Genomic DNA, 242306 nt, shown 5'->3' on the forward strand with positions numbered 1-242306 from the left:
TTTGAGAAAGAAAATGTGAAATAAACATCGTACAATACAGAATCTTTGCAATACAAAAAGCTTTTTGGGGGGCCATCACTGTTGATTCCTCTCATCATCAGAAGTGGACATTTTGTGTGCTGAGCAGCTATTGAATCTCATCACATGTATTTCAGTGAGTGCTGGTGAGGGTCCGCTTGTGATTTCCTCTTTTAGCATGGCACTGTTTTATCAAATACCATCAAGATTTCTGAGAGATAAAATGCAGGTGCAGCTGTTGCAAACATGGCAAAATAATGTGACAAGCGGCAGTGTCAAAAATTTAGGGTGCCAATCGCACGTTGAAACTGCATTAGAGAGCATCAGAGGTAGTAAGTAGACACTCACCAACACCCACTGAAAGACACTTAACTGGGGACAACTCTATTAAATTTGGCCTTAAAAATGACCATCAACTGAAATCAAATTTAGAATGTGAACAACATGAGCTTCCCCAAACTGGTATCTACGGAACAGTTAAAGAATTTCTTTTATATTGTCCACAGCCTTTGCTTTTTGTATGAGACACTTTTTGTTGATCAGGAAGGAAGATACCATGAAGCTGGTGGTATAACCAGGGTCAAACAGTTGAAGTATATTTTGAGCAACAGTAATAATAATTTTCAAAAAAGCTATCACGTGGTGTTGGTGGCAATGATAGGCAGGTCACATATGAACGCAATCCAAGAAAAAAATATAACAAATTATCTCATTGCTTTCTATTCAGCTTCATGCATAATATTAACAAGTGGTGAGTCAGTTTCCTGGAAGTTTTGTCGGTTTACTTGGTTAAAATTTTGTAACATTCATCATTTTCGCAAGTAGCAAACTTCCTTGGAAGCAGTTGTCAGTCCTCTTTTTACATAATTGTTATTGAAAGATACGACAGAAAATGTGGAGCTCAGCCCGAGAAGCTGAGTCTAAGATGCACTATAATGGTAATCCTTTAAATGTTAGACGACAACATTGCCTTTCCTCTGTGGCCTTCATTAGTCCAAACTTTACATTTACATTCAGTGGTGCCTCTACAGAACACAAGTGTCTATTATGAGCTGTAGACACTCATCTTCCTTATCCCTGAATTTTCAACTTCCTGGTATGACAGTGACTAATTTCATCAGCATTTCTACACACCCTAGACACTATAATTGATGGTTCTCACAACTCTATCTCCACTTTTCTATCTCCAAGCTCTGTGGACATTCTGTCTCCCTCTATGTCAATCACCACCCCCACCACAAAGGCTGTGCTGCTCCTTCAGATAACGAGGAAAGATTAGACTTAATGCTGTCAGATGTGCAGCAATACAATACGATTCTGAATGGCAGCGAGTGTTGCAATTGAACAGGGTTTGTCTGCCTATACTCTTGCTTTGAAGGAGCAGACACATATCTTAGAGAGATAAAATGCCAGAGTTTAATCTATGGGATTCGCACACTCCGAGTACATATCTTCTGAATAACACATCTAAAAATAAGCACTGACTTAGAAGTGATAGCAAGATAAAGAAAGGGTAATTATATTCAATTAGTCTGTTTATATATATTACAACTAATGCAAAAAGATACATTCACATGTCTATGTTGCCTCGGTCTAATAATGTGTAGTCATATTTGCAAACAGCAGGTGGCACACACTGTCTGTTGCAGCCTACATTTCTGTTTTCTCCTGTGTCACACCACCAACACGGACTTGCACCTTGCTGAGTATGCAGTGACTTCCATTTAATCATAGCTTAATCACATTATATTATTATCCAAATCTGTCTCACAGTACAATTCACACACGCAAATGCTTCACAGCACAGCCTTGATGTACTAGACTTGACAGTCACAGGTTTCTCTGCATGACCGTATCTGTTTACATTTAAAGCAGTTGAGGATGTGACAACAGTATCACTCAGCAAACCTGCTGAACAGGCTTTTCAGTTTCTGTTCCTGTTTTATGACTTGTCCTGCTATATCTGTCTCTCTGTGTTGCGTGTTTCCCTGTTGTTTCTGCTACTTCTCAGAAACAGGGTGAGCAGGAGGGTGTTATCCTTCCCAAACCAAGTGAAGTTTGAATAAGGGAGTGGCATTGTTTTGAAACATTTCCTTCCCGTCAGTTACTGGACTATCTACGTGGTCATGTTTAGAGTAGTTTTAGTCTTAATTAGGACACATTTCAAGTGCCAAGTGCTTTATATGGCAGCATTATGAAGTCTGGCTTACAGTCTCACAGAACTCAGATGTAAGACGTGCTCACTGACTGCACCAGAAGTCAAAAGAATTGATAGTTGATCCAAACAGCCACACAAGAAGGTAGAGTGAAAAAACTACTGTCACAGGGAGTTGACATGGGACGTAAATGTCAGACAGTGTCTTACAGAAAGTCTCACATAACCTGACATTCTATCAAAAATCGTCAGACACAGATTGTCCCTTATCAAATGATGAAAATGTGTGGCGGAAGGGAGTTTCGAAAGCTGTCTGACTATCTGACACAGTTAAGGAGCATGAATCCTACTTTAGTGTCTATAAATAAGGGCCCTTTTATAATAAACCATTGACCTACACTGGAATTTAATAATAAAAAATAGTACAAGACACACTGGCCACAGCACATTGCCATTGCTTAACTAATTACATCCAATGTGTCATACAGACAAAGACTGGTAGCCAGGCTGGGCCAATCTAGGAGGAAAATGCGCTAAAAGTTGTGTTGACATGTTATTGTTGGGAAATGGAATCATGACTTATCCTAAACAGCTGACACACACAGAGATGCTATCCGTATGCAAGCTTGTATAGTAAATGTTTTTGCAAGACATTTCCATATGACAAAAAAGAAAAAGAGACAAAACATTTGTCTTTGTACTTTGTTGTTGTCAGTTTTTAGTAGTGAATACCGTTTTCTTCGCAATACACTTTATCCATAATGGTCCATAACGTATGGATGCAGGAAGGACATGCAGATGATCACAAATGTTTGAGTCATCCAATCTCACTTGGTAGCACTGTCACACTCTTGACCACGCAGGACAATTGCAAGTCATGCGTGACCAACAATGGCACATGTAATACTGTCAAGTATTGATTTTGTTGAAAGAAAAACAAAATCAATGTTCTTTGGAGTTGAACCAAAAGCCTCGGTAGGAATAAAGGTCAAGTCAACTCAAACCAGTAGGATGACATTACAGGGATGCCGATACTATCATAGATTTGGAGCTCTGTTTAACAGATCGCGTGAGTAGGCTTTTCAGTAGACGAAAGACAAGAGACAAGGCTGCACTTCAACCTCTAAAACCATGCGAGCAAAGCTGGAGGTCTTCGCACTGGTCCTGGGCTTCATCGGCCTCGTCGGGACAATAGCTGTCACCGCCCTGCCCACCTGGAAGGTCACTGCCTTCATCGGTGCCAATCTCATCGTCATGGAGGAACTCTGGGAGGGCTTGTGGATGACCTGCTACAGACAGGCTGACATCAAGATGCAGTGCAAGGTGTATGACTCGCTGCTGATTCTCCCGCCAGAGCTGCAGGCTGCCAGAGGGCTCATGTGCTTCTCCATAGTTCTGGTCGTCATCTCCTTGTTCGTCACAGGATGTGGGACCAAGAAGAGCGAATGTTGCGGTGACAATATGAAGAGCAAGAACATCACCCTGGCCCTTGGGGGGAGTCTATATCTGCTTTCTTGTTTGACCACACTCATCCCTGTCAGCTGGGTGGGGAACACTATCATCAGAAACTTCTATAACCCAGCAGTGCCAGATTCTCGGAAACATGAGCTGGGGGAAGCTCTCTTCATTGGCTGGGCCACATCTGGCATTTTGCTCATCACTGGGATCATCCTCCTGTTCAGGTACAGTCAACGTAGATCGAAGGAAGAAGAGCCCTACAATGAAGCATATCTCATGGCGCAAAGGGATCTAAAGAAACAGGACAGTGTCTACACGGCGAGGACAGCATCCAGCACTCATAAGCACTTTGAATATGTTTAAACAGTTGTACTCGACTGCAGTGTGCAAATTTACCTTCAAATGTCCCTAAAATTTTAAAGATGCTAAAAGGTTAAAAGATGATATCAAGTGTGTGTGTGTGTGTGTGTGTGTGTGTGTGTGTGTGTGTCTTCCACAGTGGGATCAATAAAGTTGATCTTATCTTATTTACAGTGACTGTTTAAATGACTCATGCACTTAGTGTTTGTGTTGAACTATAAGCAGTTCTCATTTATATCGTTTGACTCGTAACCAAATCACAGTTGCAATATAATATCTTAGTGGTATGTAGTACATGAATGACTGTTATAATATACTTTCTGAAGTTTTGAAATAATTCAATAAAATACAACTGGTCTTTGTAATTCTATGCCATCATGTCATTTTATTTGGTTTTTATAACTGTTTTCATTACTGTTAGCTGCTAAATTGTTCTTGATTACAGTGATTTAGTCATTTTAATGGGAAAATAATAGACTCTTCAATAAGTTATTCTCTTTTGCTAAAGCGTCTTGAGACAATCTGAATTGTTATTGGTGCTATATAAATAAAATTGAACTGAATTATGTGATTCTATTTTTTTCTAGCGTGTTATTTGTGTATTTCTACCATGCTTGCCAAAAAATAAAATAAATAAGGACCTTTAAACAACTATACCTAATACTGCAGACTGTTCTCTTTTTTGTACTTAAAAGATGCTGCAGAATAACAAAAGCTCAGTGTATGCACAGATTACATGCAAACACACAGTTTTCATGTTTGAGAGGGCAGAAACACCTCAATGTGGGAGCAACAAGCTGAGAACTGCTGACAAGTGGACACTTCTGTGCGCTAATGAAACTCATCCTGCTCAAGTTTCTGTACTCAACACCTTTTTAAATCAGCTCATTTTACATTCAGGGGTGCAGACAGTTTGACATCTGTGATCATCCTATCAGCTTTCAGGTTGTGAGACACTAGATTTGGTAGCAACACCCATGAGTGTAGCCACCCCTTCATTATATTTGGACAAAAAAAACACACCGTGAGTGAATTCAAAGCTAATTGTTTACATTTAATACAAATTCTTCTCAGAGACAAGAGCGATCACAATTTTAATTAGCTAGTTTTAGCTTAAAGTTATTAATCAGTAATAGCAATGAGATTTAATGTACAATATTTTCAAGTTTATAAGCATATTTTTCTTTGCATGTTTGCTGGCTAAAATATGTGAAGTTTTTTTTTTTTATCCTGGTAATGTGTTGAAAATGTATAATTTATATTTTAAAAGAGAATAATGAAACTTTGATCAGCTATGACTACACAGTGAATTAATAAGTTTCTGATCAAGTGTGATGAAGTTCTTAATCACATAAACAAATGGCTGATTGTTAGTAGTGGCAGTTTCATTTCTATTCAAAACAACCAGCTCTCTTTGGTGTGTCTCCATTTTTCTGATGGCTATAAAGCAGCTTAACCAGTAAGGCTGCATTGCATCGCTAGCATTTTTTTGTGGGTGTATAAGTTCTTTGACTTCCTCCCCTCCTCATATTTGTCTCCTGAGCTGTGTGAGAGCAGCCGAAAGTCCATCTCTGGCTCTCTGCGTTAGCCGCAATGGCCTCTTATACTGCTTACAGTGGCTACAGCAAACCACCTCAATCTTACGTGGGCTCCTACTATGACGAGAAGCAGCCTCAGACCTATGGCGATTACCAAGACTCTGTATACGAGGAAAAACAGAGAATTGAGAAGAAGAAGCGCCGGGATGCCATCTGTTGTGAGGTAGTGGCCCTTATTATCGGCTTCATTGGACTAATTGGAGTGGCAGCCGTGACGGGCCTGCCTATGTGGAAGGTAACAGCCTTCATTGAGGAGAATATCATTGTCATGGAGACCCGCTGGGAGGGTTTGTGGATGAACTGCTACAGACAAGCCAACATCAGAATGCAGTGTAAGGTGTACGACTCTCTGCTGTTTCTGCCTCCGGACCTCCAGGCTGCCAGGGGTCTGATGTGTGCATCTGTGGCTCTGACCACCTTCGCCCTCATCGTAGCAGCAGTGGGGATGAAGTGTACCAGAGTGGTGGACCATCGGGCTCGCACCAAGCATATTGTTCTTGTGGCTGGGGGCTGTCTGTTCCTCATGGGCTGTATCACTACTCTAATCCCCGTGTCCTGGACAGGCCACGTTATCATCAGGGATTTCTACAACCCTCTGCTCATCGACGCCCAGCGCAGGGAGCTCGGGGAGGCTCTTTACATCGGATGGGTGACCTCAGCTTTGCTTTTCACTGCCGGAGTGATCCTGCTGTGCCGTCACGCTCCCCGCACACAGGACCCAGATGAGAGGATTACATACAACCCCGGGGCAAATATCTACCCACCTGCATACACATACCAGCCATACACGTACCAGCCATACACCTACCAGCCTCCCTACTCTGCACCCCCACCAGGATCAGTGGCATACACACCAACTCAGTACTAGTCCGTTCTGGACTTGCTTTATAAACTTGCCAATATTTTGAACATTTGAATGAGAAGAATCAATTGACTAATAAGAGCAACAGCAGTCATGGGAAATGGCCACGTTTCCGTACTTCCTCAAAGGGGATGAAGTGTACTGCAGAGATTGAAATTCATTATGGACCTGATTGCGTTTTGACCATTATGAACTGTGCTGAACAACTGTATGCTTTGTTTGTTTCCATATGCTTAATTTACACTAAATTATACTCAGGTAGAGTATACTTAATTTGTAATAATGCAACAGTTATTTGTTAGGAATACTGTCTTTACAGCCACTGCCGGCATGCTCTTTGAGAGTGATTTATGCACTAGGCCTTTATAAGATGTTCATGCGTGTTTTGAGTTATTTTTGTAAGTGTACATATTTTTTCAAAATGTTGGCTTAAACATGAGGCCAATTCCAGTTTTCAATAAAGGAATAAGGCTGAGAAAAGGGAAAAGTTTCATGTTTTTTATTGTCTAATTAAGGGAGACAAAAAGTAAAGGCTGTACTGTTGTTTACATGATGACCAGTTTCTCTCTCCTGCCAAAAGCTCTTTAGTTTGTCTGAGATTCAAAGGTTTCTGTTGAAACTGTGCCTGTTTCACTCACTGTCATGCAAATGGCAAGTTATGTCGTCTCCATTGTTGTCAGTGGAAATGTGCCTAAACTGGTAAAACCCGACTGTTCACACAGGTCCACCCACAACACTAACCTAGCAGGAGATTTCATTTCATCAAAGCCAAAGCTGCAACTGCCAGCTTTTTCCTGAGCACAGACCGAGACAAGAGACCAAGATAAGAAATCCAACACTGACAGTAGCACCGAGGCACACAAGTATTAACTCCATCTTTTAAAACACACACGCCTACAGCAAACAGTGATGAACAAGTACTTTTAAAAGCTCTTTTTGCTACTATTTCATGTCCCCAGTCGGTGGCCTGACATAAAGGCAACATATGTTCAAAAATTTACAACAGTGGATGATTTGAATGTAAAATAAACAAAAAAACAAAAACAAAGATAAAGCACCAGAGCTGATCGATGTTGATGATATCTGTACTTATAACAGGTAATGCACAACAGAATATTCAGTTACATGCATGCAGCTTGTGTTGAATTGGTTAACTTTAAATATGTTCTTCTTGTTTAAGTTTTAACACCTTAAGTTTCCTTGTAAAGTGAGATCTGAGAATGTAAATGGAGACTTCTCAATAAACAAAGTGGCAGCTTACAGCAGCTCCTGGGTTGGTGTACAAAGAAAAAAAAAAGCCTGGGGGAATCTATTTCCTAGCAACGGGTCACATTTCCCACCCCCTCCCACTGCAGTGTAATGTCCATAGGGAGGAGGATCCCATAAAGGGAACCTACTGCTTCCTACTATAGTCGCACTGTGTCCAGACATTATTGTGCTAATGAGCTCGGACAAGTAAGAAGACAGGATGGCAAACTCAGCACTGGAGATAGTGGGTCTGCTATTGACCCTGATTGGGTTGATCGGGGCAGCAGCGAGCACCGGAATGCCGATGTGGCGAGTCACAGCCTTCATTGGGGAGAACATCATCGTGTTTGAGACCCGTTATGAGGGTTTGTGGATGAATTGTTTTCGACAGGCCGACATCAGGATGCAGTGTAAGGTGTATGACTCTCTCCTGGCCCTGTCTCCTGACCTGCAGGCGGCAAGGGGGCTCATGTGCTGCTCTCTGGCGCTGGGTGGCCTCGGGCTGCTGATCAGTCTGGTGGGGCTGCAGTGCACGTCGTGCATCGAAAACAACGATCGAGCTAAACGACTGGTCCTCATCATTGCAGGAAGCATGATCATAATGGCCTGCATCTGCGTCATTATCCCCGTGTCCTGGACGGGTCATGTCATCATCAGGGACTTCTACAACCCTCTGCTGATTGACGCCCAGCGCAGGGAGCTTGGAGAAGCTCTCTACATTGGCTGGGTGGCCTCAGCTTTCCTGTTTGCTGGAGGATGCATGTTCATTTGTTGTAATCTACAGTCCGAAGGCAAAGGTTCAGAGAGGTACGTGTACTCCAGGCAGTCAGACTACATGGCCTATCCTCCACAACCATTACAACCGTTACAGCCTCAACAGCTGGTGCTACTTCCACAACCACAGCCTCAGCCAGTGCTGTCAAGGCACCCATCCACCATCTACAGCTACCAATCCAGACACCCCTCCGTACGCAGTGGGATAGCTTATCTCTGAACACTTGAAGTAGTTATGGTCGCTACTTTCAATATTTTTCTTTTTAATATGTGTTGGCATGGCAGAGCAATCTATGCATTTCCATAAAAAAAAAAAAAACATTTAAATGAATACAGGTAATGTGTATGCAAATGGTTCTGATGTAAATAGTTTAGATGGTTTTAAAATCACTCTTTTTATGTACAATTTTCCAAAAAGCACTTCAACCAATAATTTCAGGATTGCCTTTGTGAGCCCATATATTTACTTTTTGTGTTTTAATCAAATTTTATACTCACAACCTTATTTTTGTATACATTTGTTTTTGTATGTGTTTACTGTATATAACAATTTACACAACCCTTTACCAAGGATTAATGTGACACCTACAAGTATATTTGTGTTTACTATTATATACAGGTTGTTGCTGGCACATATGACAGATCTGTGTGGTTGTAAAGACAGTTAATGTTTCAGTTGTTTCAGCACATTTTTTTCAGCCTTCAGCATTAGCTATATCTGAGTTATGTGATCAAACATGTCACAAGCACTGAGTCCTCATACACAGTTTCTTTTTCAGGTGGCGTTTTACCACCTGTAATCAGTCTTAATGAGTGTTTCATGATACACAAAGACAAAAGTGTAGACAAACAGGATGACAATGCTCTACTGGTGAATGATATTTGTGTCTAAAACTTAAAACATTTTATGTATCATTTATTCAGAAAACAACTGCAGGTCTTTGTTTAAATTTGGTATGATGTTCTGGAGCACTTGGAAACTGATGTAACAACAAATGTCTGTGTAAACATAGGACACAGGTTTAAGACTGCTTGTGAAAGGTGTGGACACAGAAGCAACTTAGCCAGAGCACTTGGTGTTTTAGCAACCTGACAGCATGATCACGTGATCCAAATTTGCAAGTCACGCTGAAAGAAAACACAAAGAGCTTTAGACCGAATTGTTCTCCAGGTCATTTTTGTGTTGATCCCAGCTCTAAATGTTGGAGTAATGGAAGAACATTTCTGTACTTCTTTATTCATTCAAGTAAAACAACTTCATTTCAAAGCAAACTGTAGTTAAATGTGAAATTAAAACCTTGATTTCCGACACACTAAATGCAATATTCTAAATACAGAAAGAGAAAGTAAATTCTGTTTGTAAAAGCACAGTAGTTGCATTGCTGTTTCATACTGGAAATATTTGGTTCCAAAATGGCAATGTTATGTTTATTGCTGCTTCAGGTCACAAGTTATCTATGTTTATTGTCCACATTTCCACTCAACATCGTTAAAGTCACACAAATACAGAATGTGTGTTGACTTATAGAATTTGGTTACAGTATAAAAACATGCTATAAAAAAAGTAACTATATGTGGACTGTGTTATGTGAGGTCCCTCTCATTTCATTTCTCATTTCATGAAGATCATCTCTGCTCCCCTCTGGACAATACAAGAACTGCAGGAGCTGTACTGTGCAGCACTATGATCATGTTTGCTTCAGAATTTGTACCACATATAGTGAATAAAAACATGCCAAGTGATAAAACTTCCTTAAGTTGTGAGCTGTTGGTCTTAAAATTCCCTGTTTCATGTGTTTACTGCTGGAGAAACTGATGACTTTGATATACCACTATTGCTTGGGAAACCATAAACACAAAATAAGCAGACGTCCTCTTTACCTGCATCTCTCTGAGCCAACCAGGTGACAGCAAAGCTTCTTTCCCATAACAAACTACCCCTTACAGTAAACACCAGTGTCAGATGAGATCCTCACTGCCTTGGATGAGTTTCCCTTCTCAGAAATGTTTTACTAAAGGATCAGAATTTGTTGTGGATGTGAGGTCATCTAATTTTGGATTTTGACACAGCTGGACTCAACAATGGTTCAAGGCGTTTCTGAGATCGCTGCGGTGTGCGTTGGCTTTATCGGGCTCATTGGTGCGGCCGCGACTACAGGACTGCCCATGTGGAAGGTGACAGCTTTCATTGGGGAGAATATCATTGTCATGGAGACCCGCTGGGAGGGTTTGTGGATGAACTGCTACCGACAAGCCAACTTCAGGATGCAGTGTAAGGTATACGACTCCCTGCTGTTTCTACCCCCAGAGCTCCAAGCTGCCAGAGGTCTGATGTGCTGCTCTCTGGCCTTGTCTGGACTGGGGCTGCTTGTTGCTCTGGCAGGGATGCGATGCACCTCCTGTTTTCAGGGGAATGATTGGGCAAAGACCATTATCCTGTTGGTTGCAGGGGCTATGCAGTTCATGGCCTGCATCTGTGTCTTTATCCCCGTGTCATGGACAGGTCATGTCATCATTAGGGATTTTTACAATCCTTTGCTGATTGATGCCCAGAGGAGGGAGCTAGGAGAGGCTCTGTACATCGGCTGGGTGACCGGCGCCTTCCTTTTTGCTTCGGCCGTGTTGTTTCTCTGCCGCCGCATGCCCTCAGACAAAGGTTCATTTGACGTGTACCACCCAGCACATTTACTCAGCTACAAGCCAACGCCCAGCAAACCAACTCTGATGAGGTATCATCCCATCTCGAGTGTTCCCAGCCTCCAGTCGAGTGCATACCACAACTCCCTGCAGAACAATGGCTCTGTTGGACAACAACTTGCAGTGCCGCTGCAAAACGTCCCTCACGTGATGGCAAACGATGGAGCACTAATCAACACTCCTGCTGTTTATAACCCAGGTCCTCCTGAAAACACATCATTATTATATCAAGGCAGCATGGCTCACCGTTCCTCTGTGCATAGTTCTAACCATGTTGGAAGCCTGTATACTCCAGGGAACTCTTTGTACATTAGCCAAAACTCAACACCGTATACAATGACTTACACTGGACACCCCACTGCGTCCTACCAGTCCAGTTTTCATCCGGTTCCACACACTCCTGTTTTTGTAAGCTATAAAGCATCAAGAATTGAACCAAGGTCTCACGGTGGAAGCAGAGCTGGTGTGTATATATAAAAGTAAAATCATGAATGCATTTTTGTGGCTGATCAGACTTTACAAACACAAAGCATCTATCACACCACAAGCTAATAGAGAAGATGAAATTGTCATTTCTGCTCATATGGAAAAAATGTGGTCAACTTTTTCTTTTCTACTAATAACGTATTTTTTATCATTTGTATTGTGTAAAAATATACAGATAATATGATCAGGCTGAAAATAACTGCTGTTGTTCGTGTAAATTAAGGTGACACTGCAGTTTTCCCTTCCAAAATGAAGATTTATGGGAGAGCATTTGTATGGAACGTTATAGCCATATGTTTTGCATCCTTATAACCATCTGTTCAATAATTTCTAAATTTGTTATGGTTATCATTGTATGTGCTTCAGCATCATTTGTCTTTTAATTAAAAAAAATATTATTGTTATACTGTCTGGCCACCACTCGAATATAGTCAAATAGCTTATTTCTCATTCTGCTAGTTATTTGTTATAGTTTGCGTTCACAATTATCATGAAAAATAAAGTTTGAGTTACAGATGCTAAGTATCTGGCAGTGGAATTTTGTAGGATAAAGTAGGTCATTCAGCAAGTCTGGGTCTGAACAGAATTTTTATGTTTTCCTCAGGGGTGGCATTTTTCTAAAAATAAGATATTAAGGTAAATTGAGAGTCAGTATAAACAAAATCTCTAAAAATTAAGTTATCAATTATTAAATGAATCACCTATTTTGATAAACAATAAATAACTTTGTGTAATTTTTAAGAGAGTAAGTCTCCATTCTCTGATTTCAGCTTCATAAATTTGAATATTTTCTGGCGTCTTTATTCCTCTATGACAGTATAATGAATACCTTTGGGTTGTGGACAAAATGAAACACTTAAGGATGTCCTCTTGGGCTTTTTTGTAAAAAAGACATTTTCTATACCTCCAAAAAACTAATCAATTGATTGAGAAAATAATGCATTAATCAACAACAAAATCAATTTTTAGTTGTAGGCATAGTAACTGGCAACCAAGTAGAAATGTTTCCCTACATTTTTTCCATGCTTGCAACAGGAACAGGCACTTAGTGATGCAGCGAATAAACAAACAAGTAAAATAAGTTAATTATTGCCTGGGATAAAAATATGTTAAAAATGCTTAGATGTTTGATTAATTATGCTCAAGACCTTGAGGTAGCTGTAAAAGTGTTGTTCCAAGTTTATTCTTTCTGTGATAATGGTGCGGAACTGAAAATATATTTCCGTCAAACTATATTTTAATGTGAAACAGTAAAAAAATTAGAGCTACCAAAGCAGATTTAAAATTTAAAAGCACTTTGGAAAAGCAATTATTTAATGTGTTGTGATTATTGATTGACAAAAGTAGCTGTATGCTGCCAGTTAAAATTTCCTGACAATGTGAACACCATGAACCAGTGGCCTGAACCAGTTCTTGACGTTGTCATTTTTCACCACTAGATGACACCAGAGAGCTACAGGAATGTCCTCAAACCTGCAGAGACATTGAAATCTTCCCTACTTACTGCAGGTGTCAGAGGAAAAATGCCCCCTTTCCACTGAGTTTCTTCAGCTGACAGTTTCTTCGAATACAAGTTAAAAGCTTAACATGAAACAAAACTAAATAATGAGAAAATAAACTGAAAACATGAAAACTCGGACTCAGGCTATTCAGGCAAATGATAAAAAGATGGGGTGAATGCATTCTTACACTCTGCTTCCTGATTCCCATCAGCATCACGTTAGATTTTTGCTTTAAACAATAGTTCTGGGATTGTAATGTAAAAACGATAAGATCTTATTCTGTAGGTGGCTTCATGTATAGTTTATCCACTTTTATTCTGCAGGGTGCTACTGCGGCTCATCTATATGCCAAACTTTTCCATCTACTGTAGAAACTTCAAATTGCATAACTGTTTCCTAAATTATTTTCTCCTCAAAAATGTCAGTTCAGGATATATTTGATACCATCTGTCTGTAGAAAAATCATTCCTATCAGTCTCTAATTTAGCTAATTTCTGAGGAACCACATAGTAAGATTACAGTAATCTCAAGAAACCCATCAAAGACTCCAAATGCTTCTCCTCTGCTTGGAGAGATGAGATTTGCTGACTGGTGCAACTGAGCGGAGAACTTTAAACTTCCATTCCAAACCATCTGCTTCAAGGAATAAAGCAAAGTGGGTTAAGGTAACATGAACACACTTTATTTAACTACAAGACTGTGTCAGATAAACGGTTTGAGGTAGTTAATCTTCAAGGGAGCGTCACCGACCAGTTTGAAGATTAGATTTGCATTTCCATCAGGACTGGAGCAAAGATTTAATCATTCCTCGGTGTACCAAAGCAAAGACGTTGTCGAGGTCGAATGCTGCCAGATTTGAAGTTAATCTTCAGGACGTATCCATGTTTGCGGATCAGCGGCTTGGCTGTGCCCTCAATTGAGCGCCTGTATGGCAGAGATGCTCAGCTGTGTGAAGTCAGCCAAGAGAACAGCGAGTGAAATGAGAAGCGAGGCAAGCCGGATTTCACAATAAAACCACTCAAATAGTGGGTAATTTCAACAGCAATGGACGCAGGACTCACGTAAATATTTAAAGATGTTCATGACTAAAACCTCAGAAAAATAGAATCATAAGCGACGAACACATGTTTGATATATATATACATGCAACCACTGTGGCAAGGTTGTGTTGGATCTTTGGTACTCTATGTAATTTAATTAAAATACAGTGATGAGGTCTAAAGTAAACACAATTCTAATGAAAAATATTGGTAATTTCACTTTTTTGTCACTAGAAAACTATGTAATATCACAGCCAAGTGCAATAATATTATCTTGATGGAACTGTCACACTGACAACGTGGGAATATCTGTTTATTCATGCTGCTACCAGTTCATTTTATCAATGTGAGTTGTGGAGTCTATTTATCATTTTATCTTACACTTCTATTCTTTTTGTACCACTGAGAAAAGTTGTTCTAAAATTCTGTTGTATAGCTGCGCAATGACAATAAAGACACTAATTTCTCACTGCAAATTTGAACTGGCACTAGCTTTATTCCTTTACTTTGAAAGTTGTAACCAGAAACAGCTTTCTATTCTTGCAAACTTCACAGCAGGAGCACTGTGCACGGTCCTCCTCCTCAGTTGCAGCCTGCAATTCAAGTGTGCACCGGGAAAAACATGATAAGAAGGATGTCTGTACAGTGAATATGGGAAGAAAAACCTTATTGGCACATAAAGGACCATAGAATGGGAAAACCGGAGGTCTTTTGATCACTGACAACTGCGAGTGGAGTGTGTGTTTTTGTTGTTTTTCTTTTTCTCATCACAATGTGTGAGGGATGGATGTGGGTCGGATACCAGTTTATTTTTGTTACGGATACAAGAACTGGCAAAGTATCAGCATGAATTACTGAGGGAAAGAAAATTGATATCAATGTTAAATTTGCCTCTGGAGGAATGACCATGGTGAAAAGGAAGGGACTGTTGTTTTCCCTGCTTTACTTTATGGCAGAGTTTTGGCTCACTTCACAGCAAGTCCTGAGAATTGGTAAGTGCTAAAAGTGTTCAGTTTATTTATGTCACAACTGTTATTGTACACTCATCGGCTGTATTATTATTTGATCCCATAATTATGCATAGTGGGTTCCAGCTCATTTCCCACTGGGATTAATATCATTGTACATGTACAATTTAAAAGATTTTTTTGTGGCTTTTATCATGATGCATGGCATTTTAAAACTCTCACAGTGCCTATGGAGCATCTTGTTTTGTTTCTTCCTAAAGATTAATTAATATCCTTTGCATAGACAGCGAGGAGATTGTGCACGTAGATGTCATGCAGCACTCATAGTAATTGTGCAGCTCAGTTAGTATAAATGGCTAAAGAAAACCCTTTAACTTGTGGCATCCCCAACCAAAATTCACTTTTAAATCCCTTTAATGTTACTACAGACAGTCAATGCAGTGTGCTACTTGGTACTCAAAGCGCACTGTGTACGTGTTTTAGGTGTGAAATGTTTGATCTGTCATTGTGTCACTCATGTTGCTGAATCTTGCGATCGTACAATTAGTGTAAGTAGAAAACTGCATTTCCATTTGTTGTGATGTTTGCACAGTATCCTTATATGTTTTCCCCCACTGGATTATTTTTTTCTTTTTTTTTTTTCCATAAGGGAGGAACTGAGGACAGAGTAGTGGATTGTTCAGATGAAACAACTGTATTGGTTTTTTATCAAAATCATGTTAATCCACTTTGGTTGGCCAGCGCCTCAGTCTCTCTCTCTGCTCCTTCCACATTGACAGCACAAACCAGAAGGAGATGGGTGATTAAGTTGGCCTACTGCTGCATCTGAAAGCATGTACTGTTGGCATAATGGTGTCTCTGGCACACAGCAACGTGAAATGGATACGGTGCTAAAGAATAAAGTGTGGGCAGTGAAACTTTGTTATAGCTGGCTTCTTTCCTTTCTTACATACTCAAGTTGTTTAAGGCCTTGGTGCAATGGCAAATGACATCTGTGATTGTGGATCTGAGTCCAACACTATCTGCTAAGCTTTTAAGAGCCAACAAGAATTCAACTTTCAACTTCACTCTGCACTTGCAATTAAGCAAAGAGGACTCTTGCACCAACTATCCCCCTTTGATCTCTGATGTAACTCTGCAACAATGAGCCGGTGTTGCTTGCAAATTAATTCTTTCTGGCTGTTTGCTCCTCAGCCATTGGTTAACCACTGTTCCTCTCATGGGTTAGAAGATTGCATCACAAAAATCCCATTTTTAAATGTAGGCCTCAGGACTCTGTTCTCCCTAACGCCCACGGCAACTCTATATTTTTCAGAATTTCTTAAGACTTTACCAGTTTAATAAATGTGGCGTTGCATAACTTTAAAGGCTAATAGGCCGGTGCCACCTCCTGGTTTCTTCTGTCCTGATCTGTGCTCTATATTGTTAATCTCTCTCAATCATCTATCACTCTCCAAGGCCACCTAATCTTTGTCATTCTCTTCATGACCCGCACACATCATAATCTCTCCCATATGGTGTGTGGCTTGGCTCAATTAACATTTCTCTGTCTTGGCAAGTGTTGGCATCAGATTGTGACTGGCTTTCACTGTCACACTGGGGTTGGTAATAATGGTAAATCTTCTCCCCCAAGCCCTTAAACAACTAACACTAATCTTCTTTATGCAGAAAGTCTCTTCCCCAAATATGGTACTTAAGCAGCGACCAAATCTCATCATTGGGGAGAGCACAGAATCAACAGCTTGTGACTTGGCTTCCACTATATTTTCCTGTTTATTGCATTCCTCTTCTCTCTATAGCTTGTACACTTCATGTTCGGGTGATATCTGATGTATTTATGGTTCATATATAATTTCCATTTCCCTGTTTAACAGTCTTGAATATTAGTTTGGTTTTCTAGATGTATTAATACAAAATAGAATTCTGATTTTAATTCAGATTAAATGTTTTGGTGGTGGCTCGCTAGCAGCTACCCTTTAAACAGAGAAACCTCAGTGCTCCACATCAAACGAACATAGTAGACTGGTTAGGACCTCCTCATTCATTCACAGTCTGGCATCGGCCCAGGTTGGAGTGGTGGTGCTGGTGGTGTTGTTGGGGTGGGGGGTGGGAGGTCTCATTGGGTACTGGCCCAGGATGGGGAGAGGGGAGAAAGCACAACACTACGTCATTGTGTTCCGCTGCCTTAAAAGACTCTCCTTCATCTGATAATTGCACAGAATCACAAAAACAGATTAAAATCATGGGCTAAAGATCAGTTTCTTAAAGTTATCCGTTGGGTCTCCGGATTAAAAAAGGTCAGTCAAGCTGCCTAAACCTGAACCATGTTATTTTTCTTGATCTCAGCAGCGAAGGGGAGGAACAGAAGTCTATAAAAAGCACAGCCTAAGGGTTTATCAGTATTTGCCCGCAGCACAAGCAGAATCTTTTGTGTTTGCGACCTCCTAGTATGCATCACCCCACAGCATTGTCTGGCCTATTAAAGATTAGACGGAAGTTCAGTGATCCTGTAAATTAGACTGGAACTAAATTAATGCCATCTATAACAAAAAAAATTTCATTCATACTCTTTGAATTACATTAATCATGAGGCTATGATGGAAAACAGTAAACTCTGCAGTTTAAATAACACAGAGGGAATGAAGGAAACTTTATACCTGCAAAAGGAGCTTGCCATTAATTTGCAGGCATTGATTGTTTATCTCATTTTATTTCACATGAATGCTGACATTCTTAAATGTTAACAAAGTGTGAAAGTTATTTAGAAGAAATCCTGTCTCATGATTTCTGCTCTAATTTTTGGGATTTAACCTGCATGTCATTGTTCAAACTTGTAATTACTCAATTTTAAATTATCCTTGGCAGTTTATACCTTTTTGTCTCTTTGTTTACTTGCTTGTTAATAGCCTATTTTGGGAGTGCATTGATTCATGTGTCATCCGCAAGCAGACAGAGTTGGATTCTTATTTGCTATTTTATCTGTATCATAGTGAAAACGAATCCCATTGACAGTGTTGGTTAGTCCTAATCCATGAAATGTAAAAACGCTGAATATGAAGATGCGCTGAGCCATGATCCTCTGACCCAATTTGGAGTCAGACTCCAAAAGTGGCCACTGAGCACTGAGGTTTAAAAGCTTGTGTTTGGGCAGGTTTGTTTACAGGCCACAGCGTTGTGCAGCAAAAGCCAAACAGGATCAATTTCTTTAAAGATATTAATTTATTCACTATATATCCCCATCTTATTTTACTACTAATATCATTTTACAAATCACTAATAGCATCACCATGTTATATAGCTACTTTTGCATGCCCTAAATGTGAATTATTGTACAAAAATCTCAGTATAGAATGCCAAATATGTTCCATTCAGCACATATTGTTGTAAGAATTCTTTAAATAACAAATTTAAGAGATATCAACTAAAATTGTTTATGTAATACATGATAAAAATTATGAATACTGACAGATAAACAGATTTTTTTAGACTGAAGTGTCAATAACAATATCATCTGGGCTGCGATGTGAAGCATAGATGACCTGAACATTTGTAACCGTTTGGATCTGTTGATGTGATGAAAAGGTTTCCAACCAGACAAACAGATGGAGATTAAATACTGTACTGAGCTGCAGGCACAGCTTGTTGATTTTCAGATATTTTACACAATTCCTAGACTGTCTGTGCAACTTAATAAAAGTCTGACGGCGTCTTTACATTTCTTTGTGGACATCAGTGTTGACTCAGTCTTATTGGACCACAGTCGTTGGAGCCTGGGGCAGAGAGAAACTTAATTATTTTTCTGGTGATATGAGCATCGTGTTTTGTGAAGTCTTTTAATTGAAATTGCTTTGACTTAATTCTCAACCACATGAAAGTATAAGTTAATTTGAAATCAATTTTCCACAAGTGAAGTGGAGTGCTGCTGCTGATGTCTGTGTGGCTGATGGTGGTCAGGAGTCTATTAATTACAGTGACTTTATCAGCTTCAGTGCTCCGCTGCACAATAGCCAGCGAACAGATTCATCATCCACCTTTGCTGTGGTAATAATGTGTATTATCCTAAGAGCTCAGCTACTTGAAACAGTCTAAATATTTTCCTAGTGGTGTTTTGCTGATGTGGACCAGCATTGATTGCTTGAACCAGCTGAATGAGAACAAACATCCTGATCCCCCGGGTCGCTCTCTGGAAATCAAAAAATTCATTATACTAAACTAAAAATTTAAGATTTTATCTCAGGTGGAAATGAAGGCAGAGATGATGTGATTTCTTTCACTGTGCTTTTCCACAAAGCTTCAAAAAGAGGAAATTAATATGTAACAGTACAATAAAATAGATATTATATTTCTCTTTTCGCAGCTATAAAACTTACGTGGATGCAGCTCATTTTAAAATATAAAAGCTTTACCAAATTCATGTCTGGTTTTGCACAGTTGTCACGCTGACATGCAGGTGGGCGTCACTACTGTTGGACAGCTGCTAAAATGTCCACTTTTATTTATTCATGGCTGGAGCTACTGGAGGATTACCAATGAGGTTATATTAATTTCTTGCTGGAGGAAAGATTTTTTTTTTTTTAAACTGAGCCTTATTGTACTCATATATATTTAAATATTGAATTTATAGGCTATCCACTTTATTTCAGCCTTAGGTTTTTATTATTCACATTTAGCTCATTTGTATTTTTATTAATGCACAGATACATACAGTACATTTGGCGATGTTTTAACATTTAATAATGGGTTTTAATTGGAGGTCAACTACCAAAAAATGTAAATGATGCAGCTAATTTTGCTCCTCATAAATGGGACCATCTATTTTCACAACCTTATGATGCCACTTGGGTTGTTGTTGCTGAATCCCTAACACAGTTGATGACATTTGCTGCAGCCTCTGCACTTAAAGCAAACCAGCTGGTCAAATTTCCCTTTTTTTTTTCTTTCCCTGTTTCAGATTAAAAGCACCTTGAGAGAAAAAGTCATATCAAAGACAGACAGATGGAATACATTTCCTTGACAATTTAAGGACAGGTTATTGTATTTTTGCCTCAGAATTTTATATTCCACTGGATAGAATTAAGCACTTTAACAGGTCCCAGCAGCTGCTCACTGCGGCTTGGTGACCATAATTAGGATTGGCACTTTCAAGCATGCTTTTAGTGACCAGGGAGTCCAGACAAGGCTCTCTCAGTTTGGGGTTTTAGGCTATGCAACACCAAAGAAAAAGGTCATTCACAATCAAGGTCTCAAGGGGAGCTTCTTAAAGGCCTTTTCTCCTTCCAAATCAATCACAATTTCACAGGCAATTCTTCAAAGACTGTTAGAGAGTGCAATGACCTATTGCCATCTGTAGCCTCAGTGTTGAAGTGAGGTCATGTGCAAACTCTTGCAGCATCTAAATGGCATCTTTATTATTTGGGCTCTCAGTTAATATAATCATTGATTAACAATTTTGCAAATGCCACAGCTTTTAAAAGTTTTTTTTTCCAGTCTTTGTTTTGCTGTAAAGAAAAATCACATGAATATGGTAAATTTGGAAGCAGTTTATTTTATGTTTCTTTTAGGATAAAGAAACTTCCTCCCTCTAACTGTTCAGCACCGGCCTCGTGTGTGTGTGTCAGTGCAGTGAGAACAAACATTTAGCCCTGAATGTATTATTTCAGAAATCCTATCGCAGAAGGCCCAGATGTTTTAAATGATTTACATTTGAAAGGCTTGAGCAAAAACCCACAAGCAGGGGCATTTTCAGGGATAAGGACGCTGACTCTCACGCGCCTGCCCTACATGCAGGTAGCAACAATCCAGTGACAATCCAGCACTTTTCTGGCCTTAATCCTGATGTTTTTCATGCTTCGCTTTATGTAACTGAAATGTAAAACGCTGTCTGCTGCGCTCATGCCTAGCTGGAGTAATATATATATCCATACTACCAGCTGTGGCATGCTAGAGCCGCCGTCTTTCTGGAGCAGCAGGGGACGGATTAAGAGTTGGATGGTTTTCAGTAGGATCTTCTCAACTCGGAAACAACGCCCTCCTCTCTGAGGCCCCAGGCACACAGCTACTGTAGGCGAACAGTGAAAATGTAAATGAGAAATGTAACTTGAAATTAACTTTTAAAAGCACTGGCTAGCGTTTATGACTTGAAGAAGGAAAGTGAAATCATGTAGTTAGAACATTCAAAGAAGTGGAAATGGAAGTACATAATCTCAGCATTGCATGTTGGTTTATATTATTTGCGTCTGGTGTTCCTTCCCAATAAAGGTTGTTACTGTAGAACACTATTAAGTGCCTTTTCAATTACTTCAACTTTTTAAATCATTGTTATTTTCTGAAATTCTGAAATAATTTTAATTAAATATGATGATAATATGATTTTAATACTCTTTTAATACTTTTAATAATGTAAATACCAACATTTTGCATCTTTATTGCAAATACAAGCAAGTTTTGCACCTAATTTCTTCAAACAGCCTGATTTGCACGTTAATTGCACGTTCTTTTGCATATTGGTTTCCTTAATTTTTCTTAAATGTAACATGGGTGAGCTACTGGATACCTTGAATTTCCCAGAGGAGATGAATAAAGTAGTATCTATCTATCTATCTATCTATCTATCTATCTATCTGAAGATAAATGTTTAGGTCTCTGCTGTCCTACATGAAGAAATATGTTTTGGTAAACCATGAACGGCAGAATATTGCAAAGAAGTGGACATGCAAACTGCCTAAATCTCAACAAGGCCTCATACAAACCTCCAACACAATCCATTAAAGTAGAAAAAAATCTACGTAAATGTAGCAAAGTAACCCTGTCACTTGCTTGTGTCTATAGGTGTAGCTCTAATGGTGAGCAGAGTAACTGACTTGTCAATTGTTAGAAAAATAACTGATAATCGTTTAAGTTTTCAAACCTTTTCATGCAGAAATGCAAAATATTTCCCGTTCCTTGCTTCTGAAATATGAGGATTTGCTCTTTTATGTAATTGCAAATGGGTTATTTTCTGAATTTTCAACTAAAAAAGGATAAAACTAATATGGTGACGGCCAATATACAAAATCTATCAAGCAACTGATCATGAAAATTGTTATTTTTAGCCCTACATGTACAGAAACGTGAGTGATGACTTCTACAAAACACTATGCTGAAGTGGTTTTTGCTGTTTTTAGGCCCAAGTTGCTACATGTTGCATTGCATGGCTGGGGATTAAGCACATTTTAGTAAATGAAAAATGTTTAATCTTACAATATACATTTTTTAACATGACAGCCGTGTTCTGTTTAAATCCACTGATTAAAGCATCATTTAGCTTAGACTCTTCCTTCTGTCTCCGTGCAATGTAAAGGGACAGTGAAGCAGCTGACACCTCAGAGGTCAGCTTTGCGTGGTTATTGTGTATTTCTATGGGTTTCTGTGACTTTCACATACTGTGCCGTACACTTAAAGCAATACATTTCACAGAAACTCATTATCACAGATGTTGGTATGAGATTTACAGAATCTTTAGCAAAAAAGAAAAAGGTCTAGAAAGTTTTGATACTCAAATGCTTCTACCTGAGGAAACTGAAGACGACCTCTAATCAGCTAAAAAGAAATGTAGACAAGAAAAGTAAGTAAGTAGGTATGTAAAGAATCAAGTATCAGAGAATCTGTTTTAATCCCAGACAGCGTTTCATGCTGGGAGTGTTTTGGCAGCCGGAGCAGAAACACTTCGCCTTTGACCTCTTTACAGCATATTACATTACGTTTTGGGACTTGATTATGTGATGCTATAAATCCGAAGCCTGTGGGTACATATTTAAGTATGATTTCACTGAAGGTGACTATGGTCGAGAGCAGTAAATTGAAAAAAGTCTGCAAATATGAGTGCAGCTGTTTGTGTGTTGAATTGGAAGTGAATTATTATTATTTCTAATTCAGGGGGCAAAGAGAGGGTCGGGGATGCTTTTAAATGCCAGCCACTGTAATGTATTGCTGCACACGTTAACCTCCTGGGTGTTTTGTCTGTGCAACTGCTCTGTAATGAAGTGAATGTGTGGCATGTCTTCCTAACCTAATCGTCCCACGCTCCTGTAAAAGCCACTGTGTCAGCTTGTGGAATTCTGGCAATGTAAATAGGCTGAAGTCAGTAAAGGTTGAGCTTTTATCTGAATTACATTAAATTCTGTCATCTAAACCAGGTCCCTTAGTAGCATTACATGATAGAAGTACGCAGGAAATTGGGCCACATTATACAACTGTGAGAATTCCGTTGTGGTAACCTTCAAAGTTGAACAAACGCTACACTGAATGTGAATATCAGCAGCATACAGAGCAACCCGACAGACAGCTCCTCTGCTATTGCCTGGCTAACGCTCTCCCCATCCCTGTTTGTGCTCTTCTTGCAGGGGGCATCTTTGAGACGCTTGAAAATGAGCCCATTAGTGTTGAAGAACTGGCCTTTAAATTCGCTGTAACCAACATAAACAGGAACCGGACCTTAATGCCAAACACCACATTGACCTATGACATCCAGAGAATAAACCTATTTGACAGTTTTGAGGCCTCCAGAAGAGGTAAATGCCGTCTCATTTCACTCTGAAAGCCTTCTGAGAATCACTAACAGAGATTGCTGTTGGCTCCAGTTGGTCATTTGTTTTTTCTCCCCCACTTTCTGTTTCATTACTTCAGCCTGCGACCAGCTGGCGCTGGGAGTCGGGGCTGTGTTTGGCCCCTCGCACAGCTCATCTGTCAGTGCGGTCCAGTCTATTTGTAACGCCCTGGAAGTCCCTCACATCCAGACACGCTGGAAACATCCCTCAGTGGACAACAAGGACAGCTTCTACATTAACCTCTATCCCGAATATGCCTCTATAAGCAGAGCTGTGCTGGACATAGTGCAGTTCTACAAGTGGAAGACGGTCACTGTGGTCTATGAGGACGCAACTGGTGAGTCGAGATGAGATTTATTGACGCAATATATGTTCTGAGGATACCAAGGGGGGAATTCAGGTTACCATAGCAGAGAAACATTCTCATTTCACCGCATATATCTGTACAATTTCACATTTCTGTGTAATTTCAAGCGAGACATGAACAAGTGCAGGTTTCCCCCCCGAGACAATAAAGACTATCCATCTATGTAATAGTGCAATCCAAGCCCTGACATGACAGCTGAAATAGCTGTAACGAAACAATCACCGTTTTATATAAGTTCAAACGACGAGGTGCTCAGATCCTACTGGCCAGTTCAGTGTTATTTGATCGATAATATAGCAAGAAAATCCAAGTGTAACACATTCAAAGGGAGCAGTAATGAGAAAACATCCTGATTACAGAGTGAAGCTGAAGTTCTTCAAAAAGGGAGGTTAGCCTCGATGAAAGGCGAGGCTCTTGAGAAATAAAAATTCAAAAATCAATCTCCATCCAACCTCCTCATTTAAACACTCAGTCACATAAATACACAGTTTAAGAATAAAGTAATGTCGCTTCAGCTGCAGCTAACTTGCTTTCTAGTATCCTCATTTACTGTTTCTGTTGTTAAAGAACAGAGGTGATGTATGTTTGCTTTTTGTTAGTACTTTTCCAAACAAGTGAGGTTGTTTTACAGCTTTATTCCAACTAAAATAGATAAAATAATACAGATTATACCCTAAACTGATTGATATATTGCTAAAATGCTGCAGCAATTAGATGATTAATCAATGTCAACACACAAAAATTTGCCTTCAACAATTGTGATAATTGATTATTTATCATATATGAAGCTTTTTTTAGTTTCAGCTCCTAAAAAAGTGAGGATTTTCTGCATCGCTTGCAGTTTGACTGGACTCTAGAAACCTGGACTAGACTAGACAATAGACAAAAATACACACTTCAGCCATCCTTTAAAACTATACATTATAAAGTCCACAGTATATAGTGGTTCTGTACATTTCATAACAGTAGAGTACAAACCAAACTCTAGAATTTCACCCACAGACTTCATGGGTTTCCCACTGAGCGTCCAAATTCAACTGCAAGCGTACACAGACACAAAACATCACACTGAGCTAAATAATACAGCAGCAACATGTTCGACCTGAAGGCCAGTGGGCAACAACAACAACCTGAACATCTGATTTGTTGTGCAGGTGGAGAACCTCAGCAGGGGGCTACAGTCCACCAGAATCACGACAGCAACACTTTTACATTGAACAAACCAATAAAAAAAACCAAAACACAATCAGCAGTATAATCAGGCAGCTGGGTGCCAAAACGTGCTGTAAATTATAAAAATTTCATATAATACTGCTATTTTCCATAATTAAAAAGCATTAGATAGATGGGAAGGAGGCAATCTCTGCCAAAACAAACATCCAAACACTGCATCACACTGCAGAGACAGAGGAAAAGGAGGTTTCTTACCTTTATACGAGCTTCTTCTTTGGTTTTTGGTTTAAATACTCACCCAACATTTCCGGTAACTGGTCAGATGTTCAATCAGGCTCCCGGTTGACATAAAGAATCAGGAAGAATGGTGATAATTCCTGCCAAGGAACATAATCAACTGTATCACTCCTTGATACTAATGATGTTTGACTGGGGAAACTCCAAGCAGCAATCACGGAACATCACGGCTTCAACACACCTGAATCGCATGTCAAAATTTTAAAAAATAGGCCCTCCTACATCCCCTTTCAGCGCAATATCGCAATTAAAGTGCAGTAGTAAGTGCCCGATTTAAACGTTTTATTTTGAAAAACGGCGCCGGATATATCATTTTATATTATTGACGCTGACTTAGTGTTGCAGGAACTCGCCGTCACCGTTAGAGGACAGTAAAGGCGATTTTCTAATTGTGACGACAACACGGATTTACAATCACAAAAAACAAAACTAGGAGAAAATGCAGAAAATAGCGTTAATCAGCACGGTTGTACGGACACAGATGGGTAGGAACATAAATATAGGAACAGATATACATAATTTTCTAATTATAGTATTTGCTTTTGCTCCCTGAGGTTAGCTAAGCTTAGTTAGCTTATTTGGTTAGCTGGTTAATTCTGTTTATCCCTAGTATGAATAGGTATTAAACACTGTGCTGAATGTAGGCATTATTTTTTTAAACAATTTAAAATAACAACAACAGCTGTCCTGTTAAGAGAGGTGATGGTGGATTTAATTTAATCTGTCTGATACATTCAATTAGCTTAAAGAGTACACGGCAAAACTACGGCTGTATTGCCGTTATTACAACATGTTCACACTATTGTCAAATTCAAAATATGTAGCTATAGTACAAAACCAGGCCTTAGTGGGAAAATATAAAAATAAATAAGTTTCTGTATTATAAAATTTGAATATATTAAACAGCGACCCAAAAACGTACCTGCTTTAAACTAGGTGATCGTCGTTAGCGCTATAGTTAACATGAGTGCTGCCGTCTTGTGGACATATTGTAGAACTGCAACCACTAAGTAGTAAAAACACCGGCAGTGCAGACAAAAATCATTTCCGGCAAGTAATTTCGAAATATAGTGATAAAACGAAGCATTCAGGAACTTTTTTTTTCAAAAAATAACTGACGTTACTTGTTTGTTGTTTACTGTTCGCAACAACAGTGTTTATCTCCTGCAATAAATGTTGCTTAATTATTCACTTGTTAAAAACAGCGTTTAAACTAGGAACCTAGGTAGCTGGCTAGAGTCTGTTCCCTTAGCTATGCTAGTTAGCTAAGCTAGTTAGCTATCTTTGCAGTTAGCTTGTTTTATTAGTAGGTAAAAAGCTGAAACAGTTATTTTGGATGTTTTGTCCATCCATCACATAAATAGTTATCAAATATTGTATTGAATTTTAAAGAACTGACCCCTTCATTATTTAAATTGAGATAAAAACAATCATTTTGTTTGTAAATAGTCATGACAGCTGCCATGAAACTGCTTGTGCCAGTAGCAAAGTGTTATGTTGGTAACAAAATATTAAAATAAAATGACCAAAACTGTGTATAAGTTGTCAGAATTGACATTTATTCAAGTGGCTCTCTTGCTTTGCGTATTATGATGTGACAACAGAGAAATGTCGACACAGTGGGGCTTAAATAAGATGACAGGTTTGTTGTTCAATGCTGTTTTCTGCTCTCATACTCAGTTTTTAAATTGCCCTTTCTGATTAAATTAATTAGAGGTTGAGACTCACATGCAATTACTGATGCAAACTGATTTTTTAAAAAATGCAGTACAATGAAAGCACAATCAGAAACTTCCTGTGTCCTAATTACTGTTTTTGCTGCACGACATCATAAATAAACAGTTTATTTGGCATAATGGATAGTTAAATGCCTCATCAGCGTCGGTTTACTGGAAGCATGTGATTACTGTGTTTAATAACAGTCTCCTTGTCTTTAAATTTAAGGACTGATTCGTTTGCAAGAGCTGATCAAAGCTCCATCTAGATACAGCATCAAAATCAAGATCCGCCAGCTGCCGACTGGAAGCAAGGACGCCCGTCCTCTGCTGAAGGAGATGAAGAAAGGGAAGGAGTTCTATGTTATCTTCGATTGCTCCTACCAAACATCAGCTGATGTCCTCAAGCAGGTGAAAACACAAACATCTACCAGTTTGTAGCAACACTATTTACAGGTCACTGTCCTGGAGAATTCATTCATAACTCAACACGTAAAATGCAAGACTGTGAGAAATCTAGTATGGATTTTTCAATGGAGAATAATCTGTCTTATTTAGGCTTCCCTACATTGCTCTTTGATTTAATATTCACTACGTGCAAGATTAGTCAAATTCTATCCCCTTCAGAAATCCTATGTTCATTTCCAAATCCAAGCAGGGCCTGTTTCAGAGGCAGACAGACGTACACGTTTAGAAACCACAAGCTGCACAGAAGATTAATTGGCGACAGCGTGCTAACACAAGCAAATTGTGCACTAACTTTGGGTACTTGTTAATGCAAACAATACAAAGTGAGGCAATTCAGAAAAATGGATCGAATGCCTAATTTGCAGGAGTCCCGGGGCGGGGTTGTAGATATGGTTGGTTGGTCTTGGGGGACGAGGCGATTATTCATTCTGACTGGAGCAAAAATTCCAGTGGGAGGGTAAACATTGAAATAACATCTCTCACCCTGTTTAGATTCTGTCCATGGGCATGATGACTGAATATTACCACTTCTTCTTCACCACGCTGGTAAGAAAATCACCTTTTCAACCTGATTTATTCTCACACATGAGAGATGTTCGTACAGTATGAGGACAGGAACTTGAGAAACCTGATAGAAATGCATGTTGGGAACGTACCACTGCCTCAATTAAGTGTGCTTTTTAAGTCTAGATGTGTGTGTTCACCTAGAGATTCTGTTAGGCAAATATTATGCAGATGAACTCAAACATCTGTGGTTTGTTTTATAATTAGATTGTTGGATGTTTTCACTGCCCTTGGCATAATTTCATGGTATTCCGTTGTATATCTCTCCACTGTTTTAATCAAGTGTCCTTTTTCTCCTTGCTCTCTGAGGCACATCTACATTTAATTCTTTTAAAAGCAGAATCACATTAGTTTGTTGTTTCCCTACAGGACCTGTTCGCCCTCGACCTGGAGCCGTACCGCTACAGCGGCGTCAACATGACGGGCTTCCGACTGCTCAACATAGACAATCCTCAGGTGGCCTCGGTGGTGGAGAGGTGGGCCATGGAGCGACTGCAGGCTCCCGCCAAAGCCGAGACCGGAATGATGGAGGGGATGATGACGGTGAGTTTGCTTTTTGACCTCTTCCCTTCATTTTCTCGTGTTAAAGGTTTACCAATTTCAAGGATGGTGTGTGGCTATGTTATCAAGCCTGGTCAGTTTTATTTATATAGTCCAACATCACAAATCTACCTCAAGGGGCTTCAAGGTGTGGACAGCATAAGACACCCTCAGGCTGCAGACCATCAGTTCAAAGCAAAAACACCATAAAGTACCTTTAAATGGGAAGAAAAATGGAAGAAACCTCAACTGAGAAGGGAGCCCTCTTCTTGCATGGACAGACATGTGACAGATGAAGATTTACAGCACGGACAGCCAAGTATTGATTTTAAACATAAAGAAGAACAGCGTCTTCTCTGATGGTAATCTGATTGTTACATACTATAAGGAGCATCATGTTAAACAGGCCACTAAAAGCCCATTAATTCAATATAAAGATAAATGATAAATTGAACGTGCGCAGTCCACAAGCTCATCAGCCAAAGGAAGTAAACTAAATTGAATTAAAATGTGATCTTTTTTGTATTTTGTTAACTTTGCTGCTTAACTTTTACTAGAAACTACACCTCAAGATCACATAATTTAATCCTAAAAAGCCAAACATATGTAAATGTTTAGACACAAGGCTATTTTGGGAAGGTGCATGGCGCCTTTACACGCGTTTAATTGGATCTCAGAGTCAGAAAACAGAATCCACCATGGTGCTTTCTGATTGTGTGCGAATCAGAGAGCCACTTTGAATAAAATTGCATGCCAAATTGTGCTCACACTGACTGATTGTGGTTGCTCGTTTGATTGATCTCCGAGGGGTTGGTAGAACCAGCGTTGTATTTTTGGCTCTGCTTTGAGAAACCACACAGCACCGTACGTGTGCAGCAATAAACCCCCATGTGATAAGTACATGACATATGATCGGTGAGCCCCGGTGATGGATGATGATGGCCATGTTTCCCTTTCAGACTGAAGCGGCTCTGATGTACGACGCCGTCTACATGGTGGCTGCTGCCTCGCAACGCGCCTCCCAGATCACTGTCAGCTCCCTTCAGTGCCACCGTCACAAACCCTGGCGCTTTGGATCACGCTTCATGAACATGCTCAAAGACGTGAGTTTGGTTTATTAATGTGCGACACCCAGCTCTTCCTCCATCTATCCAGCCACTCATTTGTTTCGCAGTTTCATATCATTTCCTACAGTGCAAGAGCAGAAACAATAGAGTGAGGCAATCAGATCTGCTGAATGAGGAATGAATGTGCGGCGATTATATTCAAAATATTTTTTCTCAGGAGATAAAGGATTGACGTCACGTAGACTGAGAAGGCTACTGTCCATTAAGAGACGCTGCTGTTTGTGTGACTCTTTAATGCAAAAAGGTTGAAATAATAAACACAGCTTTGAGACAATACCTTAAAGCTGAAATTAAAATTCTCTTTGAATCCTTTATGCTTTAAGTTTGAAGGATGCCAGTATCCTGTAGTTCACTTCTTACTGCATTCAAAATGAAGAAATAAAAAAATCTGCATGAATTATTGATCAAACAGCCGATGAGACAAAAGCCGAATGAGGCAAACACTGTCAGCAAACACAGACAGTTTGAAAAACATGCTGTCTGTCTGATGACAATTATCAACGTTTAATTGTGGAAGCAGACTTTCTCATCTCTGCTAAGATATATTAGTTTGGATTTAATAGACTCTCTTGTTATATTGCTCCCTTTAATTAGACGTTTCTTTGACCAATGAGCTTTTTAGCTGCAAGGGGGTGCAGAATATTGACAGACGCAAACACAGCCAAAGATCCCAGAGAGCAGAGTGGGAATAAATGAGTTCTTTTGCTGCACAGGCAAAGCAGATATTGTTTGCAATTAGACTTTTGTTCAGTTTTTGTTTTTTTGTTTTTTTTTAAATGGAAACACACTGGGGTTTAAAATGTAATTTTCTTGTCCTTCATTGATTAACAGTATATTGCTTCACATTCTGTCTTCTACTCAATAAACATGACACCCTATACCTTCGCCAGCACTGTTTTCATTACAGTGCTTTAATTTAAAAAGACCACACTGGTGTTTTCTTTCCATGTGTGTATAGCCCGTTTAAGGCAAAAAACAAATACATCACATGACCAGCCAGTGTTATCATTACCAAACCATCTAGTTTTTCACTTAGTGGTGAGTACCGACGCTAAACAAAAGCACAATAAACGGTTCTGCAGGAAACTAAAGGCAGATGTCCGGTACTGTATATACATACATACATCAGCTAGAGCATTAAAACCAACTGCCAATTATTGTTTAAGTCCCTCTGACCAATCGAGTCATGAACTCAACAAGACCTTTGAAGATGTCCAGTGATATCAGTAGCAGTGAATTGTGAGATGGGACCGCCATGGATTGGACTTTTTCCAGCATATCCCACAAAAATTCGAGATTCTGAGGAATTTGGAGGCCGAGTCAACACCTTCAACTCTTAGTCGTGTTCCTCAAACCGTTCTTGAACGATGTTTGCAGTGTGACAGGAAGCTTTATCCTTCTGAAAAATTCCACTGACTTCAGGGGATGTTGTTGCCATGAGGAAAGTCAGTGGAACCAGGAACCAAGGTGTCCCAGCAGAATATTGCTCAGAGCATCACACTGCCTCCATCAACTCACCTTTTTTCCATAACGCATCCTGCTGCCCTCTACTTCCAGGTAAACTCACACCTGGCTATCTACATGATGTCAAAGAAAACACGATTCATCAGAAAAGGCCACTTTTTTTTTTTTTTTTTTTTTTTTTTTAACAGTTTTTGGCCGGTTTAAGCGTGGGCACACCATTCTGTATAACAGTGTATTAAACTTGTGGTGCAGTAGCTTGTTAGTTTTTTAATTAGTTACTTTATTATAATTTTTTGCTAATTTGTTCCTGTTGTTCCTGGACAGGTACAGAAAATGACATACATGAACAAATACAAAACTTTAAAGTTCATCAGTGTGAGATAATAAAAGTTGTAAAAGCAACAAATGAAAAGTAATCATTGGTGATGACAATTTTGTGCTGACTTCAGCCAAACCTTGAAGCTGGTTTTAAACACTGCAAAGCTTCCTGAATCTCTAATGTTTGCCCAGATTGATTTAAAAAAAAAAAAAAAAAAAAAAGGCTGTCTTCCTGAGCTGAGGTACCCTACCTGCACCGCCACTATCCTCTAGCAGGAGGGAGTGCAAGATTATGAATCATTTTCTAGGTGGGATCAAACCACGCAGGCCAGCATCTGCTATCAAAACACATCAATGGGTCTTGACCTCCTCTGCCTTGTCTCCAGTTCAAGGATTGTTCTTCTTTGGGCTACTTCAGTTAGATACACACCACAGCGCACCAGAAACACCCACTACACCTGCTGTTTGCCCAGTCATCCAGCCATCCAGTTCTTGTGAAAGTCGCTCAGATACTGCTCATTAATCCTGCTTTTAATACGTGAAGTTGAAGAACTGGCTGTTCCCTTGCTGCCTAATAAAGGCCACTGCTTGACAGTTGCCACAGAAACGGAATAAGCAGTCAGGATGGATTTTATTTCACCTTTTGTGGTTTTGATGGCAGATGGGGGGGTACATGCTGAAGAAGCTGATTAGGAGGAGGTGCAGGTTTGTCAGCAGGTGATTGAGGAATGGCTGCAGTGGTCTACTGGACCACCGGAGCAACAGCAGGGTCTGAAATTATGGGAGGAAATATTAAAAACTGATATTAGGGACAGATAGACATTCTGACAACTGGTGTCAAGTCATTTTGTTGTGGTACCAAAATCAAGTAGAGAGGTTTGAAACCTTCTTACATCCATTACAGTGAACATCTTGTGTGCCCTTATTTTTATCAGTTATCATTCCCTGCTTGAGATTCTTCAAAGCCTCATATTTTAATCATCATGTTGTCATGTATCACACTATCAAAGATAAGTTGTGTGTTGCAGTGTAGTTCAGTGATAGTGTGTATGTGCGTGTGTGTTTGCGCTGGAGCTGCCTGTGGTGTACTTAATCTGACAAAGCTTGATTGGACAATTTTTGAACTTTTTCAATTTGATATTTGACAGGAACTCTGGTTGGAAACGTCCACAGTGCTCACATACAACAATTATATAACTTTTACAACAATCAAACCACACATGATGTATGCTGTGGTGGATCAATTATAGAAGGTAATTTGTAAGATTCTCCAAGTTGAGTTTGATCCCTTATAGAAACCAATGTCTCACATGAAAACGCCAACACACTAGAACATTTAGCAGTAGTATAGCACTAGTATGTTCCTTTAGGAGCGTATTCTAAATTAACAGCTACATGTAAACAGTGTTGTCTGATGTGCCTTTGAGCAAGAGACTGAATCCAGGGTGCTGCTCTGTAGCTCAGCCTGCACTCGGCTCTCGTGGGGGTGGGAAAGTAAAATCAATGCTGTGTCACGTATTTCACACAGAAAGTTAAATTCTATAGAGAAAGTTTCCTACAATGTACAGATGAACATAACAGTAGAGCATGATTGTTTTTTAATCTCATGTACAGAGGATGGGAAAGAAAATACTTTTATTCTCGCTATTTCTCAAAATTTCTCTCTCTTATCTTCATGGATGTTCAGCTGTGGTGAGATTTCCGTGGTGTTTTTAAATCAATGTAAAGGTTCTTATCCTTTATGTCAACTGGATCCTGCCGTCCCACCAGATCCGTGTCATCACTGCATGTACAGTAATGACACCAACACATGGTCGAGACTGAGACACTTTTGATTGGTGAGGATTTAAAAAGAGACTTAATCACAGAATAAATCTGGACTTATGGGTTGAGTCGCTCTCACAGATGTGAGCAATAAGGCTGTGTGAAGCGGTCTAATCAAAGAGCAACTTCACCTAATGACACCCAGCAACATATAGATGTTAAAGATCTGAAACGGATGTTCCTCATGATGTGTTCAAGTTTAAGCTTGAATCTTATAATTGCGCGTGCATTTCCATGTGAAATACTAGAATTAGTAAAGTGCATTTCTCTTCTCTTTTATTTTGAATTGAAATGAGAATATAAAGCTAGTGAAGCAGTGCAGTGCTTATGAATGATACTAGACTGGATTCTTTCTTAATCTTGTTTTGTTTTGTTACCTTTCTCACGTACTTATGGCTCCGGATACATTTGTTTTGGTTTTTGTAGCTTGAATGGGCTCTTTTTCACTTGCAAACTGACTGATGTAACTTTCTGTGTCAAGGCTGAAAGAACAAACTGATGAAACACCAAGGCTCAGTGTTGTTCGGCATCTCTGAATACACCTGTAATTTATTTCAGACAAAAGAGATTTTAGACTGTGTTTAACTGGAGTATTTTCTAGTATCTAATACATGGTGTAGCGTGACACTAAATTGCTTAAATTACAGTGTTTCTGTGTGGTTTGTACGAGATTTAGAGCGAAATCCTCCGTAGAATTTGGTTTGTGCCCCAATGACGCATAGCTAGGTGCACTAGTGTGAGCATCTTCTCCTGCACACCATACTGTATTTTACATATTTGATGTATTTGGCTGTTATTAATAATTTTCTTTTCTCTAGAAAAACCGCAGTGCTTATTTTCCAACATAACAACGGTTTATTGCTGTTATGCTTACTCACAATAATTCACAAACCTTGTTGTGATCAGTTTTTACTGAGAACTACATTTATTATAAAACATCAGCCAAACTGTGTTATGTTTGTGCAGAGGGAATAAACTGTTCACAGGAAGTTATATGGATTATCACAAGTAACCCAGTTTTCTCTGTGATATTATGTAAATGAGGAGCAGCGTGCTTTTGTCTCCTCACTTGAATCCTTTTCATCAATGTGTGATTAGATTATTTCTCATTAAGATGTAATGCAAAAATTGTCTGTGTTTTAAGAATAAGATCTACCTTGTGCACTTGTTTCTAAGAAGGTTTGATATATGAGTTGTTTGTTTTGAGGCCAATTACCTCTAATGATCCTTTCAGTATACTTTAATTTACAGCCTGAAAAAGATGAAATCATGAAATATCACAGTCTACAGATTTGCAGTAGGTGTATTGATCTGTAGATATGCCATCTTCCCATAAAGAAGCTGGCGTCTCAGCTTTCTCCGTCAGTGGAGAATTGAGATGCAGCTCATTTCCCAGAGCCCTCTGTAATAGAGATTTAACCTGACTGTTATTCGACTGAGCTCATTTCATTATCAAGTGATTTCAAATATCTCTGAGCACTGCTGCCCACCCGCTGCTCTCCTCTCAGACAGAGGCCATGCCTGCCTGCTCCATTTACATCACTGTCCACTATGGTACAGGCTCAGAGACACTTAATATTTCCATTGAGGATCCAGCCAATGCAAAAATGTCCATTAAGATGCAGTTAGCCTTTGTCCATGTTCGGTGGTTAATGGAGAACTCATCAATTATTCATTTTTTAGTAACTGTTTTCATCTTTTTTTCCAGGCCTCTGCTGAATTTTGCATTAATTTATACTGAGAGATTCATTGGTTGTGTTTTCTGCCCTCTTTTTGCCACAGGCACAATGGAACGGCTTGACGGGACAAATAATTATAAACAAGACAGACGGCCAGCGGAAAGAATTTGATTTAGATGTCATCAGCCTGAAGGAGGATGGCTTGGAGAAGGTGAACTGTCTGACCCCTGTCCATCCTGTCAGTACAGCCTGTTATGGTAGACACTGAAGCGGAGCTGAACAGAGTAGGATGAGTGTAGACAAACAAAGGCACTGCTATTCACTGTAACCCAAATTTTTCCCCCGTAAAGTCGCAGAAAGATGACTTGTCTGTAAAACAATATACAGAATAATTTACTGAAAACTGCAGAAGTCTTGATATCTGGTGTCCTAATTATGACTCAAAAAAGAAACTTTTGAACTGTTTTGACACATTGCTCTTTCAAATAAGTTGTAGCTGTCTTTCTAAGCGCCTAAGTTTGTGGATGTTGCTTTAATCACATTGACAATGCTGCACTCAATTTTGGCAGGTCATTAAGAAGCCTGTTGTTTGTTAATGCTATCATCACTATAAAGAAATTAAACTCAAGTTAACACTGTTGGAAGTAAAAATTTTAAATAAAAGTAAATACGAGCTGTTACTAGTGGAATTATTCCCCATATTTGCCTTAAAGCCAGATTCACCATCATAGTTGGACTTAACATTTAATTTCAAGGCTCTGTGATTAAAATGCTTTCTCTTTATTACTTTTGCAAGACAACCGTGGGCAACAGCCGCCTGAATAAAGTGTGGAAAAAGGTCTGTACTTTAGCTGCCCTGGCAGACTAAAAGAATACTGACACCTACTAATTTACTCTACCTGATGCTCTCCATGAAGTCTCCCCTTGTCATACAAAAGATTCAGGGACTAGTGGGAAGAAATGTTCCACATTTCTGTACTGGATGTGACATTTTGACTTTATATGATATTGTGTTCTGTGCTCCTCTCCTTTTTCCTTCCACGGCTCTCCCATCTCTCTTCTTTCATTGTAGTTTTATAGTTTCCTGGTATTTGTTTCGTTTCCCTTCTTTGCATTATGATTACTTTTCTGACCATGTGAAGATCACCAAGGCAGCAGATCCTTGATGTTTCAAGTCCGTGTGCTTAAATGGATATTTTATTCTCCACAGATTGGTGTGTGGAACTCGCAGACGGGCCTTAATTTATCAGAAATCAACAAAGACTCATCCACAAATGTTACAGACTCAATGGCTAATAGGACTCTCATTGTCACTACTATTCTGGTATGAAGTTAAAATCATTATCAGTGAGCATTTGATCATAAGGTCTTAGTACTATTTAACAACACTAATGAGCCTTTTGTGTCGTTTTCCAGGAAAACCCTTATGTTATGTATAAGAAATCTGACAAGCCGCTGTATGGAAACGACCGCTTTGAAGGTTACTGCCTCGACTTGCTCAAAGAGCTCTCCAACATTTTGGGCTTCTCCTACGAGGTAAAGCTGGTGTCAGACGGCAAATATGGAGCGCAGAATGACAAGGGAGAATGGAACGGCATGGTGCGAGAACTCATTGATCACGTAAGTAGTGAGCAATCAATCTTATTGTGAGAGAAAAGACATTTAGGTGATTTGCGATATCAGCAGACTGTGGTTTTGTTCTGTACCAGGTGGCTGACCTTGCTGTGGCTCCGCTCACTATTACATATGTGAGGGAAAAGGTGATCGATTTCTCCAAGCCGTTTATGACACTGGGAATCAGCATCCTTTATCATAAACCCAACGGCACCAATCCAGGAGTGTTTTCCTTCCTCAACCCGCTCTCTCCTGACATCTGGATGTATGTGTTGCTGGCGTGCCTCGGTGTCAGCTGTGTGCTGTTTGTCATTGCCAGGTAAACTTACAAATCCTATTAAATTAGCCACTTAGCTGCTAAAAAGTTACCATATAGGCACCAGTTACTACACATTAGACGAGTTCCATGGTTTAAAATGCATAGATATTGCCTGTTTTTATAAAAAACATAAAGAAAGCGCTAAAAAAATGACATAAGAATTAGCTTTTTATAACTAGTTGCACTTGAATCAATGTTGTTTAGTTAAAGACAACTTTCATTAATGAACTTTTTCTTCCTGTATACAAAAGAAAATTTGGATTTATGAATAGTCAGCCCCTTAGTTCTTGGACAGAATGGCTTTCGTTAAGATTTTTTTCTTTGGTATTTGACCTAAATGTGGGGTTATAGTCATTGCATTTTCTTTTACATTATTATGACGTGATGTTCAATTGATTACTTTCAGGTTTACTCCCTATGAGTGGTACAACCCTCACCCCTGCAACCCAGACTCAGATGTGGTTGAAAACAACTTCACTCTAATAAACAGTGTCTGGTTTGGAGTTGGAGCACTTATGCAGCAAGGTTTGTGTACTACTGCATGCTACTGTCTATATGATGCTCCTTTTACCATCCATATATAAAATAACATTTGTGGTATTAAGTTTGATAACTGAAGATGTCATTGTGTCATGATATACTGGATTATAGAACTGATAATGTACCCTTAATTGTTGTCTTACAGGATCTGAACTGATGCCTAAGGCCCTCTCTACAAGGATAGTTGGTGGAATATGGTGGTTCTTTACACTAATTATAATCTCCTCATACACTGCCAACTTGGCTGCCTTCCTCACTGTAGAGAGAATGGACTCACCAATTGACTCTGCGGATGACTTGGCCAAACAAACCAAAATAGAGTACGGTGCTGTAAGAGATGGCTCCACCATGACCTTTTTTAAGGTAACCATCTTCCTACTTATCAATAAACAGGAAAGTAAAAGTTTATCAGTGAGGAAGGGATGCAAACATAACTTCTGATTTCAGTTTGCTGGACAGGTTTTAACCTTGAGCATCAGTCCTCAGTCATATGCAGCCTGATGGCTCGGCAGTAAATTGAGTTTGGTTAAAAAAGAACAGGGTTAAAGGTTTTTGTCTTAGAAACTTCCTCATTTGTCAATTTAGCAAGAACATGCGGGCAATAGTTCCATAAAAATTTCAAGGATTTATCGTTTTACCTTCAGCACAGCCAGCAGTTTATCTGAATGCATGGTAAAAATGAAATAGACCTGAGCAGATTCATGCTCACTAGTCAAATCTCATGTCCTGCCATGCATGTGAGTGATAGTGTCAGCCAACAGATAGTCTACACATACCGTTTCATTTTAAATTTTACAACCGAGCTCCGAACATGTATCAAACATCACCTGTTCTGTTTATAGCTCTGTGTTATTTGTTGTTTTGTTGACATCTGACATACATCCGGATTCTGATTCAACAGAAATCTAAGATCTCAACTTATGAGAAAATGTGGGCATTCATGAGCAGCAGGAAAAACACGGCGTTGGTGAAAAACAACCGCGAGGGGATTCAGAGGGTCCTCACCACAGATTACGCTCTTCTGATGGAGTCAACCAGCATCGAGTACATCAGCCAGCGCAACTGCAACCTCACACAGATTGGAGGCTTAATAGATTCAAAGGGCTATGGTGTGGGGACTCCAATTGGTAAGAGAGATGAGTAACAAGCTATGCATTAATAATGACAAGCAATAAATGCAAACTATCTACCAAACAACAAATCCAAATATTACATCAATGTAATCTTTGTGTTTCCTGCTGTAGGATCCCCGTACAGAGACAAAGTCACCATCGCCATCTTGCAGCTTCAGGAAGAAGGGAAGCTGCACATGATGAAGGAGAAATGGTGGAGAGGAAATGGCTGTCCAGAAGAGGACAGCAAAGAGGCCAGCGCCCTGGGTGTGGAGAATATAGGGGGAATCTTTATAGTGTTGGCAGCCGGACTAGTCCTCTCAGTCTTTGTAGCAATTGGAGAGTTTATTTACAAATCCAGAAAAAACTTGGACATTGAGGAGGTGAGTGTCGGCCAGTGCGAATGGCACAACAAGTATTAACACGTTAGGGGACTCAATCTAAGACTGTTATGAACCTACTGCACATTTGTGTTGTCATTGTCATCACAGGATTACAGTAATCACTGGGCCAGTAAAAAAAAAAAAAAGTCTGAATGTGTTGAACTGCATTGTTACAATCAAAACAAATAAGTTTTTAATGCAGAGTTTTGTGTTTTCAGTAGTTTTTATATAGAGCACACAAACATTTTAGTCATGACTGGAGGAATCCGTTAGAAACCCTTTTTATGACAGATGGTGGTTGAATTCTGACATTATGACACCTGACCGTCTTGGCCTTGCTGTTTTTTTTGCAAAAACATAACATTGTGTGTGAAAGAAATGTCATTGTCACGCCATGATATTGTGGGCAAGTGGTGGTATCTTTTCAGGAATGATTGTCATGTTAATTTCAATAACTGCAACAGGTTTGAGAGGATTCTGTTATGAATTGTTTGCCATTTTCATAATTACAGCGCACAGAAACACAACTGCACTGCTCACCACTTTTTGTATGTAGTCATGTATGTCAAAAATCTTTGGATTTATTCAATAACAGTTGTTTCCAATTTGTTAATGAATGAGTGCTCCCTCGAGATTTTATTCATCAAGTTGCTTAATGTCTGTACTTTTTTTTTTTTTGCTTTTTGTATCATATGAAGTTTATGAACATGCATGTTTAAGTTTATTCATGTTGAAATTGTTTCAGAATGACTAAAGTTATGTGAGAACATTACATCTGTTAACCTTTACTTTTTGATTGTTTTGGTTTTGATCACTCCTGGCTCTGCATGCACAACCTTTTCCTTTATTGGATGGAGACATTTCAGACATTTGATTTGATCCACAACATTTGAAGGTCTCACCAAGAAGATCAGAGGTGGTGTAAAACTAGCATTTCTTTCATACTATAGTGATCCCTTTTTTCACATTTGATTGTACTTCCTTCACATTCTCAGTCAAACATTTGTTTGGCTGTTTCTGGGGAACTATTTTCTTATGATGATATGAGTCTTATGTTATTATAAGTGGGGTTATGGGTTCAGTAACTTCAGGTTTTCTTGTTATTGTTGTTGGCCTGCACTGAAGAAAACCAACTTTATTACAGATATTATTTTTATATGCGTGCATACTAAACTGTGTACCTCCAAGGTTGTATTTTTGGCATATATACATGTTGCTTGCATTGTTACCTTCAGAATAACAAACTATTCTCATTTGCAAATCACTTGCACCACATTAATTCACCATTGGCGTAATGCAGTGTGTCCAACTATGAATTTAAAACCACCAGTTAAAATAGTTTACCAATGCACAGAATGCAAAGTGTAGAAAGATGGCGTTTGGATTCAGTGTTAAAGTGGCTGAACACATTCCACAGACTTCAGCAGTAGCTTCTTGTCTCTCTCAATCACCTCTCTCTTCTCTTGCTTTCAACTCTGATCAGACCTTTCACACTTGACTCAGGTTTAGCCTTTTAAATAACATCCTTATGAGGTAGTGGATTGTAAACACACAGAACATACTCCTGGTTTGAAATCACAGGGGGCACTATCACATAGAGTAGAGAATTTTGCAGATGCAATGAAATCCTTCTTGCTCCAAATCTGACACTGAGCCCTGCTTGTTTTGTCACTGCATCACAGGATTTGTGTCACATTCAAGATGATGCAACAGAATTTCAGGTTTGAAGTAATTATGGCTATGACTAAGGGCTGCTGAGTCAATCATTACCTCAGTGTAGAACCTCTACAGTGCATTTATTTGGTGCCACACAATGATTAACTACAATGAAACAATTAGCCTGTGGATTATTAGCATTTCCTCAAGTGATGCTGATATGAAAGTCTCAACATTTAATGAGAATCCCACGTTAGTGTTCTATTGGTTGTCAGCGAATAATCACCAGTCTGCACATAATTACACTGCAGGTTCGATGGTCTTATTTTAATTTGTATGTACTTTGTTAAAGGTTAACCGTTCCTGGTTCTAGCATGAATGACAGATCTAAATTGAAACAGTCTAACAGAGTGTGATTGTGCACCAACAAAACAAGATGACACATAAAAGACATTTGGTCATGAAATTAAGACTTAATCTGGTGCTTAGCTTTTCATTTACCATCAGTGTGTATTTACAGCTGAAATAATACAAGAGATTACAGTTTACAATTCTCAGCTCTGAAGCTGGATAGAGTTGTCTGAGTCATCACATTTTCAACTGAAACTGAAAGATGAAGATGTTTTTAAAACCACTGAACTGCTCGATTTTGACCTGACAACTGTTCACTGTTGTGTCTTATTTTTTTGTGTGTTTTTACAGTTTTATCCAATATCTGTTCGTTTTCAGCAGCTGATTGTTGTCAGTGTTGTAGTGGAGGACCTCGGTATTCCTGCTAAATGTCACACAACAACGGAGACAAAAATCCAAGTTACACAATTTTGCAGTATGTTTCTTGGCAATAGAAAACACAACCTAAGAAAACAGTCTACACGTCTGAAAGGTACTGAGTTTTTACAAGATTTTAATTCAGTGTAAATATATTAGTAACGATAAATCCTATTTCCTTTTTTGAAATGTATTGCTCATCACACAGCAGTTTCAACCACCAGCATAACTGTTTCCGCTGATTTCTTAGAGTGAAGTGGTCATTTCTTAACGAGATATGACAACACTGATATGTAACGGATGTTGACTGGAACACTCACTGCTCAGATTTTATAAATGAATGGCTAGAAAAAGAGAAAATGTTCCAAATAACATCAGCGCAATTGAATTAGCAACTAAAGACATAATAGGATCTTACGGTTAATTCTGGACATGGGATATTCTTGCTGCCCGTCTGTCAGTTATAATAAAAGCAAACACTGAACTTTTTTACATCGTGCTCAACTCACACAAGTCAAAAGAAGGAATAAAATACTATGTGACTTTATTTGAAGAATGATGACTTCCTTTAAGCTTCGTGGATTTTTTTCTGCACTGCTAAGCTTAAAAAATGACTCACTGCTGAATCTCACTCTCACAATAGTGAAGTTAATTAAAAACCAATGTACTTGGCAGAATTGCGGGCATCGTTTTTGCTTTACCAGTTGGCTCTTGACACTGATAAATTCTGACAATTTCCCAATGACTGAGTAAATAATCACACTCCAATACAGTATGGCTTATTTGAGAGATTTCTTTTTTCTGATGGGAACATTTCCTTGTGCTTCTAGTGTTCCAAATGCAACACAGTGAGGATTGTTAAGATAAGAATACAAGTGTGAGTGTAATCTGTCACTGTTCAACCAGCTGTTAATCTGACGGTTGCAGATCAGGGTGCTAGCTAGCTGGGGTCGGCATGTCCCCTGGTTTCTCTCAATTCTCTAGGAGATTACAGTATTATGGTCCTCATTTATATAATCCTGTCAATGAGATACAACCCCCTTCTTTGCACTACCCCCAAAATGAAGTTCATAGTCACTTCAGCGTGTAATCAGTTAGGATACAGTAGCTCAGCAGCTTATAAGACTTAGGGTGTGTGGCGAGAAGGTCACGGACCTTATGCTGGGATTGATTATAAGTATTGTGTCGCCCTCTAGGATTTTTGATCCATGCTAGAGATACACCAACACGATATGGATGCCCACTCTTTAGTTCTGCATTCACAATGTAATGGCATAAGTTAACGGGTGCCAATATTTGCATTTTTATAAGATTAGACAAATTATTGCTTTAAATAGGAATACATCTGAAAGCACATTGATGCATCAGGCTGTAATCCAGAAGCTATTTACTGGAGTGAAGACCAGCATCAAGGATTTTGTTTTATACTGTTCTGCTCTTCCAGCAACTGGATTCTGTACTTATTTCAGACATTTCAAAATCATCTCATTTATAGTAAAGTGGATATGATTGTATTTGTCTAAGCATAATCCTGCAATGGATCTTAAAATGCTGCTGCTTGTTAAAGAAGATAAGATGATATTTGTATCTGTGTCACTAAAAGAGCATGCCTGCCTGCCAGGAAAGTCCAGTTCATGAATTCCACATTAAATAGTGTTAATTTATTGTCATATATATTCTCTGCTATAGCAATTTTGAAAGTAAGCTGACTTCCAGATGTTTTCATTTCTAATCCTTGTTTTTCGTCCTTGCCTCCTGTTTTCTAATCCCTGCTACCTAGTGGATTTTTTCTGTCAGGGGATAAGAACCGGATTCAATTCATAAAAGAGAGATATATAAATGCTTTATAAAAAGAGAATAATGTATTGTGCATGACTGTATTGACAATAATCTGAGCTAATTCATGCAAACAATATTTTAATTGTCTCATAAATGAAAGAAAAAAACAAGAAGATAGAGGTGAAAGAAAACAACACAAAACAAAGTCAGAGATCTTCATCTACATTTTGGGGAAAAAAGAAAATATATGCTGTGACACAGACGATATATCAAGACAGATACGGAGTTCAAGGGGGCTTTGCATTAATCTCACGTTATGACAGTTTAAGGTTTTGGTATTCTGATGAATTCCAGGATTGGGCTTTAACTGCTTTCATTTTGTTTGCTGGTCTTTAATCTTCTAACCCTGCGTTCTTAATCAGAACTCAGAGCAGGTTTTTAATCTCGCATGAATGAGGCCGCGGATTATGGGCCTCTGACCTTGCCATGCCGCACAGCTGCTTCCTCCTCAAATCAAGTCTCTCGTCCTGTGTAGCTTGCAAAAGAGGATAATCTTACTTTTGCACTACAATACTCTAAAAATCTAAACAGTTTGTAAAGGACACAAACACGGTGGAAGAATCCTAAATTTTGTGTGGGAAATTCATAAATAGATCCATCTCCTAATGCTTACGTGTTTGAGAGTGATACCAGTTTTGACAAGCAACGACTTGAGGATTTTGTAAAGATGCGTGTCACGGCAGCACTGGGAGATCACATCTAAAGTCTATTATCATCATATGATCCTTTTGACTTTCAGATGCAACACTGCTTGTTAAGTGTAGAATTACAGCTTTGAGAGTCTGTAAGTGTGTAAGTATACTTCTCAAAGACAGGTATGAGCTGTATTTGTTGCTTCGGGGTTGCTGGTGTAATTACCACTTTAACCTTGAGGATTCTGTTCTGAGAAAAGCACAGTGAGATTGCTTTTTTTTCCCCCTCTAGTGCCACAGTAGCTATTTTAAAGGGCACAAAATAACAATTCACATCAGAAGACTAAAACATCTTGACGAAATTGCTTCTTCAACTCTACAAGGCCTTCTTAAAATGTTTTTTTTCTATTTAATACTAGTTTGTTTGACAAGTCTGACACAAGGTCCTCTGCCCTCTGAAATAAGAGCGGCATTCAGACCAGTGTCAGTTCTCTAACAAATGTTTATCACAGTTTTCTTTCAGCAATTCAAAGATGGATATTCACAGCTTGAGTAAAAGATGGCCTACAGACACAATAGACTATCAACTATAAAATAAATTGCTAAACACTATTTCAATGTTTTCATATGGTGAGAAATGTGGCTCATAACATATGAGTAAGCATCACACTCGATCTTGTTTTTTTTTTCTTGTTTGAATTACTGCAGCTGTATCTTTGTCCTAATCTATGCTTTGACCTGAGATGACTCCACTTGACTCCTCCCATGAGCTAAAAACAACGTGTCCTCTGCATAAGAAGTGGGTTGCTGTGATGCAAGAGCGAGATTCAGAACGATGTGAGAAAACACCCCAAACAGAAATTACTATTATTAGGTATTACGAACAGATGAGGATAATACTGATTGTTTGACAACAGTCATCACTCAGAGATTTTTGGAGAGCATCCTAGCATGTGCCACGCTAATAGTGTATAGGGTCACACTGGGAGAATCAAAATCAGTGATGTACAGCTGCAAAAAACGTGATATATTTGATTTCACGAGTGTGGGAAGGCCTCTCTCTTTTGTATCTACAGTGTAATGAGTCTCACAACTCAAATTGAACTGCTGGGTTACTGGGATGGCTTTCATATACACCTTACTTTTTCCAATTTCCTGTCTGCAGGGTCTCTGGATACCTTTGCTCCGTGAATAGCATAGGTTGTTTATCAGCCTCATCTGAGTCTCCTCTTATTTAGTCCTCTCTACAGCCGACCTACTGATTCTTTACACAAACATGGCAGAACTGAAAAATTTACTGAACCGTCTGAATAAGATGACCTTAGGTCAAAGAATTTCTGAGTTAAACAAATAATTCTGGCTTAGTTTTGTATATGTTGTAATTTCCACAAATGCTGACTGAACATTTCACCATTGGCAATATTACATTTTGTTGTTGACAGTTTTTTAAAATGTTTTTTTAGATACTTAACTTTATGGTTAAAGTTAATTAAACTGCATAGAAATCTCCATAAGAAAGCTCAGTAGAAATAAGAAAGAAACGCTGTAAACTGTGACAGTGTTCTGGTCAGTCAGCAAATGGCCAGCATAGCTGGTGAGGTAGAGTTGTACTTCCACCTACTGGCCAAACTCTGTTGCTGTACATAAATACAAATGGTGAAAAATTCCTACTTCTTGAGAGCTGAAATAAAACTCTGAATGGTAACAAAATGTTGTTTATTTAAATTTGTAGTCCATGAAAGCATTTAATAAAAAATACTAAACATGCAGACAGACCTAAATGTATGAGTATGCAATCATTACTAGCTCTGGGTTAATGTGCAAAAGTGCTTGGAACAAGGTTATATAAAGATTGCCTTTTTCTTTCTGAATTTACACTATACAGTTGCATAAGGCACATTTTGCATCAAATAACATAAATCCTTATGTTCTCCTGTAACATTTTCAGACATACTAGAACCATTCCTCAAACAGTAGGTGGCAGTTATTTCTTCAAACTATGGATTAGCAATTAATGCTGTTGAGAAGGGTTAGCTTGGGCTGTAACAATTTCTTTTAATCTATTACATCCTCTGTTAGTGCTGTGGATATTTAATCAAAGAAATGACATAGTGATGAAAAATACAGTACAGATAATAACAATAGACTAATTAGCCTAAAATGAAAGGAAAGTCTCCTATTCATACCTGTGTGTATGTGTGGGTGTAAGGAGGTAAGTAGCAAGGGTGTGGAGCAAGATTCAAAACGCAGTCAGGTTACAAGTATCCCTGAGAAAACAAAATTTTAAGAAACATCTTCCTAATTTATAAATGTGAACTTTAGGGAATTACCTGAAAATTGCCTGCACCTTCAGAATGATTAATACTTGATTCAGTTTTTTACTACAGTGAAATAGAGTAGAAATACAGCAAAGGAAATGATCGACATTTCTCTGTCAATTTAAGATATCTCTATCAAGCAGAAAATTATTCGGTGAAATACACAGGACAGCACGTCTATCCCAAAAGAGGATTACAGTATGCAGTCAAGGTCCACGCTTTGCCCTGCAGAGCTGCATAATTTCAAATGACAATGGAATTGGGAGTCTAGTTATAAAGTGTTGTTCATGTCCAGACAGGCGTTGAGCAAAGATGCAGGAACAGGGCAGCCTGCATCCTCGGTGCTGGCTGGTGGTACAGCGACATGAACTGAGTCTGCAGGTGGCCCGCTCTGGTCGCACTCTGAAGAACAACTTACCATTTCAATGGTGATCTGTGACTCCTCGTTTTTTCCCACAATGCTGGGGGAAGAGATGGGAAAGTCTGGAGAGGAGAGCTTGGCAAGAAGCTGCAAGTGGTCCTGATCAGAGTCAGACTCGATGCTGACACTCTTACATAAACCACACAGGCTCTGCTGCATCTCTTGAAGGCTTTTCTCGAGCTCTGTTTGCTCCTGCAGCAGTCGCTCTTTCTCACTTTTCTGTGGAAAGGAAACAGTGAAGATCAATCACTTCTTTGACATTTCATCACTGCCTTGTTTCCTGTACAGCTGAAGATTAATCTTAAGGGTCACTCAATGATGGCAAACATTTAGTCAGAAAGGCTCTCTGTCTTTTCTTTGTTCCTTCCTCAGTCAACAGCATTTTATATTCTGGTTTAGTCCATTCAATCTGTAAGTCTATCAATCACCCTTCTATTTCTACAGGTGCCACAGAATTCACACTCAAGCAGTTTCAGTGCTGAAAGAAGTGACACGTATTCATTTGCTTGCATGCAAATCATACTGGTCACCACTAGAGGTCAACAGAGGTAACAAAGTACAAATAGCTTAGAAAATGCAGAGGATACTGGACATAATTCAGTCAACTTACTAATTTTTTGATTTCACATTCTAGCTGGTGTATGCTGTCTAGTTTCCTTTTTCGGCAGCGCTGTGCAGCCACACGGTTTTTACTTCGCCGACGAACATCATGGACAAAATCCAGCTGATCTTGAGTCAGATGATGGTGTCTCAGAAGCTGCTGGAATGCACTCCGGGTCAGTGCTGAGATCTGTTCCACTGGGAAGGGGAGCTGAATCTGTCGAGGAGAGGTACAGAAGTTAGATTTATTTTACTCAATATCTTCAACTGCCAATATTCAGGTTGTTTATCACAATGACCTCTGCTGCTCTTTTGTTGTTGGCCTCAGTATCCCCATCTGTGTCCAGGTCTGAGTCGTCCCCAGAGTTGAGTGAGGAGGACATGTAGGGGCTCTTCTCAGCCTGGGACAAGCTGTCAGCGTGGGTGGTGGCGTCATCGCCTGTTCCAAGGTCTCTGAGAAAGGGACAGTCGCCTACACTGGAGGTCAGGTCGAGCTGCTTAAGCCAGTGAAAGTCTGAGGCTTTTGCCAGATTGTTTTGGTCCACTGGATCCAGGGGGAGCGGTGGAGCCTGAGATGGGCAGAGGTCAGGCCAAAACCCCTTTGCCAGATGTTCAGCCACCTCCCTCTCCACGCGGCTCCTCTTCCCAAACCCTTCTTCGTGACTTAGAGCAGTCAGTGTCGGGTCTGAGATATCACTTACCCTTCCTTGTTCAAGACTACCCTCACTCTGCTCTAATAATGTGCTGCAATCTTCTGCCCCTGATGTTTCGAGTGGGCATGAGCCAGTGATATGGCTGGCTTCAGCACCAAGCGTCTCAACAGTCTGTTTAATATCGCTGCTGGGTGGCTCAATGAGCTCTGGTGGATTCGCATCCCCTGGGTTTGACAGCTCACAGGGTAAGCTGCAGTCTGCTAAACTCAACTCATTTTGATTACAAACATCTCCCATACCTAAAATATCTCGTTCACAAAACTGAGAGGGTTGATCTGCTTTGTCAGACCCTGGGCCTGGCACAGATAACATGGGGCACACATCGTTTGCTAACTCCAGAGATAAAGGGGCCATTTGTGGCCCACAGCTCTCCAAACAGAAGTGTTCCCCCCTGCTGTCCGTCTGACCCAGTGTGTTCAGAGGACACTGAGATGGAAAGTCTGTTTGTTCATTCCCTCCTAATGGCACTGAGCTGTGTGACTGAAATGCTTCTGGATGGCTACTCTTCACACTGGAGTCAAATCTGGCACTGGGATCTCGGTTCTGACAACAGGCTCTATGCCTGACCTCCTGTGAGGTACTTTTGCCCTCAGAAAATTTTGGGACGAGGAAATCAAAGCATGCTGACTCCAAGTTGTGAAATCCTAAAAACTCAGCACTGCTGTGAATAGCATGAATGTTTTCTTTGGTGAAAAGCAGCTTTGATGTGTAGGCAAATTGAAGCAAAGGTTCAAACCCCTTCACGGTCACCTGTGAGGAAAAGACATGCAGCAAACTGTTGAACCATAACATAACTATACAACGACACTTGAACAGATCACAAAGCAACAGAGGCTATCCATTTCAACAGGACTGTTACGTATCTGTCTTGACATTTCTTACTTCAAATTCCAATGAACTGGACATAAAATGTTTTTCAGTTCAAGTATTTACACAGTGTAAGCACGGTCTGGACCAACAGGCACTTTAAACAAAGCCAACAAGTGAACAGAAAACAAATTTAGCTTTGTATGCATTTATCATGATCTTGAAGAAAAAAAAGTTGCCTGTATGATAATCATAATTTAGTCTAGTTAATAAACTTTGTGTTAGTTGGTTTTGCTTGTATACTAATCTGCATGTACAGAGAGAGTAGCTCGCTAAGTGTAATGTAACATTTTAGCGATTGACAAAATTAACATGGCTGACATTTCTAGATCAGGTCCCTTCTTTCCGGATACCCATTAGCAACAAACCAAAAAAAAAAGATCATTCAGAAATTTAAAGTAGAGCAAATAAACTTAACAGTGAAACCTACAGTATAAGTTACACTTCAACTTATAATACATGCACAGACCAAACAATTTCCAGTGTTACATTTTGTTCCTCCAAAACACTTCAGGTGAACACGAGGGCACCAACCTCATCAGGCAAGGTGATGATGGGATTCTGTCTGGTGACGCTGGTGACCCTGCTGTGAAAGTATTCGCTGCACGAAGCCAAAACAGAGCAATGGGCCCGGAAACTCTGGCTTTCCACCACCACCGTCACATCACACAAGACATCCTGCTGCCTCTGCTCGTTGAGACACTGAAGAACATGGGCGCTGTGTACCGCAGACTGAAAGGTGAACACGGACATGCGAGGAGCTTGGAGCGTCATGGTTCTTTACAAGCTCAGCCTGTATGACAAAAGGAGCAGGATGGAGTCAAAAAGCAGAGTCGCACCATGTGGTTTGTCAAAATTTACCGGCAAACGATTATAATGGGAGACAATTCTGATAACTGGTTGAAAACTTATTGAGCAGTTTTTAAATGAAAAATGCCAGAAATTCATGGATTTGTACTTCTAAAACATGACTGCTCTTTGATATTCTAACTCCTCCATCATATAATAAATGACTCCAGGTTTTGGACTGTTCATCTGTTGTAATAAGACATTTATAAAATATATTTGGAATGCGTGATGGGCATCTTTCACAGTTTACTGACATTATGTTGACAGTGAGAATAAACAGTTGATTTGATAGAGCTGTAGATGAATTTTAATTTTAAACTTAAGGAAACTCTTCGAATATATATTTCAAAAGAGAGGGAAGAGTATATCCAGTAGGTAAAAGAAATCTGACTCCCACACACTGTCTAACTTGCAAATATAAATGTATTAAAGCAACATTTCAGTACTAGTCAGGCAAATTATTTGCCTGATGAAGTTTTAGTCCCAAAACGCTGCTTTAACTTTTTTTTTTTAACTTCAAGCAATTTTAGCAAAGGGTGCAGTGTAAAGGACAGACACCAAGCACTTTTATTACAGCACAGATTATCCTTGGAGGAACATTTCAAAGAAGACATGAGAGATGGTTCTTCTTTTTACCTCAAATTACCTCCAACTGTGCTAATGTGTGGGGAATTCTATGACTATGTAAACCAGGAAACTGAATATTTTACTGTCTTATAACATTTTGCCTCAGCAATTTAGGTGATATTGTTGTTTTTGCAGCAGAAAATGTTCCAGTCAAACAGCCCATTGTCAAGTAGGACACTTGAATGTGACTTTGGACTCATTCAAGTGCATAAAACAGACATTCAAGTACGTAATACTGTATGGTGAATAACATAATATGCTATAACTATTGTGACTAAGTCTGTAATCTGAGGACAGAATCCTCCAGTGTTCTGAATGACTTCAATATGAAAGAGTTTTAGTGTAGTTGACTAAATAAGGCACTCCTGCTAACACTGTACTGATTGGGACACAGACATGGCTACACAACTGCTTGATTAGATGCAATTAGCTAACGTAATAAACAAGTAACCTGGACGATTAGTACATTACTGCAGGCAGGATGGTTTAAATGTTAACTCTTTAACTTGGGCACCACGTTTGACGCTAAAATGCTGACTCATGTTTAGTCAAGTTACCCAACTGGGCCTGGAGGAGAAGCGCAGCGAAACATATTCAAAGTTAGAACTGAGACGTTACGTTACTAACGACTAACAACGTATTTATTAGGACATTAATGCAGTGGTTATAAATGTTTTCCAAACGGAACAGCTTCAAGCTAGGCCGGATCGTTAGCGGCAACTGCTGCAGCGAGTCAGCGTATTTTACTGTTGTTGGCTAAAAGACGAAATCTTCTGAAACGGCAATTTCACTTTAAAAGTGTGTATTTAATAATCTCAAATGTTCACTGACCTGCCATGTTAGCTGGATAACACTGCCATCAGTAAATTTAGGGTAGAGATGGCCATCCAGAGTCACACTTCCCTTTTGTCATGTGACAGCTTCGACCAGGAAAACCTATGAGCAACCACTGCGCATGCTCAGTAAAAGTGTCAGAAAGCCACCACACAGAACAGGTTCTCTCATTATGAAGCATTTAATTGCATGATATTGATTAAAAAATAGACATTAGTTTTGTTCCCAGACTTTCATTTGTCTCCTGAAATGATTAAATTCCGCATCACAATCGGTCCAATGTCCATCTTGAGTTTGATTGCACACCTTGCCATATTCCCACGAGTGTGAGAAACAGATTCCTGTTTAGGACTGTGTGACTCCACAGTGACAAATATGTCACCGATGTCAAATCCCCCCTCTGTATGATCACTGACATTTCATCACATCCTTACGTGGTGGAGCTGAAGTAGCAAGTTGATTTATATGGATTTCCTGAGTAGTGAGGCACGTTCAGTTAAAGGATCCTTTCATAGAAAAGGAGGTAGGCTTGGCAGCTCTGGACTTTGCTCTCGCTCACAGGCTGAACACTTGTATCGCTGATATGGAACCAGGACCCTCTGGGTGGTTCTGCATCCCCTGAAAATCAGTGATAAGTTAGTGGAGATAAAGATTTGGGTCCACGTAAGCATTCTATTGATTGTCACTCCTAGGTACACCTACCTGCTGCAACTCCATTGGATGAGGGTTTAGGGCACTCGGGGCGTACTTTCACATAGGCTGTGTAATGACCCGACCTCATTGTTCCACTGTGCTCTACAATACCGTACAAACTGTACAAAATCTGAGTATCTCCATCTGTTATACCCTGTTTGGGAAAAAATAGATTTGTTTGTGCTCAGAAATTCACAAATAGGCGTGTAAGAGTATCGATATGTAATAAAATCTGTTACTTACCTTGCATTTAACTGCACAAAAAGGAGCGAGATCCAGTATCAGGGGGAAGTTCACATGTCTGTTCACTTTACAAATACTGTATCCATTCTGGAGGAAAACAACAAAAGTAGTCTCATGAAGATTCCAGAAAGTGTTTCAATGGATTGCAAAAGAGAGAAAAATGTCAAAACAGTCAATTTGATCAAAGATGTTTAAAAAAAAAAAAAAAAAAGTGCTGACATTTTCTGTTTTACCTGTTGAAATCTTTTCAAATGAAGGGTAAGGACTGGTGGTGGAGAGGAAATCAGCATTTGTTTCAAGGCATCAGTGTAGATATTCTTCTTAGATCCTAAACATAGACATTGAACTTTATTGATCCCAAAATGATAAAGGAAGTTGCTTCAATAAAAATGCAGCAAAACATTAGGAAAATGTTTCAGATACATATTCATTGGCATCATGCCTTGTTGGAATTACTAGATTTGTGATCAACAGCCTTTTTTTTTTAAACAATATCATAAATACAAGCAGATTTACAATAAATCCTTATTATGGAGAGAAATGCTACATGCCTCCAGCCTCGTCTTTCTTCAGCTGCTGCTTAGTGCAGGTGACACAGAGCAGGCTGTTGTTCTGTGTGAGGGTTTCTACCTCTGTGAACTGAAAAAGGCAGGACTGTACTGAACAGTCCTGTTTCTCTGGAGGTGTCCTCATAGCTAGTGTGCTGAACGCCAACTCTGGGTCTTGGTCCAATACTGTATATTCTTTAGCCTCTTGTCCTTCTTCTTCAGACACCACACTTTGTTCCATACCATCAGAGTCTTCTATGAAGGCATCATCCAGGGTTACTTTCTCCATTTCATCTACCAGCTGTGTGTCCTCATCTCCTTCCAGATCCATGTTGGATATTTCATCGCATAAGGTGTTGTCCTTTGACTGCTGCTCCTCTGACAAGACAGTAAAACGGTTGCTGACTGACGACATATCTGATGAGTTGTTGTCAGTCACGGAATCCTCATCATCTTCTTTTTCCTCCTCAACCTGGATTGTGTCAAGGGCCTTCTGATCCTGTTCAGACTCACTGACTCGGGCAGGATTTTGTTCTTCCTGTGTTCCATTGTCTGCATTTTCATTTTCCTTTGGATCTACGGCAGCTTCTGTCTCTTCACTCTCAGTGTGACTTGGAGATGTGAGACTGTCCAAAGTGACTCTGCCCTCAAGCTTTTGCTGCCTTTTTTGATGCTGTAGGTCAAGACAAGGAAAAAACATAGACTATTTAGTTTACACTCATCCCTTAAGACAATGACTTAAGGAGGGAGACAAAAGCTTCCTTTGGATTCATTCACTCAGATACCTTTGCTTGCTTTTTTGCCTGCTTCTTAGCTTTCTTCTGCTGGTACTTGCTGCCAGTCCCAGTGGGAATGTCATCATTTCCACTGGTCAAAGCAGGGCTGTTTCTGCCATCTTGGCTCAACTCACTTGTCTTCTGAACTGCTTTTTTTGGATTCTTCTTTCTGTATGCCTGTAACATACGGTCACAAAAGCGTCCAAAAGCAGTTAACAGAAGCAAACAAACAAATAATTACACAACAAATTGTCAAAAACACTCATAACTGCTTTACCTCATCAGAAACAGGAAGGGAAAGATCCAGAAACCTCTCTGTGACTACAGACACCTGTTAGAATAATGGACGTTATTAGTATGACTTCAACTGGATAGGTTCTCTTTTAGTTTTTGGTTATTATACATACCATTTTGCACTGCTGGCACATTATAGTGCTGGTCGTCTCCCCACCGAAAACTTGGTCAACAAAGTTTTTGACAATTCCATTTTTCTCATACTCTGAAATCATAATGTACTTGTCAGTGGGCCACTTTTCTCAAAAAAAAAATAAAATAAAAAAATTTGATAGTATAGATTAATGCATTTTATTTTTTTACTGAAATGGCACTAAAAGATGTGTAATTTGCTCAGTTACTTACCCTTTACTAGTGCTTTCAGCTGATCTCCCTCTGTACCTTTTCTAGATTGTTTCAATGCCTCCATTATCCCCGAGCTTAGTCTCTGTAAACAAACAAATCTTTGGTGAAGAATAAGGAGACCTTGCAGATATGAGATTTAAAGCATGCACACAGAATCTCAATTTCAGCCTCTTTACACTTTGATTTTAGCTCTTATGAAACCTTTGCTCTGTGAAAATTAACCAACCCTTTGAGCAGCAGAATCTCTAAAGTAATGAAATAAGAGGGAAATAAAAGGCAATTTGGCCCTAAATGTGGAGTCTGACTGATTTTCTACTAGTGAGCTTGAGTAAAAAATGTACACACAATGCAATTCACATCAGCTGACTTACATGCAATGTACCTACTGCAGCACTTTTCTGATGTCATAACTTTCTATTACCAATGTTATTAATAGGTAGTGGGACAGCTGTCCAGTTTTAAGTACACTTTATAGTACAAATCTTTTACTAGTATGATATATGGAGAAATTTGTTTTAAATTGAATGCACACTTTAAGTTCCTCCGTTCGCATCCCATCCAGCAGGTATCGCAGCAGCTCCTGGCTATCTTGCTGCTGAAATCCTTTGAACCTGGCAGCCCTGCAATGATAAGATAAATCCATGAATAACACTTAATGCAGTAATGCAAGGCGGCATATTTGAAGAGCAGCTTAAGTTCTACCTCAAACTGTAGCAACACTCACTTTTTACAAACTTGTGTGAACAAGTCCCGTGGTGTTACAACACTCTTCTTGGATTCCCGGATCTCACTGAGAAGTTGACACATAGCCAAAGTCAAGGATCCAGGCTGCTCTAACTGCACTGCAATGGGCTGCTGCAATCAGGATAAAAGCAAGTCTCTTAAGCAATAAATAGTGTGTATTAGATAGGCTACATCTATTATTTATAAAGTTAAAATCAATTATTTAAAGTATGATGGCAACACACCAGCTCTAAGGAGTCATCTGGTTTAATGTTAAGACTCATTTTTTCTTCTGTCACTTTGTTGAGAGTCTGTCTTAGGAGCTGTGTTTGGGAGAGATTCTGGAGAAGACAATGATGCCAATTATTAACTTTCATTTATCTCAAGACTAGCATTCTATAAGGCACGATCTTACCTGAATAACTGCATTAAAAAAACAAGTGTTTCCCAGGTTGCTCAGTCCTTTTACTGAAACACCACGCTTTTCTTCAGCTGTGTTGTTCTGTGTTTGTGATTTCCCAGCACTCTCTTTCCTGGTGTTTTTCTTTTGGTGATCCTTGTTTTCTTTGTTTTCCTTGTCCACATTTTCCTCTGCTTTTATAGTGTCTGTCTTCTGTTCAGCTTTCAAGAAGTCAGTGTTCTCTTTCTCTCCTAAATATGAAAACATGTGTGCAAGGTTAGAAGCCATTAAATCCAGTGATATATTTAGATTCAAAAAATAGCAATTAAACTTCAGAATGTACCTACCTTTTGGTGCTGTTTTTATCAGATCTGTAGATGTTTGCTTTTTCAGGTTGGTTACCAGCTGAGCCAAATGCCCCGTCCTTGAGTACTGGACTTCATCATCGCATATGTAACACCTGCAAGTTTGACAGTACATTAAAAAAGAATATTTTTTTCTCATTTCAAGCACCAGGTCTGAATCTGTGATTGTCACACCACAACAACATACTCACCACACACTCCAGTTGTCCAAACTGATCACCAGGCAATGTGGATCTGACCGAGGAGTTTCATAATGTTTAATGGCATGCTTGTTCTCAGAATTTCGTCCACATCCCTGGTAGAAAAGACAAGATGGGTCATTTAGAGAAGAAGCTACTTCACACTGTCAAACTGAATGATCAGTGAGAAGAATAAACTCACTCTGTGGCCACATTTCAAGCACATCCACATCCCTCCTGTTTCTTTATCCTCTTCAGCTTCCTCTGGCAGAGTGGTGCTGATATTTTCCTTATTTTCTTCATTCTTACAATCCTGACAACTTGTCCAATCAACATTGCCAGAAAGTTTCTTAAGAAGAGTTTGGTCTGTTCCCTTCTTAATATGTCTGCACGATGGACCTATAGAGATAAACAATTAAAATTAAAAAGAGGGAAAGTGAAACTAGGCCTTCCACAGGTTGTTTTATGCCATGAAGATTATCATGATATATTCTTTACCTGTCAGGTCAATGTCATCCTCCTCTCTGGAGCTCTTGTCTTTCCCCCTTTTCTTTCCCATTTTCACCTAAGCACATTTAGAGATGAATGGAAATCAGACACAGGAGTCGAATGAATTAACGCTAGCTTTGGCTAATAACATCATCATATTATACTGCTATAAACAGAGTTTAGTGCCCATAAATTCAGTGCCAGAAGAGCACACCAAGTCGTGTTACATTACACTTCATGACTATGCCCATGGTCCTGTCAGAAACGAAGCCTATAACATTCAGGTTTTCAGTTTCGTTTACTTTGAATGAAATCTGTAATCCGGCTATACTCACTTTACATTACTGGTTATAATGAGAAAATGGAAGCGTTCAGGTTAGCAAACAAGTTTACAAAGTTTAAAATTCGCAAAAATCACTCCGCTGATTTGGCAGAAAAAAAATCCCACTTGACACATGCAAACAGAGGAACAAAATGTGATGCTGCCACTGTTTCTGCTGCTCAGTCCGTGCGTTTCCTGTGTGCGTCGCTTAAAAGAGTCCGAGTTGAAACAAACCTCGCGTATTAGCTCGTGTCGGGAATCGGTGGCTTTCAAGTGCTGAACTAGATTATGTCTTCTGCTTTCGATATCTAGTTTACATAAATATATTTAATTGTTTTAGGCTTAAAGATATTCATGTAAAGAGTAAAACATTTTGATGTTGACGACACGAAAATGTCTTTAGTTAGCCGAAATGACAGCGTGAAGCGACAATATCTGTTTTTGAGCAGAAAGCTGTTCAGAGGTTAACAGTTCATATATTCACGGTTATAAAAGTCGACGCTTTTGTCCGGGCTTTGTCAACATGTCTTACTTGGAGTGGGCTGAGTCTCAGCTTGCAGAGATTGAGCTGCTAACCAGCATGTTCCCCACGCTAGATGAGCTGGAGCTCACCGACCAGCTGGCACTAGCGGAGCTCCGGGACTACGTGGAGAGTTCAGCCTCAGCAGACAGCCCTCCTCCCTCCAGACCGCAGTTTCTCATCAAACAGAAGCTGGACTGTGCAAACACGGAGGTGGTAACCGACCAAGACTGTCACAATATGTCACAGTGATTCAAAATAATGAATTTTGTTTTCAATAATTTTGTTGTTTTTTTTGTGTTGTCTTATTTTATTGTTCCATTCAGACGGAGGTCATTCTGTCCTGTGCTTATCCATCTGAATATCCCAGTGTGTTACCAGAAATAACGGTTCGGTAAGCCCCTTTCCACATCATGTCAGTTTATAGTAATTAATCTCATATAAAAACAAACAAATTAAAAAATGGATACACTTAACTAATTACTTTAGTTTGTCATTTAAATTTGTAAAACACTTGCAGACGCTCTTGGTATTTTTAAAAGTTATGGTAAATCTGTTGTTTTTAATTTCCACTGATCTATTGATGAGCAACAAACCGAAGACACAGGAGGAATGATCTAAGTGACAGGCTGAAAATGCAAATTGTAGCCTTGTTGAAAGTCAAGAAATCTGCAAAGCTGAGCACAGACAGCAGTCACATGGCTGCATGTAAGGACGTTTACTTGCCACTAGATGATATGTTTATAATTATACAAAATGCCGCTGCAGCAGGAAGTGAAGAACAAAACCTGTAATTTGCTAACAGCATGTATAGTGAATCATCCTAATTAACTAATTAAGAAGCCTGTCATCTTCTTGAGATTCTGTTATTGTTATGTTCTGCTATGATACGGTGCAGATATTTTTGTCATATGATAGGTAGTATTTTCAAGCTCTCTGTGAAAAACCTTTGCTCCCAAAGATAGAAAGTTCCAGTTGGCCTAAATGTTTCTGAAATTTTCTGACAATATGTTACATTTTCTAGGTGTTCCAGTCTCAGCAGGGCCCAGCAGACAGAACTCCAGACACATCTCAATGTATACCTCACAGAAAACTGCCAGGGGGAAGTATGTGTTCTCTCTGCTGTGGACTGGGTGAAAGACAACTTGCAGGTCTTCATTAATAAGAGCTTATTCACGGCACCGGTTTCCAAGAAAGAGCCTGCCTCTTCCCAGCCACAGGAAGTTTTCAGCCGACTGTGGATCTACAGTCACCACATCTATAACAAGTCGAAGCGGAAGAACATCTTGGAGTGGTCCAAGGAGCTGTGCCTGTCAGGATTCAGCATGCCGGGGAAACCTGGTATTGTGTGTGTGGAAGGTCCTCAGTCAGCCTGTGAGGAGTTCTGGTCCAGGTACCTTGAGTGTTGTTATTTTTAGCAGCTGCTGTCACATCCAGAAGTTGGGCGAAGTGCCAAGTTGATTATTTTTCCAAACTTTTTCCCATTTCGCAGAGTCAAGGTTCTGACATGGAAGAAGATCATGATTCGACATAGAGAAGATATTCCCCTTGATCGTCAGGGCGAGGACAGCAGGACTGTTGAAAGTATAGACTCCCTGCGCAAGTTCACCGGCTTTGAAGAGGCAATGTTTGACCCCCATGGGAACAGAGGTAATCACATGGACCTTGGGCAGCTCTATCAGTTCTTAAATGAGAAAGGCTGTTGTGATGTCTTTCAGATATATTTCGGGATTGAAGGGAGGTAGTGGTCAGACTTAGATAATAAATATATAGTTATTTGACAGGTGCCTTGCCAGTGAAGTAACTTCTTCTGAAAGTACACATTTTTGGTCAGGTGCTTATTAAAGTGAGATAAAAGTCAGAAAGACTGCTTCTACAATCTGGGTAACAGTGTTCCTACTCTTTGTAGTTAATTGGCATATTTTTCAAAAAAGTAGCATTAAAAAGATGTTTGAGAGTTTTCTCAAGGACTTCAGTTTTATTTGCAATTTTAATACTCCTGCATGTGCAGCAGATCACACCTTGCCCTAGGTGTTTCTTTTCTCAAATGGCACCAGAGTGTATTACAAACAGGCTATAATAGGATTTTCAGGTCTGATACCACTTTAATAATTGGACAACATAGTCAACAATATGCTGGATATCTGTTTTTGAAATCTGTTGATTTTTCTTCTCATGAATTATAGATAACATAACCATGGAAATCCTTTCTCCAATTTTCTTTGAACGATTAGTTGTTAGATAAATTGTACGTTATTGAGGATTACAATCTGGCAGTTAAAATGTGTGGATATTGAACATGAATCTTAATTTTACCCCCTCAAGTCAGATATGGAAAATAAAAAACATATTCATATAGATTTGTATGTTGATTTTATTACTCAGGGATCATATCAAATATACAGTATTGATTGATATTTTCATGAGCAAAATGCTAATGCATGAACTGCTACATACAGTAAGCACTCATACTGTACTTTTGAAAGGCTATATCATTTCATTCCATGGTTGTCGCAGACACACATAATTTGTACAAATAATCTCCTCGAAGGAGTTTGAACCCTGAGTGAGCACATTTCAGACTCTGTTGAAAATTAACTGATGAAACTAATGAAAGCACTGCTGTATCATCAGTGCTTTGATGCTAGTACTGTACTTGAAGACTTGATGAAGTCTACTTCCATTTTAAGTTGTTTGATGAAAGGAAATAATAAGGACACACAACTTGAAACCAATGCTAATTTTCAGTAGTTACATGTATTACATTGAATACAAACTAGCTTAATCTGTGATGCCCAGCAGATGGCAGCATTATACAATGAAATTTGGCAAACATGGCAACCTTAGATGTTATCTGTTAAACTGTTTAAAATGGATACAATGCACAACTTAAATCTAAAAGACATAAAAGAAACATGTAGGAGTAGTAAATTAATAATTTAGTTCAATGCAATTTCAGCTGTCATTTGGATCAAATATAAAAATTGTGCTTAAAAAACTGTAATGAATCAACCATGTTGATCTGTGGCCTTGTGCATTTCAACAGCAGTGTTTCAAGCTCTTAAACAACCCACACTCTTCTATCTATTAAGTCATTTATACATCAATTTTAATCGAAATTTATCCTAGAAATGCTAATTAATGAGCAGCTACTAGATCCAGAGATGGCTTTGAGGAGGGGGTTGCTTATCGTGCTTTTAGTCCCAGGCCTGAGAGATGCTGGTTGTCTGAAGGTTCTGGTGCTCGTGCTGATGTTACGGGTTCTCGTTTTGCTCTCAGAGAGTGGATGTTCATTCTGGTCAGAGGTCTAATTGCCCAAGTGGAAGGACTTTTAACTTAGGTCTTTAGAAGTCTCATCAGAGGACCCTTGTGTTTGTTTATTAAGGAGAGCTCAATTCCTAGGTGCCTTCCTTAGGACTTAATATACTAAATTAGGATGAGCAACCTCTTCTAACCCCTCATTTTGCATCTCTTGGTCTAATAACCTTTCCCTAGTTAGCATTTCTACCAGAACGTCTGTAAGCAGAATCAGTCAGCAGATTACTGTATTGCACATATGGCTATGATTAAACAGCAACACAGCAACTTAAACTGGTTTTATTTTGGCCTGTTTAGTTGTAACTAGTCTGTTTGAGGACAGATTAGTTGCTGTCATAATGATGTGCATCATGATGAAAGAAGACCAATGGAATATTGAAAGCCAGCTTTTGTAAGAAATCAGTTGAAAAGATTTTGCAATAAAGACAGCTGCTTTTCTTCAACACCATTAATTTGTTTTATTTCATGCACAGATCCATCCATCCATCCATTATCTATACACCGCTTAATCCTCACTAGGGTCATGGGGGGCTGGAGTCTATCCCAGCTGACTCAGGTGAAGGCAGGGGACACCCTAGACAGGTCGCCAGTCTGTCGCAGGGCTACATATATAGACAAACAAGCACTCACACATTCACACCTACGGGCAATTTAGAGTAATCAATTAACCTCAGCATATTTTTGGACTGTGGGAGGAAGCCGGAGTACCCTGAGAAAACCCACGCATGCACAGGGAGAATATGCAAACTCCATGCAGAAAGATCCCGGGAAAGCCGGGACGCGAACCAGGGATCTTCTCGCTGCAAGGCGAAAGTGCTAACCACTACGCCACTGTGCAGCCCTCATGCACAGATGAGTTTTAAAATACTTGATCAATCTCTTGATTTGTTTTTCTTGCTGGTTAGTCTGGTCTGTCCTTGGTTGATTTAACTACACAGCAGTGTATCATTGTAGAGGCACAGGATAGCAGACATGTCCTAAAGATTGACTTCCAAATGCCAAAGTGTTAATTCCAAGGAAACTTGCCAAGGATTGTTTGACTTATGGCTAACTAGAAAGCTTTTTAGTGCTCTTTTGCTTACTCGTGCACACTGTAAATGTCCTCAACCTTCATTCCTTGAGTAGCTGAACAGATGGATAGCGCTTGTGATATTCCGGTATATGATCCTGATAAAATGACTGCTGTTCCAAATAAAGTCAGGTATGACTTTGGATAGTCAAGTGGAAAATGTCAGCCTAGTCCCTGCCACCTACTCCTTTTCATCAGAAGTTTATTGCTGATCTCTACCTGCCTAATATAACTGTAGTAAATATGTTGTTTTTAATAGTTTTGGCTTCATTGTCTTTAATAATGATCTTAGGCAGTGTAGCAGCATTACTGACCAGTACTGCACTTGTAACTGACCTTCAGATTCTTTATTCTCCATACTTACTTATTTATGGTTTTTTTTGTTGTTGTTGTTTCCAAACTCGAGCACTTATTATATATTTTTAATATGATAGTGTTTACATTAACAGTAACAGTTACATTATCAGATGAATGGATGCATTGTAGGTAGACCAAAAGATGTAAGGCAGTTAGAATAAATCATAAAATATCTGTCTGGGTGCATATTCTCTGCAGTTAAAAACTGACTTCTGTGATACATACGTAACACCTTCCCAGGTGAAGATCTCCCAGGCTTGTGCTGCAAATTCACTTCATTGCCCTCCAATATTGTCCTAAATTTTAGGGGTTGTATATTTAAAGACAGGATCTCAACCAACATCTCGTAGTGAAGTTGAGCTACCTCCTCTGGAATGAAGGCCTTCTCCACTAGCAACAAGCAAAATCAACCAAAAAAAACATGTACATTTAAGAAAAAAACATTACATTTTAGGGTATGAGAACCAACTGTTGTCATGTGATGTGACTCATCCAGTTCTACCACTCTTCTCTATGCAGTTTCCTCCTGGAAACCCTGGAGGGACAAAATTTCTACACTGTGTACTCAATACAAATGTCTCAGAGATGGAAGTCAGCACTGTCGCCAGTGTCATTATTTCAGTTCATTTTTGGAGTGCAGAACCAAAGCAATGAAAAAATATCACTGGCACTACCCTTCAACTTCCAGGGAAGGAACATGACCACTGCGCTATATATAGCTACTCTGTGCATTTTATAGAAGTGGGATGATTATCCTGCCTGTCTGGACACAGTGAATTTGAGCTCCATGTCAATGAGATGGTTCAGCAGATCAAGGTTCTGCAGATCTGGAAATTTATGGGGTGCTTTCCATTCTCAGGGGCCTCCGTGACTCTAACATCATTATCACAAAACTGCAGACACAGGATTGGTGCAGGGGTGAAGGTTGGGGCAATGGTGGCATTCATTTCCCTCCACTTACTTGCCTCACAGCGTCTCATTGTTCTGTGACATATTAATATCTTCACATTAAATGAAAGCGGGGAACTGAGCTGTACCTAAAGAGCTAAGACTGTTGGTGAGGCTGTTGTATACCTTTTTATCCCTACTGTTGACTTACCGGGTCAACACTAAAGCTGAATCATAAAAAGGACTTTCAGCTTCTCAATCAGTCAACTTTTCTTTTGGAGACTGTGACCCACTGACATTTCAGGAATATTCCAGGTCTCATTATGGAGCTCATCACCTGTATTGACTTTCCACACAAGTATTCACAGCCCATGTTTGATGCAATGAGCTATCGATCAAAACCCAAACATGTAGCCCTGGTTTAATGAGCCAGCCCATATGGTATAAGAAGCAGAAGTACTGCACATATGTGAAATATCTCTTCCTTCAGAGCAGCACATGATGCATAGTTCTTTTGACTAAAGGCAGCTTTAAAGCAGATGGAGTCTGCATCTGCAAAAAAAGTTTATGCTGTTTCCACTGTTTTCTGTTGTTTGCCCTACTTGGAACGACACCATTTTATCTCTCCAGTATAGTCACTATAGCAATGATGAAATGCTTTTGAAAATTCATTGTGAATAGCATCTCTTGTTGATGAAGAGTAAATAGCTTGGAAGATGACTGAAGAAATCATTTGTTATCCCTTGTTCTTGAAACCCATTTTGGCAACTCTTTGTGAAAATCATTTTTACATTACACTTCATTCACACATGATTTAGTAGTATTTTTCTTTTTTCATCATTTCAGACAATAACCCAATTCTGTAGGTCTATTGAACTGGTCATGCATATAATTGAATTAGTTTTGAGCGTCATGGTGAGGTATTTTAACATAGGGATTTCATCATGTCTCTATAGCTGGCACTCCTTCACAGAGCCAAGCGAATACAAATAGTATTGTTTTGAATAACTTGAAGCTGCAAACACTGAACAGAAGGTTTTGAGAATAACACAATGAACAGTTTCCAAACTTTTGCTTGTATCTTCACAGTCATGAAAAAGACATACACCACGGTGGATTCATACCAGATTGCTCTGTACCTAAGGTGAACAATATTCATTGTTCTTTGCAGGCAGTTGTTGCACATAATGAATAGTTCACATTTCAATCTTTACAGACTCCTTTTTGGAAAAGCATGACTCATCCTGTGTCTCTCTTGTAGCACAGCTGTACTTTTTTCTTTACAAGTTATTTTTGAGCATTGCGATAATACAATGTCATATGCAGATAATTAAGGCGATAATAAAATGTTATTTATGCACACAGTCATCTGTGCAATCTTTCACTGCATTTTGTAAGATACTCCATGATGCCATAAACATGCACACAAGCAAATTAAAGTTAATTGCAATGATACAGTAGATTAAATGTGTCAGGAATGTATTAATTTATATCCATGACTTGAGGTTCAGCATTGATTATTGTGACAAATCTATCACAATGTCACAAGAGCTGCAAAACAGAACTCATTTTCAAAGCATGTGAGTTTGTCAATTTAGTACGTGCTGCATTACCATTTTCAATTCAACTAAAGTAAACTTGATAATCAAAGCAATTAAAAACACAATCGACTGTGTTTCCAAGTGTTCTGTGGAAACTTGGGCTAGCCGCTCTTTGGGATTCCGGACCTTCTCTCCGGATGACCCCTCAAGGTGAACTCTTGTATGGCTTTCCATCCCATGAATACTAAATATGGCTGAATTAAACATTTTCTCTCTTCTCACTACTATTTAATCAGTTGTCTTACTGAGCTGTCTGTCTGGAGTAATCCCCGAGGCCCACCGTCACACTGACTGGCATCATAAAGACGACAGGCACGCTGCTCTGGAAGTACTTAAGCCTTAGCTGTCCCATTGGTCCTTGCCCTCTTTTTGTATGCGCTCTTTAGCACCTACAATCCTACAAATCATAAGGAGCTCAGTTACATGCTTGCAATGTGCCATGTCACCCCTTGACCTCGTCTCAAGTGCGATTTATCTTTCTGAAGCACTTTAAAAAAAAAAAAAAAAAAAAAAAATATATATATATATATATAGATAGATAGATAGATAGATAGATAGATAGATAGATATTATTATGGAAGTCCTTGTCTGTGTGTAATCACATTACAGCAGATATTTATTTCTATTCTATGTGTGTATTTGCCTTATTTTAAACATTTTCAAGAAAGAAGGTCCCTGAATATTCTTTTGGTGGATTTTACAGCATTGGGTTCACTAGTGGTCATCAAGCACAGTTTCATATTACGAATCCTAAACCACAGATTGAAATGAATCATGTAAATGACAAATGTAACACTGACTGCTGGGGTCAATAGTCACAGGAAATCATTACATAGGGAAGAGAAACTCAACTTCAAACTGTACAGCTGCAGTACTAAGTAAACCAATGCAGTTTTCAACAAATGTGGTCTCTACTTAAAACCACCACATTTCCAAATAGAACATTTCTGACCTAAGCCCCCAATTTCACACTCTCTAAAATTCATTCACAACTTTCAGAGCTCCCAGTTGTCACTGTACCTTGAACAATGCTATAAATGAAATTCCTAGTTAATAATGAAATGAAAACTGAATATGAAACTATAAAAAAAAAAAACTGATGTCATCCTATGGCTTTACTATACATGCTGAAAAAACAAAACATCTAGATGAAGGGGAGGAGGACGTTGAGTGCCGTTGCCTAATGTCCATCCACTCTGAAACAGCTGGCATCCTGCAGGCACAGCAGTTTGTCTGAACCTTTTTAATACGCTGTACACACATTCATATTCAGTTTGCACCGGAGAGTGCCTGTTACTTGTAAAGGAAATGCCTATAATGAAATAAGCAAGAGAATGAATACTATAATGGTTATTTAAATATGTGGTTGTGATTGTTTTGTCATTTTTACTTCCTTAAATCCTCACTGCTGTCCTGCTTATATAATGAGTGAGTAATTTTTCTTACTACTGATGGCTTTGCAACATCAGGTTGTTGGCTTTTAATGCGCTTACACTTTCATGTAAACCTCACAATCATCTTCTTGACATGTCAGCGATGCAATCAATGACAAACATGCTTCTAACTACAGCAGTGCAGCGATGGTTTCAGGTACACAACATTATGAAAGTGGTTACGAATGACTGAACTCTGCTTTTCAGAAACATGACAACTTTGACAACTACACAGCAGCATCTGCAACAGAAGTAAGGCACTGTTGCTTTTGAGAAAATGTTTATTTAAATTATCATCTAATCCCCAGGAGTGCATCAAGTATTTATTTAAGTATTTTTTTCCCTTCTACCCTGTTTTTTCAGAGACAATGAGCTAGTGGCACATCCTCCTTTCCAAAAAAAAAAGGTGTCTTCATTATCCCCTGATTAACTGGCTAATAATTCATTTAGCCACCGTCTTTTCCACATTCAGTCTAATTGCTGCGTGAACATACATCATTTCCTGTGGTTTCATTAGCTGTACACATTAGCTGGAAAGGGCAGACTGATGATAAATGGAAAGTGGTATCATAAAAAGCATTAAAATCAGATCTTGGAATAATCTGTAAGGATACTCACTTTAATAAAGTTCAATGCAGCCTTTTTACTTTAACAAATAAATGTTTCCCTATGAACAAACTAATGCTAAGGTTTCCTCTAGCTGTCATTTTTTGGAGGAACTTCAGTCTCCCACTCACTAATATTCCAACTTTAATTAAGTCTCTGGTGAGTTCCTTGGAAGAATCTCAAGTGCTGAAATTCAAACAGATGGCAAGCTATTTATTGCATACCTTATGCCACAGGTACAGTACTAGCTATTTTTCTTCCCGGAAGACTTACCAAGACAAGGCTTCCCTTTATGTTCTCTCCAGGGCCTGCGTGATTCAAAATTCACCCAAACAATTCCGAAAAGTTTGTTTTAATTAGATCTAAAAATATGTTATAGAATAAATCAAATGGAAGACAGACAATCCCATGGCAGGCTATTTAAAGATGCACCGCGGTGAATGTGAGTCAGTGTGGATGAATGAGCTTAAAATACAGTGGGTAGCCGGGTTTCAGTCATCAATCCACGGGCCTGCATGTGGCCTGATTCGAACAGCAGAGCCGCTGCCTCACAAAGTGGAAGCCCTCATGCAGCAAACAAGGGAATTGTGTCTGACTGTACACATTCATCTAGACTAATGGCATGGTGATGCATCTAGGGGGATACACAAGCTCATGTTCTTTGTTCCAGATCATTTGACTCCTTCTAACTTCCACTCGGCCCTGTCACAAGAGGAAGTGTGAGCGATCTGTTTAATCTCATCAAATATGATTAGGCAAAACACATCTCAAGATAATATCCTACAGCTCCCTGATCCAGTAGAGATACAGATGAGGTGCAAATGCAGCAGCTGTAAGTCAGACGTGGCCGCAGAAGGTCTCAGGTGTGTTTCACCTCTATTAGCTTCATATGAAAATGTATTTTCTAAAAATGTATAAAAGTGAGAATTCTGTAAGCTGATCTGTCTGTGGGTATTTTCACAAAGCCATGATGTTCCAAAAGATTACCTGCCACCGGCATCATCATCATGAGATTTTTTTTCTTCCTTCAATGAGTCTTTTCCAAGGCAGCAGCAGTGTTGTAAACATGCTGTTATTATTCTACCTGATTCTCTATTAGAGTGAGCTGTCAGTCAAAGACAAAACCATTTGCACAAACAATGCAATTCTGGGCTTCTAAGGCCAACGATAACAGACTCCTGACACTAAGTTCTGAAAAGGAAAAGAACGATATTGAAAAATTGTGAATTTCATCTTCTGCTGTCTACTCTATATACATCACCTCTGGGTGCAGGGCAATAATTATAAGTTAATTCCTTCAAAATATTTGTTCTGCCTGGCAGGCAATAGGAAAGATGACAGAGTATTAGTATAGTCAGAGAAAAACAGGTGGATTGATTGTTTCTACTTGGGAATATTGTGATTATTGTTATCTGCAAATACAGTACTGACTAAAGGTTGTGAAGAATCACTGGGTTACTTTGCAGAGTCACTAATACCTATTAAATCTGTAATTAAAAACATGATCCAGAGGACAAACATTTCTTCATCACTTCTGGTGAGCATACTGCATCCCACTCCATCTCTCAAATCCTTTTATCCTTCTGCTTGCTACACAAATCGCCCAGTGAATTACACAAGGCAATTTACATGCTTGGATAGTGAAAACAAGTGGAATTACTGTTATTTTTGCATAAAGTGTTGTACTGTTAATCCAAAAAGAAGGATTCTACTATTTGTGTCAGGGTTGGAGGGCTTTTTTTGCACAGTCTTGCTATGGCTCCTCCAGTTGTCACTAATCTACAGCAAAACTGTGTGATGAAAAAGAAAAAAAGAAAAATACAGACTGTGTTGACAACGGTCGAGTCCACGTTATTGGAAAAAAAAATGTTACTTTTCTACCAGAGTCTTGAGGATGAGACTAAATAAAAAAAGCTGCTGAAGAAGTCCACAGTCTGACTGTTTAATTGCGCTGGGATGGAAATGCAAGAAAACTCACATGGACTATTAACTCAGGAATGAATGTTTTAAATTTTAAAATCAGAATTGTGCTGTAGACCTAATGTGTTTAAGTGTTATAATTTTTTTTTTAAGATATCAATTTGTCTCTGAGGAGTTTTGTCAGAGACTTCTGTTCTGCCATGATAAGAGCTTATTGTGAGCTGGAGGACTGATATGAACCCTGCCTACAGGGTACAGTGGGGATCAGTTTCCTCCGTTTAGTAAGACTTACAAGACCTCCTCAGAGGTCATGCCGTGATTGTTACATTGCCCAGGGTATGGTTCTCACATTTCAAGGGTAAAGAAAAAATCCATTTCCCAACTCACTATTTACGATTGCACATAAATGTTCCTCCTCTCAATATCCAATTACTAAATTATGATGGATTTTTAGCATTATTTTCTGCCAGGCATTATTCAAGACAGTCTATCTCAATTTACATAGCTTAACGAAGCACTGAGCTTTTAATAATGTGAAGGAGTGCGATAGTGGGAGCTGATGTTTATTTCAACTGGCTGGGCTTTTGGTGGTAATGATTATGAAGTGAGCATTGGGAACAGTCTCTGTGAGAGGAGAGGGGGAGTCAGGCGTTGTGTGAAGCAGGCAGATGGTTGGCCGGACAGTGCGTTGATAATGGCAACATCAGTCTGCTGGGAAGCAACATTATGCTCAAGGTCAATGAGAGCTGAAGAATGGAGGATCGTAATGACTTGGGTCCTGTGTCCTGGAACGAGATCTCCCTTAAAGGATGCTCAGATACTTAATATGATCTCAGTAATCCGAGCAAGGCTATCACATCCATCCTCAAATTTCAAAGAGTTCATTTGAGCCATTGAAGCAGTGATCATGGACTATAAAAGGTACTTTCTTTTATTTTTCTGAATTGGCATGATTTGCTGTACATGTACTATCCAGATTACTACTCAATTCAAGATAATATAATCAACATTTGCTTTAGTCAAATGTAAGTTTGATATGGTGTCATTTTTGTAATGCTCACACACAGACCATTATAGTTTATGCCCATATATAGGGCATTACTTAAATATATTTCTTGGAATTTTGAATCGTCCCATATGTCCTTAATATATTCATGATGCTTTCCAAAGCAAACTTGATTTTATGCAGACTGCATGTTATGCATACTAATCATGTATATAACACCTATAGTATATATTTATACCACAGGAATAAATATTTATAGTAATTCACAAGACATAAATGCTAGTAATGCTTGTACCCATTTATATATCTACCCTTATATATTTCACATAAATAAAAAGACAGCATCTGCACCTATTAACTCTACAATTGCTTCCACTCCATTTTACTACTTTATTCTTTTTTTGCTCTATTTTTATTGTTTATTTTACTATCTACTTGCTAAATGCATCCCATCTGTCTTTTTTGTTAGTTGCCATTAATGTTTTCATTTTCAGTGAATATCTCCACAGGGATTAATAAAGTTGGATCCTAAGTGTCATAATTTCACTTCCTTTTTAAAGCGACCACCGGCATCCCAACAAGTAGTTTGCCTCCAGTTTTCCACACCCAGCCTACTTCCTCTGTCTACTTTGTTGAAAGAAGGGCAACAGCAGCCTGCTGTGTTGACATCTGCGAGTAGTTTCACGAAGCCACTTCAAGCATATCGAACTGAGCTCCAGCGAGACACGATGGAATTCAGAGGGACTTGAGCCTTCCTTTTGTCACCCTGTATTAATGCACAAATCATGAGGCAGCACTGAGAGCCTTTGGCAATCTTCCCGAGGAGCTTCATGGTTTTTTAATCTTTCTACAAGTTGGACACTTTGCATATATTATTAATACTAAAGGCTGAGTAATACTTAATGATTGCACAGAATAACAATTACAGTGCAGCTTTGGTCCATCAACGTATAGTCCTTTTTACTAACTGTAGCTATGTGGACAGATATTGTGACTGCAGGTAATAGTGCTGTAATTCACCAGCACAAAGCATTTCTGTTCAGTTCATTTCAACGTACAAACCTAGTCACAACAAAATGGCAGTTTTCAAGTTGTTCATATTTTAATCCGCACTTTGTCTCTCTTTTTCTTTTTTTTTTTTTTTTTTTTTTACAGTGGCATAGTTGAAAAATGAATATTCAATACTGAGAAAAAAAGCAAACCTCACACATCCCCCATAAAAAGCAAATTAATTACAGCGATTCAATCTTTGTACAAAATGAGTTATTTATAGCATCATACTGAACTAACAAAATAACATGTATGAGCATTGGCAACGTGGTTCAATGTCTTTGATACAGTGATTATATACAGTGAAGGGATGTCTGATTCACCAATGCCTCAACATGTCATTAGTAATGTTTGCAGCAAACTCAAAGGCCATAACGGTGATCTTGTACTGTTTTTTTTCTGATGATAAGTTACAAAATTAAAAAATGGAAAAGTTAATGTCAGACAACTACTTTAGTAATAACAGCAATAATATCAATCAATATAGTATCATATAATAAATGTCAATCAGTCATAATAATAAATACATATATTTTGACCAGATTTTTTTTTTAACATTTTAAGCAATTCATTAGAATCCCGTGAAAACACTCTCATTAAAATGACGGGAACTGATGTGACCTGAAATTAAAAGCTAGAACCAGCGTTTTTCTTCATTTTTACTAAAATTGAATACTTACATATTATTTACATGCCTTTAGGCAAAACAAACTCTTGTAAGATTAATGGAGAAAAAAAAGACTTGTGGAATACTTTAAATACTGTATATGCTAATATACAAATTGTAATGTGTCAGGGATCCCAAGATTCAACAATATTGTTCACCAATATTCACGTTAGCAAAGTATTTTACAGCAATACCCACACATTGAGCATAGTTGTTCAATAAAATTCAACATAAATAATGAACCGCCGCAAGGTTCCACTCATTCAGTTTGGATCTTACATCAAATAGCCAAACAAAATTAAAGTTCCTCATCCATGACGATAACTGCGAGTGAACTGAAATCTTCCTCTCGTGTCTGACACCATCTCTCCATCTAGCCTCATATTGAATCCTGAGACAAGAAACAGTTGATGTGTTTTCCCTCTGTGTTAGTCCTCAGACTTTGTGCTTTAATTTTCTAACTTGTTCTCTGTTGGTACAAATCAACAGCACGAGCAAAAAAAACGGAAAATAAACCAGTGCAGGAATATACAGACAGTGCTGCGAGGGAGATGATTTCATCTAGAGACAATCACATAGATTGTGCTTCCATATTTTGTTTTGTCAAAGTGTCTGGTCTGTTGAAAGATGCGTTAACATGTGTAGTATGGCTGCAGTGGGGTAAACTCTAGGAAACATCCAAGACAATCGTTTAATCCCTAAAAAGACTAAACAAGAAAAGATTCCTCTCATGTTAATTACTGATAAATTGATGTATTTAAAATATTCTGCTCCTAAAGCAAAACTGTTTGATTCTAATTTAGGTTGGAGCACAATTGTTGTTGCTTCTGAATTAAAAAAGGAAAAAGTCTGCAAAAAGTTGGCTAGCAAATAAAGAAAAAAAGAGTAGAGAAAAAAAGGCAATGGAGGAAATGCAGAAAATGTACAGCATTTAGGCACTGTAAAACTGAAACGGAAGTAATCCAATTGTACATGGTTTATATCGATTAGAAGAAGAACGCTATTTTGTCAGCAAATGCTTTGAAAACAAGTGTATCCAGGCTTTCTGGAAAAGACAAAAAAAAAATATAAGTAAAATCAAACAGATCATGTAGCGACACTGAGGCAGCTTAAAAATTGCATGTCTGCTGTTGAAAGTTGTCGAGGCGAAGGAGAAGAACAAAAGAAGTCTAAATGAAGTACTCTTTCTTTTCCTCTGCATGCACATGGTTTCCCTCAGCGTTGATGATAGCTGTGTCGGCGTCGGGGGCGTCTTCTGCTCCTTTGGCCTCATGTGTCAGATATGTCCCTGTAGAAATACAGAGGCCAAAGCAAGTTATCCACCTGCTGAGAAGTGCAAGACATATTCATTTACTCCAAGCAAGCAAATTGTAATTCAGAGGAATTAAAATGACCTCTTTTACCTTTATGTCTGGCCAGATATCGTCCAAGAACTATTATCAAACACAAGGTGATGAAGACCACGACTGCAACAACGCCACCAATTAAAGCGTGGTCAGGTCCGTGCTGTCCTAAAGCATTAGGATCTGAAACAAGACAGACATAGGGAGAGTAGGAGGGAAAAGTGGAGGAATACCATTAACAATTGCAAGATATTTTGCCGCTGTCTCACACAGCTGTAGGCATGTATTAAACAGCACTAAAAATATTTTGGCTCCTGCAATTATCCCCCACAAAAAATCCAGATGTAGCTTTTACTCTTGCGAACAAAGCTCAACAGTCCCAAATGAGCTTTTGTCATATTTAGAGCAACCTGACATTGCTGCTTTGAAGTGCCTAAAGTGTGGTATGAAAAGAAGTAATCACAGGAAATAGCACAAATCTCTGCACAACTCCAAAAACATGGCATTAGTAACAGCAATGTGCTTAAAGAAAACTGAAATCTAGCTCTGAGTGATGTTTTAGGGTTTTTTTTTTTGCCAGAGCCTCTACACACACTATCATTTATTTGTTTCTCCTTGCTCGCTGCCACATTCTGCTGCTCAGGATCAGTGTTTTTAAATAAGCGTTATTTAACATGAGGCATCCTCTGGGCAGAGAGCAAACAGAGGGTTTCCCAGGCAGGAGCATGCTTTTGTGTCTGTCCTGTAATAAACTGTGAGTGGCTGTGTCTTTACTGTGCACCTTGTGTGCTCTCATTATCTCAAGCAGATGAATGGCTATGGCTTGTGCTCGGTTTTGCAAAAGTGACCCTGGGAAATGACGGCGGGAATGTTTCTACAAACCTCGTTATACTCCTCTGTTAACAGAATGCAACCCTCATTTTCAGCATCCCGAGAGTGGGAAGTTAAAAATAAAAAAAGATGAAGTTGTGTAACATGCAGTTTATTTAACTCCATGCAGAATAGAACCACCACAATTGTTTTATCGGGGACTCACAAGCAGACACTTTGGACTTTGAAGCAACAACTGTTTTGGTATAACAGTTGAATTAATTCCATTTTGGTTGCATGTCGATGAATATAATGATCTGTACAGGTGATTCCAATGTCAGCAAGGAGCATAAGCAATTTTCATATCACACTTGGTCGGTGCGCACTGCCACCGGAATGAGACGCACTAAATTGCTGCACAGCAGCTGAGCTTGTCATCTAAACACAACTCGATACTTATGTTTTCACCCTTGTAAAAACAAGTGAAAATAGCTACTGAAATGAGGCCATTAAATTTTTTACACGTGTCCAACCAGATTTTGAAGCTTTGATTCCTTTGTAAATGCAGCTATTCTTATGTCAATCCTGGAGCAAACAACAAAACTACTAAATCTAGATGGTTGCAAAAATTAGAACACTTTTTTAGAAATAACAAAATGACATAAAAGATACTAAACACACAGCCATAAAAGAAAACTAGAGAAACTACAGCAGAACACAGCGACGTCGGCGATTCATTGTAGTTTTTCAGGCATATTTTGTCTGATCTGGTGTTTAATTACATCATGACAACACGAACTGGGAAGCTTGTCTCTGCCTTGTTTCCATCATAACCGCTAAAAACATACATGTTAATAAATGCCTTATCAAATTGATCTGCTGCAAACCACATACTATGCATACAGGCTAAATCATGGGAGAACCCAGAAAATATGTTAAACAAAAATATTTATAAAGACTTATGTGAGCAGACTTTTGAAACATAAAAAGTTCCACAAAAAATTGCTGTAATCACATGGTCATAAACATACACAATGGCACAAATACAGTCTTTAGCCCATCTCCACCCAGAGAGAACCATCTATTTCATTGTGCAAAGACAAACTGAAAGAGAAACATATTGTGTGATAACTTATGCAGCCTGCGACATGGCTGGAGAGAAAGCGGCTGGCGTCAGCAGAGTGAGCATCCATGCATGGTGATGATTTGGCTCATGCTGGGTGAGGCCGTGATGTGTCCTGACCCAGAGCCAGATCCAGCATCACACGCACGAAATCTGGCTTGCAATAATCATCTATTGGGATATTTACCTGTTGTAGGCCCTGGAAAGTCTTTGGCTGTTGCCATGGTTGGAGACAGTGACAGCAGAAAGGGAAGACGAGGGGAACAACACCGTGATAAAGAAGGTGACCACAGAATTCAAAGGAAAACACAAGAAATTTGCATGACCTTTGTCTTCAGTTTGACAGTGTGCAGAAAGCGACGGATAGCGAAGCTTGCTGTCAGAGCCAAATGCATGCTTAACTGGAAACATACTAGAAACGTTCACTGTGAGAGCAGCGCAAGATGCTCCGACAAGGTCAAGATGAAGAACAAAGGCGCATATAAAGTATTGCGATTTCTGATGTGCAGTTTGCAATGTATGTCCTTAATAGGTCAGTTCACTGAAAACTGCAAATGCAAATATTTTCCCTCTTACCTCAAACAGTATAGATGCATGCAGATAGTTTTTGTATTTTTCCCTGATGAGCAATATGTGTTTAGTACATATATTGCTGTTATTTTTTTTGAAATAGTAATTCAATTCAAACTTTAGTCAATTTGGCAAATACCTCAGATTCTGTGCGAACAAAACAAAAATCTATCTGCATACCTATGACACTAGAGATAAATGAGAAAACTCTTTATATTTTGTGTTGATTTATCCTTGAATGCTCAGAATAAAACATGTCTCGAATCTACTTTCAAATATTCACACATCAGATAATGTGTTTTTCACCTGCACCTGAGTATTGAATATCATATATCAGATAATCTATGATGAATCATTGGTATAAGAATACAGATACGCCCAAAAGAAAACGCTGCTTGGGAAATTTTTACATTTACAATATTTTTTTCCTGTGTTATTATTTGAGGCCAGGTCCTAATAGTTTAAAGGTGCCCGGTTGATGTTTTTATCCACTAGCAGTGTTGTGGAGCACTTCTCTGCATGTGCACAACTCTTCACGGTACACATTCCTGCTGCCAGTTTCAAACTGATCAACACTAGTGGTGGCAAAGACAGTTCATAAGACAATAAGCTAAGATACATGGATGGTAAAAATGCATCACTCAAAATGTTCAACTAAACCAGCTTTGCAAACATTTGATGAGGAAGGAAATTCATTTCATATGTTGACTTAACCCTAAGGATATACGTTGGGGTGAGATATAAACAAAATCTTTCTTTACCAAGAAATTTCATGAGGCACCTTTAAGGCTTGTGGCTTGATTATTGAAGGGAAGCACATCCCAGATCTAAGTAATCTTTGTGTTTTCTCCATCACAACACTGAAGCTGCTTTGACTATGAAGGCAACCATTTAGCTGGTTTTACCTGCAGAGTGCTCTTGCGACTCAATATGACTGTCACACACAAACACTACAACACTAATTCCTTCTGGAGAGGCCAACTGAAGCATGCACGTGGAGCATGCGTCTTTTAGTAAACATTATTCAAACAGTGCATGTGCTCTTTTTGGTTTGGTTGTAGTGTCAGAACAAACACTTTTATGGTTTCTATTTTCCGCTTCTGCAAAGATGTACATTTGTGCAGTGGCTTACTACAATGATGTGGTAAGTTAATCCTCCACTGTCTGCATATTATCAGCTACCAGTAACACAGCTAATCAGAAACAGTAAAAAAAAAAAAAAAGGTGTTGAGGTAACAGTGCAGTGTATAGAAAAAAAGAAAGGAAAATGAAAAGGATAAAGAATTGAATTCATCAAGTAAAACAAGCTATTTTCTAGCTCAAAGCCTGGTTGTTAACTCATCAATCATAAACTGTGTTTTCAGTGTCATGTTTGTGGGGGAATGGAGCACTGAGGCGAGGCCATGGAGGAGGGGGGGGGCAGGCCTACCTGTGTATGCAGCTGTGACTGCCTATGCCTGATGTGGGAATGTCGGCGTTAGTCTGGTATTATGAAGGCTAGAGAGAGAGAGGCAGGGGAGCTGGAGATGGAGGCACGAAGGTGATGACGTCTGCTAAATGAAAATAGGAACGATGGGGAGCTAAAACAAACCTCTCTGTGGGAAACAGGCTCAACGTGGGAAAACTTACAGGGAAATCAAACAGCACAAATCAATGGATGGATGGTGCAAGTTAATCCTTGAATTTTACCTCAGTGAATACAGTCAAAATAATAAAGGAATGATAAAATATAAGAGAAGCACACATGACTCTGAATGATCAAATCATCTCAGCAATACTGTCAGGCAAAGGATGAGTAGTGCCTGAGGAATTCATTTCTTACATCTGTTAAATTCTCAAACAACAGTGATAGGCTGCTAAAAAGGAAACACACAGACAATGTAAAACTTACCATGTTTCATGCTTACTGAGGTGATGAAATGTAAAATTAATGGCAGTAAATCTGAGGGGAAAGAGGGAAAAAATGGGGCTGCAGCTTCAGATGGATGCAGACCCTTCTTACTACTTCTCTAACATCTTATATGGTGTTTCCTTTCTAAATACAGTGTATTAAGGAGCATAATTGCAGACAGTGATAAATTGCAGCAGACCAATGACATTTATGGCTTCTCAGCTCTCCTGTCATTAGCAAATTAGGCTTAGAGGCGGAGATGATCCAAAGAGACCTGGTAAGTATTCAGCCAGTCACAATGCAGCTCTGAAGAATGACTGCCATCATCAGTGGAAATTAGCCCGTCTCACACATCTTTTACCTGCTCGACTCAATTTTTCAATCTTTCCTAGCAACTGAGACCTTTGTATTTCATTTGAGAGGGTTGCAGAGGGTTATCAGTTTTGTTATTTCCTCACATAGACTGAGTAACAGCTTCTCGGCACATGTAAATCTAACAAACCAAGATAACTCAACAAGTCTTTTTCTTAAACTGAAATAATGATAAAAAAAAAAAAAAAAATCTTGGCTCTGGCTCAGCTGTGAAATGTCAGCAAGAAAACCTTGGTCCAGCACATGTTGTCTAGATATGACAGGGTGATACAGACTAGCCTGACATTGCTGCCTACCTCTGTTCAATGAGCATGCTGAAAGCAGAGTGAGATAACAAAAGCTGAAAGGACAAATGTATCATCTTCCTTTTCCTTTATTTTTCCCCAATGAAGGGCATCCTCTCTCCCAAAGCCTCTGCCTTACAAATCATACAAAGAAGCTGCTGTGCATCCACTAACTGCTTGTGAGTTAAATAGGTCCAGCTTCTGAGCTGTGATAAGTCGCTCTCAAACAAACTGCACTCTCGTGTGGCACTGTTTAATTGGCAAAAATGGAAACAAATATATCCATGTTGAATTTTAATATTCCGCCCTTCTTTCTGTATTTGTGTTTTTTAGTCTTGGCTGTATTTGATAAATGTTATAAACATGGACTGCAGAGGCCTTAATGATCCATTTCCTGCACCATGTCGTCTTTATTCTCTCAGCCCCTCCACTGTCTCGGGATTAACTTATCTCTCCTCCAGGTGGTGCTCAGAAGCTAAATTCTGCATCCTTAACACTTTCTTATTTCTGTTTCCTCACAGGAAGAGTTCAGAAGCTAAACCCATGTAGTTAGGTAAACTGGGTTATCCTGCATAGTGCCCAGGCAAGATTTGAAAGTGGATTCTTGAGTACAAGGTCTGCAAACCTGCAGGACTACAGATCTCTGTGATGTATATCTAAGTGCTGAAATGAAGGCAACTGGACCTGCTTGAATTAGTTGAAAGAGTTCCACCAAAAGATTTTGGATGAGAGGTGAAACATCTTCGACAAATTCCAGCTACCTTTATTTCAGCAGCTACATGTACTGTACCATGACCTGGATGACTGAGAAAATTCAGTGATCTCTGTGATGCACTGTAAGTATTGGTCTTGAGATGAAATTATATATTTGAAACATTTGAACTACAAGCTAATATCCCTGTTGTCACTTTTGTGTCAGATAAATACTGTAGTTAGTTTTTGGAAGGCACCTTCAACTCCCCACTTAGCATTACTACCTCACAGGAATACAACACAATAGTATATCAAGCTGATATTATTCCATAAGGATCATATGAGTGCTTTTACATATTAGATTTAATTTACTACAAATCACATATGCTTTATACCTTATCTAACCATTTCACCAAGCAACACACATATATGGTTACTGAGATCATGCAGGTTGTTATTTAATCACAAAGTTTGCGGTTTGATTTTAATGCTAATGTTGCTAAATTTGCTAGATTTGTAATTGCTTCCCTGTTGTAAGCCTCCAGTTGTTTCCATTCATTTATATTCAGTATATAAAGACTCAATTGGCTGACTCTTTTAACTTTGCCAGAGTCGTGTCATTTATTTTAACTTCTTATTCATTTAGGCAGAATTAATGGTCACAGTTGAACAAGCAGAATCATTGAAAGATTTTTGAATAGGAACCAACAGTTGCCTTGAATTGTAAAGAAAATACATCCAGAACATCTACAACTGTCCTGTGTGCTTTTAAACAACTGCCAGGCAGAAAATTGGGCATGTGCTGTAGTAAAACATTGCAAAAACATTGGAAAGGCGATTGAAATAATTAAATCAATCTTAAAATCAATCTTAAAACCTGCAAATATCTTTATAGCCAAATTAATTATAAATATTATTGAAACCATTATTCCAAGATGGAATAAAAACAGTACACCTGAAGTATTCAAAGAGAACCAGTTTGTGATCACTATCTAAATGATCAACATTTTTCAGGGAAATTAGTGGCTATGTGATAAATAAAACATGCCTTTGTAAATATTCATTTACTGTCTGTACCGGCTTCTGTTTTACAGGGTTGTGTGAGTACATGACAGATGAACCTCATAAATTAACCACTAATGACTAATAAATGGTTGAAGTCAACAGTCACCTGTTCACAAACCACTTGCCACACAAACCTGGCATGAAAAATGATTCTTAAACTCCAACAGTCATTATGATCAGCAGATTATCCGGCTGAAGTTCCAGGAGATGCAAAAATTTTGTGATCTTATCCTATTGAAAGCCATTCCATATTTAGACTGGGTTGTCTATTATGGTTTTGTTATGATGCTTTTTGATTTAGAGACATTTGGTCATTAGAACACGTACCAGGTAAATATGTGGCTTCTTTTGATTGGACTGCTTTTGTGTCAACCACTTTTGAATGAGCACACAATGGACTGTAAAGCTTGAAATGTGAAGCAACAGCGAAACCGATCATCCACAACGAGACTAACCCTCACTGAAGTACCCACCATAAACAAAGAGTGTATATTCAGCGCTGCTCGTCCCCAGATGGTTGCTGGCCTCGCAGCGGTATGTGCCATTGTCCGTTTTGTTTAGCGTGGTGATGGTAAGTTCCCTGCCCTCCACAATCATACGCTCGATGTCTGGAAGTTCTCCTCCATCTTTAAACCACAGCACTGGTTCTGGTCTGGGAAAGAAAAGACACACAATGCAAAAGACAATATTATCCTGCGACTTATGATTTCCTAAATAGTCAGAAAGAAACTGCAGAAATTATATGAAATGTAGTAACTATTAAGTAATGAGTAAGTAATGTAGAGTAATGAAGACGAATCGCATTTGAAGTCCAAAGTCTGCCTGTTTTTTATGCTGGTAACTACCACCAAATTGTAAATAGATTCCAACTTACATCGGGTTGCCGTTGGAAACACACTCCAATTTGAAGTACTGCCCTTCCTGTGGAATTATCATCGAGTGCCTGATCTCCAGCTGGGGAGCATCTGCGAAGTAGAGACACAAAAATCCAACGCTATGGCAGCACTGTGTGTTAGAGGCTTTGACTCTAACGCTGTCAAAGCACAACAGTAGTTAGCTCTTTACCCATTGGGCAGCTCTTAGCTTTAGCCCATATCCCTGTTCTGCTTTGGTACTAATCCCTTACCTGCAAACTAATCCTACACTAATCCAGAACAAATGCAAAGCTAAACCTGCAGACATAAATGTAATCTCAATCCTTGTATTTCTTCTCAATGCTAATCTTACACCTAATCCAGCTTTGCGGGGTATGACTGAGACTCACAGTGGACCTCCAGGACCTCGGTCGTCAGGTAGGGGTTAGACAGAGACACATGTTCCACGCTGCAGGTGTAGGCGACGCCGTCGTCCTGTTTGTCCACCTCAAACTTGAGGCTGCTCCTTACTGTGAATGACTTTCCTGTAGCGTTCACCTCCCTCGTGCCTGCACAGAGACAGAAAATGAAGCAGGATGCAATGTGCTTGTGAATTATTAATATTTTTAGGCAGCAATTCTGGCTTTTGAGCAAGAATTTTATACAGAAATTATTTTGAAAAAGAAGCAGGGAAAACCAAAAATCAGCCTGTCAGTGTGGAAAAAAGTGAGAGAGATGAAATTTTATTTCAAGATGTTGCCTTTCTGACATAGACAACTGCAGTGTTGTTGTTGTTGTTGTTGTTGTTGTTTTTCTCTGCATCTCCTTTGAGGGAGAGGATCCTTGGCCTTTGAAAGTCAAGTCAAAGTAGAGTGAATAGTGAAGGGAGAGCAATATGAGCATTGACTCGGTTGGTTGGGTGTGTTTGCTCCTCCAGGACCATCTCTCAAACATCCCAGTCAACATAAACAGGCACCCTCCCCCAGCAGTGTGGGGTGCATTTCCATAGCTGTAGTCACACTTTTCCTTTCCCTCCTCTCCTTTGTCTTAGTTTCATGCCCAAACATTCACCCTTTACACAGCGTTAGATCTTGATTTTTGTTTGTTTATGCCTCTTCACTTATAATTGGAAGCATTTCTTTGTAGTTTCCTGCTGCTCTCCTGTCAGCACTTAGTGTGGTACTGCCACATTTCTCTGGAAACAGCTGTACAAGGCTATCGGATCTGAACAAGACATTACCTGACAATGGCCTCAGAAGGACTTTTCTTTGGAGATGCTACTCCTCTCACCTCACCTCCCTCACATCCTCACATTACATCCTCCCACTCCCCCTCCCCTTGGACTAGCTGTCATCCAGTACAAACCCGAGTAAATCAATACATACGTATGTACTCACTCCACTCCTTCAGAAACACACACAGCGGCACACAAAGTCCCTCGGTCTATTAAATACTAAAAGCCCCTTGCAATGAAACCCAGATCACCCATATCATCATCATTTTGGGCTGATCTGTTCCATTTGTTCCACTCCACTCAATTTTTCATAAAATGGCTTGACAAAATCCTAATATACTACAGAGAACAGATGATCAAAAACTGCAATGGCTGTTTAATTTTGGTCTTTTAAAGTAACCCAATTTTGTCTCAACAGCTTAAGAAAAAAAGGAAGATTAACTGTTTAGGCATTTAATTAATTTATTTTGTAATATAAGTTACAATTAAATATGATTAATTATTCATTTATTAATTGGTTTTACACATTATTTTTTTTATACTACAAACTTGGAAAACGTACAGAGATAAATTTGATTATGCCCTTCAGTGAGGAACTGATTTATATTAATTACTAGTGTCGTGGTGCATGACACAAGCACACAAAGTCAAACTTCAAAATTAAAAGAATTGTTGAGTTATGAGTAATTCATCACAAATGGCAAGAGTTTGAAAAGAAAACTTCAAACATCACATCATTTGAGCAAACAGGAGAGTCAGAGGCCTTGCATTTGAGAGTCAAAGGCCTTGGATTTTGCCCTGAAGTACAGGAGGGGAATAGGAAGTGCCTCTGTGGCATTAAACACAAATCTCTCCAGCTTTTTCTCTCATTCGTCAAGTCGCCTGCAGCATCAGGGCTGCAACAGAGAAGCTGTCAGTCTGATTCAAGGTGGCTGCAAGCGTTGCCAGAGAACACGCAGAGGCAGCCTTGGTGAGGATGGGAATGTGCCCAGGTGCACCTGCTTTTAACCAGAACCCCAAGAGGCCGGCAGATCTATACTCAGACAACTGGGGGCGCTGCTGTAATCACCACCTGAGTGTCTGTTTTAACAGGGAGTGACAGGATTTGATTTTTTTCGGAGGCCTAATAAAGTTAGTAAGACTGGTAAGATATATCTTGTAACATTTAAGTGCTGCATTCTACTCAGATTAGGGCAAGACGTCAATTTAAGGAACCAGAGGCATTATCTAAGTGCACATAAATGGTTTTCTGTTATAGCAAACTGAGCCTCTTTTAACACCAGAACATCCAGTTCAGCACAGTTTGCAACCGACTGCCTGCTGACCAATAATTACAGCCTAAAATGTTTTGAAAGATTGAACATTTTCTTTTTTCTATCATTCTGTGACCTCATTTCTCAATTTATTTGCTACTTAAATCCCTTTAAGTGTAAAGCCACATTCACTCGAAAAAATATTTTTGCCTCATTTGGCATTTGTTAGAGTCTTTAATTTAACATCGGAACTCTTAGTCCTTGACGAACAATTTAGTGCATTTTGTATTTTGGTGAGAACACAAGGAGCATGCTCTGCTGGGAAATTTGTGGTTGGGTTATAGCACAAGATGCTAAATGAAATAGAGTTTCTACTAGTTTGAAGTTTTAAAGTATCACTATGCTTTAGTAAGTTTACACATTAGACCTTCTTTGGGCTAACAGTGCATTTCAGTTAATTAATTGGCATTAATTTTCTTACCATACACTCTGATGCCCACTATTATTTAATTACAACTTTGCAGCATATATATTTTTTAAAGTTTATAATACAGTGTAACAGCTGTTAAGAAATGAAGTATTGTAGCAAAGGCCATTTTTTCATAACACTTGATATAGTATACTTTCAGCTACAATAGAAGATGAGACCAGCACAGATGTATGCATGTTCAAAAGTGAAAATATGTTATTTTAAATGAGAATTTTGTTTTGTTTGTATGTACGGCTATATAAAGACTAATAAAACTAAACAATTAAAATGAAACATGTAGGGTGAAATCAACATTTATATTGTGTAAATGTAAACTACTTCCAAAGTCCCATATTTATTATTTATTACATGGGCAAATACTCAAACAGTTCTGAAAAATGTCTTTCTGATTTGTAAGTTTGTGTTTGTTTCCAGAACATTTGCAATAATTTGTGGGTATTCTGTGGTGCAAATTGAACTGCACAACTGTGTGTAAATAAGATCTCATTAAAAGTACAGCACAAGAGTCTCTTATTTTCAGAGATTATCTTTGTCATACTGTGCACAAATCATGTGTCTGGTGTGGGTCATCAAACACTAGTGTATGTGGAAATGTGTTTTTGTGAAGTACACATTATTTCATGGCGGTATTTTGTTATTGAGTGAATAGTACTTGTTTGAGTTTGGTTACTGTGGAATCTCAACAGGCAGACCTGAGCCGGTGGTTGAAAACTATCTGGGAGCTGGACTTCAGCCGGAGACCAACAGTGATCCTTCAGCTGAGAGTTAGAATTCTGAGTGACCGTGTTGCTGCTTTACTGTACTTTGCTCACAGCACACAACTGGGCTGAGAAGTGCAGCTGGGAAACCCTGTTTGAAACAAACGGTCTCTAACTGCTGTTGTTATTTTAGACTTCATTTAACATTGTTACAGGTGGCTGAAAATGTGAAATCAACAACTAAAAAAGTTCAAACTGTGATGTGCACACTGCTCAGGTACCTCTTAACATAAAATAGACCCTTGTGTTATGTGGTCGCACAAGCTCACTTACTAGTGTATTGCAAATGTCACATTTGTAGTTAGAAAATGCACTGAATGGGATAAACGAAATGCCTACCTACACTCCCACGCATGGTTTAACAAATAAATACAGCTATTAATTGTATTTTTTAATGATTCTGCTATAAAGATGAAAAGTGTCTTTTTCATGTTAGAATTTGTACAATGTGCCCAAAATGTAAAAATCCATAACTTTTCCATAATCCTCTCCTCCATGGCTCCTATGACATTAAATCTGGTGGGTTTATGAATATGTTATGTTTTAATTCTAGAGGGCAAAGATTTGTTTTCATTGAAGTTCACTTGCTATAGAAAGTGATAATTATCAGTCAATTAGCATGAAAAAAAAAGGGCTCTGTAGTGCATGATGGTATATTCCTGTAAGGTTGGATTCATAAAATTCTCTGATGATCCCTCGCTTTCCCAAAATATTTCCATTAATAGAAAGGCGGAGTAGCAATGGGTATTATGACCCAAGCAGTGTTTAGAGTTGACTCTAAATCACTGAAAAGACTATAATATACGCAGCAACATACACTGCGGTTCAAAGGTTTGGGGTCACCCAGACAATTTCATGTTTTCCATGAAAACTCACGCTTTTTTTCATGTGCTAACATAATTGTACAAGGGTTTTCTAATCATTAATCAGCCTTTCAACACGATTAGATCACAATCTAGCATTAGAACACAGGAGTGATGGTTGCTGGAAATGTTCCTCTGCACCCTTATGTAGATATTCCATTAGAAATTTCCAGCTAGAATATACATTTACCACATTAACAATGTCTACACTGTATTTCTGATCAATTTAATGTCATCTGAATTTAAAGAAACTGCTTTTCTTTCAAAAATAAGGACATTTCTAAGTGAGCCCAAACTTTTGAATGGTAGTGTATATCACTACTACGCTTAACAGCTGCAGGTATTTAATAAACCAACATCTTGATCCTGCTCGTGTGTCATTCTGCAGCAGAGTCACAACAATTAGGAAACTAAACTAACTGCATGAATGAGGCACTTGGCCTAATTTTGGATCATGGCCTTGACGAAGGTAAAAATATCAAAACTGAAGAAGTGGCAGACGAGAAGGCCACTTTCAGAGGAAAAGAGGTCAGTTATTATGTAAAGGAATTAATAAATTCATAAAATAAAATGATCCAGAACAGGAAATGAACAGACGAAATGCAGAGGAACCTTCTCAGTCAGATCTGGTCAACATCCCTGACTCTGAAAACACATACAGAGATGTATAGCTTTAAAATAAAAAAAGGCAGCAGCTGATTATTTTAAAATTACATTGATTTATCAAATTGTTCATGTTGTGCTTACCCTTTTAGAGAATCATTAAAATGCCTTCACAAAATGAGTGTTTATGGAAAAAGGAATGTATATCTACCAATGAGCATAATTGTCAGTAAGGAAACTGTGTAATTGAAAAACTTGGGAGAAGCCCATTTGTTGTAATTTTGTCTAAACTATGACATATACCAGTTACCTTGGAATTAACTGAGTCAAAAGAGAGTGGTTCCACTTGAGTTAAAAAACATCTTTTGAGCTGAGGCATATATTCCATACACATACACAGAGCTTGCTATACTTTGTGGAAATTAAGTTGATTTAATGATTTAAAGCAAGGTTAGATCTTAATTCGCATTTTAGAAATATCAGGATGTCAGTTCTTGAAAGGTAAAGCTAAGGTTCAAACATATTTCAAATACAAGAAGAAGGCTTGAAGTTACCTGACATGGTGCATTGACTTGCATATTAAAGTATTTATCACAGTAGATGCTGCGTAAGGAAACACTGTGATCAGCAGACCCCTTTAGATTAAAGAAGCATGTAGTGCAAACATGAATCAGACCAGTTTGTTTTCATATTCTTTGGCAGCAAACACGTCTTCATGTTTTTTCACTGATTATTGGCACTGTTGCTGCCTTTCACATTTCACAAAATCAACAACAAAGTCAAGAAGTTGAGAGGAAGAAATGCACACAGCACCATAGTATCAGTGGAAAACATTGGTTGAAAAATAGACTTTTTGTGATGTTTAAACTTTGCTCTGTTTGCTCTTAAAAACAGGAAGCAGTCACAATTAAAAATGGGGTACACAGCTTTGATAATACCATATTTCTTAATTGTCTAGTTCCAAATGTCTTGATTTCTTTCCTAGCACTGAACAGAAATTTTGAATGTGCCTTTGTGCCGCCGTGAAAGGAAAATATAAGGCACTTTATGTATGCAAGGAGAGTGGCAGTGGGTGGATTTTTCCTCAATAGATTACAATTTGAAGCCTAGCTGTCATTCAGCGACACAAGTAATTTGTATGGCGCTATACTCTGTAAACAAATTATTTGACACTAGATGACAGTTGCATTTTGAGGTTTGTAAAGCTGTGTGCTTCTAATATAAATTGTTGAAAAACAAATCATCAGAGCATGAAATAAATATGACATGTTTTTGCTATTACACCTGCTGTCGTCTTAGAGCTTTGTAGACTGGTCTCCCAGTGGGGATAGATTTGACTGACAGCAGACACTGGCGGGAATGATCATCCACAGAAGAACCAATGGCAAAACATGCTGCTCCCAGCACATACTCACTAAAGAAAGCTTTGAAGCAGCACCTACAAAAAGGTTTGGATCCGGAGCACTGATTGACATACCCCCTCTTTGACACTTTGACATGGAAATGAAGTTTTTAAGTCAAGCCCTGCAGTCTCTGCCATGTTCTTTAGCTGTCTTTGACTTGGAGATACACCACACTAGGTCTGTTTGCCCAAGTGGCTTAATAAAACCAACTGTACGAAGGTAAAGCTAATAAAAGCACATTTGTATACAAGACACGAGTTTGGGGCAGACTTGAGGCACCTGATCTTTTTTAGAATAATGCAGTTTGCACATCACACATAAATGCCTTTTCCTAGGTAAAATATAAATGCACTGAGTCATTTTTTTTGTTTTAACTCCCTTATGCATTCTTGTGATGCCTACTGACCTGGGAATGGAATAATGATATTACATTTTTATTGATATCAAAAAAGACGGAGGCTGAAGCCATGTATAAAATTTTGTCACCTTTTTTAACTTTGTCAGATGACATTTTGTTTTTTAGCTTCTGTGCGTATGTCCATACATGCTAGGAATATACATTTTGAGCTTTAAGGATTTATCTTAAAGCACATTTCAAAACATAAAGCACAAAGGAGATCATCTCAGCGCCTCTTGAGATGGACAGCAAGCCTGGCTGTGATGCTGTGTGCCAGCTCTCCACTGGCCTTTCAGGAAGCTACGTGCATGTCATTTCAACAAGAAAACTTCATATCTGGGCCTCTCTCCCATCAATCATCATGCCATGTTGGGCAGACACAGACAGAACCACCAAGAAAAAGCTCTCTGGTGCAAATCTTCAATAAAGAGCAACTGTCACACTGAGCTCCACAGCAGGCTCCATTACATTAAAGAGCTCCATGCAGCATACCTCTGCCATCAAATTGAGGAAAAACATTCCAAGCCTGCTTTTTAATGTTTTTGTCTTTTCTGTGCTTTTTACAAAGAAGAAATAAGATTGTGATAAAAGCTATAAAAATACAACAGTGCGAGCTTCAGACAGTTTGGAGGGAGGTACACAAGAAAGTGAAAGCTTGTAGGACACACTGTGTAGCCACAGAAAACTTGTACCGGTTTATTGTGATCAGCACACATTACAGTGCACCGTCTGCTGCCTAATACATTGTCTCTGTCCATGCCTTGTTCAGTCTGAGTGAAACTAGTGATCTAGCCACTCGGAGTTTGCCGTCTTGTGTCCTCCTTCACTCGTTTGACTAATATAATTGCTGCAGTTCGAAAAAAGGAGGCCTCAGTTAGAGCCAGTAGGGCATTCGATGGCTGACAAATAGGAAGCAAGAACAACTCAACACATACAAACAGTGAACAGAATTTCTATAACAGGGATAAAATAACATCCATTCATTCATTATCTATACACCACTTAATCCTCATTAGGGTGACTGGGAGCTGGAGTCTATCCCAGCTGACTTAGGGCGAAGACAGGGGACACCCTGGACAAGTCACCAGACTATCGCAGGGCTACATATAGAGACAAACATACTCACACTCACACCTACGGACAATTTAGAATCATCAGTTTACCTGAGCATGTTTTTGAACTGTGGGAGGAAGCCGGAGTACGTGGAGAAAACCCACACATGCACAGGGAGAACATGCAAACTCCATGCAGAAAGATCCCAGGCCCAGGCTGGGACGCTGCGAGGTGATGGTGCTAACCACTGAGCTACTGTGCAGCCCCATAAAATAACACATACTCCTGGCTCTAATATCTAAAATGTAGGAATTTGATGCTGTTTATTTTTATTCTGATGTAAACTGAATTTGGAGGAATTTTAATTGAACAAGTCCGAGAACAACCCCTAGACTTGACCTTCTCATTTCTGATAATCAGCTTTAGCATTGCATGATTGATTTGTTTTCTTCTTAATCAACCAGCTGAGTACATCCTTACTTTGGTGGCATTGACAGTGAATACTGAATGCTGTGCAGAACTTCATGTTTACGTACACTTAACTTTATAATTAGAATCAGTGAGAGGCTCTCCTCTATGTCTTTGCCTTGGTTAGGTAGTGAACAGTCCAACAACATTTGACAGCTTCCAAGGACAGCAGCAATGCTGGCTTTGAGCCATGCAAATCATGGCACGACTAAACCCTGGCCGGAGGAACAATGCATGAATATGAGTACAAAGGAATACAGCAGCTGAATGACTTGACAGTAAGGATGTCTCCCAGAGGGCACACGTGGTAACAGAGGATACAATTCTCTGTAAAATTCACACCACATGCTTACCATGGACCTCCTTGTCATTTCGGAACCATCGAATGTGGGCAGCTGGTTTGCTGCCTGATGTGGTGCACGTCAGGGTGATTACGTCCCTCTCCTTGGCAGGTTTGGTAAATCCTGTAATCTCTGGCCGTGCTGGGACTCCTGTGGTGCATGTAAATGTAAATAACATACTAAATGCATGCTGAGCGACAACCTAATGAGCGCTAAAGGTTGTTTTCCTCTGATAATAACAATTAAAAAAAATACTGTTTGACAATATACACTTTCAGATATCCATACTGTCATCTTCTCCCAGAGACAAGATCAAATTTAACATTATGTTTGGTTTAAAGGCAGGAGGGAAAATGGAGCACTAAACAACATGTAGTAGTACCACAACAACAAAAACAAACAACAAAAAACAAACAACAACAAAAAAAATCCCATAGGAATTACATGAAGCAGATAATAGCTCACAGTAAATGCAAAAAAAAGAATATAAGTTGTATATTATACGTTTTTGAAAGAAAGGAGAAAAAGAGCATTTCCAAAAATCTTTCCTGCCAAGTTGCTGTGGTTACTTTCCTCATATTTTACTGAAAGATGCCTCATCGTCTTACAGTCTAGAGAAATAAGCTCTAAAAGTGTTGGCAGTTTGACTTTAATTTTTTAGTTTATTTTGCATTTTTTTTTTATGATTATCCTCCAGCACTCCTGTCTTGTAGAGGTGTGAAAAAATATTCATTTCTTCGTTTTTTTGTTACTGTTCTTCCTGGAAAATAACATTTCCAGCTTGCAAGTCTTTTATTCTCGCATGCAATGTGATAATATGATGCAGAAATGCTTTATTTTCATACACAAGACTATAACTCAAAACGCGCAGGCATTCATGCTGTCAGAATGTGGGTAATTAGCAACAGATAAGCGGCCTGGAGATTACACAAAATGGACATGCTCACCCAGAACGGTGAGAAAGGCCTTGGTGGTCTTGACTGGCATGGTGAAGAGTGAGCAGGTGTACTGGCCCTCGTCTGACAGGCTGACGTCACTGATTCTAATGGTGAGCTCCTGTGACGTGGCTCGCACCAGCTCGATTCTGTGATCCCTCAGCGCTAAATAAAAAATAAAAAGGAATACACAAACAATCACAGAGAGCACAGAGAAAAAAAGACAGAGTTCACTAATGGGCAAATTTACACTGAATTCACAGATGGCAGACAACGTGTAGAGGTAGCATATGCGACTCATATGACCATTGCCGGGACAAGGGTGAATATACTGCACCTTCAGTTATTTCAAATAGTTGTCAAATGCTGTAAACGCATACTGTGGCCAATGGCTTGAAACATTTTCTTTATATTTGCATTCTAGGCTGACAGGCTTATTCACAGTCAGGGGGAATACAGAGGGCATCAGTGGGAAGCACTGAAGCGTAGCAACAGAAAAAAAAACCTATATACGTAGATTACAATATTTATTTTGGTAATCACTTACATCCCTAGGTATAGATTTTCACTTAAACATTTTTAGCAACTGGCTCCGACTGTGACATTTCCCACTCACATTCATATCACATAGCTCACACTTTGAACAGACTAAATAATTTCACAAGTGCTGACAGGCTATAGTGCACACAAGGTCAGAGCAATTATTCAATGTAATGGACACCTTGATGTATTATGTATACAGTGGTATCAAATCAGGATAATTATACCATGTGTTACAAATTTCTGCTGTCCATATAAATTCAAAAATCCAAAGCAAATGGTTCTGTGCTTACAAAGAAAGTGAAACACATTTAACTCTACTTAAAAACCAGGTCGTCACTGTAAATGAGAAAATTGACCTACCTGGATAAATAAAGGTTAAATAAATAAATTAATAAAATCAACTTCATTATTTACTAGTTTTTCATGCATTATTTTTTATATACATCATTGTTAAAACATTCTGTACATTAATTGCAACAAAATGCAGATTTAAGGTAAAAATAACAAAAACAATACTCATAGTAAAATAAAAATTGCTGCCACAGTTGCATGCAAATCACTGCTAATAACATCGATAATCCAGTAATCATCATAATGAAAATTCAAACAACATATTTTGAAGTGAAAGCTTTTTGCATTTCCTTAACTCACCAGACACCTTCACTGCTGGCCATATGCAACTACACCTTAATAAATGTATAAAACCACATATCTAAGCTGAAAAAGGTCATCTCCTACCTGTCATCTCTTATACAATTTCAAATTCAGAATCACCTGCTCCTACAAGCGACCAACCACAGAGGGCAAGAAGGAAAGTGCTCTTCATCGAATAAATTACACATTCTTAATCCTCAATCCCTTCAGGCCTGGCCAGCTCTCTCCCTGGACCCTCTTTCATCTGAAGTAATTTGAACTCTATTGAATTGCACTACACGGGGAAAATCTGGCAAAATGCAGCAGGAGTAGGTACTGATTAGGATTTAATCATTGTGGTAAATGTAAAGTGGTGTCCTATCAGATAAAGAAGAAATCTCTATGAAAATCATTAATCAACTGGGTTGTTTCCATTTGATTTTAGCGATAACCGTACACAGCAGACATGTGATACACGATCAAATTAGATTGGCTGAAATGGTTATTTGGTTTACACAGACATAGGTCATTATCAACGACACTGTTCTTCGGCTGCAATTACACCATATCATTTGATGATCATTATCATATAATCGCCCACACTAAAATGAAAAAAAAAAGAGATTGAAACCCCTAAGAAGTTTCATATTAGAGACTCTTTGTTATCCAAGAATAAAGAGCAGTGTAAATAAAAAAACAATCTTCAAGCCAGAATTAAAATTTAATAACAAGCTGTACCATCAGACAGTCAGCTTATTATGGGGCTTAATACAAACATTTGATAGTCTTACTGTAGCAAACAGCATCCTGAAACAAAGCTGCCTGATGTTCTTTGTAGTTAAGCATTCTCACTACAGAGCTTGAAAATGCCCAGAGGCTCTAGCAGAAAACAGCAAACGCTTTGGTAGATGGATGCATTGGAGAGGTGATGGGGTCTAAGCAAACAGGAACTAAAAAGATATGGAAGTACAGGCTGGGAGGATCAAAGCTTTGGACAAGATGACATACTATGCTTCCCCTGGCCCATATCCTTCTATCTCTGCAACGCATAGAGGAAAGACAGGAAGAAACGGGCCAACTTTTCTTCGTCTTAAACCCCTGCTCCTGGAAGCACAAACAGAGATGCTGATAAATGCTTTGTTTTCTGTCTTGCAAAAGGGATTTGTTAAGAGAAAGCTCATGTCTTTTGGTTAAAGTGATATTCGTCCAAAATCTGTAGGCGTAAAAAGTGAGAAAAAAAATTGTAGTTTAGTCCAGTAGCTGTGATCAGCTTGAACTGATGTCTGTTACAACAGATTTAATGTTGACAAGCAGGATTAGACAGACACTTCCCAAGCTACTGCACCATAATCCACTTCTTAGGGGTTAGTGAGTATTATTAAAAACTGGTATCATTTTGGCGAAGTATGGCTACAACTTCCATGATGCCAAGACTCTGAGGGTCTCGGTCTTAAAAAATAACCAAGTTTAAAAAATCCTTTTAAGAATGTCTGCTTCTCAGTACATGTGGGGTATTACCATAAATACCAGTGACCAAAGACCAGAGGTGGGTAGAGTAGCCAAAAATTGTACTCAAGTAAGAGTAACGTTACTTCAAAATAATATCACTCAAGTAGAAGTAAAAAGTAGTCATCCAAAAGAACACTCAAGTAAGAGTAGAAAAGTATTTGGTGAAAAGACTACTCAAGTACTGAGTTTGATTGTAATGTCCGATTAATTTTTTTTAGAAATGATGTGATCAGACAGACAAAAATGTAAAATAATGGGCAAATTGTGGTATTTCCAGAAAATAAAATTTAAAAAAATAGCAAAAATAAATAACATCTATACAAAATGACAAGTTAAGGACCTTAACGCCTCCACTTTTTTCATTCCCCGTCTGCTAAGTGTGTAAAGTTTGTGCCGCTATGCCGCCACGGTTCATATGTGCTCATTTGACCGCAGGGTGACGTGTGGTGAAACGGAGTCACGTGATTATTGTTGCTTCGTCTGACTGGTGAAACACAGTCATGTGGTAGATCCACTGGGGCATTCTCTGGGGCAAAATACAGCATATCTAATGTGGTAAATAAAAAAGTAAGGAGTCAAGTGTAGCCCAGTGTAATGGAGTAAGAGTAGCGTTTCTTCTTCACAAATCTACTCAAGTAAAAGTAAAAAGTATGGCAAAGTAAAACTACTCTCAGAAGTACATTTTTTTTGAAAAGTTACTCACGTAAATGTAACGAAGTAAATGTAACTCGTTACTACCCACCTCTGCCGAAGACAGCACAGTCCACTGATAACTTCATTGAGCACCAAGTAGAATACAGCTCATTTTCTGTATCTCCAAAACAACATCAAATTACTATTCAAAATTGAGATACATGTAAATGCAGATGCTAAAATATGGTCTCTGATAGGCTGAATCCAAGTAAAAGCTAAGAAACAACCTAAATTTAAACAAAAGATGGTCCTGACTGGAGCATTTTTGTCAGACAGCCATTGGCACTGCACAGCACGTGGGTCAATGACATTATGATCGAATGAAATGTACAAAGGTTTGAATAACCCAAAGACAAGGGTTATCTATTACTCAAACAGCATATGGCCAGGAAACCATTCTCCTAGAATCCAATCCAGGCTAGAGGCCCAGATTGTGGGCAGATCCGTCACAATCAGACCCAAATGCCAACGGCTGACAAAGCTTTTTTCCAGGTGCTTTAGGAAATCAATGTGATGAAAAGGTTCATTTCTCCCAAACCCTAGATAGCTCTTGTGCTGTTCATTCTGCTTAGGCAGAAACATAAATCTGCACCCTGACCTTGTGTATGCTGCAGCCTTGCAGCATGCCAGCTTAATAGCATGGCAGCAGTACATCTCCTGTGATGGAGGCCTTACCAAGGCTGTCTCAAATCAGTAAAACTGACACCCTAGTTCTCCCTCAGGGCAAGGGACACTGTTGCTATGGCCCTTTGATGCAAAGTAATGTTGCCTTGTTTCCCTGACAGTCCTTTGCACCACCAACCATGTCAGTAGAAAACCAAACTGTGGTCTCCTGAGACAACTGGAGTTTGTCAGATTAGGTTTTAACAATTCAGGCCAATTTTGCTGCAAGCTATCTGAATGTACTATGTCCAAGCACCGGACTTAACACATTAAACTGCTGCTAAAATGACATACTAAAATATGGTGTGCAGTTTTGACATATATAAGACCCGCTGACAGTCTGGTTAGTAGCTACATTAGCTCTGCCTTGAAATAAAGCTGGAAGCAGGGGAACTGGAAGAGCAATTATCACACGGCATTCGCATTTGCACTCCAGTGAGTAGCAGACAGATGTTAACCAATGTCTCTAATCCAAAATGATCAAGCATCTTCTGACAGTCCAGATAGAAAAGGACATTTTACATCTATCCATTAGTCTTGGAAACAAGCTGATGGCTTTCGGGTTCAGCCAAAATATGTTACATCTGTAGTGTGTCCCCATTTGGCCATTTTTGCACGGCCTGTAACCACTTTGAGCTAGTCCTGAAATGTGAAAGCACTAGCTGTCCTTCAGTGAGAACACAGCATCCTGGCACACCCCCCCACCCGCTCTCCAGCCAGGGGCTTCACTCTTTGCAATTAGACTGTGTTTGCTGCTGGCTGTGCTCGCACAGTGACTGTGTGGGCGATTCTGGACGTGTTCCAGGTCTATAGTGGTGCAGGCAGGGGGCTCTTTCCCACCACACATGTGGCTGCAATTAAGAGAAGGAAAGAGCCTTGTTCCAGAGGTCCATTGTCACTGCCCGCACTCTCAGAGATCCCACAGAGCAGACGCTACTCAAATTGGGCTAATTTTCAGTGCTTGAAGGATGGAAGGAAAGAGGGAGGAATTCTTCCAGCAACTGTGTTACGTACCTTCTTCTTCAAGCAGTGAATAATGAGATGGAATATATTTTTGTCCAACCGTTTCTCAGCCCACTGACAGAAGCCTGGTTGTACACTGTGGGATTTTTTTTCTGGCTTTGAGAGCAGTTTTTCATATGAATTCTCTAAATGAAATTTATATTAAACAAGTGCTGTGTGGGGTTACATAATTCTGTTGGTTTACAAGCAGACATATGCATAACAATGACTTAGCTGTTGTAAAAAGGAACCTGACATTTTTCAAATGGGTCTGAAACTTCTGAAGGATTTTAAATGCAACATATTTTTCAATCTTCTATAGATATATTTAATAAGCGACTGCAGTAAGAGCTTAGTATAGCATACACAAGAGCAGCTCTTCACATTAGTTATAAAAGCTGAGTGTATAGCACCATAATGGTTGATGCACACTTCAGTGAAGATGGAGGTAAACCAGTACACTTAAAAGCCCATTAGTCCCTGAAGAAAGACATGGCCATGAGAACCTTTCTTCATTTTGACGCCAGTAAAAACAGTCACTGAAAAGTAAACAACACTTGTAAGAACAAACTTATGGCTTGTCACTTGTGAAAATTTTTTTCCCCCAGACATTTGAGGAAAATGAGGGAAAGCATCTAATAAATCCATTTATTCCATCAGCTCCATGGTATGCCTCAGTCTCTCGCACTTTCTGTTTATTTTTTTCTATATGCTATCTCTTGACACCTTTTCACATTTTTGTATTGTTTTATTGTTATTTAAAGTAAATTAAAGCAAACACATTGCATAAAACAAGAGTGAAAACAACAACATTGTGGTTGAGTCAGTTTCAAACTGAGAATAGATTTAGTACAGATATTTGAGATCCAGCTGAGGTAAATGTCACTCACTTGCTTACAACAGACCCACCAACAAATATTGTATGTTTACTAGAATGGAGGTTTAAATGTGCTTTCATTGGTGTTCACTCCACTAATTGCATCCTTGGTAATTATGCTCCATTCTCTCAAGCTAATGAATGTTTTAATGCTCACATTAGAGCATTCATTTAGCACATAACAGCATTTTGATTACTACAAGCCAATTAAGATCAATTTTGCTATGTGACCTTTATGATCCAGACTGAATGCCCCAATTAAATGTCATGAATGATGAACCATGAACTTCTGAGAGATGGAACTGAAATGAGAAAAAGTGATGTACAACCTGCTACAGCGTGTATGTATATGCTGTGTACGTCTCTATATCGCTGCACACAGGGTAGATCAAATGTACAATTTGTTATCTGCCTTTGACATGCAACCTGCAGTAGCTTTCCATTAATTGCATTATTCATATTCACCATATCTGACAAAAGGTTCTTCTTCCATTCTGTATGCCTCCACGAATGTCATTACCATTCTCTGCAGCCTCACTACTTATGTTTTATCCTTTTCCCAGAGAAGCCAAAAGTGAAGTAAATCATAATGAAGACAGCAAAGGACAGCTCTGTTCTCATTTGTCCAGCTCAGTAATAATAATTCATAACACCAGTAACAAATAAAAGGGATAATTCTACAAAAGACATATGGTCTAAATCAATTTTTTCCTTGTGGCATTCCAACTGAGTTGCTCCCTTGCAGTAACCACTAATTGGCCTAATGTATGAAGGATGCATTGGCCTAGCTATTAAGGCATGCTATTTCTGTTGTCTCAGGTCTGTGGCAATAATGCGTACGATTGTGCATGCTGGTCTTTGCCATAGTATAGTCTGAAGCCTCTGAGGTGGCAACAATCAACCAAGACTCAGATATACATAATGGATGAGGAGGAGCGTGCCAAAGAGCCAGCTGGCATGATATAAGAAGAAGGCTGTGTTCAGCGTCAGACAAATACACAGAGACAGTCCAACCCATATGGATCGAATGTGGGAATCCAGCAAGGTTAATAATCTCTTGGAGATCGACAAGGTTTGACTGAGCCTCTTATGGGATGGAATGAGATATCGTGTACACTCTCACCAGCAATACATTTCGCTTTAGTGGTCAGCAAGCCACTATTTCCTTTCTACCTTCAACCGTATCTTTTATCCTCCTTGCAGGTCTGTTTCTAAGACATAACATTGCTGTGTAGACAAATTCTAGGTCACAACTTACAGGATGCACTGCTGGAATTAAGGTCTCCCACTGGGTTTATAAACTAATAATGCACCCTTAAGATCCTTCCTCTGTTGCATGTTGCAATCAAATCAACAGAAGGTCAGCTGAAGTAGTCTAGTCATTAATAGATACAGTCATTACCATAAAATAATGGCATGGCTTGTTTGCTAAAATGCCTTGAATTACCTGTGTTTATGAGGTCAAACAAAGCATGCACAGAGGTATTGTGTAACTGTTAGGCAAGGCAAAAGGCAGGATGTAGGGATCAATTGTTGGTGTACAAAGTATCAGTGGAACTTGGACATCAGAGATCACCGATCATATTCGGTTGCAACCGCCAATGTTCATCACTTTCAACCATTTCAACCTAAGGCTATATATATATATATATATATATATATATATATATATATATATATATATATATACATATATATATATATATATACTATCTTAACCAAAAAAAAACCAAAACCATTCCCAATTTCAGTCAGTAACAGCTCCACAACTGTAAGGCTCGAATTAACAACCTTGATCTGAATGAGTAGAGACACATGTAAGAACTTTAAAATACAATGAGCCTCCTTATCCTCATTACTAAAATTTACATTGCTACTTCTGCCTAATCAAAAATGTAAATTAGAGAGTTAAACAATGAGCCATTAAACACCAAAATTTTTGAACCTGATCTAAATATCCCCAGCTGTGACTACACCAGATCTGATGAAACGTAAATGAAGCACAACAATTTGACATCAGTGTTTATCACAGTAGTATTATCATTAAATGTGTGTCACTCAGCAACCTTCAGAAAATGGTGGCTGGTTATGTCTTAATAACAGATACAGCCTATTTTCAGTGCCTCTAGAGTCATAAGGTTAACCATAACCATAACTATATAACTATAACAATATTCATCTAGGTAGCTAAAGTGATCCAAACTTAACCAAATCTTTATCACAGATGTGGCAAATTGAAAACACAGTTTTGGAAAACTGTGATTTATTTATTTATTTTTGCCCTTACTTAAATTACTGACATGATTAATCTTTGATGCAAAAATAACCTTTACATATGCTACCTAGCTTACTGTCAACCAAGAGTAGGTTTATGGTACTTAGTGTCTTTGAGAGACACAAAAATCCCTTTCTCCTTGGCTGAAAGAGCTACTCTTTTTTTCATATTCTCATTTGTCAGTCCTGAATTAAAATGGAGCAAATTATAGTCAGGGCAAAGATCAGATGTTGTCTTACTTTACTCAGCAGCTGTAAAACTCAGCTGATATAATATGGAACGTCAGGTTACTTTTTTTTAGATGTTTCTCTTTAGTTCACTATAGTTTCTCAAAGGAATTTAAAAGGTCATTTTAATAGTCCTTTTCCTGCCGCACTATTTTATATCAAACTCCAAATGCATCCAGACAAATGCCCTTATCTTTAATACCAAGCTTAAGGGAATGAGTAGATTTCAGAAAAATGCCTCACAGCATCATTATTTGTATGAGCTGAGCATCCAGAATCACACATAAAACCTGTAAAAGATGACTCTCCATTGGATTACACATGCACAATGACAGATTACTCCCATTCTCTCTGTGAAGTGAGAATGAGAGAAACTTGCATGTGCATCAAATGCTAACATATGGCTATGCTGTCATGAACTCCCCCGAGGATTGTAGTACACAGAGAGGTGGACAAAACAGACAACAGACAGAGACAACAAGTACAGAGAAGAGGTCGTATTTATCTAAACAGCAGGTTAAAAAAAATACCTAAAAACATGTAACATAGCTGCAATAATCTAAACTACTCAGAGACAGCAGTGTATGAGCGGCTGTTCATCAGAAGGAGAGAACATCCTGCCTCAAGCTCAGTCAGTCAGCAGCTAGTTGTTGGACTGAAAGGTAGCATAAGGTTGAATCTAACATTTTCCATTGGCTCTATAAGAAGGCACAACAAACTGGAGAAGGAGGACAGTTGCAGCCTTCTGCCAAGCAATTAACTGGTGATTTGGCACAGCAGAGATTTCTTCCCAGGTGTCCCACCCTGTTCTTCGTATGGAGCTTGTGTTGTTCCACGCCTCCCGTTCCTCCTGATGGCCTCACAGGCATCGTATTAGTTGTGCCAATAAAGCTTTTCATTTGGCTGTAGGAGATGGAGAGGAAGTGTTCCCACACTTAGCCCTGGCAACCTCTGCTGAGTGGACTACATTCGTTTTGTCATCCTTATTGCTTAGGAAAAGGATTCTGTCATGCAGTATAAATGGTTGCCCAAGAAAGGCAAAGTGGCTCGTATGCATTGTGCTCTCTAAGCTCTCTTTACATGCTTATAGCAGCAGCATTCCATATTTACAAGTGAATACAGATTGTTGCTTTGTATTCATAAGAAATATGAACAAAACACAGTTAACTGGTACCATTTATGCCGAATGAAAAACCAAACGATTAAGTTTAATTCTTCACACGTTACATCTCTACAAACAACAAAGAAATTAAGACTTTGAAGTTTTTTTCTGATAAGAATTTGTTATTTTGAAAACTGGTACTGCAAAATCAAATAATTAAATATTCAATACTGCAGATAAATAACTCTAAAAATAATGGGCTTGGTTTGATGACTTGTGCTTGAGTTTAAATCCTTTGGGTACATTCACACCATTCACAAAAGAGTATCTGTTTAAGATTCAGTTAACTTTCATTTAATTGTATTTGGAAGTAATTTCATCTCATAAAACACCTTAGACCTCATTACTAAATCCAATCAGTTGTGAGGGAGGAAAGTATTTCTTGAAACCAGGCTGTGACTCTCATTCTGCTGGCATCTCTCTCCCAACAATTGTTATTCAGAGGGAAAGTTCATCTTCAATCACTGAACCAATGATATTGTATTAGCAGCTACAGCATAAATGAAATGGGTAATATGCTGTGAGAAACACTGAAAGATGAACACCACAACCCTTACAAGACCAGTCCACTGTTATACTCCCTTTCACCCCATTTCCAATTTATCAACTCAAGACTTTTGTCACCTTTAAATTGGATTTGGCTGGCGAGAGCAAATCATAATTCATTCTGGTTCAAGACTTGTTTCACAGGGTTGCAACAGTGTACTTTCTTCTCAGAGTGACATCCAAACAGCTATACAAATGTAGGGCAGCTAAAATACTAATTAAGCCCAATCATCTCACAATCCACAGGCGTTACAGTGTTGTAAACAGCACTGTCAGTGTTGCATGATTACAAAAGTACATTTCAAAAACAGCCTATTTCTGATTAGTTTGTGCCCTGGGACATCAATGGAAACATAAATTCATTAAAAGACTGTTTTAACATGAAGGACAAGGCATTTATTTCCCTCTCATAAAGTCATTTTCCTGTATTCAGTCAAACTGTGTGCTTGCAGGCAGGCAGGGGCGATTTTAAACATTCCAAATTTGAAAAATTAATGATTAAGGCTCCTGTTGTAATATAATCTGCCTCAGACATCTTTATCATATCTCATCATTTTATCATTACAGCCATTATCCCTGGGAATATTACTTACCTTTCTTGTCCCCAAAGAACAGAGTCTGTTGTGCAGGGTTTGACCACTGGAGGGAAGTGTTATCATTGTAATCCACACGACAGGTCATGTTGGCTGTGCCCCCCTCCACCACCGTCACATTCTGAGTTATGGGGAACTGACCCTGGCTACCTGTGGGATAATAAGACAGAGTTTAAGGTCATGGCTGTGACATGACTAGATAGATGTTTCAGACTGGCTGTTACTGCCTTTTACACTCATCACATTAATGTACCATTCAGACACCTTACAGAGTTAATGTTCTGTCATCCTATTGTCCAGTTTCATTAATGTCTTCATCACATCACAGTAAACCAAAGATCCTTTAATGGGATCCTGGCTGACACGGTCTCCAACCTTGGACAGCTGTTGGAGGTAGAAGACTGTTTTTTTTTATGGTGGTAACAATGGTAGGTTTTACTTTCCCAGAGTGCCTTCCTTGCTGCCTTATTGCAGGGCCCTAATTGGTAGCATGGCCTAATTAGAGGTAGTCATGTTCTGCTGTAGAGTGTAGAGCTGCAGCTGGGTGGTAAATTGACACATAATCCTAGACACTGTGGGCCTTCGATCCGAGCGACTGCCGTGCCCTGAAACAGCCGCTTGTCACAGTGTGCAGAAGACATCCAAATGAGGCCTAATCACCCAGCCTTGCTGGATTTTACCTTCTTATTCCACATTTGTACTTGTCATCTCAGCAAAGTCCCCTAATTACATTGCAGAAGCATTTCTATCCTGCCTGTGTTTTATTGAACTCTAGCAAGCCTCAGAAACAGATGTCTCAAACCAATGCTCCTTTGAAGGGAATTGAGATAAGACAAAGTGTAGGGTTAATATGAGGCTGACAAGACTGGCCCTTTTAAGGATGACAGTAAACAACAACTGTGTTAAAGCTCTTGAGAGCATGTTGAAGTTGAATGTGCTGCAGTTGCCTGGAAGCCTTTCACTGTCCACAAGGTAATCACTGTACATGCTTTCTCTTGATTTTACAGATCTGCTTTGGTTTCCATTTGTACAATAATGTGTCAGAATTTGAAGGTGACATTGTCTGTGCCTCTCCCAGGTACAGTTCACCACAGAGACATTTCAACTAAGGGAGCAGCTGTCTGCCTCATTAGTCCAGCTCACACAGGGGAGCAGAGGAGGCTGGGACAGCCAAAGGTCTGTGGACCTTCCTTGACCTCAATTGTCCTGATGGAGACCATTGTCAGCTAAAGGTGAAGGTGAGGCTGACTATAAATAGTAATGGGGAAATTGTTCCAACAGTACACATGGCGTATATGCTCATTACTTCTCTGATCATTGTTCCATCAGTCACATCTTTTAAATCACTCAAAATGGATTTTAAAAAGTTTATTTTTTTTTACTAATTTTAGCACACTCTATTTTTATTATTGTTAATGTTATTATTATTATGATTATGATTATTATTATTATTATTATTAGTAGTAGTAGTAGTAGTAGTAGTAGCAGCAGTATCACTATAATCATTACTGTTAGTATTATTATCATTATTATTATTATTATTATGATTTTCACAGACAATCACAATATCACATTAGTAAACACATCAATATTCCATCATATCATTATTAATATATTTCATCTGCAGTCAATGTCAGCTTGGTAGTTCAATAAAACCAGTTGCATGTCATTATATTAGAAGAGAAAATGATGGATGCAGGTGCATTGTGTGTGGACCACCCTGTGGAGGTGATATTGTCAGTTCAAAAGTCTAAATTTTTTTTCATATCATCCATCCCGTCATCTTTCCAGTATCTTTGCCGTCTGTCTCCAGTGTATGCTGCTCACTCTTGACAGAAAACCTATGAAAATAGATGAATTCCACACGGTAATGAGTATAATGCTCAATCCCTCAGATTTTACACTGGTTGGAGGATGTAGAATTGCCTCAGCAATAAAAAATATTACCTAAGTTTCTTTTAATTATGCCTTTGTGGCCAATAAAGGGTTATCACATAATCAGAAGCACAGCAGTGTCAGGAGTAGTGTTTTAAAAAGAAGTATCAGTGCAGGTTTGGGTGCACTGCAGCTAACTGGTCCTCACCTAATACATTCATGAAATTCCACTGTCTTGGCATTCTGTAGCAGTCTAGAGTGTGAAAATGCTGTCCCTTCTGAGGAAACATAATCCCTAGCGCTAGCTACAGAGTGTATTTCTTTTTTTCTATTTTCAGATGGTGATTGGAGGGTGGCTGGCTTTACTTCTACACTACAGTGCCAAACAATATTCTGGAAAGTCACTGAATCACAACCGGCTTCAAGAATGCTAGACTGTGCTGTGTGACCCTGTATGGTAACCTTTAGAGAGGCATATGTTCCGTGCATGACTAAGAGAGATACTCCACAATATAATCTCTTTAAGTGGTACACAAAATGATACATTTTTGTACAAAAATATGTGTTAACACTTTATATTACAACCTGGTGAAAGTTATAATACAGGGTAGAAGAAGGTTATGCCATTATAACAACAGAGGTTACAATCAGATAATATAACAAAAAGGATGATGGTATATTGGGGTTTAACTTCTGTACTAGGGTAATATGGATCAAATGAGGCATAAATCACAGGGAACTCACACAGACAATTTCACTTATTTTGCCTGATTAGATTTCTTCTAAAAATGTTGCCGGCATTTACAGACTATCGATCAATATCTATCTCAAACCCCTTTATAACAACATTTGACATACCACAAACAAGCAAAATAAAATAACATAAATAATAAAATGAATGATGGCTCAAATCACTTTAGCTGCTTCAGATTCAGGTCCTGGTGTTGTGCATGCAGGGTCAGCCACACTGTTATAGCTAAATGTAACACATACAGCAAAGCCACTGTTAAAGTAATAAGCAATACTTGTGCTTTTCCTTCTATTATACACCAAATTTAAGTCTAAAAAATGCCCTGTAGTTTAGTTGCACCAGCTAAAGAGTCACAATTGTTAAATGAGTGAAACAACACTGAAAACAGGTAAAACAAAACAAAACATGACATTTATTTGGTCCTTTCAGGTTATTAACCTTTGGTGCCCTCATAATCTCACCAGCTCCACCCAGCTTCAGCCTGAGAGAAGATAACAAAGTAGTTTGATGGGACTAAGTGAGTCTGAAAGGTCTTCAACAACTAGCGCATCTATTATCGAATAGGCTAATGCAAACATAGCCAGATATGCCCACACTGAAAATCAAAATGAAACACAGGCTACTTGGATGTGCAACTGTATATTATGAATATGCTTGACTGGATTACATAAAGAAGCTGAAAAGATGGTTTGAGATCTTTAAGACAATTCAGATGATGCTTTTTGGATAAATATGCAAGCACAGTGGGCTCATGAACCGTTTTTGTTTGTTTGCCTGTCTGACAATTTAAAGGAAGCAAGGAACATGATGTGATATTATAAGACATAATGATGCGCTGACTATACTAAAAGCTATCAAAAACTGCAACTTTAAAGCATTCAGTTATTCGGATAATCAGCTTTATAAAGCGAAAATAACCCAGAGAGCAGAGAGTATTCTTTTCTGCACCATCCATAGCAACTGCAAGTATCATTACTCTGCAAGAACTTAATGTAAATGTTGGGATGATTGAAATGCTATTTTTCATTGCTTTAAATTTTTTTTTCATGAGTGAATATTTGAGTCAGTTTCTGAAACGTAATTAAATGATGAAAATGTTACTGTTTTTGGTATACAAGGATATGTTTTTCATAAGTTGGAATAATATAAAAGGCAAGGGATTTGATGTGGCCTTTAAATGTAAATTAACACAAAATATTGCAAAAGGTGTGAAAGATATTATGGAATGTGTTACAGTAAAAGCACACAGAGCACCAAGATGATGTATTATGTATGACAGAATATACAGAAGGATCAGCTGGTTCAAATGACTTATTGAATTCACATGGCAAAAAAGGACTACAGACTTTATTAACACATTATAGAGTATAACCCATTCTACAACTTCAGGGTTTTTACTGCATTACAAAATGTGAACGCTAAATGAGGAAGTATACTCTTAAATTGTAAATTATGAGCCTTGAAAATCCTTGAACTTTGATAATTTGCATTATATATTAATGTGACAGATGTCATACTAATTGGAGGGCACTTATTAAAGACTTAAGTTATCATTTGCCAATTTTTGTAACATTTCACTGACACTTAAAGGGCATTTCAGCTATTCTAACAAGTAAGACTATTAGGCTAAAGACACGTGGCTCTATTGGGGCATTTTACGTGAGTTTTCACTAAAACAAACTTGGAATAATATTTAGGTTAAGGTTCTGTATGCAACAATCACTAGCATCTAAAACCAAATTGAAATTAAATGAATGCACATAATAATTAAGATATGGAAATACCTTGTTTTGAAAGTATTTGTGTTTTAGGGGCTCTGGCTGAACTGAATTTCCACTTGTACGATATAGTATAGAAGGTCACTTTCAGTCTGTTTAGAAATACAGGGCCACCAGTTTCAAAGGGAGGGACTCACATGCACTAACATGTATGCATGGCTGAACAATGCCACAATTTTGAGAGAGAAGCTCGGATTACAGCACATATGCACACTATGTTTAGTAAATATATCATATCTTAAATGTAAAGTTAAGAGGTCTACACATTGAAATTTACTTAAAGAAATTATTCTCAGTATATGTTTATTCTTACCAAGCCTCCATTTAAACCAGTGGGATTTCCTGATCAAAACTGATGAAAACTGCCAAAGTGATACCTTTGTACAAAAGTGGATAACCATTAGCTTTCTGTTTTCATCATTAAAATAGATTTTCCTCGTTCAAATGAAGTAGAGTGGATGAAACATATTTTTCGTGTCATATTTGGTCATTATTTATCCTGGAAAGTTCATTATTTATCATGTGAAATATAAATATTGAATCCTCAATTTCACTACTAGACTAGGCTAATAATCTCTTCAGTCAACATGCTTTGGATATTCTGCCTTTTTCACTTATTGTTTCACACATCAAGTACTGCTTAGAAATATAGAGACAATGTATTAAAACCTTTACGGATTCAGTTTTCATATTGCCCAAAGAATTATCACCAAATTGCCTTATAAAGAAAAACATAAAAGCATAACAAACTGCCATCATTTCTTAACATTTTTTTGAACAAACACAACATCTATATATGTTTGTAGTAAATGTATGTTATTATGTTCTAGATGTATATATTGAGCAGTTAACTGTGTAGCATAAATGATATTTTTCCATTAGTGGTGACCTTGTTTTATAAATTAAACAGCGATATCCCCATATGACCTTGTTACAAACATCCTTTAATATAAATTACTATAATTTGCCAACATGCAATGTGCTTCACAAATGATAGAAAAGCAGAAACATTTAAAACAAAGAGGACAAATGACCAATAAGAGACACAAAAGCAGGCATTTAAAAACAAATTAACTAAAAGCCACAAAGGGTTGGGGGTTTGAACATTCCTGACTTAAAATGGATCAGTTTTCACTTCTCTCATTTATCCACAAATCAACGCATTTCCAACATCAGCCTGCTTATGTGCCCAACTCTTAAAGCTATAATTGGTCCCCTGGCGGTGCTTTCTCATTTACAATGTTTTTTTATGAAAATCACATGGATCTGAGAGCTGCTTTTTAGTGCTAAAGCAAAGAGGCCACTCCAGTAAAAGCTGAAACTGGCAATATCACCCTGAGCCGGGAGATTATGGTCCACATTCAGGTGGGCCACCAGCACACTGATCATCAGTCACAATGTCAGCACACACAAGATTAGTCAAGTTGTTTGCTGTGCTTCACACAGTCAGAATGCTGCTGACACATCTCTCCACCGTGGCATTAACTTCCATACAGAATTAAGTGACACTGCCTCATGAATCAAATATTTACCTGCACAGCTAAAATTAGGTAGATATGTAAATGGGGAGAGCAGATAGCATCTTTACAGCATCCTCACTGTAAACACAAATATTTGATGATTAGATTCTTAAAGGGGAACCACGGAAACAGATGTCTGCTAAAACACAGACTAGATGTAGATGCTCCTCGGCTCTGTGGGGGATGGGCTGAGTACAGCAGGTGTAGAGTCTAAATATGAATACAGATGTTCAGAATGGCTGGCTGTTGAGTGTACATTAGCAATAAACTATTTCATTTCATCTCAGCCAGCCTCTTTTCATGCTGTTATCAGAATGCAGCTCAGACCGTAGCCTTGATGGAATCTGAGTCTGACAATATTAGAAGCCAAGAATATGATACTTAGGTTATTGATTTTGCGAGTCTTGTGGTCTGGGTGGGTATCTAGAGAATGTGAATATGAGGAGGATAGAACTCTCTGTGACTGTACTTAAAGGGAGGATTAAGAGGGGTTAGCTGATGAATGTAAATTGAGTGCTTTATCACTTTTTGCTGATGTGGAAATCTTTCGGCGCTGTTTTGATGTGATACTCATGAAAAACATGGCATGCTGGGAAACCATGTCTGAAAACCAAATCGTTAGAGAACCGTGTTGCATACATAATTCCCCTGATTCGTCTAATGACCACTGATCCAGGGCATAAGGTGAAAAAGACGAGGAACGTCTCTGTCTAGGAGAACAGAGAGTTAGTGGAGGAAGAATGAGCAATACCACCCCAAAAGCCTTTCTCAGTTTCAGCTGACTGCACCAAATAATGGAAAGCAGTGCCTTGATGAATGGCTGGAGAGCAGTCAAGCACACCACTGCAGAATAAACTATAAACTGCGGGCTGGATAAAAAGAAAACAAATAACTCAAAAAATAGTTCCAGAAATGCCTTCATTCATTAAGGAATAATAACAATTATTAATTTTCATATAAAATGAGCCCGGCAGTTATCAAACCACAAGTTCACCTCTGGTGCTTGATTTTACAAGAGCTTCTTTGCAAATAGAGGTGTTGGAGGTGCTGAGCTCCCCTCTGCATACTGATGAGGCGTAGTAACTTCATACTGTGGCTGCCAGTGATAAAATGCAATGTAAAAACATGTCTCTACAAATCACATATGTATTCGTACTGAAAGCTGAATGTCTGAAACTGATTATTTTATGCTGCAATGTGCCTGTACTTTTAAGTCTTCATTAATTTAATCAGTGACTATAGTGTTGATAATATTTTATTAAACAGCTGTATAACAGAAATACACAATATACTCTTGAGAACATGATAATTACTTACTGCAATTGCTGTGACTTGACAAAATTGTAATTAATAGGCTAACTCTAAACTGTGTGGCCTATTTGCCAGCATGTTGAGAGAGAGGGAAGTTCAATATCCACAGTGTATAAATATGCCATTTAATTAAAACTTGAGACCTCTTGTGGTGTGCATTTCTTGGTGGAGGGAACAAGAAATAACAGAGCTTGCCGGCTCCCATGCGAAACAAATACAGACAGCTCTCTGTTCCAAATCAGTGTGAAGTTTTGTAGAAGCATGGCTTACATTGTGCTCATAACATCCTGCTGGATTCTCAGTGTGACTGCTCTTAGTTGTGTTAAAAAATGTATCATCCTTAACTCAGCCATTTCCGTCACAAGACTCGATAGACATTTTATCACATGTCCACTAGTGCACCAGACATTATACTTTCCAAGTTATTCACTGAAGTCACATAGGTGGTGGCAACAACTAAAACTCCAGGACTCAGGACTTGATTCAAACTTCCTTACCACTCTTGCTTTTATCTTGACAATTATGGAAGAAAGTCTATTAAAGGCAACTCTTGGATATGCTAAATAAAGACATCCTGCTAAGATGTGTTCTTTTCCATAAAAATACTTACAGACGGTGACAAATTCAAAGAAAAAACATCAACGGTTTCACTGCAATGCAATTTAGCATTGATTTCCAAGTCTCTGGAACTCCACTGGAGGGTTGAATACCATTCCTCCTAAAAATGGAAAGCCATTTAGCATTTTCATTGATTTGATTGATTGTTGATTGTCTAACACATCAGTCCAGAATCTCCCATAGGTGTTTAAATAGGTTGAGATCTGGTGACAGTAAAGGCCATCATCAAAGTCTACACATTGGGGTATTAACTCTAGGACCACTTTCATTCTCATTATATTATATTGCAATCACAGAGATCCTTTCTTCTCGTATTGTGTTGGGAATGTATATTAGTAAAAGCAAGTTTTAGACTGTTGGTGTCTACAATTTTCTGACAACATTGTCTCTTAGAAATCATTGTTAATACATCCGAACAGTTTTTCCAATTACATTTAGGTACAATGTATTCACCAGCTGGATTCTGCTCAGATTCAATCTTTGCTTTGCACAAACGAAGCATCATATTTATGAACTCTCTGCAGGAGATCATTATAGAAGTAATAACAAGGTTTCCTCTTTATGTTGATCAAAAACATAAACCAGGCGCAGTTATGTTTTCTTCCAAACATATTTACTGATGCAATTTAGCTGTATGGAAAAGTCATTTCTAAAAGACTAGGTTAATTTCAAAATATTCTGCATTTAAAATTGCGCGACGATGTGCATAACCTTCAGAGCAAATCTAAATGTTGGATTGAAATCTGACAAAATCATACTTTACTCACTTGCCTTTATATCTCATCACCCGTCTTTATCTGCTCTAGCAAACAACATCCACAATAAAAGAACCAGCAAGCTCTTCGGTCAGGACACAGTGAGGGAGCCATATTACAGCCATTTATTTTTTAAACTGATGACAAGAGTCTGTTGCTAACTTCTATGGCGAGGCCTTGCCCTCAGCTACTTTCTCTGACCTTCTGGCCCCTTATGAGTCTGAGTGCAGCTTTAGCGCCAAAGGCAGGACTCTTGGCAGTTGCTAAGTCCAGGCTCAAGATGAAAGATGACTGGATTTCACTGTCAGGACACCTAGGCTGTGAAATGTCCTGCCATACAAGCTCAGACTGCTAAATCAGTGTTATCCTTTAAAATCACTTAGGACAGCTCCCCTGAACAAAAAGACCTCTTCAGGTTCGGTTTTTGCTTGTTTGGCTGGTACTTTTTTAACCTAACATAGCAGAAGCAGCGGTCACTGTATCATTACTTCTCACTACCTTTTGCAATGTTATTACCAGCACAGTGAGCATACCTCGAAGTGTAAAACATGACAAAAAGCAACAGCAGCCAATCTGACTAGAGTAGATGTCATGTGGAAAAACGCTCAAATGATGCATTATCAGCTTGTCTTTGGTGATTTTTTTGGTTTGTATTTTCATCATTGTATTTAAAAAATTAATGTGAGACAAATTTAAAGCCAATTTCTAAATGGCTTTCAAGTTAGGCTCAGTTGTCCACCTGTAACCACCATACCAGCACAAATCAGAATGCTTTATACACCAAGTTATAATGAAATCTAGGGGAATCTGTTTCAACCAAAATAGCCGCTGTGATACCATCTTTTGAAGTGTGGATTCTCAGGAGCTGTAGCTGTGGAAGCGTGCTGGGTTTAATCAGAGAACATGGGTGTACAGGTACAAGGGGGTGAAACTACAGTCCCCCAAATCTCTTTTTGTGTTTGAAGAAAATCCAACTTTGCACAGTGAAAACTTTATTTTGAAGAGGTTTAAATTGTAAAACAAAACAGTTGTATGAACTGAAAACTGGCATTTTTACCCCATCACAAAACATGATGATTGGTAAAAACTCATTCCATAGCAGCTGTGTAAATGCAACGATAGCACACTTTTAAGTATATTACTATGCTTATGGTGTAGCACGGTTAAAAACAAACGTTGTTTTCTCACTGACACAATTAGCTCGAATTCCTTCCAAAAGTAGCAGTGCAGTTCTAAAGCTATGTCCATGTGTAAATGCAGTATGGTCTTGTAAACATGAAATTATTCTTTTAAATATGAGTAGGGTGCACCATTTTAATGTTCATTTTGCATGGAATGCATGTAAATGTATGTTACTTACTGTACTAACTATGTATGTAAATAACTACTGTGTAAATTTTCTTATTGTGGTTTTGTTCCCACATTCCTGTATTTATTGCCCGTTTGTCTGAAAAATGGAAGAAATAAAAAAGCCCAGCACTTTCAGGGATTCTGTTGGCATCATGCATCATACATTATAAATCCCTGATCAGATGCCTCCCTGGACTAAAAGTTTTGCACAGTACGGTATTTCACTTAATATGAACTTGCTTGGTCAGGCGTAGGTGTACTTTGGTCTACATCACTCTTTTGTTCCTTTGAACTTCACAATTACTCACTGACATGGATTTTTCTTTTTCAAATGAACAAAACTAGATCCCCTGAAACACACACTTTGATTCAGCTTCATTAATAGGGCACTGTCAGACGTGTGTGGTACCACAGAGCCAGACTAGATTCAAGAGTGATAGTCTCTGCTCAGAAAGATATAATCAGGCCTGAGAGTGTCTGTCTCGGGCTGTCCAGATAATGGCTGCCTGTCACATGATTCTCCACAGTAGTAGTGAGATTATTGCTTAGTATAGCATTTATGTGGTCTTCCTGCCAAAACTAAGAACAGCCCTACCTCAGAGCGAATGAAGTGGATTAGATTAATGCTGACCGTTCTGTGGAGTGCTATTGAAAGTGAATGCATACACAACCCTCCATTCTGAAACACTTTAACCTGTTAGTTCAAAATCTACTAAAGTAAGCAATTTCTACTCTGCTAATCCTGCAAAATGGAAAACAATGTTAATTCGGCTTCCAATAAATGACAGCTCTGCCTCTAAGCTGTTCTCCTGGTTGGAAAGTGGTTAGATAGGAAAACTGTTAATTATTCAGCACATTCATATCACATACTACAAGTTACTAAAGAGCAATAACAGTGTGTAACACTAACTTACAAGCAAATCAGTGAGAAAATATCATATTTTTTCATGCAATATATTTTGACCTGCAGCAAGTCAGTGCTTGAACATGGACCAGGTTTGTTTTGTTTTTCTTTCTGCCCTACCATTGACTAACCAACCATCCATCCCTCCATCTGCCCATCTGATTGTTTTGGTCCAAATTCAAATATCTCACTAAGTATTTCATGCATTTTAAACAATTTTTAACAGACCCTAGTTGTCGCCAAATGATGAGGCCTACAGACTTAGGTGGTTTTCTGTCTTTTACGCTATCATCATGTCAGATTTGGTTAAAACTCATTTTCCACTGGCTCCCTGCACACATGAATGGAATAAAATATGTTTTAAATAAACTTTCAGAATGTTAGTGGATCAACTAGATTGCATTCTGACAATAAAAACAGTCATTTTGTGAGCTTTGCGAGGAGGAAAAAATGGTTCACTATTTTACAGCCTTTTCCATTGATTGTGTATGCAGAAATGCTTTATGGACCGGTGTGCATCATGTGATGAACATGGAGGCTGTAGTACTGTAGTTGAGCCAGTGCATCAAAATGACACACAGCCCTGCACAGTTGCTCAGTGCTTGGTGCATACAGGTAATATATACATGGAACCAGCATAGGGATTCTTTTTTTTTCTTCTTTGTGTGAATTTCCAGTAAATCTAAATCATATGTAATGTATATGTAAATAAATTGAATTGATATGTCTCAAAACAAACAAACAAATCTATTTAATCTTCAAGTAATCGAGTGTGGTCGTAGCTGTACATTTATATGTTCCACTGTGATATTTTGAATTGGAAAAATGTTTTCCACTACAACTTTCACAATCTACATTTCCTCCAAGTAGTCATACTTTTTTTTTTTTTTCCAGGAATTGGCCTATTTGTGTGCCAAGGACAGTGGAAAGTTGTGTGGGGTCATTTATGACTCCAGAGGGATATGTACAGTTTTTTTCCACATTAAATACATTGGTTTTCTTGTAATTCCCCACTTCTAATAACCATACGTCAATATTTGGCAGTGAATTGTGGCTAACAGACCTACAGTAGCAAGATTTACTGCTGCAGAAGCCTTGAGGCAGAAGCTCAAAGGGAGTATGAAAACAGCTCAATGGATGGAGATGAGTTGGCATTGTACAATGGAGATCATATGTCTGAGATGTCAGACCATTCTGATACACAATCCGTCCATGAGGTGCCTCCCATTGTAACAGTGAAGCCTCGTGTGTATGTGCAACCTGCAACAAGGCAGTTTGCCCAGAACACAGCAACAAACAAATCACAACCAAGCAGGAACCTCACTACTATAACTTTCCTGTCAGTTGCTGGTAATTATTCCATAATTAAACATTTCACCTTGACAGTTATTTCAGTAAAATAAATACTCTGAGTGTTTCTGCACAAAACTTTTCAAACAGCTTACACATCTACAAACAAGATGTTTGCTGCGCTTTTGTTTTTAACAGATGTACGTAAGTAACAGAAAAAGAAAAAACATGCTAAGATGACTACATTATAGTTTGTTGTTTATGAAAGTATTATGGAATCACCAGTACGTCTTTATTTTGTTATTCTAATGATACTAGCCTACTGTAATACAGAATTCACTCAAATTGACCTTAAATTAAAAAAAAAAAAAAACAATATTCTTTTCCAGTGTTGCTGAAACAAAGAAAATTAATTTTGTAAGAAGCAACAGGCCAGGATTGTCTAAGTGAATGTAATTTTGTTAAATTTTTTAAAAGAACTATTCAATGCTCTGTAATCATTTACATTAAAACCTTATAGAATATCTGTCATAGCTAAAACAAACAGCATAGATATGACAAAGACAAACAGAGCTATGAAACAACAGTATTGCTATATAATATATAATGGGGGAAAAATGATCTCTTGGTCATTTTGGTTGCTAAAATAGTTGTCACTTGACAGTTTAACAAGATGACACATCCTTGACAGAGAAAGACAAGCTTTGGAGGAAAATGTGATAATGACATATCAGTTAATGCAATCTACAGAGTTTCCACACAGTGTGCTGTCTGGTCTGTGCCATATTTGTCATTGTTTGCTTCCATACGTGCACAAGTGCATTGATGTAACTTCATGCTGCATTTTGGAAAATCAGACCATGGAGGTGCTCAAACTCTGAGACAGCTCATTGTCCACAATCCAGCTGATAAGACACCCCACCCCCCACCCCCCACCCCCCCCACCCCCAGTATAGCAATCTATTGCCTTGAGTATGAAACCCAATTTATATCTATCTATGCACACAGGGCTAGTTAGAATAGAGATTCAGTACAAACTGCATGATGAATCTGACCACATCAGTCATTTGAATAATATTGAAATACATGTAACATCCTTGCCGGCACATTCATTAACTACCTTCAACTGTAAGTGTTGATAAAAGACATGCTTTGAAAGTGAATGGTTATGAGAGGAGATAACAGCGGCTGCTTTTATCAGTTGGCTGGTGAAGTAGCCCCGTCGTATCTGATTGTTTTCACCTAGACTGACCTTTCATGAACAGGGAAAACATGGGCAAAACCACATTTCATATAATTTATTTCTGACTGAAAGGTCACATCTGCCACCAAAAACAATCATTTATACTGACAGTATAATTTAAGCCCGATTGGTCCCACATCAACAGAAATGCATCCCATGTTTATGGTAAACCTGCTGATCTGAGTCATCCAGTAAGTGATGTAATTCTAAAGGCTATCAGCCTGGTTGACTGGGGAGATTTAAACAACTATTTAAGGGCAGCAGCTAATTAACACTAAATCTAGATCTGTTCCATTAACTGAGGCTAATCTGTAAATTCCCTGTCCAAGGTGATGTATGCTTGAGGACTGAACACCTACAGGTTCGAACATAGACAGCTTTGGATGTCACACTTTAAAATCAACAGGGAACATTTAAAATATTTCTCTCTCTAGTATGAAATTTATTTAGTCATAGAAAATCCAGATATAATCATGCTAAAAGCAAAGGCTGTGATTACTTGGGCCCAGGTTAGTAATGTACCTCATGTCACTCTCCTTCAGAATACCATTTAAGTATAAATGCATAAAGGAATTATAACAGATCTAACTGCAGTTTCTATTTCAATTGCTGTTTAAATTCCAGGTGTAATTTAAAAGAAAAAAAAAATCAAACATTAAGTTCACTTGCATTAAATGTGTTTATGTAGAATCTTACCCAGACACATTAGGCTGTATGCATCCTATATCTGCACTGGGATTATAGTGATTTTCTACAGTGTTTCCATCAGCTGTAAACAAGAACATAGCCAGACACAATGCACATGTTGAGATAACCCACCAGCACAAAACAACTGTGTATCAGCTCTGTAGTGTATTCATAGCCGGTAGTGTGATCTTAAATGACGCAGTCAGTTAATTGAGCTGATGACGTCTGTTAGAAAGGAAATAACCAAGACAGAGTGAGCTGTCTGTCAGCTTTACCCTCCATCAAAAAGAACATTTGGTGCCTGTTACTGAATAGCACCTGAGCAAAAGTGAACCTTCCTCGACACAGAAGTGGTACTGAGCGTCGTCCTCCCCTGTGATTTACCACAGTGGGGGAGGTAGGGGGGAAGGCAGGGGGTGGACAATCCACAGGACTGGCAATAAATATCCCTGCTGGGGGAAACTCTTAGCAGTGTTTTTTTTTCTGCTGCGCAGGAAAAAAAGGCAAGAGGAAAGTGGCAATACATCAGCTTCAGAAAGTGGGTCAGAAATACTGTCTCCAGGTGAAACAGGAAATTACATGTTCAAATGGTGTTACTTACAAGACTGTACACTGATGTGCATCAAGTTAACTATGGGATTATGTTTTTTTATTCTTTTTTTTGTCAAATCATGGTGCTTGTAACCATTATATTACACACTGATAAATTAAACTGGCAAAAGGGGCAGCACATTAAGAGTATAAAGTTTCCATAGTGATGAAACTGAGAAAACAACAACAAAAAAATGCTGGATGTGGAACAGATGGATAAATGCTTTAATTAATACAAATTTAGTTCAGCACTAGCCTAATTGTGATTTATATGGAATATTTTCTGAATAATATTAAATATGGATTTCCTTTAAAATGCTGAGGGGGCATGAAGTAGGAATAAATGAAACTAGTTACTTCATTTTCTTCAAACATTACTTACACTGTTCTGTGAGATCTAGAGTAAGTATTCATCTTCCATCTCCACAAAGCCCTAACGTGGTCAGAATTATGTTGCTCTTTAAGATCAATACAATCTTATCACATGGAGAATCCTTGTGCTGTCCTCTTTAATGTAACATAAACTCTATCACAATCACTTTATTTGTAATGCAGTAAAACTCAAATTCAACCTTCCTGAATTTGCCCTTTATAACAGGTACATAATAAAACCATAAAAACAACCTCTATTATTCCAGCTCTGTGTTTTACTGCTGCCATATAGTTTAGTACCAGCAGAATTGGTATATTTTTCTCTCATTTGTTATACAAAAAAAAAATCCCCATTACATGTTGTCTAGCTAATTCTATCTGGAAAATACATGCGTGGGGTGACTATGAAGTGCTCTCTCATGAGACAGTTGATCTTCAGTTTACTCTCTTTATACAGCGTTTTAGGGCAAGACGATTAATTAAATATTAACTAAGGTCACAATTTAGATTTACTGAAAATCCCTGCAATATTTTGTTTGCTCTGCTTAAAGAAACATTAGCTAATAGATAACAGCCCATGTAGACAAAATCAAATGGATTCAACCTGGTCAAATACTACATTATATGCATGTTACTGTTTATTTGTACTGATTTCCAACATGCTTGCACTTTCCCATTACTCCAAATTTTCCCACTTTGGGATTAAAAAAGGCATACACTCGCTTGGTTGTACTTCTTTAGATCCAACGCAATAATCTTTGGCAGTAACGCCAATGTTGTCCCTGCAAAATAGTAATGAGTTGAATTGTTTTGGTGGAGTATTTGCACAGAGAGACACGAGTGTTGGCGAATTCACCAAAAAATGGATTGGTTGATCAAAATCTTCATTGAAACTTCCTATTTTCAGTCGGTAGGTTGCCAGTCCGATGTGGATGTTTTACCGCATTGAAGGGGATTTTGGTTACATGTATATGGTGGAACGGGAGGAGAAAGCCATATAAGTGTGTGGCAAAAACAGCAGACTTATACTCAAAGTTTACACCCAGTTAGTCAGAGTGGTGCTGCAGTAACGAACGGGAAAACATGCCTTCTTTATGCACAACTACCAAAATAGCTTTACTGTAACCTACATGTGAGATGTTTATGAAATATGACTAAATTGCAGTGTCTATTTAAAGCAGATGTTCAGGAAAGGAGGCGCTTTGCTAAAACTGTATCACTGAATTCAGGTGAGGACGAGCCTTCTTTTAGTACTTATTTTGATGAAAAGATTTGCATACGAGCATGAAATATGAGCACAAAATGGAAGAGATCGCAGTGCTCTGTTTATTCAAAAAGTGAAAGTCCTGTACAAACATTTAGCTCAATGAATAATCATGAGAAATTGTGATCCCAATATTGATCAAAAGAATCATGATAATCATTTTGGCTGCAATCATGCAGCCCTAAATGTTTATACTTTAATGAATGATGCTCTTTATCTCTGCCCTGGCTCTGGTCAAAGCAACACTTCATACACACAGGTGAGTCCTTGAAGAGCAATCTATTCATAGCTTTAGGTAAATAAATCCAGAATCGTGCTTCCCATTATAATGACAACTGCTAGCATGAACATTTATACTGGCATCTTCTTATTCTTTTTTCCTCCCAACAGTTATTACACAAATTACAAAGCAATTATGAGCATGCAACAAGGGAAGCTGACAAAGTCCATTAATCAGTATGCAAGACTGAAACATGTAGTTATATATATTATCTTCATCATTATTAATAAAAGTTATCAACCGTAATTAGAGTGCTGAAAGTGTTGTTGAAAAAAGGCTGCCCAGCGTTGAACTAGATTCCAGAGGTACGAATGCTGAATGTGTATCTTCTGTTAATTAAAAACTACTCCCCTAATTACTTCTGTAATTAGAAAACACTGCATTTCAAAAAAAAATAAAAAATAGGGAGGGGTAATAAAATCAAAAGCCTCAACATTTATTCACGGAAATTAACATCATTAATGAGTGGGTTTGTCATGTTTGAATAACAAAGGGAAAAAAAAGAATGCATATAAATGTCAAACAAAAACACTAAATAATGCATGAATGTATGATGTTAGTGAGGATTTCATTTCACAGTGCAACATGGTTACAGTGGGATACTCCAGTTTCAAACTGGTCAACTGTACACCAAAGGAAAACAAGCCAGATTTAGAAAATGTATATGCAGTATGGATGGTACAGTCTGCAGATCATTAAATGTTCTATAGCAGGATTATTACTTCCAATGTTAGAAGCAATCTGTCAGCAAACAGCAAGAAAAAAAAAAGGATTTCTTTGCTCAGCGAATTATGAATATGAAAATGACAATTTACTGGGCAAAAGTGCAGTATCAGTGGCAATGATGTGAATACCTGCATCAAATATTGAATGGCAGAGCTAGAATTAAAAACAAAACAAAACAGGAAAAGCAGGCTTGTCACCAGCTCTCCAGTTTGAATGCACAGCAAGGCTGGGAAAAATCTGTGTAGGGAAAGTAAATGATGAAGGCTCTTCCCTCACTCGTTTACCGCTGAGGTGTCCTTGAACCAGGAACAACCCCCCAGCTGCTCCACTGGAGCTGCACAGTGGCCAAATACAGGAAAGCATGACTGGGTGAGGCAGGCAGCTCCCTGGTGTGAATCTACACATACGTGAAGCAGGTTGTATTTGAAAAAGAGCACGCCGGTTCAGCAAACCTCTTCTGGTGAAAGGAAGGTTAAAAACAGCCGAGGAAAGCTTCAGAAGAGGCAGCGTATGTTAATGCTCGCCGGGTTCTTGTGGGAGATAAAAGCGTGATCCAAACATTGTTTATTGGGAGCTGTGTGCAACATAAATCATGTAGCAAGAAAATGGAGGCAATAACTCACCTTTCGCTTTGCTTTTTGTCCCAGCCACTGATAGCATGAGGGGGTAAAGCAAGGAGACAGCAAGTTAGATAGGTAGGATGAAGGAGTTACATTGATAGCACAGTGATTATTGGCTCTATCCATGGTGACAGGATATAGAAGATTAAATGCTGTTAATGTGGAGACAATAGCACTCATACACTCAAGGGCTATAACTTAATATCAATGCAAAATTACCAAGAACTGGGACAGATATGAATACCAATGTATGAGCTTTGTCAGTTCTAAATCTTTCCAGCTGCTGGTTCACATAATTAGAGTTATTTACATAAAACTAAGTGCAAATGTCACAAGGCAACAATTACGTTTTTGTAGATTCTCACGTTTTTCTGCTATGGCCTGAGTGAAGCTGCTGACTGCACGTGTTAAAACTGATCCACAAATGGAATCACCAGAGACACAGCGTTATAGTTGTTATAAACAAATTAAAGTTATATAAACAAATTAAACTGAGATTTCATATGACTCACTTCCTTGTGCTTTTAAAACAATCAGTGTTTTTCTATTTTGTTTTTGTTCTGATAAGACATTATGAAATTTTAGGGCAGGAGCACCACCAAACACAGCAGTACTACAACATCTGTTGGGAACATAAAACAGGTAAACACATCAACATCAAGAGCTAATATAATAGAATCTAATTCAATTATTTAATATCATACTATAAGTACAAGGGATAAGTATGCAATCCCTGCAACTTTACCAGGAGAAACAGTAGACGTGATGCTTTGCGAAAAAAACTATTTTTAAATTTCACTCATGCTTTCATGTTGAAATAAATGGTGTAAATAGTCACCCACTCTCTGTGCTTCTGTGTAGAGGGTCAGGATTATTCATATAGCTTTGCCTAGAAGGCAAGGCAACGTCTACTACGAGACTGACAAAAACACATATAAAAAGTCATCATTAAGACGTGAACTTGTTAAAGGCTCCAGGTTTACCACGAAGAAGCTGCTCTTACTCTTGTTTTCTTCAACTATTTCTATGTCTTTCTTTATAAATATGTGTGTGAAAACTGTGGGGCTGTTGGAAAATACATTTAATTCTGAGTGGAATGACTAAAAAATTTTTTTTCTCAATTACATTTTGGCCCAAAAGTTTCCCTAGAGTGGTCAAAAAGTAGCATTTAATCAATAAGTATGACCGGATTCCATAATGTCAGAAATCATAGTATACTTTTCGACATCCATGTTTAAGAAATGACAACATTTTTATTGCACTTTCACATATAAATGAACGGAGCACTGCTTTTACTTCTATGTTGTTACATTACTGCTAATGCACAAATCCTTGCATTAAAAAAAAGACTTAAATCGACTTTCTTCTTCATCTGAATTCAGGGAGTCTCCTTGAGGGAAAATGTAAATAACATGTGAATAAAATTGGACTCCAGAAATCGCTCAACACCTGCATAGTTAATGTACTATTGGCAAAATTAAAAAGCACCTCATGGGGGCAAATTCAAGCCGTCAATCAATTAATCTAAACTCTCTGTCACCAAAGAAGAACTAAAACTAGGATCAAGGGCTTTCCTATTCTGAGGTATCAGTGTTAGCACATTTTACCACATTTAATTGCATTTGAATCAACCTGTCGGTCATTCTGATCTATTTGGACCCATGCTCTACAGTATGGGCATGATATAAGAAACTACAAAAATCCAACCATAGTTGTAAAGAAAGAGCCTAAAATAAGTTTTTCCCACAATGTGTTCTTCCACATTTGCAAATTTTTTGGGTAATGGATAAGAATGTTAAATGAGGTTCTTTATTAGATCAAGAATACTTATTATCACCATGTAATGTCTCATAAAGCTCACAGTGTTGTAAAATTGTTAATCACAACAAAATTAGTAAATCTTTTCCCCAGAAGTGTTAATCTGTCTGACTGTGCCTGGGAAAAATTCTACTCAATAACTTTCAACTTTCACCATCTGTGCAAATTACATGCCACTCGGGGTAACATGGCAGATTGGTAAACAATTTCTTTTCATCATCGCTCAAGAAACAAGCACTTTGTTTGCTTCCAGTGGTTACAGAAAGGAAGGTGCTTAGATGTCGTTCAGGTAGAGATCCTTAGTTATGTGTAATGAGGACAGAACTTTGCTACCAAACACTTTGGACCAGAACAGATTAACACGATATTTGCCAGTAAGCATCACATTATAAAAAGGACTCACTGTGAAAACTGCAAAAATCAGGCCTGAATGTTAATCAGAAGTAAAACTGTCTACTCAACCTATGACACAACGTCGCCACAGAAAAAAAATGCCCAGTTCCAGACATGTTAACACCCCACAAAATAACACAGTACACGCTTTCTCCGGCTGTGAAAACAAGGTCGGACAGATGAGGAAACTTTTATGATGTGCAAAACCTTGATAAAGGTGCTGATGCACAAAGAGATGTGTTTTGTTCATACAAAGAAACAGTAAACCTACCTACCAAAAGAAATGATTCTGACCATTTTCTAGAAATATAAAACTGACACATAACTGGTTTTTAAAGTAAGATTATTGTCACTACTCAATTTGATGGGCATGAATAGAGGAGTGAAAGAATGTATGAAATGTGTCACTTTCATTAAAAAAAACATTGAAATAGTTGCTCTAAGCGTTCAAGTCATCCTAGAAAAAATAAACTGCAGCTAAACACAGAATGCGGAGGGCAGAGGGCATATTAATTTACAGCTTGAATCAGATTTTCTGAGAAATGTGGAAATTTTGGTCGCTGAATCTCAACTTAAGATGTTGCTTATATAGTCAGACAACTGTCCAAACAGTGTTCTGAGTGAGCAAAAGACACCTGTACCACTACCTTCTCTGCAAAGTGGAAAAAAAGGAATTCCTTCTACTCGTTTTGGTACTCGAATGGTAGTTTATAAAATAAGACCTTGAAAAAAAATTCTTTCACTGAAGGAATCGTGTACAGCATCAGATACAAAAGAACTAAGGTGTCTTTACTGTCACTATGTGCAGTGAAGTTTTTCCACATCAATTATTATTAGAATACCAGCAGCAAAATATTGTTGAGGATCAGCAGGAAGTTTTCATGCATTTTTGTGATTCCAAAAATCAATTAGCTGTAATTTCTGCCATGATAAGGTGTTGAAAAAAATGTGTAACTGTATTTTAGCACTACTTACAAACTTATAATTTCCTGCATTTATATTAAAAAATGTTTTCATCCAGCATCCAAGTTACATGCAGGCATAGTATGAGTAGCCTGACAATTTCATCTTTGGTCCTGCGTTTTCTTTATTCACTGTGAATAAAGCTACTGGTGCAGAAGGACAGGTGGTTTCCCTTTAAATGTTCTGCGCAAATCTGCACTGACTGGGGTCACGCAATGTCCTGCTTCTTGTGGACGCAGAGGGCGACTGACAAAAGCTGTTCCTAACTCATCGAGAAATAAGCTCCACTTGTAGAATTTACCTCTCTTCCACCTCTGGTCTACAAATACAGTCTATGCTGACACATCCTGTCTATTACCAAAAACATCTAACAGCTAACAGGCCGCTGTTTCTTTCCAGCTGAAGGTGCTGGTGGCATTATTCACACTACGCACACCTCATTTGTTTTTCTCGTTGTCAAGGATCATTTTTGGCTTCTTATCATTTTTCTGCCGCTCAAAGTTGCATCTGTATTCAACATGCTCATCAATGCTGCGTTCATGTGTTTCTCCACTGCTGATATTTGACAACTGCTGGGCATCCATCCTAACAATAATCACATGTTTGCAGAGTAGGCTTTGGGATATGAGAGGCAGAACTCTGTGTGTGTGTGTGTGTGTGTGTGTGTGTGTGTGTGTGTGTGTGTGTGTGTGTGTGTGTGTGTGTGTGTGTGTGTGTGTGTGTGTGTGTGTGTGTGTGTGTGTGTGTGTGTGTGTGTGTGTGTGTGTGTGTGTGTGTGTGTTTTACATATTGGTGCTGGAAGTAAAAGATTGTCCTGCAATCTGTTCTTTTGCTCTGTAACAAGCCTTCGCAAGGCCAGTTTTGCACATTTGCATCGCTCATACAATCAGGCCAAATGTCCAATAAAAATAGTGACCATTTTGTGCATTACAATGCCCATAGCTGAGGGTGGAATGGAGCCTTGTGGAGAGAAAGCACTATTTCTGACTTAAAAAATAGGTCAGTGGTAATCTGAAGTGTACAGAAAGGACAAAATGTTTGTCTATAAAAATAGGTCATTTCTTGGCGATCCTTTAACAAACCTTTATCTGATGGAGAAACTGGGAAGATCATACCAGTAACCTCTGCCATACCACTATCTAATGGAAATTTCTTTATTTTTGACACTCATTAATCTTTCTGTAAGCTTCTACATCTGCGTCTTTTCCTATTTTCTCCTTATGTGGAAGTTATTAATCTCCAACTCTCTCTAAATTTAATAGTGTTGACAAAGTCAGACACCATGATAAGATTCTCCTTGCTGTGAACTGCAAATGTTTGCAAGCACATGGCAAGCATATCAATATATTCTTTGTGAAAAGTGTAACATTTTGACATTCCTAAGAGGACTTTCACTAAAAATCAATAGCAGAGCACATAACAAGACACTTCTCAGTAAGAATGTCAGTGTGCTTAATACACTTATCGCGTGGTAAAACGCATGAGCGCATTTATTAAATCCAGCACTGCAGCACATAGAAATATTGCAAGCATCTACTTGTTTTTCTGCACACAATTAAATTACATTGATAATTTATAGCTTTTATTGTAACGTCACATATTAAGTCTGGCTTTCCTATACTTTATCAAAACGTAATGGGCATAATCAACTCTCTCAAAAAGCAGTCTTTGGAGATGATCCAGTGTAAACAAATGGAGTTTTGCACCTCTAATGTGTTAATGGCATTCCAGAGTCTCGTACATCTATGACAAATTGACTCACAGAAAGCAATAACATTAACCTGTAATGACTTTGCACACAAGTGGAATAATCTGTTTGATACATTATTGTCTGAACCAAAGCATTTCTACGATGATTTTATTACACAGAACATTTTATTAGTGACAGTGCGGTGAGGCAGTGCAGGGGTTATATAGTATGACTGGCATTTAGTTATGCTGTATGTCACTTAATATTAGAACACCAAAGTTTAGGTTTCCCTGTGGCCTACCGTTGTTTTTCATAGCAATAATCAGCTTATGCCAGTCAATGCAGGGATAAACATAAAACCACATACATGATTGTTATTTTTGCTTTGGTTTGATAACATTCTGTGATTTTACTTTGTGCATCCTTAATGCTATTTTTTTTGTGCCATGAATAAAATACTCCAAATATTACACTAAATTTGCTTTTTTTTTTTTATTAAACAGTTCCGCTTCAGTGCCTTCTCAGCGGGATTTAAAAATGCATTTGTCCTTATGACCTAAATAGGAAAATGGCAAAAATAGCGCTGGTTCAGAAAATAACCCTTGAAGTAACATGAGAGGTTGCTGTAAAGATAAAAGAGTGCTAATGAGACTCGACTGGTGTTTATTCAAGTATGGTTTATACATATGCCCATATATCACAAACCATGCCTAAAATTATCTCACTTAATTATGAACAAGTGAGGTCTATGCAAAACATTCTTAAAAAAAACAAACAAAAAAAAACAACAACAAAGCACTGGGAACAACAGCTTACCTAGCTTTACATAACAACCTCAGTGAAGACAAGGAGAACACATTGAGAGAAAAAAAAAGAAATGGTTGAAACCATGTGCAGGATAAACAGAGATCCCACACCAGACGGATGAATGCAATATGTGCCAGAACAGAACAATAAAATGGATAATAGCATGTCAATGACAATGAGATAAGAAAGCAATAAGAGAAGGAGAAACATAACAAGGCAGAAAGATGGGACTCTGGCCAGTTTAGTCACCAGAGACATACATTTGGAGCAGTCAGCCTGCTTGTTAGCAGTATTTGCATTGCGTGAGTCTTAAAGTATGACAGAATGAAGTCTGTTCATTTATCTGTCAGACTCATTTCTGAAGTGGGGATGCGGGCTTGAAACAAAGCAACGGCTAGTGATCCCTGCGGTGATTACTTTAACCAACCACTGAGAGGTTTGTCTTCTAACACAGTGAGAGCTGGCCTCTGTCCCTCAGCCGGCCATCACAGGGGTCACTGCTCTCCCTCTGCCAGTGTCACACAACAAACTCTCCTGGGACCATGTGGCTGTAAGTAACCCTTTGACATGGAAGCACTTCATCATATTCAGCTCACATCCACAGACCCAGGAGTGAAATCACAGGCCAGTTTTAATAGCTGTGCTGGGCAGCAGTGCATGATGGTGGCCCTCAAACACCAGGTAACTGAAATTTTGGGCTTCAAAATGCACATTTTGACTATCCAACATTTCACAGTCTGGTAATGTCCAATTTAGAATGACATTAAACTGAGAAAAGCAGCTGCAATGTTTTGAGCAACAGTCAATGCATTGTGGCATTTTCAGTTTGATGCTTCACCACAATTAACCAAGATTTTCAAAGATCACATTTGAGCAAATATGGAGTCTTCTCATTCAGAACAGTTAAAGTGTTTCAGATCGAAGACGGTGGAGTTGGAGTCTGTCTGCAGGATGGCAGCCTCACTAGACAGGCAGCTGAATGACATCCAGGACTGCCACAACAGCGACCTGGCCAGCCTGCAGGCAGGGAAACATGAAACGGGACAGATGGGACAGGGCTGGCCAGTTAACAGTGAATACACTTTCAAAATAAAATACATAAAGCGTCCTTATGTTAATGATGTGATCTGTACCATTTCTCTATAAGGAATATCCTAAATTAAATAGCCAAAATACGATTTAATGTTGTCAAAGCATGACATAACGATATAAGATCGGCAGATCGCCCACTCCTGACTAAGACTGAGCTGTAACTAAAGGCCAGTGCTTTCAGCTTTTTACAGCGATGATACCAAATGAAGGAAGAGATTAAAAGCACCCCTTAACTCCTCCATAAATAGCAGTGCCATGCTTCAGAGCAACACAAGCGTGTTTTTCTTTCTCCAGGCAGTATGTGCTGCTGCAGAACTGTGCACCTCTGCTGTTGGTCCAATGAAAACAGCACAATTTAAGCACTCTTCTTGAACACCGCGAAAGGTAGCATTACAGGCACACATATTGTACCTTCTGATGACGCCCCAAACCAATTCTTTTTTCAATTTTTCATCTTGTCTCTACTGTGTTTCAATTGAGGCACTTCATGTAACAAAAGCCTGCTAGTGTCCCTCCAGTTAGAGGAACACCAGCATGGGAAGGCGCGCCAGAGTAATTGAGAAAACTTGATTCACACTGCCGTGTCAAGGTGGAGCCACTGTGTGATGAATAAGACCTACTCATCTTTCCATGTCACACTGTTATTCTAAAAGTAAATGCAACATACAGTCCTGGTACACAATAATGAGGTTGTCAGTAAAACCTGAAATACGCTGAAATCTACACAGTACTTGTCCACACAGCGTTTCCTCTCATCAGACCACTGCAATTTTAGTACGACACACAAAACACCAAAATTCTGGCTGCAGTGCAATTACCATTTCACCATTTTGCAATTTCTGACAAAAAATAATAAAAAGAACCTGAAACAAAGCACTAATGCAAATGTGTAGATAGCACGTATTGTGATTTTTGTGTATTTGTATATTCCAGTAAAACTAAACTCGTACATTTCTCTGATTTCACTTTGGCTGATCAGACATTACACAAACAGCGATCTAAGATCAGTGATCTAAGACCAGTTTCAAGAAACTACAAATCAGCTTCTTCTTGCACATTTAGTACATGACGTGAGTACCAAATAAATTCCTCTCCAGCCGTTAGAATAATGGCCATTCCAGGCAGCTACTTTCTGTGTTTATTTCTGTTTGGAGCCAGAGATGAGAGTTTGACATGATTCATGTGAAAATCATGTTTATTTAAAAAGCTGTAGGCAGTTTGCAATGCTTGACCCAATATAAGCTGCTTTGTGTGAATTGTTTCAGCGACTTGGTGGTGAGTTCAAAGTTAGGATGACCCACAAAAACACAGCAATCACATTTATTGGGAATTTGCCAGGAGGAAATAAAACAGCATTACCCCTTAATCACATAATACAAAGTGAGGCTTTTGAATTATCAGCTCTGCTACTTTTAATGACAGCAGGCATTAAAAACTGCATTTTAAGTACAACTGCCAGTATAAATGCCACCTTAACTATAGCGACTCATTGTCAAAGCAGTGATTTCAACTCCTAGCTAAGGAAGAAATCCTGCCCTGTTTAATTGATGATCATAGTTTTGAAATACTAGTTTGTATGCATCCATTAATCATCCTGGCAAAAACAGGAGCCGTAGTTTTCAGACTAGAGACTGACTAAAACGAAACTCAAGCCCTGGCCAATGATGCTTATTACCCTGCTTTTCTTATTGTTTTCTTCTAAACCTTTCTGTCCATAGCAGCTTGAAACTTAAATCAAATCTTTGTTTTTGCTTCAGGCACAACCTTTTAAGATTTACCATTTCAATGGCCCATTCGACACAAAATTGCCTTTTTAACAGAGGTTGTAAGACATTTTCAGTACAGAAACATGAACAATTCAGATCTGCAATTTAGTAAGAAAAGGCATGCTTACTTCTGTATGGTAGTTGTACTGCCTGCCCGCTCCAAAAAAAATCTGAATTGCAGCAAAATATTCAGATTAATTGTATAGTTATACCCGTTTCTATGCAGTCTTGAGACAGAAACACCAAAAACATCTGCAGTGTCCATATTTCCTCTGTCACTCAGCATTACCTGTCAGTAGGTTTGTGGTGTGCATGCTATGTAGTTCATGATGCCAAGCCACGAGGTTATGCTTCAGTTCAGCTGAGCTGTATCTGATATAAACCGAGATGTTTCAAAGTGATTTTGGAGTGTCCATCTCTACTCCCAGCTCTACTAGAAATCAAATTTCCTTCTGTTACAGAAAATTGCTTGACATTATGTGGCTGCACCAAGCGTTGCAGAAGCCCTGTGCATGCAGATGAGGGTTCCCGCTTAAGGTAATCCAAGACTCAAACATTCTAAGTCTTTATCTGCCAGCCCCCAGGATAATGGCAGACACATACACGAGTCTCCTCTGGTTTCAGTCTAGCAAGATGGTGACACTGTCGGGCTTCATATCTTCATATAGCACACAAGGGAAATGCATAATTATAAAACCCAATTTTAAAATCAATGGGGAACAATAGAGGTGGGAATGAGGTTCATCACCAGTTTAAACACCTACACATTTTGCTGACATTTTCACATCTGATAAAATGATAATACTCCAATCCTTCCTGTGATAAGTTTATTTTCCTCTACACTGAGCACCTGATTTATACCTCGACAATAACAGCACATAGTTGGGATGCATAGGAAGTGCAAGTTAATGTAGTCGGAGCTAGTCCCTGGGATTGCAAAATGCTATTTGCTTTATTTGCTGGATGCCAACGAATACAAAAGCTTAATGTAAAAATGACACAACATGAGTATATTTCTGCAAAACCTGCATGGTGTCAAACACTGGTTCACAGGAGACCGTTTATATTCAAAATGTAACAATGTTTAGGAAAGCAGTCTTAAAAGAGAAGTGATGAACAGCAGGAGGGAGTGACACACTCAAAAAATACTGTACTTCTCTGAATTATATCTCCCCACTGCTTTGTGCCGTTCAGAGGAATGTAACCCTGACACTAAATTTATAATGTGCTTACACTTCTCTTGAAGTGATTGGAAGTCAGTTTGGGATATATTTGTGCATGTTTACATGAAATTAAAACCCTGCATGATGCCTGGCAATTTTGGCCCACTTCCAAGTCTACTAAAGCCTTGTTGTCTACAAAGAGGATTTCAAGCTGTGCAACACTGACAACACTGTTCATTTGGAGCAAATACATTTCACATCTATTGAACTGTTTCTAGCCAAGTAAAAATGAACATTGCTATTTATGGAAAGCATGTTGGGTAAAGTTAAATGCATAATTGAATGAACTGTTGGGTCAAAACAAGTTACTTGTCCTGCCTCGGAGGTGGGAAAACTGACGGAAAAGAGAGGACGAAAACGAGCCGATGTTCTCAAGGTCATTACAAGCCTGAAAAATAGGAGACGGCAGGTTGACATTGGCAGCAAACCCTTCAAAAACGTAATTCATACAAATGCTCTGTGCCACTACTACGGACAGTGCTGTGGCATACATGTGAGATGAACATAGGCACTTCATCACCCTCCTGGTATATCAGTCCCTTATCTTTTAAAGCACACCCACAGTTGTGTTCCATGTCCCAGTGATGGAATTCTAAAGAGGGTCAATCCCTGGAGTGTACTTCTGGCCACAAAGATAATCCACTTTGATGAATCTGTTCACATTCACACAAGTGTCATACTTAAAGCCTTCTGCCTTGATACGCATTAGAAGCTTTATAAATCACTGGCTTGCAAAGACCACTGTGTTGTTACGACACATCAACCTGAATTGAAAACTTGTTCAAAATGACAAGATGATGTTTTGAAGATGTTGTAATGAGGGGCACTTGACACTCTCAGTGGTTCAAGAACAATATCCAACCAAACAGCCAAATAGTGACTTTGTTATTTTGGCACTGACAATAAAACTTGACATGGAACAACAAAGATGGCATTGACGAGCAAAAACTGGCATTTAAAATGTTTTTAGTTCTACTTTAATAAGCGTTGTATTGGCAACAATTACCTTTGAAACTTTGCGTCCTTGTTTTTGTAGTGCACCTGCACATTATTTTTGTCAATTAGACTTTTTTTTTCAATGACAGAGGCTTCCCAGCCTTTCTCTTTTGAAAGTTTGTAAAATTTACTTTGAAAACATCGACTGTCTTTTTTTTTTTTTTTTTGGTGAAAGTGTTTCAGTTATGGGCTGCACAGTGGCGTAGTGGTTAGCACTTTCGCCTTGCAGCAAGAAGGTCCCTGGTTCGCGTCCCGGCTTTCCCGGGATCTTTCTGCATGGAGTTTGCATGTTCTCCCTGTACATGCGTGGGTTTTCTCCGGGTACTCCGGCTTCCTCCCACAGTCCAAAAATATGCTGAGGTTAATTGATTATTCTAAATTGCCCGTAGGTGTGAATGTGAGAGTGCTTGTTTGTCTTTGTATGTGGCCCTGCGACAGACTGGCGATCTGTCTAGGGTGTCCCCTGCCTTCGCCCGAGTCAGCTGGGATAGGCTCCAGCCCCCCCGCGACCCTAGTGAGGATTAAGCGGTGTATAGATAATGGATGGATGGATGTTTCAGTTATAATCAGGCACTCTTTTTACGGAGAGGAGGAGTTCGAAGGCAGGGCTACGAAAAGTGATTTCCATATACTCTACATGATGAGGAATGTCAGCGTTGTTGACCTCTTTGGACGCTTATTCCACTAACAACTCATCACACCGTCCATATTCCACCATATGACAGCACAGGTGATCATCCATACAAACAACATGATGAGGACGCAGAATGTGGCAACTATGAAGCCCCTGGGTAAGTTTTTATGCATATTTCTTGCACAACACACCGCAGAGGCACACAAGGCCCATGGTGCTCTTTTTAAAATACAAAGCCAGCTTTTCCATAGCGCTTTAAGTCTGCTTTTTAGTCAGTGATGTTGGGTTGCCTCTGGCATGGAGAATAATTTTGGTACATTCTGTGTATCTGTCTGTGCACAGAGACTTCAGTAGGTCTACCAGGAGTTTCACCATCCACCCTTATAATTGAAGCTTAAGCACTGGGGTCCATTCATCAGTAATGAGGCCCCTCTTTTGAGGGTTAACCTGCTGGGGCCCAACTCTAAACAACAACTTCCAAGACCCCACTTCGCCTTAAAATACCAAATATCTAGGGCATGGCTGACTCCACCTTTGGTATTTGGGCATTTTAATGGAGTACTTTTCAAAGAGTGTTTTGGTCCCCACTCTTCAAAATTGCATTTAAACACGGGGCCCACAATTATATCTACTACAGGAGGACAGTCCAAGAGGCTCCCAGAAGGGAATTAAGTGAGGTAAGTGGTAACCTGTCCACTGTAGATCCCATTTGTACCACCAGGCAAGTGCTCTAGGCAAGAGGGAAGCTGCCCAGTTGACCAGGAGCAATCTCTTGGCAAAATGGAAATTTCCTTCTAGCCAACTATCTTTTAATGCCCCTTGCACCACTGTGACAAAGCAATTCCAAATATTTATTCTGATCATATGTTATCTATTTATTTTATTTTTATATATAAAACTTAAGCAGAGAGCTATCTGCTCTTTGTGTCAACAATGTGAAAATAGCCAATTCACGATTTTTGTAAGGTAACTGATCATGACAGTATCTGATTCACAATACCTACATATCATCCTACACTGTATATCTAAAATGTACACGAATCATTAAATCACAAAATACTGCAAACAAGTTTGACAAATAGATCTCCTCTGTTGGAGATACTTCAAAATCCCTTAAATGGATAACTCACTTCGGTTTCCACTGAGTTTTTGACTGCATTAACCTAAACCATATGTCTTTAACAGCAGGTGATATTTAAAGCGGACCTTGTTTTCAAATGAAAACCTTAATCGACTTTCATGTTAAAAAATCAAAAGGTGAAGCACCATGTAACAGTATAGAAATGTTTGCTAACTGCCATTAATATGTCACTTTACATGGTGGTATTTCAGATGTAATGAAATAGGTGTAAGGAGTGTGGTGAAACTTTTGAAAACTCTGCTAAAATCATCTTTGCTTGAATAAATTTTCTTCTTAATTGTGAGTGACAGCAGGTAAAGTCACTGGGGCCGTGGTCTCGGTGACAGACACGCCAGAAACAGAACAAATGAAACGTCTGAACATCTGTCCAGTGCGAGAGTGAACACATAGAGAAAAAAACACACAAACGAGCCGTTCATCTCCACTTTCACTTTCTTCCTCTGGTAGAGAAATGGGCAACAGGCATTTGGCAAACAGTTCATTGTCTCTGTGTCTGCCGGAGTCCCTTTGCGCAGCCTTCAATAGCTGCTGCTGGAAGAAATTAAGTGGCTGGTTGGATCCTCAACACCTATTACCTGGTCTCATCTGGCTGCAGCAAGGTTCAGGTGCAGCTGAACCACAAGTTGGCCAGAGGACTGTGGCAGAGAACAGAAATAGGATCCATGGTGGTGGTATTACTTTATCTGAGCAACACAACGTGAAATGAAATCAAAGCCGAATCAAGTAAAATCATGCATATTTTATTTCCTCACTTATCACAGAAATGTCTCCTAGATCGAAATAAAGGATTTTAGTTGGGAAAAGAAACCTCAAATTGAAGTAAATGAAAAAATAAATAAAAATTCATGCACTTCATGCATCTGCAAAATTTACAATCACCAAGAAAACACATTTGCCTCAACCATTTCCCATACAGAATTTTTGACATGTACTGTAAAAGGCAAAATGTGCATAGCCTCAGAGCGAATATCAGGTCTGGCAAGCTGACGTCCCCACCTATTATTCAGATTATATGGAAATCAATTTCCCTCTATACTACCGATGCCAGAACTCTCCCTGAAACAAAACAGCCAGTTAAAAAAGAAAAAAGAACACTCAAAAGAGACTGTCATTTAAAAGAAATCAAAAGGCTGCCATTAAAAAAAAGACTGACAATGCAAAAAAACCAATCAATAGTTCACATTTTTTCGCCAGGTTTGTTGCTTTTCAGAAAAGTTTTATCAATTTTTTGCAGGTGTCCTGTTCTTTAATGACATATCGTCAACAGTAAATACTATCAACTGTGCAGTAAGTCCTTTTCACGTCATAATGCCAGTGCTGTCTGGTAACATTGATGTGCCCAACCTTAGAAATTATTCAGAGAAATTTCTACATTGGAGGGATGATACTCCTTACAACACAATAAAACAATGGAGTAGGCTACAATTACTCAAGAGAAAACGTACTAGAAACAGAACGTAAAAAAAAAATACAAACTCGGTGTTTTCATTACTAGTAAAAAACTTGCTAATATTACCAATAGCTAGAAGCAATAAGGTTATGAAAGTTCTTTGGTGCTGTTGAAAGTCAGTGAGGTCACACTTTCACATTAATTTTGAAGGATTACAACAATTTCCAAGAAGAAACTTAGATGGTCAGCAGCTGTTACTGCTATGTGTCCAAATTCAGACATACCTAACAAACTGTATTACTTTAAAGATGGCGCTGCTCAACACCATCACAACAAATTAACCTAATGAAACTAATAGCTTCATTCATGTCAATGCTTTACAGCATTAGCCTAAGTAATGCAATTAACAGCTACTGTGGCCCCAGTCTAAAATCCATTAGTCATGGTTATAGTGCAACCATCTATTTTTATATTATTCTAATTGAATAGAACCGCATAACACTTCCATATGCTATCGGTGGATAACAAGTCTGTGTTCAGTAATAGAATGTTGGTATGTGTGGACTAGTGAAAGTGCAGCGTAGCTCAGAAAGTTAGTGAAAAGGATAATGTTCTAACCAATTTAACGCTTGAGATCATTTAAAACTGTATATTTGAGAGAATCAGACGACTCAGTGTTACTATCCTGGTGTGGTAGCATGATTTTATATGAGGACACTCATAAAACCATGTTACCACAGCAGGCGCCTATAGCTGTTTTATGCTGCCATGTTTTTATGACAGTCTTTGGCCACAATTTTCCTGATACTGTTGACAGCCTGAAGTGTAATTTTGAGTTCATGTCTGAATATTTCCTGCTGAGTGCTGTTAGGATTTTATAATCATTCAATGATAAAAGTGAATTAGCATGACCAAATAAAGCTTTTATTTTTTTGGCTCATGACAGGACGGCTCAGTGCCAGCTGTTCAGAGTGTCTGTCTGTGCGCTGAAAAAACATTCAGCAGACTTTATCATCTTTAATAGGAGTGTAAAATCCATTTTAACCAGAGAGTGAAAAAAAACCTTTGTCATTACTGTGATCAGAGGTTATTTTTTTATTTGATCTGGGTTACATTTTGTCTTTATCACATTGTCTTTATCACATTGTCTTTCTTGCATTCTTGCCTATAAATAAGCAGGTTGTAAAGAATCAACTCTTATTTAAAGTTAAAAAAAAAGTTAATAATGAAATACAAACAAACATCCAGTATTTACTCCAGTGATGAATGATGCAGTTCAATAAAGGCAGGCACAGAGTGTAAAGTTAACAAAAAGGAATTGGTGTAAGAAATACCTGTCAGAATTGTATTTCTTTTTCTCCATCAGTGTGCCAGAACCTTTAGTACGATCAGTATTTGAGCTGGATGACGACACAGCGTCACCATTTTTGATATCATACCGAGCAAATGTTTTTCTACATCTTTTCAGAGTAATCAAGCAACCTCCGTACTGGCTAGTCAAAAACAATCCGAACCTCTGTGAAGCCAGCCTGGGGGTGAGCAAAGAGGGGAAGGGTGGAAGCAGCGACCACCCCGACCAGAGACACACCCTGCTGTGGATGAGACGATGTGTCTGCTGGAAACGAGCCAGCAGCCGCACTGAGTGCCGTCCTCAGCCCGTTCTAAGGCAGGCTATGTGGGAATTTACTTTCCTTTGACAACAGGCACACCATGTGCTCTGGCGAGACAGCAGCCACTTGGCTGACAGCAAACTGACAAAAACTACTCTCTCCACAAGCATCCCTGTCGCCAGGGTCATTCCCAGTTACTGAGTTCCCAGCGCCGTAATTTACTCTAAATCCCTAAATGACCCATACTTTTCCCACTAAAACAATGCAAAATATCCAAGCAAATCCACAAGAGAGAGAAAAGACAAGCCTCTTGTTTAGCTTCAGCAAGCCTTTTCTGTTTATTGCTGGATTTACTGCAATAGAGGACATAGTTTGAAAGAGAAATAGAGGCAGAGAGAAAAATAAGCATGACACAAAGAGAAAGATAGCTCAAGGAAGAGGTTGTCTGGGTTCAAACAAGGCAATACTTATCCACATTCATCCCTATGGATACAGTGGATTATTCATGACATATTGACTGTGTAATTGTCAAAGCAGATTTTCAAAGTGACAAAAGCAGAATGCAGAGCATGTAGAAGCACTCAAAGATTTATTTACTCAATATGACAAATCTCCCGCCATGACCTACACACATCACTGCACCTTCCCAGGTAGGCTCTTCATGTGAGGACTGGCTTCCTTTCAAGCTTCTTTCACATGGAACAGGTGTTTGTTTGTTTGGGGAAGAGTTTGATTAGAAACAGTCATTACCGTATTAACATCGTTATGTATTTCTCTCCAAAGTAACAGATTTGTATCCAGACATGCAGATGGCTTTCCTCTTCTCGGCTGATGTTTTGAAGAATGTGTCAGTTTCTGCCTCCATTCCGATTCGCTGGGATTTAATTGAATTGCAGTAAAAATATTCATAAAGTAATGAGTCTTTCCAGATACACTGTTCTCATAATTTGGATAAATAAAGAACGCCTTATAACAGCCCTTACAGAAACTGTTGACAGGGTGTTCTGTGGATTATTAGAAGTCACAGTGCCAATGTTCTGGGGTGGTGATGAAAATCCTTGAGACAGAAAACTAAAGAGAAAGCCACAGCACTACAGCATGGACGTAAGTGAGAAAATAGGCCCCCTTGTAATTTGGGTGACCTGGCCTTCTGAGAGGGAAACAGGTTTAAGAAAAGCGACTACTAGCTGTTTTATTAACTGTTTTTAAAGAGTCTGTATCTCTGGCTTCACTACATTTCACTGCCTATGAGGAATCCTCCTGTAAGCACTGCCACATATTCTAATTAGTGAGTATACAGGCTGAGTGGGCACTTTAAAAATAGCTTCTGTGTAGATTAGTGCAGAGCAAGTACAGTATAGGTAGAAGACTATGAAATGCTCCTTTTGAAAAACACAAAAAAAACATGCTGCAGCTCTGCCGCTAAAATGTAGGAATTCTTCATGAAAAAACAAAAACCTGTTAATACAAAAACCCAATTAAAATAGGTGCCCTAACAGGTACCCTGAAAGGCCTTCAAGGTAATAGAAGCCCTGCACTTTGGATGAGCAGACATTTCCTCATCTGTGACAAAACTTGAGTGTGCCACAATTTAATGGATCAGAGTTCTGTGCATGGCAACAGATGGGGGTCTAGCTGGCATACCCCTCATTATTGAGCCTCCAAGCCCTCCTCTCTCACATTGCCACCTGTCCAGCAGGTCTAATGTTATTCTCGCACCTGGGCAGGCCATCACAAGCTATCTTCAAAGTTGTGCTCTGAGGGCATGCAGTCTTTCTACAACATGTCACGGCGAAAATAAAGAGAAACGACACACATTCACCTTGAGACTGCACCATCCACAGATTACAGTTACTGAAAGGCCTTTGAAAGAGCTTGTGAAGCACCTAAGAAACAGGATATGGTTGTGAATAACCCATGACTGCTGTAATGAATGTGAATTTTGTTTGGCTAACTGCAAGGGCACGTTCCCATTTATTTTTTTGATAAATATGTATTTATTCAAACAACGTAGTCATACACTAACCTAAACTTTCTCTAATCTCCGAGCAGGAGCAAAACTGTTGCAATCATAGGAAAAGAGCAGCTGACAATGATTCAGATGGACTAGGAAAACGCTCTCAGAAGCAGATGAGAGATCCATATGTATGAAGATAACTGTGGCGTCAAACAGCTGAGTCCACTTGTTTACTTTTCTCCAAACAGGAAACTTATAAAGGGCTGACCACGTCTGCCTTGCCTTCATGATTATTCCTGTGTTTCGCGTAACAAACATTAGCAGAAATGAGTCACCGACTAAGCATCTCTTTCTCTTTGAAATATTTTTTTGCTATTATTTGCCCTTGTGGTTTGAGCCTTCCCTTGATGTTTTATTCCTGTATGCTAAAACAGCGGCATTACTGTCGTAAAGGCACAAGGTACATCTTATGGTTTTTCATAACATGTTGTCATGTGATAAGAGGAGATTTACTGAATCAAAGATGTCAGCTTTCTACTTATTACACTTTTTGGAGCCGGCACTCAAAGTGGCAGCCGGCATTGTTCATCCATCATGTGTAATCTGCTGCTTTTGCCTAGATTGCCACAGATATCTTCAGCTAAGAACAAACACCTCATCTGTCATCGGGGCGCCGTTTCAGTCTGTCCACTTTGGATGAGGCCACGGCTGAATCTAAGCCAAGACTACAAGGGGAGACAGAAGTTGCGAGGATGATAGCTTTGCAAACAGCTTTTGCAGTGTGTTAAACCGTCAGCCCTCGCCTATGGACACAGAGTATGTGCTTCTTCATTGCATTCATTAACATATCTTTTAAGCTACTCTTCAGCACAAGGTCTAGAAGTTGATTAAAGGCATGTTTGCTCGGAGGCAGGAAGAACAAAGGTTTCACAGCGCTGTAAGGGGAGCACAATATCTTCACGGCTGCCATTAAAAACTGTAATATCGGTTTAGCCTCCCAGACCTCAGCCATCAATAAGAAGGTCTTCATGACTGACAAAGGCAAACAGGCAAACGGCAAACAGCTCACAGGCACAATCCCACCTGATAAGGCCCATAACCTTATTCACTCTTCACTGGAGGAGTTAATCGAGTCAGGCTGACATCATGAACTGAGATAATGCCAATAAATACCATTTTCTCACACCATGTTCGATAATTATAGCTCTCTAATCCACCAATTGCTGGGGTCTAAGGGTGAAGAGACTGCTTCAAGATAAGGCTCAGTAAGTTCATTATTGCAATCACATGGAAGTTGCTCCTTTCTGTGCTAAAAAAATACTTGATTCATTGTATATTAAAAGCAACTTTCTGCAACTTTCATTTCATGTTGCCGCTAGTTCTTATTCCCCATGCAGCAACACAGGAGAAAAAGCGGAATTAGTTTTTTGTTCAGCCCAAGCAGCTCATACTAATGGGTCTTGCAGGGGCTGTTGTTTGTACTGGACTATTTTGCCTTTGTTCAATTATGTATTCATGGCTTTACTCTTTACTCCAGAGGAAATAGGAAATACATAACTATTGACTGCTGTTGCCAGGCCCAGCTTTTCACATTGTCAATACAACAACTTCAGCATGTTCTGATCTCAACACCCTGTCCAAACAAGTGTCTCTTTCACTCGCTTCTCTGCCTCTTGTGCTGTGTAATTTTGAACTGTCATAACTGATATCTATGACAGTCTTGCAGATAGTTCCTTTCATAGACTAACAATCATCAGATTTGCTCATGTCCCCATGTTGACAGAAAAACAAGATCTTCAATTTTATCAGCATTGTCAGTTCAGCAGTCATCCCAGTCAAGCCAACACTGAACGCCCTTGACTACAAAACGTTTTTTGGAGTAAGCCATTATTCATGTGTTTCTTTACTACATGCCACACACACAAAAAAAATGCCATGTAGTGTCGTTTACCCAACTTTTACAATCAGCATCTTTGCAATTAAACTAAAATCACCTTGAACTAATGCATCTAGATGGCTGTGTGTCTGTAGTGATGGATGCATAGTGTGGGAAGGGGTTGTTCACACACCACTGGTGAAGTATCATTTCAGCCCCTGGAGAGAGGGCAGAGCCGGGGTGGGGTGTTCGCTAAGTGATGTCCCTGGCTGAGCCCTCCATCACACTTCTCACAAGATGGACACAGTGAATACTCTTCCTCCGTAGAGATTGATTACCCACAGTTGGCTGTCGGCAGAGATTAACCTTGTAAGCTTCGAAATGTAAGGTTCTATCTCTGTCCAGGTTAGTTTTGACAAACTGAGAATCTTCAACTTATAGGGAAATTGGAATATTTATTGAAACCAAAATGATGAAGGTGTAAAATCAAAATCAAGGGCATGCAAATCGCTGGCTTCAAATCTAATTGCAGATTAATTGTTTAGTTCTGAACAAATGGTGATTGTCTTCTGTCATAATTTCCTAAACTTCTCTTGAGTAAAATTAGCCACTGGACAGAGTTTTCATTTAAAAACATGCATTTTAAGTAAAATAAAAAAATAAAAAATAGCACTATATCCATTATTTGAAGAATATCTATAATAACAAAATGACAGCATAAAAGTCAACTTGGCTTTAATTAATTAAAACTATGCAACATGTGTGTGACATAAACACTAGTAGAGCTTGTTTATCTTTTTAATCTTTACAGTTTACTTACAAGCATATTTTTCAACGGCCTCCAGTTTCTCAGTGACATATGCATGGGATTATGAAAGGCATTCTTATTTTGGTGAAAATTTTAAGCCACACCACACCCAGAACTGTGTGAGTGTCCCCAGCTTGGTGACCTCAGTGATCTTGCCTCCTTCATCAGCCTGTGACCTTCACTATGCACTCGAGCATTTGTAGCGGAGTGTGAAGTGGTTCGGATGAGGCTCAGCACCTCCAGATCTGACGCCATGGTCCTCGGCCAGAAAACAGTGGATTGCCCCTTGCAGGTGCTGAGAGTCACTGAGACTTGCCGGCCCCGAGTGAAGGAGTTCAAGCATCTTGGGGTCTTATTCACGAGCGACGGCAGATGGGACATTAATAGACGGATTGGAGCCATGTCTGGAGTGAAGATGGAAGTGAGCCACTAACTGAAGCTGTCAATTTGCCAGTCAAACTACGCTCTCATCCTCCCCAATGGTCATAGGCTCTGGATAGTGACCGTAAGAAGGAGATTGCGGATGCAGGTGCGTAAAATGAGTTTCCTCTGTAGAGTCTGTGAACTCATACTCAGGGAGCTCATACATCAAGAGAGAGCTCAGAGTAAAACCGATGTTCCTTTGCGTTGAAAGGAGCCAGATGAGGTGGTTCAGGCATCTGACCAGGATGCCACCTGGATTCCTCCCCGGGGAGGGAACGCAGGGCAGACACAGACTATGCTGGAGGGATTCTACAGAGTCTCCCTGGGAACACCGCAGGATTCTGCCGGGAAGAGCTGGAGAAAGTGGCCAGGGATCGGGACACCTGGTCTACTTTGCTGGCTCTGCAACCTGACTAGATTTATCATGCAACCCTTCCTCAGCAACACTGAACAAATGTAACCAGTTTACACCTGTTCAGTTCTGTTATTACTTAAATCTTTTAGCCATTAGAAGGTTTGTTTTAAATGGACAAAGCACTGACAAATATTAAATCGATGTCAATAATCTTGACAACATGCTGCAGATGTTACGCACACAAACAGGCTAATAGTCGCTTTTGTCGTTTGAACCCAAGGAATGGTCAAACAGCTGCTTGTCTGCAGTTTTTCAAATGCCACAACTGCCAGTTTTCTCCTGACATTCAACGGTGTCACAAAATGAATTAAGTTACATCTCAGAAGTGAGAAAGTCTTCCATCTGTTCTACCACTGATTTCACTTCAGTCAAACAAACTAAACTCCACCTGCTTGACATTCACATCATTTGCATCACATAATTAGTAACAGTCCAATTATTTCTGATGGTCTGTTAGGTTTCTGAATGCCCTTCATCTAAAAAAAATAAATAAATCACACATCTCTGTGTTGCATTATTGTTTAATGTAGATTTTATTAAAATTTGATGCCATTTCAGCACTAAAAAAAATTAAGACCCTGCAAAAATTACTTTAGTTTTACATATAGTTTCTGATTAGAAACAGCAATAAAAGCACAAAAGAAATAAGGAGGTTATTCTTCCATTAAAGCCAGTTTGAAGTATGCACATGGAAACCTGCTATACCTTAATCAACGAGGTTAATGGATTTTTAACAAGGTAATCAAAGTTTACTATGATAAATGGCAAAACATCACAAAATTGATCACTGTCATTCGGAGCCATAGTGTTATGTAGTATGAAAAAAGTAATATGGGAATTTTAAATTGAATTGGAATTCCAGAGCAACATAATTTTAATTCAATGCACCTTTTTCAAAAATATGTTGATGGAAAGAAAATGCCATTTTATATGAGTAGAGTTTGAGTATGCAATCTGTATATATAATTTCAGTTTTTTTATTACAAGGAGTATCCATCCGTCATTAACACTTTCTGTAGGTGCACAACAGCACAACAGGTTCACAGCTAAAAGGATAAAGTCATCATATTTCCCTTGTTGAATAAAAACATATCTACTGCTAATACTGCTGCTGCAAAGTATGAACCTTTCTGCAAATGTGCTGCAACACTTAAAGCAAACTCATTCACATTACATAGTCATTGATTTAGAGTTAATATAAAACAAGGCATGAGAAACCTAGCCACCCACAAAAATTAAAGTATAAAACTAACTGTTATGTAGTACTTGCTCATCCAATCTGGTAATAAATCAGTTTGACAAAATGAATAGAGTATGAATGAATGAATTGTGCTAATCCCTGCTGAAATTGGAAACTCACTGTGAGAACTTGTCAATTGCAACATACCAGAGGCTTATTCAGTAGCATAAAATCTTGCCATATGGTGAACGCATACATCCTGTGGGGAAAACTGTAAACTTTTATTCTGCTCTCAGCAGCTAATGATGCTAAAATACACTTCTGAGACTCTGTGACCACAAGAGATGATGTGTAAAGCTAATGGGCAAGAGGAGTTACTTTAGCCAGTGTCCAATTCAAGCTACCACTTTGCATCACATGTAAATGCAAGCATTTAAATTACTATGACAACTCAAAAATTGGAAAGTAAGCATGTAAAACTGCCTTTTTTAAAGTTCTTTTTGCTGGTGGGGGCTGGAGAGGGGGGTAAGATGGCTTTAAAATCTGAGTCCAAACAAACTAATGATTGCAATTTTAGTACCGTTTGGCATCTGTGCGAACTGAACCATAGACTCAAGATGGGCCAGTCACAGATGAAGTCCCTGATGAAGCTAAGCATCACTTTCAAGGCCTCAGTTTATGCAGTAGCAGCCTATAACACTGACGTCTCCAGTATCTGGGCCACATTACTGACACATCTGTCTTGTGAGATGAACACCATTTAACAGAGCCGCACGGAGAGATTGCTCCGGTTTTACAGGGCAGCTGATATTGGACCACAGATTGCAGACCAAACAACATTTTACACATGAACTGCAGTAAAAGTAAAGGTTAGAGCAGCGGCAGAATCATCAAAAGGGGACCACAAATTTCTAATGATTTGTTGACATGGCTGACAGAGCATCAGTTTATCCGGCCCCAAGTGGTCACAGCTAAGGCGCAACAATCACATAACCCAGCTCAAGAAGAGATGTAAGGACACTCAGTTGTCACAACACTTCTTCTGTTGTTGCTTACAGTTAATTCATGATCCTGTGTGGTTTCGTTGACAGAGTTTGGAAATATAACACTAACCAAGGACAGCCAGCATAAAGTATTTCACGCTCCACTGTAAAGCGTGGACATCTCTACTTTCAGCCTTTAGGGAATTATATTTAACTTGTCCTTGGGTACCTATTTCTAAGGTACATTTACACCTGTCATTGATGTGATGCTGATAATGTCCAATTAGGTCAGACAAAAATAGCAGAGCAAATAAATCATGTTCTCTGCTCCTGAGAAAGGCATGCACATCACAGACTGTCAGGTGTGGAAACAAAATTACACCTCCCATGGGAAACACGGACCATGTAGTTCATTATTCCCCTTTTAGAGAGGAGGAAACTGCACTCATTGCACTTTTCTTACCCATACACCTACAGTACCATTATTTTTGACACCAGCAGCTTCATCTGACAGAACTACTATAGCATAAGCATCCGGGCAAAGATCCACAGCAAAAGAGAACTAATGAGTGTCTAATGAGTACTGTAGGTGTCACGATTCGCTATTTTCCTTCATTCAGTCCTGCCTGCTGTTTTTCCTCTGCCACCAGCTCTCTTGTCATTTAAAGAGTCACACCCACTGCAATTACCTTTGCCTTCCCACCGTCCCTGTCACCTGATTCCTCCACACCCTCCTGCTCACTCGTTTCTGATTCCCTAATCAACTTCACGGTATTTAACCGTCCCACTTTCCCTCAAGGTGCCTACAGACTGAGCAGCAGCCATGATTGTGTACATTGTTTACAAGACTTATCGTGTGAAAATGGGACTAATAAAATCTTGATCTCAGTCTGTGTCACACTGTATGATACTTATTAATAAGACTGTCAGATTGTGTGGTAAACTGAAGTGTTACATGGTAAATAGAAAAAAGTATACCCGGAGCAGAGATACATAATCAGTTCATGTCATCCATCTGTGCAGCTCTTATTTTGCAAAATGAAGCACAGCAACGTTTTCTTCTTTGGCAGAGTTTCACAAATTCTTTCTTCATTATACTTCCATCATTTAGGTTTTTTTCCTTCAAAATCGGTATTTATGAAAAGCCACAACAGCTAGTATATTCATGTGGTATTACAATTGGCTGATCTGGAGAAGAGGGTCCTAGCAGCAGTCAAACTGTAACAACTCACTCTTAAATTTCTGCCACAGCCTGAATTTTTCTGCAGGTTGTCTCTGGTCGTTAAAGCCCCAAAATCAGCCATCGGTGGACGCGTCTCACAGTTCAATATCATTTTGGAGCGACGACTACAGACTTTACCATGTTCTCTCCCACCTGAAAACCCAAAATCATATGGTGTAAAGGGGCTTTTAGTCAGGTTATCTCATGCTATACATGGCGGTTGTTTCATGCTTTATTTTTTTGCCCATACCCATCCCTCGTCTTCCTCTTTGGATTTTTGCTCTCACCCAGCCCTGTAAAACCGTTTGCTAGTTTTTCCATTCGCCTGCTACTAACTCCAGTCTGCCCACTGTCTCTGCTCTCTGCCTTGACCTGCTCCTGGTTGTTTTTCTTGTGAAAATCCAAGGGAATTTGAACTGTTATACTTTTACCCCTGATTCTCTAGGTCCTGCCTGTTATTTCTCCTTGACAGTAAGTAGGCTACTGGAGTGATGAAAGATCAGTTTTTCTAGCATGTGTGTGTAAAGAGGCCAAGTAGTGAAAAACCATGGGCTGCTGCCTCTAAGACCTGTTTGTCAAGAATCAACTCGCTGAATTTGACTAACAAAATTAGTTTTCTATTTAAAAGTGAATAGACGGAACTTGAAATAAACCCATGGAATCACTTGGGCAAACTGATATTCTTTCTGTAACAAATTATCCTGTTTCTACAAGCGCTTGGTTCATTCCGTTTCATCGGCACAGAAGAAGGAGCCACATCGGACAGGTTTCACATCTCTAAAACAAACCAATGACTCATGACTGAGGGATAGCATACACATTTGTTCAGGAAGCACAGGCAGAAGACAGAGGTAAAGAAATTGTTGGCTTGCCAGTAGACTGCATCGCCGGCTCAGCATGAACGTTCTCTTTCACTAGAGCTATCGAGCCTTGACTTCCCAAAACTCACAGCTGTGACTCACTACAACAACTCCTCCATCTCTGCAGCCAAACACATCGGTCAGACAACTTACATAATGGAGGCAGTAGGGAACAACTCTGAGGCTTCCTTTTCCTGACAGTATTTCTGTAGCAACCGGTAATTGTCTTATCCTGCTTCTACTGCAAGACTACTTCAACCACAAGTGGAGGAAAAAAGCATTATAACAAATATTTTACATAGATAAGTTCAAACCCTCAGGGCTGGAGCCCATACATTGCGTGGCATGATAAGCCTTTGCACTAAATGATGAAATACCACAAAATAAAGTATTGCATTACAAGATACTAATAATTATTTTGTACTTTCACACAAATAACAACATTCAAAGCACATGTTATGTAGAATTCCCCCTCCCAGAAGATTCTAAAATTAAACAACTCTATCTTTACATCATTAACCAATGAATTATACAGTATTCTGAGTTAATTCTAAAATTGGTAATTGTAATTATACAAATTTCACCTGCAAAAATTGTTGTCAAATACATTTTCTAGAATTAAAAAGGTGCAAAAATTTCTCTCTAAGACTTAATGGAAATGATAGGACAAAAAAGCACAAGTAATTATAAAATTGTAACTATGCACAGCACGTATACTACTAGTAATGTCATAATACATTTGCAGAAGGAAACAATGTTAAATAAAATACAATACAAAGAAAAGCAGTTCTGGTTTAAAGCTGGAGCACTACACATTTTACAAAGTAAGACCAAAACAGAAGAGCCTTGAATAGCAGCAGAGGATTTGGCAAGCCTGATTGCCTCAACAAGTTCTTCCAAAGCCTGATGGAAATGTCTGATCACCTTTCACACACAAATCACTATGGATTGATTGAAACAAAATGCCACCCAGGTTTACAACAATCACTTGTACATTGTGAGTGTTAGAAAAAAACAAAAAAAACACAGCTTGTACAGTCAATGCGGCTTGTGCAGACAGATCAATATGCATCAGGAAGCCCACGATGTGTGACCCCACTTCAACACCTCCCTGTGCTCAAATCCTCTGGCTTCGTCAAGAACATCCATATGGTCACACACACACTATGTGCCCTTCTATTGTATGAGGGCAGGAAGCCAAACTCTTAAATTAACTGGTCTACTGAAGCAGTCAGGGATAAGCTGACACTCTTAAGAATTATCATCATTATACTGCTCTGTCAGAAATGGGTATCAGATTATGAGTGATGAGAGTGAATACTAACAAATCTCCCTGCAGCCAAGTGGCTTGAAGAAAGAAGGGTGGCAGCTGTTGCCCTATAAATTTGATCATGTTTCTGCTCCCAGAGGGGCCCAGGAGGCTTCCAGAAAGAGCAACCAGAGCTGCCCAATATGTTGGCATTGACTATCAGTGTTCAACCATGCCAAAATCGCAGTTCCCCTTTCTTTTTCTCATTGACCTAAGATTTATCTCATACTCAATGCCAAATGCCTCTCTTCACTGATTATGCAAGGGATGGGATATCTATAAATGGCAGAACACTTTTCAAACATACAGCACTTTTATTTAGTCTGTATCTGCAAGTGCTTCAAGGAAATTGTACAAAAATAATTCAAAAACTATAAAAGGACCAACTCTGGCAACTTTACCAGCCTCTCTTTTATTGTACTGTACATACAATATCTGACAACATTTGCCTAGTCTCATAAGTGCTTAGCTGAAGTGAGAAGCACCTCTTACACTAACCTCTGTATAATCCCTCACAGAGAGCTTAGACAGTCCTCTGGAGCTCTCAGTGATGTGTCCATCAAAACCATTTTTTCTTCTTCCTCACTCCTATTCAGGAGGCAAGGTGTTTGTCCCCAGCTAGGGAAGTCAGACTGTAAACTTGCAAACAAGCTAAATATATTGAACACGGTGTATACTGTCATTACCGTGAGAAAGAGAGACTAAAAACTCGCTGTGATCCATTCTGGCTTTCATCACAATCCTCCAAACATACAATTTGATATCAAAGAACCTGAAAGAGCTTGCACACTTAGAAGGAGATCAGTAAACCAACAGTCTGCGCCGTGAGATGCTAAAGGCTATTAAAGGAAGCTACACATTTCTACTCATTTTGAATTTTGTACACTACATCACTGACAGAGTGACCATAAAAGAAAAATAGCTCTTCTGTCTGTGTAGCACATCCCAAGGGAAAACTCTATATCACATCAGAACCACTGGCCATTTTATAATGTCCGCTGCCCAGTGGTGGTCTGCGGTGCCATGGGGTCTTCACATTGTGATGTGTGGCTTCATGACGAAGTGCTAACAGCCAAGGGCATTATTTCATCCTGTTCCACGGGCTCATAGCCTGACTCATCATTTCTGATATATATCCAGCCCAAGGGATGATGTTCATTTTAATTATGAATACATAGGACATCAGTCAGTGTTAATGTTGTTCTTGTTTTACACAGTCATTCATACAAGCCGCCAGTGCCACACCATGAACATCCCAAAAAGATCTGAAAAGATGGTCACAGAATCTTAGGGCCAGGAAGTAAGGAAAGAAGCCAGGTGATTCTTTGAATAATTGATAAGGTCTAATTTTCAAACCGGAGCATGCCTCCAGCTGCTGTCATCTAATCATCATTTCATGGCGAAGACATCAGAGCTTTGTTACAGCAACAGTTAATATCAGCAGGATTTTCCTCCACCGATACTTGGGAAAGCTCTCTGCTGGGGTAAGGATCTCAAAGAGGTTCTTATATAGGAGCCGTGACAAATACTGCGCTCAGCCCTCCTCTCCTGACAGTGGCCTCCGGCAACACTCATCCCTCCCCTGGTAGAGCTGCAGGCAATATGGTCATTACCTTCAGCCCTGTGGAGCTTTACTTCCCTGGACAGGCACACACTCGGAGATGCTTATGCTCCTTATGAAGGCTCCTCCTTATGGCAAGAATATTAAAAATGTGCCTGGTGGTGCCCACTTGGGGAGATGTCGGTCTTTATTGTGTGGGGAGGTGAGCAGACACTTGGAGTTAATGTGCAGGTACCGCTCTCTCCCTGAGCTGACGGGATTAGTCTCAGTCTGCAGAGACCACTTAATGTTACTGTAAAATGCTGAATTAGACTGTTTCGACTGTCTAATACATCTACGTCTAAGAGTATCAATTTAATTTATCCCTGCCTTTGTTTCAACAGCGAATGCGGCTGGCTTATCATGGAGGTTCCAATTTCTTTGTGAAATAACAAGCAGTGTAGATTAATTGCAACAGTTCCAGCAACAGAACAGAAGCGGTTTCTCTAAAAATATGTTGCTAATGACTGGGTGTCACCCTCCCTCTCTGTGTCTGTATATATGTGCCTATGTGCGGGTGCCAGATTGTAACCAGCCAGTCTGATGTGATAAAAGAACAGGGAGATGCACAGATGGCTATGGTCATTACTTGATTGATTTGTATTGTGATTGTTCTTAAAACCGCTCCATTACACAGAATTTGTAGAACAATAAGGAAAAAGATCTTTTTCCAAGTAGAGTTAATGACTACCTTTTTATGTGCTGACATATTCCCCAATTACCTCCACGATTTCCAAACGGATGATGAAGACTGTCAGGAGTGAAAATGCAAAGTAACTCCAACATCGAGACCAACACATGTTCTCCACTGCTGGAGCCAGAGACTCTTGGCTCTGAGTGAGAGCTTCCCAGCCAGCCCTTCTTGGCACTGCTGGCTCTCTGTCCTGGGCATACTGATTCTCATATCAGGGTTCATTTACATAATCCTGCCTGCGACTGGTCTCAGTTTAATGAAGGGTGGTAATGCATTTCTATAACAATGTTTCACCCCTCAACATGCCAGCATAAACAGAACAGTGTGATGACATCTGGTGAAGCACTCGTTGACTCTATAATCATAAAGAAGAAAAGCCAGTCATCGTTCAGGGGTGTCAGGGCCCTGGCATTTTCAGAAAACAAAGAAGCTGTCAAACTTTCCGCTTTCTGGATTCATGCTTCTGGCTTCTAGCGCGACAATTGGTGACAAGTGAGCAGATCTAACATGCAGCGATAGCCATCAACAAAAATGCCTTCTCTCTTGTAACTGTGCTGCAACTATGAACCAAACAATGCTGCAACTGACACTGCAGCCGACTCTCTACAAGTCTTTAATGTGATAGAGTAAACAAAAGTAAAGGGTAATGGTGTGTATCTTAGCCTCTCACATCATTCAGTATATATCTAAATACTAAATCAGAATTTACAGTATTGAGTGATTTTGAGCAGATTCATCTGATATTCAAATTTAGTTTTAATTTTCTCACTTAAGGTCAAACAAACACATGATCGTGCTGGCTGACAGTTTGTTGGTCTTTTAAATTACTTTCTGCTTTCTGGCTTGACTGGTGGTTTCACACATTTGTTGTAGGCTGCTGCTTGCTGGGATGCTTTTTGCATTAAACGCTGTTAACTAGAAAATTTGTACCTCAGTATCTGAGTAAGTTTTATTGGTCAAAATCATGCTTTTTTTTGTTACAGCTCTATACAAGCTCGTGTAACTTCTAACATGGTGTTACCTTCAACCATGTGGAGTTATCAGTCAAACTACTCTGAGAGTAGTTGCTAACACTAGCGCAGTTGATGCTTGCCTCATGCTGGGCGCACCTACAGCTGATTTAATTGTGATTGTCGGCGCATTTTTCCTGTTTCGACAAAAGCATCACTTTCAAAAACAGGAAGTAAGAGTCGTAATCCTGCCGTACTATTAATGGAAACGCTGCAGACTTTGTACATTGCAGTTTTACCAGCAATCTCGCCATTACTTTAACCAAGTAGCAGGTTTATACAGATGTTACAGTTGGGCTAATTTGAGAAGCACCTAAGTGATTCAACAATCAACGTCTTAAAATTTCAAAACAACTAAACCAGTGGCATTCACCTCTAATTGAACCCTGAGCTGATCGTAACACGCCAACAGATGGCACCTTATGTCGACTCTGTGAACTCCTGATGGGAAGTTAGGCTCACACCTCCAACCTCCCCATGCAGGGTTTCTCCTCAAACAATGCAGCCATGGTGGGGAGATTAAGTAGTCTGCCACAGGAGAGCATGATGCTTCATTAGGCCAAGCAAGGATGGATGTCAGTGCCTGGAGCAATCTGGGACCCAGTGAAGTGTCAAAGGACCTCTAATGCAGTCTTACATGCAACTCATTACTGCCCACTGTATTGACTAAATTTAAGAAGGAACAGAATGATTATTCAACGGATCCAATCAATTCTTCACATAATGCCTTCACTCAAGATCTAATCACGGCATGGTTAATGTATTTAATGGTGCTAAGGTCAGCAGTGCATAAAACCACGTATATGAAGGTGGTGATGTTAATGACTTAAGTAACTTGCGACTCTTATGAAAATTCTATAACCTGTGCTGCTGTGCTGAGCCAGTAGAATCCTATTAGGAAACATTTCAGGGAGCTAATTACACTGAGCAGTTAGTTCTGTCAGTTAAACTACAGGTCTGCTTTCATCACCTTTTCTGTTGGAGTAATTGTTAAATTAATATTATTTTATAAAATCAGAAGCACTCCTTGCTTTTATCATAGTCTCTGACATGGTTCAGGCATTGTTCAAAGTACAACATTATTTATCAATGCTACTCGAGTAGGCAAAAGCATTTGTATAAATATTTCTGAAAAACCATGTCAGTTAATGGTTGGTAAACTATTGATGATATCTCAGCAGATTTGAGAAGCAACATTATTTTTTCCCCCTTTTTCTAACATATTGTAACTGAAATTAGCAGAAATAAGCAATCAAAGGTCTAATGAATGTGTTGAATGCATAACCTTCCTCATTTACTTTTTCATATTTTAAAAAAATTCAACAGCAGTGTTCTTTTTTTTCTGCCTTTGCTGGAACATTGCTACATTTCTGTGTGCATTTCCACCACCAGTGTTGAATCAGTGGTGGGAATACGCCTTGCACTTCCTAATGCTCAGGATTGTGCATATCTAGACAATATAGACATAACAGGGACATCACTTCACAGCCTCACAACTGAACTAAAACCTCACAAGGTACCTTAAAGAAAAGATAGAGAGCTTAAATGTAGAAATATTGTTTTTTAAATTTTTGCTGACATGATCTCATAACGTAAATTTTTTTCTACTATAGATGTTATTACAGTGTCCAAAATAAGAATTCATCAAAATAACTGATAAAAGAAGCTTTACTTGAGCCGTATCTTCAGAGGAATCCTATATATTGTGTGTCACTTGTTTTTAAAGTAACCTGTAATACAGTGAATTTTATCACTTTGCCTTTCTGGGGCCAACACATTCTTCAGTTGTAGCCTCACAAGTCATCATCTTACTGCCCCAATACTTACGTATAATCCCTAATGTGATGGCATGAATACAGAAAGAAAGAAATGCTAATGATTCTGTACAGTGTATGTATGGGTTATATATAGAAAGACATCCATACTGAAGCTGGTATGTTTACGTTTGGTATTTAAATGTTCATGTGGTTAAGGAAAAAAAAATCTTGAAAAGGAAAAAATAATACACTTTCTGTCCTTGATTTTGGGAATGTACTATGAATCTAGTAGCAAGACTGTAGGGTTGCCACAGAGGACTGTAGTTTTAGAAGCTTTACTGCCCCTCAAACCAGGATTTTTTTTTTTTATGCAGATAGGTTCAGTGTACAGTATAACTGGAAAATAAGTTACTGCATGTTTACACTCCTTAAACTCTAGTGAATTCAGTAATTAATGTTAATTTGTTTATTCAACACTAGCGTGAAATAGGAATTATAGAAATGGAATACATGGCCAGGGTATGACTCCCTAGTGCAGGTTTGAAAAAATAAAACACAATAAGTGGGGAAAAAAGCAGCGATTACAGTGGTTTCCTGTGTTACCAATGGGTCGCTCACATTGAAATGCAATCCAGGGGGAACAATCTCTTGGCATCTTCCAATGAAACAGTGGCCTGAGCTTTGAATTTGTTTGGGCTTTATCAGCACTCTGTCAGTAATTTTCAAACAGCAGCAAGCAAAGCAGATTAGCCTGGCTCTACACCGGCGACACTGTTGACTCATTTGACTCGCAGATGAATACAAAATTATCTCTAATTCGTTCAGAACGAGCAAACAGATGAAACATCGTCCGGCATTAGGCTGGATGGAAGGTGTCGTTCTTGGATCGCTCTGCTTTTCACCTCTGCTTGTAGGACATGAAGGTCACAGCGCACGAGGCTCGATGTGGGCCAGCTCTCGGCAGCCAGACAGGATGGAGGGGCTGAGCTCCATCTCCAGGAGGACAACAGAGTGCCACTGTCACGGGGAGTATAGCCTCTCTGCCACCAAGAGCGGTCAAGTGGAAGGGGCCAGCCCTTGAGCAGGCATGCTTGTGCGAGTGTGTATGTGTGTGCGTACGTATGCAGAGGGAGCAATCTGGAGTGTGCTGGAGGCTATGGCCTCTCTGACGTGATAGATTCCCTTTGCAGCCTGCAAAGCCAGGAGGGAGCCAGTCAACATCCTGCCACATGCCCCGCTGTTTATCTTCCAAAATCCGGTGGCGGGTTGCATCCTCTGGGCTTGCCCTGGCCGCTCCCTCCTCTCCCCATAATCACCCTAACTTATGGTGACACAAATGACCATGCTCCTTCTAGTGTTTTTACTACTGTAATGAACACTGATTTTTGCCCCCATGGATTTCCTATTATTGAGCCAAGAACACGGTAACCAGCGAGTGGCATTTGTATGAGCATGCAAATGTTCACTGTGTTTTAACAGATTCAGCCGGAATCAGGTTTCCCTGGAAAAACAAGGTAGATAGCTCAGAGCTCTGAGATCATAGCCTCTTACTGAAGAGAAAGAGAGAACTGGGAGGGGAAAAAATTCAATTCCAAATCTGCGGCTTCAAAAGTGGATGGAAGCTGAATGCAAATAAAGTTCTGTTTCTCTGTGTTGTGATTTATCACTGTGCCGAGCAGTAGTGCCGAGGCAGGCGGTGTATTGAACGGAATGACTCTCCTCACATATTGGAAAAGCAACTCAACAACAAAGCTCAGGAAAAATAGAGGCAGACAGATGGATGACCTTCAGTCCTCCTTGATGGGAATAGGTAGAGGAATTTGTTTAGAGAGCTAATCATTCACTGCGCTGAAATGATTGTCTGGAAAGCCCATCTATACATTAAAAAAAAAAAAAAACATAAAATAAAAGAAAATCATTGAGCACAAGTTGCTTTTTGTGAAGTCAAGTAAAACAACGAGAGAATGAAGGTAATGAATGATGTACCATAAAAGCAATAAATGAAGCAAGAAATATGGCTTTATGCTCTTTTGTAATCTATACAGAATGGCAATGCTTTTATCTTTCATGAAAAAGCGTTATTGAATAAAATTCACATTACAAACTCTGTTTCCGTCTGAGAATGAGAATACAAATGCCATTCTTATCAAAAGCTGTATTATGGATGCACTATAACCAAATATTAACACAGCATTTGACATTTCTCTGTGGCACAATGACATTGCAGCACTCCACCCAAACCACACACTGGTAAACAAGCCTGGTGTGGACAGCATCTCTGCATTCAGAATCCTATTTCAACTAAACTGCCACATTTCTGCTGAAATGCATCTTTTTAAGCTCTTGTTCCTGCATCTACACAATCTTACTGGGGTTTACTATCGTCCATTGTTGGACAAAATGGTGAAATGCAAGGGGAATTTGGGATTTTTCTGCTGTTTGTTTAAGCCATTATGTTTGTTGCTGGTTTGTTTGTGAACCACTGGGATGCTGTGCCATTCAGCACATCAAGCAGTGTTCAGTCAAAAAACAAAACACACTAAATCTACTGCCGAACAAGCACTCTGCGATGAAAAAGCAAGCCGGCTACAGGCCTCCTGTTTTACTGTACTCCAGTGCTCTCATTTGGTGCTCATTTGGAATTTCCAGTAAACAGGATTGATTGAATGGGGGCCTTGTGTTTTCCATGTCTCTGCTCTCCATATAATTCTCTGGTGATGAGTCATGTCATCATTGCTCTGCCATGGGTGAGCCTCAATCTCTGTAGCCAATGACTGCACCAGAGAGCTATCCTTCAACGTAAGTCTGGCATCAATCTTGCTTGGAAGCAGTTGGCGATGAACCTGGACAGCCTGAAAAGTTCTCCGGCTGACAGCTTCCATGATCAGCCATCGCAGCTGGCTGTCTGATTCATACCTGAACGCCACATCAGCAGAGAGACGGAGGGAGAGGTCACGCTTCTGCTCTGCTTCTATTCACTGTGGAGAACAATAGCACTCTCACTTCCTTTTGAAATGGTCCATGAGCTACATGCAAAATGGAGAATGAAGAAATCAATCGAACAAAAGAAATAGTTGGAGCAAATAATGGGACCCTAAGTTTTATATTCACCTTTTTAAACAACACATTTAGAAAAAACAAAGGTCAGTGAAGCTGCAACCAATTCATTTTCATATATTTAATTATCATGAATGTCTAATAAGCTGAATAAAAAGCAATGTTAAAAGGTCTTTTCACACATATCTTAAAAAAAATACCCCAAGTGTAGCTGTGTAGATACAAATCCTCTGTTTCATGCACTAATATTGTGATATATATGTAGCTACAATCTCTCATGCCAATCCAATATGAGCATGGTGAAAAAATATGAGGCCGTACTGCTGAAAGTGTTAAAAATAGGAATGCATTTTAAATCTTGTATCGGTGAAGCAACGACATAAAACTCCAAAATTTTCTCTCTCCGTTTCTATCATTGAGACTTGGTTAACTAACCTGCAGATACACAGTATTAAGGTCATTTCATGTGACAACATTAAAAATAGAACTTACTGCACCTTCAATATGCTAAAACATGGGTGGCAGCAGAACGAAAAGTGATGTCCTTGAGTGTAATATTTCATTAATGGCAACACGTTGATTCTCTGCATCATAGAAATCTCACATTAGTGCTCTTTAAACAGAGCCTCAAAAGGCAAATAACATCAGGATGGTGTCACATGCTGCTCTATATCTCAATAAATGGCACAGAAATAGACTGTTCTCACCAACCGACATGCTGCCATCTCTGTATTTGAGCTACACAGGAGAGCTAATTGCTTCTAATCCTCACTGACTAATCTGGGAAAAAGATTGTCATTCACTCTGAAAACTGTATCTCACAGGTGTGTTCCATTTTTCCTCAATCCACACAAAGTCTTTAACTGGGGAAATCTACTTCAGGATCGTGTTAAGACTCCATTAACCCAGTTATTAACTTTAAATGGGGCTCAGTGTAAAAGCAATGCTCTAATAATCACCTGTTTACACACCGAACACCAAGATAGACATAATTCTTTAATCTGACAATTACCATGTTTGGATAATTAACTTTTTCCCGTTTTTTCATTGTTATTTGAACCTTAATACAAAGTGCAATGTTCCCATATAATTATAAGGTCATAGCTGGAATGGCTTTGGCTGCTGCATGATAATGAGTTATTCTTTGGCACACTTCCATTACTTGGCGTGATGTTTGAGAAGCCAACATTTGGCCAAGATATACGTGACCCATAATTACCCTTCCTTTGTGTTGCCATGCTGCAGACCCTTGTGGGCTCAAAAAAATCAATTACTCTGACTCATATTTGAACACTGCATTTACATACACGTGCCAGACAGAAAGAGAGAGAACTAATTTTATTTAAATATATAAAAAAAATGGAGTTCTTGAGGTTAAACTACATCACTGTCTAAGTGACTAAGTTTATTAAATGTCTACCGTAATACTTGTCTTGCCAGTAACAGAAAGTTATTTAGTTTGTACACCCCCGTTCTAGGACCTAAGGTGGATAACATATCATCCTGCATAAACCAATATTGTTTGCTTATAAATCATAGCGCTGATTTGCGGCAGACAAACTAGATTGAAGACTTAGAGTAAAGAAATCAAACCCTTACAAGCTTATAAAGCAGCTTTCTTGTGTCTTCAAGCTATTATGCATTCTTTTGCCAGCACTGCAGAGGGGAGTTGTGCTCTAATTAAACTCACCTCCAAATATCCTTGCCGACACCTCCGGAATACTCAAAAGCTTTTAAAATGTGGCTGAGATGGGAATTTGTTATGCATGTACGCAGCAGTGCTAATAAATTCCCTGTTTAGACTTCAGCCAAGATTAGCGTTGCAACCTGCAGAACACATCTCCGGCGTGCCACTGAGTCACAAAGGTCACTATTCAAATTCTTTGACACATGAAAACCTCCTGTGATTGAACCAGTCCTCAGAGGTAACGCCAGCTGCCGGAGCAGGGCTGTGTGGACTGTTAACTACTGATTGATACTGCAAACATCTGTGTGGATAAAAAGCTTCGCTACCATTCAACACTATCAAAGCTGCAGCGATGAAGGAGCATTCGATCTAAAAACGACCGCAACAAAATTTGTGGACGGTCTCTGAGGTAATGTTGAATTTTAGTTTTATCTGTAAACTGTGGAGAAGATGAACTCTCCCACTAAATTAAGCAGATCTCACTTTTGAGAAAGCAGGGAATATGATTCTTTGCAGAGCAGTATTACTGAGGAATTAGGAAGAATTGATTTGTCAATCAACCCCACATCATTTGTGCATTGTTGCTTGGTAAAGGGGTTTTTAGAGTAGGTCGGACCTTTGAATTGATGTTAAACAGTTTACTAAACACACCCCTGTCAGAGAGTGGAACAGTGTGTTTGTTAGCGGCTCCATCCCTCCACAAAGAAAGGAACAAACCCACTCTGTGATAAAAGCTTATTAGCTACCTGCAAGGATTAAATCTGATCACTCAGGGCTGTCACAGCAACTGTAAATAGATGTGTCTCCATTTTCTATTGTTCCTCTTTGTAAGTCACATACATTTTGGTTCCATTATAAGCTCACATAAAGTCTCTGCCAGGCACTGATTTTTATGCCCCCTGAAAAGTGACATTGCTGTCACCTTTAGAGATATACATTCAAACATGACTGCTAATCCACTGCATTTCCTAAGTGCTTGAGGGGAAAGGGTGAGTTATTAAGATTGAAAGTAAAGACATCCTAAATGATTAAACACATAATTAACAGCTACTGCATGAAGGGCATGACTTGTCAAATCTCCAGGGATTCCTGATCGGCCAGCTTAAATCTCCCACAAGTAATTCTTCTGCTGAAAACACATCGGTTGAAACACAAAAAAACTAAACCACTAAGCCTTAAGCAAAAAGAAACCTTCTCCAATCTTTCAAAATATGTCTGCTGTTATTCCTGTGATTATATCCAAACGTCCCTGCAATCCAATCTTAATTCATATTTCTGTCGTTGCCTTCTGAGATATTTCAAATCAGCTCCAGAGCTACATCTGTGCTTTAAATGACAGCCAAACTAACAAGTAGGCCAATGCAGTGTCCCAGACAAAAATTTATGTCCTGCATTTCGCCCCGAACCAAAAACAAGTTCAACAATTACATCCCTTTGAGGAGAGATAATTATTCACCAGTGTGCCAAATGAACAATTTTGTTTGTCTGACAACAAAGTATAAACCACAAGTCTTGCATGACAGTCCAGAAAATCAAGCTGAGCTTTGGCCGCTGCCCTAGAACAAGCATCTGTCAAAACAAATGGATTTTGTTTTCAAAATATATAAATAAATAAACAACTTATGATCCACGGATGAAATGGGGGGGAAAAAAAGGAACATTCACAAAGAACTGTGAAATCTCAACAGAAATATGTGCGACAATCATGGCAATTTTACTTTTGGGCAAAAACAAAAAGAGGGTGGGGGGAACATAAATGGCTTTTGGCAGAACAAGTAATGGCAGTCACCCAAACTGCAAGATCACATAATGAAAAAAAATAAGGACGCTGATGTTAGAGCAATCCAAATGGTGAAAACAATCTTTAATGCTGAATTAAGAAATTAATTTAAATGATAACAATCAGTAGGTTTGTGTTGTATGGAATTACGTGAAACAATAGATGCGTGGGAGGCTGTTTAACACTGGACAAATGACCTGGGAAATATGTGAATTACAGTTAAACTGACCGTTGAAATGACCATGACAACTGTGCTAAAAGTCAGCAGTGCTTCAGCTCACCTGCCGATGGAGATGTTCCATTTCCTACCAACAACAGATGTGCTACACGGCTCAACAGCTGAAATATGACAAAAGGCAAACAAACAAAAAAAAATCCAGAGTCTTGGTTGCCAGCTGAAGACTCTTCAGATATTAACTTTGGCTAATGAGATTGAAAGGGAAGCCCCATCATTCACTGTGAGAATGAAGCGCCGCATCCAAACTGTGCTCTGGTCTACAGTACATATCTCGTTCAATCAGATTGGCAAATGAACAATATAAAATAAATAATTCATTCCCTCCCTTATTGTTATTCAGGGTCACACAGACAATCCCAGCACACATTGAGCAAACGGCGGGGAAACACAGCAAACAGCTCAACAGTTAATCATAAGACTACAACAGACAATCATTCACTTACAGCTACGCCTAAGGGCGACAAATGTGACTCGCATGTACTTTCAGTATGTAAGTGAAGCACTGTGACATGATGTCACCTTGTCTGGAAGTGGCAGGGCATTCATGAGGAAGACAAGAAGGTTATCCAGCAACAAAATGTTTTCTTTGAAAATGCCTGCTTTTATTTTAATTACAGTGTAATTATGCAAGCACTCATGCACATGCATTTAGTCACTCTGAAACACTCTGATTTACTGATTTGTCATCCTCAGCTTGAATGTATTCGCTTAGTGGCCGTGGACCTTACATAGTATTCATCGCATACTGTAGGTCTCCTGTCATGAGAAAGAGATCTGATTTAAAACATTTTGACCTTCGAAACTTATCTAAAGTCAAACTCTGACAAAATCCAATAGTGGTAATTTCATCTTTTATGTGTCTTCTGGTATGTCACTGGAAATGACACCTACTCCATGAAAAGCCAGGCTATCTGCAAGGCCCAGTAATGTCCCCTCACAAATGTTTCATGAATGTACACACCACTTCCCCAGTTAAACACAATTCATTCATAACAAACAGCAGACTGCATCGGGTGATATCAAAGTTGTGGGTAGTTGGTAGGTGAGTATAAAGTTGGATAATTCCCAGAGTCTCCCATGCTCATAAATGGGAAAGATAGCCACTGTCAGTCAGCATTGCAGTTATTGTGCTGCTGGTTTATATTAGATGAAAAAACACACTCATGGTCACGGACATACACACTTTCTCACTATTTTTTTATGGTTGTGTGCGTTCTCAGGATTTACAGAACAGGTGCATACTGCAGCAGCACCAGCGTTGTAACTCCTCCACCAAGACAGAGGTGTGGTTTTTAGTTTGTTTGCTTGTTTCTCTTTCTCAGCGAGAATATGTAAAAACAATTGAGCCAAATTTCATAAAACTTTGTGAAGCTTGTCCAGAAGAAGAATGTGTCGAATTTTTGTGCGTATGTGGATCTCAGTTAGGGAAAACTGCAGTCGACTTACAGTTTACCTCATCTGGGCAGCAGCTGAGGGTGTCTTAATTGCTAATCTTTAAAAGGTTCCATAGTTTACATCCTTGTCTGTGTTTGCATCGAAATGTTTAATGATATCTTCTTTAAATACACAGGAAGCATTGTGGCATCCTAACAGTGCTGATATTTGAGGTCATCATATGGGGGTGGTGCATTTCGTCTTTTGCCGCCCACCATGTGTCAAGCACCATACTGTACTTCCTCAACAAAGCAGCTTATGAAAACAGACAGAATTTCAGTAAATAAAAGCTAATCAGTTGCATCTCAGAACAAATGATCCATGTTACGCCGCCAGATGAGCAGAACTCCATGATGGCACCCATGGGGACCAGACATGCTTTATGGAGAAGACTGTTTCAACATCACTTAACATAGAAAATGGAGGTTAACTGAGCAGGTTATCACCTCTTCATCAGTCTTTCTATATTAATATCTAACAGAAGATTTGAGAGAAAAGGTTTATTTTAGAGTCTTTTATCCTCAACTGTCTCAGTCTGTCAATGGGGTCAAGAGTAAAAAAAATAATCAGAATATTAATATCAATTAGAATATTTCTCCTAACTAAAAGCAGTGTTATTTTATTTTTGAGTATTTGGTTTGACAGGGTGTCACCGTTCCTCGCAAAACTTGTGTGTTTTATTGATGTCGTTTAAAACATGCAAGTATAATTACACTTATTAGAGGACTATGATTGTGTTTTTTTTTCTTTGCAACTCATTGTGTGGTATGTCCTGTATTATGAAGCTAATTAGGTCATTTGCTCCATTGAAGACATTGTTTGGAGATTAAGTTGCTCTGACCCATCTGGCTAATGGCCTGGTAGGGTCTCAACTCCTATTAAAATATCTGCCACAGAGGACAAAGAAATATATTGAATCCTATTATTGTCCTAATCTAATTATTCAACATCAGTGGACTATCATTTCCCCATAGCCCCTGACAATTCAGACATAATTGAATAAGGAAGCCAAAAGGATTTTTTAAACATACGTCAGTTAAATGCAGATGATTTGGGCATTTGAGCTGCATTAGTCTACTTGTTCATTTAATTTACTTAAATGTCTCTTAGGGAAGTGTAATGTATGTCAATCATTGTTCGTCAGACAAGAAAAATGTTACTATGACCATGATAGTTTTCTTCTATTAAGTGCATTATAGAAAACACTGCATTCAGCTGTCAGTCATTTTTCCTGCTGCCTCCTTAGCTAGAAAAAGGTGACCTTCCTAATGATCCCAAAGTGAAAAAGTAATTAAGAAGATAACAGTTATACCACATAGCTAATGGGATGCTTTACAAGTTCCCATCCATCTGCCATTTCCTCGACCACTGGTTGGGGTAATCTTTTCCTGTGACTCACATCCATCTGTCAAGTCTAAAAAGGACTGCAGTGATACTCTGGCCAGTTCTACAGCCATTGTAACTCAACTGCCAGCCACTGGCATCATCTAGAATGGCAGAAACAGATGCCATCTCTGGCTCATGTTGTAGACCCTGGCAAAATATAGATAGAATCAGATAATAAACAATTTTAAAGAGCAGATCCAGACAGGGTGAGCTCACTGGCTTAGTAATCTTATGTTTCCAAAGCTAGACAGCACAGTTCAGAACATGGTGGTGTTCTGCACAATGATTTAATGGCAAAACTTTCCATTTTTTTCAGTGGGCTACATCCAAACAGCATAGTAAATAAATAAAATACTAATGCAAGAACAACAGAATTGTTCTTAAAGTATTCACAGGATTAATAGGAGAAGCTTCACACTTTGTGCAGGGTACAAAGTGGCAAACGCAAAACACCCATTAATTCGGTCAATGTGTAGCAAGTGTGTTCTATATTTTAAAACATTTCTGTTCATCAGTTAGCACCAACCGATGAATGACAATACTGCAGTTCTATCAATAAGACTGTATTTGTGAGGATGTCGACTTAATTCCTCCGTCAGAGGAACCCAAAATTATTTTGGTAGAGTAAGGACTGATAATTTCTAACAAGATTTCTTTAAAGATCTTCATAAAATTACTTGAAGCAACACTGTGCTTCAACTACAAATTAGTAAAGCACATCACAAGAGCAGCTTAGTTACAACTGCATATATCAAAGACGTCCTCCTAAAATGATGCCACAGACAGGAAGTAACTTGCATAATCTACCTCTGCATGGGCACATGCTTCAGACTTGGCACAGGTGTTATCACTGGAAATCTGAGTTTTTGTGACAGTTTAAACAGTGTGAGGGACATTGTTGGATGTAAACCTCTACTGACAAAATCCAAGAAAAAAAAAAGGTTTGCCTGCTTTTCTGCACAAACCTGCAAATATAAAATTCCACGAAACAAAGTCTGATCAGTATCGGTTGCACATTCTTTGGTCAAATAAGACCAAGATGAATTTGCTTGGTTCAGATGGAGTCTGGCAGGTCTGACGTAAACTAGAACAAGAACATTGAATGCATAGTCCTGACAGTGAAGCACAGAAATAGAAGTGTGATGAGTGCAAAAACATAGAGACATTACTAGGTGGCACCATTTATGTCTCTGGATAAACCAAAATACTGGCTGACAATATGACTGCCAGCTTGGCAGAAGAGGAATATTTCAGCACAACAACTATTTAAAGCACACTGCAAAAATCACACAAGAGTTTCTGAAGAAGAAAAGCTATGACCTGCCAAGTATGTCACCTGAGTGGAATTCAACAGAGCACCTTTGGGATATTTTAAAGAAAAACGTAGCACAACACAACCCTCCAGTAAAGAGGAGCTGAAAAGACATTGTCTCTGAAGACTGGCAGAACATCTGTGCAGAAATTTGTGCAACACTGGTATCCTCGATGCAAAGGAAGATTGATTGTGTCATCAAAACTAGAGGTTTTGGAAAAATAAAAGATAGGAATCTCAGTAGAGAAAGTTGTACTGACTTTTGTTGCTTTGAGTTTCTAATGTGGGCCCTTTATTTTTAATGTAGTACATCTAAACTGTTAGTTTCTTAGTTTTACATAATAGCAAATACCCTCAATATAGAAGTAATGCAATTACTGTAAGGCGATACAATTTTGAATAGTTTGACATTTAAGTGATATTTCACAGCGGTGCACTTACTGAATCTGCAGAACCACATTAGACCATAAATATACAGACTTGACAAGAGTAACTTTTTCTCTAGAGTCAGGAGTGCTCCATTGTTCAAATTACAGGTAAATATTAAACAAATCAGCCTGAAATAATTAACTAAAAGTTAATTTACTGGTTTAATTAAAGGCAATACGCAGTGTTTTACATGCCTGGATGTCCACTATTCTAAAATTCATATTTGAAAAGAGGATAAGAAAATGCAGCAGCTCCACTTGTCTGCCTGCAGTCGTATTCCTTTCAGGTCTCTTAATAAAGCCTTAAGACTCGCCCGCAGCTGAGCTACCGTCCTTAAAATGCATAAGATGTAATGCAGAGTTTTATGAGAGCCCTCCAAACATGATTTTGGTGATTTTCAGGTCAAACTGCACACTTAAAAGGAACAGCTTCCCCCATCAGCACAAATCTAAAGTTTGTTCAGTCTTCTGATTATAATGAGGTCATTTGAATAAGCCTCTTACAATCAGGTAAGATAGATATCTGTTGTCTGTCATCACAGACTAATGTCAGTGTTAGACGATAATCAAGGACAATCATTTCTGCAATTAAATGTCCATGCCCACTGAAAACAAGATATATGAAAAACTTGATCATGTAAATGCTTTTCAAGATAGTTTTTCTGAGATGTAATGGATCTGTCAGTGTCCATATTTATCTAATGACGTTGACACAAACAATAAAGCAGTCTGAATGGGGTTATCTAAACTGAGAGGACTTCCAGAAATTGACAAATCCGCAGTCAATTGTCATTTTATAATAAATTAGTGTGTAATAGACTGTTTTTTTCTAAAAGGTTTTTCATTTTTTATGACAACTTGATTATGTATTTACACAGAGATTGAAAGCTGAGTGCTCATTACACTCATGACTGCAATCTTATATTCAGAAAATTTACTTAATTTGCTTGGTGGAGTGCTACGAAATAGCCTTGAAATGGGACATGAAGGCCTGGATGCCAAGTCTCCCATCTCAATTATAAAGGCTAATATCTTTTCAAGAAAGACAAACGTGGCCACAAGCAATGCTTAAATCGAGCAACAGGAGGCCTCGCCAAGGGCAATGTGACTGCTGATAAACCCACGAGTCAACAGCAGATTTAATCTCTTTGTCCCACTTGGCACATAATGGGAGAGTTCAAGCAGATCTAGCTTAGTAAGTCTTTGGACCTACATTCCCTCTATTTCTTCATCTCATCAAGTGAATGTGGCATTGAAGAAAGTATGACAAGTTTCATTTCCAGTGGGTGGTCATGACAAGTAAGCCCTAGATCCCAATGCAACAAACCGACTTAATTAGAAAGGAGCAAGCACTGCGGTGTACCTTCTGTTATGCCTGCAGAAACAAAGCTTTTGTATACTGTAGTAAACTTGCAAGAGTTTAGCCTTGTTGTCACCTTTGTTGCCCACTTCATCGTTCATGCAACGCAATTCCCTCATTAACGATGTCCTCACACCATCACAAATAATCATGGGAATAACAAAATTAAACAGATGAGGTGTTCACATCATCTAAAGAGGAAATCATTTGAATTATCTTGCTAATTGATATTCGAAAGGCATGTTTAAAATCTTAGACGGGTATTTTATATTTGATCTCATTATTTTTGTTATTTTACTACAAGGTTGGATGGAGAGCTAGGATTAATGCAGAAACTGGAAATTTCAGGTTTATTTTCCTCTTATATAGACAATAAAAAAAATATAAATCTTTCTCAGTATTACCAGATTACAGCAATGTAAATTTACAGATACTTACCGAAGAACAGGTCAGATCATGGCTGTGTGATGCTGACCATTTGACACTGGGTTTAGAGATCATAACCTTGGATATCGTATAAAGAAAAGTGTCTGTGAACCCTGAACACAATGTCGATGGCTATACTGAACAAGGTCCATAAAACCTCTTTTACCGACAATAAATTCCATTAGCAACTCTGCAGTGTGCTTGTTGTACGCACACATAATTTCTAACTCCTTGTTTCCTAGCCAAGCGAATACCAGGAAATCATCTGAGGTTGACTGTAGTGAGTGGTTTTATGGTGAACGCAGTCAACCAAAACTCAAAGCAACATATGTGACACACTTGTACACTTTTAAAATAACAAAAATGGGTCTAAGTATGTAGTCAGTTTTGTTGCTAAATGAATTTCTCAATATTTCAGCAGACTCCACGAGTGAAAAACCAGCGTTACAGCAGAAAACCATGTCAGCAGCATGTGCATAATGAAGGAGGCAGTTTGACTAAATAATTAAGCAGCGAGCCACTGAAAGTAAAAGCTAATCAATAAAATCAGCTATGATCTGAGAGCGTTTCTTCCTCTTGCGCACACAAATTTCCACAATGTATAGAGACTCATTTACATAAACTGGTAAATTCTTGCCAACTAGAGTTATTTCCCATCTTCAGCCTCCCGGTGACTGTGCCTGACTCGAGGCTTCAGTGTTTGCATAACTATGCAGTCTTGAGGTGTACACTGAGTGGGCTGGGCTAGCTGTGGGAAACACAAGCTGATCATATCTAATCCTCTGTGTGAAGGACATATTAGTGCTCCCACCTAGTATCCAACATGCTTAATAATCTCACAATAGCCTTCTGAAATCTGACTGCCCTTCCAACAGGCTGCTAGAAAGCATGGAGCTACTCACTGTCTTAACTACGATACATCATGTTAGAATTTAAGAGGATTAACGTGAACATTTCTGTCAGAATGACAATACGCTTGTGAAATAATACAAATAGGACTGAAAAGTGGTCATTATGAATACAGTGACTTACAATACATGTATTAACTCTGAGGACTAATCTACAGTGTGTTGGACTTCATGTCAAATTCCTCCACCTTTTAGGTCAAATACAATTCTTTGCGTTATTGTGCCTGAGACTGCAAGTCGATCTCTATATCCTGGTGAGCCAGATAAGACTTCATAAGTTCATCCCAGTGTGAGCTGCACAGACGAGGAGGAAACAAGATATCCCACTCTGGCCTTGTGTCTTGATATCGTATCACCAACACATGGCTGGCAACAAAAATTCCTGCATCACGCTGAACAGAAATTCAGGGTGATCTGGCTGCGAGTATCTGTAATGTGACTAAAGGTATGTTTCTGAGTTTGAAAACTTTGCTAGGTGTAGTGCCAAATAAATAACTGACTGACAGCTGCTCCTTTTCACGTTATTCTCCTGTACACTGCACACACAACTCTACTGGCTCTAATACAACAACTCCCTTTAGAAATGAATGCTGAAAACCACTGTGCATAAAGGAACAAATACAGCCACATCTACTCAGAAGCAACTCACTTATTATCCTCGGACTTCTCTGCTCCCACCTTGGTGTTTTCTGTGGAAGTGCTTATGCAAGTGAGTTGACACCCGCTTTTCAGAAAGTCACATTTGAATCTTTGCATATGCACCATCCTTGGTGAGACACATCTGGCCGCCATCTCTTCTAAAACAATTTCACCCGGGGGGAATTGCCACCTTGCAATATTTGCATTATGCAAAACAGTCAAAGCAATCAGGCCAATGCATGTATAGTATGCAAGTACCAGATGTTGTAACAGCGTTCACTCTTCATTTTCATACTCACGCCTTTGTTTACCTGCTGAGGGCATTGGTTGCCGGATTCATGGTGTTTAGTGTAGACGTTTCACGAACATATCAATCAAGAAATTCTCGCCTTCCTCAGTCAAATCTGTGTCTCTGGTCCATTAGAATGGATTTATGGTTTTTATAAGATTAACTGACATGCCCAATAAGAATTTCCTGAAAGCCTGAGGGAGCTGAAGGGGTTTTCAATGGGCCAGTGTTATACTGAGACTCCAGATGGACAGGGTGAGCAGACAGGTCTCGCTCTCATATGAACACATGACAGCTTATTCAGCAACATTTCTTATTGTTCTGACTGTAAACTGTTGTGATGGCATTACTGCCAAGACATGTGACCAAGACAGCTTTCCCCTTGCAGAGTCTGAGACCTTGAAATTTAGCTGCATGCAGCAAATCACAAGGGGATTAATGTATTTTGCCAACTTTCATCCATTTTTGTTTGTGTCTGCGGTGTATAATTATATCTGTCGTGGTGAGCTCAGCACTGTAAATGCAGAGTAAATAGGCCTTTACAGTAAATACTGATAACAGAGGTACCTCGGTTTGTCCAAGAACAAGTGAGTGAGAAAAACATCAGCACAAACAAAACCTGGAGTTGTAATAATGAAGCAGTTTGATGAGCATTTATATGGTTTGTATCAAACTGAACCATGTGCATGTGACATACTGTTTTCATTTTCATCCGTGTGATGAAAATTCGAAAAGTCACAAGGGATAATACTTCTTTTCTGAAAATTACATACACTGCCAAAAATTCAGTTTCCATTTTAAAAGCATTATTCTCTGAATATTTCACTATATATCACAAGCCTCTGGGCACAGAGCCGTGGTGAAGCAGAGACTTCCCTTTGGTCCTAACAGCTGCAGTGAAATTATACTAACAAACCAGACTTGTTATCAAGCTAACTGCCACTTGATAACAAAGAAACTACCTATTTCCTGCAGCTTGCTACAATTTAGAGTCCTTGTGTGCCATTGGGTTTAGCGATGTAAATGTGCAAAACAGCATACTATTATCTTGCTGGTTCCATGTTCTCAACACAAACTCTGCTGTAGTTTTCTATTCCACTGGATCTTAAAGAATATGGATTGAAAAACATCACCCAGAGGAAAGGCAGACTGCGACTGAAGCAAGCTTTTGCCAGCACTTGAGTTCTCTCACTCTTGGGCCCGTACAAATGAATAAGGAAACACGATCCATTTAGTTTAAGCAGTTTTAAAGTGATATCCAGCTCACAGTGTGATGTGACATGACACCTCAGTAATGCTGACAGAACAGATTCTAAATGAGGTGCAGAACACCAGGTTCCTCACCATAAGGTGAGCGATATACAGCACCTGCCGCAGGAAGGTGGAAAAATATTGACAAGCAAGCGCCACTGGAGTGTGTCAAAGCAAACTGAGCAGCTCATAATATAACGACAATTATCGCCGCTGCCTTGGCTTCATCAAGCAGCAGAGGAAAAATGTTTTAGGATTGGTTCTGATTGCCACTTGAAGCTTGAAGTACTTCACATTCAGCAGCTCAGACTGCAAACTTTCAGGGTGAAAACAAGAGCTGAAGGAACTGAAGAGCGTCTTTCTCACAAGGTCCTAAACTGTAGGGGCTGCACTGAAGAATGTGTTATGTGTCTAAACATCATCACCTTGAAGAGAAAGCCTGGACAAATCAATAACAGCGGGTCAAATAAACTCAGGTTCTTTATCAAACAAAAATGCCTAACATTTGTTGGTTGAAGAATCTCAAATGTAATTCTCGGCTTTTCTCTGTTTTCTTCTGTTTAAATTTAATATCTTGGTGTTTTGGACTATTGACCTGAAAACAAGACATATGAGGATGTTACATACTTTCAGAAAGGGTCGTTTTTTATATTTAGGTGCAATGTTTTACAATTTCTGACATTTAATATGATGGAAAAAGGAAAATGACATATATATACTAAAAATCTCATACCACACCCCATACTATTCTGAATAAAGCTATGAATTCTGTCCTAGCTTTGCTTCCAGCATATGGTATGAAAATAATGGATTTGACTATTAAATAAATATATAAACCTCATTTCGATCCAAATTATGGTATTAAGCACTGACCGTGATTAGTCATGTTTCAGTGATCCTGAAGAGTCACAGTGATGTGGTAAAACGTCCTCTGGGCCCAGCTGTCTGAGCAACTTTATGTGAATACTCGTATCGAGATCCCAAGGTGAGAGGAAGCAGGGAAACTATGAGACCATCACTCTGTGGTGTCATGTAATGTCTTTACTGTGACTTAAGTAACATAACTTACTAGAGTAGCAGGGTTTCACAGTGTCCCAGTGGGCAAAAGTGAGCTTTTTCAACACTACGCCTGCCTCATGTTAAATTTCACTTAATGCACCATTAGCTTCGACTTCATGTGCTGCACATTTGTTTTTATTAAAAAATTTGCTACTGCACCCTTTTAAACTATCAATACCAGTAGGAAAAGTATTGCAGGCTGTTTCTGCAACGCTATACACAATACAGCCACAGCTTACCTTCTAACCCTAAAGCTCAGTGTATTAGATGCTGTACGGCTTCACCTAAAAACAAATTGGGGTGATGTTTCTTAAAAGGCCAGTATTGCACTTTTGTTGTTTTCTGATTCCTTTACCTGCAATTCAGCAGAGTCTTTGTGAGACGTAGTGCTCCCATGCTCTTTCCAGGCCATGGGCTGTACAGTAATCAATGTTGATGAATGAGTAGGAAGGCTCTCTTTATTCCAGCCCTCGCTGAATAGAAAGTTTCCATTATCTCTCACAATGTATTCACTCTATCAAAGTGACAGGGTTGAGGCTAGCCACACTCCATTGCCCTCACTGTGCCCATACCTACCTTCATCCGTCTACTCAAAAAAAACAAAACAAAAAAAAAACAGGGAAAGCCGGAAGAGACCGCTAAAATAACACTGCAGAACCCTACAAAATCCATAAGACTTTAACTTGTGAATCTCATCCATCAAAGCTGCTGGATACAATGACATGCATGCATTGTGCAAAAATGTCTACTAACATTGAATAATTCAAGAGAGGATGGAGGTGGGAATTTCTTTTGTTGAAAATGATGACAAAAAGTAACTTTGATATATATTTCTTAAAAACTATTTCCCGTTCTTTTTGTTCAAGCAGCAACAGATTTATTTTTCCATACTTTGGTACCTGGTCTGAATTGCTTAGCTATCAATCTCTGACACTGTGACACAAAGAAATCTGTATTCAGCTCTGGTGGTTTGGTCTTTTTTTAGTGTTTGTGTACCAGAGAAATTTAAAGCAACGAACAAACAAAACAGCTACATTGGTGTTTGGTTTTCTACGGTTGAAGTATAAGGTACTGTAATAAGAAATAAAGCAATAAAAGATGAGGATTACCGCAGTCCTGTGGGTGACATCCATCCATATTACTGGTAATATGCCTAATAAAGCTGCTAAAATTGCTACTTGACTGCTCTAAAACTCTGATCAGGGCTGTGCAGTTGCTTCACAAATCTCAAAGCTTATCCTCCATCATCGCATCAAAGGTTCGATGGAAAAGTGGGTGTCCACAAAAAAGCTGCTAAAATAAGACAAGAAAAATGTGAGATACCTGAAAATTTGGTGTGGGAATAGCTTCAGTAATTTTTAACAATGTTAAGTAAAAATCTGCTATTAGATTTTTTTTTTGTCATCTTTAATACATCCATTTTCACACCTGAATGAAAATCAATAGGTATAAATTCATACATCTGTAGTGGTTATCAGGCTGGTAATCCATTCTAAAGTGTTCTAAAAGCCAATTTTCAGTCCTGTTATCTCCACATACTGCAACTTAAAGTATTAAACACAGTAGTAGACTATCCATCTCAGATTGACTGACGGCTTAAAATAATAAGTCAGTCTGAATTGCAATTTACTGCCTTTTGACTCACACTAAATGTGCTAGCTAGTTGTGGTTCAGTAAATGATGCTTTAACAAGAGAAATAAGAAAGCACATTATGTTCCAGGAGTGGGAAATGCAGGACAGCCACTTATTTCAAGCTGTTCTGACCCAGAATAAATTTAGTTATCAGAATTCATGCTTATCTAGATACAGTAATAAAACACTTTGTAATGTAAGGGGTCATCACACTCTGCATAATCATCCTTTTACATTCGTAGCCTGTAAAGATACTGACTGTTCACTTTAGATGCAACTGTTGATTCTCATATCATGATCCCTTTTCTTGCTTTCCAATTGTCCAATTTGTTTGTCCTCAAATATAAATTCGACTAAGCGCTGGCTGTTGAGATTCACACAACCTTCTCATGCAACATACCTAATGCCAAATTTTGGGAGTTTTTGAGATCTGCATGATTAATCCACTGTTAGTACCAAGATTAAGTTTTTTGGACACCAGTTGCAGGAGAGTGAGGAGACAGAATTTGTAGTGCTGCTGTGCGCATTAAAAATGTGTTTCCACTGCTCCTGGGAGTTTTGGTGAAAGCACATGTAAACAGCTAAAAAAAAAAAAAAAAAAAAAAAAGCTAAATATATTCTCATCCAAGAAAACGGTGGCTGGGCATTGGCACATTACTCTTAGCACAGATTTCTCTGACCCAAATTCCACCTTCAGAGTAAAAAGTGAAATTGGGGAAAACATAAGAAACATAACCCATGTACTCAGAGGAAATGTCAACATGGGACCAGGTCCAATATTCTGACTTGAAACTACCATTCTGGCCAACAACTTAACATTGAAATGCTCAGATTTTCTCTACAAGACTTCTGTTTAAGTGACACAATTGTGCAACAAACACAACCAGCAGATCACTGAGGCTGAAGTCCATCTGAGGACGTATTACACTTCCTCTGTCCTTCTGTTAATCACTCACAGTCAGTTTAATAAAGAGCTGAAGTGGTGTGTAGTGGGGAAACGCTGGCCATAAAGCGCAACCAGGAGGCACTCTGGGCCTGACCTCCTGCATCATTATGTTACTCTGCTGCAGTTGCTTTTTTAGAGGCCGAATTCATTATTTTTTTTCATGTTGTTGATCTTGGGACTTTCCAGTCCCATGAGAATAGGGTCATGCTCTTCTCCATTAGTTCAGTTAAACGGCCCGCACATTCTATTGCTACAACAACAAAACTAAAACAAGCTAGTACATAGAGCAACAACAGGAAAAACCCTGTCAGGATTCAGAGCTGCCACAAGCATTTCATTCATTCTCATGACTTTATGCTGAAAGAGGAACAGCGCATTCCTCTGTGGAAATATGGAAATATGACAAAATTATCTCGTTGTCTTACATCTATGATTCATTTGTTATTCCATTTCTTTAAAGTACTTCTAAGAATGGAATATCTGGTGATGTGATATCTGTTTTGAGACAAATTCAATGTGATGTTATTAAACACGACACCTCCACATACCAGTAAGGAATAATATCAATGGAAGAGTAACCATGAATTTTGAACAAAATCTAAATTGCAACACTTTTTTAAAGCCAAGCACTGACTCTAATTATATCTGATAAATACCATCTTCTATTTAACTTAAAATGACCACACTGCTCCTCATCTAAAAGCACGCAATTAAAGCCACTAAGTGCAATCTTCAACTGAGCTGCCTCAACTGCTTGCACCGAAGTCGGCATTATCACTTCAGAATGTCACGCACCTCAAATATTGGATTTCAGGATGTAAAAACATCAATTAAACTTTGGTGTAGTAGAAACAAAAACAGATCCGGCTGTCTGTGGAAATTCATTTCAGAAAGCTGTGATTCTTCTCTCCTGAAATCTTCCTGCATTGCTGAAAAGTAAGCTGGGTAGTGTTTCCACTACCTAACACAACCAGGTGGTCTTGCTTGCAGCTGATATACTAAAAAGCACTGAGAGTAAACAAGATGAAGGAGGCCCGGACTGAATGCAGACTAGTCTATCAAAGGGATCCTTAAGCTTGATGATAACAATTTTGTTTTTATTACATAAAGCCTTAACAACGTGCTTTCCAATCAGAATAATAAACACAATAATGCAAAAAATTAAAGACAATGACAAGAACAAATTTCATGTAGCCTGAAATTGACATCCTGCAGGGTTTCTAATAGAAGCCTAATAAAAGTTGAATTAGGATGAAGAGGTGTCTTGACATTTGAAATTTTTATTTATTCCTCACCAGGTTTTCATCACATAATGGTACAAGGTTTTTAACACGTCCTCTAGCCAGCACAAAGCCGGCTCATTGGAATTTTAATTACTAAATGAACATATTTAAGTGCACATTATCATTTGATGGTCAAGGTTGACTCACTAGAAGAGTTTAACTGTGGCTGTCTCAAAGGACCACATCAGTAGCAGAGATAACTTAGTATTCATCTTACTGTAAACCTATGAAACTTAATCTGATGGGTTTTATTTGCATTACTCAAAAAACTGTGGCATATAAGTGCCTTATCTGGATTTTGGTGTCTTTCTGATATTCCCAACACCTGAACTGTAATTTGTGCAGGGCATATGCCAATATACACAGTCAAAGAAACCAGTTTGCATTTCTTTCTGTGACGTACCAATTATTTCCAATAAAAGCCTCCGTGAAGCTTAAAAGTTGCTCAATCCTGCAATCTGTGTTTACATCTCATCTGCCAAAAAGAGACAGAAATGATGGACATGAACGTGTGTCTATGTCTGACAGGGATCAATTCCTCCTGAACAGTTCTTAGCCATTGCAAAGGCTTTCATCATTGATCCTCAAGAGGCCAATTTCCATCTGCTTCGAATATTTATGTTACCTAAAACAAACCCGATTGCTTATGCACCTCCTCGTTGAACAAGAGTTTGCCTATCAGTGTCAGAGGCTTACTGGGATATAAACAGGCCTTGCTGTGGCCATGGTTTGTGCCCAGGTGGTTGGCTGAGCAAAAATGACAAACTGTTATTGTGATGCGACAGCTCCTTGGCATTAAGTGCACAAGGCTGCAGGGATCATTACTGCATGCTAATGCTGCTGATGGAAAAGGCCGGAGCACTTTAAAGGTGACTGAAAAGCCTGGTGCGATGTCAAATTAAAATATCATTTGCTGCAGAAAACAGGGAAAGCTAATTATTTTGGTGTTTTTTGTTTTTTGTTCTCGGTCAGGTTACTGTCAAAAAGGCAAGAATGTCTTCTAACTAATTTGATGCCCCTTCATTCTCTGCTGAACTTAGCTTTCATCAGTGAGTGCCCTTATATGACTCAGTCGGCAACACACAATATAAACCTGGAAAATGGAATTGCAAGTTTTATCAAACAAAACCTTAGATATTCGGTGCAGCGTCCCAGTATCTTTGTTCTCCCTTTAAAATGGCTTCATGTTTGTTACCCAGGAAGATATGCAGTAATGCTGAGTTTTAAGGTTAAGAGGCTCTTTTTTTTCCTCTGCGTTTTTGCAGACTTGAAAAGCTTCTCTCATTGCAGGTTCCTCCAGCAGGATTTGTCACAGGCAATCCTATCTTACACACAAAACAAACGCCAACATCTGTCAGCTATAGGAGAGTTACAGCGCTTAATGGATAGCGGGTGTGTCAGTAACTGTCAATTACTATGACTCATAGTTTTCAGATTTAAGAATATTAAAAATGCTTGTGCTGTTGAACAGCCATACTTCTGCCTCTGTGAGTCTCTGAAGCTTCCACAGCTTCAAAGGCCAAACACGGACAACAACACTGCAGTATTTGTTTAATTTCACACAGCATTTTCAAGCTTGGTTCACATTGTTACCTGCCACCTGTGCTATGTTTGCACTGAGATCAGTATGTCGACCGCACAAACTCTTCTACTGTGACCCCTTTGCAGACTTTCTGAGAGACTGTTCATATTTGTGTTATTCCAACATACTGAACAATAGATCTCCCAGTCAGTTGGTTATTTTGATGTTTACCTTCCAACTTACTACCTTGAGAGGTAAACAGCAGGGCAGACCTAGTTGTTACGGCTTATGGCCAAACCCTGAGATAATTCGGAGTCCTTAAAAACAAAATTAGTGAGAAAAGCCCAACACTTACAAATCTTCCGCCTAATCACCTCTCGCCAGCAACACACGAGAAGGCAAAAACACACAAAGTATAATGAAGCAGGCTGTGCACAAAACCTAAAATAATTAGCCAATTAAAGGTGTGAGGCAACAAAGAGGAGGCAGTGTGTGCAAAGTCTCAAGGTCAAACACATTTAAATGCAAATTTAAATAACCGATCGGCAACGAGAATGTGCAGTTTAACGACCACATACAAATGAAACCATCTGCCTCCTTATAGCAGAAGTAGCTGAATAGTTTACAGGAATGCACTTACATTGTGCAGTAAATTAGCAAATTGCCTAGATGAGCTTACAGTGCAATTACCAAACATCAAAAAGTGATAGTCACATAAAAGCCAGTTGAATAACAAAAGCCAGTCGGATAATGATAAATGCAATTCAAAGTCTGCTGAAGAATCCTGAGAGGAGAAGAAAACACCAGCCATTGCTGCACCGTACGTAGTTCGCTGCATCTATGTTTGTTGATTGATAGCATGTGCCAACACATAGCATTTATTGATAAGTGATTTTTCAGGCCAGGCACCACGCAGTAGCTGGCAGGATAAGACAAAGTGAAGGAAAACCACATTTGAAATGCCGGGGTTTTAGAAACATGGATAACAGAATCGATACAACTAAAACCAGGCCATACAATTTCTTTGTGTCAAATGTGTTGAGGAGTTTTTGAGAACAGACCTGTCAAATATGTGGAGGACATATTCCACAGTTGCACAATCAATTCCATTGCAGAGGTTCAACTGAATTACCCCCAAATTTGTCTTAATCACATCCAAATCAGACACTTGTAATTAAAAAAAAACAAACCAAATGATATAATTCTTGTGACTTTGATGTACTTGTGACACTAACAAGTTTTACTTTCACTCAAAGTAAACTTGATCTTTGATGATGTGTTTTCACTGGAGTTTATCCTCCTATTATTTTCTGCCTCCACTGTGAAGAACTACTAAATGAATTTCAATGGACGCAGCCTCCGCGCACACGCACACACACACACACACACACACACACACACATAGACGTGCCAACGCAGACACACATACACACTGTCTGCATTCAAGTGTGAATTCCTCAGATTTAATTAGAAGCTAATTTTGAGTCATTATACAACTGCAAACAATATGGAAATGAGCTCATAGGTTCCTGACAGTTCAGTTGACTTTGACCAGAAAGAAGCATGACGAATTGAAGAAAAAAATATCTCGTTTATTAGCATCTAGTTTACTAACCAATTATCTGATAGCTGAACGGAGGCATCAGAAATCGAGTGTGGGGGCTTGACTGTGAAAACTTGTATCCAAAGTGCTATCTTCAATACTTCTGCATTCAGGATAACAAAGGATTATCTTCTTTACCGTCAAATACATTAAATATCAGCCTTCTGGTGCGCATTTCAAATTATTTGTCAACACCTATATAACCTCTAATGCACATCAAGAATAACAATTACTGAAGGGGCTGTATTCCTTTACAGACTTAAGCTTCAATATTCAAATAAGTTTGCGTTTATTTTGCCGTTCCCTGCTGGTGAGTCACGACCATATTTGAAATGTTTTTTAATTCCCAATGCACTGCGCTGTTTAATATTAAGGAGCAATGTGAAAAGTTTGCAAAAAATTTCCACATTAGTTGAAAATCTGCAGCCCAAAGTTTCCCAAAATTTCACTTTCCTCCCCTCCATGGTATGAAATACCCCCTGGACCTATAGGACTGGCTGCGCATTGCAAACTTTGATGAAACGAAAAAATACAGCCACTTCCTCCTTTACTATGAAACTTACAAACTTGACTGTGTGAAATATGCAGCAACCAGCTACAACACCACCTGCTGAATATTGTGTACGTTACCCTCATGAGGCCAAAACACCCATCGAGGCATGAACTCACCTTGATAGACAATAAATAAATAAAGCAAGTAAGTAAAACCCAGAGGCTCATGGAGAGTGGCCAGCACTGTGGCTAAGGCTCTGGGTAGCTGGACTTGATTGGTTATCACCAGATGGAAGATCTGCACACACCTGATGTAAAATCCGTCAGCCCTCAGACTTAGGCCCTGCATTGTGACTGAAATGTTATTAATGCATCAAAATGACTTGGTTTTAAAAGTCATTTTTACTTGGTTTTACAAGCCATCAGCATTATACCTCCAAGGTTACAGCCAATAGCACAATTGGAAAACAGATGATCTCTTAATTTTATATATAAAGTCCATCTGTAAATCATGGTAATTACAGTCCAAACAAGAATATTAGACATACCAAACACATAGAGCTTAAACATCAGAAACAATACCAGAGTATTGGCTATGATCATCTTAATGTCATGCCAAATTACACTATGAACAGCAAACATTTGTTACATACAAGAAACTTTAAAGTCTCTCAAAGACACATTATTACTATCAAAGATACAAAGTTATGTGTATTTGTACGTCATGACTGCTTTACACACAGCTAAAAGAATTCATAACTTGCAATGCAGATTCAAGAAACAGGGTGCGTAAGTTTTTGGGTACAGTATCAGTTTTTGGGACTGCAGTGGCGCTGCTGTAGCCAGATAATGTTATTTACTTCACCTGTACAGTCTCAACCATAAGTACGTTTGGTATGTTGATGGTGGAGTGGTTGTTTGTATTTAGCTAGTTAGTGTATTTGGACAGTTAGCATGTGTCAGATTTACCATCCCTCTCACTCACCCTGTCCTGTGCATGCACAAGCACAAACATGCTGGAACAGGGTTGTGTGCATTGTTCTGAGCCTGTTGGTTTGCTTCCAGTATGCAGAGACATGTCTGTGTACGGGCATTAGATTTTCATTCGAGTGCACATGCAGAACCGACAGCTGACAGCTGAATTTGGCCAATGTATTGAATTAGAGTCGCATAATCGACCTTTAAGTATTTCAACATTTATACGTTTTGCTCTCCAAGTTCTGAGCTTCGGCACATGAAACACAGAATAAAATGACACACAGATCCACCACATTTAATGTTTTGTTGAAAATCTTTTGCAGTCTTCACGTCACTTCTTGCTCAAAGGTAATACGTGGGTTTCTCTCTAGAATATAATATTATGAGGTCTTGACCCTACTATGTGAAGTAACCTGAGATGACTTCTGCTGTGAATTGATGCTATATAAAAACGATTGAACTGAACTGAATAGAATGACTCGAGTCTGCGACCCATAGACATAAGTAGATGCTTTATATCTTCCTCTGTGCTGCACTCTCTGGCTTCACTGCAGTCATCCTCAGTTCCTGCCATTTGCTTGTCCTCTCTGCCTTTAGTCTGGTCATTCACAGGTAGAATGCTTTATTTCATTTGAAAATTATTGAGCCCAGAGAGCAAAAATGTCTAAAAGAAGCAGATTCGTATGGTCTGGAATGTATATACAGAGTAGCAAAGAAGGTGGCTATAGTTTATTTTTCATCCTGATTTTTTATTTTGTATTTTTTTTACTTGGTCGTCATAAAAGAACAAGAGGCAGAGAGGCTTTTAATGCAAAAGATGGTCTTTTGCTGTTTAGAAACCTGCCTCTACTGTCACTTTAAACTGGATTTCTATTCACTTCAACTACAAATAATGACTTTTGCACATAACATCCTACCCTTTGACATTTTAAATACATGAGCAAGCCGTCACTGATTTCATGTTTATTGCAGCACCATAAAATTGTACTCAGACACATACAAACTTTGCTTTTAAGTCAGCGGTGTCAGTCATCATCAGCACTAAAGTGAACTTATTTGATTACATTGTATATGTTTAATGCACAGTAAGCTGCAGAAATGACTCCATTTGCATTAAATCAAAATAGTAATGAGACCTAATTGCACAGCACTGTTGTTTTAAGCATAAGCATGTCTACAAAGCTTCCAGTTTCCAGACACAAACTTTGAGCACTTAATATACCCTGACGTTTCGCTGCTTCCCAGGAAAATATTAGAACAAGTGAACTGTAAATTAAAAATAAGTTTAAAATGTTCAAATGAGACAAACCAATCTAAAATTATGTGCTTAACACACTCATGACAAAATACTGCTCACAACTTTGTCATTTTATTAATGAAACTTGTGATACGCTGTGTAGTCATTATATAACATTTGTATTTCAGTCCAGTCCAAAATTGTCTAGAGAGGAGAAGTTTAATGAATCAAGCTGAACTGTCTGATACTAACTGTATAGTATATGTGTGGGAGCAACAGTTAAGAGTCTGTCACAGGATTTACAAATGCACTTGAACAACCCACTTTTAAAATTGAATATTGTCTGATTTACCATGCAGTCCTAAAGAAATGCTATTTATTTTCAGTGCGAGGTGTAATATATACCAACTGTTTGAATGGATGCTTCAATGATACCGTTTACAACTTGTGAAACTACTGCAAATTACAATAGTGGAACGTTTAATTTTGTGCATTCCTGGACTTCTGCATAGTAACACTGTGATCCTATTGGAACTTTAGTGAAATAAAAACTCCTGAGCATCGTAGGACACATTAGGGAGAGTGAGGCTTCCAGCTTCGAAAACATTGTTAACTTTCCAATCTGGGACATTAGCATCCTAGTTATCTGTGTTGTAATTTTTCACTTTGCACATTACCTCATGCAAATCTTTCTTGTCTGAAACTAGCAAACGCACATCAGTGAATTTTTCCTCCTGTGTGATGTTCCAATCTTGTGCTTACTTTCAGTTGGAAATGTCTGAAATTACAAAAGGTAAAAATACTCAAAATAATTTTAATCATCACATCATGAATTTTCTTTTGTCTGTCATGCAGCAGGTTCTGCTAGTGACAAACTGATAAATCTTGAAGTCATTTATATTTATTCATATTATGCCACATATTGTCTGTGATTTCTTACAGTTTAAGCTAGCAGTAACTTACCAAAATGAAAAATATTATTTCCAAATGAGTGCTTCTCTGTGTATTACTTTTAAATACATGAAAAACACAAAAGATAGATAACTTAGGTAAAGTCTATATACTGCACTAGGACAATAATAATAGTGAAAGCTCAGTCTAAGCCATTAAGAGCCACAGTTTCCTGATACTGGAAGCCTAATTGCCACTTTAGCGCTAAGTCAGTCTCCATATGTCTGAAGCTCGATTTGTCTCAAAGACGCATAATTGTCAGTAGAAATAATACATATTTACCTGTCTAGTTTCTTCAAAAACTGTCCTTCACTTGAATGTTGAAGGCATTTTGTTCAAACAACCTTCAGCACAAGTCTGCGCAAGCTCCAGATCTCACAGCCAATGCAACATAATGGAGACAAACTTACAGCTAAGCAAAACAAAAGCAACGATTTATCTTAGTTTGAATCCATTAACCTTTTAACCTCGCAAGGATAAGTATGTTTAGACGAGTGCTGAAGTCGTTCAAGAAGTCTGAAGAGTAGTTAGTTTCTCAAGTGTTCTGAATTGTTCAGAAATTGGAGTTTCACATTCAACTCTCAGACCTGCTACATCAGACCAGCAGATTCCCAGCTCTCCACAGCAGCTGCAATGGTCCTAATTGCTGAAAATGTCACATTTTACAGGATAATCATTTTTATAATAAGAGCCTCTACACCCAGAATGGCAAAAAATTATTAGCCTTTTGAATTGAAGTGATTCTTACAAAACCGTGCACGAGCATGCACACGTAACATGGTGCTGTAATGAGTGTGTGCAGGAGATTAGATTGGATTAAGAATCCTCTCATCTCCTCTGACACTTTCTTTTATCTGAGTAAGTGTGCTGCTGAGTTCTTCTGCCACGTGGGGATTATTTGCAAATTTTGTTGGTTATCTTGTTTAGCACATTTAATGAGCTGACAGGGTACGGAGAGGTGAGCACACATAGATACATGGATTATGAAGCGTGGATATACTGTACATCCAGGCTTTGTAAAAGTCTTTAAGAGTCAACACAGCCATATTACCAAAACCAGCAGACTGAAATGACTTTATGTGTAGAGGTTCTAAGATATTCATCTATAAAACTGAAACATCTGCTGTCACCTCACTTCAGTGAAGGTGACGGCAGAATTTGAAACTTTGTAATGGTGACATTACACAACTATACAGCATAGAAGTGCATTCAGCAAATTCCCCAACAAGTCTAATGACTTATCTCACAATTTTAAAAAGTGGTCAAATTCCACATCAAATCTGAAAATGTTCTTCATGTTCCCATAGTCCTCCTCTCCACCAAATTTAATGATGTTCAGCTTGACAGCTTTTGGATAATCTTGCTAACAGACAGACGGCACTGACCACATACCTCCAAATTGGCTCTTACTTTGGCAGAGGAATAAATAAATAGTGCAGGAGATTACTGTGGATTAAGAAACACACCCAGAATTTTAAGAACATTCTCTGCAGCCTTTTAGATTTCCTTAAAAAATCTGGTTGTAATGCCTTTTAAATAGCTTTAATTGCCATCAGACTTCATCAGATATGTCAAGCCTGGATGCATCCAAAAGATTTAGGAGATCCTTTGACTTTTCATCTAGCATCAGCTTTAACTTGATATTTATGTAAAATTAAAAATAAATAAATGTCGGTTGAATGGCTGTGAAATTCCATACGGTTGATATTCCCTTCAGGATAGTATGTAGTAACTAAACTAGTCTTCAAAGATGTTTTACCTGTTCAAAGATCAGTCTAACACATGGTTTTAGACCCATTATTTGCTAAATTAACTATTTAATAAATTTCGCATTGATGCACTAGAGATGCACAAACATTGTAAGAGTGTTAATGCAGGTAAAGTTTTTTTTTTTTTTAATGAAAAAAACACTAATACACAGTTGTAAATTATTAACATTCCCTAAACTGCTTAATGTACACAGTAAATCTTTAACTTAAGTTCAAATAAGTTAATAAATAAGTTCAAATACAGCAAATACAGACCTTCAGGTAAAAACTACACAGGCAGAAATAAAGGCCAATGGTTCAAATCCAAGTATCATCTGGGAAAATCTGCTTAATGATTAACTTAAAGCTGCCCTTAAGCAAGGCACAGAACCTCCAGCTGCTCCAGAGAAGCTGCTCAGTGATCAGCGGTATAAGACTGGAGCTGTGCTGTGCAGCTCACAGGTGTGGTTGCAATTTGAATCCGAGGTATGGAGTGACTGAAGATGAGCTTGTGTGGCCAGCACCCCTTGCCTGAATAAATTTAGATGAGGGAAAAGTGGTCTGCTTGCAGCAACCACATCAGCACTACTGTGCTTGAGCTAAAAGGTTTAAAGAAGCAAGATGCTAATGTCAGCACACTGAGACTGCAAATGGTCAGACAGATACCAGGAAAACCCCTCTGGGATGGAAGAAGTTACATATTTTACACTGTAGATACAGATTTGTTTGGGATTAAAACAAGAAAGAATTAAAGAAATATTACAGGAAAATTGCTCCTGCAATTGACACTTTTTGAAGTCCCACTACCCTTAGTTACTGTTGTTATAACAAGTCAGATTTTGACATAAATCTATGGTGTTTTCTAGTGAGACGTTTCAAAGGATATAATAATGAAATATCATCACAATCCAGCTATAAACTCTCCACAATTCATGTGCAGGACAAAACATATACAGAACAACAATATTCTTGCACAGCAGGGTAATTCAATTTCATTTTGTTTAGGTTAACATTAAACTACGACTCCCAGTGGCTTTCACTATCTAATTCATGTTGTAGTCCATTCAGCTTTTCCATTTGTCAAAAGCACACTAGGATATTGTTCCCTCATCGCAGGTTTGATCCATATCTTGGATCTCATATTACAAAAGTTATTTCTATTTAGAGTGCCAATTGTTTTGCTGGGTAGATGACTTTTCACTGCCCCTCCAAAGGAAAATCACCAGTGCTTAAATGATGAGAACTGAGAATTTAAGCTTTGTTAGTGGATGTTTCATTTACTCAAACACAAAATAGTTTATGAAATGGTCAGAAATAAACACAGACTCTATAGTATGTAGTCATCACCCCAAATGTTAATTCTGAGTGAGGAAAAAGCATTTTTAACAGCATCAGTAAATGAAAGTTTTTGCTGATCTTCAAAGCATTCAGCTAAGTGAGATTCACAGATAATCATCCACACTATTTATTCCATATCCAGCATCTCCACTCTTGGTTTTTGCCTTCAGAAAAGATATCACCTTTAATATTTTAAGTATATCTGCTGTCAGGGATGTAGCAAATTCTTAATTCATTTTGCACAATTAAGAATTAAGAATGGCACTTATGCATCTCGCTAGTCACCGATTTTGTTAAATATTTGAAAGACATTCAGATAATGTTGTTACCTTAATTGTACAAATTAAACACTTTTAATGTATAGTGTTGAAAATATCCACATTTGGTATATTTGGGTATTTTTCCCTGCATTTCTCCTGCATCATAAATGAAAGGTTGGATTGATGACACGTCCTTTGTCTGCTAAATTAGTTTCACATTCACAAGTTAAATACAACATTTATAGTCAGACTTTCTTGTGAGATATGGACTAATATCTAGTAATTTTCATAAGAATAAAGAGTAACTTTGCTGGAAATTGACCAAGCTTTACATTTTTCTTTTAGTTTTGCTGTTGTCAAAGAGTCTCTTGCTGTTGCAATATAGTGCAATCATAAGGTGATGTCCATATATTTGAATACATGTCATTGGGGAAAATACTGAAAAAGAACGAGCCAGACTGCTCTGCTAAATTTCATAGAATGTCAGGTTTAGGAGGAATAAAGAGGAACCAGTGAGATTTCTTCAGACACACAAAAAAGAATCCAAATGTGTTACAACAGAACAATATAGCACGCTCTACGTTTCCTATTATGAGAAGTGTGACTCACAGCAGTAAGTCCAGACACCAAAGCTGTGCCTAAGGTGGGTGTCAGTTCCTTCCACTCTAGATACGTTATCACTCCCCTTTCCTGTAGCACATCCATAGCTATGGCAACACACGCACACACAGGGACGATTATTCCATCATCACCTTACGTTTACAACCAGAGCTTAGGTGCAAACACTCCACCAAAGCACTTATTACCTCCTGATCAGGAAGTCTTTACATCACTTAAGACCAGCAGCAGGAAACTTCACACCAAGGTAGCACCGGGTGGTAGCAAGAGATAGTCATTCTTCATTCTTGGAAGTCGAAAGGTCTTCATTACCATACACTTAATGTGACGTCAGTAACCAGAAAATAACCTGGCCCTAGAATATTTTCTTCTCAGCTGCTAGTGAGAGTGAAGATGGTGGAAAAGGAATATTTTAGCTGTGGCGTCCAGCTTTTTCCTTAACTCAGACTATAATGAAGATCTATCAGTGACAATGAGTTTCTAAACAACATTTTGAGACGCTTTAGTTTGGAATGAACTGCCGCTAGCAGAGCTCGACATAAGCAATTTTGAAGTGAATACTTTTGTGATTCAAGTGGAAGAGAAATTTACTTGCCAAATCAGACAAGTTAAAAGTCATTAAAAAAAAAAAAAAATACAGTGCGCTTCACATTATGTGCTACTTATCCCCTGACTGTTTAATTAAATGAATAACCATTAAATTTGGAATACAATTTGAGACAAATGCACTTTCCTCCATGATACATCAAACTCAGGATGCCTTGATTAACCAGCCGGGAATTGATCCAACTATTCCACAGAGCAGAAACATTCGCTATGCACCAGCCTGGAGAACTGTGACCTGCTGTCACTGAATCACTCGTACTTACCCCAAAAAACATGTTGAGATTAGCTAGTTTAGCGTTGAAAATACTCCTTGTCAAAACAGTCTGAGTTTGTTCTTAAAATGCACGCTGGGGGACCAAACCTGTGGTCAGATGCATAAACCTCCAGAAAAAAAAAACATCCATGCAGGAATATCCATAGAAAACTTCAATCACTGTGGAAACAGACGCACATGCAGAAACGCCCACTCCCACAATTATCCATAAACAGAAGTAGAAATGCTCTTAAATGGTACTGTTCCACACGGCTGTGGCTGTTTACAGCACCGACTCATTACATGTACCTGTTAACCATCACCGCTTTAATATTTCATTGATCATTAACAAACGCCAGCGGAATGATCAATGATTAATATATAGAGCTCTATATCAAATATTGAAGGAGCTAATGGCTCAAATGTAAACAATTCATCAGTCACAAATTATTTAAAATGAAGCATGTGCATCACCTTAGTGGTGAACCCTGGTTGCTAAATATTTTTTACTTCTTCCTCTAGCACATCTGATTTGGTTGGGGTGACAAACTATAGCAGCCTTGACCCTTAAATTAAAAAAAAAAAAAAAGGAAAGTTCAGATAATGGTTATCTGAAGTGCCCCCCAACAACAAGACAACTGTCATGCATGGGTTCAGCTTATAATTTCCTGAGCGGCCATGACATTGAATGTAAGCAGTATGGTTCATTGTGAGCGTGCTCCAGATTAGCTACAAGCTGCCAAAATCAGCCAGGAGCTTGTAATTGCGCTGAGTGTCAGAGGGGATGGGATCTGCCCTCACAGTAGACATCTATAGACAGATGGACGGAGGATCTGCATTGACATCCTGATCATGACAGGCCACAATACCTCACACTATGTTGGCCTGACAACAAAGGAGCCTTCCACAGTGCAACAATCTGATGTTCTGCCCAACAGGCTGTTACTGAACCGTTCAGACAGCAACAGGCACAGAGCATGACATACAGCGCTGGGCTGAAAAATTCATATATAGATCTACTGACACAACAAAAAGTTGACAAACAATGAGGAGGCATAAGAAAAGTTCTGCCTCTCCGGATAACTCTACTAAAGCCCTGGTCATTTTGGGATTGTTTCTCACCTTGCGAGTCTGGCCATATTAACATGCAACGTGTGCCAAGGTCTTGGATCCACAACCTTAAAGGTATGGCAGTTAGTCGATGCAAAATACTGAATAATTTATGGGAGGACAAATAAATTCCAGGCAACAACACAACAGCAGACTCTAGGGCCGATTGGTTATTAACGTGAAGTTGGTCAGGAAACTTTGGGCTGTTAAAAAGGGCAATGGCTGAATATCTTACTCGATGAATTAGGACGGGGCTCGCCAGTGCATACAGAGGCCAAATCAATGGCTGGCAGGTAATGAATTTGAGCAGCAGTGGGAAGTACAACACAAATATTATACATTTCTGGATGCAGCCTTATATTTCTTTTAATCATTTGCCCAACCTCTATCCTGAGTTAGAAGTTACCCCTGTACTGACAGACATTAAATCTGACATTTCTTCAAAAGTCCAGACCTTGCGAACTTTGCATTCACCGAACACCATTTAGTCTCCTCTACACATTTGTGTGGTTATAGTCTGGAGGCAATTCATTTCATCATTGCTAAGATGCATTTCAAGAGATCAGTTGAACTCTCATGAATATTAAAGATGTATTTTAAGATTATTTTGAGTGTGTTTGAAGTCGAAAGGAGACTGATTATCTGACAAATAAGCTGACAGAAATACTGTATTAAATAAGAGCCTGTATTACAGGAAGCATGACAGAGGCACAATAAAACTGATTTGTATGTGAAAACTGTGTATCAAGAGTAAATAATCAAGCAAAGAATCAGGTTATGTTCAAGACAGGTTTTTATATATAATCCCCCCTATTTGGTACATTTTATCTTAGAATGAAGTCTTTATCTTTATAAATACAGAATATTTCCACAGCACCGATTCCAAAGTACAACTTAATAGTCATGTCACACTCACCACACTGCTGCTTTGACTTATTCTTTTTTTATTTATCTTTTTACAGAAATACAAATATTAATTCTGTCAGTCATATCAGCTATAATTTTATTTTCAATTGCTGTTAAGCTAATGCCAAAGAAATTAAATACATCCCGCGCAAAAAAAAATGTCAAATTAGAGTAACAAAGGTCAAAAACCTCACTTTTTCTGGGTAGCCTTTTAAAGTACAAACAGGAGGTATGAAGATTCTTGGCTAGTATAACTGGTAAACGTGATTTTTAAGATAAAAATAAATAGGAAACAATTAATGGAAAGTATAGTTCTTTTACAACCAACATATATTAGTCATATTGACAATAATCTGTTTTACAGAAGAAACTACTGCTATGTGGAGGTGTAAGATACAAGATGTATAACATATGAACGGTCATTGTATTGTGTACTGCATGTAATTATCAAAAAGTCTAAATTATTTACATGTTTAATAGATATACATTACATCTCTATGCTTTAATCAAGGCTACTGCTATGTGCACCACAATTTTTAACAAGTTTTATAACAGATGTGACCTTAAAGCAACAGCTGTACAAGATAGTAACAACTGCAAATGACTGATGTTCAAAGTACACCTGGTCATCAGATATTATAATGAAATCAAACTCAAAAGATGTCACACTGGGAAACAGCTCCTGCATACAGCAGCAACTCGTGTTTATCTTCAAAAACAATTAACAGATGCCTTTAAGGGACTTTCACTTGAGGCATCTCCTTACCATCTGCTACATCGTGGCTTTGACATTAATGCCTACTGTGAGAATGCTGAACCGCCACACAGAAGGCATTCCACCCATAGCTATGACACAATTACACCGAAGGTAAAAGTGAAAATTAATTTAGCTTGCAAAATGCGGTGATCTTTTAAAAGTTCGAACTCCATAATGGGGCAAAATGAGCAACATTTCTGCTTGGTTAAGGTCAGCTGACTTCATTCACTCATTAATGCTTTCAGCCAATGCAAGATTAATTTAAAAGAGCTTGGTATTTCGACATCAAATGATGACACATCTGGAATTTAATATCGCTTCAGAATAAAGCTGCACATTAACACTGCCAATGTCACCCTGTAAGAAACAGCATTACACAGGCATACAGAAAGAATCTCAATTCAAATAACTGGTGAAGCAGAAAGTGTTCCCTCTGTGATAAGCTCTTTGGAATAGTGGAGTGACAGATATCCACAGCATGTGCCTTCCCTGCAGGCTCCCACACAAACACACATAGCATCACCAGCAGCACCACTCTGACAACTGGAACACAGGACAGCAGTTATCCAGTACTGGAGACACTGGTGCTCCACAGTTACCTTATGTTAGAATAAATGCAATTACAAAAACGGAAAATAGGTCACACCATGAAATTAGCACTTTCAAACAAGAAAGTCTGAAATAATGTGTTCTGGTTCCTGGAGTGTCATCGGTCATTATGTGGTTTTGTCTGAATGGATTAAATGTCTGTCTTAACAGATGTGAAGTGTGTTCAGTGCAGGGTTTTTAAAGCTTAAGTTCTGATCTACGCACAGGATTATACTTGTAAAACTGAGGCATCATTACAAAATAACTATCAAGTTTTATCTCCCTGTGATTAAGTTTGGAGCGTCAGTATCTCACATATGTAAAAAGAAAAAAAATAGTGCTATTCAGATCTGTTACAGTTAATGATGGGGCTGAAAAGTTCTGATTTGACAGTGGAATAGTACACTTTGTGGATGCATTAATAACAAGATGACAAGCTGAATTAATGAAATTAATTATGATGCTGACATTTCAACCACTGGGAAGCCTATTGAGTAAAAAATAACAGAAGCCAATGTCTGAGCAGAATGCGCTACATTTTATTTGGCTCCTGCTGCTACTGTCTACAGATACATGTTGATAGGATTTGTAGATTTTTTTCCTTACTGTAGTCGCATACAAATACAGGAAAAAAAATCTTCGGCTTTAATAGAAATGACTACGTTTCACTGCTGTCTAACTGAATGTGTTACTGTGGGCTATTTCTATAGCAATTTATCAAAAGGTCGAAACCTGTGTTCAAGCAGTAACAAAGACGGCAAATCGTGGCTGGGAAAAAAATGATAATGATGTAAATGCAACTAAATTAAGAAACAGATGCCACATGGAGTGAGTACAGAGTGCCAACAACCAGGGCTGAATATTGAAATTAATGTGGAAGTGCCTTAAGATGCAGAGCCTGATGGCTGCTCGATGCTGGCTCTGAATAAAGCTGTTTTGAAGTGAATGGGAAAACTTCCAAAATCTCTCTGGAGACATAAAGTCAACAGCTTTTTTTGTTGTTGTTTGTTTGTTTGCTTTTCAGAAGTTAGACTCTGAATAGCTACTTCCTCTAATGTGACTCCTTTTCTGTTCAGAGGACATTAATGCATAAAGAGTGGCATGTTTGCAGGCATACTTTCTTGTGTCGTATGCTATTACACTCAACCGTGATGGTTGCTGGTTTACCTCAGTGCCTCTTGGCTTTTGTGTTTTTGCGTTTTGCCCCCTGAAAAATTACAACAAAACTATTAGCTAGCATAAATAGAGCTCAAGGCAAAAATAAATTAGTATCTTTTCTGATCAAATGATTAATGATACTGTATTAAAGATGTGTAAAAATTGGTATTTTTTTAAAAAAAAAATCACTTGACCTTAAAGCAGTATTTGAAAGCTGTATGAGATTGTTACAATTGCATATGATTGAAAGCACAATTGTTCAGCTATTACAAAAAAATCTAATTTTCCTGAACAAATGATTAATTATTTTATGTATACGATGTGTAGCAATACCTTTTTAATAAAAACACAACTCATCAAATAATTACTGACACAGTCTAAGTGTCTATTGTGAAAGTGATATCACAAATTGTCTATAAATTCAATTTAGAAGCTACTCAAAGCAGAGCTATGAATGTAATAAACCGATATTGATTTTGTAACATTTCCCATGATGGCTTAATACAGACAAAGATAAAAGTGAGTAAAATCACATAAAAGTCATACAAAATACAAACCCCTGTTCTCTAATAATGTATGTTTTTTCTATATCTTGTTTTTTTTTTTGTGTCTGATCAACAGTCTAAATCCAAAGATATTCAATTTAGAATGACAGACAAATTGAGAAGCTAGTGAAATTTTATATCTGCTGGAACCAGCAAAGGTTTGCTGCGTGTATCGTTTTTCTGACGGTCTATGTACTGAGCTGGCAGCATGAAATAGGTATAGACAGTAAACGGAACAACACTAAAAACAGTGGTGTTTGAATAAATGGTGCACAGATCTCAAAGTGCTCACTCAACTCTCCTCTCACTCTACTTTCTGGTCAAGTGATTTTTGGAGCAACAGTCACATCCTCGTGGGGCTGTACAGAGGAAGAGACATGCGGCTGCCCCACCTCCTCTTGCTCGGCTCTGCAGTAAACATCTCAAGACGTCACAATCGCTGGCTTGCTGCTTGCTTTACCAAAGAGTGTCTGGAAACCTGTCTGAGAGCTCACTCAGGTATAGCAGAAGGCCCAGCAGTGACTCAATGCAAATCACCTCCGCACATTGGCAGCCCTTTTGTTGTTATCTCCTCTGATACAGTATGTCAAGTTCATTTACAGAGCTCATAGAGGCCCGGCCAGAAAGCATTTGCATTCCAGGATCCTGAAAGCGCCATACTGCCGTCGACTGCTCACAGCCAAGTTTTGCTTTTGAGTATTAGCCTATGATTCATCACTTAAAACAGACTCCTGCCCTATTTTATAATAAACTATTTAATTTAAAAAGGCCAGTGTGCGTGCTCTCTTTCCTGGGCAATTCTGCAAGCCTTCGGTCATATTTCAAGGGGATCTGTAATCACCAATACAGCGGGGACAACACAACAACAGCTGCAGAGGCCAGAGAGATTGTAAATGCTGGAATGTGATGAGCACATACAAAAGGCCTCCCAACACTATTTTAATAAGAGGCAGGAAGGAAAACATAAATCACAGCCACCCAGCCCACTTTTAAAATCTTTGGCTAAGTTTCACTTTGAACCTGTAATACAAAGGGGTCAATTACAGAGAGATAATCCATAACTAATTTACTTGATTGATGGTCTAATTATGCCTGTTTATGTCATGCTTGATAATTCACTCTTTGATAAGCATAAGCACCCTCTTGAAGCTCAGTGCAGTGGCAATAATGAGCATACAAACATGGGTATTGCTTGGAGCTTTTCTACGACCCTCAATACAGCATTATATCAGCTAGATTAAATCTGGCTCATATAAGACTGTCCGTGTCTCACTATGAACAACACATTTTTGTGTTAACATGAGCTCTGCTTTACTGGAAACAGAGTTATCATGGGATTACACTATGTGAGGAGGAAACATTTTGGATCAATAACGGTGGATACTTACTGATATAAAGACACAGTAACTATTTAGTGTTTAACATTCTTAAACACTAATACACTGACAGGAATTTTTGATAGGGATCCTTGAGCTTTTGTAACTATAAAAAGGTTGACATATGCCAATGTGTGATGTTTCAGTGTTTTCTGTTTATTCTGCTGCAAACCAGGAGCCAGTTTCACCACATTTGCAACACACAGCTGCAATTTGGAACGTGAAATCATTTAATCACTCACTAAATCAAACATATTTCTCTAATTAACAGAAATGCCATACCTGCCACCCGAGTGTTCGAGAGCCCTGTAGGACTCACAAGTTTCTCTGCAATTTGGAAGTGAAAATCGTTTGCGAAATGTGATGCTGCTTTAATTTGCAATCTGCATGTAAAACTGAGCTCAGCCCTTAAAGCTCTTTGATTTCTCTGGCACATAACACATACAGCAGCTACGAGATGGCAGGTACAAATTCTTAGATTAAATAATTAGATCCAAAAAGCACCTTTTGACCAAGAATATAGAACACGATTATAAAAGCACATGCCTATGATCCTCATGGGATAAATATACGTCTCTGAGCACATCATGAAATATCGTCCTTTCTGTTATGAGTATTATTAGTTCAAATCCCCACATCTAGGCCTAAACATACATTTTTCATTGAGCTTGAGTGAAAAACCCCAAGCAACAAGCACCCCACTATAATCTCTTGTGAATGCGGGCCAATTACGTAACTGCTGAACACAAACAGGCTTATAAGGCTGCTACTGTGCAGCTTTTCAGACAGAGTAAGTCAGAGCATGAAGCACTTACGCATCCCAGTTTTAGGAATAATGTAACACTTCAGTTTTAATGACCCACTATCACTATTTCTGGGATTGGTTTGCCACCACAAAGACAAAGGTTTTTTCTTGTTGTGGGTTTTCTTGCTGCGAGATGGTTCCGTAAACAAAGCCATAGAAAATCAAATTACCCTCGAGCACCGTGTGGGAGGTCAGTGAAAAGGTAAGAAAAGAGTCAGGATCATCAGGAGGCTTTTAAGAAGTTAACCGAAAGTTTCAAATCATCAGCAATTCAAGAGGTTTTGTTTTAGTAAAACACTGATTTTGTGAAGCTATGAGACGAAATTTCCTCCAATTTCAGTATTTACATGTCTGCAAATGTATCTACTCTAATTTGGGAATCACTCCTCCTGCAAGTGTAAGTGGCAAAAATCTCCTTCACAGGGACAGATGAATGAAACAAATGTGCAATTCACTGGAGAGTGCATTACTGTAAATGTACGGGCACTTCCAGGTAAATCAGTTTAGCTTTGAAGTTTCTGATGGAGGGGAGATGGAAGGAAAGGTGTAATGTGATCACTTGCCAAGAGAAAATGAAAATAAATCCTCCTCGCCAGTATCCTTAACGATACAGTAAAGGAAATACATGTTTGATTCGATAATGTAACACGAAGGAGAATTTGAGCACCCAACAATGGAGAAGACTTCTCCTCTTACAGTGTAGGTGCTATTTAGATACGAATCAAGCAGGAAAAATGATTTAACCGCAATGCAAGATTTGTTTAATGTACTACAATAAGTAATCGCACCTTTCCTCATAGCATTATTGTATAAATGATTATAAATGTACAATATATCAAATAAATAAACAAAAACTATTTCATGAATAACACAAGATTGCTATACAGTATAACAGTATGTACACATAAGCAGAGAGATGAAAGCAGCACTGCAGCTCTTACGGAGGTGGTATTTGCTACAGGCAGGGGAAATAAGTTTAAATTGAAGGATAATATAACAAAGGGGAAAAAAAGTCATAAAAATTAGCTCAGGGAATGAATATAATGCCAAAAGGTGATTCATTAGTAGTTTAAAACATTGAATAAACTCTACTGTATTTCTCTCATAACATACTAAAATTTTAATTTTAATTAATTTTCTAAAAGAGGATTTTTTTTTCCTATTCAGTGTTCAAGTACATAAAAATGCTGCATTTAGCCAAAGAAATTAAGAATATAAAAAAGCACATCACAGGAACTAGATTGCTTCTGAGCACAAAGCGTTTGTTTAAACATTCAAAAAGTACAACAGAAAAAGACACATAGAAATCATCTGTCACATAAAGTATCCGATCAATTAGTAACTCTCTGTTAGCTCATTTAGAAGTGATAATCACACGCAACTCATACCAAACAACAGGAAACATTTCATCACACTAGAAATATGGTACAATGAAAAGCAATGTGTTGGTGTTTTCCATGCAGGAAGTACACTAAATTTACACTTCACGTGGAACATCCATAAGATGACTACATTTTCAAAGGCAGGACCCTAAAATGCTGATTAATACCACATATAAAATGAATTGTTTTGATAGTAAATGAAAAGCTTGACTGCTCCCCTCTAAACTCATGTGATTAATCTAGTGTGGTATCATTATGTACAGCCCAGCAGCCAGCAGACCCACTGCTGCTACACTTAACTCTGTGTGGTGTATAAATTTAGAGATCATACTGCACTTGCCAGAAATTAATTTACATGAATTAAACTGACTTTAGATACAGATTGTGTCAGTTTGAAGCGAGGCAAAAATAAAGCGAACGCTGAATTAAAAGCTTTATGTTTATGGTTTCGTGTCATCCCCGGTGCTTTCGGGTAGCCCTTGTCGGCTGATTTTCAAGGTGTAACCAATGATTAAGCAATCTATCAAAGTCTTGCACACCATGACTTTCATTAATATTATAATGCTATACATGCCAAATGTGTGTGTGTGTGTGTGGGTGTGTTTATCTGGATTTGCTGCAGCTCTGTGTTTTTTGAGATAATGACTTATCTGCATACTTTATTCTATACAGCCAAACCTTTTACCCAGGTAGTGAATATCTGTAATTACTAAGATACACAGAGCACCGCAAATCATTTATATCTCATTATAGAGTATATTATATAAAACTGTAGCACCGACCCTGTGTAGCTAGTAGTAGGATGCAGTTTCAAGACTGTTGTAGTACAATGCGTGGGGCTCTGTTTTTTGTTTTTTTTAATGTTGTGGGCTGCCATACTAACCTACAGACCCCCCTACAGTGATATGGGTAAAACTCCTGCTTGGCCACTAGGGTCGGGCATCATAATTTAATGATTTTGATTCTGCATATAAAATCTGTTTCTTAAAGATTCCCAATTTAATTTCTTTAAAGACAGGTGGTTACCATCAGAGTAAAACCCTGCTTTGACGATGGTGCATGAGCAGAATCAAAATTAAGCTTTCTTAATGATTTCTTCAGAGTCTGTCATTTAAAACCTGTTTCAAGTTGGAAATGGTTCTTGATACCCAACTGTAGTGGCCAAGAGTGAGTAATTTGTGTCCACAAATATGAATGTCATGTGGCTACGAGTTAATAAGGCGTGGGAATGTGATCAGATATGGATTCTGTTGTTTACTAGTGACATTGGACAAATTCTGTAGGGGTATTATCACGCATGAAATGTGGTTAAATTTGATTTAATTTGATTTCATTTTAATCTTGGGAAGAATTATAATGACATCCTGTAATCTATTGCTTGATGTTATTTCAGAACCATGTGCAGCGCTGTTTGTTGTGTATAGCCGACGTGTTGTGATAACACTGAAACGGAGCGGAGGAGATGGATAGAACACTTCACTTAGTTCGGTTTCTTAGCCTGCTTGCTTTTTGTGGTTGTAAATTGAACTTTCTGCCTTCATTACATTTTCCTCCCAACATAGCAATCCACAGATGGAAGAAAATGACGAGAGAGAGAGAGCTGCAAGTCATAAACAGCTGTTTATATGCGCCTCCCCCTGCTGATTTTGAGTGATTATTATGAATGCTCTGATTATCAAGTGTAAATAAATAATTCTTTGTTTGTGATGACAGTTTTGTTTAGTTTCAACAGCTAGCACCTAGGTGGTGAGAGGATTGTTAGATGGGTTAAAACATTTTTTCTCTCCCCAATCAACTGGTACAACATCATTTGTAAATGTTCTGGGGCCTCCTGATTTATATATTAAGAGCAGAATTAATTATGTACCCAACTTAAGGCTCTTATATAGGCTGCCATATCTCATCATAAGGTGAAATGTGAGAATTAGCCAACAACAAGCATCCACTTATTTATTGCAACAACAAAACAGACAGCCAGGTCGCAGCATCCTCATTCTGTTTGATCTCATATTAAAAGTTAGTTGTGGTCATCACTTTATTATTTAATTCACATGCATTACTAACTTGTGGACGCATGTTATTGGTCTCGTGGCCACACAATACATTTTCTTCCCCACCACTGTCACCAGATGACTTACTAGTTTTAAATCCTACTGAAAATTATATTTCACTACCTAATTATGTGTTTTACCGACTTTCTCTTGACGGATTTTAATCGTACAGAATAACTAAATTTTAATTTGGGCCACGCAACATACTTGGAATGCAAATATAGGGGTTTTGGTTAAAAGAAATAACATTGAAATCATAATTTTTTTCTAGTGTAAGTTAAAAGAAATGACAAACAGCAGACCAACCACTGAAAATAAGTCTACAATTCAAACGTAATGTCCTTGCTGCATTTTGCATCGGATAGATACCAAAGTCGGAGCTACAAACTAAAATGTTCATTCTCTCACTCACACACACTCAACCGAGCAAATTAGCATCCTTTAAAATAACTAAAACAATGCAGGCCAGCTTTGATGCATATGTAGGCAATAATATCAAACTCTGTGACAACTTCAATTGCAAAGCAAACAGCCTTTGTGTGTATACTATACAGATAGCAAGTGGAACCGTTTCTTATTCACAATCTCCCTGAGCAGACATTTGGACAAACTGGGTGATGAACTGGTGAAAAACCCAATGAGAGGAACAATGATGGGGGAAAGCCAGTGTCTGGCGGCAGCACCAGACCAGGCAGGAGGACAGCTGAGAGCAGGATCTTCTGTGCTCCAAAATAAGTCCAAGGAAAGTCTCCTGGTGCTAGACTTTACCAAGCATACACAAGACAATTTTCTCATTTAAAAGTCTCTTAACAAGCTCATTCTGAGTTTGTTTTGGCTTTATATTAGCCCACAACATTACCACACATTACTTCAGCCCTTTTCAAACACGGGATACGCAACAACGGTGGCTGTGTCAATTTGTTAAAGACATAGGTCACTTTTACATTAATGTTCTCTTCATTCAGACATTCCCACCACAGTGATGGAGAGAGCCACAGTATGCACACGTACATTCATTATCTATTAATCTGGCCCAACTTCATCACTGTAAAGTTTTATTTTTATGGACATTTTATTTAGTAATGAATGTGAAATTCTAAAGCAACGTGAGAAAATGAGAAACTTCCATCCATCCATTCATACATTATCTATACACCGCTTAGTCCTCATTAAGGTTGTGGTGGAGCTGGAGCCTATTCCAGCTGACGAAGGCAGGGGACACCCTGCCAAACAATCACACTCGCATTCACGCCTACGGACAATTTAGAGTCACCAATTAACCTGAGCATGTTTCTGGACTGTGGGAGGAAACCGGAGTACCTGTAGAAAATCCACGCATGCACAGAGAGAACATGCAAACTGAATGACAAACATGTGTTATGTTTCGCATCTGTGTGGTGTTTTTGAGCCAGTCCTAAGAGTTGAAATGTGTAAAAAGTCTTCCCCAAACAACTCAAAGTAAACCTGTGTCTGCCATTGTTGTGCCAAAGAGTGATCATCTGCCAAAAAGTGATTATGTCCTAGTTCCTATACAGCCACACCTGCTTTAATCTGGATCAGCCACAACATGCAAATACACAGAATTTTCTGTCTGTGGTGGGAGCAAAGGTTGGTCGTTGTCAATCCTTAAGATTTCTTTGCGCTGAATAAATGAGACCAGAGAAATGTTTGCAGGTTATAGCCAGGTTATAGATTAATCAAGTAGTTGCCAACTATTTAATAGATCCATCAACTACTTTGATAATTCATTTGGTTAAATATTTTTTAGAGAAAAAGTTGAAATTCACTGATTCCAGCTTATTAAATTTCAATATTTTCTATTTTATTTACCCCCTATGATAATAAAAAAGGTATTATATAATTGGGCTGTAAAGAAATCATTGAAGACCATCATCTTGGGCGTTCACAAACGATGATCAACTTTTTTTTAAAAAAACATTTTCTGACATTTTACAAACCAAAGGACTAAACAATTAATCCAAACAATGACCAACAAATTAATTAGCAAGAAAAACTATGTGTTAGCTGCAGGCCTAGATTATAAGTAATATTACAGTTCTGGTGTTCAGGCTGTGTGTGTTTGATATCATTGTTTAGACTGTATTTAACAGGATTTATGAATGGGTTTTATAATAAAAATAAACTTTTGCAATTATCCTACAGATTATAATCCTTAAAATACGACCCTCACGAACGAAAGAAAGTCGTTTTGATGCATTAATAGCAGTTCAGCCACAATATAGGGGCTGCAGTTCGGCAGGTGGAAATCTGTATTATGAGTTAAATTGGAAGTTTAAAGCTAATGCAACTTTGTCTAAAGGACTGGGTTGTTAATGTGGAACACAAAGCAGGTAAACTAATGCAGACTGCAATCAGTTTTTGGCAGGGGGTTATTTTTTTTGGCACAACACAGTGTTTAAAGTAAAACGTTATCAGGTCCAAGCAAGTAAGAATGCTATTTTAACAGAAACATTTCCAGACAAGCTGAGATGAGCTCAGTGAAGCTGACCCCCCACCCACATAAAAAATCCAAGTAAACAGGCTGAGTGGTTAGTGCTTCGTTTGTGCTGATTTGTGCCGCTATAGTTTTTGAGATATTAAAGATTATTTTTTAGGTCATTCAGAGGTCATCATCCCCACAGCTTGCTCCAAAATGAACCAGACTGGTCTACTTTTTTAGTGCTTCGTTTGTGCTGCTTTGTGCTGTTAAAATTTTTGTTTGTGCTGCTATATTTTCTGAGATATTACAAGGTTTATTTACAGATGATCACATATCTTAAATTATGTAAAAAAGTAGACCAGTCTGGTTCATTTTGGAGCAAGCTGTGGGGACGATGACCTCTGAATGACCTAAATAATAATCTTTAATATCTGAAAAACTATAGCAGCACAAACGAAAATTTGAACGGCACAAATCAGCACAAACGAAGCACTGACCACTCAGCCTGTTTGCTTGGATTTTTTATGTGGGTGGGGGTCAGCTTCACTGTGCTGCTCAGATGTCATTAAATTCACAGAAAGGAGCACATGTGTGAAAGGGCCTTCAGCAGCCTCACATTCACAGCTGCAGCATTGCAACAGGTGCAGAATAAGAGCATCTACATTTTACCACACAGCATCTTATGGAAACTATTCAAACACACGGACACAAAATTATTTACCTTCCACGAGCCTTCAAGTGTTCTTAATCCGTCGGCAAACTTTCACAAACAGCGTTGATTGGAAACTGAGTTTTCGGTTCCAGAACAGCTGAGGGCTGCATCACGAAGCCAGTTCAACGTATCCAGGTTTTCATTCGTCATGTGTAAGTCGGCTCGACAAAAACTAAAGCCTCAGTCAGAGAAAGCAGGTATCACCAAGGTAGTTATCAGATTTCTTTGTTAACTCTGGTTTTGTGCTTCAAACTCTGTGCGCGTTCACACGAAAGGGGGCGTTTAAAGCGTCATGTGACTCTTGTACGTAGAATAAACGATCCTCTCTGTTTCAGTGGATAGCGTCGCCCCGCTGGAAGTTTAGAACCCTGAACCCCGCAGCAAGGGCAGCGAATACCAGGTCCTGGGAAAGGCCTTTTAAGCAGGTGTGTGGATGGAAACAGGCATTATTAATGGAGCTCCGATACTAGGATTCACCATGGCAACAGGTAAATAAAAACACAAACCTCTATTTTAATCCATTGAAAATATGAATGTGTCCCAGTACTGACCATGATATTGATCTGAGAAGACAGGAGTAGAGAAAGGGGTCACTAAGTTAATGCAGTTACATTTTATTCATCTTAGTTGACATATTCATCATTTAGCCTATTTGAATTTACCACAATGGATGATAAAGCTGAGATATATTTGTTCTGCTGTAACTTAATATGGACTAAATGCAGGTGACAGCACCTAAGGTTGTGAATATGAATCAAATTGGTAAGACAGGCTAAGCAAAGTGATACTAATAGTGATTTAAGTGGTGTTCATTTTAAGATGTGTCTATGTTCAAACTAACTGTAGTTTTTCTGTTTTAACTGAAATAATGTCAAATTCTTATTTTCAAAAAAAAACTTATAAAAGCTTTTATAACATGAGGTATTCTCATCTAAAATGATGAGTTGAATGAATAAATAGCTGACAGTTCACTCAACACATTAAATTAAGTTTGGAAGAAACAAAACTAAAATATTAGCATAAAGATAAAACATTTTAAACCTCGAAATGTTAAATGAAAGCTGTTTGTGACCATTTTTTATGCAACTAGTTGATTCAACTTGACATCTCAAGTTTATTAAGCCTGTTGTCTCAAATTTAGTTAATTAAACTCAGCTGGTTTAACACTTGTAAGATGACATTGAACTAAATAATTAAACAAAATGCAGTAAATTCACATTTTTTTTTCAGGCAGCTGGAGAACTTAAGTGTCTGAGCTGAATGAACAAAAACTCACAAGTACATTCATTATTATTGTTGTTTCTTAAATTTTAGATAGATAACTTTGTCTGCTCCAAGTAAAAACAGAAATTCGTCTTTTGTCATGGCTGTAAGACAAAATTTAGAAACCACACACAAACACTGAAAGCACCCTCACATGATAAGAACACAGCACAATAAATAAAAACAATTCTGAAAGTCTGAAAATGTGAAAGTTGTTTCAGCTGCATCATAATCATCCCCACTTTGAAATATTCATATAGTCTCCAACGTGCTGCACTGATTTTGATAGAAATGCTCCACTGGCAATCACAACATGACGATTCATTATTCATTGATCGACAGTGTGCCTAAAGCTTCATACAGATTAGCTTTATTTAAACAACGATTAGGCTACTACAGTGATGTAAATGTTTCAGTGCAGGGGGAGTGCTTGACAACCTGACAGCTGCATTATGTTCACAAAGTCATTGCATTTGAGGATAATGTATACATTTGATCCTGAGCTGAGGATGAATCCACAATGTCCAGACTTCACTGTCTCTGTCCTCACTTTGATGACACATTGCTCCTGAAAGCTGCCATGTTAAAGATTGTTCTTGGGTATTGAATTAATATCTATTATGGTGTTTCTGCGGACGTAAATTTCCACAAATTAATGCTTTTCAATATGTGCTTTGATTCCGACTCTGTGAACGAGGAAATGAACTGGTTGGAGAGATCCTTCAGACTCAGTAGGAAGAGAAGAGTCAAACAGTAAGTAAGTCAGAGTTTGTTGAAGAAAACTTGCCAATGAGTAGGTTAGGTTCATAGAGTCAGTTACCATGGTAACTCTGGGACAATTCCCATGGTAACTGACTCAGAGTTTAAGTTACCTGTCTTTTTGGAATGGAAAATCCAAAGTTTCCCTTTTCTTTCTTTTTCTAAACCTGCTTCAGCATCCATGCACCAGATGGATAAGTGTTTAGAAAGTTTGATTCGAGATTAAGGAGTAAACTGATAGTGTTACTGTTATGTATTTAGTAAATGAACTGTTTGGATTGCAGTTAACTTTATTTACAAGTAACACAATTTTAAAAGTTTTGAATGTACTATGATCGACCTGTGTGCAGCAGATTAACAAATAATTTTAAACATTTTACAAACCATTAGAATATTTGCAGATTTTCTTCTTAGCTATAAATGTACATTTAATCTGGGTTTCATATTGTATTAGGTAAAACGATGACTCGGTCAGTATAACAAGAAGGTTAAAAAAAAACATCTTAAGTCAAAATAATGGTACAGTGAAAAATTAAACCAAATTATAGTTTGTTGGTTACAGCAGAAATGTGTTTAACTGCTCTCTTCTTTGGAGAGATGTGTTACATTGTTGAAGTATTAAGCCAATTATGAGGAAAGATTCTAAGAGCTGTGCTCTTTGACTTCATGCCAGCATTTTGCAAGTGCTGTTACCATGGTTTCTGTTAATTCATAGCAATAATGCATCGACTTATTTCCCTCTCAAAGCAAAGAATTTGAGGGCTAATAATAATTTGCAAAGGCCAAAACATGAATGCCACCCAGCACACCTCCTGCTACTTGACACTGTGGGTCAAAATTTGTTAGTTTTCATGAAATAAATGTAATGTTCCCCCATGAAATGTCACATCATTACCAGGCATATCAAACAGCAGGGTGATCTTTGTACAGTAGAATCAGGTCAATATCAAGGTGTTGTGTGTAGGCATCATGCTTGAGGCAACATTGTCTGGACTGTGATGCAATTAATTAGAACAAAACGTTGAAATATGTGAGAGAAATGCATTTTAGACACTTTCTGAAAACATATTTTCCTCCTGGAGGAGCCTATTTGTAATGGGGAATATTGACTGTTTAAAACCAGTAAGACTGGTTAAATGTTTAAAGACTGAAGTGTCATACGCAAAAGAGAAGAAAAAATGTCTTAGTAGTATAGTATAGTAGTATACATAAATGTGTTATGACAAAAAGAGATATGATCCAATATGCACAAAGTATGAAAAACATTTCACGCATTTGACCACAATCACATTTTTTTTTAACATATATATGCTTGTTTTCTGTCTGTCCTCATTTTTATGATTTATATCTTTACAATGAGAAAAACCCAACATCAAAAAAATGTAACACAACGTAAAAAGAACTTTGTTACTGGCTAAAATATGATTGACAAGGATTGTCAAAAGACAAGTCTGATCATTATCTGGGTATGTAGTAGATTTAAATGGTAAAGTTCCATCATCCTCAGTGAGGCGTAAGGAACTGATCAAATGTGTATCAACTTTACACCATTTTCTGTGTGAACTCTGGTCTTATAGTGAAGAAATGACAGTTTCGGTGTTACCACTGAATGTGAAAATCCCCACTGGAGCCTGTCAATCGGGGATAAATTTGACAAAGCCTTTGTAGAGCTAAGAATATCTTGAAAACCCATATTTCCTATTACTGCTCCTGTGCCGCCACTGGCAAAAGTTTAAGTAATTCAGGATCAGCCCAGTGCAGTGTTTGAGAGGAATATCTTAAAATATCCTGATTGCATTTCACGGATTGTTTTGAGAAAGAAAAGTAGAGCAGCGAGTCAGATATAATTACAAGTATCATCAGTTATACTTGCACTGTGCACATTATTGCTTTTTTTTCATCTGATGAAGCCCAGTGATGAAATGTTTTGGTTTCTATTTTGTTGTTGTTGTTGTTTGGTTACATGGAAAACGTGATGAAAGAGACATTAAAGTGTGCGCTATAGCCTTTTTTTATCCTCATGTAATTATAATGATAATACTGTATAGGAGTCACAACATAATTTAAATAGCAAGATTGTGTAATTTTTAGCCAAAATAACAGAAAAAAAAACATGTAAATGATCAGTTGCTCTGATTACTCCTACTTTTATTTTTATTTGTGCCTATCATTTTTTAAAATAAATGTTCTTCCTCCATCTCCCATATCTATCACTCACACAAACATACACACACACACACACACACACACACACACACACACACACACACACACACACACACACACACACACACATAAATTGTGCAGGAGGAAGGACATCCTCAAGCTCCAACATCTCAAATGACACTTTGTCAACAACAAAATATTATTCTTAGAGGAAGACACTTTATCCACCCCAGAAAAGGTTTCCTCTGTGTTGTTAGAATTCTGTGGATCCTGTGAAAATGACAGATTTTTTTTTTTTTTTTTTTTTGTTAAACTTGAACAAGAATGGGGACTGATGGCAGTGATGAGGAAACTCTGTTTACACCTGGTTTATCTGTGGCAAGATAGCTTATCTTTATCTGTTATTGTATTGAGGAAACAGAACAAGTTGCAATTGGACACACGTCTTTAGAAATAAATCTGCTCAACAAGTTAAAAGGTCATATAAATCTATCTAATTCAGTTTTCTCAAGCCAAAATAGTTCAGGTGACACATTCTGGGATGGAGGTTTATTTACTATCACCTGAGCTCCACCTACGTTTTTCACATATTGAGATCCAATCACAATGCAGGAAGAATCAAGATAAGCAGAGCACTAAACCAAGAGGGAAATGCAAAGAACCGTGATGAGATGTTATTATCCTGATAACATATCCAGATAGAGATCACGTGTTAACATCAGACGTAAATGAGGTCAGAGAGAGTTTAGTCGTAGCGCTGTTACATCTAGTTTGCATTATGTTCGGTTGAGCACAAGGTTAGATCAGTAATGTAAGCTCGACTACAGTCGCTGTGATGTTATCCAGGTTGCTCACACATGAACAGATGACGCACTCGCACACACACACACACACACACACATATATATACACACACACACACACACACACACACACACACACACACAGACGTAAACACAGGCATTTGCCAAAGCAGATGTTCACACATTCAAATATACGCTGTTTCCTTTTCCTGTCTCAAGTTTATTCACCCAGTTAAATTAGTATAATTCATATGGATATGTTTTCTTTTGTTGCACACTTACACCAAAGATAATGCATATTTGAATTTTTGTTTAGCACTGATTATGGTGCTGAAACTACTTGTAATTTGGAATATTACTATACCACTATTTTTGGCTTTTATTTGTTTTGTTTATTTACTTCATTTGTTAGATTAATTTTTCATTTGATTGTGAAACAGAGTTTCAGTATTATTATTGATACCGCTTACCAATTCTTATGATAGTGTCACCTTAGAATTCACCTCATGCTGCAAAGAACTTGGTACCTTCAGTAATATTGTGGCTACAGAGTGCACCTTCAGATTGTAGATTGGTAATCCCCGGTAGTCATATGAGTACTTGCAGTTCAGCATCACATAACTGGTCGGTTTGTCACCACCACAGAAAGCAATTGCGTCCAGAGGGCCTATTTCTACATCAAACTGCCTCCCACAGGGACTGTTCAATCAGGGCTAAAACTATAGAGGGAGGAAAACTCCATGCACTTTGTTGCCCTTTAGAAGGAAGAGGATCTAAATTTTTAATCATCTCCAAGCTTTGAAAATCCTGAATGTTTTCATACAGATCAATTTGTTATTTCAAAGCACATCAGTTTTCCAAAAAGCATAGTTTCCAGGGCTCATTGACCTATGGGTAGATCCCCGCTGCTCCTTCCCTACCACATTCTGGGTTTCAGAAAACACTAGTTTGATAAATAATCTTTTAAAACCCAGATTGGTTACAAATTTGGTGATGTTGCCTTGTTGGAAAATAGAAATACAACATTATCTGTTACACAGTGACCCTGAATTTGCACTGAAAAGAAGTACTTTAACACTGACGAGCAATTTTCCATAACCACAGACTCGGTCAGTATCTGACCATATCGCTTTCTTCCAATTGAGAACACCATTCAAAAATTGCATTCCATTTTTAGAGGCATCTGCCATTTGGCCAGCGAAACTGAACTGCAGCCTCCACAAAACACAGCTTTCATGAACCTGTGAATGCCAACCAAGCCTTTTTTTGACAGCATAAAAGCCTCCTACAAGTATGTGTCCATTTGAAAAGTGACTGTCGGCAGCTTTCCACCAAGAGTCCATATGGTCCCTGTATTTATGAGGTGATGAGCCCTGCTCCTGGGGTTCAGAGTGGTCATTATCTGGGGGATGCTCCAGCTCCAGTAGTTAAGGTCACCTGGTACATACTGGATGTCCTCACACTCCACCACAACTGGAGGATACTAAATGTATAATCATCTCTGAGTCTATAAAAGGCAGGGTCTATCCAGACTGGCCATTAGAAGAGCTTATTGTATGTTCCATCCTGGCTTTATATCCTGCTATTTCAGCAGTGCAATCCCAAAAAGTACATCTTTCCTGTGGTATTTTCTAACAGATAGCAGATATAGCTGACTATGGTGAAAGCTGGAGTCTTAGTGGGCTCAGAGTTCATACTGTTAGAAAAACTGGTCGGCAGTTCTTATGTTGTTATTAAGCTAATGCTTGCGCTTTTTTCCGTTTCATAAATCAAATTTATGTACGGTAAATAAATGCCAGTTCACTTCTAAATGGCAGTATTGAAAAGTAAAAAGCTCTAATGGTATTAGATATTTTATGATACTAATGAAGTTTTTACAAGAGATGAAATGATTAGTAAAATTATTATGCAACTATTTTGATAATTAATTATTCATTTAAGTCATTTTTCCAGTAAAAAAATTAGATTATTCTTTGGTTCCAGGTTTTCCAATGTGAGGATTTACTACTTTTCTCTTCTGCGTAACTGTGAACTGAATGTCTTTGGGTTTTGAACTAGTTGGTAAAACAAAACCAGACAATAGAAGAGGTTACCCTGAATATTTTGTGTGACAGCTTTTGAAATAAGCAATGAATTTATTTAAAAATGGTAGAAAAAAATAGTTTGCTGAAAAACTTTGGGCACAAATATTTGACCATGAGTCCTAAATGACAGCATTATATATTTGATGCCAAGGTTGGGATACATACTGAAGCCTTTTAATAATTTGCAAAAGCATCACCATTGGATTAAGATCACCAAAGTTGGATGAATGTGTCTTTGCAACTGCAGCATTGTGTGAAAAAAGATTTCTAGGAACAAGTAACCTTTTCTAGTTCAACAATGTCGGACTTGGTGCCAACATTTTTGCCATCACATTTCTTACTGTACTCCAATACTCATTTGAGTTGGTACCTTCTTGCATATAATTTTGACTTCAACCTCTGCTCACAATCACTTTGAAGATATAATTGCAAAAAAGTAATTTGCAAGGTTTTAGAAGGACAATGACCCTGCTAAAACTAGGTACACCGGGAGTTGTTTGATTTAGATAGTCAGACTGCAAGGTCATTGACACTGTTTTAAATTAAAGCCCTTATGACTCATTGGTGGTAATAGCCTGTTCTACAATTACACAGCAAAGCCTCTCTATGGTAAAAATGTCATCTTTGTGTGTACCGAAAGCCCAACGTAAACAACAGCAGGTATCATTAACATATTCAAACTCTCAGAGAGAATATGTAATTAATTGAATTGAGTGAACTGCAGAGCACAGCGTATACTGTGGTGTACTTAAACTGTATGAAATTAAACTAATTGCCATCCTTTATGCTTTATTTCACTGCACATAGTAAAATCAGTATATCATTATGCGTAGGCTAATACACAGGGGAATAAACTCTAGAGATTTCTGTCACACACCCCCAGACTGTCGTTCCCATGCAACAGTCAGGTGGTGAAATTTGTTTCCACCTGCCAATAATATGTGGTCTGCTAGATTTACTAATTGTACTGCTCCTCGCTAATATTTGGATTCATTTCCTTACAAATCCTAAGCTTTCTTTCCTCACATAAATCTTTAAATAACTAGAAATGCCAATTCTATGCCTCCGCCAAGCAGTCATTTTGCAGTTTGCATCCATGTCTGTCCACACTCATATAACACATGTAGTGAAGACTTTGAAGTAGGCAAGTGAGAAACCAAAAAATGGAGGAAAATTCCTTGGATGTTTCACATGTTTGGCCAGTAGCACTGATTCAGTATTTAACTCTTCAAATATAGATGCTGCCTCAAAGCAGCTGCAAATACTAAAATGTGGATGCTTCATACACATCCTTGTATAGACCTTCTCTACTCCACAGTAGAAGAGATCTATACAATCACTGCCGTTTCAAGGTGGACACCCAAGATTAGTGTCACCAATTCAGTAACTGACCAAATGTGAAATATGGTCACAGTCTCCCATTCTGTCTCTGAGTTACGGTGTTGGATAATGGCCAGAAAAGTGGTTTCGCTGAAATGCCACAGCGACGTTGCCCTTTGACCTTTCGGATGTAAAATGTCATCACTTGATCATTTTATCCTGTTAGACATTTGTGTGCAATTTCTTCACTATAGGTGAATGAATAATGGACAAAAAGGTGTTTTGTGAGATCATAGTGACCATGATCTTTGCCATCTGACCACCCAGTTTAAACCAGTTCATCCCTAAGGTCAAGTGGATGTTTGTGCAAGATGTGATAAAAAATTGCCTCCATGCGGTTCTGACATCATGTTCACAAAAACGGGACGAACATAAGGTTACAAGGACCTCTGACCTCTCTGACCAATCAGCTCTAATCGATTTATCCTTGAATCCTTTGCGGCAAATGAGATATTTCAATTCTGAAAATGAAACAGACAACCTGAAAACATACCTCTGGCCACAGCTGGCAGAAGCATAGACATAGATTTCCTTCTATTAAAAGTCATACCAAACCACCAAAATCAGGAGTGAATCTGGCAACAGCAGCGTGCTACATTATGCTGCACGTAATGGTTTAACCTTTATTTTATAACCGCAGTAACCCCTTTTAAGTTTCCTACTCACAGCAGATGAAGGAAATGGCAGATATATCTTACACAATGACACTTCTCACCGCTTTTTTGCAGTTTGTGTGCCTCCCTGCTTCACACATTCTCTTCCTTTCCCCTTCTTGCTCTCAGCTTAGCAGCTTTAAGGCTTTTTTTTTCAGCAAAGCATGCTCTCTGGCTCTGAGCACTGGCATCTCTTGCATCGGTATGCAGCTCCCGTTCACACTGCTGATCCCTCTTTATGAGGACATGAGTTTCAGTGCTTTTATCCCCCACCTTCACTTGCAAATATGCCTGCATTCAGTTTCTACACTCCAGCTTTAGAGACCTGTGGGAAGCCTTTAAAGAGGAAGTCAATAAAAGGGTATAAACATGCATGAGCTTAAGTTTGTGCTTTTTGTGTCTTTATTCTAAAGTTAGGTTTCTGGGATGGCGTCTAACTCAAGCAGGTTCACAGAACAAAATAATTTTCTGGTTGTTATATTGAAACAAGAGCTGAATTTTTTTGTTCTTTACAGTTTCTTCTGTAGACAGTAGCATGAAACATTTTCCAGTAAAACTCTTGCTGTTTTAAATGAACAACCATATGAGCAGTGGTGTTGTCTTTTTAAATTAGTTGAACATTTTTACCCTAAAGTTTAGACTGACCATTTGTGCAAACATTAGCAGGTCTGGCTAACATGCATTAGTGGCAATATACAATTGATTGAACAAGTGATTTTTACTATATGTATATGTGTTATTAATGGTAGATATTGTGCACTGGCTTATGACTTATCTGCAACAATTAGTCATATATGTTCTGTATAATATGTGTGTGTGTTTTTGAAATGCAGATTTTAGTCCATCCATGTGCTTTAATATATGTGGTTACCAAGAATAGCAGTGAACTGTCATCTAGGGCCAACCTGGAAAACAGCCGTGTTCCATATGTAGGAGTCTCCTATGTGTTGTGTTGTTTGTTTGTTTTGTTCTAACAATCAATAAGCAATTTCATGCAACTCGCATACATTGCAGTAAAAACTGTGAAGATGCATGTTGCATGTTCTGCTGACAGTCGCAATAGGAATTCATTTACTCATAAGCAGCAGCAAGTCTGCTTTATGAATCTGGGAAATTTTATTGCTTTAAGAAAATAAACAGGTTAGACTGCGGGAAGTTTTTTTATAAATGCTCTCACAAACCTAAATGGTCATGTTTCTTACCTTGCAATAACAACACCACTTGGGAGCAGAAAAAAACAAAAACACATGAGAAAATGTTGCATAATGCTTCCTGACATGAAGACGCTTTTAATTAGAGCCCTCTTTGTTAAGTTTGAACAGTGTGCTCTTTACATTGTCGTGCTTTTCTTAAGTTCCTGCAGGTTTCCTCCCAAATTTAGAGGCGTGAAAGTCTGAAGAGGACTGAAGACACTAAATTGCCTTGCAACATGAACGATATAGTCGGTCAGTGTATGAGAGCCTCTGTGATGGACAGGTGACCTGCCAGGTGCACCCGTCTGTATTCTGCAAAATGTATGCTCGGATAGTCTACAGCTCCTTGTGACCCTGAGAGGGATTCAGCGAGCTGAGAATATGAATGGTTTTCATTCTGCCCCAACAAATGGTTACAAGCCCGTCTCACAAGTCAACGATCTGTCCTTAGCAGGTTTCTCTCTTCATCATTTTTATTTATTTTCGGGGTCTTTAATTTTCGTGTTGTGCACAAACCATATCAAATCATAAAGCCATAAAATGCAAAACGTTACCCAGGAATAAATAAATACATTTGCCATGATTTGCCGCTTACAGGTCTATGAAATGTGTGACTTATTCCAGCAAGCTATCAAATTTCAAAAGATAGTGCAACAGGGTCTCCTTTATCTGGAGCTCAGACGTCCAGCCTGACTGCTCGACTGAGGGGCCTTTATGAGCACAGCAACTCAGTGATACAAAATCCTACCGACTGACGGACTTTCTGCGTTGATACGTGAAAATAGAAACATTAAATCCTGAAAGTGGAGTGAACGCGGTCATTTAAGATGCACTTACGCCACACTGTATTGTTTCCATTTTTCCAATATGTTTGGGGATGTATGGCTGAACTTTACATTGTCTTCAAAAGAGCATTTTCAGTAAGATGTGAGAATACGAAGTGTTTACAGTCACAACTAGAGATGAAATCATTAGAGGATTAATTGGTGTGTTGACTGCCATAAAATGGTGCTGCAGCTATTTTGCTAATTAATTATTTCAGCTATTTTCAAGGAAAAAAATGAACAACAGTCACTTGTTACTGCTTTTGATTTACTACTTTTCTTTGTTTTACATCATTAACGGGATATCTTTTGGTTTGGATTGTTGATCAGACAAAAAAATATGAAGACATCATTTTCTGCTGTGAGAAAATGTGTATTTTCACATTTAGTACAATGAACAATTAATCAAAAAATGAAATTAATCACTAGTTGCAGCCTCAATTAGAATAGAACTACATTTTCGACATCGCATTCCACAATTCATATGATGAATGAAATAGTATTTAAACACATTACAACAAATAACATAATATTATCACTCCTAATAACTTATATTTTAAAAACCAATATGTACCACTTCAATATGCACCTGTAGCTCTGAATGCTTTTATTAACTTTATATTATAAAAATGTCATTTTCCAAAGCTACAAACAGCTGCCTGCTAAGGGTTCGTAGCCATATATGAAATAAAATGTACACTTCAGTAAACAAAGGCTCCCCAGCTTATTGTCCACATTGTTTGCACTCTCAGAAATGACCCTGACATAACTCAAAACAAGCATGGCCACATTGTGGCCAGGTTGCCAGGTGTTCGGTTGCAGTGTGATGCCTCAGACAGTCCATCATTCTTTTTGGAAGCCTCCCAACAATTCGCAGCAGAAGCAGAAAAGGACATCTATTATAGAAACCACATAATGATGCTCCCGATATTTTACTCTGAACATTCAGCACTGAACATCTTTGCCACTTTCATTTGCACACTTTTTTTTTGTCTAAGCAAATCTATGTTATTAATCAAAAAAGCACATTCAAAGACAGCAGAAAACAAAGGTGGCATAACCTCTAGGTAGTACAACATCCACGGTCATTTCTGGACAAAAAAAAATATTAACTTTGTTCATAGAGACTGCAGCAAAAGGAGAAAAGGGAGATCATCACACAGGGTAAATGAGATTCACAGGCTCATCCAAAGTCGGGCACAAAGCCCACTTCAACAGAGATGAGGGCCAAGAGAGATTGGTAAAGGTCAACACTGCAAATGGGCATAAAATGAAGTATAGGCTTCATTTCAGGCACAATACCGAAATGTGGGGAATGCATAAACCTTTTGCAGAGCAGACGCGACGCCTACCACCTTTTCCAGCAGCACAGTGGAAACTCATTCATCAAAAATTCAACAAGATTTTAGTTTTATTCCAATCTCCAAATAATGTTTGATGTAGAATTTTTCTTTCAGATGAAAAATATTTCCTTTTTCTGCAAATAGAATATGTAGTTCTCCATTAAAGAGTCAAAGGGCCTAAAGACACTGTAAATAAATAATAGAAATAATTTTGTCCCACTTCTGCAATCAGTTTTTCTGATCCTTCTTCATGCTGAGGATGTTCAACTTTGCACCACAAAAACAGTAAAATGAGTGCAACATTAAGACATTAAGATATAGTAGCTTTAGGTAGAGACAGCGAGTTAAGTCCTGAATATTAAGTTGGTGTAAATAAAGTGGAGTATATAAATACAAAGTATAGCCTCCAGTTCGTTTGAGTTTACACTGCTATCTGAAAAAGTACTTTTTTTACTTAAATAAATTAGTTTGACAGTTGCATTGTGCTGGGTGGAATGTACAGTTACATGCATCACAAACTTCCAGTCATTTTATTCTAATGCTGAACGTGGTTGCAAATGATATTATAAAATCCTAGCTATGAAGTCAACCCAATGCAGGTATGAAACTTATCCGTTGCTATAGGATGACGTAACGCTTCAAATGCTGTCTGGGTCCCAGCTTTAGCAGCAAGCAGGTAATATTTAGATATATTGACTCAGCTGTTTGAGATCCTACGGATGCATGTAAATTGGGTTTTATGTCGGAAACCCCTTTAATGTCTGTGAACAGAGGCACCTCTTCAGGAGCCTGAGATTGATGTAAGCACTGCTTTAACCACTTTTCAGCGTGTCCAATTGTGGTATTTAAGTTATCACAAGTATCTTGAGACAGACTTCTTGGCAAGTAGAAGAAATCTTTTAACCTTTTCTCATTGAAATACGGGTCAAAATAATCTTTAATAGTGTAATTGCCCTTACAGTCTATCAGCTTCATTGCTAAGCTTGTACCACTCAGAGGGGGCATGGTGTGTAAAAGTGCTATGACAAAGAGGATGGCAAAGGGAGACTGACAGCACGTGGCATATAGTTGAGGCAGCGAGCAGCTAATCTTAAAGCCCCTTCCCCACTTGTCTGAGCACATTTGCCTCTGGCTTGAGGCTTATCCTTACAGATGTATATCTGTCAACAGAAAGCAAGCAGGGCAGCAGCAGCTCTTTTAGAGCACATTTGTCCCCTTTACTGGATTATCATTTGAGGTGGTATATAGCACAGTGCCAGAGCCAGCGCTCGGCAGCTGGGAGACATTCTGCGGGGATAAGCTAACCCTCAGCGGTGAGGAACGGGTATCCTTGAATGTAAACCACCTTCCTCTGCCATACCTTGCCTTCAGCTCAGCCAGCTTATTCCTGCTGACTGATTATTCCAACCCACAGGAGATGCGCCCATGCATACATCTCAGAGGCTCCCTGTGTCTCACAGTGTGTGACACTTTGGGGTTCACTTTTGCTTGGGTCCAATATGTATTCATTTCAAGAGATTTTCAATACACCCAGATCCAAGCTGAAACAGAACTCAATTTTCGCAAAAACGAAATGAGAGCTGGTGCAGCAACTGCCATCCTATAGTACGCTCAAAATGACAAATCGACTGTGCAGACGGGACAGTTATTCATATCTATGTCCACTGTTGGAGCGTTGAAAGCTGCTCCTGGAATTACGCATTCTAATGGTAGAAATGACGACTCCTCACTGAATTCTATAATCGGTCATGTGGTTTAAACTCCAAAAAGCTGTTGAAGGAAGCTAGAAGGAGACAGTTTGGTGCTTTATTTAAACCTTGATGCCCTGACATTCTGATGTATAGAATTTTGTTTTCATACATGATAAATATTTACTGTTATAGCGTTGAAAGTGCAAATGTGTGAGGGGTGCCACTCAACCACATGTATACTGACCGAAATATTTAAATAAAGACTCTGTTTATATCGCCTGTCTGTTGGAATTTCCATCAGGATGAGTGCAAATGAAATCATTTAATGAATAAAATGTTTTACAATATAATATGTAATATATGCGTTAATATGCATGCATGTATAGTGCATAACATAATTCTCATTTTTGAAAGAGCATTGGATTGGATTTTCAGCACATCTGTGTTTCAGATATTGCCTTCCTGCAAAAATATGCAAATACAAACACTGTAATATTGTGTGAATGTAATTACTGAATCATAATAAAACAACTGCAAATCACCAGAATGCTGTTTCAGACACATTATTACACACCACATGTTATTTCAGGAACTACACAAGGGCCTGCTGGTCATCAGTGTGTTCTGGGATCTAGTCTGGTCTTATAGAGTTTGACATTTCCTAAAATATTCCGTTTTAGTTGTAACTTTTTACTAACTGCTCTATAACATTTATGCTGCATTTTATCTCATATATTTGCAAGGACTAGTATGCATGAAGTGACACCCTGCTCTATTGTTCCTTTAATATTCACAATAGGGGTCTTAACCCTCCAAAATGGATGGCTCTGCTCCTACGCCAATATTTAAAGGAAATATCAAACTCTTTACAAGATGGTTTTGCATATTTAATGACTAGCCTCAATTCCCTCCCTAATCAGCAAAGAAATTTTTCATTTGCATTATGAAGGAATTATTCATTCTCAACCTCCTTGTCTCTCTTTGTCTGTAGTTTTGATGTCCGTGGTTTTGATACAAGATTAAATCCTTGGGAAAAAAAAAAAAGAAGAGACACTTTCATTTATTCTCCGCTTTGCCCTCATTACTGCCCCCACACATTATGGTCAAACACATACCAACGTTCAAATGTCACCTCCAGGTTGTATTTGCCAAATTGTCTGATGAGATAAGAAATGATGAAAGACTCCATGCTCAAACAAAAGAAAAGTTCCCTTGGTGGTATGGGAGCTTTTTGGGCTCCGTAAGAAGTGATGAAACACTTTAGAAGGAATGTCAGACTGAACCAGAGACTCTGTGGCCAACAAAGAAACACGCAAATCATAAAACTCACATCTATGACACAATTTGCTCACAGGTCTGCAAAGAAACTAAGTACACCTGCACCACATGGCTAATTAGCATTACTAGCCTGCCTGCCATCTTACCTGATAACTGTCTCTGACAAGTCTGTCTGGTGTCTTCATTAGCTGCCTTTGGTGAAACATGTTGTGATGGCATAATGATACACCAACACTTCACAGAGTGACATAAGTTCCCACCGGTGCACATACGGGGGCAACAGCACCTCACGCTCAGAGGCAGCACGGAGGCAATCTGCACAATAAAGAGGTGCAATGGATATGCATTACCTCCACATAAGAATTAATATATTCCATCACGCAGGCACATTAAACATTTGGACAGCATAGCACTCCATAGGCTGCAGTTATAAATGAGAGGCCAGCAATGCATTTAAGCAAAAATACTAATAGTGTAGTTGTTCTAAGAAGGATGAGTCTGCATGAAATGACTCTCGGCATTATGGAGCATGAACAGAGCTGCTGAGGCTGAAGTCTTGTCTACAGAATCACTGCAGTGTGTGATGCGGTGCACTGCAATTTAACTGTCGATTAGGCCGCGATCACACAGAAGATGCTGCACCTTATTACCTATGCCGAGGAGGTTATGTTTTCAGTTCCATCTGTTTGTTTGTCTGTTAGAGAGCATGACATCTCAGAAAGTGTGCATAGGCTTCAGAGAAATGTGGTGAAAGGTTAAGCCATGGCCTAGTGCCGGACCAGATCTCATTACACATCAGCTTTTTTTTATAAAAATTTAATTCAAAATGACCTGTTAACACTCAAATTCTGTGAATATCTTCCTCATATTACAACTAATCACAAACTGCTGCTGGTTTTTTTTTTTTTTATATATAAGCAATATGTGGCTGTTGTATCTTGTCGTTTCCAACCTCTTTTTATTTTACAGCAGATATTGCTCCCGATGCAGATTAAAACTTTTGAACATTTGCGTCGCTGTGCTGCCTTTCTGGTGCGTGCTCTTTGTTTCATTCATTGTTTGACTTCTCAGATGCCCACAGCATAATTTTTTTTTTTTTACGTTTTAGACTTTTAGGTCACTAGCCTGGGCATTTCATGTGTCTAAACTTAGGCCTCATAGCATTAATATTTAAAGTAGCCCTTGAAGTGGGCACTATCTTAGCAGGGCTCTTGGACAAGACGATAAAACTCTCCGTGCCCTATTCTCTGTCTCTGTTCATGAACCCAAATCTGTTGCAAAGTGGGTTAGCTTTCCTTTCTTGTATATTTATATTCTCAAAACTGTTGCGTTAGCCAATGATGTTAAAAGCTTTACAGTAAAAAGATCCATGTGCAAGCCATGTGCACCTTTGCAGCTCATTATTGCCAATGTTAAAGTATTTAGTGATGGGCTCTGAAGGAGGAAAAGCATCATTTGGACCCCAACTGTTGTAATCACAATATAAGAAAAGTGAATACGCTGTCCTTTAAAAAGTGTAAAAAGTGTCATGTAATTAGTTGTGAAAAGAAATAAACTATGATGTCAACTGCATAATCATGCAATAATGAAATATTCCAATTAGGATTTTTGGCATTATACAGAAATTTTAAATCAATAATTTGCATCTGACATTTAAATTTAAAGTTTGAGATGGAGCATCCAGGCAGGTCCAAACCAACTATGCCAGTGGTTTTCTATATAGCCATAATTCACATCGGATCATTTCCAAGCATTTCCAAAAGGATAAAATAGGTGTTTAGATTGAGTTCCTACTTTTCAAGCAACCTACTGTTTCACTCATTTAAGTACAAATTTACATTTTTTTTCAGCAGGAACTTGAAACTTAAGAAAGCTTAAGAAAGAAAACCTGGGACTCTTACTCATGAGTCAACTAATTTGTTCTTGTTTTGTAATGTTTCAAAATGTCTTCTGTTTGACTGTGTACAACGTGTGCTGCCAACAACCTTTAGAGAAGATGCTATAGAATTCATTTCACGTCCTTTTACCATGATGTTTTCTTTCAGTTGAATAGATTTCAACATAGCTTATGAATGCTGTGCTTTTTGGAGGCCAACTCTCAAATCCCAGATACCAGAGGATCCTTGAAGGCATCGTGAAGGGAAGGTTTCCATAATGGCTGCTGGTTTCACATGCAGTAGCAAGTAACGATAAAACAAAAAAAAAGGTTCATTTTCATACTACATTGACTTGAACTGATGGCAATGGCTGCCCAGACAGTAAAAAAAAAAAAAATCATCTGAAGGTTTATTTTTGCAAAACCACCATAAATTAGCAGTTAGTAACACTACACAGATTGAAGTTAATGAACTACAAAACATGCAAAATCACACATGGCCATTTAACTCCAATCACAATCCTCTCCAAAGGGGGGATGTCTTGAGGGAACATAGCGGGAGGCAGATGTGGCTGGAATGTGTCATCAGACCACAGCTGTATATACCACATCATGGCACCACGAGTTGGAGGAAAGCTCAGTGAGATGAAGCAAACATGTGGAGGGGAAACTCACTGAAGGGAGAAAAAAACAGCGAGAATGCCAAAGGCAACATGCATCAATGCGAAATGAATACATATTTTGTAATCTAAAGAGAAATTTACAAGCCGGTCTCAGGAGATTTATTCAATCACCACTGCTTACCATCTTAGTGAATGTGAGTACAGGCCGTGTGTTTTTTTTTTTTTTCAACACATACCAACACTTGGGCTAAAAATATTTGACACTCCAGATACTGAAAACTCGTTTGAGGGCTGATTTTTAATGCCATGATGCAATGTGGAAATTTCATGAGTTGAGTCAGAGATATTCATGATATGATGGTCTGTGCTGGTTCTGGGACTGGGATCATTGATAGGCCTCAATAAAAACAGTTGACATTGACACTGAATCAGTAGAATTCTGGGTAACTCCAGTTTTATGGACATGATCCCTCTGATCATAAGTCATTATTGCTGTTAATGAACTGAACAAGCACTGACAATGTCTTCAATGACAAGTTGGGACAGTATTTCATTAAACTGGGCTGTCACTGCTTTGATCTGGTAGTTTCTCATATGAAGCCCTTTGACAGCGTCCTCTCCCCTTCCGGTAGGCGTTCTGCGCACTGGTCGCCTATAGGGCGGTGGCTGCGCAAGCATGTCCAAGAGCGGGACGGTCTGTGGGGAGTTGGGGACTTGTCATGAGGAGACACCGACGCCTCGCTGCAGAGAAACATCACACAGCCTCACCTGCGTCCCCTCAGCTGGCCAACTTTGAATGAGCGACTGCACGGCTTGCAGAGTGCGTAATGCATTTTGGAGAATCCACACACACACATACGCACAAACACAGAAGCACAAACGCAGACACTATTGTGCCTACACTTAACACGGTGCGCACACCGGCTGAGCTGGAGACAAAAGCTCAACTCAAATGCAGCCTTCTCGTCACCTCACTGGTGCAAAAAGGACGTTTGGAATCACTTAAACCGCTCAGCAATGATTCGCTGAAAGACACAGGACTCCGCATCCAAGACGCACAGCCAGCAGTAACCTTTGGCGCCTCGGTGTCAGCTTCAGGGGACAGAGAATAACTGGATGAGCAGAGAAACCGCACATCCACCCGCAGCCTGATGTTTCCCTTAACTGACGCTATTATTTAGTATCATCTGTCACTTCATCTCAAAGCGGGGGCAACATCCAAGTTGTCCCCGACACAGAAACTTGTGCAGCCGCATTCTGCTTTGCATTGCGCTGCACAATTCAACTTCCAGGCATTCCAGCACACCGGGCTCTGACAGCAGACAACGACAGCCGTCCTGCAGCCCCAAAACTGCTGCGCAAACACACATCGCTTTAAAGGAAAATCGCCGCTTTCTGCACCGAACACTTGCGCTCACGTGCGACATGATCACATTCTGATGTTTCCACTCCACGCAGCTCCCCGCCACCTCCCCGCACACCACGCCCGTCTATACAGCAACATCCAGCTCACCTTTAAAGACGTTTGCACAGAGGCTGTAAAGGATGAAGATCAAGTGCTGCTTGACAATCATATTCTTCTCTCTTTTTTTCTCTCCTTTCACAATTTTCACGGCAACACTCCACTCGACTCTTGTCTGTTTTTTCTCTCTTTAGCTCTCCTCTTGTCAAGATGGACTTATCCAGGTGGACGGTGCAGTTTTCTGACTGAGCGGAGTTACATGGATGAACTCTGTGCCTCTTTTTCTTTTTGTCAGTGGAGTCCCTGTTGTATTTTTTCGCAGATCAGGGGGCAGTGATCACTGTGGTGAAGCAGGACGGCAGAGATGCTCGTCGGCAAAGTGCAGCTCCTGCCTCCCTTTATTGCCTTTCTCTTTGACTCGCTGCAGAGAGCAAGAGTCCCGCCCACGCTTTTTGACTAATGAAGACGATTCACCAATGGAGAACACCTAGAAATAGTTCTGATCTCTGGTAAACTGTCAAAACAGTTGCACCTTGGAACAGTTGCCTTCTTACATCAGTAATCCTGTGATCACATTTTGTGATTTTGCAAATGTCAGATCATAACAATAAACCCCTTTTAATGCAGGAATGTGTTCTTAGTATATCACAAAAATATACAACCATAAGCTGCCACCACAGATCCAGTATTTCTCCAAAGCTCAGTCCTGATGATGATCCCTACTCAATGTGTGAGCTGCAGCTACAAGAGTGTAAAAATCACCATGCCAGTGATTTAATGTATTAGAATAAGCCCACAGCCAGCAGAGTTAATTTAACATTTTTAGACAGTTCTAAACAGCTACCCCTGAGCCACGGCAGCTTTATGAGCAGGGAAACAAGCCTGCAGTCAACACTAGACAGCTCAAAATAACTGCCACTGCAAAATCGACTCATATTATCACTTGGGAATTTTATTTATTTTTTTATTTATTTATTTTGCATTGTGCATTGAGTGTGTTTCTGGGAAATATTATGAAAAGGACAGCATGTAGAAGGGTCTGTAACAAAAAAGCAAAAGACCTGCCCCACGTCGTGCGAGAAGGCGGCTGCTTTTCCCAGAGGTTGTGACCTGATGTCTGGGTGCGTGTCGGGAATCGGTGCACAGACGCAGGGGAGGTTAATGGGCTCCTGGATATCCTTCTTCCTTCAAAGGTTTCCTATGAGTGGTGCAGAGAAGCGAGTGTGACCATCCCTAAAGACAGAGGTGGGGGGAAATGGCAGCTCCAGCCAGGGATCGTTTTCTAAGCCGATCGCTGGGATTTTACACATGGTTTAACATGCTGCTGGGCGAATTTGGTTCAATTTTGCACTGTGGCCTTCCACGCCACTCCCACTTCAAATCAAATTGCTGACCTGGCCATACCACCTGAGAAAAGCTGCGGTGCTGAAAATACAGTGCCAGCTTTTGAGTCTTTTCTGTCAGTGGAGATAAATGGAAATGACACATAAAGGTCCAAAATTCATTATCCAAACAAGTAATCAGTGGGATCACTAATTTTCATTGTCAAACAAGAAATTAACCTGGTGTTTTTTAAAGCATGGTTCTAATCAGTTTCAGCTTTTAATTCCAATAGGTCGAATGGGAACATTTTGCTAAGATGTGCCTCTCGTTCAGTTTTGTGTGCTGATGCTGCATTTTAGCCTTTTAACTTGGAAACATGTCTGATCCCTGTGGTACCATTGATGCCTTTCTGAACTGTAAACCTTGAAGGACTGAGTGCTCTTGTGTGACATACATTATCTATACAACTCACTTATGATTCAGAGCAGAACTATACAAAGCCAATTACCATGAGGATGGTGGTAAAGAATCAATCCCATGTGTCCTGAAGGTCAATTCCTCGTCATTTCATTAGATCTTCGAGAGAAGAATTCTACTCATGCACCTTTTAAACAGCGAGAATTTATTGACTATGTGGGTTCAGCAGAAAAGCACGGGGTGCTGACACATCTGTAATGCAGAGGAGCATGTTCCTCTTTGCGTTCATCTCTGGGGTATTATAATGCATACACTGGGTACTTTGTATTATTTTAAATGCCCAGTTGTGTATACTGTCAGATTTAACAAGGTCACTGGCTATACTCTTGGAAATCCCAACTACTTGTTATGAGACAATGCAATTTAAAAAGGCTTCATTCAAGTTCAAGCATGCAAAGTCCACAAGAGAAATAAAAACAAAAGGAAAGACAAAAAGTTTAGACAAAGATGAATTACATTAATATGCATTAACCTGTCACTGATAGCGTTTAATCCTCCTCGCCGATCGGAAAACAACTAATCCAGACACACTCTGTGCACAAAGGACATGAAAGCAGTCGTGGAGACTGAATGCTTTATGTAAATGGTTCATTCTGGGTGAAGTGCTGAACTCGGGATCAGGACATGGACTGTGTCAGTCTTTTTGTCATTCAAGCAATAGATAGTGCACCAGTCTACAAAATCCAGATAAAAGATGAAAAGTTTTAGATATAATTTTGAATATAACATTTCATAATCCAGTGTGTCAGACAAATATACGTTATTTTTTTCTATCGGTGCTCAACTGGGAAATAACAGCTGCTCTCTCAAGCTTTGTATAGCTTGAAATTAAACAGCATGCTACGAGAGCTTTATGTTCTTTGTGCCTTTTTCTTATCGCTCTAAGAATATTTGCTGTTGATGGCTGCTGGGAATAATATCCCATATGTTTATTGCCTTATTGATGGGATAGTGAAATCAGCTACATTTATAATGGCTTTCCTACAAGAGGCAAACAACATGCAAGTCAGCACTCTATTAAAAATGTCATTATATGTGCTAGAATTAGAAGTAATTACTCGAATGTCTTGTCTGGGGATACCATGATTGTTATACAGTTCACATTAACATAAAAGTATAACCGTGGATTTGCCTGATCTGATATCAAACCTAAAAATGCAAAAAGCTAAAGGCAGGAGGAGTGATAATTAAATTAAAAGAAATTCAGCTTTGTGTACCTACAGATATACAGACAAATCTAATCTTTTTTTAATAATCTAGACCTTAAATAGTCAATGCAGCTTCATCAGCCATGTAATCATTGGCACTTCCACTACAGTTTTCTGTAATAGATGATATAAATTCCCCTGGGTGAATTATGATTTTGAAAAACGCTTAATGTGGTTTGCCTGTTGGTCATTATTAAACTTTCTAGTGATATTAATTAGTGTGACAGAACTTGGAGCAACACAGTACAACATCATCACAGGCCACCAGTATCCAGAATGAACAGAATTGCATCAGTGTCTCTCCTTAACAAAAAGGTAGCATTTCAAGCTTAATTTATCCTGAAGGCTATGGTTCTTTGACGTATGTGAATTCAATGCTACATGTGAGTCACTCAATACTGTTTGCTAAGCACCCTTAAACAAGATTGGTCAGTTATTTTTGTAAATGCTATCCTGCAGTCGGTTTCATCCTCAAAGGTTTTGGATTTTTTTTTTCCCGAGAATGTCCCACTCTGCTCTTTTTCATCATTGAATATAGGTTAAATCTCCTGGCAGTCTATGGGCCACTGGCAGTTGCAGGCTGTAAAATATATTGGATTTAAATATTGTTTTTACTCGGGCAAACATTTTATAATTCTAGACTAGATTTAGGCATCTGTGATATCACAAAATACCTCAGAAGATGCTCTCCATTTCTGGATACCAGATAAAAATAACGGTTTATTTTTTTTCCCTAAGGTTTGCGTAGGATGATAGAATCACAAATAACACAGGGAGTGCAAATGGCTATTGGATTTGATTGCATTACATTGTAGGTGTTTCTCTATTTTGGTGCAGTACAAGGAAGTGATTTTGAGGTATTACACAAATGTAGCCTTATATCTCGTAATATAATTTGTTGTTTGACCTCAACCCTGCTTACCTGTGCAATAGATTTCCAGCGGAAATGTGAGTCAGCTCAGTATATGCAATACAGGCCACTGTGAGTCAAGATCAGAGCCAAAATAGGCCAAAATATACAGTATTTTTGCAGAATATCCCTGGAATACATACTGACATAAAAGCACCAGTTCTGTGTGTTACTCTGAAAAGTTATCCAGGTAACTTAGTGAGCTGAAACAGGCCTCAGGACAACCGTATTCTACATTCAAACTATCTAACCTCAGGTTCATTCTGCCCCAGCTGAACATATAACTCCACAAATTCCAATCTAAAACCTTGAACAGGATTTTAATATGTAATGAAAGCTGAGATTTTTCTTAGAACACACAAAAGTATAAACATGTTATTCCCTAAAAGCCCTATTATCCAACATGCCCGCAAATTTCAGATAAACCAAACATACACTATATTGCCAAAAGTATTCGCTCACCCATCCAAATAATCAGAATCAGGTGTTCCAATCACTTCCATGGCCACAGGTGTATAAAATCTAGCACCTAGGCATGCAGACTGCTTTTACAAACATTTGTGAAAGAATGGGTCGCTCTCAGGAGCTCAGTGAATTCCAGTGTGGAACTGTGATAGGATGCCACCTGTGCAACAAATCCAGTCGTGACATTTCCTCACTCCTAAATATTCCACAGTCAACTGTCAGATGTATTATAAGAAAGTGGAAGTGTGTGGGAACAACAGCAACTCAGCCACCAAGTGGTAGGCCACGTAAACTGATGGAGCGGGGTCAGTGGATGCTGAGGCGTATAGTGCCAAGAGGTCACCAACTTTCTGCAGAGTCAATCACTACAGACCTTCAAACTTCATGTGGCCTTCAGATTAGCTCAAGAACAGTGCTTCAGCAGAGAGCTTCATGGAATGAGTTTCCATGGCCGAGCAGCTGCATCCAAGCCATACATCACCAAGTGCAATGCAAAGCGTCGGATGCAGTGGTGTAAAGCACGCTGCCACTGGACTCTAGAGCAGTGGAGACGCCTTCTCTGGAGTGACCAATCACGCTTCTCCATCTGTCAATCTGATGGACGAGTCTGGGTTTGGTGGTTGCCAGGAGAACGATACTTGTCGGACTGCATTGTGCCAAGTGTAAAGTTTGGTGGAGGGGGGATTATGGTGTGGGGTTGTTTTTCAGGAGCTGGGCTTGGCCCCTTAGTTCCAGTGAAAGGAACTCTGAATGCTTCAGCAGACCAAGGCATTTTGGACAATTCCATGCTCCCACCTTTGTGGGAACAGTTTGGAGCTGGCCCCTTCCTCTTCCAACATGACTGTGCACCAGTGCACAAAGCAAGGTCCATAAAGACATGGATGACAGAGTCTGGTGTGGATGAACTTGACTGGCCTGCACAGAGTCCTGACCTCAACCCGATAGAACACCTTTGGGATGAATTAGAGCGGAGACTGAGAGCCAGGCCTTCTGGTCCAACATCAGTGTGTGACCTCACAAATGTGCTTCTGGAAGAATGGTTAAAAATTCCCATAAACACACTCCTAAACCTTGTGGACAGCCTTCCCAGAAGAGTTGAAGCTGTTATAGCTGCAAAGGGTGGACCAACATCATATTGAACCCTATGGATTAGGAATGGGATGTCACTTACGTTCATATGTGAGTCAAAGCAGGTGAGTGAATACTTTTGGCAATATAGTGTATATTACACTGTTTTTACAGTGAGAATACTTCAGTTAAATATTTCAGCAGAGTTCAGTGTACAAGTGCATACAAAGATCCCCAGCACAACATCACTATACAGTGTAGTATTACTTACATCACAAAATGACTGGGCAGAACCTCAGCCCAAATCATTAATTGCAAATGAAATGTTAAATAAACATGGTGACACAACGGACCCCCATCTTATTTTCTGCTGAAACTTCTACTGAGAGATGAGTCATCTTTGGGCTTGCAGAGGGTCGTGGTAATTACTGTATCATCACTGCACATCTCCAAGACTGTGGAGCTGTTGTAATTGAATCAATACTGGCCTTTTGTCTTAACTATACAATCCAAGGATCTTTTCAAGGGCACACGGTGGCCCTGTGGGACCAGTGCAGAGGCATATTCAAGCAGACGCTCTCCTCTCCGTCTCTCCATCCATACCGATACAAACAAAACCTAGTGCCCTATGCAGAGTGAAGTGGTTTGTGTTAGGGCTCACGTCCACGATAGCCCACGGCAGCTGGTGTTCTCACAGACCACTGCATGGAAAATGGGCTGATTTTAGGATTTAGCTGCCCGTGGTGGATTTCTCACTCTGTGCTTATTGGGGCCAGAATCACTTTGTTATGGACTTGCGCAAGATTAACACCAAGGTTTCAAGTCCCCAGTTTCAGTTTTGTTAACATGCTGGTCAGTGCTACTATGGTTTGCCATAATTATACTGCTCTGACAAAAGCAGCATCATTAGCAAACAGCTGTTTAATATATTTGCATTTAAAGTGAAGACGCAAGCTCAGATACATCTGTTGTTATGATAGCTACGATGCCTGGGAGAAAATAACATGTCTCTTAAAACGTCAATGTCACTGCAACATATACATCAAAGTAGGTCAACATTCAGCAGCTATAACATAAACCTAAACGACGCTAGTATGATGATTAAATCTGTCAAATATGTTGATGTATTACATCTGAATATATGAAGCCTAAACAGCCCCATCAATCACAAAGCAAAAGAAAAAGCACCACATCTGGTGTCTATCAGCATTTATTCATCATACAATCAGTGAGAAACAATGAGGAGCAAGTTTTAGAGGCATCGCACGACTTCTTTAGAAGTCTCACACATTACCAAAAGTTTTGATACTTGGATAGCTGTGTTATACACAGAATTATGATGCCAGTGTCTCATAGCTCATCAGCACTCTCGGCACCTCCTTTGCTTATCTTTGCATAACTACACATCCTGGTCATGTTTCCTTTCTCCTCCTGACCATCTGTTCCCTGCTGCCAATCTTCTGAACGTGCCAGCTTCTGCCGCTACATCCTCTCCCTACTGAGTAAATCTTAGTATTGATACCATATTCTCCCTCTGCACTTCTCTCTCAGTTTCTGTCATCACTTTCTCTTTCACACACAAAAGTAGGAAGAAATGACAAACCTGCAAAACAGTCTTGATAAGTGTGTGAATATTTGTGGCGCACGTCTCGTATTGTAAAATCTTTGGTCATAGCTATGGATTCAAATTAGTTTGAACTTGTTATTATTAGACCTAGTGATCATTATAAAAAACTACAGTTTGCATTTAAAGATATAAAAGAAACAAACCAAGGTATTTTATCACTTTAATGAGTGAGCTGTCATGGCTTATACTTTTTTTTGGCTGTGATTTAGCAGAAAATCCTCTAAAAGACAAATCTGCAACAAAGAATGAAAAGGTTCAGCACCTTCCTTTTATTTATTTGTTTTTAGCCTACTATTGAGCAATCTAATACAGGAGAAAGAAAATATTTTTTAAAAGCTGCTTCTTGGGAAGTTTTTATTTTTTTAGCTAAATCCCACCATAACTCAAAGCCCTTATGTTTCTCATAACTGTGCTGCCAGCAATTGTCAAGTCCTCATGTGTCACCTCAACATCAGCTAAGATCAGATTTCTCTCTCTGCAAGTCAAGTATTCATCCTCAGTCAAATTTGTATGTGCAAAGACGATTGTCTGTTGTCTACTTTAAACCGCAACCTTATTTTCTCCCGCAGTACAACACTGTAGTTGTTCCATGACAGGTCTTTACACTCACCACATCCTCCTGGAGCTGGTGGCTGGCGTCCACTCTAGTGTATTAAGAACTCCACTGCTTACCTCAGGCTTTTAAAGGAATGACTAATACACTCTTTGCAAACCATTGAAAGACGGCTGTAAAGCATCTCGACCTAAGCAGAGTGATGCGTGCGGGTGCAGTAATACACTAGGATCAACACATTTCACAGAGGTCTGCTAATTTTTCTCACGCCGATCAGTAGTGTTTGCAAATTATAGTGTTTGGAGAAGCTTTTCTAAATGTAAGCAGTGGATGTATAGTTGTTACTACCAAGGAAAAAAAAAAACTTTCTTAAGTTTTGTTTTTGAGAAAAAAAGTGGAATTCCAGCGGTGCATTATGCATAACTAATGCATAATTCATACGTAAATGAAAATTTCATCAAGGAAACATCATGACTGAGGTACACGCAATTAGAAGCTTTGCTCACATCAAAGTAAAATAAACTGATATAAATAAGTGATGGTATGTAAGGAAATGCATTCAGGCTAATAGATGCTCCATGAGAATCCAGAGTTGTATAATGATGTTTTTGGTCAAGCAAACTACCCCACTGACAGTTTAATACACTATGTAACAGCCTGCTGATGTTTGATTTTTTCACTCTTGTCCAGAATTTTAAAGTGGTTTAGCTTTTTTTAAACTTTGAGTTATGTTGCTCAAATAGCTTGTCAGACCACAACAGGAATATTAGAGTTTGTTGTTGTGCTGTATGCCAGATTCAGGAGGCAGCAATGCCAGCGGTTGGAGGAAAAGGTGGTGTTCTGCCAGGCTCAAACCTCATCAAGAATCACCAAGTGACAGCAATGACCTACACTTCAAATTCAAGTTCATCTTCTAGTTTCATGTCCCCTGTACAGACATTAACCTTTATTATATTTTGCTACCGAATATATTACATACACTAAAAATGTAATATTTTACAGTACAGCTGTATAATATTGCTGCTCAATTACTTTGGTCCAATCAATACAACCTTTTCTGAACACCTCTTTCACTGATCCATTTGCAATTTCACTTCTTTCACTTTCACAAAGACATCTGGTTTGGAGGTGAATTAGCCTTTTCAGCTAATGGCTAATTCACCTCTAGAGTCTATTAGTGGGGTGCACTACCTGCTGTTTCTCAAACTGTGCTGCTAATTTTAGATGACTCTCTAGTCGCTGTACATGTAAAACAAGGTGAACCACAAAAACAAAAGCATACTTAGCATAAAGACTGGATATCAGAGCACCACAGTGACAATGGAGGGATTTTTAATGTCACACATTGTCTAGATTTTCCAATTTGTAATTTTCATGCAGTTAATTTTTTTCACATTGAAGCACCAGAAAACAAAACTATCCTTGCAGATAATAATAATTTCCCCTGGGTATTACCAACCCCTAACACTGAAAGACAAAAAAGAAAAAAAAACTTGATTAGTTCTCCTGTGATTTTGTGCTGCTCAGATATATCTCATTTACTTGATGAATATTCCAAAACCATTGCTATAAAACTTTTGATTCCAGCAGTTTCATTTGACACATCTCATGTGCTCTTTTTGCCGGTAGATTTTTGATTGATTTCTCCAAATGAAATGTCAACATGTCATGGATCAAACCAATTTCTCTATGTTGCTATTGTTGCCTGGAAAATTGGGAAGGAATTCACCTGACAAAAAAGAATGTATTTTTGCACAGGGGTGAGGCAATACATCAAAATGCTGCGATTCCTTTGCCAGACAGAAAGCAAACACTGATGTTACTTTCAGCATGCGCAGCATTTCATTTCGCCAAGGAATTTGTCAATTATCTCAATACACCCTCTCTGTCTGTGCATGCAGGGTGAGATTCACGGTATCGACTGTTATGAGCCAGAAATCTGTTGTTTTCTGTGAGGTACATAGCAATGAGCCATTTCCAACTGTGCTTAAGTTTTTTCAGATTTAGCCCAAGGAAATGAAATGCACCCTGTATCGCTTTGAATGCAATTCATTTGAAATGAGGAATAATTCAGGTGCTATAAACTATAATAAATCTAATCGTCTCATGCGATGCTGCAGTCAGGAGGGGGAAGCTGGTTACAGCCACGAAATCTACTGCTCTTCCCCCAATCAATTAGATCTGTGAAATCCATTTCTCTTTGCATGTTTGCTCTTGTTTGCAATAATTACAACCTCCACCCCAAACAGGCATGATAAACACCCCCTGATTTAGAAGTGTTTGTTCAGATCGGCGGGACCTGCTGCTTGTCTTGCTGTTTATAAACCGTGGAAATCTACAGGGATTACACAGGCTCATCACCATCTGTGGCATTACTCCAAAACAGGTCTGCACTGAGAAGAGCCCTATCGGGGCACCAAGAGGAGGAGGCAAAAGCAGACTGACATATAATGGGCTGCTCTCACCTCATCTGCAGAACAATGTCATCGCCATTATGGGCTGTTAACAGAAACTCACACAGACACACACACATTCACACTATATATATATCCAATGTTTTCCTTACATATCCTTATAAAGAGGAAATTTGATTTATTCTTGTGCAGTGAGACGTTCTATTGTTGGCAAGGATAAAAAAAAAAAAAAGCAGTAAATGTTTCAAAATCCTCTTGTCTGTTTTATCAAAGGCAATTGTTCTGCTGGAACAACTGCGACCCAGAGGAATTTCACATACAACCCACAACAACAAAACTTCATACTTGCCGCATCACAACGTCTCACATCAGATAGCAATCTTCTTGCAGTGGTTTGTAAGAGAAGCTTTTTAAGGGTCTACTACATAACTTGATTAAGATTTGATTGACAGCTGTCATAAATCAGATTCATTATGATTGACAAACACTGTCAACACATCTGACAGCGACAACATATGAGAGTGACAACTTTGGTCGCATTTTTTTTTTAAAAACTGACAATAATAGAACATTTTCCAACACAGGTGCTCCTCTCAGGTATAAAACTAGACATCCATATCAACGTCTGGCTCATTTTGGCGTCAGAATGAGGTTTACTGATAAACTGGCACACAGATATGTGCATGTGTGCCCAAACTCATAATTGTAGTAGTGTGCAACCTGCATAATGATGGAATGCAAATGTAACATTAAGGGCACTATGGATATTCCTGTGATCTCTCACTCGCAGACTGGATTGAGAATGATCTTGTTTGTAGCCCTGCTAACAGCTTGAAATTAAAGAAGAAAATTAGCCAAATGAAATGCTTTAATTAACTGCCAGCACAAAGCAGGTACAAATGCTTCAGATCCATGAGACAAACTTGTAACATATAATAACCAGTCAAAAATTTTAGAATACCCCAATTTTTCCAGGTTTTTATTGGAAATTATGCATGTTCGTGTCTCATTATACTCTGAATGAAAGCATACAACAAATAAACAATTGAAGTAAAAAAAATAAATAAATGTACTCTAAACTTTTGACTCATCAAAGTAACCATCTCTGGCAGATATAACAGCTGAACACACTCATGGCATACTTTCCACAATGGAAATCAAATATTCTTCAGAAAGTTCTCCCCAACTCTGCTGCAGAATTTCCCATAAATGTGTGACACTTGTAGGTTGCTTTGCTTTCACTCTTCTTTCCAGTTCATCCCAAACCAGCTCCATGGGGTTTAAGTCTGGAGACTGTGCTGCAGCTTACCATCTTATTCTTTTTTCCTAAAGTAGTTCTGGCATAGCTTGGACTTATGCTTTGGGACATTATCTTGCTGCAGGATGAACCCCTGACCAACTAGGAACATACCAGAGGGTACTGCATGTTGCTGCAGAATGCTTTGGTAGTCGTTTTGGTTCAGGGTACCTCTCATTCTGTACAAGTCACCGACCCCAGATCCAGCAAACAGCACCAGACCATCACACTTCCTCCTCCATGTTTGACAGTTAATGTCCCACACTGAGGAACCATCCTCTCGCCTGCTCGACGGTGTACAAAAATCCTGCGTGATGAACCAGTGATTTCAAATTTTGATTCATCAGTCCATAATACCTTCTTCCAGTCTTCAGTAGTTCATTGGTGGTGTTTCATGTCCCAAGCAAGCCTCTTTTTATTATTCTGATTGCGTAGCAATGACTTTCTTGCTGCAACTCCATCTGTCAAACCTGTAACTCCAAGTCTTCTCTTCACAGTTGAAACTAAGACTTCTTATTACGATCACTATTAAGCTGTGCTTGAAGCTGTTGTCCTGTGAGCCGCCTATCATGCAAGCTTTTTTGACACACCTGGCAGCAGAGAGAGTGTTCATCTACTATTGGGCAATCTAATACAGGAAAAAGAACCTGCAGCTTGCCACAGTCCCTGTTAGCCTCAAAGCCTCCATCATTGTGCCTGTGCCTAAAAAATCAGCAGTCACCTGCCTGAACGATTACCGCCCTGTTGCTCTGACTCCGGTGATTATGAAGTGCTTTGAGAGGATCGTCCTAAAGCACATCAAGGACGTCATCCCTGCTGGTCTGGATAAATATCAGTTCGCCTACAGGGAGAACAGATCAACAGAGGATGCTGTCTCCATGGCACTTCACACAGCCCTGACCCACCTGCATCTTTCTAACACCTATGTGAGGATGCTATTTGTGGACTTCAGTTCAGCTTTCAATAAGGTGTGCCCAGACAAACTGACACTGAAGCTCCACAACCTGGGACAGTCCACATCGCTGTGCCACTGGATCGGGGACTTCCTCACCAACAGGCCTCAGAGGGTGAGAATGGGAGACTGTACATCCTCCACACTGGTCCTGAGCACAGGAACACCACAGGGCTGCGTACTCAGCCAAGTCCTCTTCACACTCTTCACCAGCGACTGCACTGCCATCCACTCCACAAACACGGTCATGAAGTTTGCTGATGACACCACCGTAGTGGGTATCATATTGGACAATGATGAGAGCCACTACAGAGAGGAGATCCAGCACCTTATTCAGTGGTGTTCAGATAACAACCTTGTTCTGAACACCAACAAGACCAAGGAGGTCTTTGTGGACTACAAGAGGTCCAGGAGGACAGAGCAGCTCCTCTCCTCATCAAAGGGGAAGCAGTGGAGCGTGTTCACAATATCAAGTTCCTGGGCATCCACATTACATCTGACCTGACCTGGTCCCTGAACACAGCTCACCTGGTGAAGAAGGCTCAACAAAGACTCTTCTTCCTTAGGAAGCTGAAACGTGCTGGTCTCTCCCCTCAGCTCCTGGCAAACTTCTACAGGGCCACAATAGAAAGCATCCTCTCTCTTGGTGCAACAGTCTGGTACAGCAGCTGCACAGCTCAGGACAGAAAGAACTTATCCCAGGTGGTGAAAACAGCACAGGGGATTGTGGGAAGTCCTCTTCCAGACCTGCACTCAATATATGTGGGCCGGGTCCAGAGGAAGGCCCAACGTATCGCTGCCGACCCCACCCACCTGGGAAATGGACTGTTTGTTCCGCTTCCCTCAGGGAAACGGTACAGAAACATAAAAAACTCTGACCTCCAGACTGAAAAACAGTTTTTATCCAAGAGCTGTCCAATACATTTCCCCCTTATACACACAACAGACTCACTATGTGCAATAAAGAACTGAGTCTTGCACTGGACTGCACTTTACACTCGTCCTACTGCTCATGTGCACTAAGGCTGTTCACATATTTATATCTTTTAAGTATTTTATTTTATTTGTACATAGTGTACCTTTTTCTATGTTTTATATATAGCTGGGAGTCACCAATCATAATTTCGCTGTGTGGAAACACAATGAAAATAAAGATTCTTGATTCTTGATTCAAGCTGTTGACTCTCAGAAATGTGTCTTCTGATTCTGCTGTGGATTTGGGTCTTCCAGACTTCTTCCTGTCAGAGTTTCTCCCAGATTCTGAGTGACTTTGATGGTGAAGAAAACTGTACTCACTGACACCTTGACTTTCTTCGCAATTTCTCTGTAGGAAAGACCTACATTTTAAGTGTTATGATGGTCTATCTCTCTTCTATTGTTAATTGCTTTTTCCTTGCCATTTTTATTGCGACACACTGCTTTCTGCAGTACAATACTGTTCAAATAATGCTCCTGAGGGTATGGTGCCACAGTGTGTTCCAATGCTACTTTTATGAAGACAGAGAGGTTGTAAGTAATCAAAAAAAGTAGGGACAGCTGTAGGATTTGGCAGCACCAAATTTCAAGGCTTGATCAACCTCCATTGCTGCAGAAAGGCTTTAAGATGTTAACCCGTTTCTTGTTCCCTGAAAAAGGCCTTTTTGTATAATTCTGAAATGCACATTTTCCACTTTTGGGTAACCTTACCTTTTTTTTTTTAACCTCTGGGAGTTCACCACTTACCTTTGTACCATTTGAAGATATTCACTGGACTTGAACTACTTGCATTTCAGGTAAAAAAAAAAAAAAAATGAAAAACTGGGGCGCTCTAAAACTTTTCACCAGTATATACACATCCACCCTGGAATACATATGTAAATGCTTATTTATAGTCATTTTCCTACATGTCAGATATAATGGGTCTTTTTACACGTGCACTTTATCTGTCACAGATGTTGTTTATTCTCTTTTTAGTTCATCTTAATCATAGTTGTCAGGGATCTCATTTGGTTAAGTCACATAGATAACCCTGTCAATAGTGCATTATGGTGTCCATTTTATTAAATAGCACAGAGACTAACTATATGCTGCTGCCAGAAACCTCTTTATTTTTGTGCAATAGTGCGTTACCCCCATAAGTACATGTACAGTGATCTGTGGCTTATTGTTGTGTACCTGAAAATCTCAGTTTTGCTAAAAAAAAAAAATCGCAGTATTCAGATCAGAGTATGAGCTTCAATTTCAGAATGAAGAGCCACAGTTAAGTGCACTGACCCAAAACCCAACTACCAGCCCAGCAATCATCTGTTCCTGCTATAAGCACATTTAGGTAGACAGTTTTATCTTCAAATTGTGAGTAAATATTTGTACGCTTCTGTGTAACTCTAACTACAAAGCCTTGGAGGACAACAGTGGCAAATTAGATCCCTGATCATTATCAGGGCAATGTCAGTGGCAAGAGCTTATTTTAAAGATATTACCAAATATTAAAGCTATCTATTAAACCCAAAAACCCGTCTAATAAGACATCAAGCAGCATGCAGGACCTTCCTGTGTGTAATTCACACAGTTTTCATGTGGATTTCTGCCCCAGTTTTTCTCCACAGTCCAAAGACATGCAGGGAGTCAGTTTGACTAGCGACCTGTCAAGGGTGTTTATTGCACAGTGCATGTTGGGATAGGATCTCCGTGGAACCCTTCACAGGATGAGTAGGGATGCACGGAAAAAGATTTGTTACACAATACCAAAATAAAAACTTCCTCACAGCTGTGTTATAACTGCTGTTCTATCAACACATGCCAGTGTCTGAGAAGTGTTTAAAGTTACTCAAGGATAGTTTCTGAAAAGAGAAATAAAGATAAACATTATATCAGCAAGCTAGATTCAGAATTCTGCGATTGTATTTTATTGAACTGGAACTTTGTGATGTCATTCAAAAATTAATTCTTAGATAACATGTTCAAGGTCTCTGTTTTTGTTTATAGTGAATCAGAGACTCTTTCCACCTTGTTAAGTCTTTGGTGTGTGTTTATTCTGTAAAACGACTAATGTGTTTAAAACATACATCATTATAAAATCTTATGACCTTTGATAAACATAAACCAGTGCATATTCATGAATCTGAATATGAAGCAATGCACACTCCTGCTTTACTTGACCCCAAAAATTATGCACCTACCTACCGTCACATATTTTATTATTAGCTGCACTCCTGTGAATATATTCTACTGTTACTTCTGTGCCATAAAAAACACAATGAGGACCAGTTTTTCACTCATTCTGTCATGTGCAACCTTGTTTTCCTATTTAAAAAAAAGTCAAAATCTTAAATCCCTGGCATCATGCACTATTAAATTGCCCCTCCAATGACCTCATCAACCATCTGAAATTTTTCAAACACTTGGCCTTGCAAGCATTCACTGGTTCAGAGGGCAAAGAGGGAATGACAACTAATTCCCCGTCTACAAGCCTGAACTTGAGACTTGGGGAGATAATCATATATCACTCTATGTAATGGGCCTCTTTCAAAGAAGACGAGCAAATTTGAATGTTAGGTTGAGGCCACAGAAGGAGGTCTTTAAAGTGTGAGAGCGAAAGAGGAACTTGAATGGAGGGTTATTAAACTGCCTTTTATCGCATAACGAAAGACTCGTCATAATTCCTGAGTCCTGCTGAGAGAAACAGACCTCATAGTTAACCACTGTGCAAGTAACGGCACTGAGGGCTCGATTTTTAAAAAATCAAATCTTAAAAATATGAGATTCTAATTTCCGACCAGAGCGTTATACTTTTTTTTTCCGGTATTGTATCAGATATTGTAAGTGCATTGCATTAAATGAAAGGTTAAAGATCCTGACTTGGAAGGTTGAAAGGTTTGTTTGGTGCTATTTGCTTATCTATCATTCATCTTTGCTATAGTTCAATGACATTTAGTTAAAAACGTCCATGAAACAGATCAGAAATTATAGCTACTATATTGCCAAATTGCAATTTTTTTCTCCAAAGTTTTAAAAAGATAAATCTTACAATAGTTACTCTTCCTGAGAAGTATATCAACACTTTCTTAAAACTCCAGTATGATTTTAAAAGGGCAACATAGCAGTGAGACAGAGCTTCTTAAAGTAACAAATGACCTTCTTTAAAAGCGTATGCTGGGGAATGTTCGATCTTAATCCTTTCAGACCTCGGTGAGGCTTTTGATACTGTAGATCATGCAATTTTAATTGACTGCCTCCAGCGCTGGGTGAGCAGCAGCGATACAGCACTGTGCTGCCTCAGCTACTACATTTCCCATAGAACCTTTTCTGTCACTGTAGGCAATTCATCATCCTCCTCACCAGACAGAACTCATGGGATCCCACAGGGTTCAATTTTAGGTCCCATCTTCTTCCTCGTATATGCTCTCACTTGACTGCAACATTTGTAAACCTGAAGTCTACTCGCATCTCTCGTTTTATAACTCTCCTTGGCTCTGTCTTGATGTTTGTAACCGACCCAAGAGATTTTCTGCACGATTTTTAAATAAATGAACGAAACTAATCTGAAGTCTGATGTATAATTAACTTGGAAGTTTCATTTGAAATAACATCTAGAAATGGATGATTAGCATTTGAAATATAGGTCAAAGGAGAAAAAAATCCTGTTTTTAACTTCTGCAATACCAGAATTGCTGTCCATGCCTTTCTCTTTACATTTGAATGTAGAAGTCAGCAAGAGAATTATTTTCTACCAAATATCAGTTCAGCCAAACCAAGACTGTGTTGATTACTGCTGAAATGTGACAAGCCTCCTTCACAACCATATCAGATGAAATACTTATAGTTTGATGTCTTCATTTTATTCAGACTCAGAATGGTTGATTTTTGCTATCACACTTACTTTTCAGCATTTCTTGTGCTTTGTGTTCACTTTTAACTTGCTATTCAGAACATTTTTGGTGTTATGTAATTTTTTTTGAAATTTCTTTGCTAAACATTATATGTAATGTTGTGCTACTATTAAAACTGCGTGCTAATCTCTTGAGATGGAAGGATTTCTAGGCTCTGACTTCCACTTCCTGCACCAATACACTGAGTGAAACTATTAGAAACCTACAGCCTGTGGACCAATATTTGGCCATTCCATATGACCTAATATTTTACTAAACTAGGATGGACACACACTCAGAAATCTACCTTAAACAGACGAACAGCACAATTATTAACACAAATAATAATCACAATAATCTTTGCTTGGAGTTGCAGAATGTTGCAGACAGACAGGCTCAACATTGGCAATGAGCAAAATGAATGTTGCTCTAATCTAAAACACTAAAGCATTGATGTGATGGAGATATTAAAATCAGCAAAGCAAGTGGTCACATAAAACTACTGGCTATTTGTACTATATTTCCCACAAGTCTCTAAAAAAGAATACAAAATGTAACTAGTTCCAGTCTTTTGAAATACAGTGGGTGCTGGTTTCTATTGAAGCTTAAAATAATGATATGAAAGGGCTCATTGTAAGACAAGAGCCATGATTACAATAATAGAAATAAAAACAGAAAATGCTAAATTAGCCTTTCATTTGAGGTTTTCTGATTTGATGACATTTGGCCCTCAGTTAAGAAGTTCTTTAGAAGATGAAGTACCTCATACTGTATATTAACTAACATATTCAGTGAAATTATGGATATTCTGCTGAACTCAAGTGGATTTAGATCTTCAATAGTAATAGTCATATTGATAGTAAACTTTATTTCTATGGCACCTTTCAAAAGTGCTTTATAGAACATTCAATACAAAACATTAGAAAACATATATGCATCCATTCTGGCTAGTGGAGGACATTATGTTCCTCTTAAGCTATTAATTTTAATGCAGATGTTCACGGATCAGGACTTTCAGTTTAAAGATGTGGAAAAATCAACTTAACAGGGCCTTATGTGAATTTTTCACTTGATTATCACGTTCTATTTAAAACAGACAATATTCAAATAAGAAGATCACAAGATGCAAAATTCTCACCACACCAAGGTTTCGGAAACTCAGGTCTTCCTTGTAAAAAAAAAAAAAAAAAAAAAAAAGACAAGAATATTCTATTCATTTTTCTCACTACTGTTTTTCAGCATGCTGGTATGTCTCTCTGGATAACATTACCTGGCTAATATATAAATGATCTTCTGTGCATGTTCACATAAGGCGTGAATCCACTTTTGGTCCTTGTCCTTGCTGAGAATTATTGCTTTTGTTTCCCGGCTTGATCTTGAAAGGCTGCAGAGACATAAATGCACACTGTGAAGAAAATGTAAATACAGCGCAGTCATTCATTGTTTTGAAGCCTCATTCATCTTTGCGACAAAATGGAAATTGGACACTTATGATCTAATACAATGTTGTTTCAGGGTTATAAGTCTGAGACTTGAGTCGAAACATGGGTTCTGTTGATTCTGGAAGGTAATCTAAAATATTCCCTCTTCCCTTTTGCTGTTTCAACAGATGGACTGACTCCCCGAACTCAAACCTTTTTGATCTGCAACATAATCATGCAGTATTTTGTAATTCTACCATGTCTGAACCACAGCAGCCGTAGGATTATGATTGTCAAGGCACTGGAGCCAAGAGGGAAATGGTATTCTCATAGTGTTGCATGCAAGACTCTAATAACCACGGCACGTACTGAATTAGTCATCAGGATAAGTGTTTTCTTTAATATTGAAAGGCCAGTGTAATTATTTTTTGCTAACCTTATTTGACAATCGTCTCCTTGTTTCTGCTAAAGAAGTCCTGACTTCCCCTCGCCGAGACTCTGCTGAAATTCGGCCTCTTCGCCCTCTTTCTTTGACGCCATCCCCTGAGCCCCTTCTGCTTGATTTAAACCATTTGGCCTGTTATATTGTGAGGTCAGGTGTTAACAATTCACTTCTTCTGAAGGGGCTGACTGGTCTGAAATTCATAAATGAGTTTCGCCAAAAAACCCTGACTGCGCCGATACAGGTTCTGCTTACCTCCTGGTGTCCTCGACCTACATCAGCAACTGTGACGTCAATGGAAACCATATTGTATCGTATGTTTTAAGTTGCACTCATTGCTCACATCCACGGTGCTCTTGAATTATTCAGCGCACATGGTGAGTCTTGGCATATGATGGTCATGAGAATGCTGATAGATCATGTGGGAAGTTTCAACTCCACAAGGTGATTTATGTACCTCCCAGGCTCAGATCAGCACATGCTTTGTGTTTTCGCTCACACACCGATATCGCTGCTTTCACCTCCTCTAATGTCTCTCATTAAAGATCTCTATCCTTGCGTCAGTCTCTGGTCCTTTCTGAGATCCCAGCTCCTCCATCCTTGAAATTGAAGGCTGGAGTGAATCTTATCGCCTCTCATTAGCTCCATTCCCATTCTCTCTGCTGGCCTTTATTGCTCAGTGTTAACCTTCTCACTTGGTGGCATTCATGGAGAAATGCTGTCCTTCTTCCAGAGGAAATACATGGATTGCGATATTTCAACACACTGATCCTTGATATCTAACTTGATTCCCAGCAGATGGAGGATTTCTGTCTACATCATATTTCTTTACCTTCATGTTCTGTGTTGCTACAATGTAAGTCCATACAGTTTCATTTATACAGCTCCATTTTGCTGCATTGTGAAGTGAATATTTTTAGGTTTCTCATGGACTATACACCAGAGAACATAATTGTCTGATGAGGAATTAGGTAATATTCAGCTCCACACCCTCTCAAGTCAGCGGCAATTTGAGACACAGAAAATGTATACTAATTATGTTGTTGGATGAATGCAGTTCCAGAACCGCAGTCTTTTTGCTTTTGTTTAGTTTGATTGATGTATTTTGCATTGATGCAAATAAAGTCGCCTTTTTTTTTCCCGCAATTCACAAACAGAGGAGTTGACTTTGCTCCTGCTTGACAGCTGGAGTTCGGAGATGTCTGTTGTTTTGAAAACCTGTTCCTTAAAAAAAAATCTCTCATCCATAGACTGCATTAGAGTCCACGCACATTAAAAATCTTGTTTCCCATCCAAAAATACATCAACTTAGTGTTAATCAAGTAATGCCCACACAGTTTCAGACTTGCAACCCTTAGAGAATGTGCTTGTGTCAGGAAATCAAACTGGCTGGTTTTAAATAAGAAACTTGGGTTTCCACTATTCATTCACATCGACACTGAGCTGATCGATCCTCTTTGCTTTGCTATTTGCCCGTGACATCTGGAAAAATCATGTTTTTCATGTTTCTCTCTCTTCTTTTTTTCTGTGCTCATTTACTTGCCTATTATTGTTTACTTGCGTGACTGTCGGAAACATCGCACATGATTTAGCATTTCATTTCCACATCAAACTGTCAAACTTCTCGGCTGTGAAGATATTTTGAAAAGCAGTTCCTCTTTACTTTTATGTAAATAGCATCTTTGTCTGAATGATGCATGAATAGCATTCTCAAAATGAATTTCTGTTGCTGACTTTGTGGGGAAAAATATTGAACAAACTTATTCATGCTGGATTTTCTTTAGCCTTTATTCCATCGCTCCACCTGAAAATTGAGTAAGTTTATGTTCAGGATACTCTATTATTATTATTAAATTTATTACATGTGAAGACGCAGCTTTTGATAAACAAAACAAAAGGAAAAAAGGCTGTTGTTTCTTTCAGGTGCTTTTGAAAATTATTTCCATAAATTTCCACATTTACATGCATTTTTTTCATGATTTCCTTTGCGTATACGTAATCTTTTTTGGTGTTGTTCTACTCAAATTCATATATTTGCCCAGTAAAGCCACCACCAGCATTATGAACAAAGTAATTCTTATCCCTGTAAATTTATTTGCAAGGAGATGCTGCTGCTGCTGGATTGTATGTACTATATGTTATTTTTAAAAATCATTTTGTGTTATTTAATAAATGTTTTAGCTTCTCTTCTCAGTCTCTGTCTATGCAAATGACACTGCTGTTTCTAAAAAAAAATCATTTTAGAATTATAGTTTTAGCATTCACTGACACCCCTGTTCAATTGTCTATCTTCTAACAGCTATAATTTTTGCCTTGGAGGTGTCTTATATTGGTTGAACACCCTGGAAAGTAATTCTCTCAGCTTGGAGGCACTATGCTTTGATGAATAATTACAGGTATCGGAAGACTAATTGTATTTTTTCATTACAAATGATATCAGTGTAGCATGCTTGTATACTCGCGGCAATTTAGTTGAATGAGAAGGTTGTTTGTGTCAGCTTCCATTAAGTCACACACAACTGGCATTTCAGTTGTGTTTTGCATCTCTGATGTCTTTCTGACTACAACAGAAATCTGCAGTGGGACATACAGTTCAGTGCCACGGGGAGGAAACGCTCAGAACCCAAGAATATTCGGGGCTTAATCATCAGACGTCATCTGAATTCTTGAAAAATTAATAAATTAAAACCTTCCAGGGTTGTAACCGATGCCTGGGGAAAAATCGAACAGTATTTTCTCAGGGTGAAGTTTGGGTGAATAGGAGTGGAAGAGTGGAGGCAGAATTCTGCAGTGCTAAAAGTTCTAACTTTTAAATTTGTGATAGAAAAAAAGAAGTATAAATCTCAGATTTTCTGATTTATTCTGACTGATCAAAGGTAGAGGAGTCACATAGTTTGACTACAAGTTATTTTCAAGTGGTAGAAGCAATAAAGCATCACGAAAAGGAAAAAAGACCTAACGCTTAAGCAGGTCAGACCACAAAAATAAACCACAAAAAAGATGTTTCTGTGGGTCTTTTTTTGTAAGGCATTGAATCATACCATCTACTAAGCCTTATACAGACTTTAGGCAACATAATCAATTTTTTGAAGTCAAAAGCTTCATTTTGTTTCTGTTCATCTCAGTTTCTTTTTTTAATTTAGCATCTTAGACAAACTGCTGACCAATCAGATGGCTCACACTAGTTTCTGGTTGCACTAAATCACTTGAAAAGGGATAGACAGACTCCTCTGTGATCAAAAACAGGTTAACAGAAATAATGGTTGTACCTGTGGCATCTGCAAGCAAAACAAATATCACTTTTAGTATTGTGGACTGTAGAAAATGACGCTATCACCCATTATACCTGAAAAAATCATTTCTTTTTGGTACAAATTGTATTTCTAGCTCGTTTTGCTTTATTGCCTACAGGAAAAAAAAAACATCTATCAGCTATGTTCCACAGCCTGTCAACTTAAGATCCTTCAGCTAAAATCTAATAGTTTTGCCTGTTGTTGTCACTGGCTTCTGTTTCTTTGCACATATACCTGCAAACATTTGTTATTTAGCTGTGAATCAAAGAGACAACATTTATTGGCACAGCCTTCTGGGGTGGACAGCGGCACACTTGTTCCATCTATTACCAACAGATGGCTCTTTAGAATGACACTCACTTTGTGACCTTTAGCTGGGACAGTTTTATTTTGACAAGGACAACACTTTCAAGAGCTGCACTATTTCTTCTGTGTATGCGTGCATATTTATCAGCCTTTTCCGGGAGGGATTTCATCTAAATTATCGCAAGGTTACCCTTCCCCGAGTTCAATAAGTTAGTTCGGTCGTTGCTGTGATAAAACTTATTGAGGTCACAGACAGTAAGAGCTAAAAAGTTTGGGCTTTATGTTTTTAGAAAGAAAAGCAGATTAAAAAGAAAGGAGAAAGTAAAGGTGAAGTGGATGTTGAGAAAAATACACATTTGCAGTGTTAGAATGGAAATCAACAGATAATGCACTAATCCCCCAACACACACACACACACGAACACACGCACATACACTCGCACCAGAAGGCCTTGACCTTAAGCAAACTTTGTCCAAAATTAAACTTTGCCCAAATCAATAGGATCTTTTTTCATGAAGTGTGTTGCTGCATGTCTACTGTACCAAACACAACTGAATATTGAGCAACTTATAGCATGCAAAGTTGCATTTTGACCATTCAAGGTATTGTATGTTTCAAAAATATGACACAAAGCACATGAATTTATGTCAAATGTCCTCTAAATCCTGTGTTTTTGTGTCCATGGCTCATGGTTAAACCTCCAAACTGTAAGACCATGTGTGCACAAAGTCCCATTTAATTTTCAATTGGCACTAAATAAAATGTGACTAATAAGTGACATACATGGGGGAAAAAAGGATAGCAACTCATTATATTAACTCAACGCAACAATCTCAAAAGGGCTAAGGCCAGTGGTGGCCTCGAGAGGCTTTGCTGGGGTTTTTTTTTTTGTTTTTTTACACCTCACATTGTGAAGGATGCGAACAGAACAAATAACAAACTGTGGGTTTTTATTTTTGTAACATTACCAGTAGATGGGCCTGAAAATTCTCGAGGGAAGCACTAGATGAACAGTGAAGAGGGCATTCGAATCAAAAGGGTTTATTCCCTCAAGTGCATAAAGTTGCAGTCAATTTAGTCATTTAATTGTAATCTGCCCAGAGGACTGTGAGAAGTCTTGTGTGAAGCCGACACTGTGGCTGGAAGGCGAAAGACTCACTGAGGGTCCAAAATAAGGAGGACCTGTACTCTATGGAGAATTAATGTGGTCAATAATACACCACCGTTCAAAAGTTTGGGGTCACCCAGACAATTTCATGTTTTCCATGAAAATTCAAACTTTTGTTCATGTGCTAACATAATTGCATGAGTGTTTTCTAATCATTAATTAGCCTTTCAGCACCATTAGCTAACACAATGTAGCATTAGAACACAGGAGTGATGGTTGCTGGAAATGTTCCTCTGTACCCCTATGGAGATATTCCATTAAAAATCAGCTGTTTCCAGCTAGAATAGTCATTTACCATATTAACAATGTTGAGACTGTATGTCTGATGAATTTAATCTTTTTTTATCTTCATTGAAAAAAACTGCTTTTCTTTCAAAAATAAGGACATTTCTAAGTGACCCCAAACCTTTGAACGTTAGTCTATGAAAAACAAACTTTGATGTACTTTTAATGATTAATGTTGCTTGATGGCCCCTCTGGAGAAAGATCAGGGACACATCAAACTTTTGACTTTATCACAAGTGAAACATGAATATTTGAACCAAGTTTAACAGATTTTCAGCCAATAATTCTCAAGATATGTGTGTCAGTCAGGGACTATGGTATGGACCAAGGTAAATTTTGATGTTTTGCATTGGTCTGTGCCTGCTTGTAGACAAAAGGTTATGGGTTCACCAAATATTATTAATAGCCATCCACTAGGGAGCATCAAATTCATGGCAATGTGGCCACAGTTGTTAATGCATCTTAGGTTGATCTGACAGTGCCGCTTGGAAAGGTCATAAGGTCATCAAAATCTTTGTAATGCCAACAGAAATTCTTGTAAATGCCACAATGTGCCTAGTATTTTCCAACTAAGTCATAGATAAATCTTTCTGAGTTGAACAACTGAGTACACTGTAATAAATCACTGCATAAATACATCCACATTCTAACAGTAGGTTACTGTTTTTCCATAAATATCATTAAATACTGCAAAATCTGATGCTTCTTTGGAGCCAAAAACAAGACTGACAGACTTAACAGCAGGGGACTTTAAAAACTAATGGTGTGGATTGGACAGTTCAGAAAGCATTGTTTATACTAGCAACTGGATTTAGGCAGAATATTACTGATAACCTTACAGTGATGACCTGAGACAGGCCATTTTTACATTTATTTATGTATTTACATGAAGTCAGATGATTGATTGATCACAGTCAAATCATTATTCTTTTTTTTCGGTGTTTAAGTGGTATATACATTCTTATAGAGTTGCATTTGATTGAAACTAGGTTCTACAGTTCTACAATTTCATTTAGCAGACGCTGTTATCCAAAGCGATGTACATCTGAGAGTAAATACAACACAAGCAAGGGTCTAGTCGAAAGAAAGAAAGAAAGAAAGAAAGAAAGAAACTTGTCTTATTCTTTCTTCTTCATTGTTTTAGGTGTTTTAGTGGTATATGCATTTTTTTAAAAAAGTTGCATTATATTAAATACTAACTAACTAACCAGATAGATAGATAGATAGATAGATAGATAGATAGATAGATAGATAGATAGATAGATAGATAGATAGATAAAGAGACTTGTGTTATGCTTTTTCCTTCATTATTTTAAGTGTTTTAGTGGTATATGACTTTTTATGAAGACACATTTTATTCAATAAATAAATAAATAAAATTGTCCCATTATTTCCCCTTCATTGCTTGACGTGCTTCAGTGACACACACACACACACACACACACACACACACACACACACACACACACACACACACACACACACACACACACACACATATATATATATATATATATATGTATATATATATTTTTTTCTTTTTTCTTTTTTTTACATGTCACCCTGAATGCTGGATAATAGACATTAAAGACACACAACAAAAGGGCTACTTATAGAGTTTGTAGAGTATAAAGTGTCGTCAGATCTGCCTTCTTTAACCTGCTAAGGATAAATCAGGACCAGCTCTCCGTTTCTTAGGGTTAGATTCTATCTGCCTATTAGCGGTTTATCTAACAGGTTTCAGCAGAATGATTAAGCTGGTGTCGAGGAATACTCGCCTAGGTTCTTACTGTCTACTTCCAAACGCTTTACCCTTCTTACTCTGATATGCAGCCCTGCTAAGTAGCCTAAGTAACCAAGCAACCTATCAGTCACGTCTGTTAACGACAGCTTTCCTCTTATTTCTGTTTGCACTTGGTGATATTCCTAGGTTAGTTTTAGAGGTTAGGAACAGAAAACCTCAAGGGTAAGATTTTAAAATTATTATTAGGACTAAAGCAACCTTTAGGAACCTCTTAGTTCTAATGCACA

At 38.7% G+C, this 242306-nt stretch overlaps 9 protein-coding genes across 14 annotated transcripts; 6 read left to right on the top strand and 3 right to left on the bottom strand.

The window, feature by feature from the left end:
* Nucleotides 1-3254: 3254 nt before the first annotated feature.
* LOC111563708 (claudin-17-like) lies at nt 3255-4558 on the top strand. Its single transcript, XM_023262927.3, has one exon. It carries the CDS (start codon nt 3305-3307, stop codon nt 3992-3994), a length of 690 nt encoding a protein of 229 aa, XP_023118695.2. The 5' UTR covers nt 3255-3304; the 3' UTR covers nt 3995-4558.
* A 960-nt stretch (nt 4559-5518) lies between these two features.
* Nucleotides 5519-6938, top strand: LOC111563699 (claudin-8-like). Its single transcript, XM_023262916.3, has one exon. The coding sequence runs from the start codon at nt 5585-5587 to the stop codon at nt 6455-6457; it is 873 nt and encodes a 290-aa protein (XP_023118684.1). The 5' UTR covers nt 5519-5584; the 3' UTR covers nt 6458-6938.
* An 884-nt stretch (nt 6939-7822) lies between these two features.
* cldn8.1 (claudin 8.1) lies at nt 7823-10225 on the top strand. The gene has a single exon (XM_023262911.3). The coding sequence runs from the start codon at nt 7920-7922 to the stop codon at nt 8691-8693; it is 774 nt and encodes a 257-aa protein (XP_023118679.1). The 5' UTR covers nt 7823-7919; the 3' UTR covers nt 8694-10225.
* A 145-nt stretch (nt 10226-10370) lies between these two features.
* LOC111563710 (claudin-8-like) lies at nt 10371-12401 on the top strand. Its single transcript, XM_023262930.3, has one exon. The coding sequence runs from the start codon at nt 10556-10558 to the stop codon at nt 11645-11647; it is 1092 nt and encodes a 363-aa protein (XP_023118698.2). The 5' UTR covers nt 10371-10555; the 3' UTR covers nt 11648-12401.
* A 2364-nt stretch (nt 12402-14765) lies between these two features.
* Nucleotides 14766-40027, top strand: LOC111563711 (glutamate receptor ionotropic, kainate 1). 2 transcript variants are annotated; one of them, XM_035944759.2, is made up of 16 exons: nt 14766-15190; nt 23548-23715; nt 23831-24088; nt 27533-27714; nt 28264-28317; nt 28705-28878; nt 29835-29978; nt 35391-35498; nt 36084-36125; nt 36498-36611; nt 36704-36907; nt 36997-37220; nt 37627-37745; nt 37906-38123; nt 38662-38887; nt 39005-40027. In XM_035944759.2, exons 1-16 carry the CDS (start codon nt 15100-15102, stop codon nt 39292-39294), a joined length of 2616 nt encoding a protein of 871 aa, XP_035800652.1. In that variant the 5' UTR covers nt 14766-15099; the 3' UTR covers nt 39295-40027. The 2 variants fall into 2 exon arrangements, with proteins under 2 accessions (XP_035800652.1, XP_023118699.1); XM_023262931.3 differs by lacking the exon at nt 36084-36125.
* Nucleotides 40028-45849: 5822 nt separating this feature from the next.
* On the bottom strand, nt 45850-51526 carry LOC111563702 (transcription regulator protein BACH1-like). Its single transcript, XM_023262922.3, has 5 exons — nt 51377-51526; nt 49604-49862; nt 47789-48952; nt 47500-47706; nt 45850-47108 (listed from the first exon to the last, which is right to left on the bottom strand). Exons 2-5 carry the CDS (start codon nt 49841-49843, stop codon nt 46740-46742), a joined length of 1980 nt encoding a protein of 659 aa, XP_023118690.2. The 5' UTR covers nt 49844-49862; nt 51377-51526; the 3' UTR covers nt 45850-46739.
* Nucleotides 51527-51541: 15 nt separating this feature from the next.
* On the bottom strand, nt 51542-57427 carry usp16 (ubiquitin specific peptidase 16). 3 transcript variants are annotated; one of them, XM_023262918.3, is made up of 18 exons: nt 57289-57427; nt 56444-56510; nt 56148-56344; nt 55958-56061; nt 55749-55861; nt 55417-55652; nt 55247-55342; nt 55003-55133; nt 54811-54898; nt 54279-54360; nt 54047-54138; nt 53917-53970; nt 53649-53816; nt 52867-53536; nt 52549-52643; nt 52316-52402; nt 52082-52226; nt 51542-51997 (listed from the first exon to the last, which is right to left on the bottom strand). In XM_023262918.3, exons 2-18 carry the CDS (start codon nt 56502-56504, stop codon nt 51876-51878), a joined length of 2541 nt encoding a protein of 846 aa, XP_023118686.2. In that variant the 5' UTR covers nt 56505-56510; nt 57289-57427; the 3' UTR covers nt 51542-51875. The 3 variants fall into 3 exon arrangements, with proteins under 3 accessions (XP_023118686.2, XP_035800654.2, XP_023118685.2); XM_035944761.2 differs by lacking the exon at nt 57289-57427 and adding an exon at nt 56770-56945 and having other exon boundaries at nt 55003-55130; XM_023262917.3 differs by lacking the exon at nt 57289-57427 and adding an exon at nt 56770-56944.
* On the top strand, nt 56985-61037 carry rwdd2b (RWD domain containing 2B). Its single transcript, XM_023262920.3, has 4 exons — nt 56985-57489; nt 57603-57670; nt 58301-58669; nt 58769-61037. Exons 1-4 carry the CDS (start codon nt 57280-57282, stop codon nt 59019-59021), a joined length of 900 nt encoding a protein of 299 aa, XP_023118688.2. The 5' UTR covers nt 56985-57279; the 3' UTR covers nt 59022-61037.
* Nucleotides 61038-70553: 9516 nt separating this feature from the next.
* Nucleotides 70554-216621, bottom strand: cadm2b (cell adhesion molecule 2b). Of its 3 annotated transcripts, XM_023262914.3 has the most exons (11): nt 216271-216620; nt 118656-118682; nt 100718-100867; nt 90007-90159; nt 89072-89209; nt 80607-80765; nt 80217-80307; nt 79816-79994; nt 74655-74681; nt 72595-72717; nt 70554-72479 (listed from the first exon to the last, which is right to left on the bottom strand). In XM_023262914.3, the coding sequence occupies exons 1-11, from the start codon at nt 216329-216331 to the stop codon at nt 72361-72363; spliced, it is 1227 nt and encodes a 408-aa protein (XP_023118682.1). In that variant the 5' UTR covers nt 216332-216620; the 3' UTR covers nt 70554-72360. The 3 variants fall into 3 exon arrangements, with proteins under 3 accessions (XP_023118682.1, XP_035800648.1, XP_023118683.1); XM_035944755.2 differs by lacking the exon at nt 118656-118682 and having other exon boundaries at nt 216271-216621; XM_023262915.3 differs by lacking the exon at nt 74655-74681 and having other exon boundaries at nt 216271-216619.
* Between the last annotated feature and the right edge of the window lie 25685 nt (nt 216622-242306).

The sequence above is a fragment of the Amphiprion ocellaris genome, chromosome 7 (assembly GCF_022539595.1).
Source record: "Amphiprion ocellaris isolate individual 3 ecotype Okinawa chromosome 7, ASM2253959v1, whole genome shotgun sequence".
Lineage (NCBI taxonomy): Eukaryota > Metazoa > Chordata > Actinopteri > Pomacentridae > Amphiprion > Amphiprion ocellaris.

What these genes read in the sequence shown, in the direction of transcription:
- cldn8.1 (XM_023262911.3), top strand. Translation starts at nt 7,920, where the DNA reads ATGGCAAACTCAGCACTGGAGATAGTGGGTCTGCTATTGACCCTGATT.
- LOC111563708 (XM_023262927.3), top strand. Translation starts at nt 3,305, where the DNA reads ATGCGAGCAAAGCTGGAGGTCTTCGCACTGGTCCTGGGCTTCATCGGC.
- usp16 (XM_023262918.3), bottom strand. Translation starts at nt 56,504, where the DNA reads ATGGGAAAGAAAAGGGGGAAAGACAAGAGCTCCAGAGAGGAGGATGAC. An exon ending in GGATGACATTGACCTGACAG is followed by an intron (nt 56,345 to 56,443) that starts GTAAAGAATATA and finishes TTATCTCTATAG; the next exon opens with GTCCATCGTGCAGACATATT. An exon ending in GCTTGAAATGTGGCCACAGA is followed by an intron (nt 56,062 to 56,147) that starts GTGAGTTTATTC and finishes CTTTTCTACCAG; the next exon opens with GGATGTGGACGAAATTCTGA.
- LOC111563702 (XM_023262922.3), bottom strand. Translation starts at nt 49,843, where the DNA reads ATGACGCTCCAAGCTCCTCGCATGTCCGTGTTCACCTTTCAGTCTGCG. An exon ending in TCATCACCTTGCCTGATGAG is followed by an intron (nt 48,953 to 49,603) that starts GTTGGTGCCCTC and finishes TTTTCCTCACAG; the next exon opens with GTGACCGTGAAGGGGTTTGA. An exon ending in ACAACAAAAGAGCAGCAGAG is followed by an intron (nt 47,707 to 47,788) that starts GTCATTGTGATA and finishes TCTCCTCGACAG; the next exon opens with ATTCAGCTCCCCTTCCCAGT.
- LOC111563710 (XM_023262930.3), top strand. Translation starts at nt 10,556, where the DNA reads ATGGTTCAAGGCGTTTCTGAGATCGCTGCGGTGTGCGTTGGCTTTATC.
- cadm2b (XM_023262914.3), bottom strand. Translation starts at nt 216,331, where the DNA reads ATGATTGTCAAGCAGCACTTGATCTTCATCCTTTACAGCCTCTGTGCA. An exon ending in CTGTGCAAACGTCTTTAAAG is followed by an intron (nt 118,683 to 216,270) that starts GTGAGCTGGATG and finishes TCATGCTATCAG; the next exon opens with TGGCTGGGACAAAAAGCAAA. An exon ending in AAATGACAAGGAGGTCCATG is followed by an intron (nt 80,766 to 89,071) that starts GTAAGCATGTGG and finishes GTCTCTGTGCAG; the next exon opens with GCACGAGGGAGGTGAACGCT.
- rwdd2b (XM_023262920.3), top strand. Translation starts at nt 57,280, where the DNA reads ATGTCTTACTTGGAGTGGGCTGAGTCTCAGCTTGCAGAGATTGAGCTG. An exon ending in TGGACTGTGCAAACACGGAG is followed by an intron (nt 57,490 to 57,602) that starts GTGGTAACCGAC and finishes TGTTCCATTCAG; the next exon opens with ACGGAGGTCATTCTGTCCTG. An exon ending in TTACCAGAAATAACGGTTCG is followed by an intron (nt 57,671 to 58,300) that starts GTAAGCCCCTTT and finishes TACATTTTCTAG; the next exon opens with GTGTTCCAGTCTCAGCAGGG.
- LOC111563699 (XM_023262916.3), top strand. Translation starts at nt 5,585, where the DNA reads ATGGCCTCTTATACTGCTTACAGTGGCTACAGCAAACCACCTCAATCT.
- LOC111563711 (XM_035944759.2), top strand. Translation starts at nt 15,100, where the DNA reads ATGACCATGGTGAAAAGGAAGGGACTGTTGTTTTCCCTGCTTTACTTT. An exon ending in TTTTGAGGCCTCCAGAAGAG is followed by an intron (nt 23,716 to 23,830) that starts GTAAATGCCGTC and finishes TCATTACTTCAG; the next exon opens with CCTGCGACCAGCTGGCGCTG. An exon ending in ACTTCTTCTTCACCACGCTG is followed by an intron (nt 28,318 to 28,704) that starts GTAAGAAAATCA and finishes GTTTCCCTACAG; the next exon opens with GACCTGTTCGCCCTCGACCT.